The sequence below is a fragment of the Aulonocara sp. 'chitande type north' Nkhata Bay genome, linkage group LG1 (genome assembly GCF_057382095.1).
Source record: "Aulonocara sp. 'chitande type north' Nkhata Bay isolate Kocher_YH1m ecotype deep benthic linkage group LG1, A_spYH_male_GT1.1, whole genome shotgun sequence".
In the NCBI taxonomy this organism is placed as follows: domain Eukaryota; kingdom Metazoa; phylum Chordata; class Actinopteri; order Cichliformes; family Cichlidae; genus Aulonocara; species Aulonocara sp. 'chitande type north' Nkhata Bay.
In genome coordinates this window covers 23434811-23678361 of record NC_141344.1, presented here as the reverse complement: position 1 = coordinate 23678361, position 243551 = coordinate 23434811, and the positions used below count along the sequence as shown (strand labels likewise).

Here is a 243551-nt window from a genome sequence, read left to right as displayed (position 1 = left end):
GGAGCTTTCTTGTCTTTATGTCAGTGGCTTCTATCTCCTCCTTTGGCCAGCCTATTACCCCAGCAGGGTACCTGATCACGTGTTGATGGCCCGGATCTTGTTCTTACCATTCAGCTGACTCCTCAGGACTTGCCTGACCCTCTGCAGGTACTTGGTGGTTGCAGCTTTTCTAGCGGCCTCTTCATGGTTCCCATTCGCCTGTGGGATCCCCAAGTACTTGTAACTGTCCTCTATGTCTGCAATGTTGCCTTCTGGTAGTTCAATCCCCTCAGTTCTGACTACCTTCCCTCTCTTTGTTACCATCCGACTACACTTCTCCAGTCCGAACGACATTCCAATGTCATTGCTGTATAGCCTGGTAGTGTGGATCAGTGAATCGATGTCTCGTTCACTCTTGGCATACAGCTTGATGTCATCCATGTACAGGAGGTGGCTGACAACTGCTCCGTTCTGTAGTCGGTATCCGTAGCCAGTCTTGTTAATGATCTCACTGAGGGGGTTCAGGCCTATGCAGAACAGCAGTGGGGACAGAGCATCTCCTTGGTAGATCCCGCACTTGATGGTGACTTGTGCTATGGGCTTGGAGTTGGCCTCTAGTGTTGTACGCCACATCCCCATTGAGTTCCTGATGAAGGCTCTTAGGGTCCCATTGATCTTGTACAATTCTAGGCATTCCAGTATCCAGCTGTGGGGCATTGAGTCATAGGCCTTCTTGTAATCAATCCAGGCAGTGCACAGGTTGGTCAGTCTGGTCTTGCAGTCTCGGCTGATTGTTCTGTCTACCAGTAGCTGGTGTTTTGCGCCTCTGGTATTCTTGCCAATTCCTTTCTGTGTCCCGCTCATGTATTGACCCATGTGCCTGTTCATCTTAGCCGATATGATGCCTGACAGGAGCTTCCATGTAGTACTGAGGCAGGTTATTGGTCGGTAGTTGGAGGGGACCGATCCCTTCTTGGGGTCCTTGGGGATCAGGACCGTCCGGCCTTCAGTTAGCCATTCCGGGTGTCTCTCGTTAACTAGCAGCTGGTTCATTTGTGCTGCCAGACGCTCGTGGAGTGCAGTCAGCTTCTTCAGCCAGTAGGCGTGAACCATGTCGGGCCCTGGTGCTGTCCAACTCTTCATACTGGAGACCCTTTCTTGGATATCTGCCACTGTGATGGTTACTGGACCCTGTTCAGGGAGGTCGCTGTGGTCAGCCCTCAGATCCTCTAGCCACTGAGCATTGCCGTTATGGGTTGCATCCTTCTCCCATATGCTCTTCCAGTATTGCTCCGTCTCCAGCCTTGGTGGTGCTGTTCTCTTATTGTTCCCTTGCCACTATATACATATATATATATATATATATATATATATATATATATATATATATATATATATATATAGCTTAACTTTATTAATTGTGTTGATAGTCTGAATCAGAGCGTTGGCATGCCAGATTTTTACAATAAGCAATGGATATTTGCTCTTTCTGACGCAACGCAGCATTTGCACATTGGTCAACACCGTATGCGCTCTGTGTACTTTGAGGATTGTGCACATGGTATCCTACTTTGACACATATCCTCTCTCACTCCGACTCCATAGAAGTCTCAGCCGCCATGCTGCTCTGAACATGAAAGCCATTCATCATGAATAAATCTGGAGGAGAAAGAAGTTCCTCCTTCTTCTCTCTCAACTCTGACTGCATAATAAACAGGTCAGACTGAAGCAGTGAGTCACACAAACACAATAGCCTCTGAATTCAAGGTAAAGTGTTTTTTTTTTGTTTAATTCGCTGCTCTTCTTTTCTATACGCTGCAGACACAGACTGAAAATCGGGTTATAATTATACAGTCAAACATTCACGTGCACACTTTTGACAGTCACAAAAGGCTCTGGGCCTGCGGCTACTTGATCAACATGACAGGCTTATGGATGTAAGTGGGTAGAGAGACGAGTGATGGGAGGATGACAGGCAAGGCTTTCAGCCCCAGGGACACCCAAGTGTTCGCTACACACACATGAAAACACACATCAGTGAATCCAGAACCCCACCAGGCCTGTGTGGGTGCGTATCCGACGCTTGTAGTGGCAGGTTGTTGTTTACATGGAGCTCATGTTTATTCTGAAGCTACTTACACCTCACTGGCTCGGCCTCGGGCTTTGCTCCTGTGAAACTCCTGCCAACTTGCTGTTTTCTCTTTGCCCTTTTCTCTGCTGCCCTTTCCCCCCCTCTTTCTTATTCCGTTACAGTCACTTCCTTTCTATTCTTCTCTGCCCCTCGTTACTATCTGTTAATTATCTTAAGTCTCACTGTGATGTTCCACAACATGTTTTCAGCCATACTGGCAGCGTGACTCAAGGGATTGTCTGCCCATCACGTCATTGACTGAATTATCCCAACAACTATTTAGTAGACTGTAATTTGTGAAGAACCAGGGGAGCTGATTTTCTGATTCTCCCACCATCAAGACAAATCCCCTCCTCTGAAACAGGCCTTACTCCTCAAAAGAAGGATTTCCATCAAGTTATGTCCACAAACTCATTCTTTCCAGATGAAGAGAAATATGTTAATGTTCCAGCTGGCCACCTCCAACCACCAGCAATAGTCAGGTGTAGCGATAGCCCATGTGCACAGCTCCCTCAAGCTCACACTCTTCTGGTTAAATGAACACAAAACCACCTGTTTTGAATTATTTATACCACATAAATATGAAAAGCCAAGTGAACTCTTCTCTACATAAACAAACAGGTAGGGATAACTGTAATAAATGGTCAGGGTAACAAACCAGTAATGTTGAGGTGCATGTGAAGGTCAGCTAGCTTACCTAGCATGGGCTCCACAACACAGTTGTCTAATTAACACCGCCTATACAGTGCCAGATCTCCACTGCACTATATTTACTAATGTAGAAGTAGAAAAACTAAGTACATCTTTACAACTTCCATATGAATTAAGAGGGTAAGCAGCAGTCAGGTGCTGCTAATCAAATACACTTGATTAAATTATCATTACCAAGTGTGAGCACCTCTATAAAACTAGAAGTTTGGGGATTTTTGCTGGTCAGGTGTGTGATGAGCAATGATCTTAGCGAAACAGTTGTTGCTGCTCATCCGTCTGGTAAAGGTTTTTAGGCCAGCAAGAAGGTCCTGAGTTCCATTCCACCATTAGGCCGGGGTCTTTCTGTGTGGAGTTTGCATGTTCTCCCTGTGCTTGCGTGGGTTCCCTCCGGGTACCCCGGCTTCCTCCCACCGTCCAAAAACATGCAGTTTGTGGGGATAGGTTAATTGATTAATCTAAATTGCCCATAGGTGTGAATGCGGGAGTGAATGTGAGTGCAAATGGTTGTCTGTCTCTGTGTTAGTCCTGCAACAGACTGGCGACCTGTCCAGGGTGTACCCTGCCTCTCGCCCTATGACAGCTGGGATAGGCTCCAGCGCCCCCCGCATCCCTGAAAAGGATAAGCAGAAGGGAATGGATGGATGGAAGGTGTGTGATGAGCAATGATCTTAGCGAAACAGTTGTTGCTGCTCATCCTTCTGGTAAAAGTTTTTAGGCAATTTCCAAACAATTTGAATTCTGTCATTCTATAAGTAGAAAACAGTCAAGATAGATGCCAATCTTCCAAGGAGTGAACATCCCACCAAACATACCCTAAAGTCAGACTACGCAATGCTCAGAGAAACTGCAAAAAAGAGCTATAACTCAGTCTCTGCAGACTTTAGTTAGCATGCTAAATATAAAAGTTAATGATGGTGCAATTAGAAAATAACTAAACAAGTATGATGTGTTTTGCAGCCTCCAGAACTGGGCACCTTGCAGTCATTGAATCAACAATCAACAATAGCAGTATAGCTTAGGTTTATAATGTTACATTTGACCAGACCACAAGACTTCTGGTAGTGGAGATAGTCGGTCGTGATGCACAATGCCACGTTTTGGAGAAAACCTAAGCTTGGCCTAACCTGGGTCATACAACAGGACAAATATCCCAAGCACAGCAGCAAATCTCTAACAGCATGGTCAAGGTCAATGCAATGACCTCAGTGTGATTCAAATGATGTGGATAAACAAACCTCAATGATAAAAAAAAGAAACATTGTAAAGACTCATACACATACAGTTACATATACTTCTTGTTATTGCTGCTAAAGGTAGTTCTACAAGTTCATGAGATGAACTCAGTTTTTCACAGTCTTGCATAGAGTCCTGTAAAACTTTTTGCTCATACATGATCAGAATCTCTGTCATTGTCTTTGTATGTTTCTAAAGTCAAGACAACAAAAGGAAGAAAGAACAACACAATTCAGAAATTGTTTTTTTTTACTTATTGAAACAAATTCCAAACGCAGTACCCCAAAAAATGATTTATCCAATCAACTAACTTCAGCCTTACAGTATTTGTACTCTATGTGCCCAGCTAGCTTAGTTAACTAAACACATTTTGACACATCTTAACTTTACCAGTAATGTGTTAGCATGTAGATATTAGCAGCTTGTTTTGGAGTGAATGTTTGTGTGTAGATTGCTTCACCACTTTTTTGCTTTAAACAAAAAAACTTTTTTTGGTTAAAAAAAAAAAAAGAAAAAAGAAAAAAATACAGAATCAATAGTGAATTATGTTCTGGCGCTCATAACTCGGCCCACTCAACAATGGAGAGAGACAAGGTCATGAGAGAATAAATAGCAGGCAGACTAGCTAATGATCTATCATTCTGGACAAGCGGCTGCACCCGAGAGCGGGCTGGCTGACAAGATCATTAATAAAAGCTGCTGGGAGAGTGATCGATCGCCTTGATGGATGATCAGAGCCACAAATACTATAAAACACCTGGATGTCAAGCCTCGTCTCTTTGAAGAGAGGGAGGGGAAGGAGATTTGGAAAAATATATATATATATAAAAATCACCACCCCAACAGGGCATCGCAGGAGGGGGATCAAACCCTGATGCTGAACCTCTGAATGAAATCAGCATTGCAGCCGCATGTGGGATTTTATGCATGTGTCCGTGGATATGAATGTTGGGTATCTATCTGTGTGTTTGATACAGCCAGTGGATGTTGTAGTTCACAGAAGCTCAGTGTGAGAGCATCATTGTAATTTGAGGTAGATCAGGGAGTCAGCAGGTGTCGTGCCGTACAGGCTGCGGCAGCAGTCCACCGCGCTGCAACGGGAGGTATTTTTTTATTGACGTGCTGCCTTTACACACCATTACTGAGCTCTGTGGTGGTAATCTGTGTCTCTTCTATGTATCTCGACTCCCTTTCTCTCCTATCCTCTCCCTCCCTGCTCTATCTGTAGTATCTGCCAGCACGCTACAGTGTCTCTTTTGTCATCTACACACACAAATACACCCGCAAACCTTACTCAGCAGTTCATCTCGATTCCTAATCTTTTCACAGGGAGAGAGCGAGAGAGAGAGTGAATGAGTTCAGAAGGAGTATAGTCTCCTTGCATGGCTGCGTTTATCAATATCTGTACATTGATCTGGCCTTGCCTCTCCTCCTCCATTCATCCAGATATAGATTGGTTTTCCCAGCAGGTATCTGTGCCTAGAATCTGACTGATGGGCGGAGTGCATAAGGGAGGGTGTATTGAACCAGGGTGTCCCGCGTGCCACTAGAGTGTGTTAGGCCACTGAGCAAAAAGAGCAGACGCCCGTTCCCAGAAGACACTGAGCAGAGAAGTGACGCTCTTATCAGTTTGTGAATCGATGTAGTGGTAAAGATTAAAGTGTGCAGGCCTGCAACGATCATTTTTATTATCAGTTACACTCTTGATTGCTTCTAGATTTATTAACTTTTCATTCTGTAAAATTCCTCATATTAAGGCTTTTTATCACAAGCTTTCCTTTGCACATTGCTCTTTTTCCCCTTTAGCCACAGTGGAAATTCCATAGGATTAAATCCAAAATAGCAAACAGCAAATCAATAAATTTAGTGCTTCGTGGAGGATTTTAAACACTAATCATTGACGTAAGATGTGAGCTCATTTTCTCTTGATTAGTGGATCAATTGATTGATTTATTGTCTCAGCACTAATGGTGTGTAAACACAATGCGGGCAGGCATTTTTTTAACGAGCATTTGCTCTGGTGTTTCCTCACACATTTCCATGACACACAGCTCAGGTGAAATGTACCTTAAATAGAAATAACACTGGGCTGTTTTCCTGTGTGTCAATAACAACATAACTCGACAAAATAAATGATTAGCAGTGACAGTTTGTGCACTTGTAAAGGCATCATTATCACCTGTAATATCTTGTCTGTACAGTACATAGATTTAACTTTGGTATATTTAACTTTAATTTAACATTTCACTTTGATTGCCTTGGTTTTACTTTTTTTTTAAATAGAGAGTTTACATTTTCTACCTTTCATGTCTATATTGTAAGTGAAATTCCCTATATGTTAACAATTATATAATTCTAACTATTATTAATAACAAAGTATTCTGATTCTGAATACTGCCAATAGAGTATATACAGACTTTGGAGCAACAACCAGACATTACTTATTACTTTCTTTTCTTGTTTTTTGCAGTTCAAACTCAAATGTTCTGTTAAAGATTGTTTTAGTTTCAAGGTTGTTGTTTATAAATGAGATGAAGTAACACAGTTCCATACAGCGCTGAGCACTGAGGCGCTCAGACACTACACCTACAGGCTGAGCCACTTGGCACCAGGCAAGGCAGGCAACTGTTTGGGGCCCCGGGCCAGTCTGAAGCCCCCTGAGGCCTGACAAACTATTGTAAACTATTGTAGAAGAGACTTAACTTCCTTGAGGGGCCCCCTCCTGTCTCCACTTACTCCCCTTGCAAATGTTCTTCATTATTTTGTCAAGTCAAACTTAATGGCAACAGTTTCAGGAGGAGTTATCCTTCTGGGAGTGTGAAAAGTTTGGTGACTTTTATGGACTCCTGGTGATTATGTCGCTTCCACACTGCAATAGTACCACTTACAGGTGACCGTGGAATAACTAGGAGGGGAGAAATTTCACTAAGTGACTTGTAGGAATAGTGGCATCCTTTTATAGTACTGCACTTAAATTCAGTGAGCCCATTTTTTCACCTTTTTCTGGACTGAATAAAGACCTGAATTCAAAGATATGGCTTTTTGTCCATGAAGTGTAGGCTATATTTTTATTACCGTATACTGATTACAAGGCACATTAAGCGAAACAAAACAGTCAGGTAAGTCCAATTTTACTCAACTCATTCTTCTTGCTTCCTCCACTTCTGTACCATTGATTCATTAATGCTGGATTCTCTGGCAGCTGCTCTATTCCCATGTTGTTGCAGTATATGAATGACTAACCTCGTATTGTAGATGGATTATCTCAGTTGTTCTCCTGACTGAAGTTTGGTCCATTCACAGCATCCTGCCATGCAATTGCATTTGTCCCCAACCATCGGGAACCCTCACGTTAACTTTCACTGCTGTTTAGTTTTCTGTCTTCATTTATGTTGGAAGTGATAGCAGAGCTGTACGTTTGAATTTTTCAGAAATCTCTCAGTCAGAACATGCTATATATATTTAGGTGGAAACTAGCAAGCTAACTTCCTGCTAACTTCTAACTTTGTTAAATGTAATAAATTCTGTTTTCATGGATGCCTGGATGTTAAACTTAATTGTTACACCTGGTAAATCATCAACCCTGATCATTTTATTAAAGATGAAAGAATTTAGACAGTTTTTAACTCTCAGTGATGCCTCAGTGTTCGTTTGACAGAGTTTTGGACCCAGATTACTCCGCGAGGCTCCTGACTACAGTAGCTGCAATGCTCCGACAATCCATCAAGCGGTGCAGCTTCGTAGCTTACCAAAGTCGAACTAAAACATTTTTTGACGGATCTTTGAGCACCGTGTACAACATAAAATCGGTTTGAGGTCAGTACAACCAGAATTCATACATAAGGTGCACTGGATTATAAGGCACACTGTCAATTTTTGAGAAAATTTAAGGATTTTAAGTGCGGCTTATAGTGCGGAAAATATGGCATTTGTAATAACTGTAGGTTTTACATAATTGGTAGATTGATGCAGTCAGTGTTTGTTCACATTGTTGGAGCAAAATTTCTAGATTAACAGTTTAGGTTTGTTAATTTTTCCCCTAAAAACAGAGCAGTGCACGGTCTGCACTCACTACATTTTTACTATAACAGATTAACTCTGTACGGTAAATAAAAAAGGCGTGTGAGACGAGTTACGTTTGATGTGTGTAAGGATGTGAATGCATTTTGTCTGTGTTGTTGCCATCAGCGCCTGACTATAAATCAGCGGCCCTCAGGCGGTGGGATTGCCCAGCTCGTGGCTCCATGTGTAATTACAAAGCTGACATTTAAACAGCAGCAGCAATATTTCACTCTCGCCAGTGCTGGACGCAGAGTGGTCTACGGATGGAGTAAAAGTTTTCCAAAAAAAAAGACAGGAGAAAATCAATAAGAGATAGAATGCATTCTAATGTCGTGTTAATGGACCCACATATTAATTATTCAGCAGAGGCCATTTTGTCTGCTCATTAAAGTGGCAGCTGAGATGGGAGAAGAGGAGAAATGTGCAGCATTACTCTGCCCTGCTCTGCTCCAGTAGCATTATTACTACTTCCTGATATCTGCACGTCGCTAGAAACACAACATCTCTGTGTGTTTGTGCCGCTTGTCTTCTCCTAACACTGATTTGTATCATATCACTAATGGGTCTGTTCTACTTATGTCATATACTGTTTCTTTGGGATGTTTTTTTTCTCCATGTGTATGCGGAAAAAAGTTGATGAATAGCTGAATGGCATAATACACCAATCAGGCACGACATTATGACCACTGACAGGTGAAGTGAATAACGCTAATGATCTCTTAGTCATGGCACCTGCTTGTGGGTGGGATATATTTCTCACTAGTGATGGGATTTCCGGCTCTTTTTAGAGAACCGGCTCTTTCGGCTCGGCTCACTAAAAAGAGCCGGCTCTTTCGGGTTTGAACCGGCTCTTCAGGTTGTTTTGTTGCTTTAATTAATTTATTATTAACAATGATTTAAAATTATGCACAAAAGGAATTACTAATGTAAAACAAAAAGTGGTTTTATTTATATATGTTTATATATAAATATATGCGGTGGCCCCAAGAGACAAAGCACGTACAAACTTGGTACTTGCTGGCTTGTGGGCCCCTAGGTAACAAAAGCTCAACACTGCGCCTAGCCTAAAACAAAATAGTGTTTTGGAGTTTTTACGTGTTTTGGAGTTTTTACGTGCTTTGTCTCTAGGGTACCGTAAATATACTTTTATTTATTCACTCCACAGAAACTGTAATAAATAAATCATATAATACAAAAACCAACTATTCACATTTCAACTTTTAAATATTTACATTTTCAGCTTTTTCCTTTTAAACAAATTTAAAGTGAAACAACACAAAACACTGCAAACCAAAATTAAATATAAATTAAAATATGAAAACAAAAAGAACATGCACATTCTCTGTCATATGGACCTGCATGAATAAACTTTCTGAATCCTTTATCATCTGCAACTGAAAATAGTTGTGGATGATTACTATACCTTTCTAATGTGACGTTGTTGTCCCTGGCTCTCTTTCTCTGTCTCTCCCTCCCGCTCTGTTCCTGTGCTACTGTGACTGTAACTACCGCCTCTCCACCCTCTTCCCAGTGCAAAGCACAAGGCTCGCATGCGGAGTGAAGTGGGAAAAAAGTGCGAGAGAGAGGGTGAGAGAAAGAAAAAAAAAAAACCCACGGCTCGCGATAAGGAGCCGGCTCGCGTCGTTCACTTCAAAGATCCGGCTCTAAGAGCCGTTTCGTTCGCGACCCACGAATTTCTCACTGATGCACGTGGGGAGTGAAGGCTGACTTGTGTGGTCTGATCCAAAAGACTAGCTGCTGTAGCTCAAACTGCAGAAAACCTTAAGGTGAATTTTGCCGGTTGTGATTGAACGGTGTCAGAATACTGAGTGCATAGCAAATGTCAGGTCTGGTGCTACATGGCTGCAGACTAGTCAGGCTTCAGCCCATTGTTGCGAAATTGCCAGTAATGGGCAGGTGAGCGTCAGAACTGCACCACGGAGCAATGGAAGAAGGTGGCCTGATCTGATAGATCATGTTTTCTTTTACATCACGGGGATGGCCTGCTTGGTGCAGGTGTAGCGCTTACCTGTGGAACACCTGGCACCAGGATGCACTATAGCAGGGATGTCAAACACAAGTCCCGGGGGTCAGAATTGGCCCGGCAAGGATTCTAATCAGATGGTAAATATGAAAGAGGGCATGAATTTTGGACTTTTAACTTCCTTAGACTGACAGAAAGGGGAGTTTCTTTGATACAGTTCACTTAACATCAAAGTGGGCGTAACACGGCTCGTGATGTAACGTGAGTTTGACATCCATCAAATATTCTGTTTGAGTCTTGCTATCCACGTGGATGTTGCTTTGCCACATACCACCTACCTAAGTGTTGTTGCAGAACATGCAGACCCTTTCATGGAAACAGTATTCCCTAATGGCTGGGGTCTCTTTCAGTATGATAATGTGTCCTGCCACAAAACCAAAATGGTTCATAAGTGGTTTGAGGAGCACAACAGCAAGTTTGAGATCTTGACCTGGCCTCCAAATTCCCCCGATCTCAATCAAATCGAGCATCTGTGGGATGCGCTAGACGTCATAGAGGACTTAAAGGATCTGTTGCAAAGGTCTTTTGTGCCAGATACCACAGCACACCTTGGGGGTCTAGTGAAGTCCAAGCAAAAGGGTGACCAACACAATACTACCCATATGGAAAAGAAATAGTAAAAACTTATATGTGATTACTCATGAAAGTGGCCACTTTCACATTACTTTCATACATTGTTTTAGTAAGTATCCAAAACATACAAGTTTCATTATATAATTTTCCAAGGGATCTTATATCTGTTTTCACTCTTATATGCTTTTCATACAAGTTTCACACAAGACAGATACAAACTTTATAAGATTTATATATATCTTTTCCATATGGGTAGGTAAGTGGTCGCACCTCATTGGTGTATGATGTAACTGTAACGTAATGTAACATTTCACCTCAGTCTTAATACTTTGAATTATTTGTGTGAGAATGTTTTTGGTGAAAGGGCTCATTGTTTCAGTTTTTTCTAGTTTAAAAATGTGCTTTCTTCAGTTGCTACAGCATCACATTGCTGACAGTTTCATTATGTTACTCGGTTAACTCTTACATTTCAAATCTGAAGAAAGAAACGTGCACCATGTCAGGGTCGTTTTTGAGAAGTGTTGAACGGCCATAGATAAATGGCTGAGGCAAAGTGAGAAAAACAATAAACTAACACAAGTTCTGTGTCAGGTGTCATGCCCACCAGAAATACTAGATTAGGTAGAACTAATCAGGTAAATTATGTGTGCGTGTGTCAATATCTGACAAATATCGATCCTGAAGTTTTGTGTGAATCAAGTTTGATCTGTAACTGAAATGTACAGGCTGCAATTGTAATATTGCGAGCACATTTAATGCAAGGATGCAAGTGGTTGATGAGTTTGAAGGGTACTATTGACAGGGTGGGTCAATAGTTAGAAAATGTATGTGAGGCTGGAGTTGTGAGACAGGGGGTAAAATTAAAATTCCTCTTTGGCCTGCTGTCAACCTGCGTCTGCTGACTGCTCAGAGGAGCTGCTGCGTGACAGGATTCCTAATGACACTGCAGCAGCCGTTTGCCACCAATGGCTTTGAGTTGATTTATTTCTCCTTTTACAAGCACCCCCCCTCCCCCCCCCTCGACACCTTCGCAACCCACCCAGCGCTGCTCCTCCTTCTTCCTCCCGACATCGCCATCCAACCATTCAGTTTCTTTCTCCATCTTCCTCTCCCTCTGCTATCAAAGACACACATATATACTGTGTCCCCATGGGATGCTGTCCCCTTTTCAGCACCATGCCAGTGGCAGGGAACATCTGTCTTTAGGTCCCCCCTGCCACACAGTGTTAGGCTCAGGGTAGGTCGCTCACTCCACTGGCCAGTCTGGAAAGGCCTATGGGCAGAGCAGGGCAGGGCAGGGCTTGGAAATGAGGGCACTCAGGCGGAAACTTGTCCCCAGGTCTATCCGGCTTTGCCTGCCTCGTGCCATTTGTATCTGTTTGTGTGCAAGAATTTGCAAGCATGGAGCGTGATTTTGTAGGTCAGAGGGCACCAAGGCATCGAAAAACAACTACGGGCTGCTTCTGTGTGGCCTCTTGCTTTGTGTGCCTTTGCCTGACCGTCTCTGGTGCTTGTGTCTTTCTCTTTGACTTTTTGAAATACGCGTGTGTGTGTGTCTGTGTGTGTGTGCCACACGCAAGCCCGCACGTGTGTTTCCCATTCTCGCGGCACTGCATTACTAGCTGTGATGCATCCCCATGCTCAACCACTGTTTGACCAGTTTTAATCTCCTTACATTTAGACTGTTTAAACTGTCTCAGTTCAGTTAAGTTCCTATTTACCTAACCAAAGTGGAATGCTATCAGAGGCAGCAGGCAGCAGTCTGCCAGTCACACAGCAGATAGCTCCTTCATGCAGCGACAGCTCAGATAAGGGGGGGGGGGTTAGTACTGTTTAATCAAACAGTGGAGGGAATGGAGAATGAGCGTAGGGAGCCTGGAAGGTTTGTACCATATATTCATAAATCCACCACTAGGTTTGTTTGCAAAGGCTTTCTTAAGTTCTTGCAAACTACCAGCTTGCTTCAAACTAGTGATTGACTAAATGAAAACCAACCTTAAATGTTCACTGGTTCAAGTATTTGTGGCACTGCTCTGTTGAAGAGAGTAAAAACAAAGTCAGCTCTAAAAACAGGAAGTTACTACTGAGTCACAGGCTGTAACTGCTAAATATAATATTATTATGGGTGAGCAATATAGTGTAAGATATTTCAAGAAAATTTGTGATAAAGATATTTCTGCCTGTATACTTTAAAAATACTTGATGTTTCACTGATGCTTGCAGCTTGCAGGCAGCATTATTTATAAATATAAGTAAACGATGAGCGTTTTCCATCCTTCTTCTCTAATGAGCTGCTGTCACAGATGTAACACTTCCTAATTTGAAGTCTAAATCTCCTGTAACAAGTAGAGATGGCACGATACCACTTTTTTATGTCCGATACCGATATCATAAATTTCGATATCTGCCGATACCGATATGAATCCGATATGTTTTTTAATCAATTAAACTTTTAATATCTTGCTGCTTTTTGTATAAGTTCATACTCAAGTTAAAAAACAAAACAAAACACTAAAGCTATTCTGTTATACCTGTATGCAAAAAATACACTGCACCCAAAATATTTCATAGTTCAGCAAAACTGATCGTTCTAATAAACTTAAACCTACTCCATCCTCCCTATTCTGGTATTTTAAAGAGTAAGCAACCTAACTAATAGGGTTCTAAAACTCCCAGCAAAAAAAAGTGTGGGAACCACCGACGTAATCAACTTTAATTTGATGCAGTGTGGAAAAAAATGCACAGAAATCAATTAATTTCGAAGAATAATTAAACAGATTCAACATCTTTCTTCAACAGAATTACAGACTGCACAGATGGTATCGTCCCAAAGGAAAACGTACTATAGTTTACTAGGGTATATTAGACTTAATAGTTACTATATACAGTAATGGACTTCTATACATTTTACATCAGATTAAAACTTTGGGTGTAAGATTCAAATAAATATTTATTAAAAGCTAGACATTTTAAATGAGAATAAGAAAGAAAAGTATGTCTTTGTGCCCCCTTTCCCCTGTTAATGCCCTATCGGCCCCCCTGGCTAAACTCAGCTACGTAGAAAAAGATCCTGGTGTAGAAAGTAATAATAAATACATTCTAACAACAGCTTATCAAGCTTAAACGTGCTGCTGTTGTTCAGCCGCTGGTTTGCTCTTTCTGGCGCGAAGTGGGCGATAAACAAACAAGAGAAACGGACTCGCGACAGAAAAGCCGATCAGCTGATCATTGATCAGTTTCATTTTCATCAGTTTCACATTAAGCTTTCTTCAAAGCTTAACGTGGGAATGCTTTCAGAGATGGACTTACACACTTGCTTTACTTCTCTCTGGGATAACTTCCTCGGCGATGAAATGCCGGATTGCTAGCGAGGCTACAAATACGCACAGCCACTCTATCACATGATGCATACTGCTGACGTGCTACCGTTATGAGCCGAGTTTTGTGAGGTGCTTTTTTGATATTTAATGGATCGGATTACATTTTTTATTTCCCTCCGATATCTGATCCAGTAATTTACGTCAGTATCGGACCGATACCGATAAGTAATATCGGATTGGTCCATCTCTAGTAACAAGGTGCCACCATTACAGTGCAGTAATAGTAATGACACAGCATTATATTCAGTGACAAAGCACAAAATGAATAGGAATGGGCAGTGTTCCCTAAAATTTAAGTAAAAGTATAACATAAATGATTAAAACTCTAAGGTAATACTAACGTAGATATGTAAGTCTTCAGCAGCCTGCACAAACTTGTCACAAACATTTTCCATCTGGGATGTTTTATCTTGAACAGCTTTCTAACCATCTCCTTATGGCCCACCTTTACCACCATCCATCCATTTGCTCTTCCTTCATTGGAGCTCAGCTAGCAAGTCCTCCATCGATGTTCGGTGGGGGTCATTTGTTCACGTTTGGGTTGCCAGCTGCTAGTATTTCCTCCTTCACAGCCTGGTTCTACTTAACTGTGTTTATATTTAGATCAAGTGATAAAATAATCATGTGAGTGCTGTGCTATGTTGGTTGTCTTTGTTGGGTGGACCAATGGAATTATTCATAGTATCAATACCAACGCTGGTATTGTTATTAAATCAAAACTAGTGCGATCCTGCGGGTCTATCCTGTAGCTCTGAATTCTGTTAAATTTATATTATTTTGTAACGAAAAAATTCTAATTCAAACATGCACTATGTTGTATTAACCAGTTATTGTGGAAAATAGAAATCACAATGATCATTTAAATGTGGTCAGAACTTGCAAATTAATGATTGTTAATCAGTCATGACACATTGCTCCCAATACATGAGTTGCCTTTATAGGTTAAAAGTACCAGTACTGGTATCTGCCCCTGCATTTTCTTGATATCCGATCGATACCAGTATTTGTAGGCTGACACACGGCTCTCGCTCTCAGACATGCCCAGGCTCCTCTCATTGTGTTCACTAGGGAACTTGAATGGATGACATTGCTATAGCAATGTTATGGTGATGTAACCGTTTTATATCCCATAAAAATTTATACCAGTGGTAGTGTGAATGATGTGATATGGCAGTATAACTGTATGTGTTCTTTTTGTCTGTAGTTGAATAAATATGCTTTGGTTGTAGCTGTACTCAAAGCACTTTACATTGCTGAGACACTACACTATGTTTTACACAATTCTGATGTGTAATTTCACTTAATTTATTTTGAAATTTTATTTGAAATTCTTCCCAGTTTACATGTGTAATCAGCAGCATTTTGTCAGGTCAGTTGCTTCCTGTTGTTTAACAGAGTCAGTGTTAGTGTCGTGAGCTGCACCAAATAGCTCTCTAACTCCTCCCTCAGTCACTCCATTTCGATATCTGTAACCGCCTCTCTCTTTCCACATCCATCCGTCCGTCTCCCCCACCCCCCCACCCCCTGCCCTTTTCCAGAGGTGGGGGTATTTATCATCTTTATACCTGGAGGTTTGAGGGCCGTGCATTGGCCTGATAGATGGGCCAGCCACTGATGTGCAGCCACCTCAGGAGACACAAACCAGACAGCTATTTAGTAGCTGAGCAAGACACATCGCTTTTCTTTTATTGTTTTCAAACTGCACGGATGTGTCTGTGTTTGTGTTAGTGTGGGCGGACAGAGGGAGATTTAACAGGGAGGAGGAAGAAAAAAAAAATACAACAACAGATGCTTCTTAGCTGTCCAGAAAAGTGCAGCACAAGATGGGCCATTATCCATCTACAGTGTCTCACTATGTTGTTGACAAATCAATGGCTCTGTCGGTGATGATTCTGTGTTACAGCAAACATAAAGCACTCAGACAGTCTCCCTGCCTGCTATGGAGACTGCAACAAGGGAGCACTTGGGGCAAGGGTACTCATAGCCAGGAGGTGTGTGTGTGTGTGTGTGCGTGTGTGTGTGAGAGAGAGAGAGGGAGAGCACATGCAGTCAGCTCGTGTGTTTGTGTCAGTGCTGGCAGAGATGGGTTTCGTTCAGCACATTTGTGTTTTCTTTGCTCGTGTGCAGGTGTGAGAGTGAAAGTTTAATGTTGATGCACGCAAGAGCTGCTCATGAAAGCTTCATGCCATTGATCACATTTCATGAATCATACATATTATTGCTAAGGCAAAATATTAACATTAATTAGAAAATGTCTCTCTGGCTGACATTTTTCTGGTTTCTAGAAGCACTTAAGGAACCACAGCGCTCTAATTTTAAAAAAATTTATACGAATCACTCTTTTCAAAAGCCGTCTGCACGTCTTTAATGTCAGACTTGACCTCTACCTGATTGAAGCGTTCTAAGTCATTATCCTACAGACTAGACATCTTCAGATGGGGCTGCATCTCAAGAACCACGGCTACAAACTGCAGCTGAATGCTCTACAGCATAATAATCATATCTTGCAGGCATATGGTACATGGCATTTATGGTTAACATGCAACATGCATGCTGAGACGAGGAGGCAGTGTGCTCCAGTGGGCTCGTATAAAGATATCATCTTTGTGTGGTAAACTGGGGGTCAGAGATGGAGGGATGCGATGTAATGAGTTAGCTAAGATGTGCGCCATGACTCCTAAGAAAGGGGGAGGAGGGAGAGGCTGGATTTGATTGACAGGTAGTCTCAAAGCCCCTTGTGGCAGGTGCCAAGGCCAGGTCACTGGGGCGAGAGCACTGTTACCCATATAGATTTAAACGCCTGACTGCTGTTTTCATATGCCTCGCTTGCTCCTCGGTACACATTCCCAGTGGTTTCTGATCTGAAAAAGGAATAAAGAAATAAAAAAAATTCTTTTTTTTAAAGCTGACAGAATTCAAAAGAGAAGAGAGGCTGCTTTATTACAGTATTATATTTTCAGGGACAGTTCAGATTGATCAGTGCAGAAATTGTAACTGTTTCTCATCTGTTGTCTTTGCTTGGATGTTAAAAGGCTCCACAGACACAAAACTCATTCGTCAAAGCTGCAAAATTATACAAAACTGTGCAGTTATGTTAAAAATCAAAGCAATAATAAGAATGCAGAGTACAGACACATGTGGGCTACAATAAAAAGCAGCTGAGCCTATAGCAAAGATGTTGGATAAAGTGTTCAGCTGCGTGTCCAGTACGTGCTACAGAGGGTGGTCACAGCTATTCGTCACGGTCAGGAAGGAGACCCCCGGTGGAACTGTGAAGAAGTGATGGTGGTAAGCTATCAGTTAAAGCTTAGTAAAGATGATCTTCTCTAAACCCTGTACCATGGACTCACAACACCTGATAATGGGCATTCAGTGGACCAACCTCTCAGAGCAATGCTAACATAAACTTCTTAAAGAAGTAGCTTAGCCTCATTGCATCAAAAACTCCTCCATCCCAACTCTTGCTATCCGGAAAGATGGACAGTGCTCCCAATTGTTAGCTGATAACGTAAAGGCCCTGCGATACTATGATACAGTTTCAGCCATTATTAGCAATAATCAGGGACAGCACACCGTTAGGATCAGCATTTAAAACATTGCTGTGTACACTGGAGTCTTCAGACAATCACTGTTTTAATGCTTCAGAAATGCTAAACCAGCCAAGATTCATTAATGGAATTAAGCTCAACATTATGACTGTTTAACACATGTGTTGCTTACCATTACTGGTCTCATGTTTTGGATGGGGTCACCGCAGACATACTCACCTTCTCCTACCTGCATTATGATGACTCCTACAGTAAGTACTGCCATCAGGCATTGCGGGTGCTGGAGTTCACTTACTGACATTATTTTATTGTAAAATGTATTAACCCTAGCACTAACATTACAGACAGCTTAGCCACAGAGTGACTGTTAAATGTCAGTTAGCTTAACTTCACCAGCATTTCTCACTGGTATTTCATCTTCATTTATGTGTTTTTTTAATGGATCCTTGGAACTACACTTGAGTGCAACACGTGGGAGAACAACTACACTGATTTTTTTGTCTTTTTTCTTTAGTTAAAAGAACATCGAGCCCTTTTAACTCTCAGCGGTGCCTTTTGGATTATTTGCTTTGAAAAGTCAAGGAGCGTTTACTCAAAAACGCTCCTTGCGGACGCCAAAAAAATCCTTTGTCCAGATTTTTTTGTCTCCATCATGATTTGAAAAAAATAAATAAATACTGAAGCCAGGTGAGTTTTGCTTGGGAAGTTAAAAGCACTGAACAGTGAGCAGTCTAAAAAAACTGAGTTAACAACACTTCTGCAGAACAGTATCACTGTTGGATATAAATTCTCTGAAGTCTCCGTCCTCAAACCATTACCCTGCTGCCCATACTACAGAGGCCACAAAGTGCATTGTAACATTAAGTAAAAAGAGACCAGCAGGGACAGGAAGTCGTGCTTAAGTAAAAGCCCCCTGAGAGTAAATCTGAATTCAGCAGCCCAGAGAGGGGAGCGAGGACGGGAGCGAGCTGAAGGGGTTAAAGGGAACACCGTCAGCAGCGGCACACAAGCAAGAAGTCAAGTGTCAACGGCGACAGGAAAAAGACGGAGGCTGCCCATGTGCCTATGTCTCCTCCACCCAACCCAACAACCCCCACTCTACTGCAGACAAGCATATGTGTGCTGACAAAATGACATTGCCAGGGAAGAGAGGGAGGGACAGAGAGAGAGAGAGGGAGGACCAGAAGCCTCGAGTAGGCCTGACATCCAGAACTCTTGACAGTTGATGGAGGCAGACTAGGCTCTCACACACACACACACACACAACTGCCAGCCACTTCCCACCCTCGCATCCATACACATCCACCCCCTCTCCTTGCTTCTACCCCTCCATCCAAAACACCATGCAGAAGCCTTTTTCCTCTCCCCCTCCACTCCTCAACTGCTTCTCCCCATCCTTCCTCCCCCTGGCAGCACTGAAAGCAGCATTGAATCTCAGACACCCCCATCCCCATTAGTCCTGTTAGTGCATACATGCAAAATTACAGAGGACTACCCCCCAAATAATAATAATGGTAATAATAATATCGCTACAGAGCGATGCAGTGTTTATGCTTTTGTTTGGCCAGCTCTGTAGTGAAAAAAAAGTCTAAAAAACAAACCAAGATTCAAGTCAGAAACTATAATGTTGAGACACAGCTACTGAGATCAAACTCGCACAAATCTGCACAACAGATATCCACTGCCGTGATGTTTTTAAGCCAGGATCTGTCGTGTGGAGTAAACTAGACAAGTAATGGATAATAAGGGTCCGTTTTTCTAGTTGGAAGTCATTGGTAAAAAAAAAAAAAAAGCATAGGACAGGATAGCCTTTGTCTGTGTGCTGCTTGTATTTTTCTGTGTAGGAAACACAAAGCTGACATTTTACTCTCTAGCACGTAAGAGGAGAAGAGGTGAGGAAGACAGCGAGCACATATGTGTTGGCTGTAATATGTGTACAGTGAGGCAGACATCCACCCTGGGACAGTATGTCATCGATTGAGCTGCAGGAAGAGGCCTATTATCTCCAGCCATGGTTCAAGCGGGGGAGTCAAGTGTGTCATATATGTTGCCTCTAATTGGCAACCTGCCCTGGTGGAGGTTGACTGGTGCGAAGGCAGAGCTGCAGTAACCCAAACACCTAATGCTCTCATGCGCTCTCCTCTTTCACTGCTGCCTTTGCAGATGTTATATATTGTGCCGTTTGAAGCTTTTGAGTCACACATATTGTCTGCACTGATGGAGAATTTACAGATTTATAAAGAGTTTGGATGCAGATGTATTTTCAGAGCAGCAAGCAAGGTGACGAGCCCACTTTAATGCCGTTATTATTTTAGTGTACAGATGCGCATCTTACAAGGCTTTTGTGCCCGTGATTGTGTTATTTTGATTAGTAGACTGCACTTTGCATTCAAGCTGCACAATGTGAGGCTGCTGGGGTTTTTTCAGCTTTATAGTTTGCTCTCCATCCCCAGGGTCGTTATTTGTTCTGTTTTTCAGACATATCTTAACTATCTCAAGTTTCCTACCTCGTCTCTCCAGTTCACTGATTATGTGATGCAACACTGCCCTCTACAGGCGTGCAGAGTCAAAACACTTATGCACAAAGGAGAAAATAAGCCCATAAAGCGAAATAAGACATATTTAGCTGGTCAAGCACGATATGTAGATGGATGACAAAGGTGGAGAAATTTAGAGAGCTCAACAGGCACTTATTTACAGATTGGCGTTTTTATATGAATATATGATTTTCCACTTTTTTTTGGCTTTTTTTTTCACCTGCGTGGCCTTCACACTACACTCTGGTTGCTCTCTTATGCTGTAGGGACTCATTTTACTTGCATGGTTTGGGTCCACTTGTCCCCTCAAAGGGAAGGGTCACTGTGAATCAGTTTAAAGGTATTCAAAAAGATCATTTTTATCTGAGGATGAACCATTTGCATCCTCATAGGGGCGGTCACTGCCAAGATGACAATGTCTCCATCCATAGAGCACAAGCAGGTCAATATTAGGGCAGCAGAGCTCCTATGGCAGTGTAAATTGTGAAATATCTTTACTTTACTTTACTTTACTTTATTTATATAGCACATTTAATACAACAAAATGTTGGCCAACGTGCTGTATAAAGATTTAAAAAAAGACACAGTAACAAATAACTTCTCTGCAGTGTTGTTGTAAGGACCTGAAGATCAGGGTAAAGGCACACTGAAGCTGTGGCTCATGGTGGTCCAAAACCTTACTGATACATTTGATCTTTGTTTGCCATTTAACTTGTCATTTGTCAGTAGGAAGAGTATGTATTTTTGTAAGTGCAGAAATATAATATGCTTCTGGGGTTGATGTTGTTTTTTTTGTTTTTTTGTTTTGCTTTAAAATTATTCTAATGGGTAAAATGTGCCATAAGTTTGTTTTTTTTTTATCTAATCTCCAACTTTTTTGAAAAACTGCAATCTTTGTAAATGTTTTGTTGGCTGATCAGTGACTCACAGTGAAGGTGGCACTTCTACATTATACATGCAGAAATTATATTAGTGCTTTGCAAGGCAATTTTAAAAGTGTTAGGGCTTTTGGCTTAATTGGCTGCTTACTTAGAGGCTTTCTTGGCTTTGGAATTGATTTCCCGTCGAGAAGGCAAAGAAGCCAGATGATCCTGATTATAATACAAGCCCCCACATTATAGTAACAAGCACTTAGCTTCTCTGTAGAGGGAGTGTTCACATTTTTGTCATGGTTGAACAAAATTAGGAAACTAAAATTGACCAGTGGATTATCAGTGCTGGGTTTACAGTGCTGTGCAAAAGTTTTGAGGCACCCTTCTTTATATTTTCCTTGAAAAATGAAAAATAGATGCAGCAGTTTGTTGACACACATAGGAATAGATAGGGCAGAAACTCTCTCAGGCAAGCTTTCTTGTCATTTCCTTTGAGTAGTCTTCAGGAATAGTTTTCCAGGTTTCTTGATGGTTTGTGATCATAGTCATGGTGAAAAATGAAGCCTGTTTTCCAGATAGTGTTAGTGGACGGTAATCTGACGGTACTTTTGTGTGTTCCAGCCAGTGTGTTTATGCTTGTTTGTTTTTTTATCCTCTATTTGTCCAGTTTCCTCAAATATTTGCCAACATTCCTCTTTGAAAATCATCTTTTTGGTGGAAAAAAATATTATTTTGTGTTTGTCAAACTGTGCCACCTTTGGCATTTTTCTTAGATTTGACTGAAAAAATGGGAACAAATGTTGAGTTTGCAACAGGCTGCAAGTAAAAGAATGTCTAAAGATAAAACTGGTTCTTTGCTACATTGTCTGTTATCTGTGTACACATCACTGTTTCATCCCTTAAGTTAGTTGCTTTTTTTATGCCTAAATAATTCAGACGAGACTTAAAACAAAGAAAAAAGCAGCCAGTCTTCCAAAGCCACAAAAATGAAATTCAAAGTTAAAGATTTTCACCTTAAAAAGCTCAAAATGAAAACACACAACTGAAACAATATCTCTATGGCAACTACAGAAGACCAGAAACCATCAAACTGTGCAAATGTTTCGCTACAATACATGTCACTGACATTCACGATGTAGTGTGAAAACCAAGAACAGGCTTCATATGCCTCCTTCCAATATTCATTATTAATGGTGTTACTGTCTGCCAGGTGAGCCAAGCAGTACCAGGTTGGGTTCTTATTTCCTGATCAGTGGGGCTCCTAGCCACCTGCGTGCTCACAAGAATATTGTATCGTGACCTGACTCCAGCTTTAAGAGCACCACAGGTCTTCTTTGCTATTATCACCTCAGTGGGATCCTGTGCGAACAAGCCTTTGAAGCTAATAATGTCTTCTGCTTGGTCTGATATATATTTATATTGATTTATTTTGACATCACTTCACAAAGGCAAAGACGCCATCACCATGAACAACTTGTCCATTCCTTTGAGTCCCGAATAAATGATTTCATAGAATGTCTGCTTTTAATTTGTTAACTGAGCGCTTAAACTCAGAAAATTAAGTACCTTGTAATTTCTCCAAAGCCTTTCCATTCAAGGTAAAGTATTATTTTATAACAGATTATGATGTGTAAAAATGGTACAACTTTAAAAAAATAAAAAATACTAATAAGTTACTGATCTTTGCATTTCAATGTGAACAGTTATTTGTGCCAACAGTGGGCAGCAGCAGCAAACTGTATCTGAATCTGAAAATTGCTACAATTGGTTCAACTCTTAAACTTTAGCACCACTTCTGCTCTCATTCATAAGAATCACTCTTGTACACAAAACATCGATCTAAGCTACCTGAGAGATGAGCGTTTGTCTTCTATACCTGAAATTTCTCTTATGAACGCTTGCTGTAAGCGTGTGTGGGGGGCAGGGGAAGTGAAGGAAGTGAAACATCAGGGTGGCTCCTGCCAACTGCCTCTGGATGAAATGACAGAGACAGGTGCTGTAAAATCGCCCCTTTATACAAGACCCCTCTCTCACACACACATATTCATGAACACAGTGACACATGAAAGCATGCAGACACCCACTCAGCACACACAGCCTGCCAATTCACTCGGTTATTTCACTGCTCTACTTTCTAGCATGAGAGTTTCATGGCTGTGGTATCAACAGTATCTCTGTCGCAAGTGTGGCTCTGCATTCATAACCCGTTTTTTCATTTTACCCACGCTCGATGTCCGAGTTTGTCTTCAATTTCGATTTTGAGTAAAGCAGTCTTTGTGTCGAAGGAGCAGTCGTTGTGGTCCGAAGCTGTTTGCTTTCCAAAGATCCGTGTCGACCTTTGACCTGTGAACAAACTTGCTGAGAGGGTTGCAAATACTCCATTATCCCCATTGAGCCATCCCATAAACTTTCTCACTCTCAATTCTCCCTCCACGCCTCCACCCTGAACGACAATAGCCCCTTCTTAAGGCCAACACGGTCGGCTGGAACACACTTTGCAGCCTTTCAGTCGCACTTAAAATGACAGAAACGATATCACCCAGAGAGCCTCGCAGTTTTTTTGTCTTCTGCTTTGATAGAAAGAGAGGCTTAGAGAAGAATGAAAGAGACGTGTGGTGCTGTCAGTGGAGACGCTGCTAAAATATTTACCTCTATTTATGCAGCAGTCAGTGAAGTCATCAAGGGTTTACCATCAAGCATGGAGAGCATTTAGATGAACTGCTGGTTTTTGTGTATTTACTTTTACACAGGAAAAATGATAGTAACCTGCTGATATAATTTACCACCATGGGTGTGTGATTATGCATATTTTTATCCAAATCATCAATTCAGTTCAGTTTTATTTATAAAGCACTGAATCATAACAACAGTCACCTCAAGGTGCTTTATAGTGTAAGATAAAGACGCTACAATAATATGAACGAAAACCCCAACAATCAAACAAGCCCCTTGGAGCAAGCACTTAACTACAAGCTGTAGAAGAAAGGAATGTTTAAAGCCTGATCTCACAAGTAGAGAGGGTGTCTGTCTCCTGAGTCCAAACTGGGAGCTGAAGCTGAAGGCTCTGCCTCCCATTCTACTTTTAAATACTCTAGGATTCACAAGTAAGCCCGCAGTCTGAGAGTGAAGAGCTCTATTAGATTGATATGGAAATTAGAGATCATCCAGGCTTTTTTGTACTTAAGACATTTTCTTTGGTGTAACTATTTGCTGTGAATGTAAAGAAAACAGTCTGAAAGAATATATGTGTGTAGAATATTTAGAATAACACCTCTTTGTTTTCATGTAGTGATTTATATCAGGTTAATACGACATTGCTATCTTGCTGCTCGCTTTAAGGCTAAAGTCAATACAACCAGTTAAAGGTTGAAAGTAGCTCACCTGCTCTGCCTGAAGGTAGTTACAATTCTAAACAGCTTGAATCTGCAGTTATTTAAAAGCGCAATTTTATATTTCAGTACTACAGATTAACAGTAAAATGCGTATCGTGGGTGCTGAGACATGTGTTACACACCATCTAAATAATGGGCTTTATTCAGCTCTCTGGGATTTCTTCAGCAGTTTGTCTTTAGAGATGTCCTGATGTAACAAGTGTATGAGTTAATGCAGTAATACTGTCTGACTGTTACAATGGAGTGATCCTTGCTTGCTGGCATGAGACATGTGATGCTGTAGCACCAGTTTAGAGTTTGAAGCCCGACAAACTGCGAAAGTATTTCATTTTATCCACAATCGAAACCTCTTCAGCTGAAGAAGTTCCACAAAAAACGCTGCACATATCAGACGCGATCTTTGTACTGAACCGCAAAGCAGCGAATTGTCTTCAGTTTTAAACAGCTCATCTTCTAACATAAATAGTTATAAATGTTTATGAATGCAACATTTGTGCGTGTGTGTTTATTATTGCCAAAACCTGGCTCTGGAAAGCAATATATAAATTGCTCAATCTGCCCTGTGAGATACTTTTTTGAAAAATGAGCCAAGCTTTTAAGCGTTATGTGATATTTTTAAGCGTTAGTGGGTGGACAAGATTAATGGGTATATCAGAGGGACAACTCAGGTAGAGCAATTAGGGGATGAAGTTAGAGGCAAGGCTGAGATGGTTTTGACATGTACAGAGGAGGGATGGTGGATATATCGGACAGCTGCCAGGCAGAAGGAAAAGAGGAAGACAGGAAGTGAAGGAGGACATGCAGAGTTTGTTTTTTGACGTATTTGTAAGTGGAGCAATACTGGTGTTGAAACAATATTTGAGTCGGAGCTGTTGAGCAGTTGAGAGCCTGAAATCTTTACGGCATCATCATCCATGTAATGCCTCCTCATGAGCTCATTAAGGTGCGGTCTGCCCGCACGCAGCGCTGGTGCTGTCATAGCTCCGCAGTGTCCATCACAGTTTTTCCAGATGCTATATCACTGCACACATATGACAACACTTTTTACATTCTGAAGAAATCTTCCACTAAAGTCATCTTTTCACTTGCCCTTTATAGCGGTTTTATTTTACACTGTGGGCCACATCCGGCCCACTTTGACCTGAAGTGTGCAAGACTAATGAAACTCCTCTATCCTGTCAGTGTAAAGAAGCTTAAGGTCTCATTTAATCCCTGAAATATCTGAGCATAAGAAAAAGGAGTGCACTTTTAACAGTGTGCCTCGGTTATTTTAATTATAAAATTGTTTTTTTAATAGATTTATTTATTTGTTTGTTTGTTTTTTACTGTGGAGACATTTCTATGGTAGTTCATGGAAAAACATTTGCCATTTAATTGTTTATCTATTGCTTAATTACACTGGTGTTGCGTGAATGGCAGTGGAGGAGGTCTTCATCAGTAGGAAAAGCTATAGTTAAAAATCTCAGCCCTCCTTCACGTTTTCCAAAACCTTCCAGTGGGCCAGATTGGAGTCTTTGGCATGCTGATTCTGGCCCCCGAGCCTTATGTTTGACACCCTTGCTTTATAAAATTGAGGTGTGGATTTGCAGGTATTACATTAGATTGATTAACTGGAAATGGTTCAACTTTCTCTCTCCTATAGACTCACTCTTTTCCAAGCTGTAATCACTAAAAAGACTTTTAGAGGAGAAATCAGCTTAAAAAGAATCAACATAGCGATTAGTTCTGCAGTTTAATGCAACAGAACTAATAATGCATTTTTAATTGTTTTACATCCCGTCTGGTCTTTCTTTCATTCACTTCTTTTGCTTTGTGTCTCTGAAGTGTTTAAAACTCATTCACTGGTGAAGACACAGTGTCTGTCTGCACCGCTAACAGCTGCCCTGGCTCTCTCTCCCTCTCCCCCTCTCTCTCTCACTGGACTTGTGAGTGACAGCACATGTGCTGGGATACATGGGAGGCCTGCTTCTGAAATTCTAACTCCATGACTGTGAGACATACCCCAGCTATGGACAGGGTGGAGCTGTGAGAGACAGATGCTGTGAGAGGAAAAGGGGGAGAGAGAGACAGTCTGAGAGCGGTTGGAGAGAAGGGAAGAGAGGGACGGGTTTCAGGGTTGGAGAGTCAGGCCTGTTTTGTTCAGGGGAGCCGCTCAGCAGCCCGGTTCTTTGTGTGGACCCTCAGATTTTTCAGTCATCAGAGATCTGTCTGTGCTGAGTTTCTGAGTGTAGGAATTGAGGATGGCGGTCCGGATGTTGATGGTGTGCGCGCTCGCTACGTTGGTTTGTCGGGTAAGAAAAAATCTTTGTCTCCTCATACCACCTGTTGACTGAGATGAACAAACTTTCATGATTTATTGGAGCTTTAGGCTACGTGTGTGTGTGTGTGCGTGCGTGCGTGCGTGCGTGCGTGCGTGCGTGCGTGCGTGCGTGTGTGTGTGTGTGTGTGTGTAGTTGATTAAAAAGGCAGCCAGTTTTTAAAACATCCAAACTGGTCGCACTGACTTATAGCAGTTTTGTAGCAGATGCTGAGAGGTGAATATTAAACTCAGTGCACAGGTGCCTGAGCTATTGGAGGGAGTACATGTGCTCCACTTTCTGCATGCTATAAAAATATCAGCGAGAAGTAACTGAACGCATGTATCAGACTGGCTGTGACCATGTGAATCTGTACGGATCTACACTGGGCCAGCTTCCAAGAACCTCTCTGCTTCCTGCTCGTGCTCTTGTTTAGAGGACGACCTTTAGCTGCTCTGCTCTTTAAATATACAGTTTATGTTTTTACCTGAAACGTGTCCTTGGCCAAGCAGTAACTCATTTTCATCAATAGACGCACCATTCACCGGCTCTGCAATCAGAGATTGGGCCTGATATAAACATTACATCCAAGTCTGAGGAGGATGATGGAGTGTTTTGAGGAACAGGAGACTCCAGATGTGTACAGAGGGCTCATGGCATCATTAGTAGCCCCTGTCAGCAGACACCATTATGAAATCTATAATGGAGGACAATGTAAACTGACTTATTGCCTTCCAACCACCATCAGTCCTCTTCTCTGTTTGGAGTAGTAATGCAGCCCAGGTTTCGTGAGGGAAGTCTTGCCATGATGTTTTATAATTCACTATAAATGTGGCTGATCCTATAAAGCTATCAAAATGAACGGTTCGCATGTTTTCCGTCGGTTTCTCTGATCTGCTGCTCGGATCATTTGGGTATTCGGTAACTAATAATAATGAGATAATATACATTGTCTCTTTTGGTCACGCGTGTGATAAATCACTGACACCGGCTACAGAGGAAGCTATTTTGTCACAGGACATCAGTAACCATTTTATTTATAACTCTTCACATATGCACATAAATAATCCTGTAAATGATTTGAAAGCTCAGTAAACACTGAAGTGACCTTTACAGTTCAGGATCCCAGTCCTCAGGTCTGATATCAGACAGCTGCTTAGGCTCTGAGTGTAGAGGGTGATAGGGGATCACATTGCTCCTTCAAACGCTGGAGGTGTTACAAGTCCCAGAGTGAGAGTAAAACATCCATATAATACAATATAACCTAAAAAAAAAGCAATCATTTATGGCTCTTCTGAAAACTGTCTATTAGCACACATGGAGCAGCAGATTTATGGTAGGTACAGTGGTCGGTGTCCAATGCTAAAATCATTCTTTCATGGTCTTCAGCTTATCCTTACCATGGTCACGGGGGGGCTGGAGCCTGTCCTATCTACCATAGCCCAGAGGCAGGGTACACCCTGGACTGGTTGCCAGTATGACGCAGGGCTAACACAGAGACACATTCGCACCAATGGCCAATTTAGAATGACCAGTAGCCCTAACCTCATGACTTTGGACTGTACTGTGTGAGTGAGTGAATTCGACTTTTGGTAGAATTTCCTTTGAGTTAAGTAGAAAGGTGCTATATAAGTATTGGTCCAATTACAACGTAAGCAATTGTTGTTCACATATGAGAACTTCCCAAATACCTGTTGCCTTATTTCGGATTTGATATATGTTGTGGTTTGCCATGCAGCTTCCAACGCTGGACCAAAGCCTTCATACGTGTCACAATCTCCTCATGTCACCAATCCAGTTCAGTAAAACGTTTAAGAAGATTGCAGATACAGATTTCTGTTCTGGCTGCCGCTTCCTGTGTAGACCTCTACACCAGCCCAGCATCCACTTCAAAACTCTAGGGAGTTGTTTCCTCATCAATCCCTAATTTGTATTTGTATCATACTTTTGGGGAGCGATGAGCTTGGAGTCTAGAAACTCTAAGTATATTATTCTTCTGCACTGCTGTAATGACTGATTTTTGATTGAGATTGGTTTAAATGCCCAAACACAATAGAAATGTACCGCATGAACCCTTCAACCAAAGCAAACAAGATGAAACTGATGCAAAGCCCATGTGTGGAGTAAACCGTTCCATAAACCAATCAGAAGAGAAGTACGTAAACAAATCAAACTGATTACTCTTTAGCTGCGTTCTCCCTGAGTATGTCTGCCTGTCTGTGCATAAAACCTATAAAAAGGGCTGTAAAAATGCAAATGTGTAATTGGACACACACTTCTGCCCTTTCCACAAATACCTGCTTCAAAGTTTAGGCAGTTTTCCGGAGACAGCTTGTTTTTAATACAAAATCTTTTAATACAAATCTTACAGCAGCGATTGAGCTGAACAGACATCCATCTTCTAGGATGAATGAGTCAAAGGTGTAAAATAAAAGGAAGGAAGGAGGACAAATGCATCTTGTATTCATTATTTTTGCTCATGCCAAACGGTTCTATTTTAGCAAGTCACCACGTGTACACAACAGACCGAATTAACACACATAGCATATAAACAACTTACCCCAAATCTTCAATCTGAATGAAAAAGAAATGTGTTCAAAGTAATCCCAGCCAGCGGTCCTAAGACGTTACAGATGGACACGCTGGGCAAATGCACAAACATTTTGGGCATTGTTTCTCTTCTGTGTACACTTCACAAGTGAAAGAAATTTGTCAAGGTCTCTGCTACATAAATAATCAGAGTAAAATTAATTGAACCATCAGCGGTTGTCAGGCCACTCCAAAGGCTTTCACTAGTGTCACCTGATAGCTTTCAGTTGTGTTTTAATTTTTCAGTAAGCTGTTTGAACTCGAGTGTTGGTGCCTGCTTTGGGTACGCTGTGGCGAAGAGAGGGCAACAGCCACAGCTGTTCCCAGATGCATATGTGATGCCATTTGTCCCGCTCTGTAATCCCCCCTTGCGGAAAGAGGAGTGCGTCGCATCTGGACCATGAAATCGGGTACAAATCAAGAGTGTGGAGCGGCTGGCCAGCTGGCGCTGAGGTCTCACTCATCGGAAACAATCAGTCAGAGGGTCTGAATCACAGGTCCTGCTGGGTGTGGATACCTGCAGGCTGTTTGCGCTAGCTAGAGTTTCAGAAAGAGCAAAGGGTACAAAATACAACTTCAATTTCATAAAAAAAAGATTCAGCTAAGCAGTAAAGTCAATTTCCTTTTCTTTGTGTTGCCTCTTTCTTACAGACTGAGACGTGGAAAGCCGTGTGGTGACAGTTGGTAATTTAGAGGTCATACATATACTCACGCACCCTCAAGAATAACTCAGCAGCAGTGCTATGATGGGTTTCTACCATGGACCATTTGTATCCCTGGTGAAATCGTAAATTAACACATACAGAGATGTTAAAAGGACATCCAAATGACTTGGACGCATGCAGCATTTCTTGAAAACTGCTGAGTAGTTTGTTAAATACTGTCATAACTTCTTTTTCATGAGAATTATTACTTTGAGTTTCCTTGTTTTGATGTTCCTGAATTTAGTGGCTGTTATATTGTGAATAATTCAAGCCCAAGACTTTTATCTTGCATAATGTTTTTTTATTCCTGGAAACTTTAAATTTCCACTAAGTAGGTTTTAATCACATATTTCCCAACAGTATAAGCTTACAGTGATGCTTCCACCTCCAATGAGTCTAAGAGGTCTTGAGGATGAATAGACTGTTTTTGTTGTTTTATATATTCCAGTTAATAGGATTTGTACAATGCATTTTCTTTACTAAAGGCCTCAAGGTGCTTTATATTAAAGGTAAAGACTGTGATCACGCAACCCCCTATGAGCAAGGATTGGCAACAGTGGGAAGGAAAAACTCCCTTTTAACAGGAATAACCTCCTGCAGAACCAGGCTCAGGGAGGGGCAGCCATCTGCCATGATTTTTTGGGGATGAGAGGAGGATCACGGGACAAAGACATGCTGTGGTCGAGCCTGAGATTATTAATAACTAATGATTAAATGCAGAGTGGTTCCTAGCAGCCTGGACCTGATGCAGCATAACTCAGGGAGGATTCTTGGTCATCTGATCGAGCCTTAACTATAAGCTTTATCAGAGTGGAAAGTTTTAAGTCTAATCTTAAAAGTAGAGAGGGTGTCTGTTTCCTGAATCTCCTGAATCCAACCTGGGAGCTGGGTCCACGGCTGAAAGCGCTGCCTCCTATTCTACTTTTATCTTAGGAACCACAAGTAAGCCTGCAGTCTGAGTGTGAAGTTCTGTGTGGATGATTGTAAAGTGGCCAGTACAATAATTGTACTGGCCACTTTAATATAACCCAACACTTCACAGATCACGTTGTTTAATTTTATTATTTAGTAACTCCATGCTTATTTTTGCCCCTAACAAATCTACTTTTAGCTGAATTTTACAGCCTTGCATTGCATTCCTAAAGCTCAGACATCTGTTCTAAGGGGGAGGCACACTTGTTGTGCCACCATAAATAGGGTATATATGCCCATGTCAGGCAATCATGACTTAGCAAAGAGTGGAGCTGTGGGATCAGTACTGCTGGTGGCTGAGCGGTCGAGAGTCTGTGCTTGAGGTCCGGTAACAGAAGTGACCTGAGGGACACCTGTGTGACCTCTAGCCTGCAGCCGGGGGGACTCCCTGGTATGCTGCAGGCATGGCTTCTCAAACACTCAGTGTTTTCTTGAGCTATTTGTGCGACTGTTACACAAATGCATGCAGAAAGAAGATACTCAGGCTGATAGAGATTTGGTGCAAGGATAAACAGAGGTGCTGACTTCACTACAGACATGGTGAATTGTCAGGGACAAGACTTCATCAATATAATGTCATTTTAAATACTACAAAGCCTTACTTTTGCTTTTAATCTCTCCCTGTTATCCTTCACTATTTTACACCTTGTAACTTGTGTCTCTACTTTACAGAATATTTCAGATGACTCCCATATTGTGTGAAAAAACATTGTTTTGCAACCTGTGGCATACATTTCCATTGCCTTTTTTGTAACAGTGGTTCATGTCCAACAAATAATGCATTTGTAACAGTAACAGTACTTGGAAGGTGGACAGCTCAGAGGGCTCTGTGACGGAATGTCTCAGATTGAGTGCATTTGCAGGGTTGACAATAGTGGCAGTAGTTTTACAGTAATCGCCTCATGATGAATTGCTGGTATGCATGCCTGACATTGTGTTTGGATGGAACAGATATGTGTCTGCGTATCTTTTCTTTTAATACTAAGTAAGTATTAAAGTAATTTAAGAAAGTTCGTTTTTACTGCAAATTACATCACTTAGAAAACATTATGTGCAACAGAAAACCTAATAGATTTTCCCCCAGTGGAACTTACCACATGCAACATAACACATATCCATCTCTTGCTTCACAGTATTTCAGTACTCTTCACAGTGTGATGGTATGCTTTTTTCTCCGAAGCCGGCATCAGTGAGTTAGAGTCAAACTTTCTCGAACCTGTTAAAGACTCCTTAGAGTGCTTAATGGTTCTTGCTGTGAAGGCACGTCGTCCCCAAACGAGGCGTCCGTGGTCCTGTGAGGGTCCGAGGTGAAAGGCCAAACTGTAAAAGTATCTGGGAAAAGCCTCTAAAAACAGTTAATCTGTGTGTGGTGTCGTCGCTCAGCCTGTCAGGAGAGGCACTCGCCGGTCTAATTGGTAACACGACACTTTGGTGCTGCCGCATTTCGGTCTGGTAAAAGCATTTTAACAGTGCTGATGGAGACACTGTCTTCCAAAACACAGCCTCATCTTAAGTTGAAGCAATGGGACAAGTCAGTGATTCAGAGTGTTTAAAAAGAGAAACAAAGAAAGAAAAAGTTAAATGTCGATTTGTTATCAGGGGTTCATGTTTGAAAACCTCTTGTTGCTGATGTTGTGATGGTGTTTTCTTCACCATGGAAATAACCCCATCATCATCCACTTTAACTGTCTTCTCTGATTTGTCCGGCGTTTTTGTGTTGCTGAGCTTCTGAGTGCATTCATTTTTTTAAAAGAATGAATCAGTCGCTTTTTCTATAGATTTGTTTTTGGGGTTTTTTTGTTGTTGTTGGGGTTTTTTTTTTTAGCCTATGACATGCGTTACTTACACATCTCATCTATGGGCCTCATATTTAAAAATTTCAAGCCTCTGATAGAGAAATGGAAGATACGGTATTAAAATGGCTGTAAGTCCTACTCATTTACATCATGGGCCACCTACAGCCAACTTAGATCTTCAGTGGGTCGGCCCACTGACACGCCCCTTTCTGTCAGTCAAGAAGCTTAACTAACATACTAACTGTACTTCTAATACTATAGGTATTTAAGTAACTAAAAAGTTTACCTTAATTACTTTGGTTTAGTGTAAAAGGCCATGGAGAAGATTTTTATCAGCTGGAAAAGTTGTAAAACTTGTTAAAAGTACAGTTAAAAGTCCTCCTTCACATTTTCCACTACTATCCAGCAGGCCAGATTGGAGTCTTTGGCAGGACAATTTTGGCCCTTAGGCCTTATCTTTGATAACCCTCTCCTACACAGTTACTAAGTTCATTCATCTGGTCAAGGCTTTTCTTTGTGCCGTTTGCATGCTCTTCCTGAGAGTGCATTCTCTTCAGTTTTTGCATTTAAGCGGAAGAAAGTGGATGGTTGATGAATAAATTTAAACCCCTTGAATCAAAGCTGGAAGTCTCCACTTCAATCACATATTTCTTGCTTTATTTAAAATATACTGCGTTTGCACGCAGACCACCACCATAGTGGAGTGTTAGAGAAAAGTAAGCAGGTTCCTGACAGAGGAAAAGCTACAAAAATCGTTTCTTTGTCCAACAAACCTGTTTTCAGTCTTTTAAATAAAGCAGACGAGATGAGCTCTGCAAAGTTTTTCAGTTGCATGAACTTGCATTGTTACTGACTTCACTGCAGCTGGCCGTGTGTGCATTCTTAAATGTGACCAATTCAGACAAAATTAGAAAGTTCTGTATTTGGAGAGGAGGGGAGCAACTGTGATGCAGCTGTTGTTGATTTTAAGATTAACCAACAATGCAGTATGTGTGCTATGCCTGTAGAAGTTTGTGAGTTCATATATCGGAAGTCTTTAGTATGAAAGGAGATAACTATCAAAGCGATTTGGTGTGGGTGACACGCACTGCTGGAATCTGAATGTAAACATCTTTGCCAGTGTGTAGATGTTGATGGCTACAAAAAGTTAAATAGGTATCCAGGCGTTGGGAATATAGAACGGTCTAAGATTAGCCTGCCCTCTGACTCGACCTGCAGATGCCAGCAGTGGCTGCCATTCCTCCATTCACTGTCCCAGCAGCATACCAGAGGATCAGTATAGCAGATCACTCACCCTAGAGACAGGATGGGCTCACAGCCCGTTTAAAAAATATTCACAATTTTCTTTATCCATTACTCAGCATATTTACGCACCCTATAAAACTTTCATGAAATAGGTTAACAATTAATAGTTAGACATGTACTGCATGTGTGTAAATGCAAAGAGAGATATATGAGAAAGCCTTTTGCATAGCTGATAGATCTGCCTTTATTTCTGGTCTTGTGGGTCGAGCCTCTGAGCTCTTAAACATATGAGGAGTAATCCTGAGAACAGTCAAATCCCAAAGAGAAGCAGGAAGCAACTTACAGAAATGTGTAAATAAGCTTATGCGGGGGTGGGTGTTTGGTCTCTGCACATGCATGTATGTCAGTCTCTATGTGTGTGCATATATGAGTGGGGGGGAAATCATGTATATGAGCGTGTCTGTGGAATTCCTACAGCCGAACAGATCCGTAAGGTGACCCCAAACTCCCAGTCAGGTGCAGAGCTGAGCATAAAGGGGAATTTGTGAGTGTGAGCAGGAATGCGGGTGGGAAAGCACAGGATCTAAATCCATAGTCGACAGCTGTTGTGTGAGTGGGCTGCTCGCATGTAATGTGTGTGTGGGTGTTTTGGGGCGTACACAATCAGGACGAGCAATGTGCTGAAGGAGAGCCTGTGAAATGAGCAGGACTGTTTTTGTTTCCTCGTCCTGAGATGAATTTGCACCCAGATCAAAGGATGATGACATGTTAGTGGGTGTAACCTGAATCTGCGGCCCTGCTCCCCTTCAGCCCCCAGACAATCCCACAAACTCCACATCACAGATGGCCTCGGCTCTACGCTGCCATTCCATCAGGCCACAGGGAGCGTTAGAGCTCTGAGGAAGACTCTCAACATTGATTTAAACAGCTGCAAATGTAATGATATAATGTGTGTATTCCATGAAGGTGACTTACATGTGATCTGACTGCTGCACATTATAACTCCATTACAGCTCAGTAGTAGGAAGCTGTGTGTGTGTGTGTGTGTGTGTGTGTGTGTGTGTGTGTGTGTGTGTGTGTGTGTGTGTGTGTGGTTAATGTCTAACTTCATTTTCCAGTGAGTTTCATGCTGTAATTTTTTTTCCCTCCTCCAGGTGTGGAGCTCTGCAGAACCTCACCATAGTGAGAAAGAGTTGCATCCTCAGGTCCTTCACCCATGGAGAAGTAGAGGCAAAGGGCTGATCAGAGTAAAGAGGGACTGGATCATTCCTCCAATCAGAGTGTCAGAGAATAGCAAGCAGATTCCTGAAGACCTTGTCCAGGTAAATGCCAAATTAAAACTTTTCACATCGATTCATCACTGCATTCGTCTTCTTCTTTTTCTTCTTCATCTTCTCTCATGGGTCGCCAGGTCTGTGGTTTTCATGCAAAATCAAGCACCGGACCGCTTTTCAGGTTTTTGTTACAGGCCTATTTGGCATGGTCATTAATAAATATAAATCCATATTCCATATAAAAAAATCTATTTTTACTAATTATACACTGAATATAAAACATCCAGGTAGTAACCATGGTGGCATCACGCATTGGGTGGTAAAGTCCAGTTCAATAAGGAGAGAGCATTTGAAGAACTGAACATGATTTGTGATTTATTGAAATATAAAGTCTGAGTAATAAACTTTTTGATGATCAGAAGTGAACATAGCAAAGCAGTGCCGTGTTAGGAAGTAGACCAGAACCCTCCAGAGTCCAGACACTGGTGTTAGCAGAGGCGAAGCAGGTGGAGATTTGAACGAGAATCTCTATCTGGCACGGAAGCGGTGGATTGGGGGAGGATGGGGGTTGCACGGATGAGAGTGAGGTTTAAAGCACATGGGACTGAGGCTGACTGGCTTGCAAAAGGCAGACAAGAAAATGATTGGGCCAGGGTGATGACGACACCGTGGGAAAAGCAGGGGGGGAGTAAAAAAGAGACTAGGAGCCCCCACCACATCCAGCAATGCAATGCAGATGAGGGAATACAGAGCTTCTTGACTGAATTTATATATAAGCTTCATTCATGAAGACATTTGCTTATTGTTTTGAAACCAGGCATAATGACATCTGAGAAACTGAGGGGCACTGCACACTCATAGGCTTTGTACAGATTTCCCAACAAGGTGCTAACTTTTGCAGGTGCAGTAAATAAAGAGTTTGGTGACTTCCTTCTAAAGACTAAGTCCACGCTAATTGTGTTAATTAGTGAGGACTGAATCCTATTAAGTTGATTTCTTTAATATTGAACAACACTGACTGTAAATTTCATTCAAACATATTACACACAACATAGAGCCGTTGTTGCAGACTTCCCATGACCTAAATGTACAAATCATACCTTACACTGAGAAATAGCCATTTTATAGAAAAATTATTACATAAAAAAAATACAAACTTGTTGTATTGATTAGTCTCACAGCCCTAATTGTCCACAAAGTGACTCATTTGAAGTTTTTGATGATCATCAGCTTTCTCTAATCTTTCTGTCCAGATCAAATCTGACAAAATCTTCACCGGTGAGGTAATCTACAAGTTAGAGGGACAGGGGGTTGACCAGGAGCCCAAGAACCTGTTTGAGATTGATGACAAGACAGGGGTGATCAGGAGCAAGCAGCCACTGGACAGAGAGAAGTACAGCAACTTCACGGTAAGACTGCGTTTATGGGAGTTAAGTTTTAAAGCACAGGTCGCCAGAAGTGCTAACTTACACAAGCTACAACGTGCTGTTTAAGAGCTCCCGTGTGTTCCAGAGCATGTTTCTGCCTTAAAGCAGACAGGAAAAAGCAAAACAAAGCAAAGCCAGAGGTCAGCTTTCCAGGGATCTTTATGAGCATCTCGGGAAGGACTTCTGAATGTTTGAGATCATATGACTTGTGATGTAACCCTGACCCAAACATCCTGCTCTTTTCTTTCTGCCAACACATGTTGTGTTCAGATAATGTAAAAGTCTAAAGACACCTTGAGGGGATTGCTGGATATGGAAGATTGTTTCTGCCACTGGAAAAAAAACCAACCATGTATAAGTCAAAATTTAAAACTTCTGAGAAAATAAGTTCAATTCAAGTTCAATTTTCAACTTAGCTCTGCCGATCATGCTTCCATAGTTGGATGTTTGTGGCAAGCACAGTGATATTTGATTCTAACACATTTTCTGTTGTATTTGTATTGTGTGTGTGTGTGTGTGTAGCTTAAAGCCTTCGCGTTGTCCCCCAGTGGAGAGCGACTGGAGAATCCGACCACCATAGAGATATTAGTGCTGGATCAGAATGACAATAGACCTGTCTTCCCTCACAGCCCGTTTGTGGGCACTGTCTCTGAGTTCTCAGTCCCAGGTACACACATATATGACCCATTTAGATAATAACAAGCAAACTATTTTTTTCACCTAATAGTCCATTTTAAAGGCACGGCGTTTTGTAACGTTGGACATTTTCTCAATGAAGTCCTGCAGTCTCAGCACCAACGCCACACATCCGTGATCCACTCTGATGGATCTTTTGAGGGACTTTATGAGATCTGTCCCGCTGACCTGAGCTCTCAATCATTCACGACAGGCACATCGGTAATGACAGTGACAGCCACAGATGTAGACGACCCAATGACAGAAAACGCTGTTCTGAGCTACTCCATCATTGACCAGGAGAGCATTCCTCCCAACGCCATTACCAAGATCATGTTTGGCATCAACAACAAGACAGGTGCCATCTACACAAGAGATGTAGGCCTGGACAGAGAGGTAAACAGGAGGAGGGCTTTTGCAGAGCATCATAATGCTTTTATTTCACTAACGTGCTGTATTGCGTCCCGTAGGTGGTGAAAGAATTCAGGTTAAAACTACAGGTGGCTGATATGGGGGGCATGGGACTAACAAGTGAAGGTGTGGCAATCATACATGTTTCTGACATCAACAACCACGCACCGCAGTTCAGCCCTGACTCAGTAAGTCTCAGAAGTCTCAGGAAAATACTTTCCGTAATTTTAGGATCTAACCTGTCACTTCAATTTGTTATCACGATCGGTGATTTCTTTTCTGTTTGTGGCGCGTGTAGTACAACATGACAGCGGTGGAGAACAGGAACGACTACGAGCTCGGACGAGTGAATGTGACAGACAGAGACGATACTGGAACGAAAAACTGGAAGGCCAGATACTTCATTTCAAATGACTACAGAGGAAACTTTGCTGTCCATACTGATCCCATCACCAACCAGGGGGTCCTCACAGTGGTGAAGGTAAAGCCGGGGAGGGGGAGGGAATGTTTCCAAAGCATTCACAGAAACAGGGACAACAATGTGGTTCTTTATTAAATATTGAACATTATTAAACAGGTAAAAGTTGGGGACTTACATAAATTTGATAATTTAATCATTAATAATTTATACAGCAATAGCTGTAATAGAATAGAAAAATAGCAATAATAGAAAAAAATGACATGACAAGACAAGAAGATCTTTCTGGTGTCCAGGATTGTTGTAAATCGCATGCTTTTTTTTTTCAAACTTTATTGAAATTATAAAGCGAACAGTCAGTCATTCCAGTTCAGTTTGTACAGTAGACATACAAGGCAAATAAGAGTAACAATATACAGTACAATGAAATAAGAAGGATAAATAAGTAAAGGAGAAAAAAAGAAAAGAAAAAAAAAGGGGGGGGGATGTGACAGACTTCATAACAACTTTGTACTTGAAAGTTGTGACAGCTCATTCGTTAAACATTTCTGAATGAATTTCAATCAATGATAAACCTTTTTTATTGGAAGTTAATTTAAGAGAGTTTAAGTAATATTCAATTTCAATCAAAAACAAATTAAATGATGGGGTTGAGTCTTGAAATTGACATTTATGTATATGGAATTTCCCTAATAAGATATTAAGATTGACAATGGCACATTTTTTTTCCCTTTAGTTTCAAAATAAGTGATAATGTTCTTCCCTTCAATTTTGATTTCGTATGTTGTCTTGCACAGTATATAATTTTCAAGCTCTCTCCAAAATGTAGCACTATATGAACAGCCATAAAACAAATGAGTAACACTTTCAAGTTCAGTTTTACAAAAGGTACATTTTCTATCAATGTCACAGAATCTTGAAACATACGTGTTGGATGAATATATGTTATGTAATATTTTCAAATGTAATTCTCTAACTTTGTTTGTAATACAAAATCTAAAAGGAACAAGCCACGCTTTATCCCAGTTGATATTATCAAAACTAGCATTCCAAAAAAACTTCCCTCTTGGAGTTATTTTCTTCGCATTATACAAACATTCTCTAATATGTTTATTGGTGCATTTCTTGCTTAAGAAATCAATACCATTTATATAAAGACTGTTAACGGATGCATGTGGTGTGTTCTGTTTTTTGTAGCTTTTCATCAACTCAGTCAGTCCGCTGGGAACGGACTTTATTACAGAGCTAAAATCTTTAAATTTGATAGGGAATGTTTTTTCTGTAATAAAGTCATTGTAACTAAGTAGCTGGCCTTCAGAGTCAAATAAGTCTTTTAAATATATTATATTTTTATCAATCCAATTCTGCAAATATAGTGATTTGTTCCTCTTAGTAATACATTCATTATTCCAGATAATAGATCTATGTGGAGAAAAGTTATGTGAATAACATAATTTCCAAGCCAACAATGCCTGTTGATAAAATGCAGACATTTTAACTGGTAACTTTGATATACTGTAATTACAAGACAATAGGAAGTGTAAACCTCCAACATTTCTAAAAATGTTATGTGGAATGAAATGCCATAATGATCCAGGAGATTTTAAGCATTCTTTTACCCATTTCACCTTAAATGTATAGTTCAGATCCATGAAGTCCAGAAGGTCAAAACCACCTTTATCTTTAGGTCCACAAAGCAACGATTGTTTTAGATGATGGTGCTTATTCTTCCATACAAAGTTAACAAATAAGTTATTAACATTTTTACATGTGGAATCATACACATTAAGGGAAAGGGCTGGATACACAAATCTGGAAACACCTTCAGCTTAAGTCAAAAGGATTCTACCAAAAATTGATAGGTGTCTTTGGAGCCATAAGTTCAGTATAGTTTTAGTTTTTCCATCCTGGGAGAAAAGTTGAGTTGTTGACGCTCTGTGTCATTCTTACAGACATGAATACCAAGGTATCTAACACAGTTTTTGACAGGAATATTGTATAAGGATTTGACATTTGATTGGTACAAACTTAAAATTTCACATTTAGATTTATTTAGTTTTAAACCAGAGGCAATTGAGAAATCATTTATTAATTAAATAGCATTTTCAATCTGATCTTTGTTTTTTAAGAATAAAACGGTGTCGTCTGCTAGTTGGGTCACTCTGATTTCTTTACCAAAAATAGATAAACCTTTAATGACTGGGATATTTAAAATGTGTAATGAAAGTGGTTCAGCCGCAATCAAAAATAAAAAGAGTGAAATTGGGCAACCCTGGCGAACAGATCTCATGACTGGAAATCTTTTAGTAGTATTTGGATATAGTATAACACAACTGTCAATATTTTTATAAAACATTTCGATAGTTGACACAAAGTTTGGACCAAAACCAAAGGTTTTGAGTGCTTTAAATAAGAAATAATGCTCTACCATATCGAAAGCTTTATAAAAATCAAGAAACACAATAAGGGAATCATCATCTATATTGTCAGAGTAGTCTAATAGGTCAAAAATAAGCCTTATGTTTGAACTGATATGGCGGTTGGTCATAAATCCGGTTTGCGTTTCAGCTATGATCTCATCAAGATTTTTCTTTAATTTTTTGGCATAGACCAATGAGATAATCTTATAATCTATGTTCAAAAGAGTGATAGGTCTCCAATTTTCTATAACAAGAAGATCTTTATCAGGTTTAGGAATTAAAGTTATAATACCCTGTTTCATGCTTGTGGACATTTCTTTTCCATCAAGGCATTCCTTAAATAATTCTAATAAAGGATCAACAATGATATCCCAGAACTGTAAATAAAATTCCACTGACAAACCATCATTACCTGGAAATTTGCCCTTTTTCATTGATTGAATTGCCTCTGAAATTTCTGATTTTATTTCTGAGATAGTTGGTGCAAAATTTTTAACTGACTCGATAAATCTATCACAATCATTGATATTACAATTTGATTTGTATATATATTTGTAGAATGAACCAACATGTTTTGAGATATCTAAATAATTAGTGGTTATGTTATTATCAATCTTAAGAGCAGATATATTGTTTCTTCTTTGGTTTCGTTTCTCAAGAGCAAAAAAGTAACTAGAATTTCTTTCACCTAGTTCTAGCCATTTTGCTTTGGACCTTATAAAAGCCCCTTTAGCCATGTTAATATATGCATTATCTATTTATTCCTTTAGTCTTTTCAATTTAATTTCTTCATCATCTGATAGAGCATCTTTCTTCATTAATATGTTTAATTCATTCATAATACTGATTTCTTTAGTGTCATGTCTTTTTTTAATTTCTTTGCTTCGCCTTATTGCCGCTTCCGTTACCTTGAATTTGAAAAATTCCCATTTTAGTGTGTGATTCATATTGGTATCCCCGAATATCTGATCTGCCGTTTTTTCCACTATACTACAAAATGTATCATCATTCAATAAATTATTATTTAGCTTCCAAAAACCACGTCGTTTACTTTGACTTTGTTTATTGCCAACTAAGTGAATTGTGATCAATTTGTGATCAGTTAATGGAGCAAAATCATGAGAAGATTCTGAAACAAAATGTAAACATGGAGAAGATATTAACCATAAATCAATTCTGGATTGTAGAGATCTATTTGCATTGCTCCAGGTAATGTAAATCGCATGCTCAAAAATACTGACATAAACAACTGACATCACCCTTTAAATCTACATGGCCATTGAGACCGTCATACTCTATCAAACACCACCATCTAGTGGATTGTATTCAAACTACATTGTGCTCAGATCCACTTTAAAGCAGAGATGTAATTTTACATTTAGACTCGATCTGAAGTGGGCCAGAGAAGTCAAACTCTACTCTGTATAAGTGTAAAGACATTTAGGTACACATTTAGTCCCTGAGAAGTCTTAACATGAAGAAAAGAAGAACAGTTTTATCAATAAGCCTCTGTTTTTCTACATGATAAATGTGGGAAATTATGCTAAAAATTCTGATAGTTCATTGCCCAGACAAATGTTCCAGTTGATGGTTTAAAACAGGAACTTTTCCGTCATTTAATTGTTTATCTTTTAGTTTACTTTCCTATGCTGTGAATGGTGATGGAGAGGTCTACAGGGGAAAAAATTGAAAATCTATGCATTCCTCCACATTTTCTGAAGCCTTTCAGTGGGTCAGACTGGAGTGTTGCCAGACTGATTCTGGCCCCCGGGCCTTATGTTGACACCCCTGCTTTAAAGCCTGAATCATGAAATAATTTCCAGAAAATTTAATATATTTGCTGAACCTTCTGACAAATTAAAGGAAAAATTCATATTAATTTTCCACATATGAGTTTTAATTTGAATTTGCTACATTCACGTACATTTGTGTGTGTTTTTCATTTTTCTTAAAAAACATACTTTGTAAATATAGGCCTGTGTTTCCAATCAGATGTTAAATCCTGTTTCAGATTACATGAGATGACTGAATTTGTTGTTTTAGTTCATTTATACTTTAAGTCTCTCCTGTTCTGTATTGCAGCCCCTGGATTATGAAGCGCAGAGCGAATACCGCCTTCTTTTGAGCGTGGAAAATCTTAATCCTCCGAGCAGCAAGGCTTCCAGGCTGACTTTGAGCTCTGCCACAGTTACGGTCATCGTTGTGAATGAGAATGAAGCCCCACGTTTCAGAGAGGAGCCCATACAGATTGAGGTCCTCGAGTCTGTGAAACCTGGCACATTACTGAAAAACAATATTGCCTTTGACCCTGATAATTCTGATCTGAGGTATGATATGGCAGTGAAACAAGAGATGTTTTCCTATTTCCTAAAATAAATAAATAAATATGCGACCACGGGGTAATTTCCTCTGCTGTCTGTATGATAGGTATGAGATTAGCAGAGATCCTGAGAGTTGGCTGGACATCAACAGAGATACAGGAGACATTACAGCAAAGAGGAAGTTTAACATGAGATCTCCACATGTGAAAAACAGTATCTACACTGCTGCTGTGAAGGTTATAGGTCAGCACGTCTACTCATTCTAGACTTTTAACATAAAAAAAATCAATGTACATTCAAAGCTGATTCATTTTGTTGTTTTGCTATTGATTTACACATTGTGTATTTATCTTTTCTTGCATAGATGCTGGTGGTGTTTCAGCCACTGCTACAGTGGCGATTACACTCAAAGAGACGAACGACTTCCCTCCTCAGGTTTTCCCCCTGACTGGCTTTGTATGCAGAGGCGGCAGCAGGTCACGTAAAGGTTTGCTTCTGACTGCTGTAGATGAAGACCTTCCTCCGCAAGCTGCACCCTTCCTCTTTCAAATACCTGACGATCTGTCAGCCAACTGGACCATCACTCAAGTAAATGGTAAAGAGCAACAAGAAGCAGAATTAATGGTCGTTCACTTAGGAGCTTGCAAATATTATTTCCTCTCATTTTCTTTTTAAATTTTCTTTTTTTTTTAGATACTCATGCCATGCTTCAGCCGCTTGTAGACCTGGAGTTCAGAGACTATGCTGTCATGGTGCAGGTATCGGACTCCGGCAGCCCAGTTCTGAGTGCTGAGGCTCAGGTCAATGTCACTGTTTGTCTCTGTGACTCCTTCAGAGACTGCAAGTCTGAGGCAGGGGCAATCTTAGGCTCCAGTGTGGGAATCAACTTCATCGCACTCATTATCATTGCGGCGAGCACTGCACTCCTGCTGTGTAAGTAATTTCAGCCTTTCAATTAATGTTTAAAGCAAAAAGATTTAGCAAGATGGATGGGTTATTCGTGCAAAATAATCCATATCCATATTGCTGCTTTAGTGAAAAAGTTTGCCACAATAGGTTAAAACCTGCAATAAGTGACTTGCTTTGCATGCAGTTTAGTGCACACATAATCGCAAAGACTTATGATCCAGCCATGAGAATAACAGGCAAAACATGTATCCAAATCCCAGCATGCATTAACAAAATAAAGCTGCAATAATTAGATTAGTTAACTGACCATTTATGTTTGAAGCAAAATGTAAGAAAAAAAGTAGATACAAAAAACACCGATAATGAATAATCAGATAAACATTAATACATTCATTTTTGCAGTGCTTCTCCTCCTGGCTGTTGCTGTGACCGCCTGTGGAAGACGCCACCACATCAAGAAAGGAACAGGACTGCTCATCGGGGAATCTGAAGACGACATACGTGACAATGTCTTCAACTATGATGAGCAAGGTGGAGGCGAGGAGGATGAGGTAAGGCTAAAACACAGGTTGGGAGACCATGTAAACAGTGGCACGTGTACAGAAGACAGTCTTACTCTTTGTAATGTAATGAATGTTAATAATATTTCATTGTAACTGATGGTTTGAGTGTGTCTGACTTCTTTCTCTCACAATGCAGAACGCCTTTAATATTGACCTGCTGTGGAATCCCCATGATGCACCCCCCACCCCGGGGTCCTTTTACCCAGGGTCTGGAATTCCTCCTCGAGGGAAGCAGCCCCTTAGAAAGGACGCCCCACATAACCTTCCATCGCCCACCTACCCACGGAGACCTCCTGCAGATCCTACTGACATCGAGGACTACATTAATGACGTGAGAGGCTCCTACCATTTATTTATTTAACACAATAAATAAAAGAAAAACTTGCTCTTGAAGCAAAAACTCAATCCAAATCTACATAAAATAAAACATGCATGATTAGATTTCAAAACTCTTACTAATGAAGTTACTAACAGGTATTCTAAACGACAACCAAACACAGCACAACTAAATCTGGATTGTGTTTTCTTATGTTTACATGTGTAATCATAAAGGCATGCCCATAGCACAGAAAGACTCATACACTCAAGGGTGAATTTCATGAGTTTTAAAGTAAGTTTCAAGTTTAAAGTAGATGATTATTATCTACTTTATAGTTATGTTTTTTTCTTTGAGAGTGTTCCTGCTTCTCATCTCTGCTTAAGGCTAATGCTTTTCCCCCAAAACCCTTTATTGTCTGACCATTTCTTAATAACATTTAATTTTACACTAATGGATTACACTGGAAAAACAATTTCAGTACAGCAGATATCTGTCTGAAAGTGCTGTAATGAAATTTTAAGTGCTTCCTTCTTTATTGTTTTCTTCACTGTCATGTGCCAACACAATGCAGACGCTGGATATTGCTGCTCATCTGAAAGAGAAAACAACAAATTCGAGAGGTTTGACAGGGTTAGCTAGGACGTCTTACTTTTTTGTCACTAATTGCCAAGGGCTTGCTTATAGGGGGTCGTCTGATTGTTGGGGGTTTTGTCTATTATTGTAGGGTCTTTATCAAACAATATAAAGTGTCTTGAGGTAACTGTCGTACTCAATTGGTGCTATATACATAAAACTGAATTGAAATCTGCAGGCTTTAAAGTGTCTGTAAATAAACCACTACTTAAAAAGCCTTTACTTGGCCTAACTATAGTAGCTGATTATAAACCAACTAATCTCCAACTATGCTGCTATTTCAAACATTCTTGAAAGCGTAGTTGTAAAACGACTACATGATCATCTGCAGAGGAATGGTTTATTTAAAGAGTTTAAACCAGGATTTACAGTGCATCACTACTGAAGGTGACAAATGATCTTATGGACTCTGACATTGGCCCCATTTCTGTGCTTGTTTCGTTAGACCTCAGTGCATCATTTTACACTGTTGACACGATCATTTACAGCAGAGATTAGAACACACTGTTGGTATTAAATGAAATGTCCTGCAGTGGTTTGAGCTGTATCCATCTAATAGATTCCAATTTGAGCACGTAAAGGGGAAGTCTTTGTCACACAGGGTTCTGTAATAGCACCAATACTATTTATATTTTACGTTTAGGCACTATTATTAGAAAACACTGCACTTCTATGCAGATGATGCCCAGCTATATACATCTCCCATTTACAGGTTAAACAGCATTCCCATAGCCTTTTTTTATTTAACCTAATCAGCTAAGAAACATTTTCTTTCCTCAGGGCCTGGAAGCTGCTGACCATGATCCAAATGTGCCTCCATACGACACCGCCCTCATATATGACTATGAAGGAGATGGCTCTCTTGCAGGAAGCCTCAGCTCTATTGCTTCGGGTAGCTCTGATGGAGATCAGGATTACGACTACCTTAATGACTGGGGACCACGCTTTAAGAAACTTGCCAACATGTATGACCCGCGTTAGGGTGAACAGTATGCCACAGAAAGGATGCCTGTGTGATTGACAAGCAGTTCAGGACACAGATCATGCCTTTGGAGGTTTGTTTGTTTTTTTCTTTCTGGGCACATTTGAAATGTCCAGAGCAAGATTTAAAGTGTGTCCAGGTAAAACGAATGCTGTAAAAGCACAGGCCTTAGATCTAATGTGCCTCGTGTTTTAGTGGACACACTGACAAAAGGGCTCACTGCTAAGTTTTGTGGTTAGCTCAGGAAAAGAAAGTGAGACAGTGAGAAATTTGAGTTGAAAGGATCAGTCACGAGGAAACGAGGTGTGCATGCTACAGGGCAAAAAATGTGTTAAAATGTGCGTTCATGTCTGGCGTTGTTTGCTCTCATTCTTGGATGGCTCAGTAATGACTCATACAAGCCTGAGATTTTAAATATGTTCTTGTTTTTGTATACATGATTATTTTATAAGACTAATTTTCTTGCATATTAAATTTGCCTTTTTTGGTGACTGATCCTTCATTCCAGCATCTGTTAATCTTTTTGGAAGCCATGTCAACAAACATACTGAACCATAAAATATTCTGTAATTACTCTTTTTGGAAGTGAAGATTTTTTTTTACATATATGCATATATGCACGATTCTACCCGTGTCTAATGAATAAACCAGAACCTTTTTACTGTGTTTCTTGTCATTATTATCATCATTATTATTATTATCATTATCATCATCAATACATACCATTAATATTAGATGTTCCACAAAGAACAACACAATGTTTAAATAAAACTTTATTTAAATATTTGGCAAAACCATTCTTTGGAGCTTTATATTCACTTCTAGCAATAAAACCAACGTGCAGTCCCTGACAAACATCGTTTCTCAAAAAAGAAACACCTTCTAATCTGTTCCTACTTAATTACTGATTCAAGATGAGAGAAAGACCAAAGTGTGTGGTGGAAAATCTGCTGCTTCATCACCAGCATGACATACATTTTGAAATCTCAGCTTTAAAGGTGTTTTACAAAATGCAGAATGTGGTTTCCTCAGAACAGTTATTCCTCACCGCCTCTGTTTCAGGTCTAAGCGGTCTAACTGCAGCTCACTACAGACTAATGCACACCTTGATGAGTTTTTAAAACCCCAGTCACAAACATCAGTGCCAATATATTTTGTGCATGTGACCTAACAGTACAGATTATTTCAGTAAAGAAAAACTCCAGTTACAAATGCTCAAGCAGCTTCACTTCTGCCATCTAAAATAACACAGATTTTCCAAAGAAATATCTGAAGCTAACCCTGAAAATGATTTATTATATTTTTTAAATTAAAAAGATCACATCTACTGGAGCCATCAACACCTATGTTGGCATAAACCTGCTAAGTGCACAAAGTAAATACTGTTCAGAGGCTTTTTCTCAACTGTTAGCACTTGTATTTGTTTGTAAACCTGTTTAAAAACACTTGTTTTTATTGTCACCATTGCATAATCATATGTCTCGGCAGCAAGCACACGAGAGAAATGATGGAATTCCCCAAAAATATTCATTCTGAAAGTTGCAGATTATCACACACATTAGCTAAGTGGAGACAACTGCAAATGTTCATTTGCACGAAAGTTTGCACGGACTGCAGAGTTTTTTATAAACTTTCACTGTTAGAAATATAAAGCACTAAAGAAGGGACTAAATACGCTGTACATTTCGAAGATCACACCAGCTGAGGGTTCATGTCCTCGTCTGTCTGCTTGTGGGGTGGAGGCGGCTGAGGCTCGTCTTCTCCTGTGTCTTGTTTGTCCCTCTCTGCCTCCACCCAGCTCTGTGGGAGGATCATCTTCTTGGGCCCATGGGGTGGTGGACCCAGCAAGGCTTCAATGTCATCGTAGTTCACGACTTCACGCTCAAGCAGCGCATTGGCCAACTGGAAAGACAGACCCAGCGAGTTTTTAAAGGCAATACAGAAGAATTGGCCTCACATGATTAAAACGCATAAAGAAGAAAACAACCGACCAGTGTTAGTTTGTCTCTGTTGTCCAGGAGCAGCTTCTCCGTTTGTCTGTATGCACGAGCTATCATTATCTTAGCCTCCTGCAAATACAGAAAGATGTATTCAAATTTACCAATTCACTTTTAAAACAAATGTCAATGATTTGCAACTGCTTTTAAGATTACATTTGAATGAATACAAATAACATTAAAACTGAGAAATATTATGATTATAAAAAAAATATTATTTTTAATAGGATGCTTGTAGCAAAGCGTCCAAACCTTCAGAAAATGTCCCGTACATACTCTAACAGCTGCAAGAGCTACAAATGTATACTTTAGCATAATAATATTAGCTTATTACTTCAACATTCACAGTGCTAATCTGAGAACAGAGGACTAATCCGATTTTTGAACCCACATGGTCCATCTGCTGCTGCAGGCCCTGGCTGAAAGGACGGCGCCCAATGGCACCTTGCTCTTCTGTTTCTGGGAACGAGACCTGCCCGACACTGTCGCACATGCCGTACTGCTTCACCATGGAGTACGCCACACGTGTCACCTTGCGCAAGTCATCTTGAGCTCCTGGGGACACAGAAAAAAAGACGCTTAATGTTTAAATTTAATTAAAGCCCACTCCCACATCTTTCAGGTTTAACCAAACTTGCCAAAAGGGAGAATATTTATTTGGCTGCCCAGCAATTAGATATTTGACTGATAATAGAAAATGTATTTAAAGTAAGCAGTATGACCAAAAAAAAAAGAGAAGTGTTCACTGGTAGGTTGTGATTACAGGAAATAGAAACCATAAACATGGGTGTAAATCATCAGTCATGTTAATGTAACAATTTGCTCTCTGACCTTGGATCCTGGCTTTCTTCTGTGTGTTAGTTTGTCACAGTTGGAGACTAATCACACTAAACACCAATAGCAACATTTCCCCCTGATGATAACAGTCTACTCCAGGAGGACGATGGACCTCTCTACACCACAAAAACTGCTTGGTAAGAATATCCAGGTGTACAGGAACAACCTTGAAACACAGATCCTACAACAGAGTGCCAACCAGTTTCACCCTATGGCTACGTTCACACTGCAGGCGAAAGCGCATCAAATCTAATTTTTTTTGACCCTATGCGACCCATATGCGATCATGGTGTGACAGTGTGAACGGCACAAATCCGATATTTTCAAATCCGATCTGGGTCACTTTCGTATGTGGTACTGAATCCGATACATGTCTGATGTTTCAGAAAGCGACTGCTGTTTGATCGGTCATGTCGCATTAAATCCGTCTTTTACGTCACTGAAACAAGACAGACGCCAATTATCAGCTCCAGAGAAGACATCGCGAACGCTTCCTGGCCATCCAGTGTAGATGTCAGTGAAACTGTTGGGAAGACAACGTTGGAGAAATGTGAACATTTTATTTGTACTGTATAATCTGCAGATTCTGACAGAAATCTGCAACTACCCTTTGAAGCACCGCTCCTCTAAAACAGCAATAAGGATCATTATTAGGTTATTTACATTATTATGTGAATAACAAAATAACTTAAAGCAAAAATTGGGAAATGTAAAGTCCGAAGTCTTTATATTAAGGGCCATCAGTCAAACAATACTGTTTGGTCTGGGTCTAAACAGAGCGCGTTGTGTGTGACGTCTTCTTTTGCGCATGCGGGCCGCTTTATATTTTATTCCTTCCTAGTTAAATTTACCCTTTTTAATTTTTCATATTTATTTCCTATCTTATTCATAGCCTTTTCCTTTTTTGTTCTCTTTAGGTCACGAGCAGTTGTCCAAGCATTTCACTACATATCGTACTGTGTATGACTGTGTACGTGACAAATAAAATTTGAATTTGAATTTGAAAGCGTTCACACTACAGCGCGTTTGCTGTCGCATTTTATTTGTAGTGTGAACGAGCAGACCAAAAAAAATCGGATTTGATCAAAAAATCGGAATTGAGCATTAAGACCTGCAGTGTGAACGTAGCCTATGATAGCTGGGTTAGCCTCCCACAAGACCCAAAAGATCCTCTAAAATTACCCTGGAGCAGACCCCACAGGACACCTGCAAAGAAGGCCTGACTGTAAGCTCCAACAGGCCAGAGCTGGTTTAGTGTCAGAAAAAGAGAACCTTAACGATATCAAGCAGGTGGTTTTAACATTGCAGCTGATTCGTGTGAAGATTAGTTGCAGGGTACCTGTAGTAACCTTGTTAAAGGTGATTGCTTCAGCAGCTCTTCCTCCTAGAGCCATACACATCCGCTCAAACAGCTGCTCCTTGGTGAAGAGATACTGGTCACGGGGTAAGATCTGGGCAAATCCTAGAGCTGCGTTTGTACGTGGAGCAATGGAAACCTGAAACACATCACATGATCTGTCAGTTTATGAAAGGTTTATAAAAAGGTGAATTGTACAGATTAAGGGTTAACCAATTGCACTGTTGCCTTTTTAGAGTATTTACATTTGTATCATAGCCTATTAAACTGTATGCTTTTCTAGATCAACATATAACCTCCACAGTCCTTGTTCATAGTTGTGTCTTGTGTGGGACATGCGGCATATCCATTTGGGTTTTTATACACAGATGTGTGAAAGTCTAATACAGCAAATGGTATGAGGCAGAAAAGGAGCAACTGAAGAGAGACCCAGGATTATGAATAATCCAGGCATCTGTATAAACTGCCAAAACACTTATCAGTGGTGAAGTGGAGAAACAAGTGCTCCTCTGAAATGAAACCCTACTCTCAACACGCTCTGTGGAACACTTTGGACTTATCTGATTAAAGCTAAACATGACAATTAGATCTGGAAAGATTTACTTATATAGAATGCATCACATTTCAAGTACCTTCATAACTGCTTCTGTGTGCTCAAGGAGCCATCCCACTAAGGCATGTCCAGACTCATGGAAGGCAATGACCCTCTGCTCCTCTTTAGACAGGATCTTACTCTTCTTTACGCTTCCTGATGACACACATTTGTCAGATTTTGCCACCGACACATGAGAAATATTTATTTCCCAGAACTTAGCGTGTGCATTATTGTACCTGCTATAACTCTCTCCACCGCATACTCAAAGTTAAAGGTATCGATGGATTTGTACCCTTCTCTGGCAGCATGCAGAGCAGCTTCGTTACAAATGTTTGCAATGTCTGCACCTGCAGAGACACCATGAGATAACAAACGTTAGAATAACACTTCAACATCAGCAGTGTTGAGATGTTTTATCCTTTTTGATTTAGAACTTCTCTTTCTTCATGGAGGCAGATAGACCAGTACTTTAGTATGCCCAAAGATGTTCATAGACTTCAGTTAGGACTAGGAATGATGCTCTTTAAATGATACCAATGCCAAGAGGGAGTCTACTTATTAAACCAATACTGATTATTTTATTGATTCCTGATTTGTTGTCTGAGCAAGCCTACACAGAAGATAAGCTAACAAGCTTGATGATTACGATTGACTGGACAGTTTTTTGGTTCTTGATCCCCATCCCTAAGGAGAACCATAAATGTGCACGTACCACTGAAGCCTGGGGTGAGCTCTGCCAGACGCAGGGAGTAGAAATTCGCTGGCTGAGTCAGCTTCAAGATCTTCAGATGCTGCTCAAAGATCTCCTTCCTCTCCTGGAAAACAATCGAAATGAAACAAACCAATCCAAATCTCCTGCACAGCAGCAAGGTTAAGTTGTTATTAAATGCTCAGCAACAAATGACAAGGATACCCATTTGGAAGATACCCAATGATACCTGCAGTGTTGGCAGATCTATAAAGATGTGTCTGTCCAGTCTGCCTGGTCTCATTAGAGCATTATCCAAAATATCTGCTCTGTTAGTGGAAGCAAGAACAATGACATGGTCTGTTGTTCCCATGCCTGCAAAAGAAGAGGAGGTTAGTATTCTGCCTGAAACGCGAATGGGCTGCTCTAAAACTAGATGTTTTACTCACCATCCATCTCTACTAGCAGCTGGTTGAGAGTCTGCTCCTCCTCAGTGTTGGAGAAACCTGACATGTTGGTGGAGCGCTTCTTTCCCACAGCATCGATCTCATCGATGTAGACGATGCAGGGTGCTCGAGTGCGAGCCTCCTTGAATAAACTCCTGACCCGAGCAGCACCCAGGCCTACAAACAAACACATCGCTGTACATGATCTGGTTCTGCTGGAGGTTTCCTCCTGAAAAAGGGGACTGTCGCAAAGTGCTTGTTCACAGCTGGTCATGTGATTGTTGGGATTTTTTATGTATCACTGTTACAGCGCATATACATATAAAAAATAGGGCACTCGCTCTTACAGGCTCAAGTAAATCAGATAGCTTTCACTACAGTAAAACCCAATACTATATCTATATGATGATCATAAACAACATCATCAACTCACACAGTGAATATTAGCATCATGTTGATGCTCATGCTGTGTGTCCATACCTCCAATGACCTCCACAAACTCAGAGCCAGCCATAGCCAGAAACGGCACCTGGGCTTCCGTAGCTACAGCCTTAGCAAGCAGGGTCTTCCCACATCCTGGAGGGCCAAGCAACAATGCACCCTTGGGCACCTTGGCGCCAAGCTGGAGGTATCGTTCAGGACTCTATGAAAAGGTAAAGCTAGTGCTGTGAGTATTAAGCCGCAGAGGAGGAGGTTTGAGGATTCAGTTGATCAAGGCTTTCTTAATTAAATCTCAAATATTTAATGTGCTTCACTTGTGCAAAATGAACATATTTTAACTTTTGAGTACGTTTCTTACCTTGAGGTAGTCAACAAATTCCTTTACTTCCAATTTAGCCTCATGCATGCCTGCCACATCTTTGAAGCTCACACCTTTACCCGACTTCCCATCCACGATGGTGAACTTGGCCATCTTCAGCTGATTCTGTTAGGCAAGTTGGAATGTGGAGTTAGTCCACAGAACAAACAACATAGATGTCAGTTTGCTAAAATGTGTTTCATTTACAAAAGCACTGAAGCCGCCATCTCTGCCACCCATGCCAGCAAGTCGAAAGATATACCAGAGAATCGCCACACCGATCGCAGCCATGCCCAGAGCATAGACTGCACTGAAACAAGAATAGAGGGAGGAAAAAGGCTGTTTTTAACTTGAAATTACGACAAACCTGTAGTTCAAATATTAACATTTATGACCACATTGATTGCATGCATACGCCCATAGTCTAAGAAACAATAATGAAGTTCAAATGGATTTGAAAAGAAGCGCTTCTTGGATTCAAACAACTTCTACTGGAAGTGCTGTTTGGCAGGGATACACGTAGCATAAAATATGAAAAAGAAAAAAAACGAAAAAAAAAACTCCAAGGCATTTTCTTTTCAAAATAAAATTTAAATTTAAAATTTATTTTCACAACAAAAAACTCCCAACATGTTTCTGGCACACAGGCACTCATGAGGAGAAAATAAATAAATAAATAAATGAATACTGCTGAACTTATGTTTTTATGAAAAGCAAAATAAGCCATAATTTTGTTTTTGTTGTCGTATCTGCTCTGTATGATTTTAGCAGTGCCTTGAATTATTTCTTAATCCTCAGAAAAGATTAGGAAGGCACCTCATAAACGATTTCTTAGAATGTCTGCTCTGATAAGAGTTGTTTTCTTACTTCCCAAAAAATCCAGTGCGCTTGTAGGACACTGGTATTCTGTCCTTGCTGTCAATATTCAGCTCCTCCTCGGCAGCTCTCAGCTTCTCCTCGAACTTGTCAATGTTGGCAACCTGCATTCTGTACATAAGCGCCAGCCTCTGCAAAGCATGAGACGTAGCAGGAAATTAGAATTAAGCATGAGGGTCTCCTGCACTACTTTGAGTGTGTTAACTGTGTGTGTGTGTGTGTGTGTGTGCAGAAAATCATGTACAACATACAGGCCTTCCGAAGATGACTGCTCCGGGATGAAGGTATATTTCCACAATGTCACTCTCGGGAACGACCTGCACACGTGACACCTCCCCCTTGGCAAGCATCTCGTTCACAAAGTCGTTCCAAGAGATGTTACCGCCACTGGTGTTAATGGAGTTCAGCAGGCTCATGATGAGCGCTATGATGAAGAGGGTTCGCAGGCGTTCCCGGTACATCTGATCCTCCTGTTCACGACGTTTCTTCTCCTCTGAAAGGTGAGGCCGAAAATAAAAAATAAAATAAAGTAAATGATGTGACAAAGAAACCAGGTGTGGTGCAGGTATTTATCAGTTGCATCAAGTAGCAAAAAAATATGCATCGCTTACCTTCATCTTCCTCTGGCGTCTTCCCCTTTGGCCCATTCTTTTTATCTTTGTTTTGATTAGACTGAGATGTACTGAAGAGATTTGTTGCCCCTGAAATCAAACAGTTTAATTTAAAGCAGCTATAAGTGAATTTTTAAACAACTTATGAAGGTAAACTAAGTATTTACCGAGTAAATTTGCCAAACCAACAGGGTTCCTGAGCAGGTTGTTCCTAATTAGCTCTTTTCTAAGTCCCACCAAGCTAGGCCCCAAAGGTCTGTGGAGAAGACTCTGTTATGGGAATATTGGAGAAAAAAGGTGGAAAGAAATCAGAATCAAAATCAGAACTAGAAAACCTAGTTAAATCAAAAGTGTGTAAATTTATTATCAACAAATGTGTTTACAACTTAAGGAAAAACAACAGACAATGTCACAATCTCAAACTGAAGACTTTCCAGAGTAGAATAAAAATAAGTTATTAAGGCATCTGTGACGGTTCTCAGTCATCCAGGTCATCATAGTCTAAGGAGAAAAGCCTCTGGACTTTTTTTAAGTTTCCTTGAAGAAACTTGAAAAATTCCAGACGCTTTTCTTTCCACGCTAGACAAGTGATTAAGGCGATCATATTTGACACTTTCAAATTTAACAAGTTAAATCATTATAATAAAACTATACCATATATGTGAAGTAAATCTCAGTAACAACAGTGCAGAGAGATTAATATTTTCTTACATGAAGTTAGAATGACATGTGAGAAGGAAATTTGACTAGAGCCATGGATACTTCTGATTATTTTATTATTAGATATCAACCTCAGTTGATGCCAAAAAAGCTATTAGCACTGTTTTGGGAGATAAAATTACTTATAGATCAAGTGTTGAAAAATCAATCATGTTGAGCCTTCTGCTAAAAAGATATTTCTTGGCCATTTCTTTAGGTACACCTCGTCCTCAGACCTGCCTTAATCCTTTGTGACATCGATCCAATAAGGTGCTGGACAAATTTCTCTGAGATTTTGGTCCAGATCGACATGATAGCAACACAGCTGAGTCATGGACGGATCAGGATGGATTCATGCTCTCGTGTTGTTTATGCCAAATTCTGGCCATGCCATCTGAATGTGACAGAAGAAATCAACTCAACAGACCACGCAATGTTTTTCCAATCTTCTATTGTCCAATTTTGATGAACCTGTGTGAAATTTAGACTCAGTTTTCTGTTCTTATCTGACAGGAGTGGTCTTCTGCTGCTATAGCCCATCTGCTTCAAAGTTCAGCTGCTCAGAGATGCTCTTCTGCTCAAAGCAATCTGGGAATTCTCCTCTGACCTCTCGCATCAACAAGGCATTTTAATCCAGAGAACCATAGGTCACCGGATATTTCCTCTTTTTTGGACCATTCTCGGTAAACAAGAAGAAACCCCCCTGCAGAACAGCATTTTCTGAAATACTCCTGTCTGGCATCAACAACCGTCAGTCATTTAAACCACCTTTCCTCCGAATGAAGTGGCCATCCATGGCCACTCATCCTATTAGTTACTTCACTCTTACCTGTATGAGTTTCTGTTGCTGCTGATCTGTAAGAGTCCGCTCTGACTTTGTAAGAAGCGTCTTCCTCACGTGATCACACCTAGATGGGACATTTTGAACACCGCGGCTGGATAATGGCTTGCTCTCCAATACATAACAGTTTCGCTTCAGCAGCGTCCACAATAAACCTCTGCTGTATTTGCGACAAACACCAGCACTTTGCTGCAACAACAAAGCTGACATAGTGGCTGTCGTTAGTCGAAAGCGAACATTTAACGGAGCTAATGCACCGACATAGCTGTCTCCGTCTCCTCGGAGGTTTAGAGCTCGGTTTGGAGCTCGAGCTCGTTGTTATTCAACCGCTCAGCCGGGCAAAGACGGCAGCCCTGCGGGGACCTACTTCGGCGCGAGAAACTCACAAAGACTATTTAATTTTTAAAAAAAAAATCGGATTTCATTATTTAATAATCCTCGTTAGAGATACATTGTGTGTTCAGTATGTGCAGAATGCTAAATAATACAGTTAAACGCATCTCGGAAGTCGAACTTTGAACTTTAACCTTTCTTTGTCGATCTTTAAGGACCTGCAAGCTGCGCATATGTTTGCGCAGGATTTACGCAAAACAGCTTTAAAGCAGCACATTTACGACACATCAGAGAGTACAGTTACCTTTACCCCCCTCTTTATTGTTGCGAAATTAACCGCAATTTTCAAAGAATTAAAAAAAGAAAAATGTGTGTAATGTATGTAAACGGTTTAAATTAGCAAATGTACTGCTTCCCGTGAAGCCTGCAGTAAAGCGTTGTGGGTGTTTGTTTACTTGATTTTTCAGTCAAAGATGTATCACTGGTCCACCAGAGAGCGCTGTTGGTTAAGATGATTGAGCTGTTTTGGTACGGTGCGATTTAGCAAAATGAATGCATATGAAAACAGACAATGTTGGTTACGTGGGGTTAGATTGAGAGCAGGGTGCTTTTGTGTTTCGGTCCAGTTTAATAATAATAATAATAATAATAATAATAATGATAATACCCGGTATTATTAATGTGAATAAGCTTCAGTCAAGTAAGAAGAAAGAAGAAAGGCTTTGTGGATAATGAAAACAATGTCGTAGAAACGCAGACTGTATGGAACTGTATGTACAGGTCTGATTGAATGGCATAAAAGTGACCCAATGAGAGTTTGGAGTTTTCCTTTCGGCCAATAGGAGCATTCGTATCATCCGTTCACGTATCAGTTTAACCACGGGTCTGTCAGGTTTGTTCACCAGCACGCTCCGGTTTCTTCACAGACTCATCAGCCGAAAGCTGCACTTAGATCACGTCATTAGACATATAAAAGGCCGTGAAACATGCATATCTTAAGAATTATAATAAAAAGTTTTCCAGAGCGTTTTTCACAAGGATAATCATTTACAATTTCAAAGTATCAACCCCAAACCGCCGATAGTGTTGTTTAAATTATTTTACATTCATTAATAAATTCTTAAATACTAAAAAACATGCCAGCGAGTATGATGTATGTATAACTACTATGACTTATGATGATACAGAATTTTTTCTTGCGGGTTACCAGGCCCAATGGTATCAGGAAGGTCAGTATAGCTAAGCTAAAAAGACTTAGAGGGGATAACTACTGCTCTCGTACTAAATGAGTGGTAAATGGACTTAAACGGATTGGTTATAGAATAGCAGTGTGCATAGAGGCACACACCGAGGTTCTGTAGGTAATTCTGTGAAGCTGCAGGTGTTTAATTATCACAGGGATTCCCCCCCTCTCAATAAGTGTCGCAAAATAGCTCACATCAGGGTCAGACAACACGAACTCGTGCGCCTGCGCGACAAAGTCTGTCTGAACTATTTTGTCATAAACAAGTGCTTCCACTTACTGATGCGAGCCAACCGGCGTAAACGTGTCTAGGAACATGTACCACGCGAGCTGGCAATGGGTTTTTATAAAGACAGAAAAACGAGTGCACCCAACGCCCGTACTCCATTTCCTTTTCGTGGTCCTCCAACTATATAATGGAGCGTTGTCTCAGGCGTTTGAAACTGTGACACATGGGCCGCCACGTTGGGGCACGTCTCAAGCTTGGACAGAAGGGTGGATAGGGTGGTTGGGCTGATCCAAAATGGCGTCGTTTTCAAAGTGCACTGCAAAGGTATCCGCCTACAGCATCGTAGCCAATCAGAGCTCGCGTTTCATCCGCGACTCGTTTCCGTGCCGAGCGTCCCCGCACACTGTATGCTAAGGCCGCTCGAAAACCGCTCGAATGGTTTGGCGGAGAGGATTAAAGCGAAACAAAAATAACATCTTTTGATGGCTTATATTTACCCAAGCTAGCCTCGAGCTACATAGGTGGACCGTTAAAGGTCCGTAGTTTTTGGAGAAGATGAAATAGCAACGCTGTAAACGAATTCTCGTGGATATTTTAGTGTTTTTTCTGTGGACGTCTGTTTGTTGGTCTACACGATTTTAACAAGCTAGCGCTAGCCTCGACTCGAATGAGCTGCGATGGTCGTCGCAAATTTATGCGGATGTCTCCGGAGCAGTGTATAGTGAACCGACGGCGACAAATGGGACCATCCAGCATCGGCGGAAAACACCACGGCGTAGACTAAACGTTAAAGATTCAGTAACTGGTTGAAATTGTGGGAATCAGACAGAGGTAGGTGTGCTTTTACTCTCCCTGCAAAGCTAACATGGCAACAACAACAAACTGACTCCTGCTGTCCCCGAGATTAACCCGTTATTATGGTGTGAATGTGCAATGTTTTCGTGCATTTACTCTTTTTGACCAGCGCTTTGACATTGTATCGCCATTGAACTACATGTACTTTTGTTTTTTTCCTCTTAAAATATTAAGAATTACTTCTCAAGTGCAGCTTTATTGAGGGGTTATCCTCTTCATCCCCCCTCCCAAGTGATCCGAGTTTGAAAGAAGGAATCCCTTCTCTTAGATACACATTGAGAAATCGTCTACACTCTGAAGCAAAATTTATTTAGTTGTGGTGAATCATTTTTTGAGCTTGATGTGATTGTCAATGTGTTGACTCTTTAAAATTAAGTCTAAATATCTTAGTCAGCAGCCAATACTGCAAACATTGGTACCCCATGCCCACGTGTGGCATTACTAACAGAGTAGCGCTGTGCGTGTGTTTTTGAAAGGTTTTTGCAAGCAAAGGTGGTTTGATGTAAACTGTCCGCGGTCTTTAGGCTAATAATTGGCTTATTTGTATATTTATGCTTTAAGACTAAGGGGCACCTTTATATCCCAGACAATAATTAACATGACATTACTCAAGAGAGTGCACCAGTAACATCCAAATGTTGACCTATTTTCAAAAGGCACAGTAGCATTGCTCGTTTAGCTGGTGACCTAACGCAATACTGGTCTTCCAGCTTTTCCAGTTAGGTTAGCGTCTTAATTCTCTAGCTCTTATGCATTTGGATATGCTTTGGATTTGTACAACCCTGTGTGTAAACAAAGCAATGAAAGACATAGTCAAAGCTGAAACCAGTGAAGAGGATTTGTTTATGCATTGCGGGTCCACAGGCTGCCCGGATTTTATCACTACGTGCTTGCATACAGTTTGGAGCCTAACCGTATGAATGGATAACTATCTAAATTGGCAGTGTCGGTTCAGTGGAACACCCCCCTTCCCACCTCCTTTAAAAAATATGAAGGAAAGACACAACATGGTGGGGTTTGAGGAAATTGAATATGGAGGAGAAGCTTGCCACTTTGGTGCAGTACCAGTGCTGAGGAAAACACTGCAGTGCCGTTGGTGGTGTTTTATACCAAGATACTGAGTGTTGAAGCTTGTTGGGGCGTTCATGTTGACTACACTGCAGAGGCAGTGATGCATATCTCTGTCTCCCTTGAGCTTGCGTAGGTTCTGTTTGTCTGTGCTATAGTTAAAGCCTCAGTTCCTTTGCTGTTACAGCACAGACTGTTCATGTCCACATGAAGATGGTGATGTGCAGGATTTATGTGTGAAATTTGTGCCTTAGCAGAAATGTAAACAAATTTGGTCTCCAGTAGATCTGGGCGATAAAGATCATTGAAATACGAGCAATAGAAATCACGGACAACATGAAAAGCCAGGGACAATGCTGAACCAGTCATGTGGCTGAAATAGAGTTACGTCCACATCAGGTTAGGTTGACACACAGAGCATAGGATGTGCAGCGAGCAGCAACTCATGTGCTATTGTTTGGGCTACTGCAACTATACACACTAGCACATTAGGAGCGCTTGGCGAGATAAAATGCAAAATTATTACAGAAAACTGTTAATGAAAATCCAGTTAACAGTGTTACTGAAGTGGCACCCCAATGGACATAGACTAAGGGTCAAAAGATGAGGGTACGATTGAAAAGAAGAGTTAGAACAAACTGCCAGCTGCGTTGTTTCCACAAAGGCAGTTAACACAAGCGATTGCTTTTACCCTCTGAAGCATTGCCATCCTTCAGAGTACGCACAATACATTCCAGACTATTTCTTCCATACCATTTCTGTCATATCATGAATGCTTACTTTATTGTAAAAGACGCAATGACAGAAAGTGCAGTTGAAAATGTTGGATTTAAGTAGCTGATTCAATTAACTAACCCTAGTTAACATTTCTCTTGAGCAGCACTTTACCAGCTCTACACGGAGTGCAGAGCTGGTAAAGTGAATGTTGAATGAGTCATACTTTGCTAACATGTTGGATTTTTGGTCACGTTGCATGTAGAGCTGGGCGATATACGATTTTTTCATATCACGATATGTTTTTTTCATTTCAGGCGATAACGATATCTATCACGATATAAGCCAAATAACTATATTTGTAAGATTTAAATGTGCCGTTGCTCACAAGTAAAATGTGAAATAATCAGCAGCTTGTTTTTATTTAAATATTTATTTCCCATAATAAGTTCATCCATTAAGCGGCCGCGAATGGATGGATGAAGTTCAGCAGGGTAGATGTACTTAAGGAACATGAGACTTTTTCAGATAAATAAAGGCAAATATTGCAAACTACACAAAAGGCAGCCGCTAAAGCGTTTAAGTTTCAAAATAGAACAAACGAAACAGACTAAATTGTCAATTCCACTTAGAAACAAAATATTAATTCTAAAAATAAATCTTAGTTTGTTTTACAGAAGAACAGACAAAACTGACTAACTTTTGTCAAAATCAAATAAACTGAGAACTAAAAGGAAATTCTCAATCTCTCCTTGTTGTATAGCTGAGCTTTTCAAACAGTTTTAACAGTTACTTTAGTCTGACAAAAGCAGAATGACGAATTAGCGCTTCCAGTCAGAGACTGAGGCTACGTTCACACGTACACGGGTATTTTTGAAAACGGAGATTTTCCGTTTTCGTTTTAAAAAAGAATCCCGTCCACACATAAAGGCAGAAATGAAGGAAAACGCTGCTATGAACATGCCAAAGCAGCAGGTGGCGCTAGATTCCTAACCGTGCAGAAATGTTGGCCAATCAGAAGTCTAGAAGCCTCGGTGGGAAAAAGTAAACAAAGCTGGGGCATAGAAGCAGAACCGAGTCGTATGTGTGGAGGGACAGTAACTGTGTGTATATGTAAGCATTTAAACACTGCAGAGAGTAGAATTAACAGTAACAGTATTGTAGAAATTCATTTCACCGAAACAATAACGTGGCGCACAGTGTGACGCATGCACCAGTTTATTGTATTTCCAGACTTGCTTTCGGCACAATTTACAGTGCACGCTACTCTGTTTTTTGTCAGACTTGAAATAGCCGAAATACCTTCACACTACGGAACTTCTATGGCTCTTCCGTTCGACAATCTCTCCGGCATTGGAACCATCATCTGTTTTCTCTTCGGTAACCTTCGGTCACGCTCGGTTGATTTCCCTAGTCGGCACACTCATTTCCTCCATTACCCGGGCTGTACGGTGGCTGGCTGCTTCCCAAACAAATACACATGTGCGGCTTGGCACTTGTGCTGTACGTAACAAGTCACACGACGTGACGCTGCGGCTGTGATTGGTTTGGCTCTGCGCTACTTAATTTGGATTGGCTGACCTTTTTTTTTTTTTTTTTTTTTTTTTTTTAAGAGGACAAGAGCGGCGAGGTCTATCGCGATAGTTTAATTTCTCTATCGAGTAAAAGTTATATCGCGATACATATCGTTATCGTTCTATCGCCCAGCTCTAGTTGCACGTCTGATCCATGTATGAGCCTCACTGCCCATTTCATTGAGACACTATTGCACTTCTCGTGCCTTTAAGAAATGTATGTGTATATGTTTTTGCCTTGGAGCATAGGCAGACCATCATTCAGTGACTTTGTCAGTTTTGTGTATGTTCTCCTTTGTTTCCTTGTGAACTTTGATTTGTACATTTGATTTGTATTTGAATTTTTTGTTCAAAGATATTAGTGATAACTGCCATCCTGGTTGAATTCAGCTGAATTGCATGTCCCGTCTGGTTCCCCTTACTGATGCCTCTGTTTCTAAAATTGCTACCAAGGAAACAAGACATATACTCTCACTGTAACAGGAAGTGGAGTTTTGCTGGGCTTTGATAAGTTATGAGCCTGGATTCAGGCAGGCTGACTTCTGTGATTTTGCTCTTCTGCTGCCCAAGAGTAGTTTTCATGTCTGAGAATAATCTCAAGGGTCCCCCAAAATGTAGAAAATAATTTTGCCTGTGTGTCCATCCCCACTAATCCATTTTCATTTTAAGCCCTAGTTTGTTGCTTGTTTTCCACTAGCATTCTCATTACTGTGGCGTTTTGGGACCAATAAAATGGAGCTTTCTGCTGACCCAGTTTTAAAACTCTGGGCTTGTGTTTTGGTCTGGACAGACAGATACTTAAACTTGTGAAAAGGCCACCACAGATGAGCACCTTCCCTTCTGACAGCGATTTATCAAAGTCATCCTAGAAGCAATTCTCGCCACTCAACAGCCATCTTGTTAACAAATTTGGGCAGTTATTTTGATGCCCCTTTTTATAATTGTAGAACAAGTCTGAGCTCTTATTTTCAGTAGTCACTGGAACAAAATCAGAATGTACAGAATCCCCTGCTCATACAGATTTCAATTCACTCTAAAATAAGAATTGAAGAGCTGTTCCTTTTTTCCCCCTCACGTAAGATATGCATGTACTTGTATGTGTATGTTGTGATGCTGACTGTATGCAGTTTCTCAGTCAGCATCTCTGGCTAATCCCATTAGAACACTTGAACCACATGCCTTGATTCTTTCTGGTTACAGATTTAATTGATCAAGTGATAAGGGCACTCTGTTATATCTTTACGATGAGTAGATGTGGCCTCCAACACATAGCTGACACTTGTAAATCTGCTGTGCGTAACTGCAAGTTTATCAACTGGAATTGGCTCATGTGATTTCCAGCTTGGATGCTGATTGGCTCTTTTCCTGTTACAGAATTCTCCTATAGAGTCATGAACGTTTGCGTGCCATGTCTCTGATCCTGTCAATTAGGGCTGCACGATTAATTATTAGAAAATCTCGATTCATACTTATGTGCGATCTCATTTCCAAATGACAACGATAAATTTTTTTAAAAAAAGACGACGACGATGATTGTACCGCATTTTGATCCGGGACGTAATCTGCATGAAAACAAGCGCTCACTCTTCCTGCTCAACAAATGACAAGGGCGGAGCCTTATACCACGTGATACAGAAGCTGCGCCGTGTGATGCTAAAATTAGCAGGGGAAAAAAACAACGGAGAGCACGTCAGGGATGATGAGAAAGTGACAGGAGAAAATCCGTCCCGGTCAACCACCCAAACATCAATAACAGGAACCTTACAGCGCTTCCCTATACACGTCGAACTCCCGCAGGCACAAAGAAATTACGGAGGCTATCACTTATCACCTGACCAAACATATGGCTCCCATCAACACTGTGCAAAACCAGGGATTTAGGAAAATGATCAACACCCTCGACAAATGCTACACTGTGCCGTCCCGCAACTATTTTTCTATTGTTGCACTACCTGCTCTATACACACAGTGTCGAGCAACGGTGGAGACGGAATTTCAAGCAGTACAACAACAAAACGTGAGACATTTGTTGTTTTTAGGTTTATTTATTGTTTTTATGTTCAGTCTCAACTGTTACGAAGTTGATGTGGAGTTAATAAGTGCAATAAATATTTATACTAGAAAAGAAAATCGTGAGAGAATCGTGATCTCAATTCTAAGCCAAAAAATCGTGATTCTCATTTTATGCAAAATTGTGCAGCCCTACTGTCAATTACAAATTTAAGTTAACCGGGCGATCGTGGCTCAAGAGTTAGGAGTTCGCCTTGTAATCGGAAGGTTGCCAGTTCGAGCCCCGGCTTGGACAGTCTCGGTCGTTGTGTCCTTGGGCAAAACACTTCACCTGTTGCCTACTGGTGGTGGTCAGAGGGCCCGGTGGCGCCAGTGTCCGGCAGCCTCGCCTCTGTCAGTGCGCCTCAGGGTGGCTGTGGCTACAATGTAGCTTGCCATCACCAGTGTGCGAATGTGTGTGTGAATGGGTGGATGACTGGATGTGTAAAGCGCTTTGGGGTCCTTAGGGACTAGTAAAGCGCTATATAAATACAGGCCATTTAAACTTAAGCCATCTCATACATACACATTTAATAGCTTTATCTTCTTGGTGTGGTTACTTTTCACATTGTTAATAATAATACTGTCACTACCATTATTTCCATTAGGCATGCACCAGTTCAACTTCTTTCTTTCCAGTATGACACTAAAACATTGGCTTAGAGCATCTGCTGATTTGAAGAGTTAAATAGTAAGCCGTGGTCTTCATTGTGGGGAACAGACTGGTAATTGATCTTTTATGTTTCACAGGGTATCAGTATAAAATGTACCAGATAAATACATCCAAGAATACATTTATTCATTTGGTATTTATTTGTAAAATAATAAATAACACAGTGACAAAAGCAAAAACAAAACCTACAGTATCTAACATTTAAGACGAGTGTGTATTTAGGATATTGTGCTTTTTATAGTTCTGTTAGTGAGTTTCTGTGAATGCACCTCGCACAATAATGTAACACAAACTTGCACAACATACTCAGGATGCATGTTGGCAGGAGAAGAGTGAAGTGAATTAATTCCATGTTATTTTATCATAATTGTAAAAACATCTTTTTTAACAAGTATCACACAAAGAGCATAATGAGTGAGAGACGCCAACAGCCTATACATCAACATCATCTTCACTTTTCAGTCATTGCAGCGCACTTGAATAGTGCGGTTATATCAAACAACAATGCAAACATAAAGAGTTGCTGCTGGCATACCATCTTGAAAGTGACAAAGCTTTTACCTTCCCCCATGCTAGCAGCTTATCCACCACTGCTGACAAGAATGTTGCATGAACATGAATATCTATCTCAGCTTTTTTGGTCTGGTTTTGACCAATACCTGCTCCAAATTACTACGTCCCTAGTTGCTTCGGAAGCTCATGTTGTGTTCTGACAGCACGATTGCCTTAAATTTGTGTGTTACCTGATTTATAAAAACACTCATGCACAGTGTTTGCGATTAATCGTGTGTTGTGTGTTCACGGGCAGTTTGTGTAGACAGAGATTATCTGAAACTTTGCTTAAACACTTGTCTGGACAGAGATTAGTGTCGATGCAACCTTACTCAACCTCTGAGGTGTACGGATATCGGCCAGCTGTTAAGCATGTTGTAAACCTTAGTGCTCTGTTTTTCCTCTTCAGTCTTCTGTCTCATTCAAAGATGGACTACCTTTGTTTTGTTTTGTTTTTTGTTGTTTTTTGTTAATGATGAAAAGCTGGTATGAAGGTGAACAAGTCGATGTATTATGCACAAACAACAGAATGGCAAGGAAGAGAACAAGACCTGCTTGATTGCTCTGTTTGGCTGGCTTGACAGTAGCTGTTGCACAGGACAGACAACCAGGCTATTATTGTTAGCAAATCAAGTGATAACCCGTCAGAAGTACAGAATAATGAATTATGCTTAGTTATCAAGAAAACTCAAGCTAAGTAAAGGTAAAATGCAGCGACAGTTGTTCAGTAGCCCTTATGCTTAAAAATATGACTGAGTACTAATAACTATTCAGCAACATGCTTTACTATATTCCTTTAAATGACTGCGGTGGTTTGCAGGTTGTTATTGTGCGTGTTTACTAATTGACCCTGCAAATCTATTTAACTGCTCAATTTCAGTTTTGTCTTTTTAGAGAAGCTGTACTGAACATGTACTTATTGAAATTAATTGTGTGTGTATACCGTGCTTTTTTTTTTTTTTTTTATTGGGTTTTTTGTTTTGGTTTTTTTTTGGGGGGGGGGGTTGTAGGGGGTTTTGTGTGTGTGTGTGTTGTGTTTTATTTTTATTTTTTTGAACATTTGACAAAATTTGACCTATAGTTTTGGGTAGAGTGATTATAGTACACTTTAAATTTATAGGATTATGTTGTGTACAGCAGTATAAGTTTGTGGCGCTGATTCTATTTTTTGTAGAAAGTGGTGTATGACTGTTATTTCAATAGAATATATGGCTAAATTTCACATTTGTTTATGTAAGGGGTTGTCTTAAAAAAATGTTGTGATATTTACACCGTTGCCAACATTTATGTGTGCAGCATTGAGGGGAAAAAAAGAGTGGTCGTGTGTTTTCTGCTCTCATGTGTTATATAATAATGCAATTCAAAGGTGCCTGGCGCAGTGTTGCAGTACTCTTTGCAGATCCATCTTTAGCTGAAATGGAAGGATAAAACAGTTGTGTTGGTCGTAAGAGAGAAAAGAAGCCTTTAGCTGCAACTCGAGCACTCACTCTGCCTGCCTTCTGTCAATGCAGCGTCTCCCCTCCCCCTCTTGTACTGAGAGTGTGGTCCTTTTAGGTAAACAAGCATGGCTACTCCTATTTCTTGCATCTGCCTGTCTGCCCCCCCCCTTTCTTCATGTTTAGTTTTTTTCTCTTCCTCCCTGTTTGAGTTGTGTAAATCTTTTATAGCTGCTCTGTTCTAACAGTACAATCTCAGTGGATACTCAAATGGCATCGGAAGCCCTTTGAAATTCAGTCTAGTCCTTTGCCCCCTCCTCTGTCCTCGAAGCGAAATGGAACAAAATGGCGGGCCCCAATGCTGCTGTTTCCCTCAGGGACTGTAGAGCCTCGTTTCAGGTTTTAGAAGGTCCTGATGGTTGATGGAGTCTTTAACTCGTGTTAGATTCTGCTTACTTGCTAGCCTTCCGCTGCAGCACTTTTGATAATATTTTCTCTTCCCTGAGTCTCTGCACATCAAAGGGGAAAGGTTTTCTACTCTGGCATGCTACTACTTCTCCAGAAATGTTTTTTTTTTTTCCCCCCACAGACTTGGCTTTTGATCTTTCTGATCGAAGCTTGAAAATGGAATATTTTTCAGTCTTATTTTCCAGGGAAACCTATTGATATGCTAAATTATAATTTTTAGACATGCAGAAAATGTCAAAACTTTTATCACACAGTAGTATACTCCAGGGTTCGATTTATTTAGAGGTCATAAATGCCGTATGGCGTGAGCTGACCTATGCCCTTGGATAGTTTGCCTTCTAGCTAAGATATCTGTAGGTGCGTAGGCCAATGTTTAGTCACACTTTTAGTTCCATTCTGATTGACTCCAAAGAGGCTCAGGTACAAAGTAAACCTAATGTTTGTACGAGCATGTCTTCATAGTTTCATTTTTATGTTTTTCTAGATATGCTACTGTTCACATTCTTCATATGACTCCACGTGTGTCTTAAGGAATAATTAATAGTTGAAAGTCTTGGCTATAAAAAGCTTCATCTCATTTGTCCATTCAAACTGAAAGTGTCTGAATTGGTAACACTATTAGGCAAATGGCTGCATTCTCCAATCTGGGCAGGCATGAATTAGGGGTGTTGTAAATCTGGAGACAACAGTTGGTGTTTGAGTGTACGGATGAGCAGTAGACTGCATGGAATGATGTATTATCCATATGTGGGGTTGGAAATGTCCTGAGGTTAGTCGGCCAGGTCTCTAAGCTAATGGCGCAGACAGTCTGTGTGATGCGTCCCTCTGGGCACCGCTGTCCTGGTCTGTTCAGATTGTCTCTGACACATGGGGAAAAGACATGACAGGGTGCTTATCTGATCTCTCACCTTCTATGTTTCTCCCTTCTAATTTACAGATTATTTTAAATGGCTTTTCCATGTCCTTCCAGAGCTTAAATGATGCATTTGTGGTTTTAAACCCTCTGAAAAGCTGTGTTTTCTCAGTCAAAGGCTTTTGTGAATGCCATTAGCTCTTTAAATGGCTTTTGTGTAAATCACTGTTTTAAAGATGATTTGTCAGAGCCGTTGGTGCTGCCTGTAATGTGGTTCTTCTGTACAGATGTACACTTGGAAGTTGGTGGCTTCTGCATAGACAAGCCAGTGTGGTCATAGCAAATTGGCAGGCATGCAGCCGTCTGCACGAAGCCTAATGTGGACCTTCTCAAGAGTTATGTTACCCAGACCAAAGTGGAACCTTTCATACTTAGAAACGTATAATACACCACTGTACTGCTGAGCTTGCAATATACCAGTGTAAGCACAGTGGAACAGAGAAGAGGAGAGAAACTATTTGGATTTGCTGTGCAAATTCCCATCAGTGTTCAAAGTTGTGTTGACAGCCTTCTCTTTCTACATGACATATTAATAGAAGAATCATGCCACACTGATTGTAAGCACTCTATATGAAAGACATTTTGGGTCTGTTCCTTTCTGTTCTCTGCAGTGATCTTGTTTTTTGTCTGTTACTTACCTTTGTCATCTTCTGATAAAATAAAATATGTTTTGGTTTTATTGCCGAGTTGAGAAATGGTTTCATTCTGACAACAATTATGCTCAGAGGCCCACAGCTATATCAGCTTTCTGCTGTCCTGTAGTGCCCTCTTTATTTTGGGACTAAGCTATAAGCTTAGACTTGGGTAAGGGGGTTAGGACAATGTGCTGAGTGGGGGAGGGTAGAGTGGGGTGGCCTGGCTGAATCTCAATCACAGAGACCCTTTCGCAGGAGCAGTGCTGGCCTTTTGATGGGCCAGCTGCAGCCATTCATGCGCCCATTTACATTGAAATGCAACAACAGGAAGGGGGGAGGGGATGGCTGCAGGGAGATGGGCCTCTGCGGCTGTGCCGGTGGGATGTGAATGAAAAGTAAAGGCAAACCTAAATACCAGAGAGACAAGATCTGCTCGTATACATGCATCCATTATCCCCCGCCCCTACCCCCAATGCTGCGGGGTAGTATATGTAACACAAAGGGTCTGAGCACCCTTTTTGACTAGTACAAGCATTTTCACAACTCTGCTGTTTTCTGTCTTTACAATCAGGCTGGTTTCTATAAAGAGCTTGTGATTCTCGACACTGTCCATGTTACATGTTACTCTTCTCTTCACCTATTGTTAATGTTGTTGTACTTTGCCTTCTTCATGTTTTGTTTTGGGTTTTTTTTTGGTAATTGCCTTCAGTTGTGTGACATACTTTGTCAAAGCTTATTTATGGATCCTGCATGGGCCATGAAGTTTCAAGTTCTTGTTTCTGGCTTGCTGTAATGGAGGTCATTGCTCTATTGGTAGAAGAGGCCTGGTCCATTATTCATTAGGGGCTTCAGACATAAACTGTAGTTCAGACAAATGAGGCCACTGTGTCAACACTGTGTCAGTTCCTCTAGCTTTCCAGGATAACTTGGATGTCCTCGTAGTTGTGCATGTGACACTGTTGAAGGATATTGGGGGAATGTGTTAAAGCCATGCTTAGACTGGCCGTAGCATTGCATCAAAAACTGCAGGCTTTTCAGTCTGAAGCATGAAAAAAACACAGATGAAAGCCTGAACTCTTTCTCACAGCGCACTGTAACATCCTCTAATAAATATACATCATTGGCCTTTCATATATGTTTAACTGCACATTTATTGGGGAGAGACCTACTCACGATTATTCAAATGAATAAATTATATGCATTTGTACAATGGTTCTGTTATTTACAAAAGAGTTACTTATCCCTATTTAAGGTACTCTGCTAATTTTACACCCGAGACCAAATTTAGAACATTTTGTGGACATTTCCTGTTCGGTAAAACCTTTATTGTGACTTTGTTGAACTGGTACATGAAGGCTGTTAGTGAAGCTCTTAACAGTTAACAGCTAGGACAAGTGAGAAGAGGTCACGTGTACGGGACAGTACATAAACTACATATGTCTGGAGCTTATCATGAAAGTTTGGGGAGGTAGAACGATAACACAACTTTGTCACTTTCTGTTTTGTGCAATCTCACATAACCACATTTCTATTGTCCACGTGTTTGCAGCTGAAGGTGCACCCACAGGGTTTGTAAACCATACATGACACACAGGCTGGCGAGAAGGAAAAAGGACAAAGCTGCTGCTGTAGACAAAGTCACTTTTTATGATGACTTAATTCTAAAATATACCAGAAATACAAGTTATTTTTGTCAGTATTGACATTCACAAGGAGGCAGTTCCTCCATAGAGGGAAATTTTTTTTGTTGAGGTTTGTTGGTTTGTCTCTGTTACTTTCTGGATAAATGGAAAAGCTAGCAGACCCATTGATACGTAACCTAGTGTAGAGGTTAAACATGAGAAATAAAAGAACCCCATTAAACCGTGGTAAGGATCCAGATTACTTTCATTATAATTAGGACATAATGTGCTGGGCAGACAGCCATTTTTTTTAAAATGTTTGACAAAGGCCTTTTGTCCTTGATTAATTATTTGGTCTGTAGGACAGATTTAGGGTGACTGTAGGTGGTTCAAAACTGCTTCCATTTGAAAATGATTGAGGCTGCTGCGCACCGCTCTTCAAGTGCTGCAGAATATATTTTAATCCTTCCTGAGATCTGTATGTTGAGACCACCCAGTCTCACAGGAACATTTCTCTCAACCTCATGGCTTCATTCTTAGCCTGACATATGCCATAAACTCTAGATATCTAGACAACCTTTCCAGAGTATTTTAGTCAAACACAGTCCACTCAAGTTGTAGAAGTATCTCAAGTCCTATTTGCAAAAGTAGGATGCACCGTAATGGTCACAACAAAGAGCAAATTTTAATCCACGTGATATAGTTTCTTATGTACTGAGTTTCATTTAACATAAACTCAAATTCCCCCAAATCCCATTTCTCTGTTATCAGCCAATCCTGACATTAATGCCCTGCAGTTTGGCCAAAAAACTGAAACTGTTGCTCATTCTCCAGTAGTGAATTAAGTAGCAAGGGGTTTTCCCGCCTTAAAATGTCCCTTTGGGGGGAAGGGGTGACTGGTTACTGTAGTTAATATGATTGCCTATTATGCTGCAGACACAGAGCACAAAAATATTATGGAACATATATTTGTAACCTGATTGACATAAAGCTGTGCACTTTTAGGGGGTTTACATTTTTAACATATTCTAAACAAAAGTCAATTATACTGAAGTACATAACAAATCTGATTCATTTTTTTATTTCAACATTTTAAGTGTAGAGGGAATTATCTTTTGGGGCTAACAAAAAAATTCCCTGAAACCAGTAGCTAATGTGTTTAACCCAGCTGTCATCAAGCAATGGAAAATCACATCATCTCAGTCAGCCTGCAACAGGGACTTTCCCTGCTGAATATGTGGCAGCTCAGAGCAGTTTCTTAAAGCTACAGGCTAACATGTGTTTGGCTCTCAGACTGGGCTTGTACGTCCGCATTGTATTTCTGTGTCACACACTGTGATACTTCATAGATGTTTGTTTTTTGCCCAAAAAGGAAGCAGTCTAAATGAGAAGTGGAAAACAGGAGAACAGGAAATGTATAAGGCATTTGAAGTTGGTCTGGAGCAGCCATTAATCTTTCCAGCATTCGCTGTGTTTGTCTTCCAAAGCCTGAAACAGTCGCAGATCTGTGATTGGATGACTGCAGTTAACCAGAGACTGATCCTTTTTTTTTTTTTTTTATGCTAAAACCTTCTGTCCTATAAATATACTACCGTGTGTGTGTGTGTGTGTGTGTGTGTGTGTGTGTGTGTGTGTGCGCGCGCGCGCGCGTGTGTGAGAGACTGTGTCACTCATACTCCCTGCATTGAATCTTTTTATAGAAACGGCAGCTAGCAGTGTAATCTCTGGTGTGGATGTAGGGCAGTCTTTTATTCCTCCTCATTACTTATGCAAAGCCAGTTTTCACCCACAATCAGAGCTTAGTCTGTTTTGAATGTACAGTTTTTTTTTTTTTTAGAGAAAGGTGTTGGAGGAGGACCACATTAGTGCTTTAAAGTTTCAGCACTTGTACTAGAAATTGTGCATGTGTGCGATCGTGTTGCTTCTCCCTTTAATATAATTCTAAAACCTATTGCCTCATTTTCCAATGCATAATTATCTTGCAGGATTCTGTTTACATTTGTTTTGTGAGCACAGCACAGTTTTGTGGGATTTTGAACTGCAACCCCCCCCCCCCAAATTACATTCATCCTCCAACAAGCACCTCTAAGACATGTAGCAAAATATGTTTTTTTTTTTTGTTTGTTTTTTTTATTTAGCAAGCGAGCTCTCAAGGCTTTGATATTGATGCCAAACCCTTAATTGTTTTTAAATCTTAAATCTTTAAATCTCCAGAACTTCTAATGTGCTTCTATTTGTGCCTGTTTAATTTCCTGCAATTTTTGTCAGAAACTATTGATACTTCAGAGTGTCATTATAACCGGTAAGCTTTTGGGATCATTAGACGTTGTTATATATGTTAAAAGAGTGTTTGCAGAAGGATATAAAAAATAAACTTATCAATATCAATATCCTGCGGCATATTTTTATTTTTGGAATCTAGCTTTGCATACTTCGTTGTTCAAAATCATGCTTAAAGGTAGAGGTCCTCTGTTCATCCTTTGTCTGAAACAAAACATATTAGCTTCCTTTAAGCTGTCTATCTTCTGATTGGTTGCACCTTGCAAACAAAAGGTTTGAACAGTGAATGGATGGAGCTGCTGTGCTTAGAGAGAGCTGTGTGCTTTTGTCATTAGGGATATCCTGTCTTACTGGTATTAAATCAAAGAGTAGAAAGAGAAACTCTGAAAGTAAGGGTTTAGATTAGTCTAAACCATGAGATTTATTATTTATAACTTGTACATACACACACCTTACTATTTGACAATGGCAATTTAATTGCATGTAAATAATGACAGAAAATAATGAAAAGCATAGGAAATTCATTTTAAAGCTAGTGAGTGTTTTCTTTTTTTTTTCTTTTTTATGGTCGCTTCTCTGGGGTTTTGGTCCTTCAGAATAAATAAAGGTTTAATGTCTTGCTTGCCTCCTTTGCCATGCCAGCGTAACGTAATTTTCCTCAATTCGATTGTTGATTTGTACTTGTATGGATATGCTCTTCATGTAGCCATTTGCCACAAATGCATGCTTGTCATACTCACGTGCAACATATCTGTTTAATTTCATCATATTGCCCTCTGTGATTCCTGGATAGATGATATTGTCTGCTGAACTCAGCCCCGCTGTGCGCTGTTATGCTGCTCTCTCACACATTTGGCTCGACTCCACTCATGTCCTCTTGCTTTCCACATCCCAGCCCTCTGTTCTCTCCCCTCTCTCCAGCTTCCACTTTGCCTCAGCCACCATTTCCTTCGCATTTCAGAGCCCAGAAATATGCTTGCACACTGCATCCTCACATGCTCATCTACCCTCTCTCTGACAGTCTCCTCCCCCATCTCCACCTCTATGCAGTAGCCTTGGTTCCTCAGGAAGCACTGTGTGCAGGAGGCTAAGGGCGTTGAACCTAACTGTTTGCCTTGTTTCCTACCATGACAACAGTCGATAGTAAATTATAAGCACACACCAACAGGATTAATTTACAGGAATGCAAGTCAAAAGGCTGGTGGATTTCGATGTCGAAGCATAGGCACTATATAAAACTTAGGGTAAAGCTGACTGTTTCATTTTTACTGAGCATAATATAATCAGAATGTAAGTATAAAGAGTTGCCCAAGAGCAGTTAAAGGTTTCTGCATTTCTTGACTTTTATATTTCTACAGGATGAGTATGTGTCTTGTTTTCTTAAAATCAATTACCTTTGCTTCATATAGGGAGCTTTAGGTAGAAAGATTTGTGTGAAGTGAGGGGAACAATTTTCACTCGCGTACAAGTGCACCTTGATAAATAAAATGCTGTGTTGTAATACTGCCGTTGCTGTTCTCTTGGTGATGTATTAATAGTATTTTTTTTGAGTATTAAATGGCCACTATCCAAACTGCTGTGTTTTTCTGCTCTAGTGAGTGCATGGCAGTCATACCTCCACAGAAAGAGTGGAGAGAGTTAGTAGCTTGGTTTTCATCCATGAGATTAAAGTGCTCTGCAGCAACCTCATGTGCAATTTGTCTTCTTGCGTCTTAGGAGTAAGAGAAGGAAAAAAAATACACAATGCTCGTGGGGTGTATGTGTTCATGATCTATATCCTTTATCGGGATACTGCGTGTTGTCATAGCATTTTTAGCTTCAGTGACAGATCTTTAGAGGGTAGTATTTGCTTAACAGAAGCATATATAGCCAGAGACTAATGTAGCTGTTTCTTCCACGCTTTCCAGTAGTTTCCCTGCTTTAACACATACACACTGTGTGTTGGTGCTTAGACAGCTTCCTAATGGGAACAAAATGGGAAATCTAAGAGAAACACAGTGTTTGTGTGTGGCTGCATAGGGATGCTGCCAGTAAACTCATCAGAACATGTTGAAAGTCTGAAATGGCTTCTTGTGAATTGTGTGGTTTTGTGCGGTTACTCTTACCAGTATATAAACTAGGACGTGTCTTCATACCTGTTTTCACTCATGATTCTTGTTTCACTCACATGTAGCACACAACAGGAGATGCTTCCTATCAGACCTAATCTGATATCTAATACTGAAAATGCTCCATGATGAGTGTTCATCTTCTAACTTACAATAACCTGGGTTACTAGGCATTCATTGAAATGCATGTTGGTTGGTCTAATCCTGATTCAAAAATCTGACTGGGTATTGCCAGTAATGTGGGCCAGTCTGTTGACTCAAGTTCTATGTCGTTCCTTGTTTACTTCGTCACATGTCAGATGCAGCTCATGGGAGGGCTAATGAAGCATAGAGGAAGCTAACAGCAAAGAGGCAGCAGATTAGAGATATTTCGTTCCTGCTTCACCAACTTTTATTTCTATGTTTGCAAAAGTTTTTTAGTTAACTGCAAACTGTGGGAACGTCAAAGGGGTCATGAATAAAAAGCTCCAGCGATGATGCCTTGGCTTCTCTTAGTCTCTTCAGTCAGATATTTTAATAGGCAGATGCTTTTAGTACTAATTGGGAAGCTTTTATTAATAGTATAGTTTTAATATAATGTGTATGTTTTGTTTGTTAAGTAAAAGATGTAGAGAATTGCTGTACATTTTAAAATACATGTCTAATTATAAAGTTTAACTTACAAAACTTACAGCATTCACATATGCTGTGGCCCTTTGTATGTACTCGGTATGTCCATACGATATTCAGACTCTTTTACTACATTTTCAAGCATGTTTGGAGTCTATGTAGCCAATGCTGTTATGCTACATACTGTCAAACTCAGAAATCCCTTCTTTCTACTAGCACATATATCTGATGAAAGGCTGCAGAATTAAAGCACTTCTAAATGGGATGATTCTTTTTGATACACCCCTTAATCTCACTATTGCAGTATTTTAGCTCCACAATTTTGTTTGTGTGTCTGTGTAAGTACTTGATGACTATGACTTGTAGAGTTGTTTTGACTTTTGACTGTGTTCTGATGTATTATTTTTCTAATAAATACAAATTTAGTTCTTGCGTATTTTTTGGATGTCTTTATTTGCTACAGGCTTTTGCGTTTAAGTCAAGCCTGATGTTATCTTAAGGCACTTTCACATAGGATGCGGCCATCTAGGGCTGTGCGATATGACCAAAATCTCATATCCCGATATAAAACCTCTATGGACATTGGCATTTTTACATGCTCTGTTGTAGGGCTGGGCGATATATCGAGTTTTTTAAAAATATCAATATATTTTCATACGAGATAGAAGATATGACAATATCCTTTATATCGATATAGTCTATGTTACGTTATAATTATACTTGTGGAGCCACAAGTTTGCCTCTCTTTCGTCCACTTTTGTCTCTACGCAACGTTACTCGGCCTCGCGTCTCCTTCACTGAATACAACTCCCCCTCCCCCATAGCTTCACCTGCAGGCAGCGACCAGATGGACACGGCAAATCTCCGTTAGCGAGTTGTGGGGCTGGATGGCGTCAACGTGTTAGCGAGCTAACCGCGCTAACGAGCTAACCACGCTAACGACATGCAGCCCACAGGGGCTGCACGGCCTAAAATCCTTTCATTTTCTCAAAAGTTGACAGCGCGCCTTATGCATGAATTCTGGTTGTGCTTACTGACCGCGAACCGATCTTAGGTGGTACACGGCGCTCAGCAATCTGTCAAAAAAATGTTTTACGACTTTGGTAAGCTACGGACCTGCAGCGCTTCATTGATTGTCGGAGCATTACGGCTACCGTAGTCTGGAGCCTCGCAGAGTGATACGTACTGTGCTTCGACGTAATATTACCGTATTGTGTGTGTATAAGGACCATAAATGGCACCTGTTAAGAGACATGGTTACGAAGCGGATTTCAAACTCAAGGGTGTCAGTCACGCAGTAGACGTTGGGAACAGAGCAGCTGTGAAATCTGTCTTTGTTATTATGCTCAGCATCTGTTAGTTTACATTTTGACTGCACAATTATGAGCTTTTTGTTATGCACAAAAACAACATTGTTTTCTTTTATTTATGGACCATGATTATTTAATAAATGCTGATAATTTATTTTTGAGTAATTTCTTCATGTAAATCTATGCTGTATGAAAATAAAAATGCCTGTGTGACATCTGGGACACAGGGTGACTAAGAACTCTTTTTGTTCTTAACTTATGGCTTTAAAAAAATATCGAGATATATATCTTAAATCGCCACCCAGCTAAAAAATATCGAGATATGAATTTTGGGTCATATCGCCCAGCCCTACTCTGTTGTCAGTTAATGTGTAGGTTTTAGTGCATTTGACAATGGCTCATGTCAGCTATGTGGATGATAATAATAATTCTATCACACATCAATGCTGCAATCAATGCTGCAGTTCTGTACTGTCCAATAATTGTTCTTATCATGTTATCTGCATCTTCTAGAGAGGCATGCTGTTTTATGGAGAACAGACTGTGCGTTTAAAGAAATCCATTTAATAACCGTGTGTAGAACTGGCAAGCTGGCTTTGTAGCTGGATATTTGATTTAGTGTATGTGTTGAGACAATGTGTGTCAGCTGGAGATATTTATTAAATGCCTGCTTTTTTACTGGCTAAGAAATGTGTGGGTGAGCGGATGGCTGCAGGCTTTTAGAACCAGCACAGTTGACTCGTTCTGTGGTGTTAGAGCATGTGCGGGTGTTTATGTACCATGTGCTGCTACTCCTCCATTTCCAATATTCATAGAGCTCTGTCTTTCACTGAAACCATGGCAACAGAAAATGACAAATGGCAGAACTGTGGAAATGCTCAGGTTGTGTGCGAGGCTTAATGGCTGAGCAAGCTTTCTCGGTTTAAACATTTTTTTTTTTTTTTTTGTGTAAACTGCATCAGTGAACACCATGGCTGGCCTTTTCCTACTCTACAATCCTATTGTTTAACACGAGCGGCACAATAAATACATTTTTCATTTTGCAGTCCCATATCTTAGCTCTTTTAGTTTAGTATGTTTGCAGACAGCAGTGTGTGTAGTCCATCAGACATTGCAGTGCAATTTTCGGCTTTGTGCGTCTTTTGAAAAAGGCGAGCAGGAAATATTTGTGTTAAACTAGCCTATAGCTTTAAGTGAGGAAAAGCCATTTCTAATAAATGGAACAAAAATATTTCAGATGAACAAATAGTAAAATGCTGGTTTTCATATTACAGACTATAGATTTAGTGTGATGTGTAATGTGATCTTATTGTATGTGTTTGCAATAGAAGGATCGTGTGTGTGTGTGTGTGTGTGTGTGTGTGTGTGTGTCTGAAATTTTAAGCTTAAGGAAGTTGGTCCTATGAAAACCCCCTTTTAAATGGCATTCCATATCAATCACATGATATGAAGAAAGGAAGAGAAGAAACAAGTGTAGCGTAGTTGGAATGTACTGATGGAGAGAATGGGTCTGAAAGGCACTGCTGTTTTTGGCAGTTTTTTCTGGAGCATCAACCAGTGCCTCTGCTGTAAAATAGGACAGTGGCAGGCCAGCAAATCCACCCACTCCAGCCTACACCATGTTGACACCGATGTGCAGGTTTATATTGCAAAATATAGCAAGGGTTCTTAGAAGAAAACGTGTTTTGGATTTAACGTATTTGAAATCCGTCACTGTGTGAAATGGATGTATGTGACCATGACTCCCTACAGCACCTGTTTGCAATGTTGTTATGATTTTGGCAGCTGTATATTAAGAAATTATTAGGAACATAAGACTTTCCTTGCTCCTCATTTTCATGTCTTTAACTACTGAACTCTAGTAATGTTTAGTATTCATTCTGACTGCAAAAAGTGGCTATTTTTAGCTTTAGATTGGACAAATCTTGCTCAGTCTACTTTTGTCACACCCACACTTATAACATATGAGCACAAGTTGCATGCTCTTTTATTTTTCTCCTTTGTTTATATGGATCCCTGTGATGATTAACCAGTTGAAATCCCGTGGATGTTTCACCTAGTGAGATAAGATTGTCCTCTGCCGTAATCTTTGCTCTCGTGATGAGACCTTGGATTCTATTTTAATTTTTAAAAAGCACCTCTGAAATATGAATTTCACAGCTATAGTGCTTTCATTGCGGTCCTTCATTTTAATTCTGTCTATATTAGATAAAAGGCTCACTGGAAATGATCGGTTTTTACAGTAAAACGAGAAGCATTCTTTTTCTGAAGACCACCCTGTATATGCCCTAGCTGTATATTGAGAACACATGCAACACATCTCGAGTCCAGCATTTGAAAAGATGTATTTTGAATGTGAGGATTTTTTTCCCTCAGTCCAGAGAGCTTGTTACCTTGACAACAGCAGTGGAGCCGTAGTGAAGGGAGCTGAGCGTGCGAGCGTGTGAGCTGAGCTTGCCGCGGCATGGCTGTGCCGAACAAACAAGCGCTGTCGCTAACTGTGTCACGAGTGCTGCTGCTGCTGCTGCCTTCTCATTGCAGCCCTTCTCCCCCTCCCCTCACTCCTCTTCTTTCTTTTGAAATCAGGCTTTTATATAGCTGGTTTGTTGTTCAGCTGGTATCCACCCTTCACAGCCCTCCAACAGACTCTCCTTCTTATGTTTTCTAAAGAAGCAGTTTGTCCCAACTCCCTGCTTCCTTATTCACCCACTTATTCTGTTTATTTTTCCTCCGTTCTTCCATGCTGAAGCATGAGTGTATGTGGTGTTTATATTTTTTTATTTATTCATTTATTTTTTAAATAAAGCTTCAAATGATGGTGTATGCATTGGTGGCTCGTGCTGGAGATGTGTAGGATCGCTGTGCTCTGGTCCCTCCCTGCAGAAACCAGCCTTTATCAATAATGTAGATGTTTTTGAAGAGGAGATGTGCGGTGTGCATCTCTTTTTCTCTCTCCTCCCCTTGGCCCATCCTCCCTCCCCACAGCTGTCTACCCACACCCTCCAGTATCAGGTTTCCCCTCCAGTGTTTGCGCATAGAGGAGCAGATGACTGAATCTAATTAGTTAAAATATTACAATAAGGCCTGATACCTGATCCTTTGACATACTGCAGGCTGAACCCGGGCTGTTCTGCTGAGCTGCTGTTGCTTCATATTGTTTATCTCAAACTCGATATAACCACGGGTTTATCATCAACACCAGGCACCCTTCAGATGCTATTAATGGTTTACATGTGATGTTACGTCCATATGGGGACCCCCACCTCAAGGGCAAAGCAAGACTTTATTTCAGTACAAGCCAATTTTTTTTTTAATTGTTTTTTTTTTTTTTTTTATCAGGTGTGTTTCGGCAAAATGGTGGTTGCAGATAGTTATTCCAGGGTTTCCACCAGAAAAGTCATTAAGGATTGGTGGCTGTGACTGGGAATCAGGGTAGGGTGGGTTGCAATTTAATGTAACATTCAATTACTGTGGCTTTATCCACCCGTGAAACAGTAATTGTGTGCCACTAGGGCTGCCACAAACGATTATTTTGATAGTCGACTAGTCACCGATTATTTTTGCGATTAGTCGACTAATCAGATCATCATCCATTGGACGTAAAACTACAGCTTATTGCACCAGCAGCATCTGCTCTTATATAACTATCATTAGCTTACAGCTTTAAGTGTTTAAGGTCTGTGCTAACTAAAAATAAAGACAAGATGATAGTTTTTTAAATTTTAATGAAATCTGCAGATTGTTTCGGTGAAGTTTAATCAACTCCTTGCTATCTAAAATATAACGGGACACCGGAGTAAATTTTCCAGCATCTCACACTTCTGATAATCAGCTGTCTGCTTGACGTTTATTCAGCTGTGTAAGAACTATAACTTTAATCTCAGCCAAACCGATTTACTCAGGAACAAATAAAATACTAAAAAAAGCCAAACAATAACATTTTAAGTTATCTAAGTGACTTATATATATTTAACCTGACTAGCGAAAGACGGCAGTGGGTTTGAAAACGATCTGCCGGGAGTCCGGTGTTCTCACGGCGCTAGTGAGCCTCGCCCCCGGCTCGCTATCGAGCTAGTGGGTAACAGACGTCTCCGAAAACGTCGGAGCGCTTTTGAAAATATGTGGTGTCTTGATAAACTGAGCAGATATTTGAGGTTTACACAGCTACATTCTCGCCTGAAAATATGTTAAACGTCTATTTTGTGACCCAGAAAGAATAATAAGAGTAACATTAAAACTAACTAGCTGCCGCCATTGTTGGAAACTGGGCTGGGCCGCGCTATGAATTCTGGGACAGAGCTTCTTCTTCTTCGGGGTTTAACGGCAGTTGGCATCCTTGTACATGCAGTGCTGCCATCTTCTGTTTCAGTCCGTTATTACACTCTTAAATCCTACTAATTCCTGCGTCTTTTGGGATCTTACAAAGCTTCAAACGACGCGTCGACTATTAAATTAGTCGTCGACGATTTTGATAGTCGACGTAATCGTGACTAGTCGACTAATCGTGGCAGCCCTATGTGCCACAGACGAAACAGCAGACACACTGGGTGAGAGGGTGACAGAGTTTGTTGGGTTTTTTTTTACCCTTTTCCTGAACTTTGTACAGTGTGGAATTTGTGGATGTACGTGAGCAGATGTCTGTTGAACAGGTAAAACTATATTAGGTTACTAAGTGAAGAGGCTCATCTAATTGTGGCTTTGATTTAAAAAATATTTATATACATGATGCTTAATCATAGTACTTAGTACTTTCAGTTAAATGTACTAATGACTTGCCATTTAGTTTGATCACAGCTCCCTGCAGTATTGCAGCTAAAAGCTAACCCACCCTTATGAACCCTCCTTCTTCGTGAATGGTGGATCATCTAAAGCTGCAAGAATATTTTGGGGACAACTGAAAATAAGGTTTAATTAGATTTACAACATAGGGTAGTTAGTCTAATATTACTGCTTATATACAGACCATTTACCATTTGTCTCTACTGCTCTGCTATTCTCTCTGCAGTGATCCTGAAAATAACCTCACATGAATCTATGTAAAGTACCTACCTAATGTTGGCTTAGCCATAACGGTTCTAGTGTAAGTGGAGTGATTATCCACAAGACGTATGTAAATAAGTGGCCCTCTGGAATAGTGCTGGGCCATATTCCAGAGGCCGTTCATGGTAATACCGGTATAATGTTGGGCAACGATAAGAAAATGAAATATCGCGATAGAATATGGGTAAAACGCACATGTGCAGTGCCTTTGTTTTCATATGCACATGGTGGAAAAAGCGTGCCGGCGACGGAGAATGAGAAGGGCGAAAGCGGATCGGTGAATGAAATGGATGAACCAGAATTGGTTTGTAAAAATGCTGCAACTTCAGTGGTGTGGAACTGGTTTAGCGTTTGTCCGTCAGATACACAACAAAGCACTATTTTTGGTAGCGCATGCTAGCGGGCCGTCGTTATTACCGTGTTTTTTGGAAAATACAGCACACTTAAAATCAATCCTTTGATTTTTCTGAAAATCGACAGTGCCCCTTATAATCCCGTGTGCCCTATGTATGAGTTCTGGTTGTGTTTACTGACCTCGAAACGATTTTATGTGGTACACGGCGCTCGAAAATCTGTCAAATGTTTTAGTACGACTTTGCTAAGCTACAAAGCCGCACCGCTTGATGGATTGTCGGAGCATTACGGCTATCGTAGGCAGGAGCCTGGGGGAGTGATAATATTACCGTATTGTGTGTGTGTGTGTGTGTATAACCTTTTTTTAAGTTTTGTGGATATTATACATGGTTATGCTGAGGATATGTCGGCCAGTTTCCACTGGAAATGCCTTTTGGTTAAACTGTCAGCAAGGAATTTGCATTTGTGCTGTTAAATTTTTATATAACTTTAATGCAGATAAAAACAGCTGCTCGTTTAAGTGAAAATACATTGATGGTGGGGGGCTTTACACTAATAAAGTTGTGGAGTTGTAAAGTATTTTGTCTAGTGTCAATTATATCGTCAGTTATATCATTATCGCAAATTTTCAAATGCATATCGTGATAAATATTTTTGGTCATATCGCCCTGCTCTACTCTGGAAGGACCTTGCTGTTTTTAGTGATTGAAATATTGATCGCATATATCCAAAAATTGTTCGTAGAGTTCTCTTTTTTTGAGACATGAAATGACAGATGGACGAACTGACCTGTTGTTTGTTGGCCATTGTGCTGGAGTTGTTTTGATGTGCAGGTCTCTATACCCAGGGATGCACATAAGTGGTCAGCAGGTGCGCATTCGCTGTCAAAATTAAAGACGCGCACCAGATAAGAAGTTGCAACGTATATTTGCGTACATAAGATTTTCTGGAGGAGGACAGTAGGGCTGCCACGATTTGTCGACTAGTCACGATTACGTCGACTATCAAAATCGTCGACGACTGATTTAATAGTCGACGTGTCGTTTGAAGCTTTGTAAGATCGCAAAAGACGCAGGAATAAGTGGCAGGATTTAAGAGTGTAATAACGGACTGAAACAGAAGATGGCAGCACAGCATGTACAAGGATGCCAGCTGCCGATAAACCCCGAAGAAGAAGAAGCTGTGTCCCAGAATTCATAGCGCAGCCCAGCGCAGTTGTCAACAATGGCGGCAGCTAGTTAGTTTTAACTTTACTCTTATTATTCTTTCTGGGTCACAAAATAAACGTTTAACATATTTTCAGGCGAGAATGTAGCTGTGTAAACCTCAAATATCTGCTCAGTTTATCAAGACACCACATATTTTCAAAAGCGCGCCGACGTTTTCGGAGACGTCTGTTACCCACTAGCTCAATAGCTAGCCGGGGGCTAGGTCACTAGCGCCGTGAGAACACCGGACTCCCGGCAAATTGTTTTCAAACTCACCGCCGTCTTTCGCGACTCAGGTTAAATATATATGAGTCACTTAGATAAATTAAAAATGTTGTTGTTTGGCTTTTTTTTTTTTTTTTTTTTTTTTTTTTTGTATTTTATTTGTTCCTGAGTAAATCGGTTTGGCTGAGATTAAAGTTATAGTTTTTACACAGCTGAATAAACGTCAAGCAGACAGCTGATTATCAGAAGTGTGAGATGCTGGAGAATATACTCCGGTGTCCTGTTATATTTTAGATAGCAAGGAGTTTATTAAACTTTACCGAAACAATCTGCAAATTTCATTAAAATTGAATAAACTATCATCTTGTCTTTATTTTTAGTTAGCACCTTAAAAGCTTAAAGCTGTAAGCTAACGATAGTTATATAAGAGCAGATGCTGCTGGTGCAATAAGCTGTAGTTTTACGTCCAGTGGATGATGATCTGATTAGTCGACTAATCGCATAAATAATCGGTGACTAGTCGACTATCAAAATAATCGTTTGTGGCAGCCCTAGAGGACAGACATTTGTTTAGAACTCTTAAAGATGTCAAAGAAGCAAGCTCCTTTAAGCAATTACTTTGGTGTTCCTCCACCTCCAAAGAAATGTCAGAAGGAGTCCATTCTGCAAAAGAAGCGTGTATGGTTGCAGGAGGTGAGCTGGCTTCAAACCAATGATGAACACACAGAGATGTGGTGCAGAATATGCCGTGAAAATCCCACTTTAGCGGACAAAAACAGTGCCTTTTATATGTATGCAAACGCGCGTTGCAACTTCTTATTTGGTGCGCGTCTTTTATTTTGACAGCAAATGCGCACCTGTGGACCACTTATGTGCACCCCCAGTCTATACCACTTCCATAAATGATATGTTCCCAAATTGTTCACATTAGAACATTTTAACGATATGTTGTTAATATAAAGTTGAGAAATTCATTGGTTTTTTTGGGGTTTTTTTTTAAAATCCAGATCTCGATGCCTGAATTTGAGCTGCTTCTGTGCATTTGAGGTGCAATACTATTTGCATTAGAGCAGGGCGATATGGCCAAAAATATTTATCACGATATACATTTGAAAATTTGCGATAACGATATAACCGACGATATAATTGATGCGAGACAAAATACAACTCCACAACATTACTAGCGCAAAAAGACAACCTTCCATTTATTTTCACTTAAACAAGAAGCTGGTTTTTATGTACATTAAAGCTTTATAAAAATGTAACAGTGCAAATGCAAATTCCTTGCTGAAAGTTTAACCAAAAGGCATTTCCAGTAGAAATGGGCTGACATATCCTGAGCATAACCATATATAATATCCACTGAAGTTAAAAATAGGTGCTTTGCAACATTAAACTGCAGTGTGCAGTACGCATTTTTCGGACCATAAGGTGCACGGGATTATAAGGCACATTAAGCGAAACAAAGCAGTCAGATAAATCAAACTTTATTAAACTCATTCTTCTTGCTTCCTCCACTTCTGTACCATTGATTCATTAATGTTGAATTCTCTGGCAGCTGCTCTATTCCCATGTTGTTGCAGTATATTAATGACTAACCTCGTATTGTGGATGGATTATCTCAGTTGTTCTCCTGACTGAAGTTTGGTCCGTTTACAGCATCCTGCCATGCGATTGCATTTGTCTCTAACCATGAAGAACCTTCACGTTAACTTTTATAAGTGGAAAAGTGTTAGTGTTCGTCCTCCAGCTTCACTGTTTATGTTATGCTAACATAGCTGTGTCGCTAGCGATCACGTAGCACATCATTATATACCAGCTAGCCCAACTTCAGTAACCCTACAAACGTCACTGCTGTTTAGTTTCCTGCCTTCATTTATGTTGGAAGTGATAGCAGAGCTGTACGTTTGATTTTTTTCAGAAATCTCTCAGTCAGAACATGCAATATCATGCTTAGGTAACTAGCGAAACTAGCGAGCTAACTTCCGCTAGCTTCCTGCTAACTTCTAACTCCGTTAAATGTAATAACTTTTGTTTTCATGGATGCCTGGAAGTTAAACTTTATAGTTACACCTGGTAAAGCAGCAATGCTGATCGTTTTATTAAAGATGAAAGAATTTAGACAGTTTTTAACTCTAAGTGATGCTGCAGTGTTGTTTGACCTGAAGAATACGGAGTTTAGGACCCAGATTACTCCCAGATTTAAGAGCATCTTAGTCCGACAAATATGACAATGACAACGGCCGCTTGCATGTTCTGCAAAAAAATGTGCTTTGTTGTGTATCTGACGGACAAACACCAAACCAGTTCCACATCACGGAAGATGCACCATTTTTACAAACCAATTCTGGTTCATCTGTTTCACTCAACAATCGGCCATGTGCGTATGAAAACAAAGGCACTGCGCATGCGCGTTTTACTCCCATTCTATCGCGATATTTCATTTTCCTATCGTTGCCTAACATTATACCGGTATTACCGTGAACGGTATAATATGGCCCAGCCCTAATTTGCATACTGCTTTTTGGTTATTTCTTTGTCTCTGATGATCTAAGTCTCCATACATAGCTCTTGAGATGTCTGTTTTTTTTTGTCAGATGCACTAGCATTGGTTCACCCCATTCCATGTGTTCATTATTTCTAGTTTTTGCAGTACATCATCTGTGATATCAAAGAAAAACACAACTTTTTGTTTCAGTCTCTTGCCTCGGTAAAGTCCTGCAGTATTTCTGGTCTGAATGCCCTTGCACGATGCCTATGTGGCCTGTGACACTCTTTATGAAATCAGACAAGGGCCTGAGCTGTTGTTCCAGGTTGACTTTCAGCTGCCTCTGATCTGCTCTATGATAGGACAGCCAGACACAGAGCTGACTGAAGAGGTGCGTTATAGCCTTGGGGAGCACTGTTGAGTTTGTGTTTTATGGTCCAGACTTCTGATGGAAAACAAGTAGTGATTCAGGTTTGCAGAAAGTGAAGCAAAAAGATATCTGTGCCCTGAAACCTGTGTTAAATCTTGCCTGTCCTCCATAATCCCAAAACATCCAGAGAAGGCCTTTCTCTTTACACAAAGAGAACACGCACTTCAGGTGCCATTAGTGGTCATTCACATGGAACTGTTGGTCTCTGTCCTCACTGCACACAGTGAGTCTAGTCTTAAGTTTAAACGGCAGGACATTTGCAGTGTTGATACAGCTGATGAGATGGTTAGGTAAGTAAAGCTCTCTAAACTATACCTCCTGTCTTTTTTTCTTTCTTTATTTTGCTGCAACCAAATGTTTGAGTCAGTCTAGGCGCAGTTCTATTCTCCAAGCTCCAGTGAAGAGATTTATCTCTTTCATCAGTCATAGTCTGTCAGCATCAAAGACGGGCTCTGATTCTTGTTGAAGGTCACCATTAAAACCAGGGCTGGTCTCACTAGCTCGCTCACCTTGGAGCAGGATTTAGAAAGGCTTGTAGAAGTGCACACATGTTGTAGCTTATTGCACCGTGCCTCACATATTCTTCTGTTCCTCGCTGACATGTGACCTGCAGTGCTGCAATAAAGTTGGTGAAGCAATCTGAAAAACACTGCTGATATTTCAGCAGCTTGATAATGGTGACAGTGAAGATGCAGAAGTGAATATGCAGACCTGTTGTCATGGTGATGCAGAGCTAGAAATGTCTTCTAATTATGCATGATCATGTTAAATGTTTGAAGTCAGCTCTGCATAGTTTGAAGGCAAGGCTTTTTACGAAGAGGAGTTAAGTGGAGCCACACTTTAAGCAGGTGTTTCAACCTGTTGACCTGTATTAGTATAGAAACAAATCTTACACAGTTGTATAGAAAACATAGAAACGTGTCAGCGTTTGGAGACTTCTACAGTCAAAAGTTAGGCTTTTATGGGACTCATGTCAGTCGGGTTAATGTTTTGTCTAAATTTGCCTGTTCAGTAGATTTTGTGCGTGTGCAGCACATATGCGTCACTCTCTCATGCTCTCCTGGTGTAGCTTAGTCAACGCTCTTTATCTAAGACGAAAGCATCAGTAAGAAGTTTGTCGGTTCCAGTAGGTAAACAACCGTTCCACCTTGGTGTTAGTTGGCTTTTGTTCCCTGAGCAATGCACACATATTTTGTGATTCTCACCGCAGATTTCATGTGAGCTGATTTCATAGGCTGTGCACAAAGATGATGATCCATTTTTCTTTCTTGCTTATTTCATTGGCACCTGTTTGACTATCTCCCTGAAGATGGATATCTGTCATCTGTTCTGCACCGTAGTTGAACTTCTTATGTCACTCGTATTTCCTTAGCAGTTTCTTCTAAAAGAATTTGTGCAAAGGGACAGGTCGGCTGTCTTTTTTTTTCTGTTTAACAGAGTATAATTAAAATATAAAACACTGCTCTCTTTGACATACTCTGCAATACAGGCTAAGCAGAATAAAATATGCATGTCCAGAAGCATTTTGTAGAAAGCTGACAAAAAAATCTCAAATCTTACAAAGGTCTCTGGAGAAGGTAGTAGTGGTTGAATCACGCTCAAAACAAGTTGTTTGTGCAACACGTTGTCTGACTTGGTCAAACAGTACAAATAGCTGGTCTGAGTTGTCATGCTGAAGGGGAAAGGAATGGGGATATTATTTTTATTTTTTAATTTATTTTTTAACAATAAGGGAACATATTTTCATTGTCTCTGGAGTGACACAATGCAGTGTTTTACTATATTGTACAGATAACAGTTGTTAAATTTCAAACACTTTTACTCTTAGTAATATGGTGTGTTAAGCACTATAATGTGACTCGACCGATTAACCTTATCTACCAAAGTTGGCTTTGGTTTCATCGTTATGGTCTTTGTCAGTTGGTCTTTTGTTGGCGGGTTGTTTTTTTTGTTTTGTTTTGTTTTTTTGGGATCAATAAAATGGATTGTCCTTATCCTGTATTACAAACTCTGGGAGGGTGGTGTTGTACTCCCTGTCTGGATTGTAACAATCCATCAATCCTGTACTTCCCACTGGGAAAGCCCCCACAGGTTCCACTCCAGTACAAACACAAATGCACATCTAACCATCATCCTCCTTACCACTCAGGCCCTCCTAGGGAGGTCTGACCTTAATCCTGTCTTGCATTCACACTTGCCACCCTGCCTGTGCTAAAACTGAAAACAAGATGCTATTGAATTTTTCCCTTTAGCCCTGTTATAATGCATTAAAGCATATGAAATGATGTAATACGTGTGGGTTCAGATTGGAGTTTTGTCCCAAAATCACCGGAATGCCAAACCCAACACTGGGCCCCTGTTAAATACCCTCCCATGTCCCGCTGCCTAAATCCTGATAAACCCTTGTCCTCATTGTGTGGTTGGACTGGGGGCAGGGCCAACAGCAGTACACTGACTTCAGGATTTCTCTTTATGCCATTACTCGTTGACCTGTCTCTGACGTATTTCATATAGTCACTTGTTGTTCAGAGGTTGAATTTTTTTTCCCCAGACTTGCAAACCATACAGTCATAAAAAGGATACTGGTGCATGGAAATTCAAATTGCGTGGACATGACATGTCCAGGCGCGGAAGGTTAAGGATAAGGAAAAGTTTATCTTTGTAACATATTGAAATCACTTTGAAGTACATGAGGTAACATGTTTTTGATAAGACAAAGATGGGAGTATCTAGTGTTTAGTTGGAGGAGCAAATGTGGGGACAAAATGCTTCACTGCTTTTCTCAGTTAAATAACTAAGAGATCCTTTGAGGATAAATTTTACCCTCTCCGTCCATCTGAATGTGTTGCATAAAAATGTGAGACTGTTTGTGTTTTTCTGTTCAATAATTTTATATATATTATATATATATATATTTTTTTTATCCTTTTTCAGAATTCGTGGATTCTGCAGCAGCAGGTGTATTTTCTATTTGGATTTTAGCCCACTGACATTCTCCTACAGCCATGGAATCGGTATGTTGACACAAATAATTTTTTACTTGGTCTTTTTAGGCCTCTTTCACTGAACCTCTACTAGCGAGAAGTTTCTTCTTAAAAAGATGTTTTATGGCTGTTTGTTTCTTTTGAGGGCTTTTTGGGATTGGGATGCATGTTGTGTGCAAAGACATTCTTTACGAGGAGAGCACAGGAATCAAATGATATTCACATGGAGAAGTTTTCAGGTGTTTGCTATGGATTGAAGAGTTAGCTCTGAATTGACCTCTCTTTAGTTTAGGTGACCCTATATTCATAGCTTGTTCTCCTGAAGTTCTTGACTAATTTCATTGTGATATATTTGTAGAGCCCCCCAAGAATTAGATTTGGATATTTTGCAAGTAAACTTGTTTGATATGATCTTGTGTAAAACCAGTTTCTATTAAAGAAAAATGAAAAAATGGATAACTCCAGCTCTGGTGCGGTGTGACAGTCTCTCCGTGTTATTCCCAACATGCCCTTTACTATCAAACATCCATTTTGAAATCCAGGTATAACCAAATAAGCTAGAGTAATAATTCTTTTGGCATCTAAAACCAGACGAATTGGACTTGGATATACCGGATTTAACATGTCCCAGACCACTGTTTTCTTCCATTTGGGGGTAGGGCTGGGCCATATCATACCGTTCACGGTAATACTGGTCTAATGTCGGGCAATGATAGGAAAATGAAATATCACGATAGAATATGGGTAAAACACGCATGCGCAGTGCCTTTGTTTTCATACGCACATGGCGGAAAAAGCGTGCCGGCGACAGGGAATAAGAAGGGCGAAAGCGGATTGTTGAATGAAACGGATGACCCACACTTGGTTTGTAAAAATGCTGCAACTTCAGTGGTGTGGAACTGGTTTAGCTTTTGTCCATCAGATACACAACAAAGCACTATTTTTGGTAGAGCATGCTAGCGGGCCGTCGTTATTACCGTGTTGTTTGGAAAATACAGCACACTTAAAATCAATCCTTTGATTTTTCTGAAAATCGACAGTGCCCCTTATAATCCCGTGTGCCCTATGTATGAGTTCTGGTTGTGTTTACTGACCTCGAAACGATTTTATGTGGTACACGGCGCTCGAAAATCTGTCAAATGTTTTAGTAGAACTTTGCTAAGCTACGAAGCCGCACCGCTTGATGGATTGTCGGAGTGTTGCGGCTATCATCGGCAGGAGCCTCGCGGAGTGATACGTACTGTGCTTCAGCATAGTATTACGGTATTGTGTGTGTATAACCTCTTTTTAAGTTTTGTGGATATTATACATGGTTATGCTGAGGATATGTCCTCCAATTTCCACTGGAAATGCCTTTTGGTTAAACTGTCAGCAAGGAATTTGCATTTGTGCTGTTAAATTTTTATATAACTTTAATGCAGATAAAAACAGCTGCTCGTTTAAGTGAAAACACCTCGATTTTTTTTTTATATTTGTTTTGCACGAATAAAGTTGTGGAGTTGTAAAGTATCTTGTCTAGTGTCAATTATATCGTCAGTTATATCGTTATCGCAAATTTTCAAATGTATATCGTGATAAATATTTTTGGTCATATCGCCCTCCTAATTTGGGTTTGCAAAAATCACATAAAAAGTGCATGGAACAACAAAAACATAATCCAAACAGTTTATCGATCTGATCAGCTGTTCAGAGCACCTCCTACATTGGCATATACGGCATCAAGTTGTCAGCATGAACTAGGGCTGCTCAATTAATCGAATTTTAATCACGATTACGATCTGGGCTTTCAACGATCATTAAAAATGACTGAGCCGATTATTAGCCCCTCCCTAATTTATCCGCGACACCTTAAAGGCCGGTCCGTGAAAATATTGTCGGGCATAAACCGTCCGTGGCGCAAAAAAGGTTGGAGACCGCTGATTAAGAGGACCCGAGGGAAGCCCGGAAAGCTAAGCAGAAGTTATTTGGAGAGTGACTGCCGTTGGTTGAAAAGAGAGTTTAAAAAAAAAAACTTCAGTGGTGTTGCACACTATTTTATATTATTTTTTAAAGTCATTGTTAACCCTTTAAAGCCGGTCAGAGCAGCACGCTCCGTTTTGCGTAACTATTTTTAAATCCCTGTAGAACCTGAACCGCGTAAGCTAGCGCAATAATTTGTTTTGCATATGAAACCGGAGGAGTTGTACTTACATCTGATGCCATCAGCTTGTCCTCGGTCACGGTTTCCTTCCACATATAGCTTTGCAAAAATTGCATAAAAAGCGCTTGCAGGAACAAAAACATAATATTCCAGAAACACGCTTTGCCGATCCATCAGCTGTTCGTAACACTTCCCACAGTGAAATGATGCACATGCTGTTTTCTTTGCAAATTTGCATCATAGGATTGTTTTTTGTTTTTCCTGCAGTATATAAAAATTGCTGTATCTCCAAAATAAAACTATGAAGACACTCAAAATAAATTTCCTGTTGTTGTAAACTATTTTTTGCAACTTTATTGTATTTAAAGTTTTGAGGGATAAGCCTCTTAAATTTCTCCAAGTAGAAATATATGTAAACAAAACAAAAGCGATTTTCAATTTTTTTTGTAGTTTATTGCACTTTTTTGCAATTTATGTAATTACTATGGACTTAATGCATACATATTATTAAAATATGGGCTATAACAGTTGTATTGATGTATAGCAACTTGAAATGCTCCCACAAATGGCACTACAGCATGTAAAAAAAAAAATATATAAGCTCTGGTGGACTCGGTTCTATAGTAGGTCTTAAAGGGTTAAATAAATATCGTCAAATAATCGTGATCTCAATTTCAGTGAAAATAATCGTGATTATCATTTTTGCCATAATCGAGCAGCCCTAGCATGAACCTCCATGTGGTTTCATGCTCACCGCTAACTACAAAAATAGGAAAAGATGTCATTTTCATGGGATTTGCAGTTTTTTATTTCCCCTGAAGCCTATCAAAGCTCCACTGGTGCTATGGCATCATCATATGGTATGTTTTAATGCGTTACTGACTAAATTGAAATAAACATCACAATTGTGTTAAGTGTTTCTATGAGGGCAAACATGTTTTGTTGCAGTGCAGCTTATATACTTACCAATGGTTTGTTTTATTTTTAGAAAGCAAACTTTGTTATTCAGAATTTTCACTTTGGCTGCAAATATATATCAGTTATAAAATGCTCTTTTTTTCTACTTATCATTAGACCCTTTACATGCACATATGTGCCTAAATGCTACAAGTAGTTGGATTTACTCTGTATTGTTAGGCATGCATGAGACTGTGCAGGAGATGCTTGTACCAACAGGCAGGCTGAAAGCTCAGCAGCCCCTGAGCTCTATCCATTGGAATGCATGTATTAAGAATAGGGCTTAGTGCAAGCCTAACCTCTGCTTTCCTGTCCCATTGTCAAAGGCTGTGTGTGTGTGTGAGACTGTAAAAAAGTAGGTCACAGCTCATGTAGTGCAGAACTAGCATGTGTCCAACAAAAGCCCTCCGTTACCCTCTATCTGTCTCACTCACACATGCATTGCACACGCACAAACACATCTTTATGTTTGATTAATGCGAGTAGCTGAGAGCACAACCCGTTTTACTGTACTTCTATCAACAAACACGCACTGCCTTGTGGCAGGAAATGCAGTAAAGTTGGTAGCAGTTAAATATTATTCACAGATGAGATTGAAATGAAAGGGCAAAAAATAGTTGGTTTTGTTTTTTTAACTCAGCTGCTGAAGGTTCAGCGTCTGGACTGTCTGCACTGCCCGACACCCAACAGCTGCGAGGCTGCCTATGCACCTCTTCTGCACAAATTCATCTCTCTCTGTTTCCTCCCCATCCGCCTCTCTCGCGTCCCTGCGCCTGTGGCCGTGCACTAGCAAGAGCAGCTTCTGTTTACCTCTCCGAGCTGCCTATATCTGCTTACTGTCAGTGGAAACCAAGGAAACTGATCACAAAGCTTATTATCGTACCAGGAGTGGAGCGCTGTGTGTGTGTGTGTGTGTGTGTGTGTGTGTGGCCACTCTCCTCCTCCCTCTCCTCATGTGATGCTGGTCACATGGTTTCCAGGCAAGCAGCTCAGTAAATCAGAATCAGACTTTTATTTTTAACCGCTTTAAATCCTCCACCTGGTCTCCGTGGTTAGCAGAATTGACTGAGGTTCCTGGTGATTACTTGTTCTTTTCTCTGCCCTGTGTGTTTATTATTACCAACATGACTGTTTTGGTGTCATGTCTGCATGAGTTGTCTGCGTGAGTTTTATGTGGGGTTAACAGTGATCTGCTCGTACATATGGTACAGACATCATTTTAGCGTTATCTTTTCTCACATTCATTTTTCTCGGCCTGAAGTACAGATTCCTGATCAAGATTGTGTAGCTGAATGGGTTGCATAGCGAGCACAGATTTTTCATATCATGACTGAAAGAAGAGGTTCTACTACGGTGCACCAAAGCCCCTGCGCTGACTTCTTTATTAATCAGCATCCATACTGCGTTTTGACAGAAATGTTTAACTAATATGTTTGTAGAACTACGTTTATGAGCGTATGAACTATGACCACCATTTGTCTGTCCTCACTAGTAACCACCAGAAATACCAGCTAGTTAATCCAATTTTCTGTTTGTTTGTTTGTTTTTATTATATGCAATTCCAGTTTTCTGTTGGTTGATGCCACCCACCACTAGCAGCCTCAACAGACGGCTGCGCCCCTCTTTCCTTCTATGTCTGGAAATTGTAAACAAGCAAGGTGAAAAGTAAGCAGATGACAGCTGAGTGAAGCAGCCAGTTCTGCAGCACTTTGTTGTAGAAAATGAGCGGTTGTATATTGGCTGTGTCCGAGTAAACTGACACATGCGTAGCAGTATTCTGCACAGGCAGTGTGGACACTAACCTGTAACAACGAAAGGCTGCTGGCACACTAGATAAATTAATCCGAAGTGGTGTAGCTGAAGCCCCACCCACATATGAAGTGATAGACTTGTCATGTCTATCCAGTGGCAGTTCCAGATTTGATTACTGATTAACCATTATCAGAGGCATTCTTTGATATGCCTTTTGTCGCCTGAAGTCAGGTTTGACTTTATGGTCTCTGGCCAGTATGTTGCCATTAACCACGTTCTGTGTGGACAGGAAGAACCACACAGATCTGCAGCATTTAAAATATGATTTGACTATCGAAATATTCTAAATTCACATGTAGCACATGATTGTATCCTGTTTCAAATGTTTTCTTGTTTTTAGTCTTTCTCTGCTTTAAACAACTGATAAATTAGTCATCAGAAAGATTCCTAAGTGATGGGAACGTGTCTTTACTGCATGGCTTCTGTCTCAGTCTATGCTGTAGCCAGCCATCAGCAGTGCTGATATAATTCTTTTATCTTTCAAAAGAGGAGCTGAGAGGGGAGATGTCTGGGTGTTCGATTTGGTGCAGATGAAAGGGAAAAATTCTTGTAATCACACCTCCTCCACTGGCTCCCTCACAACTCCCCTTCTATCTCCTCTTCCTTCTCCAAAGCAGGGCTTGTTCCTCAGTGGGGATTAGTGTGAGCGGCAGCTCTGAACAGGGAAGTGGGCCCTGCCAGTCACATTACATAACTCGCCCCCGCTACTGCGGCTCGGCATGGCCCGGCTGGAGAGAGGACCATAGAGGCTTTGTTTTCCCAGCCTTCCCTTTTCCTCTCCTGTGCTACTGCTCCTCCTCCCCCTGAAGCAAACTGCATACTGATGCTGTATAGAAGGAGCCTGTTTACAGGGAACAGGCAAAGCACTGTGGTATAGAGTTTGGAGAAATACGCTAATAGCCACACTGAATGGCAGAGAGCTCACATCTTAGGCATAGGAATTTGAGGTCCGCTATAGATTGTTGAGATTCAGGAAAATGGGAAGAGGGGGAATGCAGTACTAAGCTTAGCTTCCTACCCAGCGGCTCCATATCAGTGTGTTGGACTTTGACTTGCATTTGATGTGAAATATTTCAAGGATGACAGGCTGTGAGAGAGTTTAACTACTCCCTTATTGTTTTTGTGTCATTGTCCTGTGCTTTTTTAGCACACTCACACAGACACCCTCTTCCCCATGTGGCAGAATGCCATTTCTAGTGGGTAGTGAGTGGGAGGCCAGTCTTCTCCGTGTAACGAAGGTTCAGACCATTTAGCACTATGAGTGAGTGGAAGTAACTCGTAGGCGTGAGAGTGAAAAGAATACAAAGCATCGCATGGCGGAAGGCACATAAACACATCTTGCAGCATTGAGCTTGCTCCTTATTACTGCTGTTTTTTCTGCCATGAATTTGGGATAGTTAACAGATTGTTTCAGTGGTGAAAAGTGGTTTAAGTAATTTGGCAGAACATGATTGACTCTTAGAAGCCATGGACATTGCAAATCCATTTATTCTGTTTGTAAGAATTTAATAGCATGTCTTTAGAGACAGTTGACACCATATTTGCGAACCAACACATAATTGGGGGTGAAGAAGTTCAACTGTTACTACTTCTTTTCATAGATCATCGTTTTTGTTTTCTTGTTTTTTTTTTTATCATTTCTAACTTAATTTTTGTGTCACTATATCAAGCAGTCTAGCTATGCCAGTAGGTTTTTATTTTGTGTTCATTTATGCGTGTGATTTTCAAACCACGTGCAATTACACTTGGTTATCAAAAAAGGACTCTTATGAATTCCTAGGAAAGCAGAATTCACATCAGCTCGTGGCACCAATTTCAGCCATTTTGGAAGGTATTAAATCAACATGTAGTCCAGTTTTTGTTTTTGTTTTGTTTTTTCTTTTTCAATACTCACAGAAAAATTGACACAGTTGTTTTTTTTTTTGTTAAAATGAAATTCTACAACTCTGTATTTGAACTCTGTTGGAAGCTACAAGAGCAATGTGGTCTTATGTTTGATAACATGCCACCTTGACTTTACAATTGGGTGATTGGGTTATTTTCACAGACCACAGGCACCCTGCCCCCCCCCCCCAAAAAAAACAAAACAAAAACACCCTTCCATTAGGAATGACCAAGGGGTACTGCAAAAAGGGGAAATAAATACTTTCTTCTTTTCAGCGCTTTTAACACAATTCAGATCTGGTTGCCATGGTGACTGTAACCTGCTGAACTGCTTGGCCCCTCATCACTGCATGCTGGTATATTTCATACTGCATTTGTGTGCAATCAGATTGGACATTTCTCTAATTTATTGTTCTTTAGGGTTTTCTCTCTGTCTTTTTATTGTATATATTTGTTAAAGAATGCATGCGTATACAAAATGTTATACACCGAGAGAGAGTGTGAGTGGCCAACGCATTCAATACTGTAAACATAGCATTTATATCTAATCCCGCTCCTATATTTGCTTAAAAACACACAAAATAGTGGTATCACTGCATAGCTATGAACACAGGATGTTGGTCTGCTTTCATCTATTTAAAAAAACAAAAAAAAAAACTTAAATCTGCTCTTGCTGGGAGGTCATGGTTGTTTCTCAGGCAGTGTTTTCCTCAAGCTAAAGTACATGTTAATACACGCACGCACAAAGAGGAAGTGTACCTGATGGTTAGACTGATTTAGGCTCACTGCTGCTTCATGATGTTGGTGGTCTACGAATTGCCAGCTACTTATTCTATCATCAGCCGGAACCCTGTATTTAAAAAAACAAAGTCTCCTTGCTGAGTCACATTTTCTTCTTTCACTTCTTGTTTTTCGAACTGATCTTAAACATCACATCATAGCAGCTCACTTTCATTTTTGTCATGTGGCAGTATAATTATTGTTGGATTTATTTATTGTTAGAAGATGCTTGTCATTTTGTAAAATTACAATTGTTACATTACATCCTTTCTTTAAGTGGAAATCAGTTAAAATAATAACTTCCTCCATATTCTTCTAGATTATTTGTAAAAATTGAGAGGGCTATGCTCGTCTGGTTTGTATTTGTGTACTATCTCGGCTTCATCTCTACATTTTGAGACAGGCTTGAGTGCGCTTTCAGTGTGTCAGCCATGAGCCAAGTTCCCATCAAAGAGTAGCTGCTACACCAAAGACTGTGTTTAGATGTGACGGCTAATTTTAGAGCTGCTAGGCCGTTGTCCAAGGTGGGGGAGGATAAGATAACATTGAAGTAGTCCTCCCTTCCCTACACAGTTTGGTTTTGTTTGTCCATCCAATAACCCTCTTTCAGCCCCTGTGGCTGTTGTGCATAAATAGAAATGCTGGGTGGTGGTGATAGTGTGTGCAAGCCTAAATCGTATTCATATTTTCAAGCTCTCAAATGTTGTCTTAGATCTTACTGACAAGAGCACAAGCAATGACACATGCTGTCGCGTGCCAACATTGTTTGTATAATTGGTTAAGCGAACTTCAAAATTGGTGCTAAAAAAGAGGTTTTTGGTTTTCCACCAAAAGGAAGCTTTTTGTAAGTGGGATTTAATATACTTAAAAAGTACTTACTAAATGGCAGAACAGGAAAAAGCATCAACTGCTTTTATGTCGGGTAACACAGACACATTTCCTTAATGGCGTGGACTAATCATGCAGATATGCATGGTCACCCTCCAAACGCCCATTGTGAGCAGAAATAACCCTTATTATTTATTATTGAAAGTGAGGACAGTGGAAAGATAACAAAGCGATTCATGTTGTCTTGTTTTCAGTTTCATGCTTCTGTGTCAGTTGTAATGGCTTAACCTGGATTAAGAGTTGGTATAAATTGCAAAACTTAACCATATGTTTTACTGTGTTTAGAATCTGTGCTACTCGGTAAATCTCCTCTCCTAGAACAGCAGTTTAAAAAAAAAAAAAGGCAAGCAAAGGGCCATTAAATGTTGAATGAGTGCAGAGAGCGGCTAAGATCCGTACTCTACAGTTTCTAGCCATAATAGCACCGATAATGGACTGTGTTCTGATTTGTTTATGTCAGAAAAGCATCTGGTTTCAGGAAATTTAGCCCTGAGTGGGTGTAGATATGTTATTTGTTCTTTTATTTATTTATTTTCTGCCACTGATCTGAATTTCATCCATTCAAGCCATGCTCACACACAAACAGACCTACGAAATCCCAGTTACTCACTCACTGAGGCCGCACAACATATGTGGCAAAGCTGTCCCTGTCTGGCCCCACTCTCTCCAGTCCCTCTCACAGCCACAGAGCAGTGACCTTGGTTTCAAGTAGCTATGCTCTGTTAGAAAGCCAACACCTCTCCGGGGATGGGCTGACCTTGTTGTCTGACACAGTGTAAGTCTGCACGCCCCTCTCTCTATCTCTCTCTTGTCTTTTCTCCTATTCACTCTCCCACACCTCAGTGTCAACAGCCTAAACAGAGTCCTTCTGTGTTAACTTCACCTTTGCAAATGCAGAATAGTATACTGCACAGGAGTAGCCCTCTATTGTTGTGTTGTTTCAGTGCAAATGCAGCAAGACTGCGAAGGTTCTGCAGGTTTGGGCCTCTCCCTAGCCAGGTGTTCCTTCATCAGACAGCCTGTCCCTCTCAGTGACAACGCATCCTTTTTATAAGGGTGCGTGCAGCAGTGCACACGGGTGTCCCCTTCCTTTCTGTCTCTGCCTTTGATTTCCTGCAGCTGTTCGGCTGTGTATGTGGCATGGACGGGTCCGAACATGAACACAACTGAAAGAGTTTTTATAGGTGGAGATTTTTTTATGCTTCTCTACTAAGCTTATTTCTCTACTTCAGCCTTCTTGCTTTATATTGACTCTTTCTGTGCTTTTGGTGTTTAGTGTTATTGTTGACACTAAACACCCCCTAGTTTTCACTTGTGGTTACAAAAAAATGGGGGTCAGCGTTTACGTGCACTCTAATTGTGATTATAATCATGAGCTCTGTGTGACTGACCATTCATCTAGTTCACATTAACGTCCTTAGCTTCACTGTGCTGTGTTTTGAATATTGTTGGAGATGTTTTAGAAAGGCTTCTTTAGCTTCAAGGCTTCTGAGTGGGTGTATCATTGTAGATACTTTACTGACAGCACCGTGAAAGAAAAAATAAAATGCTGGCCTTTATAACTAACTTCTCAGCCAAGGACAGATATCAAACATGGTCCTCAGAATCACTTCTTAGATAAAAATTCAGGCCACTAGTTTAGTTCAGTGATTGAGCGGAAGACAAATGCTATATGGCTGAAATGCAGGGGGCACCAGGTTTGAGTCCAACCAAAATGGGCAAAAATGCCCATTTAATAACGATGAACATTCTGTGACAGGCTAACTTTACTGTTCTAAACATTAAACATTTTTAAAATATAGTTATACAAATATAGTAAATAGGTCTGGAGTTTTTCTTGTAGCTGTCTTTTCGTATGTTCTAAGTGAATTTAGTGAAACTAAAGATATTCTCAAATGTTGAATAAAAAGGGACAGAAAAAAGAGCATTAGTATCTTGTTTATTGCTATCTGGAAAACATTTCCCCCTGTAAATCACAAAGTGCTTTGCAAAAATACTCATACCTGTCAGCATGGTGGCTTTTGATGTGTGCAGTCCAGTTGTGTCTGTTTGTGTATGCTTTGCGTCAGGCTTCAGACTGTGTAAAAGCTGGGCCAGCCAGCCAGGAGGACAGACGAGGAAGCAGATGGATCTGTTTGGACTTAACCCTTCCCACGCCACTTCATCCTCTGGGCCTCGCCAAACCTGCACGTCTCTCTGCAGAGCAGAAGGAAGGGAGCGGAGTAGCTGACTGTGGGTGTGCATGGAGTTCTGGGGGATGGGATGCACACTGATGCTAATACCAGCAAGCAAAGAAGATGGACACAAATCAGAGCGAAAAGAGAGACTGTGCCTTTGCAGACTTTTAGTTACACAGTTTGTGTGTCATGAACTGTGCTAACACATGGCTCCTGCCTCCATGTTGGTCCACTGCTGTCTCCCTCCAGCTCTTTCCCCTCCCTGGTGCACTTTGCTGTCTGCTTTCTCAGCCAAACCAGCACTTAGCTTGTTTGTCCTGGGACTATTTTGCTTTTTCTGGGATATAAAGTCATCATAACTTGTGAGATCCCTCGGCTCTCTTCCAACTGTTTTAGTCTGTGTTATTGCTCAGGCCATCTTTCATTGATGGCGATTTCACCTGCAAATATATAATTTCTGACACTTGTGTATAAAAACCCATTTGCCGCAGACAGGCATCCATCGTTATCTCCTGTAAGCTTGACTTGTTCAGCACTTGTAAGCAGGAGTATGTCCTTAAAGTGGTTTCAGTGTGACCATACTGCATTGGCCTGTCCAATTTGTCTACAAGCATAACCATAGAGGGTTTGCATGTGACCTGAGTTTTTGTCGACTTTCCCACAGTTATTCCAAAATCTACAGCAAATGTCCAAAATTTATTATAAGCTATCAATACAAATACTCTCAAAATAGTCATTTAAAAAAAGCAGACTTCTACTGATATGCACCAAGCAATGTAATGCTTTTTCTGCCTGTGTAGTAACACCCAAGCAAATAGACAGTTGTTGGTCATAGATTAAACATTCAGAAAAGACTATCAGTTCCATTAGACTCACTATTGCTCTTTAGACTGGTAATTTGTTATTGTACACATCCATACACTGCGATATGATTTAAATTTTAAGCTTTGTTTACTACACTGTGTGTGACGTCAACTGAAGAATAAACATTGTTTTTGAAAGCATTTTCATTTTCTTTTAGTTCCAGAAACACTCCCAACAGCAGCATGTTACTAAAAATGTTCCTTAGGTTGTTTTGATAAAACAGGAAACACTTCCTTTCACTTTGCCCTCTCCATTGTGTTTAGGGTGTAAAGTCATGTCAAAATATGGGACTACATGCCCTCTGTTTTAGTTGTTTTGGACTCACAAATTTGATGAAGGAATGTGAGGTCCTGGTTTAATGGCAAATCGATGGTTGCTGAGTAAAGTTTCTGGAAGACTCCCTTCCTGCTCTCTGTGTTAACCAGCGGACTGTAAATAGAAAACCCCAGGGGAGGATCAATACCACATCTGCCTGTTGATAAGGAGGGAAGCTCACTCTGTGAAAGAGATGTTTTTTTTCTTGTAGTGTGTGTGTGTGTGTGTGTGTGTGTGTGTGTGTGTGTGTGTATCATATTGAATCTAAAAACATGCCACCAACACTTTTTGTCACGTTGGAGTGGTTGGGCAGGTTGGTTGACTTTGTCTTTTTGCCTGTCAAGCTGTGCCACAGGTTTTGAAGGACAACACACAGTTGTCTTAAGTATTATCTTGGCTTCTCTGTAACATAGTGTCATTTTTTTCTCTAAAGGAACACATTTGTTAACAATAGCTTTGGTACCCCTTTAGCAGGCCTACCAACTACGCACCTTTTGCCACCACAACAACCTTTGTTAAGCTACACTGTGTCCTCCCCCTTTCTCCTCCCCTTTGTCATCTACCAATAGAAGCGAGAGCTGAGTGTGGCATGGGGGTGGGTGGCGGGACAGACATCTGTGGTCCTTCCTCTTCAGCTCTCTCTGGGCTTCACTGAGTCAATGTTATTGTTCTCAGAGATGTAGATAACCATAACAGAAGGAGAGCAGGAGACCCATGGTCAACTAGAAAAAGGGGTGGAGCACTGAGGTTTTTGTTTGAAAGCTATCAAGTCTATAGTGTTTTTTTTATGGGGTCATGAGTGGTGGGGGTTGGGAAGGATGGTCTTTAAGGCCCTGACCTCTGATCTAAAAGATATATTCAGGACTTTTGCAAGACTGCTAGCTGTGCTTTATATTTCTTTTTATACTATTTTACTTGTTTCACCCAAAGAAGGGTTGTGTACTGATCTCTTTATTTAGCAGCCATCAAAACTCTTCTGTTCATGCAAGTTATTTTGTACCTCTTTCATCTTGTGACACTACTGATATTTTTTTTTTAATCTCTGTCAGAGTCAGTTGGGCCTTAGTATTGCTTTTGTTCAGTGTTTTATTTATTTTCGTAGTAGTGTAAGCGCATATATATGTAGGTTTGAATATGTGTATGTTTTCCCTTTCTTTTTTTTTAATAGAAATGCCATCTGATTAATTAGACGTGTTTTTTTGCGTAGGTCCTCCAAAGATGACCTTCCAGTTATGTCAGTTTGTGTCTGTATGTGTGGTACACTGCTTGTTTTGGATAGTATTTACCAACTTTGAGAGTGCCTCTTTTCATTTGCCTCCATGCCCTTTGAGTTGGAGAATATTAAGTAGTGTATGTTGATGTATCAGGTGTTTTAGAGACGTAGAGGACCAGTATGATTTATACTTTTGCTATTTGGCACCATTTCTTTTTTTCTTCTTTATGTTATGTCGTATGTGTGCGTGTGTGTGTTTGCCTACCAACCTGAATTCTGAGGTCTGACAGCAAGACTTCAGATGTATAAGGATGAATAAAGAAGGAGAACATGGGAATCTTAGGTGTGTCACATGGCATATTAAGGTTTCCATGTGTTTGGCTGGGACCCTTGAAAGGGGAAAAAGTGAATTATTTCATTTAAATTTGTGGGTTTGATTTTTTTTTTTTTCCCGGCAATGTATTCCTTTTCCACTTCATTATTCAACATTTGCTCCAGTTGTGAGGGTTATATTTAGAAGTGTTGTTGGGGAAACCAACACTCTGTTTATCAAAGATAGTCGATGGCCTATTCCTTTGGTTTTAATGAACTGCAGCTCAGGGCAACTAAAAAATTATTTACACAAACCCGTGGACATAATCCCTCTGGACCTGCAACCTTTTCCCTAAGACTGTGATTATGTGTTACCTCATTAATACTTCCTTGTCTTCAACCGCTAAATGCACCCATCTTGTGAAGCTAGTAAATCAATGTAAACACAGTTTTGTTCAGTCTTCTGTTTTTAATGAATTAATTTGATTAGCGTTTATAAAATATTGTGCCTTAAATGATGAAACACTAAAAATACGGTGAGTCAAAAGACAGAAAGATCAAAAGACCTTCCAATTATAGGCTTTGTCGTGTCTTTATCCATTTTGGTGTTACGTACAGCAAACACAATTACTTTCATTTGTTTATTTCCTGCTCATATTCCCAAATCCCCGTACTTTACCTGTGATTGGCTCTTACCCTGACATTTTTGTCTCACTCTATCTATTCAGCCCTAACCTCACCAAGCTATGAGGATTAGCCAGTCAAAGGCAAAGTTGGGGCTGAATATCATAGAACATGTGAAATTGAGAGTGATTAGTCTGATGAGAAAGCTTTAGGCTGATTAACACGACTTAACAGATGTTACATTTACAAAAGCTACAAATTGACCTATCTTTGCTCTTGAAGTACATTTTACATTTTGTATCTATTGAAAGCAAACTTGTTAAAACCTTGTCTGAGCCACAGATTGCCGTTTTGTTTGATTTTTGTTTTGTTTTCCCCCCCCATGGCCAGAAGGGAGAGTGACTCACTTCATCCACCCTCACATTGAGAGGGTTTGTGTGCTTATGAGGAGCTAGTGCCGTGTGTGTGTGTGTGTGTGTGTGTGTGTGTATACGTGTGACAGTGATGTGTTCAGATAAGACATCAGAGGTGTGGTTACTGTCTATTTTCTGTCCTCCACCTTTATCTGTTGCTCCTGGCCACATCACAGAACTTACTCAGCCACAGAACATGTAAGGTTTTGTCAGTCAGCTATAACCTGCTGTGTACCCTTAAATCCTAAGTGAGAAGGAAAATGATAAAATAATGTAAATAACGAACAGTCCAAGCTGCTACCTCTGTACACATTTTTTTAAATGTTTTTTCCAGGTACCATTATGCCATTGCAAAGAGCTGGTGACGCTTAGTGAATTTAGCCAGTTGTGCAGTATTCAAGTTTTTACAAACAAAGGTCTTTGCTGCTGAAAAAAGAAAAGAGGAAGATGAGCTTGTCAAAACCTGATGGGGATGACTGACAGATGTGTAATGTCTTTTCAAGAGACATTAGCGATGATCTGCAAATCAACAACAACAACATTGTTGACCTCAAAGAACAGAGGACTGTTCTTTGAACTCCTTTGCATAGCAGAAACTGGAAAGTTGAGATTGTGAATTGAGTAATAGTTGAGCTAAATTTACATATGTATTTGCAAAGCCTATTGTATTAATTCTTAGAAATTTACCACAGAAGATGGCTGTGCTGTTCCAGGTCCAGAATTAAATACCATGCATTCTACAGTCTGCTATATGGATATTGACATTGAAATGGCAAAAAATCATTGCATTTTAACCACAGTGTTTGTAGACTGGCAAGTGTTGAATTATATGCACAAAATCACAACAACAATAGCTATTTTATATCTCTTAGTCCCATGCACAAAACTGCTGTGTGTGTCCGTGTGTCCCCTCCTCTTGGACCACGAAGAGTTGAGCAAGCATAGTTGATGCACAGGTTCAGCTTATCCCCTGACCATTTTTACCTATATTAGATATATTGTAGTGTTGCCTAGCAGACATATAGTAATGGAATAAAATGAGCCATTGTTTGCATTTGTACACCTACACTTTATAAAAGCATTTTGGTCCATGAAAGTTGAATTACGCATGATACATTATACCACTATTGTGTTGCCTGGCAAGCCACTTACCAATGGGCTAAAATGACCTCATCATGGAGTGTTTTGAAAACCATACTTGAAGTTGTTTGGGGTTTTTGTGTACAAGAGCACTGTCACAAATTTTTGTGAATGTGTCAGTTATGAAATTCTGAAACAATCCAGATGTTTTGAATAACAAATGACCGATACGAGTGTTTTTGTTTGCTTGGTTGGTTTTATTTTTGTTAATTACTTAACCTGTTTGTGTCAGGGGAAACAAGGATGTCTTGATTCTAAAAGTAACAGCAGTTTTAAGTGCGATGAAGAGCTGAAATATCTTTAAATGTTCAGTCCCTGCAGAATTGAAACGACACACCAGCTACTGCCATACATGGATGTCATCTGAGTCACCAAAGTCTAAATAAGGTGAAACTGCGTTTGAATCTGTAGTTTTTCTAGCTGATGTCATGGTATCATTTTTAGTACTCGGTGATCTTGACTATAGTGCCCTCCATGTAAAATATAGTATATAATATAAGTATCTAAGAAAATAAATATAGTATAGTCTACTGCATTGCAGACTATAATGTTGATTTCAGATGGCTTCTTTTTTGTAGGTAGCACTTTAATGTTCATATGAAACCTGTATGCCGTTGTATGGAAATACTAATGTAAAAGCTCCAATTTCGCACTTGGTGCAGTAGTTTGTATCTGTGTGTTGGCGCTGAAAGCAACAAAGTGCCAACATTGCAAAGCTTATGACGTGCACTTCTGTTATGACTGTCTCACAGGAGTTGATTCAGATCTATGGTGACTTTGAAGTGCTCCTTTGTGGTCCTGAAGTTTTGTTTTTCACTGACAGAAATGTAAAAAAATAAATAAAGAAAAGATATTCCTTTGTCACACAGGACTAAGGGCATTTAGTTGTAAATGTAGAATAATCTTGCCAAAGAAGCATGAAGAGGCTTTGTTTTTAAAGTGAGCTCTTGTGTCAAAAAATAATGATGCACTGATTCGCTCTGAATTGGTATTGCTGGTACAGAACTTTTTATGTATTATTTGTGTAATTAATAACATCACGGTATAAATAAATGGGAATGATTATGAACAGAGCGTTGGTGTCTGTAGTTTGATTGGTCAGTAGTTGATTAAATGTTGCATTTTATTTTCTCTTTCTGTGTTTCATTTAGTGAAAAGGGTTCAAGTGTTCCTTCCTCTTACAATGGTGAATTACAACTGTTTGTATGCTACTGGATTGGTCATAGAAGCATGAGTGTGTGAGTGTGTCGTAAACGCAGTGTTTTTATTTTCATTTTATTTTTAGATTATTAATCATATTTGGGGAAGTCATCACATCAGCTTTGTTTGGTACCTATTGCAGTTTTTTTTAAGAAGTCCTTCAGATTTCCTCTTCTTTTTTTTTTTTTTACAGATGTGTTTTATAGTTCAAGCCTCTAATGACACGCAACTCCAGCCTGATATAGAAATTTCAATTTGAAGTATGGATTTATGCTGCTTTTCTGTCAGAATCCAGTAGTTATCGATGCTGCTCACAGTGTCCCCTGATGTGGCTGAATACCAGAACTGGAACAGTAAATTATTCTGCTCATGCCTGTCACACACAGTAAAAAGCCTGGAAGGAAATGTATGCTCTCACATAAATAAACAAGTGACTTGACAGATGTGGAAATGGATGGATCTGTGCTCAATTTCCAGAAAACGATAAAGACAGAATTTATTTTTTAACCATTAGGGCTGCACCTTGTTCTTATAATGGAAAATATTTCTGCTGTCTGGGTTCACTGGGTTTGAAACTATTTTAAGGAGATTTTAAGTTATTTTTAAGTTTTCTTCCCACATTGTTTTTATTACCCTTGCCGTATTTGGTAAAGAACGCTGGGAATACTTATTCTACTTATAGTCAAGTCTATTATTTTACCAATAACATGTTTGACCCAGAGCCAGCCCCGGACTTCCTAGGACCCCTAAGCAAAATTCTGCTTAGAGGCCCTCCTGTCTGACCTGTGAGCCATGTAAAACATTTGCCATTGCCACACAGTCACACCTGACACCACACTGCTCCCACTACAATCTTCCCTCCTTCAAAAGCTTTGCTGTCACATTCTTGGTCTAAGAATAAGTAGACCTACTTAGAACTGATTGGTGTATAAAAGAAATCGATATTTACTGAATCGTATGTTCTTGCTGCTGCTTTTTTGCCCCACTTGGCACTCTTATTTATGTTGCTTTCTTTTGCTTTGTGTCTAGCAGTTTATTTTATTGACGTGATTCTCCATGTTTCCCAGGTGCTGCTGAATTTGTGTATTGAGCATAGCTGGGTGCTCTGTCACTTTTTTGTTTTAAATTATGATAAGATTAAATCAACCCTTTAAAGCCCTTTTATGTTCAATCGGGACACCTTATCCTTGATATTGGCATCTGTTGGCATTTTTCGTCCATAGCCTTGTGTGTTTCACTACCATACTTCGGTCTTATTCGCTTCAAGTTTGGTACAGCGTTCACTGGAAGATTAACTAGTTGGATTTTGGTCGACAAACATCAGGCTCATTGCTCTTTTTTTGTCTGTCACATGTTTCGTGAACACCTGGAGGGACTGGAGGCAGGAATATCCTCTCAGGTTTAATGACAAACTGATTGGTTTTAGGTCACTGTGACATCACAAAATAGTTTTTGACTGCAGGTCAGTCATTCATACACTAACAACATTTTACACAAATGTCTTTAAACAAATATAATGAATTAAGCAAAAGGTAAAATGATCATGGCCGTGGTTTAATGCCATAAGTCCATAACATCGCTATAACAAATAAATTTCTAACCATATTTTACATTTTCAGGTACCAAAGTTAACAATAATCATTGGTGTCTGTGTTGATTGTATACCTCCTCTTATCTGAATTTGTTCACAGCACAACACATTAAACTTATCATGATGTATTTTTGTAATTCCAGCTGATCTTCTGGTACAAATTTAGTCAGTGTAAGTTTATGCGAAGTGGCCGCATGTTTCATATTATTTTCCTTTGTGTTTGTTGCTTTTAACAACAGCCATAATGTTACTGAGCACTGAACCATGGGAATACCCTGCATAAACAAACAGTACAAACACCTACTTGTCTTTAGTAATCTCCAGTTCCCATTCATATTGTAACGTCCTAAAGAGGGTGTGTAAGGGAAGGGAAGTTCCAGGATTATCGTGTCAGAGGATTGCCTAAATGTTAAGTGTACGCTTCCATTATGAGTTTTGTTTGTTTCGTTATGTCTAAAGTTCGTTCACTCAGTGTGTTTGATTTACCTTCATGTTTGATTACCAAGGCTGTGACACTGAGTGCAGTGGGTTGATGGCTAGCATCTAAATCAAAATGTTACTCCCAACAGCTAAACTGGAAATATAAAATATTAAGCAGACTTCAAATTAAAGCATATATCTGAAACTGTAAAGTAGATCACACGCTGTTGTATATTACATGAACATATTTTGTCTGCCCCTGTAGTATTGGGTGATATGGCTGGACCTAAAAAGGCTGAAATAAGAAGTGCGTTTTCTTCTTTCTTTCTCTCCCCGAGTTACATTGTTTCATCTTTTGCTCAGAGCAAGGTGAAATGCAAAGTTTTGGCATTTGTAACATAGTTGCCAACACTGTGTCATTAATTAACAAGGGAAAGCTGCTAGTCTTATGTTTGTCTGTGCATTTCCTCCCACACAGTTGAGTTCAGCCAAGGTGCAGGTATTACACAGTTACACCAGGCTATTGTTTTTCTTTCAGACCAGTTAAGTTTCATCATTGGTCTGCCATTTTATTTGATTCTTTTTTTCCTGCACAAATGTTTATGACCTCATGCTCAGTTCACCTGTGCCCCAGTTGGCACTGGTTTTGCCAACTTTCCAGGGCTGGGCCTCACACAGCCAATATTGACGCTACAGAGAAATGAGGTCCTGTATAGTGTTGGAAAAAATCCTCAGCACCTGTCACAGATGCCTGAGTGACAAAAGAGGACAATGCTTTACCAGCAGTGTTTTCTCTACATGCATCTCTGGTTAATTGTGTATCATGTATCGTGTGTATTCTTTTATTTAGCAGGCAGAGCTGCACAATTTACCCAGGTTTTGATAATGTGGTTTTTAACTCCACAGTTAGGAGTTATCCTGACTCAGAATGAGCATTTGGGATTTGGCTGACCATACATTTAAAGAGGACTGATCTGCATACAGTGTGGATTTTTTTTTTTTTGTTCTTTGGCCCTTTGATTGGTTGGTTGATTAAGAAAAGTGTATTTTAAGTTCAGGTAAATGAATCTATTACAAAAACAATCTTACAAATCAAAGCCAAAGTGTTGTTGTTGTTTTGGTAGGATTAAACTGACATTACTCCAAGTTGGACCTGAGCTGCAGCTGCTATAGATAATATGTCTCTACAGGGTTCTGGATTGTTGCCATTCCTAATATAGCTAGACAAGTTTGTGCCTTTATTTATTAGCTCAAGTGATCATCTTTTTTACTGTTTGTTGAGAAGTTCAGAGAAATAATCTTTGTCTATATATGCCAGAGATGCATGTGTTTGGCTTAGAGAGGAAAAAAAACAACCTTTCTCCCCAAGATAGAGGTTTATGCGTTGAGAGATATGACTCAACACATGCACAAACATTGTGTCAAGGATAGAGAAATTATCAACTTTGTGAAAGGATTTGAAAGTTAAGTGCAAACCATTTGTTTAGAAGCAGAGAAGATGACAGACATCCCCATCCTGTGCATGAATAATAGTTATTTATATTTTTGGTCCTTGGCTATCGAAAACCACTACTGATGTAGGAGCACTCTTTACCCAATTCTCTAGTCTCGTGTTTTTCTAGTGTTGTGTAATCTGTTGTAGATGCAGAAATATTATTTACACATTCTGATCCTGGTCATGTCACTGACAGCCAACTCCAAGGAAAAGATCTTCTGGTTCCAAGTCAGAAGTATTGAAACTACTGTGCTTTTGGTAACCCTCAAATACATAGAAGTAGTTTGATACCTGTGCCCTGATAGAGGCCTTTCCATAATTTTGTTGGCCTGTAGAGAATTTTTGGACATCATAGATAATTTGTGACTTGCTGTGTGGGTTGTGCGACCTGTATTTTATTTGCAAGGATGTCACTTTTTATTCTATTTTGGATTATTTCAGTTTGGCACAAGTGGACTACAATCATGTTCTATTTCAGAGATAATTGAGGCTAGCAGGATGCACCTGACTACAATCTCGAGTACCATAGCAACTTTATTTTAATCTAAATATTTGATAAATTTGACAAAAAATTTCCACTTTGTCATAGTGTGGGTTTTGTGCATGTTCAGGCACAAAAAATTGTCTACAATGCACAGCGCAAAATGAGCAGGTGACTAATTTCATAATGCCCTAAACGTAACATAAAAATATAAAACTGTTTGAGAAAATTCAGGTGAAAAGTGTTCACAGGTTTCCTTAAAGACAGGAAAATTCACTTTGTGTACAGACAGGTAGTATAAAAGCAAAACTTTACACTAGTGCACTTGGAAGGAAACAAAGTGAAAACCACCTGCCTTGTATTGGAGTGGGAGGCTGTACTTGCACATCTGTCTTTGTGAGAGGGAGTTTTATAACTTGGGAGTGAGTACATTTATGGAAAGTGAAGACATTTTGGATGACCCTCCCTGTTTAACACAGCTGTGAAGGACTACATAAGAAATAAGACTTGATTTGAGGGGTGATGTTAGAAATGGGTTTATCTGTGATGGCTAAGGTTAGCAAAAGGGCCTAGGGAATGCATTATGTGAATGAGGGTCCTCACAAAGCTAGTAGGAGTATAGATGTGTTTGTGTATATGTGAGTAAGCGAGTGGGTGGGCGGATGGATGGATTGAGGGGGGAGTGGGGTCTTAATGGAGCTAGATGTGTACGTGAGCAGGAATGAGATGAGGCAGATCTGCTCCTCACCTGTCCTGTAGAGAGGACACACACACACACACACACACACACACACACACACACACACACACACACACACACACACACAGTGTATCAAGGCAAGCCTGCTCTGAGTGCTGGTCGGATAATCTGATGAATCTCCCTAGCAGCATGTGTGCCCACCTGTTAGTACAGCCTCTCGTTCCCACTTCAATCACTACCACATTACTGAGGAGGTGAATAGTGTGTGTATGTGCGGATGAGTGTGATTCTAGGAATGTAAAGCAGCTAACGGGTTACTGGACAGGACAACAATTGAATGATACGTGTGTGCATTGCTGATTGCATTCAGAAGTTTGTCGTATTGCACTCTAAAAGATATGTTTGTGTTAGGGAGTCAAACCTCATATTTACTATTACTTAACCAGTCACTCTTTTTATCCACAAAAAGAATTTTCTTAATACCACCTAGGATATTTTACTCTTATTGGCAGGGTTTGAACACTCCCAGACCCACAGCAGTTGTATAAATGAATCATCATGGTGGTCAGTAAGGATGGCTGACAGGTTTTGAGCGTAGACTATGCTTGCTGACCAGCTGATTTCCCTCCATATAAGAGTACCAATATTTTCTGTTCTTGAAAACGTTCTCAATAGGGTTGTTGTCAGTTAGTATTAAACTTCCGGCCCGCAAGCGTTTGACAGTGCACTTATGTCCAGGTGTGACTTTTCCCATCAGTTGTCATGTGCAGTGCTGTACGTGGTATCTGCTTGCTTGCCTTTATTCATTTTTGGTCTTTAAGACACCACACTACAATGCACCAACTCCACATACGTCCTCTACCGGGATTTGAAAAATGTGTAACAGGAATGACTACTCGTCCGCGGTGTCCGCAGCTGTCCATGTCTACATCCGCAGCAGGGTATAGTCCCTGCCTAAAGAGCAAGGAATTGAGCAGCAATGTGTGTAACAAAACAAGCAGTGAGCTGAAAATTGCACAGCGCTGAAGCTATTGAGTGAGGTGGCGAATATCGAAGAATAAATGAGATGAAGCAGTGTCGTCCTCTTTCTGTGTGGTTGCTGAAGCCACTGGCTGGGTGTTGCTTGGCAGACGTAACGAGCAGTCATTGGTCTCTTGCACTTCCCCTGTATCGCTCGGTGGCTTTCACACTCTGCAGAAACGTGAGCCTGAATAAATTGTCACACGCTCACAGATTATCTTCCCAGGATGTTATTTTGTGCTGGGAGGATGTTTGAAATGCCAGTCACAGCCTCACTGCAACCTCCCCCATCTCCTTTCAAACACACTGTCTCTTTCAGTGTACTGTTGAGAATGAGTGGAAGAGTGCAGTCTAGTATTGCAGAGCTCAGTGTGGCTTTTTGTTGTTGTTGCTTTGTTTTTGTTTTCTTTTTCTTTTTTTATAAAGTGTGTGAGTGTGCCAGCACACAATTGTGAGAGCGTGGCAGAACGAGGCAACACGTGAGCTGTTCTCACACAGAGATTTTATGGAGGGGCTGATTTACAGCACGGCTATTCACACTATTCTGCTTGTACCTCTAAACCCATCCCCTCTGTCTTTCTCAGTGAGCTTCTTCCTCTTTATCTTCTTTCACTCCCGTTCTAGCCCTTTCTCCACATCTCTAGTCTTGTCCCCACCCCCATTCCCTTTTAGAGAAAAATAAGCACCAAGCCTCTCCAGCTAACAGGGAAGATTTCAGGCATAGAGGGGAGGGAGCTTAAGCTCGGCCGAGGCATTGACAGAGTAGTGAGGCACAGCAGGGGTGTGAGCAGCTAAATATAGAGCGGCTCTTTGGAGCGGTGATGATGTCACAGGCCGTGGAATCAAATAGAGGAAAACAGGGAAAAGGTAAAACTGCAAGGCTTAGAGAGACAGCACTCAGTACTGGTTTGATAGCCATGGCCTGGCTCTCCCACAATTCAACTAAAGACTAATGCAAAGAGCTCTGTTTAGATATTTCTCTAGCTATAGATAATGTAGCTGTCTTCCTTTTGAGGCTATTATAGAATTATACTGAACCAAAATTTAAAATAATTTCTTTGAAATGACTTTAGTGGCCTTCCTGTCAGTGTTGAGATGACAGGTACCTTGATTTTTTTTTTCTAATTCTTGAATGTATGCAGGGAAAAACTAATTCTGTGTCATGTTGACTTTTCATTCACTCAAATTTATCATAATTTTGTTGCTTTGGTAATCTTCATAAAAACAGACGCTGATAAATTGCTTGACTGAACTGTCCTGCTTGGTCGTCTTGCACAGCAGGATGAAATGCGAAAAAGCTTTTAAATAATTTACATAAGGACCTGAAACTGTTCAAGCTGGTTATTATAGGGCAGTCGAAGTCTGTGTTAAGGCGTAGAGAAAATTGCTTTTGGTGATGTGGTTGCTCTAAAAATTTGCGCTTAAATAGTTTTTGACTTTGATCTTTCAGTGCATATGAAATGAATGTGTGTGTTTGTAGTGTGTTGCATTTGTCTGTCTGTGTTGTTTGTTTATTGCAGTAATATTTCCCCCCGTGGCAAAGTAATTCTTGAAAAAGAGATTTCAATTTCTATTGGTCTTTAAGCTGGCTAAAAGCAAGAATACTTATAAATAATGATAAAAGCAAACTAGAGGCCATCTTTGCAGACTCATGAGTACCTAGTGCTCATGTGATAAAGTAAGAACGATTACCGGGTCAGACCACACTCATATTCTGCCTTCCTTTTGATCGTAACTGCGCGCTTGTAAATTGTTTTTGGCTGCATCTGTTGACGAAATCTACACCAAACCTTCTTTGTGGTAGTTCTCGCTATAGCATGTGTCTATAGGCCCTCATCTCTCTCAGCCACAGACTCACAAGGTGAAAACAATATCCGCTGTGCTATCATAGCTGGTAATAAAGATGACGCTTACATAGATGGTGACAGTTACACTCACACACACACACACACACATGCACACACTCCTGATTTGTATTATCAGGAAGCTTATTTTTGTTACACAGTGCTAATATGTGATTTTTCTCAGCTCTTTATCAAGAGGAATATGAGGAAATGTTAAAAGAAATTTAGATGTAGTGCATGCACAAATACAACTCTGCTTCTTCTTTCTCTGCTACGACTGTAGTATATTGTAGATAAGTGGTGTGTACAAGATAGGTGAGCAGCAGGTGACTGAAATTTACAGTTAAGGTGAGCTAAGTGAGGGGAATAGAGGAAAGGGTTTTCCAGTAATCCAACACGGCCTCTTTATCAGTGTTAGCTTTTGCCAGGTGAGGGTTTTATTGCAATGCGGCAGCTGCAGCACAAAGCCGGGGCCTATTCCTATTGATCGCTTAGCCTGATGGATTCTTAAGTACAGAAGGTTGGCTAGCCTAGTTGGAGCTGTCTGACATCATCTGCATTGAGTCAACCTGCTCGTGCTTTCAGAGAATCACTAATGCAAGTCTGCCGGCAGCAGGCGATGAGGGGGAGAAAGAAAAAAAAAAAAAACTGTAGCCGAAAGGTTATGTGTGAAAGTGTACAGTTGAAATTGAAAGGATGTAAATGACATGTGGTGAAGCTGAGCATGGCTGAACTGGACTATGCACTGAACCTTTTTGTGTTGGTAAACATGCCAGCTGTAAAAGTGTAAAGCTGCCCCTCTTTATGACCCGTCTTTAAACTAATGAGGGTCTGCCTTCCTCAGTGCTGTTCTCACCATATCTCTCTGTTGTCGTTCACCTAGCAACATGCTTTAGTACAACAGTTATCCGGGCCAAATAACAGCATTTTCTAAGGACTTACAATAGCTCAGCCTTGAAAACTGTGGTTGCCACTTTTCATAGGCAGATTTGGAAGAGTCCAAAATAAGCATTATCTTTGCCTTTGACCTAGTTATAATTATCTTTTTACTCTGTTATCAAAATAGAAAATATTCAAGTGTTTCTTCTTTTTTCAGTCGTTTTTCTATCTTGCTCCAGGGAAGCATCAGCCCCATATTGTTGCGTACGTGGGTGTGCGTGCACATACACATGCCCCTCATGTGATCTGATGTAGTGTGGCTTTCTTGTATAGGTTGCTAGGCAACGTGCAGTAGGATTCTCAGTCATAATCTTTGATTTTTAGCTCAGAGAGACGGAAAGGAGAGAGTGGAGGAGGAAGCAAGAATGAGCAAGTGTTTCACAGTGCACGGCTAAGCCCTCTGCAAAAAAACATTCGGGTCCTTAACAAGCTGCAGTACTGTCACCGAAGCTGCACTGAATTAATGGCTGCTTTTATTATCTTCACACTTTCATTTGTTTTGTTTTTTTGCAAAAGCAGTTTTGTATCCCATACTTGTGACTTAGTTCTGCTTGTGTGTTGTTGTTCTCTCTCTCTCTCGCTCTCTCTCTCACACTTATTTTTAGTCATGAATGCAAAGTGTACAGAGGAGTGTAACAGTGTTGAATTTGGCTGTCTGCCTGCTGCTTATGTGAAGAAAACCAGTCATTCCGTTTTATGGAATTTGAAATGGGAATGTTCATCAAGCACATAAACAGTATTCAAGCAATTTGTTGTGACTGTCACTGGGTGTACTACAGAGAGAGACTGCAGTATGAAGAAATGAAGCAAACTCATTCTGGGCTTGGCATTTACATTAAGTGGTAGAAAGGAGTTTTTTGCCTTTGGTCAAAGGAGCCATGCTAAAAAGGTGACTTTGAAGTTGTTTAACTCAGTGGATACAGATGATTTATCTTGTAGTATGACTTTGCCCCCATCATAAACCCTGCACTCAAATAGATCACAAAGTCTCCTCCTACATCACATGTCAGGTTGGTCCCAGTCACACATTTTGATTAAATATTTCCATGAAATATTTGCTCTCACTCCATATCATCACAGCATTATTCTGCCTTGTTTACACTGGTTTGTTTTGTACCTTGATACACTTATGCTTAAAGCATTATGGTCACACTACATTCAATACCTAATGCTATTCAGATTCACTTTCTCAGAGTTCAAATGTGTTATCTGTCATAGTTTGTAACTATTATACTAATATTTATCACAGGCCCTAATGTCTACGATTGAATTGCTTTTTCGCATGCTTATCTAAATGCGTAGGAAAACAAACTTGAGAAGCAGTGAGATGGATATGAAGGTTTGGCTTGAAGCAAGCCAAACATAAATGCGGAAAGATACAAGGCATTGAGACCAAAATGGGCTTTTTCCAATTAAAGCATACATCAGTGAGCAATACAAGAGACAAGTTGGGGGTAATAAGGTTGGGGAAGTAGCTGAGTGACGACACAGAGGTACTGTGCGTCTGGGTCATATATAAACCAAGTTTAGGTGTTGTTTATTTTCGTTTAGGTTGCTAGTTGGCAGTTTTTTCAAGCGATGTTGAAATTTCCACATTCCAACACTTCAAATGCTTCAGGAGCTTTCCGCTCAGCACAGCATCAGCACCACGGAAATACACGGATACATCCGTAGACTCGAGACAGAATTCACAATGCGTTTTCAGGGCTTTCAGGTGTATGGACCAATGTTTTCTTTTCTGATCAAACCAGAAAGGTTAAATGAGCAGCTGGGTTGGTCTCGCATTAACTGGCTGGACACAGAGGACATCGAAATGCAGCCGATTGAACTGAAAACCTCGACTCAGTGGGGGTCAAAGTTTGCTAGAACTAGAGACGCAGCTGGAATCCACAGCTGTGCGTGTTCATGGAGCTTGCATTTTCACCTGCTGGACATTACTACCTGACATGTTTAACTGTCTTCAGAACATTGCAGAGGCCTTATTGACAGTATTTGGCTCTACATATCTGTGTGAGCAGGTTTTCTCTCACGAGTGTCCTCAGGTAGCCGTCTGAACGCTGGACGCTCGGAGACCTGCGTCTCTGAGTGGGAGACCAGAGATCACATTAACATGTGTATCTCTGTATTCACAAACATGCCATATTGGCCCAGTTTATTTTTCTTATCATTGTTGGGAGGAGACCATAAATAGCATTTGCATTTTCTGTTGTACAGTTCATTTGCTGTTATGGAGTTCTTGTTATGGATAAAAAGTGTTTCAAAATAGCTGAAAACTATTCGCTGATAGCTGCCAACATCTGCGAACAAATATAATTCTATAAAGTTGTTCTATATAGTGCGTAACTGTTAATATAGAGCGTTATTAAATTTATTGCTAATGCAATCATATGGCACATTGACTTCTGAGGAAATTTTAGATGGCACTCATCATCAGAAAGGTTGCCTACCCCTGGTCTAGGCTGATGAGCTAGCTAGCACCCAAGCTGAAATGAAAAGCTTTTGTGTCCTTAATAAGAGTGCTGGCATCGGTCCAGCAGTTCTGGCTAGTGTGGGATTAGGCTTGGACAATCAGGACTGCAGGATCAAAACAAGGGGCAGGAACACCAGGGTCATTCTGCTTGCTAGGATACCATCTGCCCCGCTTGCCTGCCTGCCGCAGTCAGGGGGAGGGGAAAGAAAGAGACGGAGAGAGAGAGAGAGAGAGCAAGCAGTAAGAGACGGTGGGGTGGGGGAAGGGCAGACCAGAGCTCCACAGGCAACAACAACATTGAAGCAGAGCTAGGCAGCTCTGTATGCAGCTCAGCTTTGCTCTCTTTGGTTCAGCATGCACTGCTGTATTTGCATGTGCATATACAAAACCCTAAAATATATGCCTGTGCGCCAGTATCAGCTGTGAATGTTTACAGGCAGTAAAGACTGCCTGTCTGCCTTACATTAGCTTGCATATTGACAACAATAACATTAATCATCGTGAAGAATTTTGAGAAATTTCTGTAAGACAGGACTTTAACATGATTTAGGATTTGCCTTTTTTTCTTTATTTATAAAAATACTCCTGTCATTAAATTATGATAATAAATGTAAGAGCTGCCATTATCAGTTTAAAAGTTAATATTTTGAAGTGCCTAACCTCATCATTTTGCATGGATACAGATTTTCCAAGATTGTGAATGCAATTGTTGCTTTTTTGGTACCTCTGTACTATTGGCAGAGTATGATTCATACATGACAAATGTTCTTGTCTTGTACTTTGCAGACTGAGATAGAGGGGTCTCTTAAATGACTGAGCCGATTACTGCGGCTCTCCTGGGATCTAGTTTTAATATTCCGACTACATCGCGCTGTTGGGGGGGGGCTACTGCCTTCATTTTATGACAAGTACAGAAAATGGAGCTGACTAAACAAGGCTTATCATTTCTCACGCCTTATTTTCCCCTGTTTTCTTCATTTCTCCTTACCTCTTTAAATGGCCTTACGCCTTCCTTCGCTTTCCAGTCACAGACACAACATTTCCTGCAGGCCTCATGACACACTCTCCCTCTCTTTCAATTCTCTCACGTACACAGAGACACAGAGAGCTGGGAGTAGGGGTGGTGCTCAGATTGGTTCAGTCCTCCCCCCCCCCCTTTGTGTCTGTGAGGAATGGATTTGTCCAGCAGCATTGTATTGTGCTTGGCCTGTAAGAGTTGTTAAGGGGGGGACTCTGCATGGCTCCTAGCCTCTACATGAACTCAGATCTTGAGGTCTGCACGTTGCAAAGTGTGTACCGTGGATATCGACACACATGTGTGAATTATTTTTAATTGATAGACACCATTTGCTTGGTTTATGATTTTCGTAATAGAAGTAATCGCTTAGATAAAGTCCAATAGCATTCAGTATGTGGGGGAGGGGTTTGTAATGGGGGTGGTGTGATGGAGGACAGGAGAGAGGCTAAGGGAAAGGGACAAGAGGACAGAGGGCTAAATTGAGGATGAGGTTGTCTGTGATGGCTGGAGAAAGGAGGAAGAGATGGGAGGAGGCATGGCTGATGTAATGTGAAACAATATCCGTGCTCTGTGTAAGTGTGTGTGTGTGTGTGTGTGTGTGTGTGTGTGTGTGTGTGCGTGCGCACATTAGTACTAAGGGCCAGCCTTCTGGCTCTCATCAATAATTCACCAGTCCTTTTAGTGCGTCTCCCCGCCTCCTTACATCACCTCCCATTTACCCCTTCTGTCCTCTTGTCTTTTCCTTAACCTCATCTCCCCCTTCCTCGTCTCCAAGACACCCCCTGAAAGCACACACACCTCATTCTTCATTCCTCCCTGTTTTCAACCCGTTTTACAGCATCCCCAGCCAAGATAGGCTATTGTCCATCTCCATACTTGCAGACATTTCTGTAGTTTATATTATCAGGATTCATAATAGAGACATATCCCAAGATAATTAACAGTTGTGCGTGTGTGTGTGTGAGAGAGAGAGAGAGAAAAAGAAAGGGCTAGTGGACGGAAATGTGTTCAGACAGATGACGTAGCTGGTTGTTTTGGTTGCAACCATTCTCTTGCGGATGGCAGTCTTACAGCTCTTTGGCAGAGCTCCCATGGCCGCATTTAACAGTGATGCAGCACAAAACAGAAAGGGAAAGGAGAAAGATGTCGGAGGGAGAGGAGACCTACTGTTCCCTTCACTTTCAGTAATTGAGTTCTTGAAATTGTACTTTGTCTGTATGAATCTCTAGCAAAGTATTTATTTAAAAGCTAGTTAATCTTGTTTCCCCAAACCATGAATTATAATATTTTACAACCAAACTTACTAAAATATCTGCTGCTTAAATTCACTAACTACTTCCAATATATAATATTATTATTAAGATATAAAATAAGTTACTTTAAGGCATGATTATTGCGTAATAATTGTGTAGCTGCTTTAAGACCTCCAAAGGCTTATTCTACCTAGTTTGAAGTAAGGGGCTCAGACATATAATATATCATCTTAAAGATATATCGGCTACACATAATGCAGACTGTGATAGCCCTCGCCTCTGTGCTTACCATTTTTCCTTGTTCTCCTTTGCCTTCCCTCTGTGCCTCTCCGTAAAGCGCCTGCTCCCCCTTCTCTTCTCCCAAACAGGCTGACCCAGCTCGGGCCCACATGCAGTGTGAAAACTGCTCCATTGTATTGGAAAATCTGTGGGAGGGACAAAAGAGGAGGAGGAACAGGGTCCAGTGGTGGAGGTGATTAGGAAACCAGATCCATGGCTTGCCTTCAAAGGGAACTGGATCTCTCTGCAGTGCTTATTGATCAGCCAGGAATGTGGCTGGTCTCCTTGGTGTTGTAGTGAATTTCTAGCTGAGATATCATGAAGAAGCTGCACTTCCCTAAATCTCGGTGCTTATCAGTTTCATGTAAGACAACGCTTGTGTCCCAGCATGCATTAGATACATGCTGGGTTGTCATTTGATATATTTTTTTCCCCTGTGTATTCACACCATAAAGATGTACAGCATGAAATTTGTGTGTTTGCTTGTCCAGCTTTCTGTATATTTCTCTTCAATGGTAAATTTAGGAAAAATATCTTCTCTGGGCTTTCCAAAACAAAGTCGTGTGTTGCACAGATGAAGGGAGACAATAACATTGTGGCAGCCATTGTATTATTTAACTCCCTCTTTCCTGTCCTCTCATTTTCTTTTCCATCCTAGCGTTATCTACCCCCCTCTTGCTTTTCTTTTTTCCCTTCCCTCCCTCCCAGAGAGAGGCGCATACAGAACCAAGTAAACACTTTGATATGCGGAAGGAATCTCTCCCACCCCCACCCCCACCTCCTTCTCTTTCTCTCTCACTCTCCTCACAGCCTATGTAGGTCATCATGACTCACTCCTTTATGCTTCAAAAGCCGAATCCCTGCTCAGTTCAGCTCTATCTTGAGCCCTCTCACGTTCATGGTTGTGTAAGAGAAGTGTGTTTGACAGAGTGTGCAGGCAGGCGAGTTGCAGATGGCCGTTCTAAGTTTGACATTGTTTTTCTCTCCCTCTCTCTCTCTCTCTCTTTTTTTTTTTTTTTTTTTAAATCTCCGTAGTGTTATCATTGGTGATGATCTTGTTTTGTTGTTTTCTCTGTTAGCATTCTAGCTTTTTTGTTGCGTTTTTTTTTTGTTTGTTTATTGGGGGGGGGGGTTGCCAGCACGGTAGTGATTTCTAGAGAGAAGTCTATGCAAGTACATATTAAAACACCCAATCCTGCTTGCCTCGGTTCTTGTCTGTATAATGCATTGACTGTGACCTAGATGCAGAATCCATCAGCTGCAGCAAGCAGATTTAGTATTGCGTCAGAATTAAAATGCTTAGGCCTATTTCCAGATTTAAGTTAGCTGTCAAAGTGATAGGTTGACATTGTCTTGTCTTTCTTTGTATTCTTTCATGCTATTGGCCAAGTTTCACCATTTTATTTTTTAAATTTATACTATTTAACCATCTAGCCACCTTCAGGGCATACTGTATTACATTAATATTGCATATCCTTACTCTTTTTTTTTTTTTTTTTTGTTAAATCCCAGACCCGTTGAGGACATGCGTGACTATGTTAACAATCCATTAGGGTCAAATCTAGGCCAGTGCACACTGCACATCTGTTTGTGGCTGATTGCTTTTGCTTGTCCTCTGTCCTGCTACCTGTTGGCTGGAAAGCTTACTGTTTGTGTGAGCCTATGTTACTTGTCCTTATGAGGGATTGTTCAGCCTCGTTATGGTAAGGAGGGAAGCCCTTTCTTCTGTGCTCCTTGCACACATGGCAGGATATCTGCATATGAATGCTGCCTTCTGCTTCGATGCTCTGACACCGAAGAACCCTCCATGTTAAGCACAGGGGTCCTTCGACGTGCATGCGCACATGTGTGTGCACTCATGCATTCATATGTGTGCTTCATCCAAAATGTACTCTTTAACATTTTCAGTTGTAGGTGGCAGGAGAGATTAAGTTTTAGTTGCTGAAATGTATGGAATTACTTGGATTTGTGTATTAAATACTGGTAAAAATATGGTCTGATCGTCATCTAAATCACATTTGTAATCACTCAATGTTGTGCAAGTCTCATAAGCAGCTACAGGAAACGTCTTGAGGTTGCTGCTGCATTGGAGTTTCTACAGGTTACTAAATTCAAAACTGCACCTGCACATCTACCCTGAATACTTAAGCAGTGTGTTAAATAATGACACGCAAAATACATCTGCGTGTGTTAATAGTGTAGTCACATTGTGTCTTTATATGACAGAATGTAGAGAGCAATGATTAGAAAAAATCAGACAATGTTTTATGAGGTATCAGTACAGAAGTCATCATAGTTCACAGGCGTTAACTAACAGTTTTTTGCAACTGTGAATTACCTGTGTGTGTGTGTGTGTCTGTGTGTGTGTGTGTGTGTGTGTGTGTGTGTGAGAGAGAGTGAGAGCTTGGCTTTGATGACTACTCACGCGCTCCTGACCCAGATCTCGAAAGGCCTTAGTGTGTCACATGTGTGTCCTTTGTCCTCCAATCTCCAGTGGTGCTTTCATATTGGCTAGACCTTGGAGGGAGGAAAAGAGCGTACAGGAGCTTTTTTTTGATGAGTCACTCAACCGAACAAAACCAGGAGGAGGGGTGAAGGGGGAAAAAAATACAATGCTCTGCAACCCTGGTTCCCCCCCGCAGTGCTCCCTGAAAACACTACAATATTACATCACATGCATGGAGGATTGGCAGTTATTAGTGTACATACTGGTTCTTAAAGTAGTCATCTGTTGTTTGCTGCGTTATGCCTTAACATAAATTACTAAGCTGAGCGACAGTTTAAATTGGCAGGGATATACAATAAGGAAAGGGCAGAGGAGGGATGTGCATCTGTTTGCAAGATGGGGGGGAGGGGTGCCATGGTAAAATGGAAGCTTTGTGGAGGAAACCCGGCTTGGTTTTGGGGCTGTACATTCACAAGCCTGTATCATCTATCCTTTTTCCCTAACCTCAATGCACCCCTTGTCTTACGAACTGCCCAACCACAAGGACCTCCATGCAGCCCATCTTGTATGAGTATTACCAGAAAACTTGACGAGACTAGGACAACTTTTAGCTTTTAGGTTGGTTTAATCCTCTGTTCTGCAGCCCACCTTTAGACTTTCTGGCCAGTATCATCTATGACATGGTCACCAGATTCTGATTTTCTTTTATTTGTATGTTCTTTACCAGTGTTCATGTGTGATTTTTAGCAGTAGCCTGACTCTCTGACATGGATAAATAAAAAGTGCGCCAGCTGCTTTTTTTCTTCTTTTTTTCCCCCAGAAGGCACTATTATAACACAGTTTTCTATTCTTTACTTTTTGCGTTCATTTGTTTCTCCTGTTCATCTTCAAAGTAAGTTTTCCATAAGAGAGTGGGCGTTTGCACTGGGCCATCAACAGGAAATTCCAGCCTCAGAGCGTGGGGGTAGGGGGATGGCTGAGAGTGAAGTGAGGAAGATCAGGATTCTGTTGCCAGCTTTATGAGAGCACCCAACAGCTTCTGACTGGTTTGGTTTGTATATGAGCTCCCTCTGGCCCATTGAGTTAAAAACACAAAACACTACTATACTCTAATAGCTGCGTGTTTTACATCTGGGTACTCCAGCTTCTTCTCACAGTCCAATGACATAACCATGAATTGGTTATCCTGAATTGGCCATGTTGTGATTCCAGGTTAAATGATGTGTGTGTGTGTGTGTGTGTGTGTGTGTGTGTGTGTGTGTGTGTGTGTGTGTGTGTGTGTGTGTGTGTGTGTGTCTGTTTGTGTGTGGGGGAAAAGGTATAATATGGCTTGAGGTGTAAAGTGTTTTCAGTGGTCCGTAAAGACCAGCAAAGTGTTATTTAAATGCCAGTCCAGTCTTCAATACTATTTTTTCCATCAAATGACTGCTCAAACCTTTCTTCACACTGGGAGGTTTTTTTTGGGGGGGTGCCAACCAGTTTAACCTCAGCGCTCATTCTACACTTGGCCTCCTTATTTTCCACAGAACATCCTTGTGTTGTTTGTGGTCATATTCCTTGTTTAGCTTCATCACTGCTACAGAGAGGACAAACTTTCATCACCCACTACTGCGCTTAAGTTTCTAAATACTTTTCTCCAGATAATTTGTTCAGATAGCTGTATTTCCCAGAGTTTTTTTTTAAAATTGCTTTTATCTCTGTAAGTCGTTTACTGAATCAGTTAAGGACCATGTTAACAATTACTAATCATCTTTAATCATTAATCATTCTATATTTCCTCAATGAAAATCTGTTAAAAATTAATGAGATATTTTGCAGAACAGCTCAGGACAGTTGGATGCTTTGATAATAATAAAAGTAAACGGCCTAGACTATGAAGTAATTAGCCAAAGTAATGTAAATGGACATACAATGTTTAACAGATAAACCTTTTGTGTACTATATTCTGTAAGCTTCACTGATTGACACATTAGAGGAGGTAAACCGTGGTGGGAAGATATTACTTTGCTTAACACATTAGCATGTTTCAGAGATCCATCTTCTATACTGTCTGTAATGCTGTCACATTTAACAGACATACACTAGATTACAGCCACACGTGTCGACTGCACCTTAAGTTATTTGGCTCAGAATACTCTACAGCTATTAGAGGGGAAAAAACTGAACTTATTAACTTTTTATCTGTTATCTTCCAAATTCCAGCATAAACATTTGTCCAAAAGCATTGCCTTCAAGTGTGTTTTATATCCTAGCAAAAGTACTGTATATGAAAAGTGCTGTGAAAATGATGACATGGGTAACATCCAGCCCAAAAAACAGTTATTAAACCTCTTTCATTCCCCCATCTACGTGAAGAAATGAACCTTGTGGCTAGTTTGTAAGCAGTTTCTTTTTGAGTTGGTGAAACCTGCTCCCCAGTGTGAACAATTGCTATTTTCAGCATATTTTCCACATTTCTGTACAGCTAAGATGACTGTTACACTTGCTGCAGTGCATTCTTTGATGTTGGAGTTAGTAGTAGAGCATGAGCTTGAGCACCGCTAGTTAACCTGAGTTGCATTTTGTTTGCTCTCCATCTGGAATTTCCATGATATTACTCTGTTTGCAATCAAGTGCATTACATAATCTGTTCATATGGGAGCGGTGAAATAAATGGATATTACACTTTACTACAAGAAATACCTAGGTTGTTTTATTGACTAATTAATGAAATTCCTGACAGATACAGTACCTTTTTTGTGCCATTAATTTTTGGGAAATTTCACAATAAAATACAGGTATGTCCTTCACATAATCTGCATGATATGCATTGGTTTTAAAAACTGGGGTATCATAAATTTCATATAACGGCACAAAGAACACGTCACTGAGCAAACAGTAGGCGCTGACACCATGTGACATTACCATTAAAGGATGACATTGGTGCTTAAATTTCTATCAAAGTTATGTGTACGTACTTGGCCTCATGAAATGGGGAATTGAAAAGGGAAATGGCCCAAGAAGTGAAAACCACTGCTGTTTTCTAATGATATATGCCTCACCTGTGTGTGTGTCTGTGTGTGTGTGTCTGTGTGGTTTCTGTTTTTTTTATTTTTATTCATTGTCTTTTCTCTTCTCATATGAAAGCAGTTTGTGTTACTGCTGTGGTAGGGCTCCAGAGGGTTTTAAGCTAAAACTATAATTGGCTAAATTGCATACATATGTTGATAACTATTTTCTGGAAGAGTGTGTGTGCGCGTGTGTTTGAGCGCATCTGTGTGCAAGCTTAGATGAGAAGAAGTGATACCTTGTGAACACCGGAAGAACAATTCCCCCAGGCGTGCTTCTTTCAATTATTGTAGTTTCTGTTCTGGCCAAAGATGGAGATCCCGTATGTGTATACACACACACACACACACACACACACACACACACACACACACACACACACACACACACACACACACACTTACCCTAAGATCTAAACAGATGCTGATTCAAAACTGCATCCGGCTGGTTGTGTTTTTGCTCTTTGGCTTAATAGTAAGGTCTAGTTTTTTAGTAAATAGGAGCTGTAGTTACCTAGCCAAGGTGCTGTTCTGCACATTGAGTGCTTACTTGTAGGGTAACATCCTATTGTTGTAGTGTTTTGTTTTCTTTGTTTTTTTTTAAATAATACAAAGTACCTCAAGACCACTTACATGAACTGGTACTACATAAATATTACAGAAGAGAATCATAGGATTGAGTATTTGACTGGAGGAACCTTGTGATGTGTCATCACAAGTGGAGGGCGAAAAAATCGATTGTCAAACATCTTCTATTAATACATTTAAAAATGCAACAAAAAGGGGAGGGGTAGTTATGTTAATAGTGTTATGGCAGTTGTCTTGTAGTAAAGGTATTTTGTGACTCAGTTATTGATGGAGCACCAAACTCCAGTACTAAAACATGAGAGTTGCCAACCAGCAGGCACTCCCCACATCGTAGAGCTGCTACTTTTTGCCATCAAGAAAAGGAGCCAACTGAAGTAATTCAGTCATTGTATCCATAGTTTAAGTCCTTAGGAGTGTGACTACACTTGCCAATAAGCAAGATCAATAAAGACAGTTAATCAGTATTACCTTATAGTGCTGGGCCATATCGTACTGTTCACTGTAATACTGGTATGATGTTGGGCAATGATAAGAAAATGAAATATCACAATAGAATATGGGTAAAACGCACATGCGCAGTGCCTTTGTTTTCATACGCACATGGCGGAGAAAGCGTGCCGGCGGCGGAGAATGAGAAGGGCGAAAGCGGATTGTTGAATGAAACAGATGAACCAGAATTGGTTTGTAAAAATGCTGCAACTTCAGTGGTGTGGAACTGGTTTAGCTTTCGTCCGTCAGATACACAACAAGGCACTATTTTTGGTAGCGTATGCTAGCGGGCCGTCGTTATTACCGTGTTTTCTGGAAAATATGGCACACTTAAAATCAATCCTTTGATTTTTCTGAAATCGACAGTGCCCCTTATAATCCTGTGTGCCTTATGTATGAATTCTGGTTGTGTTTACTGACCTCGAAACGATTTTATGTGGTACACGGCGCTCGGAAATCTGTCGGAAACCCAAACCGCTTGATGGATTGTCGTAGCATTACGGCTATTGTAGGCAGGAGCCTCGCGGAGTGATACGTACTGTGCTTCAACATAATATTACCGTATTGTGTGTGTATAACCTCTTTTTAAGTTTTATGGATATTATACATGGTTATGCGGAGGATTGGTCGGCCAATTTCCACTGGAAATGCCTTTTGGTAAAACTGTCAGCAAGGAATTTGCATTTGTGCTGTTAAATTTTTATATAACTTTAATGCAGATAAAAAACAGCTGCTCGTTTAAGTGAAAATACATTGATGTTTTTTTGGAGCGGGGGGGGTTTGCACTAATAAAGTTGTGGAGTTGTAAAGTATTATCTAGTTTCAATTATATTGTCAGTTATATCATTATTGCAAATTTTCAAATGTATATCGTGATAAATATTTTTGGTCATATCGTCCTGCTCTATTACCTTATTTCAGATAAATCTGTACTGCTCTTCGCACATAGATTGCATTTCCTCTATGTTAAAAAAGGATTTAACACTGATGCAAAAGCGAATGTTGATGAAAAGGATTGAACAGTTAAAGAAAAGATGCAGACAAAATATGAAAAGGTGGTCTTCATGAAAAACAAAAACTTACATAATAAATAAATAAAGCATTTAGACAGTACTGCAGTCACAATCAGTCAGCATTACATACATACAGCTGTGTTATTAAAATGAACAGCTCTATAACTAATGAATTGAAATCATTCACGTTCCACAACAAGAATTAATGGTATACAAGCATAAATGGTTGTGGCGTGAGGAATGTAGCTGAATGTGTTCTCGCAAAGCTTTCCCTGAAAGAGATTTCATCTGGATGGCAGCATATGTCGGTTTAACCCTTGTGTGTATTGTTCAGCATTAATATAGCCTTTACAGATGTGCAAGTTACCCATGCCATGTGCGTTAGTGCACCCCATGCCATCACGAATTCTGGCTTTTGAACTTTGCATGGATAATGAGACAGATGGTCCCTCTTCTCTTTCGTGCTATGGGCACGACATGCACCAATTTTTGAAAATAATTTCAGATTTTTGATTTGTCAGGGCTTTAACTTGTTTCTATGGATAAAACATTAAACTCTGTTCACTGACTGTAAGTCTCAGAGTTACTTCGAAGTCCACGTTCTGCCCATTCCTATTATTGAATTGTCTGTTTTTAATGCAGTGCTGCCTTGAGGCTTGAAGATGTATAGCAAATAGTACTTGCAGTGTTCCCATGTGTCCGTAGGCTGTTTAAAATGAGACATTTAGGTATTTTTAAAGTGTTTGAAGAGCTGATAAGTAGGCTGTACGGATGTGTGTGTATATTGATGCTTTTGCTTCCTCTTTGTCTAACTTTACTAAACATGGATTTAGGGCTGCTCAATTAATCGAATTTTAATCACGATTACGATCTGGGTTTTCAACGATCATTAAAAATGACTGAGCCGATTATTAGCCCCTCTCTCATGCTTTACTCTCGCGCTGCTCCGTGTGGCAAATCGAGCGCACCGCTCTGCATTTCGAACACGCGTCACAACAATTAAGAGGACCCGAGGGAAGCTCGGAAAGCTAAGCAGAAGTTATTTGGAGAGAAGAGTGACTGCCGTTGGTTGAAAAGAGATATAAAAAAAAAACTTCGGTGGTGTGGAATAGGGCTGCCACGATTAGTCGACTAGTCACGATTATGTCAACTATTAAAATCGTCGACGACTAATTTAATAGTCGACACATCGTTTGAAGCTTTGTAAGATCACAAAGGACGCAGGAATGAGTAGTAGGATTTAAGAGTGTAATAACGGACTGAAACAGAAGATGGCAGCACTGCATGTACAAGGATGCCAGCTGCCGTTAAACCCCGAAGAAGAAGAAGCTGTGTCCCAGAATTCATAGCGCAGCCCAGCGCAGTTGTCAACAATGGCGGCAGCTAGTTAGTTTTAACTTTACTCTTATTATTCTTTCTGGGTCACAAAATAAACGTTTAACATATTTTCAGGCGAGAATGTAACTGTGTAAACCTCAAATATCTGCTCAGTTTATCAAGACACCACATATTTTCAAAAGCGCTCCGACGTTTTCGGAGACGTCTGTTACCCACTAGCTCGTTAGCTAGGCGGGGGCAAGGCTAACTAGAGCCGTGAGAACACCGGACTCCCGGCAGATCGTTTTCAAACCCACCGCCGTCTTTCGCTAGTCAGGTTAAACATATATATAAGTCACTTAGATAACTTAAAAATGTTATTGTTTGGCTTTCTTTAGTATTTTATTTGTTCCTGAGTAAATCGGTTTGGCTGAGATTAAAGTTATAGTTTTTGCACAGCTAAAACTGTCAAGCAGACAGCTGATTATCAGAAGTGTGAGACGCTGGAGAATATACTCCGGTGTCCTGTTATATTTTAGAAAGCAAGGAGTTTATTAAACTTCACCGAAACAATCTGCAAATTTCATTAAAAATTAATAAACTACCATCTTGTCTTTATTTTTAGTTAGCACAAACACTTCAAGCTGTAAGCTAATGATAGTTATATAAGACCAGATGCTGCTGGTGCAATAAGCTGTACGCTGTACGTCCAATGGATGATGATCTGATTAGTCGACTAATCGCAAAAATAATCGGTGACTAGTCGACTATCAAAATAATCGTTTGTGGCAGCCCTAGTGTGGAAACATTATGGGTTCGCGGAGTCAGACGTGGATCAAATAGACACAGTGTGTAAACTTTGCTACGGTGTCGTAGCTGCACCACAGAGCAACACTGCAAAGTTCACTAAACATAGATGTTTACATTTTTCATTTATTTCTTATATTGCAAACATTTGCACTGTTATCAGTATTTGCACACTGTTTTATATTATTTTTTAAAGTCATTGTTCAATACATTGTTATTGTTAACCCTTTAAAGCCGGTCAGAGCAGCACGCTCTGTTTTGTGTAACTATTTTTAAATCCCTGTAGAACCTGAACCGCTAAGCTAGCGCAATAAATTTTTTTCCATATGAAACCGGAGGAGTTGTACTTACATCTTTTGCCATCAGCTTGTCCTCGGTCACGGTTTCCTTCCACATAAAGCTTTGCAAAAATTGCATAAAAAGCGCTTGCAGGAACAAAAACATAATATTCCAGAAACACGCTTTGCCAATCCGATCAGCTGTTCGTAACACTTCCCACATTGAAAAAGACGTCAACGCGAACTATCGCATTTCCTGCCCGAAACCGGAAGTGACGTCATTTTCGCGGAAAATGTAGGTTTTTTTTACTTGTAGGCCTTAAAAGCCTATACTGGTGTTTTTATAAGTCATGTTTGACTTTTCTGAATAGTTTCTGTGATGCTTAGAACTCGAATTGCCCTGCTGGGAATAGTTTATTTTGATGCACCTGCTGTTTTCTTTGCAAATTTGCATCATAGGATTGTTTTTTTTTTTTGTTTTTCCTGCAGTATATAAAAATTGCTGTATCTCCAAAATAAAACTATGAAGACACTCAAAATAAATTTCCTGTTGTTGTAAACTATTTTTTGCAACTTTTTTTGTATTTAAAGTTTTGAGGGATAAGCCTCTTAAATTTCTCCAAGTAGAAATATATGTAAAAACACAAAACAAAAACGATTTTCAATTTTTTTCTAGTTTATTGCACTTTTTTGCAATTAATGTAGTTACTATGGACTTAATACATACATATTATTAAAATATGGGCTATAACAGTTGTATTGATGTATAGCAACTTGAAATGCTCCCACAAATGGCACTACAACATGTAAAAAAAATAATATAAGCTCTGGCGGACTTGGTTCTATGGTAGGTCTTAAAGGGTTAAATAAATATCGTCAAATAATCGTGATCTCAATTTCAGTGAAAATAATCGTGATTATCTTTTTTGCCATAATCGAGCAGCCCTACATGGATTAAGTAAATTATTTAGAGAGTATGTTATCATTGTAGTGAACACTGCAATTGGCTATGCCTTAGTTGCACTGCTGTTACTGTTACAAGTGTACAAGTCAATACAACCTGCGAAATGTTAAGTTCCCTACATATAAAATCACAGGAAAACTCACGACGTCTACTATGTCTTGCTTTGTCAGAACAATTAGGTATTTGGATGAGAGTGGGGGGAAAAATACAGAAAAGCTTACACTGAAATGTGAAGCCAGAGAATGCGTTCTACAGTTTTTAATTTAAATGTCTTCTTAAATATTATCTTAACTACATTATTTGAAAAACTCTGAATGATGACAGTGTAGGGTACCATGAAAGATTGTTTTAAGTGGCATAGGCCACACTTTTCAGTTCTAGTACTCTCATCCAAATGTAAACAGATGTACAAAGCTGCACAGCAAAATCTGCATGTGCATAATAAGAAGCTGTGATTTTGAGCATACTCATGAAGAATATGCACATGCCCTCACCACTGCTTCACTGTGGCATCAGTTTCCTTCCCCACTCTTTAAGCAGGCACCGCCCCACCCCTCAGCTGGCTGTGCTCTGCAGTAGCAGGCCTTTCATCCCTCCATCCTTCCATCCCTCTATCCGGCCCTGCCCAGTGATTTATAATTCATCTGGGATCCTGCCTCCCTCCAACACTCTGCACCAGGACAGCATTAGCATTCTGTTTGGTCCCCAGCTACGCTGCACCCACGTGTGTGTTATGAATCTGAGGAATGATTCTTAGGCCTAGCCAGTGGGGCTGTACTTGGAACGGCTATTATTGTAGCTGTATGTGCTTGTTTGTCTGCGGCTTTGCTACTGTCCTCTGTCATTGTGGGAATCAAGTTGGGCTGTCTGTCTCTGCTCTTTTCTATTAGTACGTATGAAGACAGAGGAAATGGAGTACTAAGTCGGATGGTGGTCCACCTTCTGATCGCTGTAGAAAACAGTACAGCTCATTGGTTAAAAAAACAGTTATGATATATATTAGTCGTTTTGTGTCAGAAGGTTTTTATCCCAGTACTATATAACCTCTCATACCTTTACCACAAAACCAAAGCACGACAAGTCACCGATGAATTTTAGACAAGCCTATTAATGCGTCACCATCGCTCCCAGTTACCCTATTTCACAAGAAGCTCTGGTTCCATTAGAAATGTACTTCTCATAGAATTCATTCTCTGCATCTTTTTAGTGTTTTTCAGGTGGCTATAATGTAAACTTACCGGGGGTAGCTGTACTGTAGCAGTTAAGCTTTTGGCTCTTAAGCTTAGGTTTGCTTGTCTTGCTGCGTGCCAAAACTGAAAGGACGCATACACCACATACACCGAAGAGCAAAGCAGCTAATTTACAGTTTAACTGACATGTTGAGGTAGTGATCATTATTTTAACAAGCTAATATTTTAAAGAGTAGGTCTGAAAAATGCTGCATTCAATTGCTAATATATGCAGCTAAAGCATCTTGATAAATGATTACCTTGTGAATTTAATGCTGTGGAGACCTGGCATTGAATGGTTGATGTTAAATGTTGTGGAACAAACCATGTCTAAGAAAAGCCTCAATTCTTGTGCCAAAGTAATTTGTAAGATTAAAAAAGCTGTCCAGCTATATTTGATTTATTAGTTTTTTAGCAGCTCACGATACAGGCTGTGTACTCTGGTAACTTGATAGTTAAATAGCAATTCACAGCTTTTTTTTCATGTAGGAGCTTATTTTAGGTTTTAAAAATAAATTAGTAAACAGTCTAATGGGTGCTGACGCACTAAATACTCCAAAAATATTAATTAGATTGTCAGCTCTCTCAAATGTATATAATGCTTCAGAAATTGCATTGCAGCAGAATGAAAATTACATGTTTCAGGCTGTAGCCTTCGTCAGCTTGGTTTAAAAAGAAATTAAGCCAAATAGGAGGTTTTGTATTCGTTTTGCAACAAACAAGCATGTGCGCATGCATGTTTAGAGGGAAAAATCTGCAGTTGTTTGTTGCTCGGCTGACAGAGGCTTGTTGGAGTATTTTTACATGTGACAGAAACACATTTTAACCCTGGTGTCCAGTTCAAGTGTAGAAAACAAAATTAATTTCACTTAAATCAATGAAGATTGATTCCTTTTGGCACTTTATGTTAAGAAAACACGAAACAGTGAAGTTGTGATGTAAAAAGGCACACTTGGAAAAAACAAACAAAAAACCGTCTCAAGTGCAAAAAATAAAGAACGCGCAGTGAAACTGTTACTGTTGTAATCATCTACAGTCCTACAGCAGGCAGATCCAGTAGCTGCCAAAAACACAGTCACATGTCTGTGTAATCTGCCCCGTAGCTGCTTCTTCAATAATTTTATCACAGTTGCATTGCGGCATTCAGACCGCTTTAAATTGGGAACACTTTTCAGATGACAGTTTATACATTTGTGTGTGTGTGTGTGAGACATAATGATGCTCATCTGTGGAAAGGTCATATCCCCCCTCTGTGCCTCTCCTCCCTTTCCTTTCTCCCACTCTGTTCATTATCTATCCAGGCTCACTCCCTCTCCTCTGCATTTATTTTTACCTCCTCACGTAATCCTTAATTAATGTAGATCCAGTCACCGTGCCTCACATTTTACTATCGTACACTCTTACTTGTGTACATATACACTCATTCATTCATGTGCTCTCACGCAGGCACACGGCAGACATAAATTCAGTCACGCACATCTTAATGTGCTGCGCGTTTTATAAGAATAAATCCTGGTGGCTGCATTTCTCTTAGAGCTAAATTTTATATCGCACAGCCATCATGTCATGGGTTCCAATCTGGCTTGGGACACCTCACTCATCACCTTCCTCATTTTCCAGATGGCCCAAGCTAACAAATAATCAACAGCGGACACTTTATGTGGTACCGTCGTGGCTTTTCGTGGACACAAATTGAGAACCGTAGAATAAGTCTGCATTGATCTTATCAATGCTGGAATAAAAATGTCACTATTCTTTTTCCCTTGCAGTCTAGGTTATGTGACCTGGCCCTTTTGTTATTTAGTAGTAAAACTGCTTTGAGTAAGAGAAGATTAATTAACATTTTTCTACACGGATACTCAGGAAATCCATTAGAAAGCAGACTTCATTAAATTCATCTGACTTTAAACCAAGCTGGCATTTACACGTCATTATAGCACATCTGCAGCAAATCTTCGGTTTTAGTGGTTTTATGATAAGTTTAAGAGGAATCATATACTTCAAACGATACTTGCAGAAGTTGTTTCCTTTGAGAAACGCGCGCAACCAACGTTGCCAATTTATTATTGATGCTGTGGTGTAGGAAAACCATTCCATGTGCTTAAAAAAAAAAAAGAAAGAAAGAAATTGAGCATCCCTAACATGAAGTAACCACCCTAAGCAATGTACATTAAACCCATGCAGTTTTAAACTGATGGAGGGAATGCAAAACGCTGTGCATTATGTATGAGGGAGGGGCTGCACTTCAGCATGTGGTCTTAACCCCCGGTGCTTGCTGTGATGCTTTAAATTAAATCTAAAGAAACTACACTCGTGAATATGACTTTGGAGTTGCTTGGTCATAGTTTCCTGTTTTACTGGCATCTCTTGTGTTATTTTCAGTCAGTGTTCATGTTACTATAGCTCTGCGTAGCACAGTGAGGATTTTTTTGTTTACATGTGATATGTTGCACAGTAGTTTCACTTAACATATTGTTTTAATTCTGCCTACACACTTCTGCTTATCAGATGCTGTTTTTATTTAATCTTGTGCTGCTCATTACTTTGTTTGTAACTGAAACATTGCCTCATTTCCATGCTCAGGAATAGGGTGACCTTCATTCAAGGAATACTGTACATACACTGCTACCTGGCGTAGCTTGACTTTGCTGTGAACTTTGTTGCGGTCACCAGTAGATTAAAGATTTGATAGAAATCAAACTGACAGTATAGTTGGCATACTGTCAGTCTGTTGTATGAATTCAATACAGGAGCAGAATTTCTGAAAGATTAAAGGTGTTTCTTGATACTTTAATGTTGTAAATTTGTTTTGGTTTTTTTGGTTTTCTTATTAGGGCCCATTTTTGACCAGTAATCAAACCCTGCAGATAAATGGGTTTGTATTTGGTTTTGAAAGACAGACTGTGTTGCATGAATTATTGTTAACTGGGAAAGCTTACATTGTAAAATATTTAGCACTTGTGTTGGCTCGTGTATGTCTGTGTGTGTGCAATTGTCCAGGCATTGATGGGTAATTCACAGACCTTTCTCAAAGACTACATCTAAAATGTTCAACGTCAAAAACATGGAATAGCAGGTATACTGGGCTACTCTTGCTTGTGTTTCTGCTATCTTTCTCACAAAGTGGAGTTGACAGAAGTAATATCAAAATAATATAATTAAAACAGCCATTGTGATTTCTTCCAGTTTGTAGCGTACTCTATGGTAGGGCTGCCACGATTACGTCGACTATCAAAATCGTCAACAACTAATTTAGTAGTCGACGCATCGTTTGAAGCTTTGTAAGATCCCAAAAGATGCAGGAATAAGTAGTAGGATTTAAGAGTGTAATAACAGACTGAAACAGAAGATGGTAGATGTGTCCAAATTCAGGAACCGCATCCTCCTGTGCCCGCATTTGTAGGCCAATTATGTTACAGCGACACAATGAAGATTGTCCAAATTCGAAGTCTCCGACAAATGCGTCCTTTATTTCCCCAGATTTGAAAGATGGGTCAGGTGTATACTTCGTGGCCCAACCTATCCCAGAATTCATAGCGCGGCCCTGCTCAGTTTCCAAGAATGGCGGCAGCTAGTTAGTTTTAATATTACTCTTTCTGGGTCACAAAATAAACTTTTAACATATTTTCAAGCGAGAATGTAGCTGTTTAAACTTCAAATATCTGCCACCACATATTTTCAAAAGCGCTCCGACGTTTTCGGAGACGTCTGTTACCCATCAGCTCGATAGCTAGCTGGGGTTCAAGGCTCACTGGAGCTGGTGAGAACACCGGACTCCCGGCAAATCGTTTTCAAACCCTACTCAGGTTAAACATATATAAGTCACTTAGATAACTTAAAATGTTATTGTTTGGCTTTTTTCAGTTTTTTTATTTGTTCCTGAGTAAATCGGTTTGGCTGAGATTAAAGTTATAGTTTTTACACAGCTGAATAAACATCAAGCAGACAGCTGATTATCAGAAGTGTGAGATGCTCGGGAATATCCTCCGGTGTCCCGTTATATTTTAGAAAGCAAGGAGCAGACGGCTGAGTTTTTTAAACTCCACCAAAACAATCTGCAAATTTCATTAAAATTTAATAAACTATCATCTTGTCTTTATTTTTAGTTAGCACATACCTTAAACACTTAAAGCTGTAAGCTAATGATAGTTATATAAGAGCAGATTCTGCTGGTGCAATAAGCTGTACGTTTTACGTCCAATGGATGATGATCTGATTAGTCGACTAATCGCAAAAAAAATCGGTGACTAGTCGACTATCAAAATAAACGTTTGTGGTACAATCTATGGTCTTTCCCTGTCTTGTTCAAGAAAACTATTCAGACCAAACCTACACATGCCATCATTGGTTTTTAGCAACACACCATTGGCTTTTTCCAGGGCTCCACACTAAACTCTTGGTAGCCTCTGCATTGGTTGAATTTACATAACACCTCTTTATCCATAGACTGAGTACTACGCAAACAGACTTCAATGCGGGACTGTAAATCTGACATTTGAGCACTGCTGTCTTGAGTTTTAAGTTCAATGAACTGTTACACTATGGTTGTAGCATCAGACTGTGATTTTATTTACACACAGACGACTGTGGGGCATTGTCTAGTTGGGTTTTTTTTGTTGTTGTTGTTGTCGTCATTGGCGGGGGGTTTCAACCCCACTTGGAGGACGCATGTAGCTGTGTAGATGGCGTGTGGATGCCCAATGCGGAGGCTAGTGTTTACGCTCTGGAGACAAAATCCCTTCCACACAAGCAGACATCCATATACATATACCTTGAAGTGGTAAATATTTTGCTGCTTCATATTGGTTGTGTGTGAAATTGTCTTCATAGTGTAAGTAGTTTGATAAGTAGGAGGACTTTAATATGGATTGTTGTTGTTTTGGCCTCATTTAATGGGAGCATGGGATTCCCAAACATACTGGTATTTCCATCCATCCTGCTTAACAACCTCTCAGTCAGAGGTTTGACATGTGAAAATAAATAATGCCATGCTATATTGATAATTTTGTGCCACTTTTGTGGGTGTTTGTCATTGTTGTGATAGATCTGCAAATGTATATTGATAGGTAATGCATTAATGTTTTCCCTATTTCTCCCCCTTTTATTCTCCTGACTATTTTGCAGTGTTCAAACTAGGGCTGCAGCTACCGATTATTTTGATAGTCAGCTAATCGGCCTAATTTTTCTTTGATTGGTCAATTATTCAATGCTTATTTCAGTAACTCTTATCTCATCTTCCTGCACGCATACCTCCTGTTCTAGGGTCCAGTATATCACCTGCTCAAGCCTGCCCACTTGTGAATATTACCCTGCTGCTCTGTCCCACAGCAAATTACGAATAAAGACCTAGGAAACGTATGAATTTGAAAATAATCAAATGTATTTTTAACATTACTCCATAGGACTGTCAGAATAAAAATGAAATTAATTAAAATGTTAGGTTATACAAATTAAATTGCTAGTAGTATCTAGACACAAAAATAATGTGGAAATGGGAAACTAAATGGCTTATGGCTTATGTCCATTATTTCAAATAAAGCTTCAAATTAAATCGAAAAGATTTTATTTTCCAGTCCAAAATTACAAGTCAACAAAGTTTACAGATGAATTCACAATTGCAGAGGACATGTGGACAACAAAAAAAACAGGAGGCAGTGTAGCTACTCCTGTTTAACTATCGCATTTCAATCATTAGCTAACAAAACTGAAATGCTGAACTGCTTAGCAAGCATCCTGAGAAGCTTCCGACAAGTGAGCTAACATAAATATTACTGTACAAACATGAAGATGAAAAAGATATCAAGGCCACACACGAACTTAACTCTCTAAAACGGATCCATTCAGAGTCAACATCACAGCTCCAAGGTGCCGGCGTTTTAAATGCTCGTGGACTGCAGTAGAGCTGTCATGGACGCAAAGCTCTGCTTTCATTGTCTGCATTTAGCTTTGTTTGTTTTCTGTGAAATGCTTTCGCGGTTTTTTTTTTTATCTCAATTTTCTTACATCCTCTCGGTTTGCTGTTCGTGCTACGTTCTTCTTCGTTACTATTGAGTGCAGTCTTGGCAGACGACAAAGGTGATCCTCCCCCTATAGTTTCCCGTAGTGTACTGCAGTTACAAAAATCCATTTACGTGGTTTTAGAGTATGACGCGTTGACGATGAAATTCGGCGTCAACTAATTTTTATATTCCACGTCATGGATTATGGCGCCGAATCATTGCAGCCCTAGTTCAAATGTCAATGTAATATACAATATCTAATTTAATATCTAATATATACAAGTAATTGCTAGAAGAGGCATTGGTTAGCACATATCAGTCTGAGTGAAACATCTCTTTTTGATCAAATGAGGATCCAAAGGTCAGGGAGGGATTGAAACCTCGTTGCTTGAGGTTGATATGCAGAGGCACTCTTCTATCAATAGGCTTCCTCTCTCGGTCCACAGCTCTTTCACTGGCTTCTGATAGGCCTGCATCTGTCTCATTTGTTAGTTGCTAGGCAACAGGCCTTCTGTGTGTGTGCGTGTGTGCATGTGTGCTCACACGTTGCTGTGGCAATGTCAGGCTTTAGAGAGGGGGGGGGGGGGGGGGGAGAAAGGGAGATGTTGAAAATAGAGAGAAAGGCAGATGAGAGAGAAGTACTCAGAGAGGTGAGAGGAAAGAAATGAGAATGAGTCAGAGCACTGATGAAGCTGAGGGACTGGAGAGGAGAGAGCCAAAATGCACTAGATTGTCGCTGGCCTTTCCTGCAGCCGAGCTGCATATATATACAGGCCTGCCACTATCTTAGCGAGGTCACTGGCAAAGACAGCGTGATTTACCAGACTGGCAGGCAGGCAGCAAGCCCTGAGCTGTTATTGGATGGAACAGAGAGGTGTAAGGGAGAGTGGACGTGCTCAGAATAGAAAATCAGACAGTGATTGGATTCCTCCCCACATCTCACTCCTCTCTTGCTCCCTGGCTCTCTCTCCTCCTAGATAATAGGACCACTCCCACTCACATTTCAGATATATTTTGTCATATCCAGATGTGGTCATCCTCAAATCAGCATTTAAGCATAACATTGACTTTAAAGTAGAGAAGGCACAAAAGATTCACATCTCATAACGTCGTATTTTACCAGAAACTTTTTTTTTTGCTGAAAATGCAAAGTAGTTAGCATATCTCATGTGTGATTTTCTATTTTTCTTTTTTAATAAAACTGTAGAAGCTTGGCCTCCACCCGCAGAAGCAGAGATAATCACAGTTCTTTAATACAGCACTATGCACAAAGTAATTCTGCGTCTTTTGTAGGCATGTATTTTCTTTTTTCGCATAATGCATCTTCTCTCTGTGCTTGTTTTTACATTAGCACATATGGTAAATGGCCTGTATTTATATAGCGCTTTACTAGTCCCTAAGGACCCCAAAGCGCTTTACATATCCAGTCATCCACCCATTCACACACACATTCACACACTGGTGATGGCAAGCTACATTGTAGCCACAGCCACCCTGGGGTGCACTGACAGAGGCGAGGCTGCCGGACACTGGCGCCACCGGGCCCTCTGACCACCACCAGTAGGCAACGAGTGAAGTGTCTTGCCCAAGGACACAACGACCGAGACTGTCCAAGCCGGGGCTCGAACCGGCAACCTTCCGATTACAAGACGAACTCCCAACTCTTGAGCCACGATCGCCCGATTGCGCGTGTGTGCGTGTTCATGTGTCATTCTCTTCTTCTCTACACACGTTTATAATGAAGTTAATGGGCCCAGGTCAGGGACTGAGCAGCCAAGCTGGGCTTTGGTTGCCAGGATACAGCATATATATATATATATATATATATATATATATATATATATATATATATATATATATATATATATATATATATATATATATATATATAAAAAATACAATAATATATATCAAATCTAAATAATGGGAAGCGAGGCAGAATAAATATGATTATTTGGTGTTAAATTTTAACTTAAATTCCTATTGCACCCTCAAAATTAATAAGAAAATAAAGTTCTTCATTATAAACAAACATAGATGCTTTCTCCTTGTACTCAAAATTAAGTGGTCTGCTTTTTCCAATAACTACCAAGTGTGGAAAAACTCTGTGGCTTTTTTACTGGTGAGAAATCTGTATTTGAGGTAAATAGGTTGGGGCTGAAAATGTATTTTGCATCAGCACTTTTTATGTGGAATTGTAACTGGTAAATTCACCATGAATTGTCAAATGGATAACCTAGCAGGAGATATGAGGATTTGTGCTCCCAACTAAGATCTTTATTATCTTTTAAATATAGATGCTAAAAGATGTTTTTCACCATTACATTTCTGCCAAAGGGAGTTTGTATTGCTTTACCAGTTTGTGTAATCCTCTAACGTATCACAGTATTTAGGGGTGAGTCATGCTAAATCAAGGCTGTGTCAGTATCTGTTCTTAGGCATTATTTTGAACTGGTGTCTTTGGTTGAGTACACTTGAAAGGCCTTGATCTTACTAGAGCTCTAGATCCAGAATGCAAAGAATCACAACTGCAACTCCTGAGCATCTCTGCTATGAGGACATTTGACCTGCATAACACTTGTTTCACCATTTATGATACAATGGAGAAGTCATGGCACATCTGTTAGCCAACATCAAGATACGAGTTGACTGCTTGGCAGTTTGTGTGTGTGTGTTTGTGTGCGCGGTGCTGATTCGTATCTGATTGTGCAATATGCAGCGAGGTCGATACACGCACGACGCACACAAACACGAGCACAGGCAGACACAGCAACATGCCCATCCCTGTGTGCAGCTGCTGCACTGTTCAGCTGTCAGAGTGGAAAATTTGAGGTGTGTTTTTGTGTGTACATTGAGAGTTGGGAGTGGCGCGGGGCTGGGGCAAACAATTGCTTTTCAAATCTGCACCTGTACCTCTGCTATAGTTGTTTGTGTCTTTATGTCTCTGTTTTCCCCATACATAATCAAAATTGTCTGTCTGTATTAGAGCAGCTGCTTGGTTGTGCTGGCTATGGTAGAGTTTGGTCTGTGAGCCTTTGAGGTTGAGGTGTTTTGCAGTTTTATTGCAGCAGATATATGCAATAGCATTTTCATTTATATAACAGCACTTCTTATATGCTTGATAAGAAAACTCCATGTGCGTCACTGTACACATTATCTTTAAATAGAACATTAATTTTGTATGAGCGGGCACACTAATGTCCCTTGTGCTTTAAAAGAAATAAATTCACAGCTGTGTGCCCTTTTATTAAATGCTACTGCATTTATGTCCATTCTTCTATTTTATCTGCCTTGTAGGCTTTGAAACCATTGTAAACTAACTCTTGAAGTTGACCTCATGCCAGTGCAAGTGTGCTTGTGATGTGTCCCAGTGCTTCTGCAAGTATGCACATGGTATGCTGCAATATGCTGAAGTGTTGGCCTCCATCTGACCGCAGAGGGAGTGGCTCGGGATAGAGAGGATGCTACAGGAGGATGAAGAGAGAGAGGGACAGGGGGCATAGAAAGAATGGTGTGTGTGTTTATTCAGGGGTGAGAGAAGCTTGGAGAGTAGTACTGGCAGGTCCGGTCCTTCATTTAGAAGAGATTGCTTCTCTGGCTCAACACTCACCACTCCTTTCTGCAGTTATCTCCATGGCCACGTCTAACTTGGCTGACGTCATGCATAATACATTAAAACTCAACAGTGCAGTGCGTGTTTTTTTTGTTTCTTTCTCCCTACCCCTGATGTCAGGGAGCGAGTCAGCAGGCAACAGTTAATTGGTTGCTTATAAACTTAAAATGTATTGCCCCGTTGATTAAAAATGTAACTACAGATGATTTGTCTCTGAAATGCATATTTTATATATCTACTTTGCAAACCCAAAAGTTGTGAAGAGAAGAGAATTGAAATGGGACACCGTTACAACAAACACATTTGACAAAACTTTGTAAAACACAAACAAAAGCTAGGCTGGAAAATGTAAATGAACTGTTGAATTTAGTAACTCATACAGCCACAACAAAAACCCTCAGATTATCCTGCAGCTACTTATGAGTAACAGGACAGAGATGAGGAAGACGTGAGGACGGTTCCTCACTACAAATCGAGTGCGTTAATTAATAATTCTGGGATGCTTTGGTTGAACAGCCCTCTTCGTGTTATGTCACAAGTAGCTAAGGGATTTGTTCTAAAATTATCCTTTTAATTTATTATTAACTTTCTTGTGTGCTCTGTAACCCTGTCTTTCGTTGCCTTAAACTCAGGTCATGGTCTTGTGTCGTGACATTCCATTGAAAAAAAAAAATTTCTTCTTCCAGTTTGGAAGTCCCTTAGGTTTTTGCCAGAAAGTTTAACTTTGATCTCACATGTCCACAGAATATTATCTAGCAACATTATCCAGCAAGTCTTGTGAAATATCTGGAGAGTCTTTTCAGATGTGCTGCGATGTCCTGATATGAACACCATTCTTATTCAGTGTTTCTTCTTATTGTGGACAAGTTGTCGAGATTTGTGCAGTTGTTCTGCTGTTACCTTTTGGTCTTTTTTCACCTAATTTGGGATTATTTTTGGTGTGCTCTTTACAGGACGCCCATTCCCAGGTAGTGGACCTGAATTCTAGCCATTTGTAAATGCTTCTAGCCTGAAAATGTAGTAGCAATCTTGCCATGGTTCACATCAACTGATCTCTCTCGAAAAGACACGGCTTTGACAGTAATCAGACTTTGTATGCCTTTATTTATAGGGAGTGACACCTCTTAAGCCACACTTACAATCTCATCTCCTTAATTGGAACACCTGACACCAAGTAGGTTTAGGCAAAGTCAGTGGCACAAAAGTGTACCGTGTGGAATTTCTCAGTGTGTTTTATCATATTGCATTTGTCTCCGGTTTGAAGGCCGCGTTTTATGACTAATCAATGTAGAAATCCTGATCATTCCTTATGGGTCACCAATGTTTCTGGCACCTTAAAGATAGCAAATGCTTAAACTTCTTTTCAACCGTTAACACCTGAAAGTTGTTTTGTTCGCTGGCCTAGATTACTATTCAGCACCACTTTAACGCACTCCCACTATATGCAAGCTCATGATCACTTACATTTCTGAATATGTAGATAAAACCCACCAAGTAATTGAGTGGGAGTAGTTTTTGCAGTGGTTGCCAAGTTAGTAATGTCTGGTTTCCATTACACATCATCTTATAAAGGCTGAAATTAAACTAAATAGTGTAATGTTAATCAAACACTCATTTTCTTTAGTAATGTTGAATGAATTTGCAGTTTGTTCTTGGAGAAAATGACTTTGTCTGTTGGTTGTAAAACATCCCAAAGTGACATTTTGTAGAAATCTTGTATGTACACTCATAAATGGACATATGAAATTAATCAACTGTTCAGCGGCGAAACACAGACACACTGTCAGCAGATATTGGGTGTCTTGTTATTGGCATGAAATTACACAGGAAATGATGCCCCTTGGTTTTGAACAGGGTTTCCTCTCCATGTGTGCCTTTGTGTGACTGCAAGCTTGCAAACAGCATTTTCTTGTGTTTCACATATCAGCGAAATGCTCGGTTGCTATTATCATCTATCATAGTAGTCCCAAAATAGTGCAGATTATTGTTCTAGAAGCCTCGCTGACCCAGTTTAATGTGTGTGTCTGTGCGTGGCTGCAGTGTTTGTTTATTTCTGAGAGCGGTCGACCTTCCTGTCACTTTGTTTGGTGTGGTGAGAGGTGGGAGTTGAGGGAGATTGCAGCAAGTGCCTACCAGTAGCAAAGAGGGACTAACAATGAACTGTGAGGAAGGTGCCTGTGGTTTGCTGTGTTTCTCATGTCTTATTCTTTACAGCTGTAAAGGGGGTCAGCACGTCCACTGCAGTTGTGTGCCTATCTGGTTGGCTGGCTGGCTGTCTTGACTTGACTGACTTGCCTGGAAGGATATAAATAGCAGTCTTTGAATAGGATAACTGCAGAGCGAAGGGAAGAAGGGTGGGGGGAGGGGAGTGGAGTGGAGATGGAAGTGGCGCCAGGGAAGATAGGAGTGCCAGTGTCTCAAAGTAGAGGGAAAAAATAATGCAGCCATGGCCTCATCTGTTCACTCACTCAGTCAGTCACAGGGATGATCACATTTGGACGCACTCTTTAGAGAAAGTACATTACAGAGGAGAGAATTGAGGAAAGGAATGTATGATTAATTCATGGCCCTGTGAAGCAGGCGGCCATGAAGGAAAGGCAGTGGATAGTAATGCACATATTGTTGTGTACTTGCACGTAAGGCAAAGTAGACACTAAGAACACAGAGGACAATAAACTGTACAGAACTCTCATGGTTTATTGTGAATTTACAATAAAACCACTTATACCAGAGATGATTGTTTTTGTTGTTGTTGCTGTAATACAATGGATCACCTTCCTTAGTCACTATGGCAAGGATGCCATAAATTAGTACAGGGTAAAGCCCACAATTACAAGGGCTGGCTAGCTTTGGCGGTAAGTAGCTGTTTGGGTTTTTGTTGAGACGTGCCGGTTAAATTTCTAAAGACATTCCTCAGCTGTTCCAAGGCCCACAACATGTGCATTATGCAATATCTTGGACATAGTCTGCCCTGTTGTCATTCCCAAATTCTAGTATGTCAGCACTTAAGATGTAGCTGATATGAATAGCATGCCTCTGTTAAAAGTAATTGTACTTTGATTGGGTTTACACTTAACAGAGATTTCTAACAACTTTTTTTAAGTATTCAGGCGGCTCTTACTGCTCTTTGGGTTCTGCCTGGTGAACAGATAAGCCCTTTGCCTGCCACAGCTGCAGCTCTCCTCCCTCTTTAAATGCTCTTCCTCCAGAGCCAGGGGTGTAATGGTTGAAAGTGGAGTGCTTGATGTACCACTAATGGCTGCATCGTCTGGCAGTGTGTAAATGTGTTTTCAATGAAACGTCAGGTGCTAAACTCCCCCTCCCCTCCATCCACACACCATTTTGTTTTTCTCTTTGTTCCAGACGGTTGATGACGATGCAATGGCAGCGTGAATGAAGCTTGGCGTGGGGAGAGCTGAACGATGCCCAAAGGTGGGGGTTCTAAAACCCCCCAGCTGGACCACTTCCCACTCAACACCGACATGGTGGAAAAGCAAGGTGGGAAAAAGGTAAGATTGAAAAGCATACAGTAAACACAGTGCACAGCAACAAAGCCTGTTTCACTTGGAGAAACATGAGTTAAAGTAATGACAAAATTAGTTTTAGATTGGGGTTTAGATCATCATTGAACTGAATGACAAAGACACGTGGTCTTCAGCAGAAATCATTTACTCCCTTTAAACAGCACTTTCTGACCTTTTGGTCATAAACCTGAGACGCTCACATCAGTTTAGTTATTTAGTAATTACCAGTTTATCTCCGTAAGCTTGACAGTTCCTTACGCAACATCAAAAAGATTTCTGTCCCAAACTAATGTTGTTGTTTACCAGTCACACCATGCTTTGCATTGGCTCTGTGGACCAGCTGGAGGCAGGTTCTGACTTGTCAGCTTACAGAGCTCATCTCAAATGTACTGTGGAGTAGAGCAATGTATGTGTTGCATCACTCTGCAATTTATAGGTATTTACTTTTAGTTTAACAACCAAAGTAATGAGTAGAATGTAGTGTGTAAATGAAATAATTAAAAAGAGTAAGATTCTTCTTTGCACATTTGATTGTATGGTAAGCTCTGTCCCAGCTCATTCCATGGAAATATAAATATTGATGTATGTTTCTAGGGGTGTGCTGTTCCCATATTTCAGACTGGTTTTTGGTGATCTTTGGTGGTCTTGTTCAGGCTTTGCTTTGCCACACCTCAGCTGTAGCGTGTTGGTTGCTAGCCAGAGTGAATTTAAAAGCAAAGCAATATGGTTTAGAAGTATTTTACACTTGCTACACCAATAGTTGTTGTTGTTTTGGGGTTTGTTTGTTTTTTATAAATGTTTGCAAAAGTTTTTTAGTTAACCACAAACGGGTCAAGTGAGTTGATACAGCTAAAAACTTGTCTTTAGTTCAATCAAAGAGACATCATAAAAATTGCTTCATTTAAGCCGTATCCTGTCAGCCTCATGGTAAGCGCATGTATGTGCAGGAAGACGAGCAACCAGTGCAGCTGTAAGAGCATTATGCAGCAACCTAATGAGATTAGTGCAAAAAATTTAAAAGAACGACCCAAATACATTTTTATTTTTCATTTGATTTACAGTGGGGCAAAAAAGTATTTAGTCAGCCACCGATTGTGCAAGTTCCCCCACCTAAAATGATGACAGAGGTCAGTAATTTGCACCAGAGGTACACTTCAACTGTGAGAGACAGAATGTGAAAAAAAAATCCATGAATCCACATGGTAGGATTTGTAAAGAATTTATTCGTAAATCAGGGTGGAAAATAAGTATTTGGTCAATAACAAAAATACAACTCAATACTTTGTAACATAACCTTTGTTGGCAATAACAGAGGTCAAACGTTTACTATAGGTCTTTACCAGGTTTGCACACACAGTAGCTGGTATTTTGGCCCATTCCTCCATGCAGATCTTCTCGAGAGCAGTGATGTTTTGGGGCTGTCGCCGAGCAACACGGACTTTCAACTCCCGCCACAGATTTTCTATGGGGTTGAGGTCTGGAGACTGGCTAGGCCACTCCAGGACTTTCAAATGCTTCTTACGGAGCCACTCCTTTGTTGCCCGGGCGGTGTGTTTTAGATCATTGTCATGTTGGAAGACCCAGCCTCGTTTCATCTTCAAAGTTCTCACTGATGGAAGGAGGTTTTGGCTCAAAATCTCACGATACATGGCCCCATTCATTCTGTCCTTAACACGGATCAGTCGTCCTGTCCCCTTGGCAGAAAAACAGCCCCATAGCATGATGTTTCCACCCCCATGCTTCACAGTAGGTATGGTGTTCTTGGGATGCAACTCAGTATTCTTCTTCCTCCAAACACGACGAGTTGAGTTTATACCAAAAGTTCTACTTTGGTTTCATCTGACCACATGACATTCTCCCAATCCTCTGCTGTATCATCCATGTGCTCTCTGGCAAACTTCAGACGGGCCTGGACATGCACTGGCTTCAGCAGCGGAACACGTCTGGCACTGCGGGATTTGATTCCCTGCCGTTGTAGTGTGTTACTGATGGTGACCTTTGTTACTTTGGTCCCAGCTCTCTGCAGGTCATTCACCAGGTCCCCCCGTGTGGTTCTGGGATCTTTGCTCACCGTTCTCATGATCATTTTGACCCCACGGGATGAGATCTTGCGTGGAGCCCCAGATCGAGGGAGATTATCAGTGGTCTTGTATGTCTTCCATTTTCTGATGATTGCTCCCACAGTTGATTTTTTTCACACCAAGCTGCTTGCCTATTGTAGATTCACTCTTCCCAGTCTGGTGCAGGTCTACAATACTTTTCCTGGTGTCCTTCGAAAGCTCTTTGGTCTTGGCCATGGCGGAGTTTGGAGTCTGACTGTTTGAGGCTGTGGACAGGTGTCTTTTATACAGATGATGAGTTCAAACAGGTGCCATTCATACAGGTAACGAGTGGGGGACAGAAAAGCTTTTTACAGACGACGTTACAGGTCTGTGAGAGCCAGAGGTTTTCCTTGTTTGAGGTGACCAAATACTTATTTTCCACCCTGATTTACGAATAAATTCTTTACAAATCCTACCATGTGGATTCATGGATTTTTTTTTTTCACATTCTGTCTCTCACAGTTGAAGTGTACCTCTGGTGCAAATTACTGACCTCTGTCATCATTTTAAGTGGGGGAACTTGCACAATCGGTGGCTGACTAAATACTTTTTTGCCCCACTGTATCTCTTTGCTGTTTTACTGTTGTTGTTTGTTATTTCACTAAAAACAGCCAATTCAGCTAATTTATAGTTGCGGATGTATTTATTTGTTGCATTTAATTTTTCTAAGTCGGAAAAGATAGCGTTGACTCAAGACTGATGTTGCCTTACACATATAGATCCCCAGTTGTTTCCCAAGTATAAAAATACAGTGTAATAATTCAACACACTCACTGGATCGCTACTAGGTATCAGCAGATACCCAAAGCCAGGGTACTGTAGAAGAACGTAAGATATCTGATTGGTTTTTATTCTGTTTTTTGCAAATGTCATTTGACTCCATGACATGGAAATGGGGCAAAAGTGAAACCTGTGCATAGTTATGCACTGTCCCCTCTCTGACAACATGGGCTATCAAAATAGGTATGTTCAAATCACATGAATGCATAAGTACTGGTATGTGCAAAAGTTAAATCAAACAGAAAAATGGGAATGAAGCAGATTTTTTTTTTAATTTTAATTTGAGAAGTTCATGTGTGCATGTGATGCAGTTCTGGACTTCAGACTTCTCTCTAACCTTTCTGTACATACATTATAATGTATGTTAATAAGGTGATGCTCTTTAGGTTGGGCTTTTCCCATCAGTGCAGTGTTTTACATCTTGAGCTTGTTAGAACACTAAAGTCAGTCTGGGATGACATAAATGGGATGTCCTAAATCCACTGAGGAACAGTTGCAGGTTTTTCAAGAAAAACCTCCCTGACGAGTACCTTTTAAAATACAAAAATAAAATTAAATAAAATTTCTTTCTCAAACTCACTTTAGCTTACTGCCTAAAATGTTTAAGTGTTACTATATATCAGGCGTAGGAAGCTTACTATAAGGCATCAAATCTCTGTCTGTCTTTTTTTGCACAATCAGGAGTTCAGCAACGAAACCTGCAACACAGATGAACGTTAATCTGCATCCACACTGTTCACTAAAACTTTGAAATTGGTGCTTAGTTCCCTTGATAACCCTATATGTTTTTACTACCAGGTCATATGTTAAACACCAGTTTGTTTTACTCTCATTAGTAGTTGCTTGACTCACTTGCCTTGAAGTTGAAAATGGTTTATCTCAGGTCCCTGCCAGTGGTTATTTCTTTATTGCATATTATGACATTAACATGCTACCTAGTAACCACTTACCAACAGGCTAAAACAACCCTTTTTAAGATCATATGTAACACCTAATAAAAGTATCCCATTATTTTTAATTTCATAACGGTAACATCTAATTTATAGCCACAAAGCATTACACTCATGTTACTTGGTTTGGCAACCAAACAACAGACTAAAATCACAGACCAAACCATACTGTAGCTTGGGCACCAGCATGTACTAGTCATCAACTCATGATAGGTTGTGATTCCCCCTCCCTGACTTTTTTCTTGTTGATGTTGGTTAATGTCTCTTTACTTGACTTGTACAGATTTTATAAGTGTCGCCACAATAAGTGGTGTAAAGTTGTGATTTAGTAGGGGAATCTATATAGACTGCATGCTTACTTTAATAAAAAATTTGCATTTGGTATGTGTACTGTATTGCAAGACAAATGATACAATATATTGTGGTATGAATACTTTATTCCACCAGTCCTGCATATTTGCTATATTTTGTTTTCTTCTTGCCACATCTTCGACTGAGCTATTATTTAATACAACATACCTGCGCAGGTCTTTGTACTTGCGTAATCTTCTTACTCTCAGTTGTATCTTGTAGTTATTAATGATTGATAACAGCTCGACGGAGATTCCTTTTAATTAAACTATAGTTCTTGCATTTGACTTCAGCACAAATGCTTAATTAAATAATGGACTATTGCATAATAGACTTGGGTTCAGTGTTTGTTGTCTTAAAAAGCCCTAAGTCACATGTCTGAAGTGCTTTTGAATTGGTGTCACCTTATTGCCCAGTTATGACGTATTCACTACCTTGAATTTGACACAGATACTGTCGTCACTGTTTGTGTTGGAACAAAGTTTTGGGCGCAGCTTGATGATGTCATGTGTGTACTAACTGTTCAGCTACCAGCAGCAGCTCTGAGAGGTGTAGAAAGCAGAGGTACAGCTTATGCAGGCATGGATTTACAACCCTCTGCAAAGGATTGCATCAGACTCTGGTATGGAGGGAGGGAGGGAAAGAACCGAACAGGGGTGGGTGGAAAACTGAGTGAGACGAAGAGAGCACGCATTGCTAGGAGACCACCAAACAGGGTGTCGTGTGAAGGCAGATCAGAGGAAAGTCTTGAGTTGTCAAAGCTTTGCTTACACTTAATTCTCCAAAATCAACCCGGTTGAACTTTAGAGATTTGAGTTGGTGAATTGACCATTTTTCCCCAGTCCAGTTAACCAGAGCTATATGATGGTTCTTTTGTTTGTTTGTTTGCTTTAAGAAATAATTCACATAGTGTTTTCCATGCTTAAGATGTACTGTAGCTTTAAACGTATGCATCATAATTTCGCTCAAATGGTGTGTTCTCTCTTTGTGGGAGTGAGCGGGGATGCAGACGGGCAGACAGAAAGATCAGCTCATTGTAGCTACACTGTTTGTCTCTACTGTACCATGACATCATGGTCTTATGACTGGGGCAGGGCAGGGGGAGGAGTTCAAAGAGTTGATACATAATAGAAAACCTGCCCTCAGGATAGAGATAGATGAGCAGGGTACTGAAGATAGGACAGAGAAATTAGGTGAATTAAAGCGTCTGTTTGTACGTTATCTCACCTCTGTCTTGCATCTTACGTTATGAGTCCTTAAACCTGTGTAGTTAACGGAGTCGTCAAATGATGATGGTGTCGTCTGAATCATACATGGAGTCATTGCTGAAATTCCAGTATTGACTACTGTATTGTAAGAGAGTACATTTAGACTTTCACGATACCGACCAGAACCTTACATGACAAATAATGTAATTATGAAAAACACTTTTCTTTTTAGGTAATATCATTTATTTTAAAAAAAAAAGATCCTTTAAAAGCATGGTATCCTTTTAATGCCACAACAATGTCCCATTTTTAGCATATAAACAGTATCAGCTCTCTTTTGTTTCATTTTATTTTTGTTGTTGTTTATGGACTGATTCTTATAGCGCTTTTCTACTCTCCTGGAGTACTCAAAGTGCTCTGTACAACACGCTGCATTCACCCATACACACCCTTTCACCCAAGCACTGTAATCTATACTGTCAGTGCATTACTGTCCTTCATACGTGTTCATACTCCGATGGATGCATTGGAGAGCAAGTCGGGGTTAGTATCTTGCCCAAGGATATTTGGCATGCATACTGGGGGAGCCAGGGATCGAACCACCAACCTTCCAATCAGCAGCTGACTTCCTCTACCTCCTTAGCATAAGCATGTAGTACATTAAATATAGAAACCTAAATACATGAGTCATGACTTAAATCCCTGATAAACCCACCACAGTGGTCGCAATGATCACGGCCCCAATCTTGTCTCACAGTCACTCACATTTATACCCACCGTTAAGGCGCAGGAAACCACTGCAGTATTCTCCTGAGCGATAGGTGTCACCACTCAGACAATATCGCCACAGAAGAAGAAGTCAAAACACGGAAGCAAAGACTTTGTCGGGTGTTGTTTTGCAAAGGTTTTTCCACACAATCGTACACTCGTGTCTTCAACCCAGCTGCGGCAGCCACGGCACAACGTGCCAGGTTACAAAGATCTTGAGGTGCACAAATGGCCAAAGCGCTGCAAAGTGTCACACAACACACTATGTGATGTCAAAATCAGCACGCAAAATATCAAGCATAATAGGTCCATTACTGGGGGACACGTTAAAAACATTTTTTGTTACACAGATGCAACACTTGTCTTTTAATATTGTGTTTTTGTCATCTACAAATATCTCTAAGTGTCCACTTTGAATTGATTCCTAATGTATTGCAATTAGGAATGCAGCGTATGGCTTTGACTTCATATATTTGCTCAGTGAGAAGCTACTGCTTTCCTCTTTAAAAATAATTCTGTGTTGAATTCTGTGTATTCTAGTTAAAAATGTATATAAATTAATAATGAATAATTGTTAGTAGCTCGTTGTAAGAGATACAAACCCAGCTTCAGTTCCATTCCCAAGCCTGGATAAATGAAACGGCTGCATTAGGAAAGGCATCCAGCGTAAAATCTGTGCCAAATCACATATGTGCATCCATCAGCTGTGGCGACTCCTAAAGAAAGGGACCAACATAAAGTAGCTTTAATAATGAATAATTATTTACTGCTACCACACAAGAAACTATTATGAAGATGTCTACAAGTTGTTTATGATGTCATCTTCCACTGTTTGTGGTCTGTGGGGGTCTTTTTGTTTGTTTTTAAAAAAGGTATTCTGGATTAGAGCAGGGCGATATGGCCAAAAATATTTATCACGATATATATTTGAAAATTTGCGATAACGATATAACTGACGATATAATTGATGCGAGACAAAATACAACTCCACAACATTACTAGCGCAAAAAGACAACCTATCATTTATTTTCACTTAAACAAGAAGCTGGTTTTTATGTACATTAAAGCTTTATAAAAATGTAACAGTGCAAATGCAAATTCCTTGCTGAAAGTTTAACCAAAAGGCATTTCCAGTAGAAATGGGCTGACATATCCTGAGCATAACCATGTATAATATCCACTGAAGTTAAAAAGAGGTGCTTTGCAACATTAAACTGCAGTGTGCAGTACGTATTTTTCGGACCATAAGGTGCACGGGATTATAAGGCACATTAAGCGAAACAAAGCAGTCAGATAAATCAAACTTTATTAAACTCATTCTTCTTGCTTCCTCCACTTCTGTACCATTGATTCATTAATGTTGAATTCTCTGGCAGCTGCTCTATTCCCATGTTGTTGCAGTATATTAATGACTAACCTCGTATTGTGGATGGATTATCTCAGTTGTTCTCCTGACTGAAGTTTGGTCCGTTTACAGCATCCTGCCATGCGATTGCATTTGTCTCTAACCATGAGGAACCTTAACGTTAACTTTTATAAGTGGAAAAGTGTTAGTGTTTGTCCTCCAGCTTCACTGTTTATGTTATGCTAACATAGCTGTGTCGCTAGCGATCACGTAGCACATAATTATATACCAGCTAGCCCAACTTCAGTAACCCTACAAACGTCACTGCTGTTTAGTTTCCTGTCTTCATTTATGTTGGAAGTGATAGCAGAGCTGTACGTTTGATTTTTTTTTCAGAAATCTCTCAGTCAGAACATGCAATATCATGCTTAGGTAACTAGCGAAACTAGCGAGCTAACTTCCGCTAGCTTCCTGCTAGCTTCTAACTCCGTTAAATGTAATACATTTTGTTTTCATGGATGCCTGGAAGTTAAACTTCATAGTTACACCTGGTAAAGCAGCAATGCTGATCGTTTTATTAAAGATGAAAGAATTTAGACAGTTTTTAACTCTTAGTGATGCTGCAGTGTTCGTTTGACCTGAAGATTCGGAGTTTAGGACCCAGATTACTCCCAGATTTAAGGGCATCTTAGTCCGACGGCCGCTTGCATGTTCTGCAAAAAAATGTGCTTTGTCGTGTATCTGACGGACAAACACCAAACCAGTTCCACATCACTGAAGTTGCACCATTTTTACAAACCAATTCTGGTTCATCTGTTTCACTCAACAATCGGCCATGTGCGTATGAAAACAAAGGCACTGCGCATGCGCGGTTTACTCATATTCTATCGCGATATTTCATTTTCCTATCGTAGCCTAACATTATACCGGTATTACCGTGAACGGTATAATATGGCCCAGCCCTATTCTGGATAAATTAGTTTGCATGAGCACCCAAACACAGAACAACCGTTAAGTTAAGCTGGGCAAACACATAAGTATTTACATCTGTTGATAGCAGATACACAGGGGTTTGTGATTGTTTCCAGCAGCTGTAGACCACAGAGCCAAGCCGGCGTCAGCTTAGCCTCCTCTCCCTGTGCCTGGCTCTTTTACTGTGGCCAGGAATCTAGGAGGAAACTCTGGAAAAACTTTTGCTTTGAGAAGCTCTTAATAGCTAGAAGAGTCAGGCCAGTGAATTCAGTAGGAAGGTATAGCCAGAGACATTATGAAAGAGGGACACGGCGACTTAAAAATATGGTGGTAGATGTATAACCTCCAGGGGGGAAAAGCTTTTTATAAACGGAGTTTGCGGTCAGCAAACTTGTGCAGTCTTTTATCAGATGTTATTTCCTGGTGACCATTGAAATTAAAGTTAATTTAATTAATGCTTCAAAATGTGCCTGAGGGTGTTTTCAAGGTGGCAGCTGAGTCAGGAATTGCTTCTAGGACTTTAAAGTAAGGTAGACAAATAAAGTGCACTGCTCTGATGAAGACACTTGCTCACCCCAGTGTTTTGTTGCTTTCACAGGATAAGGTGTTATCAAACAAGACTCCCAAATTGGATCGCAATGATGGGGTCAAAGAGATGAAAGAAAAGGCCTCTAAAAGGAAGCTGCCCTTCACTGCTGGAGCAAATGGAGACCAGAAAGATTCTGACTCAGGTAAGGCTGTATTGCTGTGTGTTTACGCTCATGTTTCTGCATCTCGATCACCTTGTGACTTTGTATAGACTCAACTGGTTCTTATATAGCGCTTTTCTACTCTACCTGAGCACTCAGTGCGGAAATCAAAGAGAACGGAGAGTAGTTAGCTCTGGTGTGGGAACAGGGCTTGACCTATGTGAAGTGAAAGTGCTCCCAACTTTGAATTAGCTGGTTGTTTGAGAATCAAGGAGTTTGTACCTACAATCATAGTCTAAAAGGAGAGGAAGACCACACAAAATCATGATCCAATTAAGTGGGGATTTGGGCAACATACAAGCCTGACCAGGCCTGGGTTTGGTAAGGCTCCAGCTGTTTTCTTTTAATTAGGGAGAGAAGGACTAGTCCTCACGCTTGTTTGACTTTGGGCTTTAAGGGTTCAGGATTTAGTTTGTTGATAATGGTCCAGCTTAGAGGCTTTGGTAACAGTCTTCATCAGCACTGGGTGAGTTGCTAAATTGGTTCATGTTCAGTGTTTACACTTGGGGAAAAAACCTTTCCTCTCCACACACAAGAGGAAAACTACAAGTATGCAACAGATGACTGTTAGGGCATGAGGATGTGTTTAGCAAGATTGGACAAGTATTTTGTAAACACATAATGTTGTATGTGATTACTCCTCAACTTAAGCAAATTATAAATAAATTAAAAAGTTTGAGAGGCTGTAATATGTCTTAAATCTCTGGACATTTGTGTATGCGTGTTCTTCACTTCCATTTAAGTTGCAAGATTATTTCATGTTCTTCTTCACAAATGTTTACTTGTTGTGCATTAATATTCTAATCTCTTCTGCTGAATTCATTTTATTTATCCATTAGTTTTTTTTATCTTGAGATAATCTTCACCCTACCTCAATCACACGAGATGCGAAATCTAAAGACGGGAACATTAGCTGGAAATTCTTTTAGTATACTAATAGTTTCATGTTGTCTTCCAGCGCCTTGCCTTTCTTTGTCTCTGATCTGAGCTATATTGTGTTAGTTTCTAAGATTTACACACTGTACAAGCTTTGAAGATTAGCTGGCTCCTGGCATTGCACGCTTTCCAGTCACGTGAGAAGTTTATTAGGTTGCATTGTGTCATAGCGACAGACCTATTTTTGTTAGCGGTAGCTACCCAGGTAGTATATGGGGGCAGTAAAATGTGTGTTGTTAACCTGGACTTCCACCTGCATGAAAATTGGCGTTTCTACATATGTGTGTTTTGTAGTCTGTGGCCTTTCAATTGACCCTACTGGGACTGTTTTTAACCTCTCTGCAAAGTTTTACACCTCGAACACGTCACAGCCCCCCCCACCCTTCTTAATCTGTGCCTCTCTTCCAATGCTCATTTCCTTTGTGGCTTGCACACTGGTGACGGATAAATATAGCTGTTTAGAGAGCACGATTAATACGTTTTTTAAAATTCGTACAGTATACCCTTCTATTATATTCCAATCAAAATTATATCACCCAGTATGGGTCTTTTTTGTGTCTTTGTTTATTTTTTTATTCAGGCACGGTGTGTCTTATGTGTATCCCATCCCTTCTTTGCTTTTATAATCATCAGTATTGACCATTACCATCTGGCTAATATCATTCGATAGTATACTGTGTGATGGCATTCTGTCAGTTAGCCCAGTTTTACATCAACTTTCCTCACGGCTCAGCTGCTGTTGAATATCTTTTCACTGCAGGCATTTTCAGCGTTGTGTAAATACACAGACCTTCTATTCCAAACAATTTGAAATATGACATCATTTGGGGGTGGAGCTCTTGTGAATACACCCACTAAGCACAGGGTCTGTCAGTGTGTTTTGGGGGCACAATGCTGCAGCTACGCCTACGTCTTTCAGTTAGTCCGCACACGTCTCTCGTGGATTCTCTGCCCGTTACAATCTCGTGGATTGTAACGGGCAGGCAGGAAAATACCAAATTTCTTCCTGCTGCTGCTCTTTTTACTGGAAAACAATTTGTATCTTCTGATGTTTAATTTCTTCTTCTGCTGTAAACCTCTGTAGAGTCCACGATGTAACCAACAAAAGTGCTTGACACGGTTGTGTCTGGGCATTGAGTTATAACCCTTTTCAATTAGTACCTACTCTGCTGGGCTTGGCTCCATTAGGTGGTAGTGTCTGGTACCAGGCACTAAGCCCAGGTTCCAGGCGATCTGAGTTGAGGTGAAAATATGACATGAGAGCGACTCCTTCACAAAAATTAAAACTGCAATTTTTTTTTTAAACCCAACGAGGGAATTGGCAGCACTAAGCCCAACACCATGGTCTCAGAGTCTGGGGGGAAAAAAGCTGTAGGCAGAGCGGCAGGTATACCATCACCTCGACGCCCTACAGTGTTGTGTTGTGTTGTGTCACATAAGAATAACAACTTTTGGCTGAGTTGCTATAATTACCCCACGCGCATCAGTTACATGACTTGAGTTGTGTCACGTCAAGCCAAGTAGGTCTTAATGAAAAAGGGATATTAGTATACGCAGCTACTGGCAGATGCAAAAAAGGAGCAACTACCTTTTTGGGGATGGGGATGTAAAAAGGGGCAGACTTAAAGGACGCAGATATGTGACTGGGTGGTTGGCATTATCTCAATCAGCTGTTCTGTTTGTGTTTTTGAAATTTCAGCTCACCTTACTCTTTTCAAACTGAATCATTTTGTCCTCTTTGGCAGCATTCTAAGATATTAATTATTGCCATGTCTGAGAAGCTTTGGCTGAGACAGGTCATAAAAACAGATAGTGGTGTGCAAGGATCCTCAGTGCACACATGTATTCTCGCTAATTGGTTATAACGCATAGATTATCTTCCCAGATTCACGATGTTTATGAGTAAAAACAAAAGACAGAAGGCGCACTCACTGACTGCATCTGTTTGACAAACAGAGCGTCCTGCACCACATGATGTTCTTTCTATACATTTCTGACTTTCTCTTGCTCAGTGCGAATCATTGAGAAAACATCCTGTTGGCCACTTCCTGCCTCTTCTCCCTTAGCTTCCTGTTTATGCGACTTTTTGGGTCGTTAAACAGAACATTGCTCGATGCTCCCGCGTTACGGTCAGACTTGGTCTGGCTGGTTGGAGCGGTTCTTCTTGTCATGGTGTCTGTTGGCTAAGTGAAGCAGACAGTCTCTTTGTTTTGGCGTTAGCTCACACTGTCATATTGTCTGTCTACCATATCAGAATCTGCCCCCATTATATCCCGACATTTGTGTTTGATGTGGTTCCCTCCCTCCTGGCTCAGGTAGGCAGGCTAGTCATGGGGTGATAGTCCCTACCCAGCTTTCCTTCCTTTTTCAGTCTCCTCCTCCTTTATCTTGTTAGTCAAGTTTCAGGCAGTGAGGAGAGTAAGGTTTCAACCCTGTCTTTAAGCTGAGTAATATCATTTTACTAAGCCACATAAAAGCCCTGCAGTTTTGCCTAAATAGACATCCAGCAGACAGACATACTGTGTTTAATTTCTTTAATTCAGAAATCCACATGTGACATGTTAATTTGATTTGTGTGGTGATAATTTAACACAGTTGCATTTTACCGAGCTTTTTTCTTCAAATATTTTGATCCGTATCTTTCCTTAAAATTCCCACGATGATTAACCAGACAAAAATGTAGTGAAAGCAAAGTCACATTCCTTCCTTCATGAATGGAAAGAGCATATTTTTTTTATGCTCATATTTCTCACAATATAATTATTGCTGCTTTGCTAGTGTTTCTTTTGTAGTTTTCCCTTTAACATGGTGATCATACCTCCTGCAACTGCTGTATTTGATTATAATTATGCAGCATGGATTTATAGAAAGTGCTTCTTTTCTGTTTAGAGTGGTCGCCTAGAGTCTGATCTGTATCGCAGAAGGACAGTTTTTTTGCCACTGGTGATGAAGGTTGTATTAGAGACTTGGGTCTTGTATGTTTAGCAGCAGATCTCTTTAAGTGCAGCTGGGTAATAACTGCCTTCCTGCTTCTCAGTCTAATAAACATAGCTTGGAAAAGCTAGCTTAGCTCTTTCTCTGTTCTGCTGCTGAAAAAAACATGTTTGGGCTGTTTCTGTGGTCCCTGCTGTTAAAGGCTTAGCAGAAGGAATGTGTCTAAATGGCAAATGCTTTGGGGAACGTGAGACTGTATCAAAGAGGGGTGGAGGGTACATTAGCTTTAAGTATTCACAGATGTTAGTGAAAGTTCATCAGCCCTGTACTTGCGAGTGGAAAAATATTTTCCTGGAAAGTTTTTAGACACCGGAAGGCTGCGCTGCCATGCTTCCTTCTTGCCTTATTTACTTGTGTTTGTGGCCTGCAGTGCTTCCAGTCTGGGAGTGAGAGAAGTTGCTCAGAAATCAGACTCAGACCCTTCTACTGGTCCACAGCGTCTTTGTACACGCACGTCTGAATTTGCTTCTTCCTCCCTATGACCGGAGGCCTGTATTGTTGCTTGAATTATAACTGTGAGGTTTGATACCCCCTCGGTAATGAAGCGCTGCAGTCATGTGTAGCGTTACCCTCTGTATGGGTCATCAGATGGTATGTTGCCACTGAAAATAATTGCTGGGTGTGTCTTTGTGGAGCAGCTGCTTTTGTCCAGTAGCACTGTGTCTCCAGTAATCCTGGCAGGCAGGCAGGCAGGCATGTGGTGACCTTGGCAAGGCCATGTTGAATTGAAATGTACACCAGCTATTTCGTAATAACTATGGTTGTGCCAAGTCACACCCTCTTTCCTTTTTTCGTCCATTCTGGCTGATTGGCTTGGAGACAGACAGACATAAACACACTGCCTGTTGGCCCCTCCCTTCTTTAAGGGCAGCTGGGTAATAACACAAAAGTCGCCCACTGGTGCCAACAAACCTCTCACACATACGGCTGCATTTACAGAATGCAGTAAGCGAGCAAGTCTTTGTTTTCTTTTTGTTTTTGTTTCACAGAGGCCCGTTTAGGTCATGGAAAGTAGCAAAGGGTTTGCTATGGAAATTCAAAAAGAGGATAAAATGTGTGAAATAAATAGGGAGAAACCCATTGATTATTGATAAAAATGAATACTTTTTGGTTTTGTTTTTTGGTTTGACAAAATGCTTTTGTTGTTGTTGCTCATTTGGTGACTGAAAGATTGCCCCTGGTATATAGAAATGCCTCCCTGTGGGAAGAATAAAGTACCTTCTATCGCTCTGTAAATCTCTATTCACACGTAGCAGTGCAGCCCTGAACTTTCCTCAGAATTACCTGGCAGCCAGTCTTGACCAGTCTAGTGCTTGTGAGAATAGATCAGGTAGTTTTTCTTTTTTTTAAAAGAGTGAATTCAATGGGAGTGTGTGGGCGTCGTGTGTGCCGCCTCCTGCTTTCTGTACACTGGTGCCAGTCCTTGCCAAAACTAAGCAGGGTATTTCCAGTTTGACCATGTCACAAAGGACAACTTCAGATAATGCCCACATCTGATTCCCTCGGTCAGATTATGTTGACATTGTCTGAATTTCATTTATGAAAGCAGCTGTTCTCACATATACATGACACTTACTTGATTGATGCCAACAGTAAAGAAGCTGTTTGGACTCAGTGCTGATCTACAGTACTCTATACTTGATCTGGAAAGTCATAAAACACCTTTGGAGATGTGTCATAGTGAATGTTTACTAGTTATTTATTGATTTATGAACTTTAATAATCTGTCTTTTAGAAACATTTGAAAGTGGTGTTACTGCTGTGAGCCTTTAGTGTTCTTTTAAAAATTGCCAATTCATAACAGTTAATGTCTTCTACTGTTGTAGCACTAATAAGGCTCCCGTTACTCTCCCTGACCACATGGATCAGTAGATTAGATTTGTGTGTGTCTGTGTATGAATGATCATGCAGCTTTTTGCACATGCAGCGATATTAACCTTGCTTCTCTCCTCTCTCGTTACAGAGAAACCAGGTCCAGAGCGGAAACGCATTAAAAAAGAGCCCACCAACACCCGGAAGGCAAGCTTGCCGTTTGGAATGGGGATGCCAGGGATCCGGGCCGGGTACCCCCTCTCCGAGCGGCAGCAGGTGGCCTTGCTCATGCAAATGACAGCTGAGGAGTCCGTCAACAGTCCAGGTGCGTGTTTATCATTTAGGCCACGTCTTCTGTGGACGGACAGCCGACATTGGGGAAAAAAAGGATCGGAGGGAGCTTTATATGTAGAATCCATGCATGGCAGACCAGTGAGGGTGGGCTGTAGGCTGGGGCTGATTGTTTTTGTGCATTTTCTCAGTCATACTGTCCCTCTAAACAGAACCACTTTGTTAAAATTATTTCACATCTTAGCTGGAATCTAAACCTCTGATGTCAGTGATATGTGTTTTGTTTTAGCTGCTTTAATGGTTGCATATTCGTGCCGCCACAGTAGTGGAGTTGTTTTTTTAAAATTCCGTACATAAGGAAATGAAACCAGCTTTTCTGTTTGTACTGCGTCTGGAGCTGATGGCGTAATCTCACTATTTGGGCTAAATGACAACAGAGAAAGTGTTGAGTTATCCTTTCTGGTGTTAGATGATTATTTTTCTTATTATAAGTTTACTACCTTCCCATTTCTGCAAAAATTGTACTTTATTTTTGATCGACAGTAATTTAGCTGGAAGTTTTTCAGACTTGTGAAATATAACTATTGTTACAAGTTTGTACTTTTTCCCCTCATTGTTGACATTTGAGACTGAATTAGTTTGATCCTACCTTATAACTGCTTTTATTTGTATGTTAATTTCTTTGTTGCCTGCCTGTGGGCATGGACATAGATTAAGCGAGTGTGTTTCAAATATCATTTGGGACAATAGCTGTACAAACTCAATAATGTAAATGTGATTAAGGATTGGATTTAATCTTGTAAATGTGATGAAATAAGCTCAAGTAAAGTAGGTTCAGCAATTGTGCTGTTTATTGCTAGAGTTGGATTGCCCCCTTCTGGCTGTAAGCAGTTATAGCACCTTGTTGTTCACAGTAGAAGTAGTAAACAAAACAAAAACAGTTAGAGTAAATTCTCCCAGAAGAGTGTGACTGACTCTTGCAGCACTGAAGTGAAATATGCATGTCTTACCTACAGATACAACACCAAAGCATCAGTCACAGTCCAGTCTGGGTCAGAAGGGAACGCCAAACTCTGCATCTAAAACCAAAGACAAAGTGAATAAACGGAATGAGAGAGGAGAGACTCGACTGCACAGAGCAGCAATCCGTGGAGAGGTACGCCGCATCAAGGAGCTCATCAGCGAGGGAGCTGATGTGAATGTAAAAGACTTTGCAGGTAAGGGCATCTTTGTTTTATGCTTGCCTTTGCTTTGTGTGTGTAGCAGTGTACCATTGATTCATTTAGAGTTTACACTTCTCTGACTATAATTCTTCTTGTGTTCAGGCTGGACTGCATTGCATGAAGCATGCAACAGGGGGTATTATGATGTGGCGAAACAGCTGCTGGCAGCCGGAGCAGAGGTCAACACCAAGGGGCTGGATGATGACACCCCTCTACATGATGCATCGAATAATGGACATTTCAAGGTAAAAATAAATCCGCCAAAGGTGTCGTGTGTCATTGTTGCTAATAGTAAAGAACAAAATAGGTTTTCAGGCTTCAGAAGAATGAAAATATTAATGATCAGTGGCCCATTTGTGATCCATCAAAACAAGTTTGTCAGATTAAAATCTGAGTTTTAAAAGTGAGAAGATGGCTACAGAGTGAGTTTAGATGTGGTTTTGTTTAAATACCAGGTTAAATTGAATCGTACCACTAGTCTTTTTGTCTTGAACTGTCCTCAAATTTTCTACCCTTTCAACACCTTCATTGCAAAAAGGTACACGCACCAGTGGAATACAGTAAAAATGTCAAATCTCACTACTTTTCTTCAAAATCAAATGCTGGCCGTGCATGGTTTTATACTGTAATGGCATTGAAATGAGATGTTGATGTTGTTTTAATAGAAGTCAATGAGACATTTTTGGCCACAAAGGTGTCCACAGGGAGCATCTGGAAGTAATGGTGTAATCAGATTTATAATCAAATTAATTTTGCTGCTGATCTTTGACATCCAAGACTAATCACCACCAGTGTCAATAAAGTGTTCCTGCCTGTCTGCAGCAGTGTTGTGTGAGGTTAAGATGGCACTGTTGGTATCAATGCTGTCGCAAATTGATCCAATTAAACATTTAGTATTGATTAGTATCTGAGAATCTTTTTTAGACAACCCCACTGAGAAAACATTTTGAAGACCACCCCTTACTTGGTGCTATTTTGCAGATGTTAGAATTTGTCTCACTCTGATTCTCCTGGCCTGAAAGCAGCTTCAGACCATCATACTTTCTCACCTCTACACGGCTTTTGGCATTTTACTAAAATTGGTTGCAGAGACACCACATCACCCAGTCTGCTGTCAGTAAAGTCTGGAGGTTTTGGTGTGGAAAAGTTCTGTCCATCAAAAATCCCGCTCTAGCTTCGTCGTAACTAAATAACAACTTTGAAGTGGAAGATTAATTCTGTACTCTTTATCCTATTAAGCTTTGAACCACTTGAGAAGTTGCTGATATTACCTTTAAAATTGCAAAAAATCATTAAAGTTTTATCCTTTTCAGGTGGTTAAGCTACTTTTACGGTATGGAGGGGACCCGCGTCAAAGCAACAGGAGAGGGGAAACCCCACTGAAGGTTGCCAACTCTCCAACTATGCTCAATCTGTTGCTGGGGAAAGGCACTTACACCTCAAGTGAAGAAAGTTCATCAGGTATCATTTTCAATCTTAAATCTTTGAGTCACCTAATTGCACAACTGTTACAAAAGTTATTCAAATACATGAGGCTATAAGTAGTAAATTAATTGTGTCCTCTTTGTGCTCTTTATGTTCTACAGAATCTTCAGAGGAGGAAGACGCCCCCTCGTTTGCCCCGTCCAGCTCTGTTGATGGCAATAACACAGACTCAGATGTTGAGAAGGGCCCGAAGTTAAAAGGGAAAACCGCAGACCCTCCTAAATCTGCCGTCACACCTGTCAAAGATGAATACGAATTTGATGAGGATGACGAGGAGGAACGCGTCCCTCCCGTAGACGATAAACACCTCTTGAAAAAAGACTTCCGCAAGGACTCAGTAAGCAAGACCAACAGCTTCATCTCTATACCCAAGATGGAGGTTAAAACCTATTCCAAAAGCAACTCGCTCACACCAAAGAAACCTGGCAGGCGGATCATCTCTGACAGTAATAGTTCAGACGAGGATGATAGGACGTTGTGTTTCACGCCAGCGCCTACGCCACGGCAACAAGCCCAGCAAACAAATACTAAGACTAGAGACTCTGGCAGCATGAGCTCTAAACAACAAAAAGACAAGAATAAAGTCAAGAAGAAGCGAAAGAAGGACAGTAAAAATAGTGTCAGTAAAGAAGTCCGGTTTGGTAAAGTCAACGACAAATTCTGTACGTCTGACTCCGATTGCGCGGATTTGGAGAGTGAGGACGATAAGGGCTCAAATAGCATAAAAGACTCTTCTGCAGCAAACCTGAAAGACTCTCCAGGCTTTAATGCTTCCTCCTCCTCCTCCTCCTCCTCCCATGGAAACTTGAACTCTCAGAAACAGACGCCGTCTTTAGCAGAACAGCATCCAAAGCAGTGGAGGACGGATAACTGGAAGACCGTCTCGTCTCCCACATGGTCAGACGTCAGTTCGCTCTCAGATTCGGTCAGAACTAGACTGTCCAGTGGGTCTGACTACTCCTCTGAAGCTGAAGATTCCTGCGTGGAGTCGATAAAACAAGTAAAGAGGAAAGCGCAGGAAAACAAAAAGAAGAATAACAACGTGCACAGTAACACTGTGGAAAAGAAAAACTCAGAGCTCTACAAAAATACAGAGAGCACCATCTCCAAAACTGACGTGGATGGCAAAGTGGTGAAAAAGCATAAAGTGAAGCACAAGCACAAAAATAAGGAGAAGGACAAAGCTCCTAGTCTAGTGCTTAATCAAGATATGAATGAGAAATTTGTTAAGAGCTATTCTTTTGATTTTGATGATTCGAGGCAAAAGTCCCTAATTGTTGAGTCAGAATCACCAGCTGAGAGCAAAGTCAAATTATCCAAACATGAAAAAGACCATTCGAAAAAGGAGGACAGGTTTTCGAAAACAAAGTCTGAGGATAAGGATTGGTCCTCGGGAAAAGACCTGCACAGAACAACAAAAGAGGAGAAAAACAAGAAAACAAAGGACTCCAGCAAGGACAAGTTAAATAAGGAGGAGAGGGAAAAGCCTATAAAATCTGACAAGGAGAGGAACGTCAAAGAGAAGGAGAAACCCAAGGAAGATAAACAAAAAGCTCACAAAGAGGAGAAAAAGAAAAAGTCTAAGGAGAAGTCCTCCTCAAAGACAGACAGGAAAAGTGAGCAGAAAGAGGAAAAACATCTGAAGGCGGAAAAGGACAAAAATGCCAAGGAGGATAAGGAGAAGTGTAAAAAAGACAAAGTACAGAAAGAGGAGTCTGAGTACGAAAGTTATGACGTTAATCGTTTCCTCAACTTGGAGGACACAAAACTCAGTGCCTCCGATGACCATCATGACAGATGGGGCTCTGAGATGTCCTCTGACTCCTCCCTCTATGGTGACGACAGCTGGGATGCTCCTGTCAAAGAGTACAAGGACTACAAAGCCAATAATTCTGTTAAACTTATTGTTGAGACTGTTAAGGAGGAGACGAGGAGGAAAGAAAACAAAGTCAAGGACAAGAAATCAGACCACAATGAGAAGAGATCAGAAAAGGAGGCTACTTCTAAGAAAAAAGACAAGGACCCTTCGGAAAAGACAAACGAAAAGAAGAAAGACTGGTCAGAAAAACAAAAATTAAACTCCAGCCACTCAGTTGAGAAAGAAAAGAAGAGGAAAGAGTCCACAGAGGCAGCCAAGGACAAAAAAGACAAGGATTCTCTGGACAGCAGTCGAGACCGTAAAGACTCGTATGAGTTCATGAAAGAAAGAAAGGATATCAAAATCAAGCAGGAATCGATAAGAGATGAATATGGCAATGATACTTTCTTCAAAGACATTGATCCTGTCAGTAAATCGTGTGATATCAGAGAAAGGAACCACTCTGGGAAGGAGAAAGAAAAGAAGGGTGAGGGAATGGAGAAAAGGGAAAAGACAAAAGCTGACAAGCACAAAGAGAAAACAAAAGACAGAGGAGCTGATCAGGAGAAGGACAAGAGTGATAAAAGCTCCACAGAAAAAACTGTCAAGGATAAAGATGCTGACCGGAGTACCAAAGACAAGAAGGAGGGGGCCAAAGACAAACATAAAGACTCTCATGGCAAAGACAAAGATCGAAAGATGTCTTCAGAACAGACAAAGGAAAAGAAAGAGAAGGCCTCTCAAGACAAACATTCAGATCGGGAGAAAGATTTCTTGGAGGTAAAGAAAGAGGAAAGAAAAACTGAGAAGATCCGGGAGAAAACGTGGTACAAAATAGCCGACATATTCACTGATGAAAGCGATGATGACGACGACAGCTACAGCGGTGGGGTACTGGTGTCTGATTCCATCAGAAAAGATTCGACACCCGATCAAGATGAGCTGGATCACTTCCCTTCAGAAAAAAGAAAATCTTCTGCAGATAGTAAACATAACACAGAAAAGGCAAAAGACAAAGAGCACAAAGATAAGAAGAAGGATAAGGCCACATTTGACACAGGTAGAGAGAGGAAAGGCTCCCAGGAGAAACACGGCAAGGACAGGAAAGACCCGGTAGATACAAAACATAAGGAGAGGAAAGACAGGATGTCAGTGGACTCAAACCAAGAGAAGAAAAACAAGCAGAAGCTTCTGGACAAAAGGGACACGAGCGAGGAAAAAACCAAGAGCAAATATAAAGACAAGCAGGACCATTCCAAGGAAAGAAAGCCCTCGAAAGGAAGCGGGGAGAATGAGAAGTCTCTCTTAGAAAAACTGGAGGAGGAGGCTATGAATGACTACAAGGATGACTCCAATGACAAGAACAGTGAAATCTCCTCCGACAGTTTCACTGACAGAGGTCACGATCCGGTCCTCACCAGTTACTATGACTCAATCAGCCTGCCTGATATGGCCGAGGACAGAAGAGACTCCCTGTCCATATCTACGCCACAAGACAAGTTCAGAGAGAAAGAGAGGCATCGGCACTCCTCTTCGTCCTCATCCAAGAAAAGCCATGACAAGGAGAAGGAAAAGACAAAAAAAGACAAAGGAGACAAACGTGACAAAACAGAAGAAATTAGAGAGTCCTACGGCCGCAGAGAGAGCCTGCCTTTTGAGAAAGAGCCTATGCCTCTAGAGGCAGACCCTTACACATTCCCATACGGAGGTAAGGGAGACGGAGAGGACGACTTCGATAAGACATTAGAATTTGAGAAGGAGATGTCCAAAAAGGACAAAGACAAAGGAACTGGCGTCATAAGTGACAGAATGAAAGACAAAAAGAAAAAGGAAAAGCATAAAGAAAAAATTAAGGAAGAGAAGAATAAATATATCGATGGCTTTGGGTCATTTAAACACTCCAAAGATGACGCAAAGTCAGGGTTGAAAGACAGCCCACAGGTCACTGTTCTGAAGGACCGGTCAAAGGAAGACAGTCCTAAATTTGATATGAAAAAAGACAGAAATCGGGATACGCTAGACAAAGACAACAGACTGGACCACAATAAATCTAAGGCTAAGGATGAAAATGAAAAGCTCTCTCAGCCCAAAGACAATGCAAGGAAAGATAATCGACCACGTGAAAAACTGTTGGTTGATGGGGATTCTCAGATGACAAGTTTTGGTCAGATGTTGAGTCAGAAAGACCAAGAGAATGAAGAGCGGCTCAAGAAATACAGAGAAAAAATGAAGCAGATGGAGAAGCTTAGACCCAAGTCTGGCGACCCAAAACTAAAAGACAAAACCAAGTCTACAGAGGAAATACGGAAAAGCCGCAGTGAGCTATCATCCAAGAAATCTAACAGCCTTGAGTCTGGTCTTAAAGAGAAGAAGCTGAAGGATGTTGGTCTCCCGGCCCAAATGATGTCTCCAGGCAGAAAGTTCCAGCCTACTGATAATCAGAACTCAAAGGATTGGCTCCCTGGCCACCAAATCAAGGACAACCTCCCTGCTTCTCCCAGGCCAGATCAAAGCAGGCCAACTGGTGTTCCCACACCTACACCTGTCATGTCATGCCCCAGCTTTGAGGACGTAATGCAAACTCCACGTACACCATCCTGTAGTGCAGAGGATTACCCTGACATTATGCTGGATCCGCTGGACTGTCAGAACTCGTCTGCAATGACTATGTCAATGAATGCCTGCTCCCCATCCTTCTTTGAAAGGTATTTTAATACTCAGACACACTGCATGTTACTAATGTTATAGTTTGATTGTTTTGGACTGAGGCTTAATGTTTTGTTTTTCTCTTTGTCCACTAGCAGGTACTCTAACCCCCAGACTTTTCCGGAGGGCACATGTCCTACCCCTGCGAAGAACCTCCAGCTCCCCCTTGTCAGTCGTTCTGCATCCTCTGATGTCCGCCGCCCTCTAGAAGATGAGTTCAAGGCAGAGGCAAACAAGTTTCTTCGACAGCAGAATGATCCAGGGGCGGAATTTGATCAGACGTCTGCCTGTCAGCCTCTCGAGGACAAATCTGCAACTCTGGATAGATTGGAGTTGATGTCTACGTATTTTCCTCCAATAAGGGTACCGTCACCTCGGCGAGAGCCATCCTATCAAACACCAGATGCAGCAACACCAACTCTTGCTGGCAACGACGGTAATGAACACCTTCCTGAAAGTGTGTACAACAATTTCTTGCCCAAACCGTCGACACCAGTTCACAGGCCAGACCCCCAGGAGCCATGCTTTGACATTGCAGCACCACCAACTCCAGCTCCAGCTGCCTTGCCACCCTTGGATATCGACGATATCACGGAGCACCACCACAGCGAGCCTAATCTGGTCGTCTCAAATCTTCCATCTGTCACAGAAGAACAAGAAGAGGAAGAAGAAGAAGAGGAGGAGGAGGAGGAAGAGGAGGAGGAAGAGGGCGACATGGATGAGAGACTTGATGGAGAGCACTGTGCAGTGGATGAGCCGGACCAAACAAGGGAGCCATGCTCGTTTTCTCCTCAAGTTGAGGATCCTTTGCAGAAGAGCTGGCCTGCAGAGTCTCCAGACCAGCATGAGCCAGAAGTCCACCAACTGTCCCCCTCACATCCTGCAGCTGACCACGGAGAGAACTGTTTCGATCCCAACATGGGTTGGAACAATGACATGGATATGAAATCTCCCCACAGGACATATGGAGAAATAGAGGCTGCTGTCTCCAAAATAACCAGCCCTTACTCCCATTCTGATAATGACATGCAGCCCTTGTCTGGACACCCCTCTGTCACTTCCCCTTATGCTACCTGGAGCAGGTGGCACAAAGATGACCCAGAGGACTTTGATGAGCAGAAGGAGGCTGTGGCTGATATACCCTCTCCAGAGAGGCCAGACACTGCTATGGATGAGGACCCCAACTATTTAAACAACTCTTCTTCCTCCAATAGGCTGGAGTCCTTCTTTCCAGACTGCAACAAGCCGAGCATCGAAGAGGGACACCAGGTGGAGACAGAGACAACATGTGTGGAACCAGACAGCAGACAGAGCACACACAGTTTCAGTGCTGCCGCTGAAACTCACATGGCTCCAGCTGTGGGCCCTGAGCCTGTGGTTCCCTGGGAAGATCCATTTTCAGCTGATGAAGACGACCTGGGACCTTTCTCCTTGCCTGACCTTCCACTGCCAGACAAGTCAGAAGAAGCTGAGTCTGGGGAACCTGAACTTGCTGATCACAACAAGAGTGTGTCGACCCACATTAGACACACTATTACAGACAGAGAGGATCTGGACATCATGGAAGTAGACCTGCCAACCCTAGCAAAGACCTCACGCTCTGCTGGAGACTTAGGCTTAGGGGAATCTGCTAGACAGGACTTTGTTGTGCCATCACCACGTGCCCCTTTCCAGCAGGAATTGGACCCCGAGCCTCAAAGTGTGCCTGTCAACAGCTCAGTGGGACTTAACCAACAACAGAGCAGCATTTTGGAAAGAAAACTACCTTATGGGGGATCGGATGAGTCTGATCCCAGCATGTTGTATACATCTGTAAAATCAGATGCCAGTCAGCAACCACATATACAGATGCATTCGCACTCTGAGTCATTGCATATAACCCTGGACTCTGTGCCTGCTGTCAAGCCGGACACGAGACAGGAGGAGATGCCTGAGGCTGTACCAGAGCCTGTGTCCTGCAGTCCTCTTCCTCAGATCCCAGAAGTGGTCACCCTCTCCACCTCCATGGAGCCACAGGACACTCAGGACACATCCAAGCAAACATTGGTGACCTTGACCACAGTGTCCACCCCTGTAGATGTTCCCAAGAAGGTGGATGAAATCCCGCAAAGGATGACCCGAAATCGCGCCAAGAACAATCCAGCTGCTGCTTTTGCCGTTGCCACCCCTCCTACCTCTAGCATAATAACCTCATCTACCGCTGCCACCTCAGTGACAACCAGTCCGGTGGTGAGCATTAACCCAGTTCCTACTAGAACCCCAACACCCACCTCAGCATCTTCCTTTACAGCTCTGAAGAAAGAGAAAGACTCTGGGCTTAGTGTCCCGTCTACTGCTTCTAATTTGACCCCAGCAGTATCTGTGACGACTTCTACGGTGGTTCTCAGCAAGACAACAAAAGGTCGTCCTCTTCCTGTCGACGAAGAGGAATCTCAAACCCAGCACCCACGGAAGAGGAAGTTTCCACGTTCTACAGGGCAGCAAGTCCAGGTTCAGCTGGTAAATACAGCCATGCAGCAGACCAGGGAGATGATACAGCAGACTTTAGCTGTAGTGGTCAATGCCATCAAGCTAGACGACATTGAACCCTACCGCAGCGAACGTTCCAACCCGTACTTTGACTATCTGCAGATTAGGAAGAAGATTGAGGAAAAGAGGAAGATTCTCTGCTACATCACGCCTCAGGCTCCACAGTGTTACGCTGAATATGTAACCTACACTGGCTCCTACCTGCTCGATGGCAAGCCTCTCAGCAAGTTGCACATCCCTGTGGTAAGTTCTGGTGTCTTTGCACCATTTCAAAATAATCTTATCCTGCAATGTAATGGTATTAATGCTGTGCTGTGTTTTGCTTATCAGATTGCTCCACCTCCATCACTGTCAGAACCTCTGAAGGAGCTCTTTAGGCAACAAGAGGCAGTAAGGGGCAAGCTTAGGTTGCAACACAGCATAGAACGGGTAAGAAAGTGTCATTTATACTTCAGGATCATTCACTGTCCTAAATTCACTCATTCCTCACTCCTTCCCTGCTTTTTATACAATCAACAATACACATGTGCACCAAACGCTGGGAGCACTTCTTTGATAAAAGATCAAAGCCTTTTTTAAATGGAAATGCAAGTGAAATCGGCATAGTCCCCACGCCTTGGTGAAGCCAAAGTGAACAAATCTGTTTCATATATCTCACTTACTTGAATGACAGCCATTTGTTTGACGCAATGATGTTCCTCTTCATATCATCAATGTTTATTTCTTTCTGTGTTGTGCTTGCTGTTCACAGGAGAAGCTGATTGTTTCATGTGAACAGGAGGTTTTAAGGGTCCACTGCAGGGCAGCCAGGACAATAGCCAATCAGGCTGTGCCGTTCAGCGCCTGCACCATGCTGTTGGACTCTGAAGTGTACAATATGCCATCGGAGAGCCAGGTGGGAAATGTATCAGTATCTCAAAAAAACAAGTGTTAAGTATTTCTATGTCCATTACTTAGTCCACATTCTTACTTTTTCTGCATTCTTAGGGTGATGAGAACAAATCTGTGAGAGATCGCTTCAATGCGCGGCAGTTCATTTCCTGGATCCAGGACGTGGATGATAAATACGACCGCATGAAGGTAAATACTGGCACTTTGCACAAAATAACTGATAATAGAAGCACAAAGTAACAACCACTGACTTTGCTAAATGCCATCTTGATGCCGATATTACATATTTAATGGTACATCTCTACATATGAGAAACATGACCTGTGTGCATAGTCACTATATTCATGCTATGCTTTTCCTTCCCCAGACGTGTTTGTTGATGCGACAGCAGCACGAGGCAGCAGCTCTCAATGCGGTGCAAAGAATGGAGTGGCAGCTGAAAGTCCAAGAACTGGACCCAGCGGGGCACAAATCCCTGTGCGTCAACGAAGTGCCGTCCTTCTACGTGCCAATGGTCGATGTCAACGACGACTTTGTCCTGCTGCCCGCGTGACATACCGCTTCCCACAGAGAGAAAACTTAGTCTCAATCACTTCTTATCAAGGAGACTTCGTTGAACCGAACGAATGGAAAGGGCTAGCAAGTTTGAGAGAGGACCATAGAGGGGGAAAAAATTTATTCTCTAGAAAAAGAATAAAGCTGAAAAACTTGCTCTCGATTCCCTTCCGTGAAGAAAGAAAAAAATGTTTTTAATGGGGGAAAAGAAAATACACAACTTGCACTTTCATCCTCAAAGTTTTTATGCGTTTGTTTGATCAGAGCGAGAGAAGCAGAAACAGTTTTTGCTTTGAGGCTCTGGCACTGGGACACACCTCCTCATCGCTTAGTTTTGGTGAGACGGAGGACAGATTTATTTTCTGCATTCGTTTGTGGTTCCTGCTTCAGTACCCACCACCACCGCTGCTACTGTGGGATCTACCAGAGAAGAGCTCTCCCAACAGAGTGGTGCCTGTCCTGGGGGAGGACTGAGGAGACGCCTCCTTCTTTTTGACACGAGTCTCCACATGGGCCAGGAGATCTTGACAGAGTCCAGCGCTGACCCAGATGCAGTCAGTGGAGCCGTGGTGAATTGTGTGGATCCTTAAATTGATCCAGGAGGTTAGAAGCAGCCACTTTCAGGGCTATGAGACCCAGATACCCAGAGGATGCCCTCTCTGTTCACACTGCACCGAGCTTGGCTAAACAGTAGTGAAACAAAGGCTGCAGCAGGTTGGAACAAAGCAAGAGAGGGTGGGGGTCACGATGTGTGTGCACGTCAGGGCCCAGTGTCTGAGAGGAAGAGACCGTTCGTGCAGCCTCTCAGCCTGGCTTAACAAAAGAGGACATGAACGGATCTCTGAGGACAGACCGGAGTGTTCCTCAGTGATCCCGCTCGTTCCACCACAAAACACATCAGACCGCCATGGACTGCAAAAAAAGGAAAAAAAAAAAAAAAAAAGAAACCACACACACACAGGACAGGACAACCAGAAGAAACAAACACAACGAATGTTGAGATTCAAAGAGACTATTTGAGAAATTGTGGTTTTTGGCAGGAGAGAAATATTGTTTTTGTCTATTTCTTTACTTGGGCATTTCATTGTTTCTGAGGAAGTGACTTGAAACACTACAGAGCCAATATTAGTTTAATGGAAAAAACAAACAAAAGAAAACTGAAAAAAAGTTGTATTCCGTAAATTATGTACAGTTTTTATATTCGTTAACCAATGTATTCTTGCTGCCTTCTAGATAATTTATTTTGCCACACATTACTGCACAGTTGTAAATAACCTATGTACTGTAATATCACTCAGTTAAGTGTAAAGAAAAAAAAACATAAAAGAAATAAAAATTATCTTTTTATGTACAGTTCACTTTTGGGCAGCACTTTCCCCCTTCATATCCATGGGCCAAAACATGTACACGATTCTGTCAGTATTGAAAGACTCCAGTGCACAGTTGTATAATCCCATTTTTTGACTCGATCCGGGGTTAGGTGAGGCGGCTCGCCTGGACCCGAGTCACCGCAACACAAGCAGCTGACAGAGAACACTTCTGCATTCAAATGGGCCTCTCACGGGCCGACAACCATACAGCCCCCTCAGATGTAGCAGAATAGTTGTTGAGGATTTATTTAAAGAATAGACAGAGGATTATTATTCATTGCTTTACTACACAATTATATCTGAAAATTTTCGAACCAAGAAAATGCCTTTTTCAGTGAAAAAAAAAATGTACTCATTGTTGGGCAAAGTCACACAGAAGTATATAAATAAATATATATATATATATGGGTGGGATGGAAGAGAGATGTCATTCACAAGCAAAACCATATGAGTGTAGAACTGTTTGAAATTATTATTTCGCTTGTTTTTAATTTAAAGAAAACAATTTGACTTTTTTTTTTATGAATCATCGCACAACGTCACCGTCTAAAACCAACAAGACACGGGTCTTTCAGCGCTTCACTACTCGTCCTGTCCTCCCAGTGTCTGACTTCACATTGAACTGACTGAAGAGTTGTAACAGGCACAGAGACATTTTCATTCCTCACAGACTCCTAAAAACACTGTCAGTCTGTCAGCCCCTTATGTCACAGTACTGGTGAGCAGCTTATTTTCATGGTGCTGTTACAACTTTTACTCACTAGGTGGTGCCAGTGTGTCAGAAAGAAAAACACTTATTCATGGCTCAGCAGACCTGAGGCCTTCCACTTAGACGGGTGTTTTTAAAGTAGATTTTAAAGGTGTTAATTTCCATGTTAGGACTCCAGTACAACACCCACTTAAAATCACGGGAATAGGCTCAACAACCAAGTCACGTTGTCCTCCTTTTTTATTTTTTATCCTACAAGGGGCTGGGGCTAGTGTGGTCAGGGATTTTAAATGTTTCGGTTACTTCCTGTTATTATTCAGTTGTGTGGTGTCTTGTGTCAGGCCCGAGGAGACAGGTTACCAGACTCAAATCTTCTCAGAACAAACCAAAAAGTGAACAGACGTCAACAGAAGCAGTGGAGGGGGGAAGAAATAGGTTAATGCTGAATAGACTGACTTTTAAAAACTAAAGGATCCCATTGAACCGTTGATTTGTGATGACTTGTATTGGTTCTCTGTTTTTAGTGGGTTTTGAAAAGCTTTCCCGACCTGCCCCACGCACACGGTCTTGTGTGTGAAAGCTGCTCACGTATCCTGATGGCAATATTCTGATCCTAAACTTTTAAGTTATTTACACACTGTCAGTCAGCATAGCTGTGTATGGTATGTCTAGTCAAGTGCAATGGTTGTTGCTATTACACTGTGCAGACAAGGTGGCTAGATGTATTGTCCTGGGTATTATTTTTTTTTCTTTTAATTTTGAGACACACACACACCCTGGTTTGGTATATGTTTGGAAACAAAAAGTCTGGAAAAATTGTTTTTTAAAACTCATGTTTTTATTTTACTGTTGGTTTCTTACAGTTTTTGGGGACGAGGGTCGCGGGTGTCTTTTGTTCAAGAATCCTTGTGTGTTTTTTAGCAAAAAGTGTATGTAGCTTTGAATGTTGTTGTGTTTTATCTTTGGGGGAGGGAGGGGGAGGGGTTCTGTTCTGTATAAAAACCAGTGGCATGTCAATCACGTTGCTTATTGAGCAGAATGTATACCGCTACAATGCCCTGACCGACACCCTCTCACTATTGTTTACAACACATCGAGAGCGTTTCCGTTTTGAGTGGCACCTTTCTTTTTTTTTTTTCTTTTTCTTTTTTTTTTTGAAAACAAAACATAAAAACAGTTTCATAGCCCTGCCTTTGTTCGTACTTCTGCCATCGTTCGTATGTTTAACAACCTACAAAGGCTTGAAATGGTGATGGTCGACACAGCCGACAGGTGATCTCCCTCCCCCCTTCCGTTCCCCAGAGCAATAGACCAAACACACATCCATTCACTTTGATCATCCGGCGTGAATATTTGGCTAAGATACAGAGACACACAGCAGATGCATAGTAGAGCTCTTGGCCGTGGTGATACAGATGCTAGCCTGACACCACCTCAGTCAGCAACATATTACCTCTACTCTACTCACATTCGCTCATAATGTTTGTTTTTAGACTTGTTGTGTTTTCTTACTGGACATAAAAATATACATGATTTAGTTTCATTATGTAGAATCACGATTTCAAGCCTTTTTGTTTTTTTAAATTCTTTGTTCCTTTTTATTTTATTTTTTAGAATGGATTATGACTAATAAAAAGCATGGAGAACTACTCTTTTAAATGGTGGGAAATAACCTATTTATTATCATTTATTTTGTTTTCGTTTTTTTTTTTTTTCTGGCACCTGTGGTATGTTTTGAGTTGAAGTTGGTCTCCGCTGTGTAAATTTTCCTCCTTGTAATGCGTGAAAGAGACATACTGTACATAGCTCTGTAAATAAAACCTCCCAGGACGTTTTGCACCCTCCTCTTTGTACTAGTCTGAAAAATTGCGTAGAATGTGGGGTTCTAACAGCAACGGGCCGTGTCGCGCTCGCTGCAGGTGATTATGATGTAACAATGTAACTTTTTTTTTTCTTTTTCTTTTTTCTTTTTTTTATTTGTACAATGTAGTTTATTTGTGTACATATTGATGGAGCAGCTAAAGGGGGGAGGGTTGGTTCACGATGGGTTTGTTGATGCTATCGTCAGTGCTGTAACAGAAATCCAGTACTTTCACCTCTAGCTGTTGTTGATTTCCTGCAAAAAAGAAAAAAGTGACAAAAAAAATTAAACGTGGAAAAAAAGACACAAAAAATTTAATAAAAAAGCAAAAACAAAAAAGAGAGAAACTGAAAGTGAGTATGGACGGGGGGGAGACTAAAACTGAAAAGTAAAAATTCTAAATTGTTATTTTCTACAGTTGCATGTACAGAGAGCGCGAGAACTGCTGTTGTTCCTCAGAGATTATGTTCGTTAATAAAATTTTGAAATATTACCAGCCGTTCTCTGCATTTTGGTTTTTGTGTTTTCATAGAGCTGCCCAGAGATATTGTAGTTTTGTGTTGTTGTTTTTGTATTTTTGTTTCATTTTGGACTATTTCAGTTCATGTTTTTATTTTTTGAAAACAATGAGTGTCAGTTTAGTATTTTTCAGTGTTAGATTGTTCTTTTAATTATTATTTGAATTCATATATTTAATTATTCTGTGGAGGATGTCAGAGGCAGGATTTTGGAAAATCTGTGCGGTTCACTCACAGACTTGGAGACATGCAAAATGTCAAATATGTCCATCAAAGCTTCATCAGGCAGATTGCATCTTTATCAGCCTCATCTTTACTAAATTAACAAATGCTAAAGTCAAATAATATCTATAATATCATTTTTATTATAATGACATTTCCAAGATCACAAAATTTTTAGTTTTTACTTATTAGCTTTCATTTAACTAAAATAGTTTGTCACATCTAGTTTTTAACATTTACATTGAAATATACTGAAATAATATCCTTTCATATTTGAATAGCTCCTCCTAAGTACAGAATAATATTTGCATAATGGCACACTAAAATTATCACAAAGGTTTTTTAAAAATATAAAAAATGGCAGTTTTTAAATTTCCATTAAAAAAATTTTAACAGGAAAGTGTTTAAGGTAACAAGCATGTCTGTTTTCTTTAAGGCAGAGCAGTTGCACAAACAACCCAAAAGGCCTGGTTACGCCACTCGTCTTCACTCCAAAGATGTGTTTCTATTGATAGCAGGATGACGTGTTTGGTGTCCAATCTTTGTAGCGTTTCACAATCTAAATGTCTGAATTATCTAGTGGTGGATTTCGTGCTTTAGTTAAACTCAGTCTGGAAGAGTCCACTGAGTCAACTTTAATATTTCTGTGTAAATCAGATTTTTTACCTTAATTACCAGCCCTCCTTTAACTCATGCCCAGAGGACTTCTGTCTGCTAACAGATTACATAACACTGCCTCACCTATTTATGGATTTCATTGCAGCTGATAAGGTGAGCTGCACAGTCACAAGGCAAAAGAAGCCTGTTTGTCTTATGAGTCACCAGACTAAAGCAATACAGATGTTTCTCCCACATGTTACTCCTGCTGTTCAGATAACAGTAAACAACTGAAGTAACAAAAGAAGAATTTCCCAACTATAGGATCAATGACGTTTGTGTTAATTTATCCCATCTAAGAAGTGCAAGGCATTTCTAAATGTGCCTCACACTGCAGGCATCAAAGTGCAGTTTTGTGTTTTATGGGTTCAAAGAAATATTAACATTTCAGATCGTACAAACTTTAAATCAGTTCATTGTGTAACCCAGCATAATCTTATGTTTTTGTGTAAGAACAAATCATTTTCCTTTGATGTCACAAACACTGCTTGTTGTATAAGAGATAAAATATTCTTTATTTAAAAAAATAAATCTTTTTAACAGGGAAAGTGTACATTAATAAGCACTGCTGTAAATGCAGTTGACTTAGCCATATGTCAATTTAAATCTCAGAACTGATTTTAAAAACAAAACAATATATATAATATCAATATTATTTAAAAATAAATAAATAAAAACAGAAAAAAAATACATTCAAAAACTACCAGAAAACCTGTACAACAGGGAAACAACATGGCAACAGCAGAATAAAGCCAATGCTGGCAAAACTAATTATCAATCTTTTTAACTGAGGTTTGAAAGTATTACATATATTCTGTTCTACTGTTGCACAGCAAGTTCAGGCTGAAAAAATAAGCCCGCTTCCAATGCAGTCCTGTCTAACTTGTAATAATAATACACTAAGTGGTTGAGGAGCCATATTGTGTAAAGTTGTATAAATAGCACACATATTGATGTGTTTTAACAAGATTTTCAAAGTGGAGTAAAATGTACCTCTGTAAAATTAAACAGTAAATTCCTGAAAATAGCTGTGAGTTAAGCGTTTCGATGAAATTACAGAGGTTTAAATTTGAAAATTAATGTGAGCTTTCCACCAGGGTAGCTGTCTTCATGTCAAGTCCAGCTGTGAGTCACATGGAGACATCAAAAGCATCGACTGTTACTGACAGCTCCCTGGACTCCCGCTGTCTGGGGATTACCCTGAAATTAGTCACTCAGTCTCCAAGTAGCAGGTGTGTCATAAAAGTCGATCCCCGGGGCTGTGTGACCCTAAGATCCGCCCCCTGCCTGCCTGCTTCAGCGTCGTGCGGCTGTGCGCTCTCACTGCGTAAAAGTCTTCGGACCGTCTGTTACCACGAGCTGTCGACTTCAAATGGATTATGAAACTAAGGTTTTCCCTCACACCGGGGGCTATGGGCGCTATAACCGAATCGTGGTCGTGTTCAGCTGGTTCCCCAGTTTCGCCGTCACTCTGAATCTGTTCAGCGACGTGTTTTACACACTCATCCCGGACTCGTACCACTGCAAGCCAGACCCGACGCTGCTGCCCTCCGCGTTCCTCCTAAGCAACTTCTCCACACAAGGGTACCTCAACCTCACCATCCCCTGGGTGAACGGCTCCGGTCGGAGCCACTGTGAACTTTATAAGTACCCCCCCAACTCCTCGGACCTCTCCGAGAACGCGCCCAGAGAGAGGGTGCCCTGCACCACAGGGTGGGAGTACTCTCATGTAGCGGGCCTCCAGAGCAACTTTGTCACTGAGGTAAGACGCACGTTTAGCCCTGGTGTTAATATACAGATCTGTGGGGGAGTTAGGAGGCAGAGATACAACAGGTTGTGGGTTTGGGTTACATTTTCTTACCCGGTGAAGCAGTTTCCTTTCACGTGCTCGTTTCTGGCCTTGTTTCGTTGAGCTGCTCTGTCTGCTTAAAGGCACGCTGTGTCACGAACACGACTGTTGGGCAGCTTTCAGTCAATATTGACTCAAGTTGAGCAGTTAACACTTTCTTGTTGGCTTGAATCTTACTGACTGTCGTTTATCTGCCGTGGCTTCTCGGGAACGAAGATGAGAGGCCAGCCAGCCAGGGAACAAATGCTTCATAGTTCATATAAGAAGTGTATAATGATAATTTGCCTCCAAGAAAGCAGGTTGGCACTCAAATATGCAGTCCTACATGCACTTTTGCTTTTAAGCAGGGTTTAACTGTCTTTTAACCCAGCGCGTGAACTCTGACTTTGACCTCCTAACACCCGAACTTTTTCATGGCATGCATTTTTAGTTTCTCTTTGCTAATTGGGCTGATTGGGACCTGATTAATGTAAAAACAAAGAATTACCAGATTTTTTTGTTTTTTGTTTTAACCCGATTTTTGTTTCTGAGAAAAATGAGATCCACATGAGGACATTGGTTTTAAATTTCGATGGAACAGTGGCAGTATAATGTCCTCATAAGTGGATATCCGGCCCTTGTAGAGCAAAATTTAGTATTTTGGTCTAGACAACCCAAAATGTGATGTCCACACATGTGGATACCAGGTCCTAGGAGGTTAAGCTTTTCTCCTGCTTTTGGAGTCATCCCAAAAGATTAAAAAATAAAAATCCCATCATGACCTCACAAACCCCTAAACCATGAACAAGGGGCCTTCTACATGGGAAAACCCAGGGTCCTTGCAAGCCTGAAATAAACATCTGCATTAGTTTCCTACCTTTTCTGTAACTTCTGGGTAATTTCCGACATAAATATTTTTCAACAGTTGGATGACTGAACTTTGATTATAGATGGCACTGTCGCCCCCTTAGAAATGCTGCAAAACAGTTTTAGTCCACCCCACAGTGGGACTGGCCTTCTCAGCACAGAAGGTTATCTGTCAAGGTGTTTTGTTTTTTCCAAGGAGAATTCGTAAGCCTCTGTTAAAGGCGTTGAGCTTAATGTCAAATGTGATCCTAAATCTATCAGAACGACCCACGCATGAGAAACTGGGACTGTTGTGGAGGACTAGAAGCTGAACTCACTTCTGCTCATTATTAATTTGACCTCTTTATAAACATGTTGCTGTGGATCTCCACAGCAGTCCCAGTTTCTTCCTTTACCACCATTGAGTCCTAGCACAATTTAACAGCATGAAACGTGCACTACTTAATTTCAGAAACAGCTGGAGAGAGCACATCAGCAGCAGGCGGTGCTTTTTACAAATCATGTAATACAAGCTGAGCTCATATGGCTCATAGAGCTCAGCAACACTAATGTGAAGCAGCTTGAAGCTTTGTATGTTGGACGAGTGGTTCTTAACCAGGGTGCCACGAGGTAAGCAGGACACTTTGAGGAAGCTACGTTGTTTCAAGCTGATGACGTGGCATCTTAAAATCCCACAGTGACACTGCTTTAAATAAAATAATTAAACGTAAGCTTGCAGGTAGGTGGATGACAATGGACACATTCATTTAGCTTTTGCTACTTCTGCTGAAGCACTGTGAGGCAGGCTGCCAACACCCATGTTTTGGCATGACTCTCAAATGTTTTCATCTGTTGTAAATCATCCAGACTTGTCTGCTGTATGTCCTGCTGTATAACTTCACCAGAGGAACACCAACAAACCTCGTGTTACATAATGATATGATGATAATATACAGGCACAATTTCATTAAAACAAATGCAAAACAACTTAAATGAACACCTGGACCACAGTAATGCGTCCTAAATCAACGAAAAATCATTCAGGTGCACAGAGACTCATTAACGTTGAACAAATGACGTACCAATCAAATACATTATTTCAAAATAGAATTGCACAAACTGATTAATTTACAGATGAGTGCAGGTGCACAAACTTCTTTCCTTTTAGCTGTGTGCGTTAGTCTTTCCAGACCAGCACCAAGTCCCTTTATCCACTGCTTCATAGAATGAGCAAACATGCCCTTCCAGTATGGTGCAATTCACCTAGCTCTCCTAGCTCGGAGAGATGCCAAAGCCCTATAATTTGTTTCTGTGTTAGCGTGAAGCCCACTGGGTAAATTCCCAGCACACGTGGTTTGTATTTTAGGACACCTCTGACAGAATGTATTACTGTACGATCTTGGTGATCTGGCTTGACCTCTGAGGTGCCTTATCAACAGGCAGGTTGAAAACTGTGTGAGGCTCACGTCAGTCCTGTGTGAGCAAGAGGATGTGATGAGGAAGTAAAGGGAGAGAGGATAATGAAGGTTACCCCGAGGGTGATGGGAAGACATAGCATTTTAGAAAAGTGTTACAAAACTAGGACTGCATTTTTTTTTTTTCTTTTGTCCTGGGAACTATAAATACTTTAATAAAAAATAAGAAAACAACACACTCTAGAGCTTGGTACTCCAAGGAAAAACTCATTTTAATTGCAGATTTCCATATGTTAAGACATCTGGGTTGACATGGGAGATTTCAAACTGCGCAGACGTATGGACACGTCATAGATGTTTTAGCTAACTGTGGTTCATGGACAGTTCACTATTAGCATCCTAATGAACAGATTGTTGTTTACAGCTCAATCATTTGTTAAAAAACACTCATATGCGTGACAGATATGGATCTGGGAAGGAAAAGGGGCCCACAGAGTTCTGTGCTACACCCCTACACAATCACACTACATCTGTTTTGTGCTGTAGTATCTTAAAACAAATATCAAAATGTGGACAGTTGTGGCTGTTAGCAGCTGATGTGGGGGGGTAATACGAGCAGGACACAGTCATTATGGGTAATTGCCCCTGAGCTTGTTCTCAGATTATCATCTGTGTATCGTGCCTTATCATGAGGCCTCTATGACAAACTGTGGCAGTGGGGAAATTAGAAGTCCCCCCCCCCCCCCCTCCAGTTCCTTCCTGAGACCCTGAACACAACGGCTTCCTCCACTCATGTCGTCATTCGCTAAGACAAAGGACCACTCCAGTAACGGAAAAACTGAGCAGAGTACAACACGGGCGCTGGGTGGAATAACAGTCACTAACCATAGCTGTCCAGCACTCTCCTCTATAAACCAACTTTATCAAGTTTAGAGACGGATGTTCACGTTTGTGGCCACTAATGTTTGAGGAGCTTACCCTGCAGGGTCCAGGCTTCCAAAGGGCCCTTAATTTGTATGCAACTTTTTTGCAATCACACTGATTATTTAGTGCATATTTTGAAATGAGTTTGCGTTTGTTCAAATGACCATGCAGCAAATATGGCACCAGATGATATTCCTATATAAAATAATGCACAGAGAGGAGTTTAGTTTTTACCTTCTGTAGGCAGCTGGAAGTTGGTGAGGAGACCCGACTGATCAAAAGGTTCAAGCAGTTCATGTTTGCTCCAGTAACCTGGATTAAGTAAATCGGATCAGATGTCTAATTCACATCACTGTTCCTTCTTTGTCTTCTCATGTGCCGTCAGTCGTCATTGCTTGAAATAAGTGACGGTAAGTTCAATTGGAAAATAAGTCTGTGTAGGAAATCCTAACGACAAGACCCAGTGGGAATAAAAACATTAGCAAAGAGAGACAATTGTGTCCCGTATACCCTCAAAATGTAATTTTATTTTGACTGAAAAACTCCAGGAGAGGGTTGAAACCTTGATAGAAATTATCTGTGTTGTGGATTCCTCCTTTGGGGGGAAAAAAAAAATGCTTGTGCCGCTGCGATTACCTTAGTTTCAGCACATATATTGACATAATGGCTTTACTTTTAATAGAAGAGTCCTCTTTTTAACTTAGCAAGATAAAGCTCATCTAAAATTGCTAAAAAGTAAATCGTAAGATCAAGTAAAGCCTAAGCAAATTTTATAAACGTGTGTGTGTGTGTGTGTGTGTGTGTGTGTGTGTGTGTGTGTGTGTGGATATAGAGATATACACATATATTTAAAAAAAACACAAACAAACAACATACTGTAACTTCTGTCAGTGCTGTGCTTTTGGAAACCGAATTTCCCAGAGGAACCCACCCGAGGGATTAATAAAGTTCTATCTTATCTTATTTGGTACACTGTTTTCACTACTACTATTTCACACAGTCATGTGAAAAAGAACAGAAGAGGAAAAACTATGTGTGCCTCATAATTCAGTAGCTTGAGGAACCACCTTTAACTCAAAGTAATACAAAAAAGGCATTACTTCATCAGCCTCTCGTATCACTGTGGGGGAATTTTGGCCCACTCTTCCTTACAGAGTTACTTTGGCTCATTGAGGTTTGTAGGTGTTCAGTTATGCACAGCTCTCTTACAGTTGACATCTGTACTCTGACTGGATCTTGATTCTTTTCATTTTTTTTTTTTTTTTTGTCTTAGTCATTCAGTTGTCCTGTTGCGTGACCCAGTTTCCTTCAAGCTTTAGCTTTTGCACTGATGGCCTCACATTTGACTCTAGAATACTTTGGTGCACAGAGGAATTCATGGTCGACTGCCGTGTGCCCGTCCTGTGCGGTACCTGTGCAGCGCTGATTGTTTTAGACGAAAGAGACTTTCTTCTGGTAACACTTCCAAACAAACCACGCTTGTTCAGTCTTTTTCTAACTGTACTGTCATGAAATTTAACATTAACATGTTAACTGAGGCCTGTAGAGTCTCAGATGTAGCTCTTGGGCTTTTCTGTTTTGTTTTTCAGTCTCTCTGAATATTGAATGGTCAGACCTTCTGGTGAATTTGCTGGGACGTCCATTCCTGGGAAGATTGTTGCATCATATTAACGCACACTTTGACGCTTCAGACCTGCAACTGCTACAACTCTCACTTACTGATGATCAGTTAATCAAGTGCATTTGATTATCAGCACCTGGTTGCTATGTAGACTCTTCATTTCTATGGAAGGGGTACGGGTGCACTTTATCGCGGGTCTGCATAGAATTACTCATATGAGTCTAAGGCCAGGTGCAATTGGACACCACTGACATTGCATGAAATTTGTAAATCCTTACCAAATATTTACAAAAAACTTGATCACACCTAAAGATCTTATTGTTAAAGAGCAAGAAACGTTGAACTGGAACCATGAATCATGGAACCTGATTAAACTGGTTTACAACAAAACCGTATCACTTACTCAGCTGACAGATTAACAAAAATGAACAGCTGTTAATGATCAAATGTCCCATCACCTTCAGTTGAATGACCCTCCTGGCCTCTGTTTTAAATGTGATTCACTCCACATGATGCTGGTCAAGCGATCCGGTCACACCTGAGCGCATCTTTGTACCACTTCTAAACTGCATTATTTTCAAAATAACAACAAACGCACTGATCAGAAGAACCAATATTTGTTGGCTTGTTGATTTAAGTGAAAAAATACTCAAGATGATCAGATTTCTTAACTACTTGTTAAGTGTGGGTGGGGGTCTGAAGTCTGTCCCAGGAGATGGGACAGAAGGCATCGTATCTGTATTAGCTTTAAGTATTAGCAATTTGATGCCACTTACCAGTCTCTCAGCCGTATTTACAATTTTGATCCCCCCAGGAACCTCCTAGGCAAACCCTAAAATGTGCTCGGCACATTGGAAAGTGACCTCACGTAGTCAGTCGTTTTCATTTAGCTCCTTTCTGAGCTCTTCTCACTTTCTTCACTGTTTCCTTTGATGCTTTGACTTTACACTGTGCGGCTGGATCAATCTGTAAAATACAGAAAACATGACTGGTGTCTGTAGGAAAGTAGAGGAGATGAGGCTGGAGGGAAAGTAGATGAGAATCTTTCTTACAGGCAGGGACTGGTACTAACCAGGCGTAAAGCTGCTGGCACTTTATTCTAATGTAATAACACTGTCAGCAGGCATCTTAACTCGATTACAAACAACATGATCTACATTCCTGATTCCCCCACAGACGGCTCTCTGTGCGTTTGACTCAACTGCTATTCTCGGCATGTTACATAGTCAGGTTATGATGTATGCAGCATGTTGGGAGCAGCTCTAATTTGTGCCTTTTAAGTCTTTGATAGAATGTTTTATACATAAAGTATAATTGCATTGGTATGACTGAAACCTTTCGTGCTGAGGTTCTGCAGTGTAGGCGTTTAGCTTGATTTCTTACCTTTTTAGTTGGTCACTTGTTTTTCATCCAATTGCAATTTAAAATGAAGAAATTGACTTTTTATTTTTTTATTTTTTAAAATCTCACCATTTTGGAGCTGGATGTGGAGTACCTCTGGAAAACTGGCTTGCAAATGCTCATCAGAACTGGAGCATAAACATGTTGGAAGGACTGCTGCTAGAATTAACTACACATTAAATATCATTACCAAACTTTTCAAAAGGCACCAACACTACAAACAGTAGATGGACCCGGTTAGCCAGAAAATGGCTCGCTGTCAGGACCCATGAGCACCTTTATAATCATGCATAGTACCACGTTGGGCCCCTTTAGCCTTGATCTGTCCTCGACAAGGTGGTGGAAACACTCCTTGAGATTTTAGTCCAAGGTGAAGTGATGGCTGCACATCCATGATGTGAATCTGCTGTTCCACCACATCCCAAAAACCTCCATCAGATTGAGATCTGGTGACTGTGGAGGCCTTTTGAGCACGGTGAACTCGCTGTCATGTACAAGAAACCAGTTTGAGACGATTTGACTTTTGTGGCATGGTGCATTATCGGATGGACGTAAACGACAGTACTCACTTAGGCTGTGCCGTTTAAACCATGATCACTTGATTATAAGAGCTCAAATGTGCCCCACACCATTTCATCACCATCACCAGTCTGAACTCGTAGGGGCTGGACGGATCCTTGCTTTCATGCTTTAAAAAAACCCTACCATCATATTGCAACAGAAATCAAGACTCATCACAGCCTCAGAACATTTTTATTTTTTATTTTTTTACTATTTTCTGTAAACCATAGACATGATTGTGGGAACAATCCCAGTAGATCAGTCGTTTCTAAAACACTCAGACCAGCCTGTCTGGCAGGAATGACCATGGGACGCTCAGAGTTGCTTAAATTACCTTTCTCATTCTGATGCTCAGTCTGAACTTGACTATGTGATGGATTGCTGCCATGTGATTGGCTGATTTAGATATTTGTGCTAACAAGCAGTTAAACTTGTGTACCTAAAAGTCTTCGTGTATACCTACAGTGTTGTTCAAGAACTCTGACATTAGAGCACTGAAATATTGAATTATTGTCTCACATTTCCTTTTAAACTCATGACATTCATCAGTGTTTGTGCTGCTTTTTCCTCCCCTGCAGTGGAACCTGGTCTGCAGTGACTACTGGAAAATCCCCGTGCAGCATATCTGTTTCATGACTGGATGGATTCTGGGATACATATTTCTAGGCACCCTGTGTGACTGGTGAGTAATAACCTCAGTTGATATGTAACTCTAAATAAGATATGAAGAACATAAACACCAGAATAAATGTGTTTAAAACGGTTGCATTAGATCATCATTTTTGTGTGTGTGTTGACTGTTTAGGCTGTGAAGTTTCACTCGTGCATGTTTTACGTCTGTGTCTTCAGGTTGGGTCGTCGGCGAGGTTTCCTCCTGTCCGTCGGTCTGTCCAGTCTGTCGGGTGTAGCTCTGTGTTTGTCCAGGAGTGTGGTGGTGTTTCTGCTGCTGCGTCTGTCTCAAGGCGCCTCACTCGCTGGGCTGTTTGTGTCCTCCTACATCGCCCGTAAGTAATCTGTATCCACATTTTAAAGCTGATGTCTGGCAGTCGAGCTTTCTCACTGAAGTAGAAAAAGGTTTTATGGACTGGTCACATGTTCACATTTTACTTACACACATAAGAGGCCACAGGGTAAATAACAAGTGGCACATGATCGTTACTGTGCATCTGTCATGGCGTGCTGTGTGCCGTGTCATTGAGGGGAAAATCCCTCAGCCTGACATGCTCTCCGGGGTTATGGTTTCAACTTTAAAGCGTGCTCATCAGCTTGCTGTCTCTTTTATTTTGTTTTCCTTCTTAAATCATTGAACAAGAGATTGCAATGATACCTGATACTATATCTTTCTATTGAGAAAAATCTGATGTCGTGTAAAAGTTAAATAATGTTAATGTATTTGCCCAGCTAATTATCTGTACACCATGCTGTGCTGAACTAATCTTATCAGTGGAAAAGATAGAAGCCCTTGTTGTCCCCACAGAAGCAGGTCAATCTTGCCCATCTTATCTTTATTTGTGGAGAGTCCTGAAATGAGACTTGATACCTTCATAGTAAAGTCTGAAATTCATGCATTAAAGGATATACTGCAGCATTGCATTAAACTAAATCTCCTCACCTTCAGTCTAAAGCAGTATCTTTGATAGATCACCGTTTGCAGTGCTTCATGTTTGATTCTCCAGACAAATTAGTTAAGATGCGTTCATGCTTCAAACTCTATGCTAAACTTGACAGCATTTTATTGTGAAAGTTGTTTGGAGCATTTGCATCACTGCTCATTTCTATTATCCGTATTCATTAAACTGTGTAGTTTGCAAAGAGAGGCTGTAGATAAATATAACCACCAAGTGTCTCTAATCAGTTCAGCTTCCATCATGAAGCCTCTGATAACATGAGGAATAATTAAATAACTTTCATGAAATCACATCATCCGTCAGACAGACTTCCACATTTGTCTGGTCATATAATTTTATTAGGAGACTAAAATATACAAGTCGTGCAGAGACATTACGTATTGTGGTCATAATTCCCTTTCTTTTTTCCTCTTTTGGCTGCTCCATTCAGGTCGCCGACAGCAGATCTGCTGCTGCATGTCCTCCTTCACTACATTCATGAATCTCCTCTTGAGGTCTTCCTCTTTTCCTCCTGCCTACATATCTAGTTGATTCTTTTGTTGTTAAATGTTACTGTGTTCACCAGCTAGTTGTGGACTTTCTCCTGCTCACAGGCTGTGGCAGGAGACTGTCATTAATCAGAATGAGCGAAGTTGATTTGTTGACAGTGTAAGGGATAATGCACAGAGACATGTCGATATGTAATAAATACCTGAGCAGTGACCGTGGTCCACTTGGTCCAGTCACTACAGTTCTTTAACATGACTGAGTTCACTGAACTCGGATGGCCTCAGAGTACCTTTGGGATGTGGTGGATCTGCAGTATCTGTGATGCCATCATGTCAGCCTGGACCGAAGTCTCTGAGAAATATTTCCAGCATCTTGTTGAATCTGTCATGAAGCCTTAAAACAGTCCTGAAGGCAAAAGTGGGCGCAACCCTAGTACCAGTCACAGGCTTACCCAGTGACTGGTAGGTGTACAAATATGCTACCATTCAAGACTATTGGGGGGGAGCAGGAATTTTTTCTGTTATTAGAATTATAGCTTCAGTTGTTTGTAGCAGGCACACTGGAGATGGATATTATATTGGTAACTAAAGAAACCAGGCTGTGACTGACAGCAGGCAGGTGACTGGAGCTGAGCTAAGAGGTGTGAAGGTCGGTCATACTTCAGCTGTCCTCTCTCTGTGGGGCAAACGGCACAAGTGAGCCACCCCACTATGAAAAGTCCTCAGCTTTCAGTCTTCAGCAGGAGATTCAGCAAAACTTCTCTGCTTGGTAGTGATTCGCAGTGAGCGAAGGTGGAGATTGTAGATGCATATGAGAAATGGGAGGAATGTGGGAGGCGTACTCCCACATTCCTGCAAGGTCAGGTCGAAATTCACTCCAGGGTTTGTTTTGGCGTTGTTTTTGTTTGTTTTGTTTGTTTGTTTTTCTTTTCTTGGACTGTCCGATTATGTTGCTGTGTGGGGTTAGGCTGAGAGGGGAAAATGTTTTGTTTTTGTTTGGTTTTTTTTTTTTTTTTTTTTTTTTTTTTTTTTTTTGTGGGGGTGCTATAGGCAGGAGGATATAATAGCAGGACAGGACTGAAGGCAGGGCAACCAGGAAGTGAGCTCCTCACTACCCTAACGACCACGTCCACACTGAAAACCGTTCCACTTCATCCTTCTTTCTTTAAAAAAAAAAATATATATATATATAAACTTAATATGTTGAAATTTTATTTTGACAATTTGAGAGCAGATTCTATGTTTTAATGCTGGTTTTCATGTTTTTGCACGAGGGTGGACTTCAGGTCTCCCCTATTGGGAGGTCAGGTCTTTGATGGCAGGAGTCACTTGAGATAAGCCACTTCCTTTTCTGCCTATGAGGGTTTAAAAGCAGTCTTAATGGTGGTACAGAAGTTAAACCGATTGAACCCTGGATGACTCTATCAAAGATTTAGAAAGTGATAAGTGTAAATAAAAACTAAATAAAGGACAGATGTTGAGGAATTAACTTTTAAATTAGAAAAACAAGACTGATTCTTATTGAAATCACCTAAAATGGGACTTTTAAATTTCCTGGCTGTTCCATTTGGCATTTCCTTTTCTCTTAAACCAAACAGGAGGTGAAGGTAGGCGGGGCTTTCACCCTTACATGCTACATGACCTGTGCTGACATGAAGTTTGAGGATGTGCTACAGTGTGCTTTAGGCACGAGGTGGCTGCCATAGCAACGGGATGAATAGGTTTGCTTTCCTTCAGCTGTGCTCTGATGCTTTCTTTTTTTCTTCTTCTTATCCCCTTAGGGTTGGAGCTTTGCGACCCTCCCCATCGTCTGATGGTTGCTATGGTCAGTGGTTTCTTCGGCGTGCTGGCAGAACTGCTGTTGCCAGGCATTGCGGTTCTGTCCCGTGATTGGCCCGTCCTCCAGGCGGTGGCCACTTTGCCTTTAGTTCTTCTGCTGTCCTATTGGTGGTGAGTCAGCTGGTAGTGTTTTTGGAGGCGCACAGGTAAACACGCTGTTTGTTTTTCCCCAGCGGTTCTCTATGTGCCGTCCTCACGCCATAACATAATGCGATCTTCGTTCCTGTCTCAGGCCTCTTCAAGCAAGCCACACCCGAGTTCACAAGAATCTCCATGTTTGTTTAATTGTTATCTGGGATATTTTAGTAGATAACACCCAGTCCTCGCTCAAACGGTCTTTACATGAGACCCTATAACAACAAGTGTTATCATTCACTCAGATGCTCTGAAAAATTGCCAGGTAACAGCTTAAAGGCCTCAGGAGAGGCTGTGTCATTTTTATTTTGCATGGGGAATCTACAAAACTAACATGGTGTGCTCTGGGCTAAAAATTGTTCATGCATTTGTGTCATCGTGGCTAGATGGCTGAAATGCCATATTTACCAGCTTAGATTTGGGGGGGGGGGGGGAAACTGTCAGTACTCCAAGCAATACAAAATGCTGCAGGCAAATTAAAGTATTTTAGACACGGCATCAAAATTGTTTAGATCTTGTTTCTGCTCTTTAATTATTTTAAAAAAATTTCCTCCCAGAAGAGGGAGACTATTTCACTTCCACCATGTTGTTGTCACAGCAACAGCTTCCAACTACAAATACAATAATTGAATCATCTCAAGTCTTATTGAATTTCTGAGCACATGATGTAGACCGCACACGTCCTTGAAATCTGTCTAATTACACTCCAACCTCAGGTGGAGGGGGGAACTGTATATAAACGTGTCTGTAATTCCCAGCTGTAAACAGTGTACTGTATTTTAAAGATGGATGGAGCTTTCAGGCTGGAAAGTGAAGCCAATGCAAAAAACTTTAAACATGCATTTTTCTCTAATGCCGAGCAGGGGGCAACTCCTACCTTGTACACTGCTTAGAAGTCAATGGGGAAGAAAAATGACCCCAATGTCTATATTTTGTCTATAAAGCAGAGTATGCCTACCGTATGATTTCTCATTTTTACCCACTCATAAGATCAAGTTTAAAAAAACACTTTAATACAGATTTTCACTTACTTGGCCATAACATGGTGACTAAAGCACTTATGATGTTGCTGTTTGAGATGTCAAAGCCTTTTGACTTGCTATTGATATTTGTGATGGATAATAACTGTTTTTTTTTTGTGTTTTTTTTTTTCTTCAGCTGTGCATCGGTATTTCCAGAGTCTCCTCGCTGGCTGCTGGCCACAGTTCAGATTCCTCAAGCGAAGAGGAGCCTTCAGGATTTCTCTAAAAGAAATTGTGTTTTTCTACAAGACGACCTCTACCCTGGCGAAACCCTGCTGTCAGGTACACACACACACACCTCTAGGATTTCTCTGTAGGCGTGTACAGTTTTCTCCTGGTTGTTGGAGCACAGGTGCTAAACCTTAAACGTGATGCATTAAGAGAAGAAAAATCTGGACCTCACCAATTTCTAAACCCTGGTATTTCCTTGGTAGAAGCAACACGTATTTCCAAATCAAACTCAGTGGGGTTTAACTTTGTTGGGACATCAGTTTAAATGATTTCCCTGTTTGTGGTTACAGAGATTGATTCAGTGTACGGCGAGGACAGTCAGCCACGATACCACTCTGCTCTGGAGCTGCGTCGGACTCACGTCATCTGGAAGAACTGCCTCATACTCGGCTTCACCTTGTGAGTTTCCTCTCTTCATGAAATCAGCGGTCCCGAGTCAGGGGCGCTACAATGAAGTCCATAAATATTTGGACAGTTTTGGTTCTGTGCATCACCAGAATTCATTTTAAATGAAACAACTCAGATGGAGTTGAAGTGCAGACGTTCAGCTTTAATTCAGTGGGTTGAACAAAAACGAACAAGAACTGCAGGCGAGTGTTTGATAACTGATACTGAGTTTTTCTTAACACTGAGGAGAAGTGAGAAAAAACCTTTTTGTGGTGTTTTTGTTCAGTAGTGGGTTTTTTCCTTGGATCGCTCCCATGGTGCCATGTTTTGCCCAGTCTTTCTTATTGTTGAATCATGAACTCTGAACTTCAAATGAGGACTCGAGTTCCTGTTTAAGTGATGTCGAGATCCAACTGGCAGTAATCAGACCTGAGTGTGGCTGGTGAAATTGAACTAAGCTTTCTAAACCAAAACAAAGTATGAGTTAGTTCATGATTTAGCAAGGAGGGCATCTACTCTCCACACAGGAAAGGCATGTTTTGTTAGCTTTTTCCTCCTTGTTGGGTTGTCTTCGTCTAATATAAAAAAAAATTTGACCTGAAAATTTGAAATCCTGGAAATATGTCAAAGTAAAAAATGAGGAAGGGGGGAAATACTTTGTCATCAGCTGTACACATCAGTGGTTTGTTACTTTGTTACAGAAGAGGTCAAATTAAAGGGGAAACAATTCATTTCTTTTTGTTTGTGTTGCTATGGCATCAACCATGAGGGCAGGAAATGTACAACATGCTTTCAATATCTGCTGCGCTTAAACCACAAAACTGATTACCAAGTGCCACGACAGGTCCAGAGCTAGATGGACTGAGATATTCCCTAACGGGTAATTTTTAGGATTTGAGGTACCCGCTTTCAACCTGATTATTTTATTTTTTCCTTTGCCATCCAGATTCATTGGAACAGGCATCCAGTACTGCTTCACCAAAAACCTGCACACTTTCTCCAATAAGTTCTACTTCAGCTACTTCCTCCGGGTGGTAACTGGAGCGCTCGCCTGCATCTTCCTGTGTTTGTCCATCAATCACTTTGGCCGACGTGGCATGCTTCTCCTCTCTGCCATCATCACTGGACTGTCTTCACTCCTGCTGCTGGCCCTTACACCATGTATGTAACATCCACACAGGCCCATAAGATCTACTGTAAATTCCCTTCAGAGTTTCCTTGAAAAAGTTTTGGATCACATCCCAGAAAGTTTTTCACTCTCTGGTTTTAATGACTCTCTTATTGACGTTTGTGTTTGACAGACCTGCAGGGTGGCCTGGTGCTGGTGCTCTCCGTTGTGGGTTTGTTGTTCTCTCAGGCTCTCGCCATGCTCAGTGCATTCTTCACCTGTGAGGTGATGCCAACTGTAGTTCGGTAAATGTCTCTTTGTTCTTGATTAAACTGAAAATGGGACGTATTGATCCCATTTGCTGCAAAGTCAAAAGGAAGTTTTAAAGTACAAAGAAAAAAAAATGGGTTGAAACAAAGTACCGTGCGATCTTTTCACCTTGGTGATTTATTCTCCTTTTCCTGTGCTTCCTCTCTCTCGTCCAGAGGTGGCTGCCTTGGCCTGGTGCTGGCATTGGGTTGTGTTGGCAGGGCCGCCTCCTCCCTGATGGAGCTCCAGAACAATGGTGGCTATTTCCTCCATCATGTTGTCTTCGCTTCCTTCGCTGTCCTCTCCGTCCTCTGCATAATGCTCCTACCTGAAAGCAAACGGAAACCGCTCCCAGATTCCATGAAGGACGGCGAGAACCAGAGGCGACCACCCCTCTTCCTGTCGCAGCCCACCAGAGACAGCCTCCCTCTACTGCACGCGCGTGCCCCTTTGTCGGAGTACAACCCGGATAACTACTCCCTCCTGGTGTCTGCCACCAGGAAGATGTTGACTAAAGATTCTTTGCCTTACAGGATCGGTGTTCCTGCTCATCCCCCTCTGCTGTCAAACAATGAAACACAGGAACCAGAAACTCTGAGAGATGTGTCTTAAATTTAACCCTTCTCCTCCTCTTTACACTCTAGCTTGAGGGGAGGAGCCGAAATGTTACCTCTGACAGGCTATGATAAGCCTTCAGTGCAAGGGTCAGTGACTAGCTCTTCATAACTCATCTGGAGAGCTGGATGCACTTTAGAGCAATGGCTCCAACTTTGTCAGTTTTCATCAATATTTCCATCTGGTCTCTTTACATTTTGTTACTATGCAGTGGCGTCTTCACGCATGGATCCGGTCCACCGCTGTGGGACGATGGCCTCCTTTTGCTGTGTTTTGTCAGCCTTTTCTGAGATGTAGGAATATGTTGGTACATTCCCAGTGCAGCTGGGGTCACACTGCTCATGTCTGTGGTAGGCATTCAAAGCAAACTGGCACACTCCAGTGTTACCAGAGGAGCTCTGTCATGTAAAGCTCTTTGATTGCGTTTCTCAGTAACACAGTTCTTCATTAAGTCTGTCTGCCTGACTCACCAGCAGATAGCAGCGCTGAGTGAGCTACAGATCACCAGAACACCCAAGACTATACTCGTGAAGCACAGCAGGGGGCGCTGATGATGTACTAAAAATGATCAATTATAGTTTTTTTTTTTGTTTTTTTTTTAAGGCTTTTTGTTTCCTGTGCAACTAACAAGCTTCATTTGTCCTTTTTCTGATGTTAGGATGTGATCAGTGTGGATAAACACAACCATTTCTTTACCATTACGTTTTTCTGTCTTCATGCTCCTTCTATAAACCACATCTATTACCAACTATTGCATTAAAAACTGTCTTGTTGTTTTCTACTTAAAAACTGGAAGTGGCTAAATTTCAAGATGCACTAACCACAGCAGCTGCTGAGCGAAAAGTGCGTCTGTGTCTGGAATGCTTCAGCTAAAACGCAACAACGTTGTGGAACCAGTAGACATATATATTTACATTCTTTTTAAAAAAATGGTTTGTTTAATGTTCTTTTATGTTTACTAGTGCGGATGTTTTACGTGTTTAAAGCCTTTAGTTCGAACTGTGAGATGAGATCATGTCTTCAGCCGTCAGTGTCGTTGTGTGATAGTTTACTGTTTGTGAATACATAACTTTACCTTCAGTGAGCAAACAAAGGTGCTTGTGTTGGAACTACAGTTGGTGATGTAAGCTTTTAAAACCTAATGTTTTATTGTTTCTTTGTAAAGTAAAATGTGCAAAAGCTGAGTGTTAACTTTTTAAGGAAAATAATCTAAATCTTTTTTTACTTCTCTGTAAAGCAAACTCAAATCGACAAAACTTGTTTTAAAAATGTTCAGTGATGGTGTTTCTCTCTCTCTGAACACTAGATGGCCCTGTTCACTTTACAAAACAAAGAAATGTACTGCTTGGAGTGAAAATGTTCAGGTGTGTTACTCAGATTATAGTTGTGTGACTTCATTATTCAACTAGGAAAAAAAAAACCCTGTTTACAGTCCTGCCCATAAAAAGGCACCTTTACTACTGTTTTTGTTTTAAATGAGATAAAATGGATGAATTGAAACTCTGACTCAGGTTTAAATAAACTTTAATAACATAATTTGTTTGTCCATCTTTTATACCATTTTAGTTAATATAATTGAGTCTTAAAGCTTTAAAAACTGCATGAGGGGAGAAAGTTGTGCAGTAGTTTCTCTCAGCGGTATAGCATTACAGTTCAGGATGTAACTCAGGACTTACATACTGTAGGTTCTACAGTCACCCATTAAACAGTTGATGTAATCCAAGCCTGGAGAACCAGTGTAATCAGAAGCGCCAGTGTACTGAGCGACTGGGCTGATCCGTTGGAGCCGGTAGTGCTGGGGTATCCGAAGCTTGTTCTGCACGGGTTCTGCACATCTTCGTTTGGAATGGGAACATCATCCGGGATCTCGTTGCTCATGCTGTCGCGGACCTGACACACAAAGATGACATCGTCAGGCAGGAGACAAAAACACTAATGGGGTGTATTCACTGTGAGCCCATCTGCTATTCAAAGACATTGTTTAAAACCTGATGTAGCCACGGAGTAGCTGTCAACACCAACATTACTTATACACACACATTTTAAAAAAGCTCAGTGGTCTTTAGATGATCATTGATAGCTTAGAGATTGTATTCAGGCATATGTCCCAGTGATCCACGTGAGGGTTCATCTGTTTATCTATAGTGCTGTTAAACTTAAGTCTACTTGATCAAAGAAAAACGATAATAATGCAGAGAAACTGGTAGAAGGTGTGGTTTCTGGGGATGAGGAACAATGACTCACAATAGTTAAATGTTATAACCCCCCCCCCCCCATCATTATGCAGATATAATTCGACAAGTCATTACCTAACCGTAAACATCTAAGTTTTCGGTTAGGTAATGACTTTGTGAATTGCTACTTGTCGCAAAGGACATTTGTCACAAGACAACCTGCAGAAACCAGCTAGTGCAAAACATTTTGTGATGGATGTGATTGGAGGAATTATTATTAAACACCTTGCATTCAGAGCCATTTTAGAGGAAACCAACATGATGACTCGGATCCCCACAGCAGGTCTTTGAGTGGCCTCACACATGCAAAGAACTCACTCACTCCTGATCAACTTCCCTTGAATGTGCACAGTAATGCACCGTTTTAAGTTGTTACAGATAAACATCCAGTCTAGCTTTTGTTGCAGGCATTAACTTGGAGGAGTGTTGCTCTTGAGTTGATGATATATCCCACGATATTGATGGTCAGAGTTTGATATCATGGATTTTGGTTTTTAAGACATTTGCAGCTGGTATAAAATTGATTTAGTTGAAATGATTTTTTCTCTTCAGCCTTGACGATGTCATGCAGCTGGTCTCTGTGGTGCTCAAAAATAGTGGAAAAATCTGTGACTTAAAAGGACCCAAATTTCAGCCCAACCTTGTGCACTTTTGGTCCTGTAACAAAGAAAATGTCCATTTTATGATTTCACAGTTGGTGGAGAATAAAAACCTGACTTTGAGGGGTTAGGTGGGAAACACTCATTTGGTGGTTTTTAATGGAATAACAGATCTACTAGAGTCACTTCATCAACCAGCTCAGAATTACAATCCGGAAACAACTGCTATATCAGATTTTATTGCTTTAAGGTGTGCTGAGTATCTAATTCTTTCTTATCGTTGCAGATCCTCAGATAAGGAGGCTGATATCTCTGTCACGCTGGTTTAAATGGATGGAGTGAGGAAACGTCTTAACAGGTACTTTTGGTTGCTCTCTCTAATTTCCCAAGGGGAAACAGATCTGCATGTTTGATTTGGCCAGGTGCCCTTCCTCCTCACATTTATCCAGGCTTGGGATCAGCACTGGGAGTACGCTAGCTTTGTCCTCTACTTTCAAACTGAAGATCTTTTGCATCTAAGGTAAATATGTTTACCACTGAACAAGCCAATCAATCAAACGTGTGCAACCAACTTGACCAAGCTTCTTCACACAGCTCTCCAAATGATACATGAACCCATGAAGTGCATCGAGGTTTAGGTTACTTGTGTGTGTTTGTGTGCATGCATTTATTCCTTACCTTCTCAACCTCACTCATGACACGGAGCAGGTTATTTCCAAGAGCAGCTTTGACTTCCTCATCAGTCCATCCTCTCCTGAGCAGTTCAGCCACCAAATTGGGGACCTTGGACACATCCTCCAAACCCTCAGGTACTCTAAAAGGACAAATTTACAACCAGCGAGTTACATGTGATGTAAAATTGAGTGGATTTTTTTTTATACAGCACTTCCAAAAAGCAGTACTATATTTAAAACAAACAAACACAATTTTTTTTTATCAAGAAAAATTACAAGAAAATGCAGCTCATTGGAAGCAAAATGTAAAGAAAAGTGTTGGTGGGTTTTTTTTCTTCATCAAGACAATTTTGAATATGACACGAGTCTAACTACCCAACGGGCAAAGTTACAGTACTGTGGAAAAATCCTGAACCACTCCTCATTTCATCATATTTTCCTTCCAACGACTCACACTTTCTTGCAATATTTTAAAGTGGTCTTGACCAGTAGTTCTCCAGGCTTTGTGAATGTTTTTCAAAGTGTTTCTTTGGACACTGGCTGCTTTTTCCATGCATCTTCAGTCCAGTCCTTGTACCTAACCATTTTCAGATGAATATTCTTTGCTTTTTTTTAAAAGCCATGTATAACACAGACCTTTCAATCATTCAAGAATAAAAGGCACGTAAAAGGATGAACCAGTATAGACACTTAAAAACAAGACTTTGTTAGTAGCACAAAAACACATCATTTGTTCCAATTTCTTTAGACGAATCTCTGAAAAATACCCAAGATAATAGTTTGACAGGAGAAGAAAGTGTTTTTGCACCAACAAGGTGATTCCCAAAGAGCTATTAGCAAAAAAAAACTTTGGTGCATCTCTCCACGGTGTGCCAATGTCTTCACATTTCAGCGAGTTTATGTGGGAACACACCTGGGAACGCCATCATAATCTCCACCAAAGCCGATGATGTCTGCCCCGGCCACTTTCTTTATATGGTCGAAATGATCTATAATGAAAGCAACAAACTTGAGAATGAAGTGAATGGACAGAAGATAGCTTTGAGAATGAAAAGATAAATGTTAATGTTTGACTGGTTTACAGCAGATGTCATGGTCACAGCAGTAATTTACCTGCGACATCAGACAATTTAGCCGTCTTGCTGCAGGTCACATAGTCATTGTAGAAGTTGACCATCACAATTCCTTTAGTTTCATTCTGGAGAGACAGACTAGTGTTAAATGGCTCTGATCTACTGCAGAGAATGACAGAAAGTCAAGAAAAGCATCAACCGGGCCACAAAATGCACGTCCCAATGATCCGCATGAGTGCACTGACCTCTGCTACGTTTCCTGGTTATAACTTTACGTGTATCATTTTACAGTGCTGTACAATAACTTTCTTGCTTTTATCTTATTTTATTGACTTTAGGAGGGAAGTTGTCATTACGCATCATTTAACTTGATCCATTTACAGCCATTTGCAGCTCATCTGTTGCATAAAGAGCTTTTATGGATGCGTTATCTAAGACCCCAAGCAGCAGTTCAATATCAGCTGGCTGCGTGTTTTACTGTGATCAGGTGATCTGTTGATGCATTTTGCTCCCCCACATCCAGATCACTTACAACATCTGTGGTGCACTTGGGCCCAGTTTTGTGTTATTTCTAAGAGCTGGAAAGAGCTAAATATTATTCCTATTCCACTCCATTAATTTGATGTGAGAGTTTCAGGCAAAAGGTTGTGGATGCTAACTTGTTAAAGTACAATATATTGTTATAATTTAAACCCTCTATTTGCATTGTGACTCCTTGCTTTTACTCCCACTTTTCAGATGGTTTCAACTATTTGAGGAGCAAACACCAAAGATGATGCAATAAGAGAGAGAATCAAACAATAACCATGTGAACTATTCATATACTGCTGATCTTCACGAGGTCCTCAGCCTTTAGGTTGACCTGCTGTTTCTTTCGGTTGTGTCTCGTGAACTCACCACTCGTCTCAGGACGTCATCTGGGACGTTCCTCTTATGTGGACAGACGGCGTATGCGGAGGAGTGGCTGAAGATGACCGGAGCTTTAGACAGGGTCAGCACCTGGTTCATCACCTCCTCAGAAACATGAGCCAGGTCGATCAGCATCCCCAGGCGGTTCATTTCCGCAATTACTTGCTGTAATGTGAATGCACTTTGGTTACCACTGTGGTTGTTATTGTTTTTATATTTTCTGATTGCTCCTTATTTATATATTAGTTTCAGTTAGTTTCAGTGAGGGTTGGGAGGATGTGCCCAGTGTTTCAGCTTTGATCTTTTTAAGTATTATTTTATGTAGCACACATGCTAAGAGGTAAGATTTAAGAAAATCTGTAAAGCTTTTCTCAGGCTTTTTTTTTTTAAAAATTCAACAACACATTAATTTGTTTATGTAATCATGCGTCAGCAATTTTTTTTTATTAGTCTGCCGTTATCTAACTCCATCACAAACAGCTCCAACACTCCCTCCACCTCACCTCACTAAGCTCATGTGCGTGTTATCAACAGCAGAGTTTTTTTACACCAATTCCACCAATATAACCTCTGGCAATAAATGTTATTTTCTTTGAAGTGCCTCAGAAGAAACTTTGGGCTAATGTCGTTAAGCTATAAAACATAATAACGGAATACTTTTTTATTGATGCTCTGTCAGTGTTTTCTGATGCTTCTTTTCCGAGTTAATGAGGTCATGGTTTTTACAAATGGCTGTCAGCAGTCTGAGTTGTAGCTCTCTCCTGATCACTTGCATATAAAACAACAATTTTAACTTCAAATCTCTCCTTCAGGCCTGCTGTCACTTATTTTCAGTCCAGTTCTTGTGTAAAAGGCCTCTTAAATAGTTAACATAAAGAGATTCTTAAACATTTGAAAAGTAGTGATTTACCATATACACAAGAAGGTCAGCTTTAACCTCCTAAGACCTGAACTCTTTCACGACATGCATTTTTAATTTCTCTTTGATATTTGGGCATATTGGGGCCTGATGAATGAAAAAACAAAGAATTACCAGATTTTTTTTTAACCTTATTTTTGTTTTTAAGAAAAATAAGAGCCACATATGAGGATATTTGTTTAAAAGTTTGATAGAACAGTAGCAGTATAATGTCCTCGTAAGTGGATATCAGGCCCATGTAGAGCAAAATTGAGTATTTTAGTCTAAATAACCCAAAATGTGATGTCTACATATGGACACAGGGTCCTAGGAGGTTAAATGAAAAAAGAGGAATAGGAATAAAGCTACACAAAAGATGTTAATGTGTAACATAGTACTCCCAGAAATAATGATTTCCCATGTTTGCATCACTCACTTTGCCAAAAGAAGAGAGGCCGTTATGCTCCGATGGCTCTGATCCAGTGTCCACGAGCCAGTTATCTACCCTGTGAATGAAAAAGCAAGTGTTAGTAAACATGCAAAACTTAAGACAACGAACAATCTGGAACTCATTTAAAGTAAACTGAAGTGTTCATTAACATTTAATGAAACATTGAGAAAGATGGTAAATGGCCTGTATTTGTATAGCTTTACTAGTCCCTAAGGACCCCAAAGCGCTTTACACATCCAGTCATCCACCCATTCACACACACATTCACACACTGGTGATGGCAAGCTACATTGTGGCCACAGCCACCCTGTGGCGCACTGACAGAGGCGAAGATGTACAGAGATATTTTAAGGTCTTTCTCCATGATTTCAGACGTAGCAGATTATATAAAGTTCACCGTTTTCCCAATTCTAAAAACAAAAACAAAAATAAAAGAATTGGTAAAAGAATTTAGTAATATAGTTTAACATCTTCCTGGAGGCCGATGTTCACATGGTGAGGTGCAGACCTCCCTTTCTTTCATGCATGTCTGCACAAAACCTTTACAAAAACAAACAAACTTTATTTGTCACATACACAATCATACAGAGTACAACATGTAGTGAAATCCTTGTGTCCGAGCTGCAGACGTAACCGCGCCATTCCAGAGCTTGATTTGTTTAGCATGGGGATCCTGGATCCTGAGGAGATGCTCTGCAAACTCTCGGTACCTCAGCAGAGCTGGCCATATCATCAAGGACCACTCTCACCCCAGCAACCAACTGTTTGAACTATTACCGTCAGGCTGACGGTTACAGGTCACATAAAACCAGGACAAACAGATTCAGGGATAGCTTCTTTCCCAGAGCTATCACCGTAGTAAATAAGCACAAAAACAATTGAACCTATTCCATACCATCACTGTCATTATATTATGCTGCTATTCATACTGTCATTATATTAATGCTGCTATCCTGTATATATTGTACATACTATTGTTTGAGTACTTACGATTGTTTTTGTGTACTTTTTATATTTTACATTTATATTTATTATTGAAACTTGCACCAAGGGAGTGGCACTCCAATTTCGTTGTACTCTGTACAATGACAATAAAGGCTATTCTAAATTCTCTGTACACATGTATCGTGACACAAAAGGCATTCTATTCTCTTTCTGTTTCCTAAATTTAACCAGCTGCTGGTTGCACCTGGTTGGGTCACTGTTGAGGTAAAGCATATCAGTACAGATTCACCTGCCAGTGAATGTGATACTGCTGCCTGAGTGGGCCTGCAGGAATCCCCCGTGCTCTCCACAGCTCCAATGCAACATCTGAACCTTACTGTCGGCTCAGTTAATGAATGGAAACAGTGCAAACACGATCCAGAGGAAGTTATTCTTCACATAAGACGTCTCTTGATTCTTTTTCACATGAATTTATTATTGAAACTGTCACACAGTGACACAGCCCCTAACTCTGCATTTTCTGTTTAATGTTGTGTAGTTGTAATTTGGATAAACATTCATCTGAATGGGGAAGTGAAGGCATGTGACTGAGCATATTTAACTCAGCTGAAAATACAGAACTAGAACTAATAGCTACTATATTTTCTGCCTGGAAAACACATGTCATATAAATATAGAGGCTCAGTTTTCCAGACTAGTTCTCAAAAACACTTTTCAGTGAAGATGTTGATTGAATTTGTCATTGCGATTGATTTTTGTCTGTGACCAGGCTCGATCCATGCCTTGCAAATCACTACGGCTATTTTCAATTTTCTTAGCAAAATATAACGAAACAATGTGTTTATCAAGACTTTTGCGCAGCATTATAGTCAATCAATAGAAACATGAAAATAACCTACTCATTGTTTGTATTCTTCTGAAAATTCAAACAGATTTCTTCATATAAGTAACAGCAAATTAATTGATCTTTGAGGTCTTACCAAGGTGTGTTGCAGGAGTGGGTGAGTGTGAGGTAGCGCACCCCCAGCTGGTACATGGTGCGCAGGGTCCCCAGACTGCTGTCGAGTGAGTGACCACCCTCAACCCCAATCAGACTGGCGGTCTTACTCATATTAAAGGCCTTCAAGATGTCTGTGCAGATATGACAGTTGATGTGTGATACAACCAGGAGAAGGACAGCTATGAACTGTCGGAGTCAGTGTCTCACCTTGGCTACTGGAGGCAAACATGAAGATTTCAGGGTATTTCTGACACATCCTGTGAATCACGTCTATCTGCTCCAGCGTTTGTCTGACAGCATCTTTGTACTGAGTGTCACAGGGGACGTATGCTGCCCAAAACTGAGGACCAGAGCAAAGATTATACTATGTATAATTAACTTTCAAAGTTAAACAAAGATGAATAAAATACAATCATACTCTCAAACACATATGCACAATGCTGTAAAAAAGGTATTTGCCCCCCTCATGATTCTCTGATTCAGCAGGGTGTGGCTAATTCATATTTTAATTTGTGGGTGTGGGTGGAGGCGGCTGCGTGTTTCTTTTTCATGGCATTGATTGTGAGTGGTTGCTGGAAGCTAATGACTGTCACTGGGAAAGTGATTGATTGCTAAAGCCCAAGTCACGCAAGCCTACAGATCAGTAACCACCTGTTGCTAGGGAAAAGTGTGCACATCCTAACCAGTAGGTTAAAATTTCCTGGTGATTGGTTTGGTCACTATGATATTGCTGCGGTCCTCTGTAGTTTGCATGGAAGTGACAGACTTGTGTACGTTCTGAGTCAGCAACATCCCGAGACCACAACCACCCAGTCAGTGAATGCATGTCTTCCTAGCAATGACTGTTTGTATCACACCCCATGTAGCCAACACCTCTTGCGCAATGCACATGACATCATTCAAGAAACTTTAATAGAAATTAACTATGACAAAAAATAAATAAAACAAAAAACAAATCCTCCCCAAAAAAATTCTTTTTTATTGTTTTGGGGGATTTTAATTTGAGTGTTTCAAATGCTCGGCTTCTGTTGGCTTTTCTGAATCCCTGTCTTGATTTCATTTTCGTTCTAGTGATAGTTGCCTGAAAGGAGTATTATTGAATCTTTCATTTAGATTCTTATTTTCTGGGCTTTCTTGGAATGAGTGCCAGCTCTTTCACTCTGTATCAATATAAGTGCCCTTTGTTTTCCCAGTTTCCTTCCCCTCCACATGGTGTAACACCTTCCTTCTGTTTTTTGTTTCCCTCCTTAATCACTTAAGTAATAACTAGTTTTTAGCTTCATATTTCGTGTCTATTTGTTTCAGTTATGGTAGTTTCAACATCTTCTGTTCCTTTTGCGAAAAACGGTTCCCATTAGTGATTTATTTTTATTATATTATTTTATTGTTTTGTTTTATTTCTCCATGTGAGTATCTTAATTATGTTCAGCTGTTTTTGTTACCCTTCTCTGTCCAAACCCAAATAAAGCCGTCAATGTGAACATGTACAGCCCCAGTTTTCCTCCTGGTGTCCTGTGTGTGTTTTGTGTGTAGACTTTTTAGAGATTAGAAATTAACTATCAATATTTGCCTTTTAGTTTTGGACTCCGTCTCCTGTGCACTCCTTGTACAACTCTGTACAACTGCAATTAAAAACAAAATGTATTGACAGATATAGATTTTTTGAGATGCTTTTAATCTCTTGAAGAAATGGCTGACTTCTCTGCTAATAATATATTTAAAATGAGAGTGTAACATGACTTTTTAAAATGATCAGTCTGATTCAGTTATGTTATTTTGTGAGATGTCTCCAGTGAGGAAGGTTTGTAGATAAGCTGTGGGAGCCCATGAATAAGGAGCACATTGACACTGAAATTATGTTTTTTCTTTAATAATTCTTCCATCGTGTGTACCTGAGCACCCAGTCGTCCATCCTTGATCTTAGGGATGTTGGTGTGAGTGTTTGCCAGTGTGTTAAGATCCACTTTGTTCAGCTGATTGTTGAATTGTGACCGAAGCTGCCAAGGCAAGTCATTATGACTGGAACAAAGCACAGGAGAAAGATCACATCAGGAAAGAAGTGAACTTGTTTTATTGGGTCAGCATTAGACTTCAATCGCAGATATTTACACACTAATCACAAATAAATAAATAAACAAATAAAATTTCACTTACCCATCAATGAGTGGCGTCTCTGACATTAACTGCAAGGCTCTGGCCATGTAATCGTTGGGATCCACAGCCAAGGTGATGGCGCAGGAAGTGATCCAGAGCACCAAGCATGAAGCCAAATTTACCCTGTGCAGCATTTCCTAAAGTTTAAACGCACTAAATAGATTCCTGTCTTACTCTTTGTTTGTCTGGTTTTATCCTGATAACTAAATCAAAAATTGCAGTGGCTGAGCCTCTCTTTGACCTTAATCTTAGTCCTTGAGCAGATTTCTTACTTAAATGTCCTTCAGTCCTTTGTCTGTTGGGATCTTTACAGATTTTCGCTCCAGATTCTTTCTGTTTTCAGTTGTTTATATGGTGCCAAATCACTACAAAGGCTGCCTCGAAGTACCTTTTATTGCAGGACTACTCTTTGCTCCTCCTATGTGCTGAGTAAGTTTACAGCGCCAGCTATAATAAATGCAGCTCAGTAGCTTATTAATCTCTGGCTCTCTTCCGCAGTGTGTCTTTGTCCTGTCTTCCTCCCCTGACCCTCAACAAATGGCCACCCCTTCCTGAGCCTATAACTGGTGAAGGATTCGTTTGGGTAAAAAAGGAGTTTCTTCCCACTGTTGTTGTTTGGTCATAAGGGGGTCACACGACTGTTGAAGCTTGACAGCAGAAAAAAAACTGGTTTCAATTGGTGTTTTACTTTTCCCTTTGAGTGTCTTAATTGTGTGGATGCCTTAATAGGCATCCACACTATTGAGTTCCTGTTTCTCTTTAATCTTTATACTTTATTCTAGTTGCTTCCGTACACTTTTTTGGCACTCAACTACTCCCACAGTTTTTGTGCTATTTTCACCGTTCAAATCTTAAAAAATTCTGCTCTTTCTGCTCTTTCCGGCTATGACTTTTGGTGCTCATAACTTCTATACTTTTTGAGATATTGATTTTTCTTTTCAATATTTTTTGCCCTTTTTTGCATATTATCAGTGGCCTCACTGATTTTCCTTGCCGGGTTGAGCTGTGTTTTAGCTCAGTGAGATGAGCATCCGTTCTCGGACTGGGAGGCCCGGGTTCAAATCCCACTTATGGCAACATTTCTTTCAGTTAACACTTTTTTAACTCTTCAACACAAATTTAAGCTTTTTCACCCCTTTTCAGCACATTTTTCAGTTTTTTCACCAGTTTTCAGCACAAATACCAGCTTTTTCAGCTGCTTTCAGCAAAAACCTCTTTTCAGCAGAATTCTGCTCATTCAACTCTTTTCAGCAGAAATTCTGCTGATTAAACTCTTTTCAGCAGAAATTCTGCTCATTCAACTCTTTTCAGCAGAAATTCTTCTGATTCACCTCTTATCAGCACAATTCTCAGCTTCTTCTGCTCATTTCAGCACAATTGTCAGTCTCTCCACCTATTCTTTGTCAGAAAGACGTTGGCGAAGTGAGATGAGAACCTGCCTTGAGTACCAGAAGGGCCAGGTTTGAATCCTGCTCAGAGCAACATTTTTTGCTTTTTTTTTTTCAACTTTTTCAGCTTTTTTCAGCAGATATCTTCAGCCCTTAAGGCATCCACACAGCATTTTCGCAGGAAATGCAAATTTTTCTAGTCTTCAGCTGTTTTTGTTATTCGTCTCTGTCCAAACCCAAATAACACCTCTGTGTAACATATACGGCCCCAGTCTAACTCCTTGTGTCCTTTGTGTATGTGTGTTTAGACTTTTCAGAAATTAACTATAAAGATTGTCTTTTGGTACTGAACGCTGGGTCGGTGTCAGCTATAATGAATGCTGTTCAATGAGTCTATAATAAGCCCCTTGAACTGGAGAGGACCCGGCTTTATTTAACAAAATTCAATTAGTTAAACTAAAAGCTTATTTTAAAGACAAAAATGACTAAATTTAGACAAAACTGAGGTTACTACATTTGGCTTAAATTTTCTTTGAAACATTGTATCTAACCAAATGCTTACTCTAGATACCATTATCTCCTTTAACACTGTGAGAAATCTGGGATTCCAGTAGTGTGCACATTACACAAATATGTAGGACTGCTTTCTTGCATTTGAGCAATACAGATAGATTCTTGATGATCCAAAATGGTGCAGCAAGTATACTGACAGGGGCTAGAAAGAGAGAGCATATCATATAATTGGTGGGGTTTTCTCTGTATTATTGTCTGGTCTTTATCTTAAAGCGCATTGAGGCAACTACTATTGTGATTCCCCGCTATAAAAGTAAATCTGAATTGAAAATTCTCCATCGTTATTGTGCACATTTTGAGCAACAAAACCTTTTGACAGCAGTCTTTTTTGCATCAGCATGCGGAATAAATAAAAGGATAAAAGGTTACAAGAACTACTAAATTGGCTTGATTGAATTTGAAAGTTCAGTTATAAATAAATAAATAAATAATAAAACAAACAAATTAAGACAAATTAAGAGCTTCCTTGTGAGCTTCTCTTCATTGGCTGACCGCTGAATCCAGAACGGAATTTAAAATCCATCTCTCCACATTATTATACCTTGAAGACATAATAGTACTTTACTCTCAGACTGCCTGCTTGTGTGCAGAGTTTCTAAAAGCAGATTGGGAGGGAGAGCCTTCAGCTATTCGGTCCCTCTAGTATGGTATGAAACGCCAGGACTGCCATAATGAATTAATTAAATACACCATTAAATAATTAATTAAAATGGGAAATAATTAAAAAATGTTTTTGACACATTTAATTAATTAATTATTGCCACATTTAAATAATTATTTAATGGTGTATTTAATCAATTCATTTTGGCACAGTTGACACCTTCAGGTCTCACCATGAAATAATTTTATCTGTCAAACTCACCCATCAAACTCAGGGGGCGGGGTTACCGCTGATCGAGTCAAAACCATTGCTTTGGCCTGATGGCCATTGTTTTTAGCACACAACAACCGGCATGTGGAAACTAACAGAACTGAACTTTGAAAAACCCTGTTTGTGTGTCACCAAATACCGTTTTAATATTTTTTAGAATGTAGTGGTTTAATCTTCATGTGTCTGGTCGGTTTGTCAAGATACAGCCTCTTTGCAAAAGTGCTTCGATGATTTCGGAGATGTCTGCCCAGTCTCACGGCGAAGCGATAGACCCGCTCGCCTCGCAAGCAATCGAGCTGTAATTACCACCGACAAAGCGCAGGCCCGGGACACAGCTGTAATAACCCCCGCTGACACTGACTTCTTTTACTGACGTTATATTTATCGGCTTTTTATTTCCTGATGTTCTTATGTGTCCTACGTGTTTCAGTCGCCAAATAAATTCGATTAACAGCTGATCTTTGGGTTTTTGTTCAGTAATCAGCGTGACCTGCGTATAAACGCAGAAAAGAGATAACGTTGGTGTTTCCGTCATGTAGTAACTGCTGGCTTTAACTGTACAAAGGTTGTTCGACACTATGAAACACATACAGACTTCATGATGTTCGGCTAATATTTTAATTGTGAATATTAATCATGAGGGTAAACGGACCTGTACACCACGGAGCGAGGTCAGCATGTCCACGATATCTTCAGCTCTCTGAGTCAACACAGTTTCCCGGCTGAGTAATTTAACTGTCATCTACGTATAATTCACGGGTCATATCAAAATGATTTTACAGAAAATCATCCTTATTACTGCCAACTATTCCAGAGACGTGAAAATCTACAGCATAAAGAACAAAAAAAATATAGCAGTCTAACGCAACACTGTAACAGAGATGAACGCATCCGTTTGTCGCAGATCAAAGTGGAATGAAAGTGATTGGTTGAACAGGTGTTCGTGATCTGTGTCATCTGCGTTTTCATCAGCGTAAGAGACTCAGCAGCAGATTAGAATAACAGTTATACATTTAATAAATCACCAAATGAATCCAAGAAACGAGCAAATCTGTTCTGACAGTTTGAGTTTGTGTTCCCTCAGCTGCAGACTCGCTGCTGTTTAAATGTTTGAGAGGAAGATTAGATAGAAAACAACGTCAAACATAGACTAAGCCTGTGTTTACATTTGATATGAGCTCAGGGTGTATAGTGGCTGTGTCCTGTTTTAAGATCATACATGTAAAATTGTTGTCTGACCTGCATCGATCCAGTCGCTCAGAGTCCGTGGTTACCATGGTTACTGCATAATCAGCTGTAATCTAAACAGCTGGCACAGCAGAAACCTACCGGCGACATGAGTGTTTATGGTTGTCATTGCAAAAGAACTGTCTGAAGGTTAACTGACGTTAACTTGGATAAATTATAGTTAAAGTGTATCACACTTAACACCCACGTGAGCTGTGTGACTGTTCACCACTGCACTGAAGTCAGTAGGCTATTACTTAAATACACGTGCTGTCATAAACTATGATATAAATAGGGAGGTCCTATTAACATGTTTAGTTTTAAAGGACACCTTCCTGCCTTTAGTGTCATTCATGAGCAGTATTAGTTTTCTTCAAACATCCAGAAGTCTGCACGATGTGTTTCATAGTTTCTAACAAGCCTTTGACAGTTAAACATAACATGACCGAAACACCAACAACCCCCCCCCCCCCCCCCCCAAAAAAAAAGAAAAAAAAAATCACACAAATTATTTGTTAACCGCATTTATTTTTACTTAAATAAACTCTAAAAATTCTAACAGATCGCTGGTGCTCAGAATACAGTTGAATAACTATTAAAAAACGGATGATATAATATTTCTGTCCAGGTTGCAGTCTCACTGGTGTCAAGCCAGCCTCCAATTCGAGACTTGCAGTCAAGCCAGCCTCCAGTTTGTTTTACGTTCCCTGTGTATTCAAAGTATTACGGGAATGGATGTGGAAACCGGATTTCAAAATAAAAGCCAACTTCGAGTGAATTAACAGATATGTTAATAACATATAATTTAGGCTTTTTTTTTTTTTTTTTACAAACTCTAATGTTAGATCTATATGACACAGCCTTGTACCCTAATTGTGCCCTGTCACTATCAAGGCCATCTTATTTTAGATTTCAAAGTAAAAGCCCTGTGAATCTTCATTTTTGAACTACTCTTTCAATGACTTAATAATGCTCTTAAAAGCCAAAGTCGTATTTCCAAATACTATTTGAACTTTATATCAACACTTTCCAACCACAGTCTTTTTCACAGTGATACGATATCAATATCAAGTCATTCTGATTATGCCTTCCAAAATAAAAGACTTTTTAAATTGTCCATAATTGACCTAACTTTCAGTGATTTCAAAATGTTTTAAAATGGAAATTTCCTGTTTCCACAGGGTAATTCCACTCCAGCTCAACAGTATACAGCCCCACAGTGATACCATATCAATATCAAGACATTCTGATTTTGCTTTAAAAAATAAAAGCAATTTCAAACTGCCCATATCTGAGTTGCTCCTGGAACAATTTCAAAATGCTCTAAAATGGAAAATTCCTGTTTCCACAGGGTAATTCCACCTTAGATCAACAGTATACAGCCCCACAGTGATACCATATCAATATCAAGTCATTCTGATTATGCCTTCCAAAATAAAAGACTTTTCAAATTGTCCATAATTGACCTAACTTTCAGTGATTTCAAAATGCTCTAAAATGGAAATTTCCTGTTTCCACAGGGTAATTCCACTCCAGATCAACAGTATACAGCCCCACAGTGATACCATATTAATATCAAGTCATTCTGATTTTGCCTTCCAAAGTAAAAGCCTTTTCAAATTGTCCACAATTGACCTACCTTTCAGTGATTTCAAAATATATTTCAAAAAAGCCTAAATTATATGTTATTATGTTCTTAACATATCTGTTAATTCACTCGAAGTTGGCTTTTATTTTGAAATCCGGTTTCCACATCCATTCCCGTAATACTTTGAATACACAGGGAACGTAAAACAAACTGGAGGCTGGCTTGACTGCAAGTCTCGAATTGGAGGCTGGCTTGACACAAGTGCAGCACTCTCCATGATGAACACGCTGTTGCAAACTCTGCTCCTCTCGGTGGAAATGCGCCTTCTCTTTCCTCTTTGTATAAAACATTTTAAAGGTCAGTTTAGTCTCAAAATTCACTGTTAAATCCAAAACACACCAGATAAAGAAAAGCGAACGGTTCAGTCTAACACATGTGCCAGTGAACTATTAAACTTCAGTAAAACTATGCAGTTATGAAACGTAGCTTTAACCTCAGCCAAACCGATTTGCTCAGTTGTAAATAAAACAGCGACAAACAAAACCTGAGTGAATTAAGGCCAGTGTTTAACCACTGAGAGCTGAAACTCAGGTGAGGTTTCAAAGATGTGTGCCGGTGATTGGACATCAGCTGCTGATAAAGTGGGTTCGCCTATAAAGTGCTCTCGGAAAAAAAACAAAACTATATTTACTTATCTTGTGCAGAAAAATGCGCCGACATTGCGTTATATCGAGCACCGGCTGCCCAGTTAAACTGTTACTATCACCAGGTAACGTGGGCGTGTTTCTTGAATTAGCAGCAGGTGTTAAACAGCTGACAGGTGAGGAGGAGGAGGATGCATGCAGGTAAACTGAGGCTGTGTCCCAATTCAGGGTCTGCACGCTTGAAGTACGCATTTTAAGTGCGGTCACCGCCACGCGACGACGGCTGTCGTGTAGGGGAGACCGGGGATAGTTGTAACATTTTTGACATTTCTGTCTGTAAATTGAAGCTCTTTTAAGGTAGTGGATTCAAAATGTAATGCAAAGTATCTACATGTCTCGGCTATTAAATAGTGCAGCTATTTTCTCTGCAGCACAATTACCCATTGCATGGTATGGCCTCAAACACAAAGAGTGAAATGTTACAATTAACCCCATAGTCTGGGTTAGTTGTAACATATCCTGGGGTGAAATGTAACACAATGAAATAAGGGTACTAACAAAACATTAACATGTAATCTTTGTTTATTCAACACATGAATGCACTTAGAGCCATTTATGTAGCTATTTGTGTGTGTGACAGAATGCAGAAATCTAGCTTTTGAACATATTCCAACCCCCCCAAAAAGACAAGTTATGGAATTTTCTGCAACTGAATATTTCATTAATTTTGGTTGGTCTTCCTCGAGGTTGGCCTCATTGGCTCAGTGGGCATTATAACCTACAACTCTTGCACCAATTTTGAACATAACAATGAAGCTGGAAAAATGTAGTTGTTCACCAGCATCGCAATTCCATTACTTTTTATCATGGCTTACCTTGGTGTGGTTTGCAAAGTGCTTCAGAAAGATGAGGAAATCTGTTTCTTGCACCCATCCTGATTTATTTCCACTACCAGTACTTCCTACTGGTCCATCTCTGACACAGTGGTCTGCATAATGTATGTGTGGGAACACAAACAGTGGAGGAATTGTGTTGCCAATGGCATTAACCGCATGTACAAATGAAACCAGTGAACCTCTCTCTGCTGATGTCGTTGCCCCAACTTGTTTAATATAAGTTAAAGTAATAGTGCGGTAAGTTGTAACATCTGCATTATTGTTACAACTGACCCAGACTGTTGCTGTTACAACTGACCCAGACTCCTATAGCCATGAACTAGCTAACATTACAGGCAACGGCTAAAACATTAGCACTAAAGACCTACACAGAATATATCCCCACAGACATACAAATAACACAATTTAAGTTTGATGAGTTTAACTGAAAAGCAAATAATGCTATTAGAAATTGAAATAAAGTAGAAAAACTTACTTTTTGCCATACAAATTACTTTTTTCCGTGTTAAATTGTCTGTGTTTGACAAAATGTGCTGATTTTTCACATGTGATAGCAGAACTGAGTTGGGCATGCACAGGATGAGTCACATCATTTGAAACTTAGCCCTGATTGGAGAAATTGGAAGTGTTACAACTGACCCACGTTACAACTATCCCCGGTCTCCCCTACTTCAAATGCATACTCCAAATGCGCCGTCGATTTCCCCAAATATCAAGCGTGGTCCGGTGCACGCTTCGTGGTCCCATATATCCCACAATTCATAGCGCGGTGGTGGGTGTGGATAATTTTGCCGCAAAATACGGCAGAAGGGAGCAGCCGAAGAGGGTTTTTTTTTCTCCAAACTTTATTGAACTTATAAAGCGAACAGTCAATCATTCCAGTTCAGTTTGTACAGTAGACATACAAGGCAAATAAGAGTAACAATATACAGTACAATGAAATAAGAAGGATAAATAAATAAAGGATAAAAAAAGAAAAAAAAGGGGGGGGGGAGGTGAAGGATATAAAAAAAACAACAACAGGAATAGAATAATATTAAACACAAAGTGAACCCGTCTTCCTTCATTAAATAGGTTCTTTTAGATGTTAAGGAGGAATTGACTTAACCAGGCTGGCGGAGAATGAAGACAACCGGACACCTGCTGCAGATGGGGAATCAGTGAACTTTTATTGAGACAGAGACAACCTCTCAACACAGCTCACATTAAGAGATTCCTAATATTTGCTGTGAGGATGGGTATACATTCTCTAAAACTTACAGGAGGGGGTTGTGAGGAAAGTGCTGCATTAGCAGAAAAACAACTCCATAAAAGGAAATCGGCCTTGGGTGTTCTAGTCTCTTCGCTTGCAGATATCTTGCACCTGCAGGATGAGGCGATCGCTTCTTATCGCTCTCAAGGCCAAAGTCGTGAGCACATTTTTATTACACAGTTGCACAGTAACTTTAAAGCTGAACAATATTTAAAGCTGAATAATGTTTGATCAGATTATATTTTCTTCAAATCCCCCTTTTGACCCATCTTAAATGGGTCAACACACAAAAATAAGTAACATTCAAAGGAACACAGAGACGTGTCGAAGCCTGGCTCGAAAAACTCCTCGGGTCTTATCATTTGTCTTTATCTGTCATTGCAGATGAGGAGAAAAGAGTCCAGGCACCACCCTGCCCAGGGGTCGGCTGCAAGCAGTCTCGGTTCCCGACGAAAGCAGTAACAGCTGTCCTGCAACCAAGGATACAACGAGTTAGTGCAACCAGGGTAGTGACACAAAATTAACAGTTCCTGTAAGTCAGCAACCAAAAAGCATAAGTAATGATAAAAATGTGGAGAGTACAGAGTATACTATAATAATGAGAGATATAAACGTGAAAATGTGAAAGAATAAATCAACCGTAAAATAAACACAGAACGGTAACCGCTAAGGACATTCAAAAGTGAATATGTTAAAAAGTGAGGAAGGGGTGTGGAAGAAAACAATTTATATCCAGTGGTGGGAGTACACATTCGCTCAGGCTTAAGTCCGGAGACCCTGAGAACATCGCTTAACCCTCACAACCCGACCAGACACAGTTCAACCAGATATATCCTTCAAGAGGAAGTGGGTGAGGGAAACAATTAATAACAAGCCTAATACAAAACACCACAGAGAAACAACCATTCTAGAAGGATTTAAACAAGAGAAAGACGATAATGTTCGTCACCCTCACGATCAGAGTTTTCATCATCCGTTGGCGAGGAGGTGGGCAAGACCCTAGGGGCTACATTTGTCAGATTGGGACTGTCAGAAGGGGGCGAAGCTTTTGAACTTGAAGGTGTCAGAAGTGTCGGGGGCCCTTCACAGATCAGGATTATGCCAATGGGAATGAGACCCAGGGCCAGGAAGCAAACAAAGACGCAACATCTTTGCCTGCCTGTCATTTCAGGGGGAAAGGGCCAAGACATGTTTACTTAGCTTGGATGTCGTCTAATAGAGGATGATGGGGCACAGAAAGGTGGTCCAGTTCCCCCCACCTCGCCAAGGGCGTGTTCTAGGAGTTAAAGAGCAACAAAAAGTATCAGTGACACAACTTTAAATGAGCTTTCAGCAGTTAAAACTATTGCAATGTAAAATGTAAATCTTAAAAACTCAAACCAATATAAAAGCAAAGTCATAAAAGATGTTAAAAATAGAAAAATAAAAATGTTTAGTTCAGTATGAAGAACACCCCCTTTTGTAACCAGCCGGCTTGTAGGTTGAGCTTTGGCTCCCTCAAGTGGTTGGTGATGCTGTTGCAGCTCCTTCTGACAGGTCCTTCTGCACCTCTCTCAAGGTTCTTCCTGGTTCGGTGGCAGCAGCGCACTGTGTGTAATGAAACCAGGTGTCACCTTTCCCTTCGAGCCTGACAGCGTGGGAGGTCCGCTCTGTTATGCGGTAAGGGCCTGTCCAGCGAGGCTCAGCCCACTTTCTCTTTGTGACTTTCAGGAGGACGTAGTCCATTCCAGGTGTAGCCGCCTCTTTCAGCTCTTGCTGGTTTCTTTCAGCGACCTGTGAGGAATACTGGGCAACAAAACTGCGGAGCATGTTATAATATGTCCTCGGATCGAGGTCTGAATCAGCTTCATCCGACATTAACAGGCGAGAGGAGGGGCCAGGAAAAGGCCTGCCATGCTCCAACTCAAATGGAGTGTAACCAGAGGTTTGATTTACTGAGCATCTTATGGACATTAATGCAAGAGGCAATGCCTTAACCCAATCTAATTTGGTCTGTGCACAGATTTTAGCCAATTTAGTTTTTAGAGTTTGATTCATCCTTTCCACCTTCCCTTGGGATTGGGGGTGGTAAACTGAGCCAAACTTATGTTTCAAACCTAATGCGGCTTCAACCCTCTGCAGATCGTGGTTCCTGAAATGTGAACCATTGTCCGACCTTATGACCTCGGGAAACCCATGCTGTGGTATATAATGATTAATCAGACACTTCACCACAGTTCTACTGTTTTCACTTGCTGTCGGCCAGGCTTCTGGCCAACCTGAAAATGCATCCACAGCCACCAGCAGGTACCTGTAACTCTCTGATTGTGGCTAGGCCTAGTTGTATGGGTGGTCTTTCTGGAGGGGGTGTGGCTTCTGGGTCCATTACCATAATCAGGGAGGGTAAGTAACCAGCTGTCTGCTTCGCTACTAAGTCGGCCTGTTTGTTACCTAATGCCACTAAATCCAATCCGGCACTGTGACCTTTGCATTTTACCACTGCCACCTTAACAGGTAACAACAGTGCTTCCGCTAATTCCCTCATTTCTATCTCATGTTTAATAGGCTTTCCGCTGGCTGTCAAAAAACCAGCTCTTAGCCACTGCTTGAGCTCCACATGCACTGCTCCCACAGCATAAGCTGAATCACTGTATATATTCACTTTCTGTCCCTTTCCCATCCTTAAGGCTTCAATCACCGCTCTCAGTTCAGCTCTCTGTGCAGACTGTTGTCCTGTCAACTGCTCTGCTTTCACTGTTTTCCATCTCATGTCTGTCTGTTCCACTATTGCCCATGCAGCCTTCAACATTCCACTTTCAGTTCTGAAACAACATCCATCTGTGAACCAATCTTTTTCTGCATCCATTAGAGGTTCTGCCTGCAAATCTGGCCTGATTTTCTCCTGTACCTGCACAACCTCTTCACACATATGTGGTTCCCCTGATCCCATGTGATCAGCCATGTTTATGCCTTCATGTGAGTAGGTGATGTGTGGTGCTTCCAAAATGGTACTGAGGCGTCTCTGCCTGAGTGAAGTGAGTGTGAAGGCCTGTGAAGAGACGTAGGCCACCACACTGTGTGATGTCAAAATTTTTAGTGGGTGGTTCATCACTATGTGTGCTGTTTTCTGAATGATTTTTGCAAGTCCAGAAACGTGTTGTGTGCACGGTGGGTGGCGTTTTTCAGTGTTGTCAAGCATTACGCTTACATATGTCAACACTTTTCTCTCTCCCCCTTTTTTCTGGAACAGGATACCATTGATATGGGTTCCAGTTCCAGAAACGTCAAGATGAAAAGGCAAAGCATAATCTGGCACAGCAAGGTCAGAGGCGACAGAAAGCTGTTGTTTTAACTTTATAAACGCCTGTTCTGTTTCTGTAGTCCATGAGAGGGGAGCAGAGAGGTTTCTCATGCCTTGTTCATTTACCAAAGCGCGCAAAGGGGAAGTAAGGCCAACATAGTCTGGGACATAGGTCCTGCTGTAACCAGTCAGGCCCAAAAATGACAACATGTCTTTTACAGTTAGAGGTTTTGGATGGTGCAAAATGGAGTTCCTGTGTTCTGGGGACAAGGAAATACCGGACTGTGAGACCATGCGGCCTAGAAAAGAAACCTGTTTTCTTGCAATCTGTAGTTTGTTTTTGCTCACTTTAAAACCTGTGTTGGCCAGGTGGTGAAGTACCACTCTGGTGGCCTCCAAACAGATGTCAGCCGTGGGGGCAGACAGCAAAAGGTCATCCACATATTGTATTAACATACAGTCAGATGGTAGTGGGCTGGTTTGTAAAAGTTCTTTCAAACACTGATTAAACAGTCCTGGGGAGAGGGCAAATCCCTGTGGTAAGCGAGTGTAACGCCATTGTCGGCCTCTAAATGTAAATGAGAAAATGTCACGCAGTGACTCACGAAGTGGGAGGCAGAAAAAGGCATTAGCCAAGTCAATGCAGGTGAACCAGGCATGAGATGGTGGGAGGTTGGTCAAGGCAACATAAGGATTAGGCACAGGCAAAGTAGGAGTGCCAAGTAAGGCATTAATCCTTCTCAAATCATGTGCCATTCTGAACTTCCCCGTGCCTTTTTTCTCAATGGGTAGGATGGGCGTGTTCCAGTTAGAGCAGGAGGGCTCCAAGACACCGGCAGTGACCAAACCAGAAATTGTTTCTGCAATCCCAGCCTCAGCCTCCGGTTTGTGTGGGTACTGAGGCTGCCACAAAGGGGTAGCAGATGACAGTTGAAAAGAGACTGGCTCCACATCAACTAAACCTACATCTGTGGGTCCAAGGGACCACAAACAATCTGGAAGAGAGTCGAGTAAAGGCGCAGCATCACAGTGGTCTGTGTGTTCTCTGCCATGTGACCCGCTGACCACTCCATGTTGCAGTGTTGAGGAATTAAAGCAATCATTTAAAATTTGGTATGTCTTGGTAGATGGAGAAAACAAAACCTGTGGGAGTTTTGTAGGTGTCCAGTCAGTGGCCGCAAGGGAACGTTTAACCATTCCACCCAGCTCCTTAGCCTGGTGTCCAGGATGTAAGGCCAGTGACACATGGGGAGCTGCCTCATCAGACATCATGTACCACTGTAATTGATCTGTTGTTAAAGTAACCGCTGCTGCCACTCCCTCCGGTGCCGCAAAAATGCACGACATGTTCAGAGACCAAGCCCGCCCCTCACACTGCTCTTGGAACATGTGCTGGTACCAGGTGGTGTCATGCCTGTCATAAAACAGTGTAACATGAGGTGGGTCAGGGGGAGGGACATAAGGATGTAGGAGTGAGAGCCACGGCCGCCATTGCTGAAAAGCAGTCCAAACTCCTGGTTCAGCAGGTGTTTCAACTTCCAATAATGCCCAGTAGATGTCAGCAGAGTCCGCCAAACAGGAGGAGGGTTGTAGCAGAAACTGACCACCTCCCTCTGGCCCATCAGAGCAGGGAATTACAACGCCAGTAGGGAGAGTCACAGTTAGGCCTTGTGAAGAGCAGAGTATTGTGGCTCCTAATTTAATCAACAAGTCTCTTCCCAGTAAATTCACAGGCGCCTGTTTTGAACAAACATAGCTGTGTAACAAAGTCTGATCTCCAACCGTTGTGGGGAGGGGCACGGTGTAAGGCAGAGTTTTAGGTTCCCCAGATATGCCCACCACTGTAATCACTGTGTCAGTAAGTCTTTCACGAGCAACATCCTTAATGGTGGAGTACGTAGCTCCAGTGTCCACTAAAAAGCTGCTTCTTCTTCTATCTACAGTTATGGACAGCATAGGGTCCGCCGTTGTCCCTTCACCGTCCTGGGCAGTCTGTGGGGTGTCCTATAGCTGGGGACCACCCTCGTAGTACTCCCACCCCATCACAGGCATCTGTGGGGCCGGGGGCACTTCAACTAAAGCACCACGAGGTCCACCTCTGTGGCCAGGATGCCGATAGGGCCCACCACGGGCTCCCCTGCCTCTTCCAGCAGCCGGGTTCAAAGGGCACGCTTTAGCCCAGTGTCCAGGTTGTCCACACCGGAAACAAACATACATCTGGCCTCCCCTACCACCTCCCATCTGACCCCTTCCCCTGAAACCACCTCTGTTTCCTCCAAATGGGGAACCTCTCTGCCCATAAGGGGCCGGGGAGTGATAAGCACCATACTGGGGGGGCTGTGGATCAGTTGGCCATGGGTTCGGATACAAATCAGGGGCAACTGGACCAGGAGGGGGAGCCGCAGCGGCCACAAGCTGCTTTTTAGGCTTGTCACCTTTTCCACCCAGGTCGTTTTTAGCTTTCTGCAGCTGAACCTTCAACAGTTGCAACTGTAAATCTTCGACGCTCTCCGCTTTATCATCAGACTTAATCTGCACTTTGTTAAGATTAAAAATCAAATGTTTCTTCCAGATTGCAAAGTCACAGTCCTGCAAATCAGGATTATCCTCCATTTTCTGGCTTACTGACTCCGGAATGCCCCTCAGCACCGCCCTTCTAAACCACATGCTCTGTGAACAAGTCCTACTGGGGTGATGACCTGTATGGTTCACCCAGTCTTCAACAGCCTGATTTAGATAATGGGTGGGATTTTGCTTTCCCTCCCATTTAAATTTCTGTAAGGTGCCTTGATTTTTGGGTGGGAATTGTTTGCGCAGGGCCGGTCCAATAAACCTCAAGGCCTGCATTAGTGGCACCTCGTTCTCATGCGTGGTAGTACCCGCATTTTGTTCCAGGTCCGCTGCCTGAGATCGGGATGTGCACCTAGTTATAATAGCTCTAAAATCTCCCAGTGCGAGGTCCTGTCCAGCTGTGTATTTATCCAAACCAGCCAACCAGGCATTCCCTCCCTCCATTATGTCAGGGAGTTTGTCCACTAGGGCCTGGACATCTCCGAATGAATAAGGTTGATACACTGGTCTACGTTGCGCTTTAGTCTGGACCAGGGGAAACATGCCTGGAGGCTGAGGCACAGGGCCCTTAGATCTAGTCTGATATCCTAAACTGTGAGGGGTAGAGGGGGGTGTATTGTTAAGGTCACTGAGTTCATCATCAGTATCCTCAGTTTCTTCCCCGCCTGGTGGGGTAGCAGTGTCAGCAAAAGCGTGGGCTAAACTCATCTGTGTTTCCGGATCCTGACGGCCCACCAAAGACATGGTAACTGTGACATTTGGTGAAGTGCCAGGCTCAGTTTTTGCAGTAGCGGTCAGATCTCCCTTAACAGCGACAGGAGTGCTGGCAAAGGGGTTGGACCGGGAAAGAGGGGCTGACGCAACACGATTATTCACCTGGACCACTGACCTATGTTCATTTAAGCAGCTGCGTAATGCTGCTTCTAGATCAGTTAATTGTTGTTCAGTGGGTTCCTGTCTGTTCATTCGAACCGCAAATGGTGCGCTCGCAAATGGGTCAGTTAGGCCCTCAGATCCGGTTCCAAAACAATGGGACATAGAAGAGGGGGCTCTACTACTAGCTGAGGATGTCGCCGACAGAGAGGAGCTTCCTGGGCAAAAATGCTTGGTATCTATGGGAGTTGGAGCTACGGGCGGTTCTTCTCCAATAGTCATTATTCCACCAGAGATATTAAGTACCGGATATATGCCTGCTGAGGGAGGAGTTGAGGCAGAATAGGGAGGTGGCTTAGACCTATTTTTCTTCATGTGTGGTTTTGCAGTTTCCCATAAACACACCCAGTGATTAAATTTAGCTTTGCGGCCTGCGTGCTTATCTGCTTCCTTTCTGTGTCTCACCCCGCTTATCACACCTGCACCTGCTGCTGCTGAGTTGGCTTCTTCCTCTTTCTCTTTTGCCTGCATAGCCTTATTCTGCCAAATTATTCCCCAGTTACCACTACTCCCCTCGTCCTTTCCCTTTTCTTTCATTAACCTTTCAGCTGTTTTCCTCAATGACTCTTTCTGCTTTTTTGCTTCTTTAGGCTGGTGTGTGGAGTTGATGACTGTCTCAACACATGTTAATTGTTCTCCCAATGTGCTAAGAATAACACCGGGACCCCAACCATCATCATTAGTTTGTCGATCTAATTCTCCATCCATTTTACTGTCAATGGAGGAGTGTTCTTTTATTGATTTTAAAGGAGAATTTGGGCCAGCTGGGTTTCTGCCTCTGTTAGGCACTAACAGCTGGGGCGCTGCTTTAAAGGTGAGTCAGCACTGAAATATCCCTTCAGGTGTTACCAAGCTTCTACCAAACCGGAGTCTGGCGGGTAACCTTGCCTAGAGCTTCCTGATAGGGGTGCTAGTTGGTTGTCACCTTGTTCACACGTCTCATTCACACTTCATACATTACCTGCAGTCACTCATTACCCTCCTTATGTATGTAATAAATGTGTAAAAAAAAAATTCTATGTGTGGTGTATTATTTTAACCAAAAGAGGAACCTAGTTCCTTTAATTGTGTAATCTGTGAACAACGGAGAACCAAACTGTCCTGCCCAGTGTTCCACAGCAAGCATTCAGCGTGTATTTATGTGTGTCCAATATCAAACAGAACATCAAAACATTTAAAACACTAAAATCATCGGGGTTTTAAGAAGAGATCCGTTTTCTCCTATTGATCAAAGGGACCCCTCCTTTGGACTCCAACCAGTACTTCTCCTTTTTAAGTTTTAGAGGATCTTTTCTAATAAAGTCCTCTGGGCCTTCCTAACCCTTCTGTAGTTTAGAGAATATTACTAAAAAATATTCTCAAGGCCTTTAACCTTTTAATTTGTTTAGAAAGGCGTTACTAATAAACCCTTTCAAGGTCCCAGACCTGCACTGAGGTATTTATCCGACACCGGAGAGCAACCCGTCGGCTGCAACCGTGGTCAGACCTCAGTTCACTCTTATCTTTATTCACTTATTCACTTATTTCTTATTCACTTATCTCTTATTCACTTGTCTGATTCTCAACAAGCCTTAAGTAAGCCAGACAATTTTGGTTATGAATTACTAGGAGTTTGGACACTAAGTATTTTTATAGTGTTCAATATAGCAGAAATAAAAGGTCTGCTTACCTTGTTTTTGTGTGCACACAGCTTTTGTCCAAACTCCGTTCACTCAGACCACTGCCGATGTCCTCCCATCCGGTCCAGTTGACCTGGAGCGGATCCTGTTCGTGACGCCAATTGAAGGATATAAAAAAAACAACAACAGGAATAGAATAATATTAAACACAAAGTGAACCCGTCTTCCTTCATTAAATAGGTTCTTTTAGATGTTAAGGAGGAATTGACTTAACCAGGCTGGCGGAGAATGAAGACAACCGGACACCTGCTGCAGATGGGGAATCAGTGAACTTTTATTGAGACAGAGACAACCTCTCAACACAGCTCACATTAAGAGATTCCTAATATTTGCTGTGAGGATGGGTATACATTCTCTAAAACTTACAGGAGGGGGTTGTGAGGAAAGTGCTGCATTAGCAGAAAAACAACTCCATAAAAGGAAATCGGCCTTGGGTGTTCTAGTCTCTTCGCTTGCAGATATCTTGCACCTGCAGGATGAGGCGATCGCTTCTTATCGCTCTCAAGGCCAAAGTCGTGAGCACATTTTTATTACACAGTTGCACAGTAACTTTAAAGCTGAACAATATTTAAAGCTGAATAATGTTTGATCAGATTATATTTTCTTCAGAGGATGTGACAGACTTCATAACAACTTTGTACTTGAAAGTTGTGACAGCTCATTCGTTAAACATTTCTGAATGAATTTCAATCAATGATAAACCTTTTATATTGGAAGTTAATTTAAGAGAGTTTAAGTAATATTCAATTTCAATCAAAACCAAATTAAATGATGGGGTTGAGTCTTGAAATTGACATTTATGTATGTGGAATTAATAAGATGGAGCGGCCGAAGAGTGAACTGTCAAAAGTACTGAATATGACGTCACTTATTTATGTGCGAATGTTTAATAATTAAAGTCAGTCACCCACCCCTATATATATATATATATATATAGGGGTGGGAGTTAAAAAGCTTGTCTTCATCCCACTCCTTTTCGAGCTAAACTTGTTTTTTCTTTTTTTGTGTAATTGTACATTACAATAACCTTATTATTTGGTTGCTCGAATAAAAGACATTCATTCATTCATTCATTCATTCATTCATATATATATATATATATATATATATATATATATATATATATATATATATATATATATATATATATATATATATATATAACACCCAGCACCAGCACGCCCCTGCAGGCGGTTTATCCTTCAAGCTCGGGTCCTCTACCAGAGGCCTAGGAGATTGAGGGTCCTGCGCAGTATCTTAGCTGTTCCCAGGACTGCGCTCTTCTGGACAGAGATCTCCGATGTTGTTCCCGGGATCTGCTGGAGCCACTCGCCTAGCTTGGGAGTCACCGCACCTAGTGCTCCGATTACCACGGGGACCACCGTTACCTTCACCCTCCACATCCTCTCGAGCTCTTCTCTAAGCCCTTGGTATTTCTCCAGCTTCTCGTGTTCCTTCTTCCTGATATTGCTGTCATTCGGAACCGCTACATCGATCACTACGGCCGTCTTCTTCTGTTTGTCTACCACCACTATGTCCGGTTGGTTAGCCACCACCATTTTGTCCGTCTGTATCTGGAAGTCCCACAGGATCTTAGCTCGGTCATTCTCCACCACCCTTGGGGGCATCTCCCATTTTGACCTCAGGACTTCCAGGTTATACTCGGCACAGATGTTCCTGTACACTATGCCGGCCACTTGGTTATGGCGTTCCATGTATGCCTTGCCTGCTAGCATCTTGCACCCTGCTGTTATGTGCTGGATTGTCTCTGGGGTATCTTTACACAGCCTGCACCTGGGGTCTTGCCTGGTGTGATAGACCCCAGCCTCTATGGATCTTGTGCTCAGAGCTTGTTCTTGTGCTGCCATGATTAGTGCCTCTGTGCTGTCTTTCAGTCCAGCTTTGTCCAGCCACTGGTAGGATTTCTGGATATCAGCCACCTCCTCTATCTGCCGGTGGTACATACCGTGCAGGGGCCTGTCCTTCCATGATGGTTCCTCGTCTCCCTCCTCTTTCTTGGGTTTCTGCTGCCTGAGGTATTCACTGAGCACTCGGTCAGTTGGGGCCATCTTCCCAATGTATTCTTGGATGTTCGTTGTCTCATCCTGGACTGTGGTGCTGACACTCACCAGTCCCCGGCCCCCTTCCTTCCGCTTAGCGTACAGCCTCAGGGTGCTGGACTTGGGGTGAAACCCTCCATGCATGGTAAGGAGCTTTCTTGTCTTTATGTCAGTGGCTTCTATCTCCTCCTTTGGCCAGCCTATTACCCCAGCAGGGTACCTGATCACGTGTTGATGGCCCGGATCTTGTTCTTACCATTCAGCTGACTCCTCAGGACTTGCCTGACCCTCTGCAGGTACTTGGTGGTTGCAGCTTTTCTAGCGGCCTCTTCATGGTTCCCATTCGCCTGCGGGATCCCCAAGTACTTGTAACTGTCCTCTATGTCTGCAATGTTGCCTTCTGGTAGTTCAATCCCCTCAGTTCTGACTACCTTCCCTCTCTTTGTTACCATCCGGCTACACTTCTCCAGTCCGAACGACATTCCAATGTCATTGCTGTATAGCCTGGTAGTGTGGATCAGTGAATCGATGTCTCGTTCACTCTTGGCATACAGCTTGATGTCATCCATGTACAGGAGGTGGCTGACAACTGCTCCGTTCCGTAGTCTGTATCCGTAGCCAGTCTTGTTAATGATCTCACTGAGGGGGTTCAGGCCTATGCAGAACAGCAGTGGGGACAGAGCATCTCCTTGGTAGATCCCGCACTTGATGGTGACTTGTGCTATGGGCTTGGAGTTGGCCTCTAGTGTTGTACGCCACATCCCCATTGAGTTCCTGATGAAGGCTCTTAGGGTCCCATTGATCTTGTACAATTCTAGGCATTCCAGTATCCAGCTGTGGGGCATTGAGTCATAGGCCTTCTTGTAATCAATCCAGGCAGTGCACAGGTTGGTCAGTCTGGTCTTGCAGTCTCGGCTGATTGTTCTGTCTACCAGTAGCTGGTGTTTTGCGCCTCTGGTATTCTTGCCAATTCCTTTCTGTGTCCCGCTCATGTATTGACCCATGTGCCTGTTCATCTTAGCCGATATGATGCCTGACAGGAGCTTCCATGTAGTACTGAGGCAGGTTATTGGTTATATATATGTATATATATATATATATATATATATATATATATATATATATATATCATAAAATTCAAATTCAAATTTTTTTATTTGTCACGTACACAGTCATACACAGTACGATATGTAGTGAAATGCTTGGACAACTGCTCGTGACCTAAAGAAAACAAAAAAGGAAAAGGCTATGAATAAGATAGGAAATAAATATGAAAAATTACAAAGGGTAAATTTAACTAGGAAGGAATAAAATATAAATTATGGTTAAAAATGAAATAACTGTACAACACAAATTAGAATGAAGGGTAAATTTAACTGGGAAAGGATAAGATAAAATATATAAATTAAAGTTGAAAATAAAATAACTGTACAACAAAATACACAATATAGAATAATAATCTGACAATACTATAATATTGGCCTAGAGCTGGGCGATAGAACGATAACGATATGTATCGCGATATAACTTTTACGCGATAGAGAAATTAAGCTATCGCGATAGACCTCGCCGCTCTTGTCCTCTTAAAAAAAAAAAAAAAAAAAAGGTCAGCCAATCTAAATTAAGTAGCGCAGAGCCGAACCAATCACAGCCGCAGCGTCACGTCGCGTGACTTGTTACGTACAGCACAAGTGCCAAGCCGCACGTGTGTTTGTTTGGGAAGCAGCCAGCGGGTAATGGAGCCAGCGCGTAATGGAGGAAATGAGTGTGCCGACTAGAAAAATCAACCGAGCGTGACCGAAGAGAAAACAGATGATGGTTCCAATGCCGGAGAGATTGTTGAACGGAAGAGCCATAGAAGTTCCGTAGTGTGAAGGTATTTCGGCTATTTCAAGTCTGACAAAAAACAGAGTAGCGTGCACTGTAAATTGTGCCGAAAGCAAGTCTGGAAATACAATAAACTGGTGCATGCGTCACACTGTGTGCCACGTTATTGTTTCGGTGAAATGAATTTCTACAATACTGTTTCTGTTAATTGTACTCTCTGCAGTGTTTAAATGCTTACATATATACACACAGTTACTGTCCCTCCACACATACGACTCGGTTCTGCTTCTATTAGTGATGGGTCGTTCGCGAACGAAATGGCTCTTAGATCCGGATCTTTGACGTGAACGACGCGAGCCGGCTCCTTGACGTGAACGACGCGAGCCGGCTCCTTATCGCGAGCCGTCACGTGGGGTTTTTTTTTTTTTTCTCTCGCACTTTTTTTCCGCTTCACTCTGCACGCGAGCCTTGTGCTTTACGCTGGGCAGAGGGGGGAGGGGCGGTAGTTACACTCAGTAGCACAGGAACAGAGCCAGAGAGAGAGAAAGAGAGGCAGGGACAACAACATTAGAAAGGTATAGTAATCATCCACAACTATTTTCGGTTGCAGATGATAAAGGATTGAGAAAGTTTATTCATGCAGGTCCATATGACAGAGAATATGCATGTTCTTTTAGTTTTCATATTATAATTTATATTTAATTGTGTTGTGGTTTGCAGTGTTTTGTGTTCTTTTCATTTTAAATTTGTGAAAGGAAAAAGCTGAAAATTTAAATAGTTAAAACTTGAAATGTGAATAGTTGATTTTTGTATTATATGATTTATTTATTACATTTTATGTGGAGTGAATAAATAAAAGTATATTTACGGTGGCCCCTAGAGACAAAGCACATACAAACTTCAAATCACGTACGAACTCTGAAGCATGTACAAACTCCAAAACACGTAAAAACACGTACAAACTCCAAAACACGTAAAAACTCGTAAAAAACACGTACAAACTCCGAAGCACGTAAAAACTCAGAAGCATATAAAAACTCAGAAGCACATAAAAACTCAAAACACGTACAAAAGACAACAGAAGTGCTCCAGGATGCTGGGCGCAGTGTTGAGCCTTTGTTATCTTGTGGCTACACAAGCCAGCAAGTACCAACGACCGGATTTGGTGTGTGGTAATAACAGGTGAATGAACTTTTTTTTAAAAATTATTTGAATATATATATGAGTGCCTGTGTATAAATACACAAACAATACACACATGCTTTCAATTGTGTAATTTAAGTGATCTAGTAGCTCTGCTTTGGAAGTTCAGTTCATGCTAGAAATGTGTTTTGGAGTTTGTACGTGTTTTGTCTCTAGGGGCCACCGCATATATTTATATATAAACATATATAAATAAAACCACTTGTTTTTATGTTAGTAATTCCTTTTGTGCATAATTTTATATTATTGTTAATAATAAATTAATTAAAGCAACAAAACAACCTGAAGAGCCGGTTCGGAGCCGAAAGAGCCGGATCTCTAAAAAGAGCCGGAAATCCCATCACTAGCTTCTATGCCCCAGCTTTGTTTACTTTTTCCCACCGAGGCTTCTAGACTTCTGATTGGCCAACATTTCTGCACGGTTAGGAATCTAGCGCCACCTGCTGCTTTGGCATGTTCATAACAGCGTTTTCCTTCATTTCTGCCTTTATGTGTGGACGGGATTATTTTTTAAAACGAAAACGGAAAATCTCCGTTTTCAAAAATACCCGTGTACGTGTGGACGTAGCCTCTGTCTCTGACTGGAAGCGCTAATTCGTCATTCGGCTTTTGTCAGACTAAAGTAACTGTTAAAACTGTTTGAAAAGCTCAGCTATACAACAAGGAGAGATTGAGAATGTCCTTTTAGTTCTCAGTTTATTTGATATTGACAAAAGTTAGTCAGTTTTGTCTGTTCTTCTGTAAAACAAACTAAGATTTATTTTTAGAATTAATATTTTGTTTCTAAGTGGAATTGACAATTTAGTCTGTTTCGTTTGTTCTGTTTTGAAACTTAAACGCTTTAGCGGCTGCCTTTTGTGTAGTTTGCAATATTTGCCTTTATTTATCTGAAAAAGTCTCATGTTCCTTAAGTACATCTACCCTGTTGAACTTATTATGGGAAATAAATATTTAAATAAAAACAAGCTGCTGATTATTTCACATTTTACTTGTGAGCAACGGCACATTTAAATCTTACAAATATAGTTATTTGGCTTATATCGTGATAGATATCGTTATCGCCTGAAATGAAAAAAACATATCGTGATATGAAAAAATCTCATATCGCCCAGCTCTATATTGGCCATATTATATTTACATTACCACAGTGAGATGACTATAGTCTCATGAACAACATTAACTAATTGTTATTTACTAACTAATCTTAACTGTTCAGCACAGAAATGAAGCCCAACAATCATGTTTTACAGTCCCGTGGTCTCAGCCTCAGATACTCAACTAATCAAAGTGATGTCATGACAAAAATGAATGACTAACAAAACATTTTTCTCCTTCATTTCTGTCAAACAAAGCTGTATGTACCGTGTCTCGCGGTTAGTATCATGGTTGCTAGGCAACCTGAACAGCGCGACAAAGCGTATACCGTCCCATTTCACAAGCCTCTCACTTCCGCACTTCTCATACTTATAGTACGCACCGTACGTAGTATGCGTAGTGCGCGTACTTCAAGCGTGCAGACCCTGAATTGGGACACAGCTTCAGGGCCTGTTGAGCTGATCGCTGGTGTCCTGAGAAAAATGGCGGCTCATTCTTTATGTTACAGAAGCAAAGAGACACAAGACCAGGCGGAAAGGGACGATCGTTTGGTGAAAATGAGAATCTGCGAATATGTGGAACACGGAGAGTGGAATATGTAAACAAACTAACAAACAAACAAACTAAAAAAAGTAAAAACAAAACAAAACCAGTGAAGCTGGAACACCGGGGCTGTGAGCTCGGTACACTCTGTCAGCTGACTGTTAGCAGAGCTAGTGACATCTCTGAAAACATCTGAGCACTTTTGCAAACATGTTCTATGTTGACAACCTGACCAGACAAGTGACGCAGCAACATTTGGGGCTAAAACACTATTAAAAGTGTAGTTGGTGACAGAAAAACGGGATATTTTACTTTACACCACCACCATTGCTGCCTGTTCATTCTGGGATACTTACTGGGCTTAAGCCCGGGTTGTTTTGTCAGAAGCCCGGGGTCTTTTGGAGTGTAATTTTTTCATAGTTAGATGCCTGGCTGACAACTGTATAAAACAAAAAGTACACACAATACTCGAAGCACATAGTGCACACTGCCTAATATTGGTATTATCCGAGCGCAGGCACTAAGGACTTAGCGAGGGGGCGGGGCAGCTGCTGCCTGCGAGTGCTGTTGGAGAAGCGCAGCCAGGCAGACAGAGGACAGCTGAAGTTTGACCAGGTACCAAAGCAAATCATTCGTACTGTACAAATAATGTAAATGTGACGGTGTATCACGAAAGATTGATATCAAACTGATCACTTGACCCATATTACGTTACTTGCTCTTCAAGTGAATCAACAAATGGCGAAATGAAAAGCTGAACAACAACAATGCTGTTTCTTTAGAGAGTCTTAGCTTACGTGTGTTTATTTCATATTTTCAGTTGTTTCCCTCCACGGCTAAATAAATCGGTTTCAGTAATGCAGTGATATACAAGAATGGACATAAGGAGCTTCTTTCAAAGAAAAAACTCTGGTAGATGTTATTTTATATATTATGCTTTGTATGTTGTTCAGTATATTTCTATGCAAAACAAGAGGAATTTCAACACACAGCAGTATATTCACAGTTTAAACCAGATATTTACATACACTTTATGGAAAACACAAGAACATTGTTTTACTGTACAACATCAATTTAGAGTAAACTTGTTTTGTTTTGGATAAATAAATATTGAAATATCTTTTGAATTCGTTAAATGTCAGAATAAAGAGAGACAGAGCTGTCTATTTTTTATCACTTTCATCAGATTTAGGAGTACATATACACTAAGTTTATTTTTAAGAAGCTTCTGATAGGTTAGTAGAGTCCATGTGAGTAAATTGGTGGCACACCTGTGGATATAAGGCAAAACACAGAGCCTGTTTCTGTGACATGGGAAAATCAAGAGATGTCAACCAAAACACCAGGAAAAGAATGTGTGTGGCTCCATTTGGAATACAATTTGGTGATATTTACAATTAAGAAATACAGATAGTTTCTCTCTTTACTCTTAAAGTTAACAAATATGTTTTTTATTTGTTAACTTAATATCTAGTTTCAACTGTATATTTTATGATGTTGGTGTTTGGCTTGATTGTCAGCACAAAGAGGGAGAGAGAGAGAGAGAGAGAGAGAGAGGAACAGAGAGGGAGAGAGAGGAACAGAGAGGGAGAGAGAGAGAGAGGAACAGAGAGGGAGAGAGAGGAACAGAGAGGGACAGAGAGAGAGAGAGACTGAAAGACTGGAGGCCATTGATAGCAGCTTATGGAGTGTTTTTCAGTGGTGAGTAATACTATATAGTCTTTTGTGTCCAAGTAGTTCATACATTTAAAGCTATAAAAGAAACCCATTGTACATTTTGAAAGCAGTCATTGAGAAAATGTACCACTTGTACTACTTTTCTTCTTTTGTCCCATCAGTCTCTGTTTTTTAACATGTACAGATTTTCCCACGTTGCTGACTTAGCTGTTATTTCCTCTTTCAGTGTGAATACCTGCATACGATATTTGGAAATTACTGCAAGTAACCCCCACTGTCTGTGTGACACGTTAATTAGCGTTTCCTCTTTCTGCTTCAGTCTGTGTGGTCATTGTCTGTGTGTTCTCAACAAGAAAGACACACAACAGGAGAGCATAGAGGCAGAGAGGCAGGCGGAGCTACAGACAGACAGAGCTACAGAGCAGATCACAAAAAGGAGATTAGAGCAGAGGCAGCTGAAAGGATATCAAAAGCAGTAAATAGTTTGTTGAAGGTGGATATGGCCAGGTTAGATGTCACAGAGATGTTTCATGGCATTTCGTTTCCTGGACACCTGCACACTCAGGATTCCTTGAAATATGCTGTCAGCTTTCCATTTCTGGATACGGATATTCTCATAGTGTCTTATCCAAAGTCAGGTAAGAGAGAACAAACTTCCAAAGATACACACACACACACACACACACACACACACACACATGTTAAGCAACTCAGTGAAAACATGGTGACATAGATTGTGGTGAGTTTAGCAATTTACATAATAACTTCTTACTTTTCATTTTAAGCATTTCGCTGAGTTTGAGTAACTTTCTATGGTTTATATGACTGAATTTCATCAATGTGGGCTCATCAATGCCTCTCACTCATTCCTCTTAACAGGTACCACATGGCTACAGGAAGTTGTGACTCTCATACGCACCAGAGGGAACCCAGGGTTGTCCCAGACTGTTGAAAACTGGAAAAGAGCTCCTTGGTTGGAGCACTATTATAGCTCTGCTCTGCTGGAGGCCTTACCTACTACAGCTCGAGTCATCACTACACACTTGCCTCATCACCTGCTGGGCCCTGCCCTCCAGCACTCCAAAACCAAGGTCATTAAAGTGCACATTTAATTGATAGATTTATTCTAAACATTCGCCAATGTTGGAGGCTGTTACCCACTGAGCCCATGCCTGCTCTCTGCAGCCTGGCTGACGTTAGCAGTTTGCCGCACCAAACTAGTCTAATAAGGGGATTTATAAAACTACTGACTCTACTGACTATTTAAGACCTAATACTGAAAGCATAACGTGCCGGCATCAGATCTTTAAAATGTGCATGTGTATTTTTAACACAATGAGACAAGTTAATACATTTATCAAGCCAAATAATGTCCAATTTGTAATGTCATGCATTCATTTAAAAATAATTCCTACAGGACATTATTAATTATTTTGTGGTAGATCCGAACAACAAACAACACTTCTTTATCTGATCAGGCAGAGTGTCCAGTTGACTGTAGTGTGGAAGCTTAACTTAACTCCACTGGTTTGGCTGGTTTATATACTGATTTGACAGATACCCTATACTGATGTACACAGTAAGCTGAGTTTTGACTTTTATTTGTTGTTGTTGTTGTTTTTACTAGTTATGGTATTATTTACACTTTGTCTGTCAGATAACACAACTAGTTGATTTTTCTGCTGTAAATCTCATTATTAAGCTGTATCTCAGTAATTGTGTATTTTTTCTTTTAAAGCAAAAACACAAATCACAGAGAAACATTTCAAGATTGACAGCTTTTTCTGAGAAAGCACTGTCATCCAGACTTGACAGACTTTTAGGTGCCATGAATTTAACTGATAAATATTTGTGTTTTCTGTTTTTGTTTCCATTGTGGGAAAGCGTCTAATTCTACTTAACAATCTTGACTGCTGATAGAAGTCTAGGGATGATTTCTTGAGCGTAAAGGACAAAGCATAATTTCTTATTAAGTAAAGAGACCACACCCAGCTATGACACTGTGGGTCAGTTGTCCAGTTAAATTAAAATCTCTGAAAATGGGGGACTGTGTTTAAAGGTCTCTGAAATTTCTACAGTTATTGCAAAACTTTTGTGAAACTCCTGGAGTAAAAGCACATAGTCTGATTTAAAATCCTCTGTGGTTGTGCACAGAGGGAAAGATTACCACAAAAAGGATCAACTAAATATTTATGGACATAACTGTGAGTAAACTTAACAACACATGTCATGTCACAGGTCATCTATGTGAGCAGAAATCCTAAAGATGTGGTCGTGTCCTTTTACCACTTCCACAAAATGGCCAACTTCCTCCCTGAGCCTCATTCATTTCCAGATTTTTTGGACCGATTCCTGGATGAAACAGGTGAGGGTGACTGTTTTGCTTGTTGTATCATTGTGCAGCTACAAGTTTCAATCTGATCAGATGTGCAGTATTTCTTCACACGCTTGTTTGTTTCAGTTTCTTTCGGTTCCTGGTTTGACCACATTAAAGGCTGGACCAGTCAGATTAATAGCAATCTGCTTCACATCACCTATGAAGAAATGTCGCTGGTAAATTATTGCATCACAGCTAAGCACACTATCCCCTGTAAAATATTCATTTGCTTTGTTCCCTGGTCACAAAGTCAGACGCAGGTCTGAAAAGTGGAAGTACACTTCTTCAAACTGAACCCTATGGCTCATTACATAATTATTTAGCATTTCAAGGAGGTCTCTCATGTCAGTGAAGTGAGGAAATTTAAATTGCACTCTTCTTCCTGCTGCCAGGATCTGCACGGCACCATAAAGAAAATAAGCTCGTTCCTTCAGTGTCCCCTGGTGGAGGACGAGGTCAACAACTGCGTGAAACACTGCAGCTTCAGCAGCATGAAGGAAAACAAGATGATCAACTACACTCTCGTCCCTCAGGAAATAATGGACCACAGCAAGGGCTCCTTCATGAGAAAAGGCAAGTTCTGCTGAACTGTAAGCAGATTAGATGTCTGAGAGTGTCTTAATGTGACCAAAATAGTAGCTGCAAAAATGCAACTTGCTGATAATCTACTGACAGACTTTTGGTAACCTATGACACATTGAGAGCTCTCATCAGTGTGTCATAGGGCATGATAGACGAATCTTAGAGGTCTCAAGAAAATAAAAGGAAATGGAGGAAAATTTATGTTCTCAGTAGCTTTGCTTTTTGCATCATTTCATCTTCATGATAATTATCTTCAAAATAAGTAATGAGAGAAAAACTGTCTGTTTGGTTTAGCTGCACAGTTCACCGTTCCTGTTCACACTAAACGGTCTAAGTGTTTTTAATTTCCTTTCAACTGAATAACAACTTCACCCAGCCTAACCGCAACCTGTTCACAATACCGCCATCTAGAAGGAGATATACAGAAATATCACCTTTGGTCTTCTGGCTGTGAAACTATTCAATTAATATTTAATGACTCAATTATAGACATTTGAATTTTTGAAATTGTCCCTTTTTTAGTAGCATAAAATGACGAGGTAATTATTCAGTCTTCAATAGTCCTATTCAGTCTTGTCATCAAAGGTTCAACTGAATGATAACTCTTTAATATAAAACACAGTACTACCCAGTAAACTATAACCAAATCCCTTTTTAAAATACATTTCTGATTTATATTTGAAAATCACGTCTTTGTTGGCCTTCAGACAACAGTTTTGATGGCTAAGGAACCAAACAGGACAAAAAAAAAAAGATCATTTTGACTTTTCTCTCTGTCTTTCCTTTTTGCAATGCAGGTAAAGTGGGAGACTGGAAAAACATGTTCACAGAGGAGGACAGTAGAAAATTTGAAACCGTCTTCACCTCAAAGATGATGGAGAACAGCACTTTAGAGTTTGTGTGGGAGTAGTGGTCCTACAGACCACGAGAGTATAGATCACATCAACTGCTCCCTTTCAAACTAGTTAATCATTTATGTGTGGATTACAGTATATGTTAACCCTTCACTTGTTTTGTGATAATTATGTTTTGAATTCTTTAATTATGTTGTTCATGTGAAACCTACAGTGATGCTTTTGAGGTTGTCTTCTTCTTCTTTTTCTCCTTTTTAAGTTATAAATAGATTAATAAAGCTTATATGCTTGAATGTGTCATGTCATTTTTGTTTCCTTGGTTCAAAACAAGTGGCACTTTACACTTCAGGCTAAGAAGTTGACAGTTACGTAACCATGACAACAAAGAGCAGAGGGAGAAGTCCAGGTGACAGGGTTTAACATAAAGCTCTTTGTCCCCATGCCTGAGTCGTCCTTGTGTGTCCTTTTACTTCAAACACCTCACCTCTGTTTAAGCAGATTTATATGCATAAAAAAGTAATTTTATTCAAACATCAGGTATCTGTTTGATTTGGATTTGAATTTTTGAAGCACAACCACGCTTTAGACTTTTTAAGCAGTCTCTTTAGTCTGTATGTATTTATGTCTGTGTAACAAGTGTGTGATGTTGAAACTCACAGCACTTAACATGAGCAGCCACTGAGCGTGCTTTTTATTTCACAGGTGATTGTCTGTGCAGTTCATGTTGATGTCATGGTCCTGGGCCATGTTGGCCCAGTATTCTTAGTTTTTGTGTGTTTTGTGTTTTGTTCCCTATTTATGCCTTGGTTCCTAGGTTATTTAGTTAAGATGTTCCTTATTTGGTTACCTCCTGTGTGCCCCTGTGTATCTGTGAGCCCTCGTCTCTCCTTGTGTTTTATTCCATGTTTTCCCCAGCCCGTTATGTCTGTGTTCTCCCCGTGCTCTCTCTCCTCCTGTCTGAACCTCCGTGTACTTCCTGTTTTACCTTGACAGTCTCTCGTCAGTATGCGTCATGTTGTGTTCACTCCTGCCCTGTCTCGTTATGGTTATCTGTGTCAGCTGTGTTCCCCGTGTGTTCCCACTTCCCTCGTTAACCCTCTGTGTATTTATGTCTGCATCTCCCTCAGTTCGGTGTCGCGTTCTCCCTCATGCTGTGTGTGATTCTCCCTGTGTTTCTTGGGGCGCTTTATATTTAGTTTTTCCCACTTTAGTTTTGTATTACCTGTGATCTGCCTTTCCAGCAATAAAGCTGTGTTCTCTGAGTTTATTCCTCGTGTCCCCGTGAGTGTGCGTTTGGGTCCTCTCCTGCCTGCCACACAGCCGAATCATGACAGTTAGTGTGCAAGAATCTGCGTTTTGGCTACTTCATTGAGTGCGTGCACCTTTAAATCGAGACGTCATCTGGCCTGATTTGAAAGAAACCATTCAAACTCAAGCTTGAAAAACCTTGAAGCTGTGAAAGCCCCCTAATGAAAGAATCATCACTTCTGAATGCAGTTAAGGTTTGTTGGAGGTTTATTGGAAAGTGAGCCAAATGAGAGAAAGAAAACTATGCTTAGGCCTTCTGCCTTTGATTGTGAGATAAATATGTCTTGCAGAACATTCAATAAATTTTGGATTGATTTATCTTTACCATTTATTAGGGATACACATTTCCCTCTGTTTATAAAAGACGCTGGCCTCTTCTTCGTCTTTCACCTTCTGTCACTGATTATTTCGATTTTTGTCACAACGTCCTGAATATTCAAATTGACAAGGGCACACATGTGCTGCTATATCAGCTGCTGATAAAGCCCCATACACAGCCCCACATGCAAACACCGGTGATTGAAGCTCTCGAGCTGTTGTTGTGCACACAGGCTCACACATTTTGGTCATGTGAGAATTCACTTCACACCTCTCGTACCCCTCTCTGACTCTGCTGAGGGCAAGGAGGTTGAAGGGTAAAGCTGCTGCCAGTGTTAAACGGTTTAAACACAGCAGGACTTTTAAAAAATTGGATTTTTCTTCATTTAGCCTCATATTAATCATTATCAATGATGATGGCAGAGTGTTTTGGCAAGGACAAGATGTTTGGCTGATACAAAGGTTGCTGTAAGCTGTAATTAGCCCACACATTCTGAGATTTATATTTTGTTCTTAGATCAAAGATTTTATAGACACATTTATAGACAATCTACTTATATACAAGATGTTTAACATGAGTTATGGCCTGCTCTGGATGTTATGAGATGGACCATCTGTTTTTGAGTAGTTTGCCTCCATTCCTGGAGGAGTGCAGCATGCGGCTGTGCAATGCTGGTTGGTTGTGGCTTTCTTTAAACATGTTGACGCTGCATCTCCCAGGCATGTTCAGTAGGAGGCTTACTGAGAGTAAATCCTGGCCAAGGAAGTATTTGGATGTGCTCCTGATCCAGAAAGGTCTGTACTACTCTGGCAGTGTGGAAGTGGGGATTCTGCCTCACATGTTGATGTGGTAAACTGAACCAAGTCTCAGATGTGCAGGTGAGTTACTTTGTGTTTGGTAAATAAACGACTTCCTGTCCTCTTCCTGACTTATTCTTCCTATTACCAGTTTTAGTGTAGACTAAATTACTACATTGTTGTCATAGTATAGTCATAGTATGACAACAATGTAGTAATTTAGTCTACACTAAAACTGGTAATAGGAAGAATAAGTCAGGAAGAGGTCGTACTCTATGTGGTAATGAATGGATTGATGATCCTGATATTTAAAAATTCATTATTAGACTAAACAGGTTCTTGTTGTTAAGCATCATCTCATATTGATTCTCTATATTTCGCTGTTTAGCTACAGTATCCTATAGATTTGGTGGCTATTAAAGGAAACACATATTACATCACACTGATACAAACAACATGTGCATCCTCCAGTCTGATAAAAGAAATATTCTCCTTCTTGGTCCTATGTGAATATCTCCCTAAAACTTGAATAACTGGTTGTGCCACATGCAGCAAAAACTACAAAAAGACATTTGTTATAATTGGCAATTAATCTTTCATCATGGTGGAATTTTGGCCCACTCTTCTTTGTAGAATTGTTTCAGTTCAGCCACACTGGAGGGTTTTTGTGCATTAACTTGCTTAAGGTCACCCCAAAGGATCTTGAAGAGACCACTTGTTGTTGTCCTGCATAAGTCAAGTGTGTTTGAGCTTCAGGGTATAAACTAATGGCTGCACATTCTCCTTCAGGATTTTCTGGTAGAAGATGCAAACTTACTTTTTCACACAGGGTCAGGTAGGTTTTTCTCTTATTAAATTAAATAATCTTTTAAAGACTGGAGTTTGCATTCACTTGGGTTATTGTTATCTAATATTAACAATTCTTTGATGGTCTGAAACATGTGGTGCAGGTGAAGAAGCAGACTGTGTTTCTGAAGAGAACTTTAATTCTGGGAAACAAACCATTTGTTTGTATTATGGGTTTGGAGATCTTTGATTTTTAAATCAATTCTGTTAATATAATATTTAATCACTGAAATATGACCTTAAGACAATTAAACAACAATGGCTCCAAAATGTACCTGTTATACTGTGCACATATACAGTTTGAAAGGCACAGTCAAATCATATTTAGCGTTTTAGGGTGTCACAGACTGCAGATTTATATTTCACTGCACAACAACTTGTGAAACTGAGGAGGAAAAAGCACAGTGGCACAGTTTTATGACAGCGGCAGTGGCGTACAGCTACAATAGTCACTTTGTTGTAATTGGTTGCAGAAGGAAGTGTACATCTTTGAAGTTTTGCACTTAAATGCATGTTGTCTTTTTGTGGCATGCTGTTGTTTTTCAAAAAACAACGAGAAGTTGCTTAAGATTCTGCGCAGAGTAAACTTCTCCCTGTTACTATTATCCTCGCTCTGCAAGCCTCTGCTAAAACCCTCCCTCAGGAAAAAAAGTGTTCTCTAAACACATGTCTAAGCTTTATATATTGTTAGCTTCATAGCATAAGTGCCTAAGTCATTGACTTAGTCAAATGACTTAGGCAATTATGCTATGAAGCTAACGATATGATTTTCGGTCTACAATGACTTAGTATCAACTTATTATCCAAACTTCAAAGGCAATACACAGCTGAGTCATGACAACTGGTTGTACTCTGGGCAGGAAGGCGTGACAGTCCTGGCATTTGCATGGCATTTAATACCCATTAGGTCCATCATCCCTCCCCATTGTGTCAGAACCTGAGAAGGCACAGCTGCAGAGGACTCAGAGTATTTCAGTTCCTCTCTAAACCACACAGTATTTTAAAGAAGAACATACTGGTTCCCGTCAAGAAGTAGAGTGTAAGTAAAAACAAAAATAACGGTGTGATGTGAAAGACTTTAGGCACCAGTGATTTGCATGGAGCCTTAAATACTTTTGTCTGGCCTAACCTATCTCTCTAACTTGAGCTCAAGCAGGCCTGTGGTTACAGCAGTTGCCCAATGATTTCTTCTTTTTCGCCCCTTGCACTGATAGTTGATGTTGCGTCTTTAATATTGGGCCACAGTCTTGCGCAAAGATGCTTTATCATGTGCAAGGGCCAGAAATCAAACTGCCAACCCTGCAAACAGTGAACAAATCACTTTACCCTTACATAACATTACTTTAGAGTGTTTTTCTTTATTTTACTATCATTAGTAGCAGTTTTTCAAAGATAACTGTATTTTTTAGCCTGTTTCCTAAATGCTTTTACATGAGAGCAATCCATATGTCACCAGTGACATAATGCCAGGACTGTTGATATTATTTAATAATTTGTTTATTTTATGATTTAAAAATGTTAGCTGTATGACCTTTAACCTATGGTACATTGTTATCTGGATTATTACATTCAAAATGGCATATGTTTAAACATAAATACATACAAGCATGAATAAATGTCACAATATTTGACTACAGTACCTGAGTGAAAATATGTAGTTACTTTCCTCCACTCAATAGAGGCAACGCATTAAAAAAGGGGCTACCCATGGTAATTTGATCTCTATAGCACAATTAAAAGCAACAAGGTTGACTACAAAGCAATAGAGTTTTAAGACAGAGTTTAAAAGACTGTAGAGACTTTTCAGTATGAATATTGAGCGGAAGGTTGTTCCACAGTCTCGTGGCTGTAACTGCAAAAGCCGGATCCCCTTTGACCTCAGCTCTATTAAGAGATTCAGGCTAGATGACATCACTCCAGCACTAAAATATCTATTTGATGAATTCAGTCGAGGTGTCAGTAAAGCATGATAATTATCACGTATAAGAATATATGTAAAAACTGAATACAGACATGGATACTCTTTAATGGATTTTAATGATTCTGAAAAAAAGAGAAATCAGGAGGATAGATACTGGCATTTCAGCACAAAGACTGGTTTATATTTTAATCTTACAGTTGTTTTGATGGCTGACTCTATTATTTCCTGATAAAATCTGAAGGGAAGTGTCCAAGCAAGCACGTCTACCACGAATAAGGCTATCTATGATTAACAAATGACAGGAAAAAAAATCCTGCTCTATTATTGCCTTATCGAAAAACGTGCAGTGCAGTGAATATGGCAATGGTCAGTGAAGCCTAAAAGGATTCTGTTTCCCAGTTACCCACGACAACAGAGTACACAAACCAGCAGCTGAGTACACAACGCACTTCTAACTGACTGACTGACTTAGAAAATAGCTTTATTTTGCAGAACTGGTGTCACAAAGACCCATTCGTTCCCATGAAGATTAAATTTACAGAGTAAATTTGCCTTGAAACTGAGTTCCTGTTTGTTGTGACAAATAAGCAGGACGGGAACTACAGGAACAGGGCTGTGTTGGGAAGTCTGAATAAAGAGCTTGAATAAAAATGACTAGACGACAACAATAATGACTTCCTGTCAAGATGAACCCATATGAGTTCAGGACCTGCTAAAACTTTGAACTGAATTTTACGTGTGACACCTCTTTTCGTTTGGCCTCATGCCCCACAGTTCATCAGATGTGACATATAAACCTCCAAAATCTTGTCTCATCTTTAAAAGTTTGGTGTTTTTACAGAACTTGGGTAACAAATATTCAGTAAAGTGGCAGTTGAGAGCAGTGAATATTTTAACATGAATGATAGTCTACTTCTGCTGTAGATGCAGTTAAAAAAACTGAATTCAGTTTAAGAACTAATGCATATGATTGTATAAACTAAACAAAAATGTAAGTATGCATTTAAAAAAAATGTCCATGTTAATTCTACAGCTGTGACCTATGCTGGTGCTTTCAGGGGTGATGGAGTCAGACAGAGCACTCCCTGACACTGGTAGAGAGTAATGGTGTTTGACAGGGATATTAATATTTTAACAGCCATGGAGAAGAACTCCTTGCACTCTGCTGCAGATCAGATTAAAAAAAAAAGTACTTTTTAACTCTCTGGATTTTTATTTCAGCTAAAAAAAGGTCAAAGCATTAAATGATTTTGCGCACACTTCAGCGAGCAGCTTAAGGGGTAGAACTTCTTTTTCTATTGTTCCTGCCCAGGACTGTCAGCATGCCAGACAAGTGAGCTGTTATAAGATCGTGAAGTGATTTACAGACGTGGAATTAGTATAAAAACAGTCAGACCACCAAAGAAAGGACTGTAAATTCATGTTTTCTTCTCTTAATCGTGAGCTTTCAAGGGAAAGTCCTGGCCATGGGAAGCTCCTTACATTTGTGGTACGATGAATGGTAGGTGTCAGTAATAAGGATAAATATCTTTGATGTCTCGTTTCAGGGGCAGTATGTTGGTACAGTGAGGCAGTTTGGTTTAAACCTCCTATCACCTGCAGTCTTTTAGAGCAGAGGTACCAAAGAGTTTGAGTTCTCTCCTGGTACCACGTCTTCACCTCCTACAGAATCAGAATCAGAATCAGAATGGGGTTTATTGCCAAATGTTGAGCAGGTTTACAACATTAGGAAATTGCTGCGGTGCTTCAGTGCAAACATAGTGTCATAAATAGCACTTAAATAGACATGGAAAAAAATAAAAGTAGGGATAAGAATTAAAAGTGCTACGTGGAAAGATATGTGCATGAGATATACATGAGATATATACATGAGAATAAGAATTAAGAGTGCTACGTTGAAAGATATATACATGAGTGCAGGTGGTGATCAGTGCCAAACATGGAATGATGCAGTGACACAGCGTAGGGTCATGTGTTAGTGGCGGGTACAGTCATATGGTTATTGTTCATGTGTCCAACAGCAGAGGGGAAGAAACTGTTCTTATGGCGAGAGGTTCTGGTGCGAATGGACCGGAGCCTCCTGCCTGAGGGGAGCAGGTCAAACAGACTGTGTCCAGGGTAGAGATGGACCGATCCGATATTACGTATCGGTATCGGTCCGATACTGACCTAAATTACTGGATCGGATATCGGAGAAAAATAAAAAATGTAATCCGATCCATTAAATATCACGAAAGCACCTCACAAAACTTGCAACACGCGGTAACTCACCTCAGAACGTTAGCACGTCGGAGCAGTATGCATCACGTGATAGAGCGGCTGTGGCATGCGGGACCTGTCGGTGGTCTGGATAGCATTTGGAGCTTCGCTAGCAACCCGGCATTTCATCTCCGACAAAGTTATCCCGAGAGAAGTAAAGCAAGTGTGTAAGTCCATCTCTGAATGTTTGTAAAGCATTCCTGCGTTAAGCTTAACAAGCGACTGCCTCTCCTGCTGCTACTTCAATCATGAAACTGCTTAATGATCAGCTGATCGGCTTTTCTGTCGCGAGTCCGTGTCTCTAGTTTGCTTTTGGCCCACTTTGCACCAGAAAGAGGAAACCAGCGGCTGAACAACAGCAGCACGTTTAAGCTTGATCAGCTATTGTTAGAATGTATTTAATATTACTTTCTACTCCAGGATCTTTTTCTACGTAGCTGACGCTGGTAACTGTGCAGGGGCGGATCTAGCAAAGTTTAGCCAGGGGGGCCGATAGGGCATTAACAGGGAAAAGGGGGCACAAAGACATACTTTTCTTTCTTATTCTCATTTAAAATGTCGAGCTTTTAATGAATAATTATCTGACACCCAAAGTTTTAATTTGATGTCAAATGAATAGAAGTCAATTACTGTATATAGTAACTATTAAGTCTAATATATATATATATACCCTAGTAAGCTATAGTACTTTTTCCTTTGGGAAGGTACCATCTGTGCAGTCTGCAATTTTGTTGAAGAAAGATGTTGAATCTATTTAATATTTCTTGAAAAATAATTGATTTCTGTGCATTTTTTGTCACACTGCATCAAATTAAGGTTGATTACGTCGATTAAGCATCATGAGGTGGAGCGTGAGGGGTGGTTCCCTATTTTTTATTTATTTATTTTTGTTGTTGCTGGGAGTTGGAACCCTATTAGTTAGGTTGCTTAATATTTATGCTAAGTACTCTTTAAAATACCAGAATAGGGAGGATGGTGTAGGTTTGAGTTTATTAGATTGATCAGTATTGCTGAACTATGAAATATTTTTTTTGCATACAGGTATAACAGAATAGCTTTAGTGTAGTTGTTGTTTTAAACTTGAGTATGAACTTATACAAAATGCAGCAAGATATTTAAAAAACAGTTTTGTTGATTAAAAAACACTATATCGGATTCATATCGGTATCGGCAGATATCCAAATTTATGATATCGGTATCGGTATCGGACATAAAAAAGTGGTATCGTGCCATCTCTAGTCCAGGGTGAGAAGGGTCAGCTGAGATCCGAGCTGCACGCCGCAATGTCCTGGAGGTGTACAGGTCCTGCAAAGATGGGAGTCTGCAGCCAATCACCTTCTCAGCAGAGCGCACAACACGCTGCAGTCTCTGTTTGTCCCTGATAGTGGCTCCAGCGTACCACACGGTGATGGAGGAGGTGAGGATGGACTCGATGATTGCAGTGTAGAACTGCATCATCGTCCGTGTTGGCAGGTTGAATTTCTTCAGCTGCCTCAGGAAGTACATCCTCTGCTGGGCTTTCTTGATGACGGAGGTGATGGTGGGCTCCCACTTCAGGTCCTGGGTGATGGTGGTACCCAGGAAGCGGAATGAGTCCACAGAGGTGATGGGGGTGTCAGTCAGGATGATGGGGGGGAGTGGGGCTGTGTGCTTCCTGAAGTCCACAATAATCTCCACTGTCTTCTGGGCATTCAGCACCAGGTTGTTGTGGCTGCACCAGGACACCAGACGTTCAACCTCCCTCCTGTAGGCAGACTCGTCCCCGTCCACGATGAGTCCAATAACGGTGGTGTCATCTGCAAACTTGATTAGCTTGACAGACTGGTGGGTGGAGGTGCAGCAGTTGGTGTACAGGGAGAAGAGCAGAGGAGAAAGAACACAGCCCTGAGGGGAGCCGGTGCTGATGGTCCGGGAGTCCGAGACATTCTTTCCCAGCCTCACATGCTGCTTCCTGTCCGTCAGGAAGTCAGTGATCCACCGGCAGATGGGATCAGGCACATTCATCTGGGAAAGCTTGTCTCGGAGATGGTCTGGAAGGATGGTGTTGAAGGCAGAGCTGAAGTCCACAAACAGGATCCTGGCGTAGGTTCCTGGGGAGTCCAGATGCTGCAGGATGAAGTGTAGGGCCATGTTGATGGCGTCGTCTACAGACCTGTTGGCTCTGTATGCAAACTGCAGGGGGTCCAGGAGGGGGGCCGTGAGGGTCCTGAGATGGGAGAGAACTAGGCGCTCAAAAGACTTCATGACCACAGATGTCAGAGCCACGGGTCTGTAGTCATTTAGTCCAGTGATCCTAGGTTTCTTGGGGACAGGGATTATGGTGGAGGACTTGAAGCAGGCAGGCACATGACATGCCTGCAGTGAGGAGTTGAAAATGCCAGAAAACACTGGGGCCAGCTCGTTTGCACAGTGTCTGAGGGTGGCAGGAGACACACCGTCTGGGCCGGGAGCTTTCCGAGCATTCAGGTTCTTAAACTGCTTCCTCACATCTGCTTCATGAATATGAAGAGTTGTGGTGGGAGGAGGTGGTGTGAAATCCTCTTTTGTGTGGGGTGAGGAGGGGGGTGTTGTAGGTAAACGGTTTGAAGGTGGTGATGGCTCTATGGAGGGGGGAGAGGTGGGGGAATTAGTGTCCAAAGTGCCTCTATTGTTGGGGCCGTTGGAGGTGTGAAGGCTGCCTGATGGCTTGTCAAAACGGCAGTAGAAGTCGTTAAGGGTATTGGCTAAGAGCAAGTCAT

The 243551-nt window shown here is 40.7% G+C and overlaps 7 protein-coding genes across 12 annotated transcripts; 4 read left to right on the top strand and 3 right to left on the bottom strand.

The window, feature by feature from the left end:
- The first annotated feature begins 26553 nt into the window (after positions 1 to 26553).
- On the top strand, positions 26554 to 47062 carry cdh15 (cadherin 15, type 1, M-cadherin (myotubule)). The gene is made up of 14 exons (XM_086289173.1): positions 26554 to 26753; positions 35220 to 35387; positions 36593 to 36748; positions 37289 to 37433; positions 37656 to 37837; positions 37912 to 38040; positions 38151 to 38333; positions 42773 to 43017; positions 43118 to 43254; positions 43376 to 43606; positions 43705 to 43944; positions 44323 to 44471; positions 44620 to 44814; positions 46216 to 47062. The coding sequence occupies exons 1-14, from the start codon at positions 26703 to 26705 to the stop codon at positions 46414 to 46416; spliced, it is 2412 nt and encodes an 803-aa protein (XP_086145299.1). The 5' UTR covers positions 26554 to 26702; the 3' UTR covers positions 46417 to 47062.
- Positions 47063 to 47175: 113 nt separating this feature from the next.
- On the bottom strand, positions 47176 to 56908 carry spg7 (SPG7 matrix AAA peptidase subunit, paraplegin). Its single transcript, XM_086289162.1, has 17 exons — positions 56152 to 56908; positions 54791 to 54893; positions 54624 to 54713; positions 54264 to 54505; positions 54004 to 54143; positions 53344 to 53446; positions 53137 to 53262; positions 52818 to 52980; positions 52341 to 52514; positions 52142 to 52266; positions 51916 to 52018; positions 51440 to 51550; positions 51241 to 51356; positions 50591 to 50747; positions 48806 to 48969; positions 48409 to 48486; positions 47176 to 48319 (listed from the first exon to the last, which is right to left on the bottom strand). Exons 1-17 carry the CDS (start codon positions 56371 to 56373, stop codon positions 48110 to 48112), a joined length of 2427 nt encoding a protein of 808 aa, XP_086145288.1. The 5' UTR covers positions 56374 to 56908; the 3' UTR covers positions 47176 to 48109.
- Positions 56909 to 58265: 1357 nt separating this feature from the next.
- Positions 58266 to 176052, top strand: ankrd11 (ankyrin repeat domain 11). Of its 4 annotated transcripts, XM_086289148.1 has the most exons (15): positions 58266 to 58799; positions 89514 to 89593; positions 144946 to 145091; positions 154181 to 154313; positions 160225 to 160398; positions 161381 to 161581; positions 161690 to 161832; positions 162901 to 163048; positions 163174 to 167635; positions 167732 to 170135; positions 170268 to 170408; positions 170496 to 170594; positions 170917 to 171060; positions 171153 to 171245; positions 171424 to 176052. In XM_086289148.1, the coding sequence occupies exons 3-15, from the start codon at positions 145005 to 145007 to the stop codon at positions 171607 to 171609; spliced, it is 8415 nt and encodes a 2804-aa protein (XP_086145274.1). In that variant the 5' UTR covers positions 58266 to 58799; positions 89514 to 89593; positions 144946 to 145004; the 3' UTR covers positions 171610 to 176052. The 4 variants fall into 4 exon arrangements, with proteins under 4 accessions (XP_086145274.1, XP_086145266.1, XP_086145250.1 ...); XM_086289140.1 differs by having other exon boundaries at positions 167735 to 170408; XM_086289124.1 differs by having other exon boundaries at positions 167732 to 170408.
- A 2145-nt stretch (positions 176053 to 178197) lies between these two features.
- Positions 178198 to 194842, top strand: slc22a31 (solute carrier family 22 member 31). The gene is made up of 9 exons (XM_086289183.1): positions 178198 to 178710; positions 186123 to 186226; positions 186394 to 186548; positions 189442 to 189610; positions 190793 to 190938; positions 191178 to 191286; positions 192221 to 192435; positions 192576 to 192687; positions 192868 to 194842. The coding sequence occupies exons 1-9, from the start codon at positions 178321 to 178323 to the stop codon at positions 193301 to 193303; spliced, it is 1836 nt and encodes a 611-aa protein (XP_086145309.1). The 5' UTR covers positions 178198 to 178320; the 3' UTR covers positions 193304 to 194842.
- Positions 194737 to 206864, bottom strand: dpep1 (dipeptidase 1). The gene is made up of 10 exons (XM_086289198.1): positions 204244 to 206864; positions 203982 to 204108; positions 202297 to 202429; positions 202070 to 202220; positions 200130 to 200199; positions 198784 to 198960; positions 197927 to 198011; positions 197727 to 197802; positions 196818 to 196953; positions 194737 to 195196 (listed from the first exon to the last, which is right to left on the bottom strand). The coding sequence occupies exons 1-10, from the start codon at positions 204375 to 204377 to the stop codon at positions 195008 to 195010; spliced, it is 1278 nt and encodes a 425-aa protein (XP_086145324.1). The 5' UTR covers positions 204378 to 206864; the 3' UTR covers positions 194737 to 195007.
- An 11102-nt stretch (positions 206865 to 217966) lies between these two features.
- On the bottom strand, positions 217967 to 221445 carry LOC147339104 (uncharacterized). The gene has a single exon (XM_086289111.1). It carries the CDS (start codon positions 220172 to 220174, stop codon positions 217967 to 217969), a length of 2208 nt encoding a protein of 735 aa, XP_086145237.1. The 5' UTR covers positions 220175 to 221445.
- A 6950-nt stretch (positions 221446 to 228395) lies between these two features.
- sult5a1 (sulfotransferase family 5A, member 1) lies at positions 228396 to 233608 on the top strand. Of its 3 annotated transcripts, none has more exons than XM_086299018.1 (7): positions 228396 to 228488; positions 229870 to 230188; positions 230430 to 230641; positions 231789 to 231915; positions 232012 to 232103; positions 232320 to 232500; positions 233307 to 233608. In XM_086299018.1, the coding sequence occupies exons 2-7, from the start codon at positions 230050 to 230052 to the stop codon at positions 233417 to 233419; spliced, it is 864 nt and encodes a 287-aa protein (XP_086155144.1). In that variant the 5' UTR covers positions 228396 to 228488; positions 229870 to 230049; the 3' UTR covers positions 233420 to 233608. The 3 variants fall into 3 exon arrangements, with proteins under 3 accessions (XP_086155144.1, XP_086155136.1, XP_086155128.1); XM_086299010.1 differs by lacking the exon at positions 228396 to 228488 and adding an exon at positions 229455 to 229574 and having other exon boundaries at positions 229777 to 230188; XM_086299002.1 differs by lacking the exon at positions 228396 to 228488 and adding an exon at positions 229474 to 229574.
- The last annotated feature ends 9943 nt before the right edge of the window (positions 233609 to 243551 follow it).

What these genes read in the sequence shown, in the direction of transcription:
- LOC147339104 (XM_086289111.1), bottom strand. Translation starts at nt 220,174, where the DNA reads ATGGATGGAGAATTAGATCGACAAACTAATGATGATGGTTGGGGTCCC.
- cdh15 (XM_086289173.1), top strand. Translation starts at nt 26,703, where the DNA reads ATGGCGGTCCGGATGTTGATGGTGTGCGCGCTCGCTACGTTGGTTTGT. An exon ending in GACCATCACTCAAGTAAATG is followed by an intron (nt 43,607 to 43,704) that starts GTAAAGAGCAAC and finishes TTTTTTTTTTAG; the next exon opens with ATACTCATGCCATGCTTCAG. An exon ending in TCGAGGACTACATTAATGAC is followed by an intron (nt 44,815 to 46,215) that starts GTGAGAGGCTCC and finishes TTCTTTCCTCAG; the next exon opens with GGCCTGGAAGCTGCTGACCA.
- slc22a31 (XM_086289183.1), top strand. Translation starts at nt 178,321, where the DNA reads ATGGATTATGAAACTAAGGTTTTCCCTCACACCGGGGGCTATGGGCGC. An exon ending in AGAGCAACTTTGTCACTGAG is followed by an intron (nt 178,711 to 186,122) that starts GTAAGACGCACG and finishes CCTCCCCTGCAG; the next exon opens with TGGAACCTGGTCTGCAGTGA. An exon ending in GCTGCTGGCCCTTACACCAT is followed by an intron (nt 192,436 to 192,575) that starts GTATGTAACATC and finishes TGTGTTTGACAG; the next exon opens with ACCTGCAGGGTGGCCTGGTG.
- ankrd11 (XM_086289132.1), top strand. Translation starts at nt 145,005, where the DNA reads ATGCCCAAAGGTGGGGGTTCTAAAACCCCCCAGCTGGACCACTTCCCA. An exon ending in AAAAGCAAGGTGGGAAAAAG is followed by an intron (nt 145,092 to 154,180) that starts GTAAGATTGAAA and finishes TTGCTTTCACAG; the next exon opens with GATAAGGTGTTATCAAACAA. An exon ending in AAGTGAAGAAAGTTCATCAG is followed by an intron (nt 163,049 to 163,173) that starts GTATCATTTTCA and finishes TATGTTCTACAG; the next exon opens with AATCTTCAGAGGAGGAAGAC.
- sult5a1 (XM_086299002.1), top strand. An exon ending in TCCAGCACTCCAAAACCAAG is followed by an intron (nt 230,642 to 231,788) that starts GTCATTAAAGTG and finishes GTCATGTCACAG; the next exon opens with GTCATCTATGTGAGCAGAAA. An exon ending in CCTATGAAGAAATGTCGCTG is followed by an intron (nt 232,104 to 232,319) that starts GTAAATTATTGC and finishes TCCTGCTGCCAG; the next exon opens with GATCTGCACGGCACCATAAA.
- spg7 (XM_086289162.1), bottom strand. Translation starts at nt 56,373, where the DNA reads ATGTCAGCTTTGTTGTTGCAGCAAAGTGCTGGTGTTTGTCGCAAATAC. An exon ending in AGCAACAGAAACTCATACAG is followed by an intron (nt 54,894 to 56,151) that starts GTAAGAGTGAAG and finishes TTCCCATAACAG; the next exon opens with AGTCTTCTCCACAGACCTTT. An exon ending in TGCAGCAGCAGATGGACCAT is followed by an intron (nt 48,487 to 48,805) that starts GTGGGTTCAAAA and finishes CTGTATTTGCAG; the next exon opens with GAGGCTAAGATAATGATAGC.
- dpep1 (XM_086289198.1), bottom strand. Translation starts at nt 204,377, where the DNA reads ATGCTGCACAGGGTAAATTTGGCTTCATGCTTGGTGCTCTGGATCACT. An exon ending in CACTCCTGCAACACACCTTG is followed by an intron (nt 200,200 to 202,069) that starts GTAAGACCTCAA and finishes TTTCATTCACAG; the next exon opens with GGTAGATAACTGGCTCGTGG. An exon ending in GATTATGATGGCGTTCCCAG is followed by an intron (nt 196,954 to 197,726) that starts GTGTGTTCCCAC and finishes TTGTCCTTTTAG; the next exon opens with AGTACCTGAGGGTTTGGAGG.